This window comes from Xenopus laevis, chromosome 6S (assembly GCF_017654675.1).
Source record: "Xenopus laevis strain J_2021 chromosome 6S, Xenopus_laevis_v10.1, whole genome shotgun sequence".
In the NCBI taxonomy this organism is placed as follows: Eukaryota; Metazoa; Chordata; class Amphibia; order Anura; family Pipidae; genus Xenopus; species Xenopus laevis.
Genome location: NC_054382.1, coordinates 45,147,068 through 45,435,425, shown reverse-complemented (window position 1 = coordinate 45,435,425; position 288,358 = coordinate 45,147,068). Strand labels below are relative to the sequence as shown.

Sequence of the window (288,358 nt, the reverse complement as noted above, 5' to 3'; positions counted from 1 at the left end):
GAGGATTACTGGTGGTGCATGGGTCGACCACTCTGGGTAGCAGGTCAATGTGGCATGTTAAAGGGTACAGGTCTACCACTTGAACACAAGACCGTGTTCTATAACCTGCTGATGTGTGCAGAGGGGTCTGTGAGCACCATACACTGGTCACAGCGCTCCTGCAATTAGCTGGGCTCAGGTCCGAAGTGACGGTCCAGGGGTGTCACTAAACAGGAGCAGTGAGTAGATCCGATGGGCCCAGATGTATGTATGCCCCCTTACACAGTCTCAGTGCCTGACCCTGGATTTGTGCTGGATAGAGTCTTTTGGGTCAAAGGCAGATGTGCCACTTGAAACTTACTGGGCATAAGGTGCCACTATGGCTTAGCTGGATAAAAGGTAGGGCCCTGCGTGCTGGTGCTGCTAGGCACTTGTGGTGCAGATGTTATGTGGCAGTGGGGGGGCCCCCAGGGCTGCAAAGCCACTCACCCCGTGCTGCTGATCCCTGCCTCCTCCTACCCAGGCTCCAATATCGGGTTCCCGCGGGGACGGCGCTTCCAGTCAATTGTGCCTGGGGGCCTTGATCACGCGAGTCCGCGGTTTCTCGCGGCTATAGGCCGCGCTGTGCCCTCAGGCTCCGACAGTGCTGGGAAGCCCGCACTTGCATGGATGTGTGCCGGGTTGCCTCCCTGTTTTCAGGATGCCGGTGGTAAGTGCGATGTGAGGATATAAGGGGGTATATCAGAGCCCCGGGAGCACCCAAAAAATGCGGCCACGTAGCTGCTCAGTCGGCCACGCCCCATATAATTGTTATTTTAAGCAGCATTTGCTTAACTCCTGTTGTAATTTTTTAAACAATGCTGCAAAATTCAGTCTCCTCCAGCAAAACATATCTGTCAGTCCTTTGACTTGTGTTACATTGTTTCAAAAGTCAGGGCTACCAGGGGAGAGAAAAGAAATGGAAAGACAAACACTGCTTTCAATAGCAATACATATGCAAATAACTTAAAGTGGTTGTTCACCTTTTAGTAAACTTTTAGTATGATGTAGAGAGTAATATTCTGACACAATTTGTAATTGGTTTTAATTTTTAACTATTTGTGGTTTTTGAGTTATTTGGCTTTTCATTCACTAGCTCTTCAATTTGCAGTTTCATCAATTTGCAAATCAGCAATCAGCAAAATTCCAAATTATCCTAGCAACAATGCATTGATTAAGAAAATGGAATATGAGTACAAGAGGACATGGCTATAACGACGAGTAATAAAAAGTGGCAATAATAATACATGTGTAGCCTTACAGAGCATTTCCTTTTTAGTTGGGGTCAGTGACCCCCATTTGAAATCTGGGAAGAGTCAGAAGAAAAAGGGTTGACTTGTCTTTTAATAACCTCAATGGGAAATTTCCCTCTTCTGTACTAGTCCAAACGTGATTTATATGGCCTGAACACTATCTCTTCTAGAACTGGGCGCCTAGAATTGTCGAAGGCGTTAGAATTGTCCCTGGCGTCAAAAATATTTTGATGCCGGCGAATTTTCACAGCAATTCGTGCCTGGCGAATAAATTTACCCATCACTAGTCGGGACAGATGAGTTTCAGTTTGCTTTAAAATCTATGTAAAACCCATTATTTCAATTGGTTCAGGGGTCTTACAGGGAATGAATGACAGACCTTTATTTAGGAGCGAGAATTCACCAGGGGTGAGAATATGTGGACACAAATTAAAAATCACATTTGTCTACACCTCTTGGGTTTAACCTTCTGGAGAATCTTCTCTTCTCTATCTTCTCTTTTTCTTTGTATAAGTTTTTTGACCAGCCTGTGTAGAGTCCAAGCTATCTACAGTTTGTTTACAGCTTCCTTAATAAACCTTAAGGAATAATGCACACACAAAAATGATTTTGCAACAATCTTGTAATTTGTATGAAATGAGCAACAAGTATTAAAGATATTTTAGCCATCAGCATGCATAAATGCATGGCTTCTAAAAGACATTGTCTACATGTTCGGTGTACATTGATCAAAATGTGAGATTAGTAAAACTGACCATAGGAAAAAAACAACCACTTTCTAATCAGGGTCAGACTGGAGGGTCTGGGGCCCACCTGGGCTGCTGATAAGGGCCTCCTCTGGACGGCCAACTATGAACATCTTTTTAATTTGTCTTTGTTATTTTTTACATAGTTTTGGAACTATTTGTCTTCTGTTTTCTGCCTCTTTCCATGGGGTCGCTGACCCCATCTAAAAACAAATACTCTTTAAAGGGATACTGTCATTAGAAAATATATATTTTTTTCAAAATGCATCAGTTAATAGTGCTGCTTCAGCGGACTTCTGCACCGAAATCCATTTCTTAAAAGAGCAATCAGATTTTTTTATATTTAATTTTGAAATCTGACATGGGACTAGACATATTGTCACTTTCCCAGCTGCCCCCAGTCATGTGACTTGTGCTCTAATAAACTTCAGTCACTCTTTACTTGTGTACTGCAAGTTGGAGTGATATCACCCACTCCCTTTCCCCTCAGCAACAGAACAATGGGAAGGTAACCAGATAGCAGCTCCCTAACACAAGATAACAGCTGCCTGGTAGATATAAGAACAGCACTCAATAGTAAAATCCAGATCCTACTGCGACACATTCAGTTACATTGAGTTGGAGAAACAGCCTGCCAAAAAGTAGTTCCATCAGAAAGTGCTGGCTCTTTCTCAAAGCACATGACCAAGCAAAATGGCCTTAGATGGCTGCCTACACACCAATATTACAACTAAAAATAATACACTTGTTGGTACAGGAATCTTACATTTTATATTGTAGAGTGAATTATTTGTAGTGTAAACAGTGTAATTGAGAAAATTTCATTCCATCTCCTATTCATATTCCAGTCTCTTATTCAAATCCATGCATGGTTGCTAGGGTAATTTGGACCTTAGCAACCAATTTGCTGAAACTGCAAACTAGAGAGCTGCTGAATAAAAAGCTAAATAACTCAAAAACCACAAACAATAAAAAATTAAAACCAATTGCAAATTGTCTCAGAATATCACTCTCAACATTATGCTAAAAGGTGACTTAAAAGTGAACAACCCCATTAAGGCTATGAAAAAAAATAAATACAAACCTGGCAAAGGTGTTTTGCCCCCAACTTGTATTTATGTTAAAGCATAGTTATTATCAAGTAGAAGGCAAAGTCTTTTTACTACAATTAAAAAGCAAATCAGTAAAAAATATTTAGAAGTTGTTTAATTAGAGCACTACAGAAAATGGCATTGCCATATATTGTAGCTTTTGGTTATTGCATTTCCAGCTAATGCATTCCATAACTATATGTTGGTTGTGTTAAAAAAAAAAAAAAAGTACTACTGACAAAAATAATTTTAAAGTTATAGTATAGATTTGATTGAAGAGAAAAGTATATTTATCCCTGATAAAGAAGGGATACTTTTCTCTCCAATCAATAACTTTAAACACACTGGCTTAAGTCAGATCCCTTCTTTAATCAATCAAATTAATATATCAGTGGATAGATCCTTTTCTCACCTAACTAAAGTTATAGTATAGCCAAAAATTGTAGTGGAAAATACAGGATAGTGGCCATGTGAGTGAAATTGCTTTTTACAAAATAACATGACTTAATATTGGAGTTTGTAGTCTTTTGGACTTTAACACCAATATATTTTTAAAAATGAATAAACAATACAATTCATCACAAATATTAGCCCAGTGATCACTGTCTACTAAGGGGAGGATACAACATCTGAACAAACAGGATAATATGACTGTAATTGCAGGGCACACTTCTCTCCATTTAATCTGAGATGCATATGCAGACATATCTTCATGCTACAAAGGAAACTGTGCTACCAGGGAGTTTTTTTTTTTAAAATATATTTGCTTATAAATACTTAACCCTTTCCCTGCCAGCCGTTTTGTCCTAGATGCGAACATCTACTGCCAAGCAGTTTTTAGATATTTTGCACTCTTTCACTTTAAGGGCCTTTCCTGGGGTGGTCTTTTAGTTAACCCAGGAAAACAATATATTGTTTTTTTCAGGACAACCTGAACTTTCACAATATGCAAGAATTTTGGTGTAATTCTACTTCTCTAAAAAAATATTGGATTCTAAGTGTCAAATAAAATGAAAAAAATCATGTTGCACGAAGAACAATCACATATATCAGAAACATCATTCATTTTACGTACGAGAACACAGCTGATTTAGAAAGGTCTATGTCTCCTGAACGCGACAATACCAAATATATATAGTTTTATGGAGATTTCTCACTTGTATAGCTCAAAATCTACAAGCAGTACACAACCAAATTTCCAAAGCAACACTCCCCAAACGGCATACTTTTGATTTCAAGGCCAAACATTCCACTAACAGTAGGTTTACCCAAGAAAACTACCCATTACTAGAAAGAACAGATTCTGGTGAATCAAAAATGGGTAGAAATATCTTTGTACTCCAAACCACCAAGTTGCAATTGTTTCCTAAAGTTATAGTGTTTTATAGAAATTGGTGAATTTTTTGAAAAATGACCTCAAAGCTTCCACTCTACAGCAACATATCTCCCACACATCATTAGGTATCAATGTAAAACACCCCAAATATAAAATCCTGGGTCCACTGAACAGTTTGATGCCCAATATGAATAGATGTACCCAAGCACGTGGCATAGGAGGCCCCAAAAGGAAGACCCCCCGTTTGTTCTGTAATTTCAGATACTGCAAAATCAACACATTTACATCGTTTTGGGGGGCGGCAAAGGTAGAAAACAGTACGTTCACCCCAGAAAACCATATATTTTCGGAAAGTACACATTCCCCTGAATCTAAATTGGGTATGCATGTCTTTCTACGCCAAAGTACCAAGCCGCAAATCATTCCTAAATTTGGTGATTTTGGGGACATTTCCAAAAATGACTTCAAAATTTCGACCCTGCAGCATCGTATTACCCACATACTTTTAGGTATCAAGACAAATCACCCCAAATATGAAAGCCTGGGGTCCTCTGAACAGTTTGATGCCCAATATGTATAGGTGTACCCAAGCACGTGGCGTATAGGGGCCCCAAAACGAAGACCCCCATATGGTCTGTCATTTCAGGTACTGCAAAATCAACACATTTACATTGTTTTGAGGGGGGCAAATGTAGAAAAAAGTAAGTTCACCCCAGAAAACCATATATTTTCGGAAAGTACACATTCCCACGGATCTAAATTGGGTATGCATGTCTTTGTACTCCAAAGTACCAAGCCGCAAACCATTCCTAAATTTGGTGATTTTGGGGACATTTCCAAAAATGACTTCAAAATTTCGACCCTGCAGCATCGTATTACCCACATACTTTTAGGTATCAAGACAAATCACCCCAAATATGAAAGCCTGGGGTCCTCTGAACAGTTTGATGCCCAATATGTATAGGTGTACCCAAGCATGTGGCATATAGGGGCCCTAAAAGGAAGACCCCCATATAGTCTGACATTTCAGGTACTGCAAAATCAACACATTTACATTGTTTTGGGGGGGCAAAAGTAGAAAACAGTAAGTTCACCCCAGAAAACCATATATTTTCGGAAAGTACACATTCCCACGAATTCAAATTGGGTATGCATGTCTTTCTACGCCAAAGTACCAAGCCGCAAATCATTCCTAAATTTGGTGATTTTGGTGACATTTCCAAAAATCACCTCAAAATATCTACCCTGCAGCATCGTATTACCCACATACTTTTAGGTATCAAGAGAAATCACCCCAAATATGAAAGCCTAGGGTCCTCTGAACAGTTTGATGCCCAATATGTATAGGTGTACCCAAGCACGTGGCATACAGGGGCCCCAAAAGGAAGACCCCCATATAGTCTGTCATTTCAGGTACTGCAAAATCAACACATTTACATCGTTAGGGGGGGGGCAAAAGTAGAAAACAGTAAGTTCACCCCAGAAAACCATATATTTTCGGAAAGTACACATTCCAACGAATCCAAATTGGGTATGCATGTCTTTCTACGCCAAAGTACCAAGCCGCAAATCATTCCTAAATTTGGTGATTTAGGTGACATTTCCAAAAATCACCTCAAAATATCTACCCTGCAGCATCTTATTACACACATACTTTTAGGTATCAAGACAAATCACCCCAAATATGAAAGCCTAGGGTCCTCTGAACAGTTTGATGCCCAATATGTATAGGTGCACCCAAGCATGTGGCATATAGGGGCCCTAAAATGAAGACCCCCATATAGTCTGTCATTTCAGGTACTGCAAAATCAACACATTTACATCGATTTGGGGGGGGCAAAAGTAGAAAACAGTAAGTTCACCCCAGAAAACCATATATTTTCGGAAAGTACACATTCCAACGAATCCAAATTGGGTATGCATGTCTTTCTACGCCAAAGTACCAAGCCGCAAATCATTCCTAAATTTGGTGATTTAGGTGACATTTCCAAAAATCACCTCAAAATATCTACCCTGCAGCATCGTATTACACACATACTTTTAGGTATCAAGACAAATCACCCCAAATATGAAAGCCTAGGGTCCTCTGAACAGTTTGATGCCCAATATGTATAGGTGTACCCAAGCATGTGGCATATAGGGGCCCTAAAATGAAGACCCCCATATAGTCTGTCATTTCAGGTACTGCAAAATCAACACATTTACATCGATTTGGGGGGGGCAAAAGTAGAAAACAGTAAGTTCACCCCAGAAAACCATATATTTTCGGAAAGTACACATTCCAACGAATCCAAATTGGGTATGCATGTCTTTCTACGCCAAAGTACCAAGCCGCAAATCATTCCTAAATTTGGTGATTTAGGTGACATTTCCAAAAATCACCTCAAAATATCTACTCTGCAGCATCGTATTACCCACATACTTTTAGGTATCAAGAGAAATCATCCCAAATATGAAAGCCTAGGGTCCTCTGAACAGTTTGATGCCCAATATGTATAGGTGTACCCAAGCACGTGGCATATAGGGGCCCTAAAAGGAAGACCCCCCCTTGTATGTTCTGTCATTTCAGGTACTGCAAAATCAACACATTTACATCGTTTTGGGGGGGGCAAAGGTAGCAAAAAGTAAGTTCACCCCAGAAAACCATATATTTTCGGAAAGTACACATTCCCACGAATCTAAATTGGGTATGCATGTCTTTCTACTACAAAGTACCAAGCCGCAAACCATTCCTAAATTTGGTGATTTTGGGGACATTTCCAAAAATGACTTCAAAATTTCGACCCTGCAGCATCGTATTACCCACATACTTTTAGGTATCAAGACAAATCACCCCAAATATGAAAGCCTGGGGTCCTCTGAACAGTTTGATGCCCAATATGTATAGGTGTACCCAAGCACGTGGCGTATAGGGGCCCCAAAACGAAGACCCCCATATGGTCTGTCATTTCAGGTACTGCAAAATCAACACATTTACATTGTTTTGAGGGGGGCAAATGTAGAAAAAAGTAAGTTCACCCCAGAAAACCATATATTTTCGGAAAGTACACATTCCCACGGATCTAAATTGGGTATGCATGTCTTTGTACTCCAAAGTACCAAGCCGCAAACCATTCCTAAATTTGGTGATTTTGGGGACATTTCCAAAAATGACTTCAAAATTTCGACCCTGCAGCATCGTATTACCCACATACTTTTAGGTATCAAGACAAATCACCCCAAATATGAAAGCCTGGGGTCCTCTGAACAGTTTGATGCCCAATATGTATAGGTGTACCCAAGCACGTGGCGTATAGGGGCCCCAAAACGAAGACCCCCATATGGTCTGTCATTTCAGGTACTGCAAAATCAACACATTTACATTGTTTTGAGGGGGGAAAATGTAGAAAAAAGTAAGTTCACCCCAGAAAACCATATATTTTCGGAAAGTACACATTCCCACGGATCTAAATTGGGTATGCATGTCTTTGTACTCCAAAGTACCAAGCCGCAAACCATTCCTAAATTTGGTGATTTTGGGGACATTTCCAAAAATGACTTCAAAATTTCGACCCTGCAGCATTGTATTACCCACATACTTTTAGGTATCAAGACAAATCACCCCAAATATGAAAGCCTGGGGTCCTCTGAACAGTTTGATGCCCAATATGTATAGGTGTACCCAAGCACGTGGCGTATAGGGGCCCCAAAACAAAGACCCCCATATGGTCTGTCATTTCAGGTACTGCAAAATCAACACATTTACATTGTTTTGGGGGGGGCAAAGGTAGAAAAAAGTGCGTTCACCCCATAAAACCATATATTTTTGGAAAGTACACATTCCTGCGAATCCAAATTGGGTATGCATGTCTTTGTACTCCAAAGTACCAAGTCGCAAGCCTTTCCTAAATTTGGCGATAAAAGCAACTGTTTTTACATTTCTGAAAATCGCCTAAAAATATTGCAATTGGCCGCATTTATCTCACCCAATTTCTTACATACAATTGTAAAACACCATAAATATTGATGCCAAGGGTCTACTGAACAGTTTGATGCCCAATATGCATAGATATACCAAGGCAGCTGGCATGTGCGGACCCCAAATAAAAATAGTGAATATGAGTTTTCTCCGCTGCCCATTCGCCTTCTGTGAACATAGACCCTTGACTTCATATTATTTGCCTCAAGACCCTCCTAACAGCAATGACCCCCCAAAACCATACATTTTTGGAAAGTACACATTCTGCCGATTCCAACAAAGATAACGACGTCTTTCTACACGAAACTACCAAACTGCAAAGCTTTTCTAAACATATAGGTTTTTACAACATTTCTGAAAATCGCCTAAAAATGTTGCAGTTTGCCGCATTTATCGGACACAATGTTTTACGTACAAAGAAAAATCTCTCTAAATATGGACGTCAGAGGTCTAATAAATAGTTTGATGCCCAATATGTATAGATTTACCAAAGTATGTGTTGTGTATGGACCCCAAATGAAAAACGTAACTATGAATTTTCACGCTAGCCAACTAAGCTGCAGAAAAGAGAACCCTAACTGTACGTTATGTGCCGTAAGACCCCCAAACTGTAAAAAGACCCCCAGAAACCCATATATTTTTGGAAAGCACATATTTTGGCGGATCAAACTAAGTAAAATCTATCTTTCTATACCAAAGCACCAAACAGCAAAACGATACTAAAGATACATAGGGAACAATAATGCAGGGATAAAATTGCAATAAAACCACAAAAATAGCGTAAATCAATGAAATAACAAAATAATTGTTCTGACAGCGTAATTAGTGGCCGAAATCGATTATCCAATAGTCACGCTGCCAAAATAACACGTTTTTAGGCAAAAAAAACAAAAGATAACAGTATAATGAATTCGTAAAAAAAAAAAAAACACCTGTTTGTGTATACATATTTGTGCACTAATAAAAGTTATCTGAGTGTGCAAATACATGTAAATAAGTGTAAATAAGTGTAAATAACTGTACAAAAGGGACCAAGTGTGCTAAAATTAAAAAAAAAATTTTTAAAAAAATTCCAATCTTTACTAAAATGCATAAATGTACTGTAAGTATGTGTAGGTGCAGGTAAGTGTGTAAAAAAACGTGCACTTACCGTTTTTGGAGCAGGAGAATCGCTGTCTTCTTTGGAGGAGTCCTGGCAGCGTGTCTGCAGAGTTGCTGCGCAGCAGGAAGTGCGTGGGCGGCTCTGCAGGCAGGAAGAAGGTGAGTGTAGTAGCAGACGCTCCATGCGATGCGTCTGCTACTTTGAAGTCGGATCTGCGACAATCGAGTCGCAGATCCGACTTGACAGCCCCCCAGCCTCGTTGCCTAGGGGGCTGTCTTCTCTCCCCACTCTCTGCGGAGGCGGCAAAAGCCGCCGAAGCAGAGAGAGCGCTCAGCTGCTAAAGAACGTACAATGTACGTTCTTGGCAGCCTGAGCATTTGCCTGCCAGCACGTACGCCGTACGTGCTTGGCAGGCAAAGGGTTAAAGTATATGCTTACAAATACTTGTGAGAAGATGGCAGACTGTAATAACATAAGACTGTAACAAATAGAATGCACTGTATAACACAACAGGTACTTACCCCTATTGTTTTTCTGTAATATTAACTATATTTTAATATTTAGCATTTGATTTAGCCTTTCCATCTATTTTACAAAACATTTCCAAATGCATTTTTTAAAGTAAGTTTTCCTTTAGCTTTGATTGTATTTGAAATACTAAATGATTGGTCATATTTAACAGGCAGCATGTGATTTATGCAGCTTCAGTGACATTCAAATCGGGTGGTGGAAAGAGCTGTTCTGTGGATTCTGATGAATCAGTCGCATTGGATGCCAAAACATATACATATTTCAAAAGGAACGTTTATGCAGTTTGCACAATAATGTCTCCGTTTTTCTTTCCATAGTTCCAAATGTCTGAAATCTCTCTGTTCCATTCAGCATAACTTAATGCTAACAACAATGTCATCTATAGTTTTCTAGGCATATTTTACATAAAGATGTAGAAAACTGCTTTAAACTTTTAAAGTGTATTGGTCAATTTGCATTTGCTAGGCTTCAGTACTGAATAAATTTTTTTTTGCTGCAAAATGCAAATGCCCTTGATTGCCATGAAGGAAATAATCTTAGGAGAATTTAAATTTTTATTTTAAAGCCCTGGTTCTTTCAGCTATTCCTTGGATTGGGTAAGTAAATACATGAATTTATAAATACGTGATTTATAAACTGATACAGGTATGGGACCTATTATCCAGAATGCTCTGGACCTGGGGTTTTCAGGATAATGGATCTTTCTGTTATTTGAATCTTCATATATTAAGGGGCAGATTTATCAAGGGTCGAATTTCGAAGTTGAAAATCGACTATCGAATTGAATTACTTCGACTTCGAATATCGAAGTCGAAGTTTTTTTTCATTGAATTTGGCCATTTTTGGTCGAAGTAAAATTGTACAATCGAACAATGACATCCTTCGAATCAAACAATTCGAAGGATTTCAGCGATCGATTGAAAAATTTGTCTTTGACTTTAAAAAACGTAGAAAACTGCTCTAGAAGGTCCCCATAGGCTAACATAGCACTTCGGCAGGTTTAATTTGGCGAAGTATTGAAGTCGAAGTTTTTTTAAAGAGACAGTACTTTGATTATCAAATGGTCGAATATTCAAACTATTTTACTTCGAATCGAATTCGAAGTCAAAGTCGTAGTATCTTATTTGATGGTCGAAGTATCCAAAAAATTACTTTGAATTTCGAATTTTTTTACTTCGAAAATTCCCTCTAATTCACTTCGGCCCTTGATAAATCTGCCCCTAAGTCTACTAGAAAATCATATAAACATTAAATAAACCCAACAGGCTGGTTTTACTTCCAATAAGGATTAGTTACTCTATATCTTAGTTTGGCTTAAGTACAAGATCATGTTTTATTTTTACAGAGAAAAAGAAAATTAATTTTAGAAACTTGTCTATGAAAGACAGCCTTTCCGTAATTCAGACCTTTCTGGATAATGGGTTTCAAGATAACAGATCCCATACCTGTACTACAACTACATTATAAAAATATGATTATGATTTATAACTGTGTAGGGATCTGGTGAATTAGCCACCCTTAATAATATTGGCAGGCAAATCCCCAGTGTTATAGATGCCTAAATGGGTCCTACTGGGGGATCTATTTCATTATTCTGCCTAAAGCTATGCCCCTTGGTGTTCTCACAGTGTACAGTAAATGGCACTGTGCTATAGTAAAAAGATCTGGGTAACCATTTGCTCAAAGTCCATTGCTTTACCCCTTACCAAGCAGGCAGGAAGGGAATTGGTAGTGCAACCTAGGTACATTAGGCCTAGTAAAAGATAAGCTATACTCTGTAATAGATCACTGTAGGAGTGATAGACAGGTTATTTAGTTGAGCAGCCTAAGGCTCCGATGAGGAGAGACAGAGGGATTAAGATTCCAGGTACTAATTGCCCAGAAGTAGGGACTAAGTGTACAGACTTAGGGATGTAGAGATTCCCCTGGGTTCCACTTAGGGAAAAGGCTGAAAGCTGGGTGTACCTTCAATTGCTGCTGTATATGTTCCCTTGCCTGCAGGGACTAAGCTGATCATTGGTGCTTGTGAGCATATGCTATCCTCTGTTGTTCTATGTTCTTGATGATTTCTGTGAACTTCTATTTGGAAGAAGTTGTTGAATAAACTATGTTCTCTGGTTAAGCATAAAGAATCACTGGTGCCCAATTATTGTGCATAGCACTTTGTTACAGTTCCAATGCCCCCTGCCTCCACACCGCTGCAAGGGCTTCACCCCTGAGAGAAAGGTCTCATTTGGAGCACAAATATATACAGTATTAGAGTAAGCTCTTAGTAATGATGGTGCCACTCAATTTACCATAGCGCTACAACTGCATTTATAAAACTAAGTATAAGGGGCAGATGCATCAAGGGTCGAATATTGAGGGTTAAATAACCCTCGATATTTCGAATGGGGAATGAAAATCCTTCGACTTCGAATATCGAAGTTGAAGGATTTTCTGCAAATACTGAATCGTTCAATCGAACGATCCGAAGGATTTTAATCCAATGATCGAAGGATTATCCTTCGACCAAAAAAAGTTAGGTAAGCCTATGGGGCTAACATTGAGTTCGCTAGCTTTTAGGTGGCGAACTAGGGGGTCGAAGTTTTTTCTTAAAGAGATAGTACTTCGACTAAAAATCGTTTGACTATTCGACCATTCGATAGTCGAAGTACTGTCTCTTTAAAAAAAACTTTGACTACATACTTCGCGACTTTAAACCTACCGAGCTACAATGTTAGCCTATGGGGACCTTCCCCATATGTTTTCTAACCTTTTTCTGATTGAAGGAAAATCCTTTGATCGATGGATTAAAATCCTTCGAATCATTCAACGTTTTTTCCTTCGATCGATCGAACGATTTTTCCTTTGATCGATCGATCGTAGGATTTGCGGTAAATCCTTCGACTTCGATATTCGAAGTCGAAGGATTTTACCTCGACCGTCGAATTCAAGGGTTAATTAACCCTCGATATTCGACCCTTAGTAAATGTGCCCCTAACTCTTTCCTGGCATTTCTTGTCACACATTACTGTTCCCTTGTCTGCCCAGAACTGTTGCCTTGGTTCTTTCACTTTAAAGGAGAAGGAAAGGCTTGGTGCACTTGGGGGTGCCAAATGTTAGGCCCCCAAGTGATTGTATTGACTTACCTGAAACCCCCGGGCCAGTGCTCCTATCAGCAGAAAACTGCATCGACCTGAGGTTATACCAGTGATCACCGCAGAGCGATCTTCTTCCGTCTTCCTCCTTCTTCTCGTGGCTGCGCATGCGCAGTAGAACGAGAAGCAGAGCTTTAACTAAAAAGTCGTCTATTTCGTTCAACTGCGCATGAGTTTGCCCTGGAAATTTGAAGAAAGAAGAAGCCGGAAGAGGATCGCTCCATGGTGCTTACCGGTATAACTCCGGGCCGGTGCAGTTTTCTGTTGATAGGAGCACCAGCACGGGGTTTCAGGTAAGCTAATACAATCACTTGGGGGTGCCTAACATTTCCTTCTCCTTTTAGACCTGGTGGCATCCGAGTAGCTGAGGGCTCTTCCCAAATTGAAAGGTGGCTGTTAAAAGCCGAAGTGTGAGCCGTGTCTGGAACCTTGATGTTTATTCTGGGTTTTGGGATACTTAACATGACATTACGTACGGCCTTTCGTTTTATTTCTTGCAAATTGTAATTAATAATTGCATAGGCAATAGTGATTCTATACATTATATTTCCACCTTTTTTGTATGCCAAAATTACCCCATATTTGTACCTAACACTACACACACTACACATCTAGCTTGTTCAATTGTCAAGGCAGGAACCTCCTCCCTCACACTGTGTGTCTCTTTGTGCATTGGCACTTACTCACTCTTAATAACTCTGTATATTTATATTCATTTATTATAAGGTTTACATTGGTTTCAGATGGTATCTATATTTCTGTATTTAGATTCAGCCATGTTTCTACTAAAATAAACAAAAGCATATCATTCTAGAACACAGTGCTGGGTTACAAAGGAAAAATAAGCAGATGTTTTTTGACAATTTGGGTTGAAGCTTTAATTTTGAATATTTATTTAGCCACACCGTAGCCCCTTCCAAGTTGCTGTAGTTCAAGAATTATCAAGGGCAGCAAATAAATATTTATTTCAAATAACCCTTAATAGCTTTTGGCTGGGACTTCATCTGACTACTTTGGGTATCAAGGCAGCCCAACAATAGGAACCTATGCCTTTGGTCAATAATAATCTGTTCTAGCGCCATGAGATATATCTGTCTTTAAACACTGAAATAAATATTTCTTCAAATATACCATATACATCATTTAACAGAGCACCTTGCATTTTTATGTGTCGTGTCCTAAATTGAAATTAAATTAAATTGCTGTAGAATGACCATCCGTTTCCTATATTATTAGGTATAAAACCACCACTTCAAATGTTCTCCTTTACAGTATATCATTTATTGCAAACAAACCCCAGGGGGGGGGAATGAATAAACATTCTAAATGCACTTGACAATGTAATAATTATCATGACTTTAAAAATATAATTGCGTATGGTGCCTTTTTACAAATCTGTTTTTTTTTTTTTGCCACAAAAATAATCTTTTCTGTATGAAGTTCTATTACATTACATTTTTCACACTGGCAGATGAGGCAAAACAGAAATACTTGAAAGGAAAAAAATGTTATGGCACACATATTATTGTTTTATTAAACTGCCCTGTAAATGTTGTGGGTGGGTGAGTACCCATTATTAGAGTCTTATTATAGAACATGAAGCACAGGCATTTTGTGACCTTCCCACAAGGAGTCCTAACCTTGATTTCTATTTCAGAACAGTCTATGCATTGATATTAAAAAGAAAAAATGCCTTTTTATGATATTCACTCTAACCACCAGCTGCTGTGTACCTTTCCATGAATAAAAACTTGGCATGGATTCCTGGCTTTGATTAACATCTAAGAATAAAAAATGCATACAATCTATAAATAGGGCCAGGTGAAAACATTTAGAAAATATTGTCTAAAACTGAAAAAAAAAAATGCCAAGCCATATTAAAAGTGGATGAGGCATTAATTATTTATGGATGACATTTGTGGTCTGTTAATGAAGCGAACACTCTGCTCGCCTTAACAGAATCAACACCAACGTTCCAAACTGTTCTCAGAGAGCACTGTTAGAGAACCATTCTACTAAATCATTACATTTCACATTTCACCCCTACAATCCTAATCAGTAGCACAGTTAGAGGCCCACATCAGTCTCTAACCCCAGTGGAGCTTAAAATCGTATTCCCACAGCACGTACCCTGTCAGATTAGCAGAAGTCAACTAACCTTCTATTAAATCATTGGACTGTTGGAGAAAACCCATGCAAATGAGGGGGAATTACAGTATGGTATATAAACTCAATGTAAAATCAGGGCAGATGGTCAAAATTAAATAAAAAACCCTAATGCTAAAATACAAAACAATGATATAAGAATTCACCAAAGCATTCTGTCACCAGAAGACAGTATAAGGTCTCATGCATGGTGTCAAGGATACAAGAAGTTGGCCCCAGTTGCTGAATATGGCAAAGGATTGGAGGTTCTCTAAACTTTAATGCTCATTTCAGATCCCTCCTAACTCTTTTCTTAAAGGAAATTTCACTTTAAAGTACATAATTCTCATTTACTGTATGTCATATTTATACCAGCCTCACTGATCCTGAGGTCTCCATGATTGCTCTTCTGCTTAGCTTTCAAACATACTTCCTTGAAGTTACTTCAAAATAATAACCCATGATTTCTTTCATGCTTTAGTCCTTCCCAAGCTCTAAGCACTATCTCAAATGTTAATCTTTCTTTTTCAATTGGTTTATTTGTTTTATAATTGCACTAATGAAACCATCTGTATTCCTCATCACCCTTAAACAACCTAATGACTTTCATTTTCATCTTGTCTCCTTCTGTGTTACTACACCTTTTGTAGGTTTTTGCTTAATAAGCAAGACATCTGTAGTTAATCAACTCCATATTATATCCGTATCCTATGTCCACTGCCTTAGTTTAACTTTCTTTTATCCATTCTTTTACATGTCATATTCAGTTACTGATCAAATCATGCCCATTAAGGGATATACCGGTACAGTACAATTCATTCCTAAAACTCCCAAGCAGAGATAAGCACATTTTTTTGACAGGTACAGTTTCACAGTGAAATTAGCGGATGCACCTGCATTGACATTTTTTTTTCTACTGTAGAATTTTGCCATGCATTCTGTTTCACATGATCTGTTGCACTTTTGACTTCCACATCACCCAGTGCGATTGGAGACCTCCTCAGCCCCAGTGTCTTTTTATTTTTGTTGTTGTTTGTAGCATAGTGAAAAAGAACTTCTGTAATAAGAGAGGGTAATGTATATGCTAATGATGATTTAAAGGAGTTGTTCACCTATAAATTAACTTGTAGTATGATGTAGAGAGTGATATTTAAGACAATTTGCAGGTGGTTTTGATATTTTTCATTTGCTGCTTGTAAGTTATTTAGCTTTTTTAGGCAGCTTTTCAGTATGTGATTTTTATCTAGTTGCTAGTGTCCAAATATACCTAGCAACCATGCATTGATTTGAATAAGAGACTGGACTATGAATATGAGAGGGCCTGAATAATAAGATGAGTAATACAAAGTAGTGATAACAATACATTTGTAACCTTCTTTTTTAGATGGGCCAGTGACCTCATTTGAAAGCTGGAAACAAGAGAATAAGAAGGAAAAAACTTATAGAATCTATAAATAAAATTGCTTAAAATTAGTCATTCTATAACTTACCAAAAGTTAGCTTACAGGTGAACCACTCCTTTGGCAGCAATGTAATTTCACCTTCCACATTGTAGCAAAATTTTTCAGTTTTCGTTTTTTTTTCTCAAATAAAGTATCCACGTTTTTCTTTATAATATCATCATATCACTTTAAACCATGCCCTTGCATTGTTGCTCCGTGACTTGGGCTGTTATTAAGCAAACATAGACACTCCTTCCCTCTGTTTTGCCTGTGACATCATTGAGCCCGATTAAAGGCAGGGGAGTGACTGATTGGCTGGAAGCCCCAGAGGCCCGTCTGGGAAAAAAAGGAGGCCAAATGCAAAGGGTGGCCCAGGAGAGCTTATAAAACTCCCCTGCTGCAACATTCAGCCAGATTCAGTGTGTGTGAGACTGTCCATGAGTGCAGACAACTGTTGTTTAATGCTGTGCACTTTTGTTTGAGAGTTCTGCATCTGTAGAAGTACAGAGAGCCCATCATGTTGCCAACTGCTAGAGACTCAGGAGGTGAAAGGTGTCACTGATAAGATTGATCCTGCTGCAGAGCTGCCTGCAATCTCCATTGTGACTGCCTCTAAGAGCACCCCGATGAGTAGGCCCCCAAGGGAGGATATTGGCAAGGATACAAGTGTGGGGCCTCTGTATGAGGACAGGTCTTGTTCATGCAATGGCCATATGGGATGATTATGCAGATATAGCATGCATACCAGAGCCCCCCTCTGCATTTTACATGTTTCACACATAACAAGAAGTGATTTAGGAGGACTGTAAGTAGTCGCAGTGATTACCCAGATTATGATTTGGGAATGTTAGAAGAACCTTCAGTTAGATCTATTACTCTACAGACTGTTGCTGACTTTGCTGGTCTTCTTGCAGACAAATGTGAGTCCTGTAGGCAGAAATTGACAACTAGGCTAGGCTAGCTGCCGGCTTCTTTACCCTGGGACTCTGCCCATGGCTTCTGCCAGTCCCAAACTCAGTTTGCAAGTAGATTCTTATGTGCTAATAGCCCCTTGCTCCAATGCCTGTGCAGTGGGTGGGGAGCCTATTTGGCTAACATTCACTTCTTTGCCCAGCAGGGGATCTTCTGCCCACACATGAGCCGTAGCATGGGAGTGCCATGCAGGGGGGTGTAGACCATTGTCTGCCTTGAATCTCTCTATGCTCCTGAAACTGCAACTGGGGCTGGCTATGCAAATCCGTTCTCATCAGTGCTGCATCTTTTAGCTGCAACCAAGAGGCCAGGCTTCTCTCGCCAAGGTTCCTGGGAAACTGACTTGCACTCCTGTGGTCGGTTGACTTCTAGAGAAATGCATCTGCTGGGGTGATACGAGAGGCAAGGCTGACGGTTTCTCTTCCCAAGGCACCTGGAACCCTGCCCTGGGCATATGGTTATTCCCCCATAAAGATCTTGCCCAAGCAATGCCCTTACTTTGCCTTACTTTGCCTTACTTTGCTGGTTCCCCATCCAGAGACTCTGCTTTGGGCTCCTGCAGCTGGTTCCTTTCACGGGGACTTCCAGAGAAGGTCATCGTCTTTTGTGAACCAGGAGGCCCAGCTGCCGGCTTTTGTTCCCAAGGATCTTGGGACTCTGCCAAGGCTCTTGCGGCTGGTTCCTACCCCTGTTGAATTCCAGCAGAGGGCTGGGACCCTGTATGGCACCCCACTGATCCCAGATGCAGTGTGGAATTACATACTGAAGTGCTATTGCCTCCTTACTCCAAGGGCTGTGCAGTGGGGTTGGGACCCCGTGCATCTAACATTCCATTTATCCTGCAGGGCATAACTCTCTGGTCTTCTGCCCACACATGCCTGATAGCTGTAGCATGGGAGTTCCATTCAGGATGGTATACATCTTGGCCTGCCTCAAATCACTCTTCACTCCTGGAATTGCAACTGAGGCTAGATATGCAAATCATTTCTCATCAGGACTTCAGGAGAGGGGCATCATTAAGTGGCAAGCAAGAGGTCAGGCCTCTCACCTCAAGGTTCCTTGGACCCTGCCCTGTAATCCCACAGCTGGTTCCTCCCCCTGATGACTTCCAGACAGGTGCATCTGGTGGTGGGAACTGTGAGGCAGGGCTCACAGTTTCTCTCCCCAAGGTACCTGTGACCCTGCTCTGGGCACATGGTTGTTCCCCCATAATGACCTTGCCCATACTTTTCCCTTCCAACCCACCCAGGTATATGGTGGTTCCCTATCTAGGGATCCTGCCCTGGTCTCCTGTGGTGGTTCCTCTCCCTGGGAAGCTTCCTGAGAAGTGCACCCTCTTGCAGGAACCAGAAGACTATTAGGACACTGCCCTGTGTCCGTTTCTTTACCCCTGTTGAATTCCAGAAATGTGTATACCCTGGGGTGAACAGAAAGGCCAAGCTACCAACTTCTCTCCCCAAGGATCCTGGGACCCTACTCTGCACCTCTGAAGCAAGTTCCTCACTCTGTTGAGATGAGAACAGAGTTGCATAGCTGCACTTCCCACCAGGAGATGCCCCTTTCTGGAAGTCAACAGGAACTCAGGGCAGAGTCCTAGGAGCTTTGGGGAGAGAAGCCATCAGCCCGGCATCTCGGTTGCCACCAGGAGATGCCACTCACCAGAAGTCTCCAGGGGCAGGAAACAGCCATGGGAGCCCAGATCAGGGTTCTATGAGCCTTGGGGAGAGAAACTGTCAGTCCAGCCTATTGATTCCCACAAGAAACCTAACTTTCATATCCCACCAGGAGATTCCCTCTCTGGAAGTCAACAAGGGCAGGAATACCTGTATACTGTGCCAGCTATTATTAAATGGTTTGATTTTCACATCCACATCCAACATCTCATTGTTGGAGCCCACTAGTTCCCCATAATCCCAATTTTTTGGTGGTACTACCATAACCTGACCACATTTGTATATAATCTAGTCTTTTATATAAATATTAATTTTATTTCAGAATCAGTATTTTTTCAGTACTTTTGTATAATCATTAATGAAGCCGAGTATGAACAGGTAAGAACTAAGAACAGTAAGAACAACGGTAACTGCAATACTACTAATAATATAAATAGATATAAAAGCCTGAGTAAAATGTTACATTAGAAAAGAGGCATCATTGTTAAACAATGTGGATATTAGCCTAATGGACTGTTCATCACTGTGTCTGTACAAGGAGAAATCAACTGATACTCAATGAAGGTAGGTTTGATGTCAGCATAGTCTCAGGAAAGTAAATTTTCAAATACTAATTATTGTTTAATCACATAATTATTTTCAAAATAACATGACATTTTTAACTTGCTTCTCTTCCACCCACTGGTTCTGCACTCTCCTTGTTAAGGTTAAAGTATTGCTTTTCGTCAATTTGTACATCCACTTAATCTTATTATACAGAAAAGCTTTTTGTTTAAACCTGGTTATTTTGAACGAAAATGTGTATTAAAAGATAACCATGTCAAAACCAAAAAATCTATGTTTGGGAGAGGAATCAAATATTAACACATTCAAAAAAGCCAACTATAATTATAAACATACAATTATCTGTGTACTTAAAAGGGCTTTGACCAGAAGCTTTTACAATTTGTTGGGAAAAAAGTTGAAAAAAGCAAATATTCAGTGCCTCAATAATCACGTTTTCCTCATTATCCAACCTTGCTTTCTAATGGAAATTGTTTTTTCTGGTTTCTTATATCTAGTGCTAGCGAACTGTTTTAATTAATTGGATTTTTTTTTTTCCTCTGTACTACATATCTGGCGCTGAGATTTTACTAAAATGAGGATGCCATCCTATTTCATATCTCCCAACTGTTTTGAGGGACAGTCACAATTTTGACAGCTTGGCCCGCTGTCCCAGATCCTTATTGAAATGACCGCCATTGCTCTTTGATCTCAGTACCAGCTGCACTGAACAGCCAGAGAAAGTAACAAAGTTTCACAACAAAGTTTCTCGCACTTAGATACATTTGTAACCAAGACTTGCAGCTTAAAGGGCTATTTCACCTTTATTAGCAAAACATAGCATATACAACTTAACATATAACGTATGTCTTAAAATCCCCAGCAATGTATTCAAACTTTCCATAACCTGCCTTATTAAAGTAAAATTAGCGTTGTATTTAGGAGGTGTAGCCTCAAAATGGGCTTAATCAAAATTTCCTGAGCTTTTTACAATTTTCAGATGTTGGGAGGTATGTCCTAAGTGGTCTGCAAGCAGCCTTTTGCTCATTGAAATCTCTTCAAGGACCACTTCTTACCTGTGGGCTTCCAGTTGGACCTAGGCATAAAATATAGTACTATCTGTTGTTTCTTTTTTTTTTCTATGCCTTACCATATGCTGACTGGGCTTAAAATCTGCTATGATTTTTTCTTGTATAAGGACCTCTATCTATTTTCTATAGGGATCCTTTTAAAGGAAAACTATACACCCAAAATGAATACTTAAGCAACAGATAGTTTATATCAAATTGAATGACATATTAAAGAATCTTACCAAACTGGAATATATATTTACATAAATATTGCCCTTTTACATCTCTTGCCTTGAGCCACCATTTCGTGACTCTATCTGTGCTGCCTCAGAGATCACCTGACAGAAATACTACAACACTAACTGTAACAGGAAGAAGTGTTGAAGCAAAAGGCAGAACTCTGTCTGTTAATTGGCTCATGTGACCTTGCATGTGGTTTGTATGTGCGCACAGTGAATCTTACGATCTCAGGGGACGGCCCTTATTTTTTAAAATGGCAATTTTCTATTTATGATTACCCAATGGCACATACTACTAAAAAAGTATATTATTATGATAATGGTTCATTTACATGAAGCAGGGTTTGAAACATGAGCTGTTTTACTCAGTATCTTTTAATAGAGACCTACATTGTTTGGGGGGTATAGTTTTACTTTAAGTGCAGGTATACACAGCATTCAATATTCCAACCTTCTGTGTTCAGTGTGATTAAGAAATTAGTGTTTGATGTTGGATCTCATGATAGAGGGGGGCTCACAGATTTCCTTATATGATTGTTGGATCTCATGCTAGAGGGGGGCTCACAGATTTCTTTATATGATTGTTGGATCTCATTCTAGAGGGGGGCTCACAGATTTCTTTATATGATTGTTGGATCTCATGCTAGAGGGGGGCTCACAGATTTCTTTATATGATTGTTGGATCTCATGCTAGAGAGGGGCTCACAGATTTCATTATATGACTTTCAGATCTTGTGCTAGAGAGGGGCTAGCCGATTTATTTATATGACTGTTGGATCTCATGTTAGAGAGGTTGTCAGATCTCATGCTAGAGAGGGGCTCACATATTTCTTTATATAACTAGGGTCATACATGTGAAGCGGTCTCCTTATACACATCCATTTGAACCAGCTTATTTACATAGATTTTTAACATTACTTTATTACAAAACTGTAACTCTAATTATCCCAAGCTAGAGTCACTGGTTTGATTACCCATGGCAACTCCTTGTGAGTCTGGACAAGTCACTTAATCCCCTGGTGCACCTATAATAGCTGATTTGATTGTTGTAAGTTCCATGGGAAAAACCCCTTCTTTAATATTTGTACAATTTGACCAGATTCAATGGTAAGAACTTGAGCAGGTTCTAAATCAGAAAAATGAAACCAATGATTCATATCATTTTCTTATTGAATTTTGACAGCTGTATCAAAAAGCAACAAAGTGGGGAGCACCTTCCACAAAATATAAGGTGAATGGTGTACATGGTCAATATATCATGAAATGTTAGAAAAATAGAAAAATAATGAACCCTCCAAATTTCACCGTCCCATTCATATTCACTGACTGACCAGTTAACAGTAGGATATAACTTTTATTTACTTATTTAAAATAAAGATTATAGCGTGATTGGCCCACAAACACACTGTAGTGTAAGGGGCACGCTATGTTCCCGTAACCGCATCCTACAAAGGAGCATATTATGGATGGTTAGACTCTTGCCATGTTACTTGTTTTTACCTTTTGGGGACAATCTTTAATTTACATAGTAAATAAAAGTTATATCTCATTGTTAACTGGTCAGTCAGGGAATATGAATGGGACAATGCAATTTGGAGGGCTCATTCTTATTTATTTTCTAACATTAAGGGGCAGATTTGTTAAGGGTCAAACTGAAAATCTGAATTAGAATTTTTTGATTTTTTTATGTCAAATTCGACTCGGGAGTTATTCAAAAAAAATTTGAATTAGATTTTCGAGATTTATCATACTCTGGTCCTTTAAGAACTCAAATTCAACTATTCGCCAGTGATGTCCAGGGATCAATTTGGAGTTGTTTGCAGCCTTCATGACATTCGAGTTTTTTCAGAGATTTGATTTAAATTTTCAGGTCGATTTAATTCATCCAAGTTTGAAAAATTAGATTTTTTAAATCAATTTCGAGTGGTCGAATTTTGAATTCATGGGAGTTTTGGCGGGGTTTTTAAAAACAAAAATAAATTCGTAATTCAACCTTTGACACATTACAATGCTCTTGTCATAGAGGCGCCCAGACATAATTAAAGTGCGTGAAATAAACACCTAAACGCTAAAATTATTTTTCTTTAAATACCCCACAAGTATCTTGCAGTATGTTTTCTTATTGTTTGTAGCAAACAATTGTGTGCACTGCAGCAAACATCACCTGGACAAGTTTACAGAATAGCAATGTCTCCGGTCTGGGTTTGCGGTATAGTAAATTAGCAGAGAGATATATTACCTGGGGATTGCAGTTTACACTAATGATGGCTTCACTGACACATGCTAATATTTCCAAATAAGGCTGATAAATAAATACATTGTGTGTCAGCTGGTAAGATGCATTAATACAATAGGATGCCTTGATAACAGTGGCTTAACATTTCTACTACCCAAGGAGTCTTTAGATGCGTTTACTAATGTGGACATGACTTTGCAGCACTGAACTGCTAATTTTGCCATCTGTTAACATACACTTGGTGCTATATATGGATTAAGGTAATTTGTGCCATGCAGCGTTTTAGAGCAAGGCACACACAGCATGATTAGGAAATCCCATTGTGACTTGCTTCATAAGTAACAGAGCCTGAAATCATCAATTATGTGAGAGCAATATCCTTCCTTAACCCTCCTGGTGACAATTTGACCCGAAGTGTATTGTTTATCCTCTGTTAATTTCACAGCATGGTAAAAACACACATCCTTTTGCTTTCTCATTTACTGTATAAAATAGATCTATGGGCTTTTTTGCCTTATTACAAGTTAATCAGAGACAAGTCAGTCACTGCCTTTAAAATGCCAGTTCTACAATTCTTAATTTAAACTAGAAACTTTCTTTATAACGGATCTCTGCCTTCTAAAGTCTGTTTTGCTTTTGCACAAGCTGTAAGGCATTGTATTATCTTCATTCACATATTTTTCTGGAATTAGCAAATCTTAACAGTAATCCTTTGTCGTCACAAAAATCTCAGAAACCAGAGTTATAATAATGCATTTTTATTTATTTGTTTGCTATATTCCAACATTATCAGTGTTGAAGAGTTCTCAGGAAGGTTGTTGTAACAACCTACACTGTTATATATTGGTTGTCCTATGATTTTGCTTCCCTAAGAGTTATAATTAGCCCTTATTACATGACATTACATTACCTGCACATATCCTCTATTGGCCGAAACAAACTTGTTTTTTAGCACTAGGCAATAGTTGATCATAATTTATTAGTATATCTCGCCCACATCACCCACATATATTTTGCCCACATCACCTACTGTACTGTAATTCTTAAAAGATTATGAATTTTGACTGGGCTAGGATGAAGTGGTGGCAAAAAAAAAAGATATAAAATGAGGTTACCAGATGGTATTGTCTAAAACTTTGAAAACTAATGGGATAAAACTGTGTTTCTGCTAGAGCTGAGCAAAAAAAATTATTTACATGCAATCACATCTGTCATGTCTCCAGCATACGCTTTTACCATATTTGGGATTTCCCTATTCATTTGCTCGGAGCTCCCTCCTCTGGACACTTGTTGTAAGTGCACAACGTCACTTCCTATATCCAATTTTTCACCTCCATAAGGCTTATGGCAGAATTTGGACTAATCAGGCTACCGTACGCCCACCATGTGACCTAGAGCAATGCCTTGTGGGAGCCAGGACTCCATTTTACAGACCATGCTGCTGGAAGAAGCACACAGTTCTGCATCTCCCTTATGATAGAATCGCTGGTAAGGAAATAGTTACACCAAAACACCTCCCCAGCTGCCAGAAACCCCAGAGACATTGCTACAGAGACATTTATGCCAGTATATATATTTTATGCTGCAGTTATATGTTCATTTGCATGTTTTTATATAGTTCATTGCAAGCATACTTATTATATTTTCTGCTGTTTGTATTACAGTTTCACCTTATTCCACTTGCCTATTCAGTAAAATCTACAGACTCCAAGCTTAGTCTCTTTATTGAATTGTGGGAAGGTTTAGCTGCATGTCGAACTACACACTGCCCCAGGGTAATACGTAGCGAGGACAGAACAGTGAAACAGCGCTACCACAAAGGTGGGATTGAACTATAACTCACTGCATGCGCAGTAAAACAGCAGCTGACACACAAGTGATTAAACCAGCTACGCTGCAAGCTCAGACAAGAGTATATTACAGTGATCCGGATACAGACACTGCTATTAAGCCACTACAGCTAAAACAGGCAAAGGCTTATCCAGCATTGCATAATGTCACAGAAGAAGTCATCTTCACTAGTGACCAGGTCCCAAGTTTCAGGCTCCTCTCATCGCTCATCTGTTACCAATGCAGCCGCCATTGCCCGCGCAAAGGCAGAAGCAGCAAAGGCCCGTGCCGCCTTTGCAGAGAAGGAAATGGAGGCAAAGGTAAAGAAAGCACTGTTAGGAGCAGAGAGTGTACGCTTAGAAGCAGAAAGGGAAGCAGAAAGTGCACGCTTAGAAGCAGAAAGGAAAACAGAGAGTGCACGCTTAGAAGCAGAGAGCGCACACTTAGAAGCATCTCTAGAAAAACTGGCCATAGAGAAAGAGGCTGCAGCGGCGATGGCAGAGGCAGAAGCTCTGGAGATGATTGTGTACCCTAACAGTGAAAGATACAACAAAGTGCCTGATCTGGAGATTGAACCCCAAGATCCACTACAACGCACTAGAGAGTATGTCTACCAGCACTCCAAACAAGACACAGATTCTCATTCAGCACAGCAACCAGGCCAACATGCTGCTCCTGAACCAAGCCAAGGATGCCATACACCTCCGAAGGCCATCAGCAAGCTGCAATTGCACCAGAGAGACCACGTCGAGCTAAGTGACCCTGCCTACAACACCCACTTCAGCCAGGTACCCAAGCCTAGGGTTAACCCTGCACTTACCTCTTCAGCTGTGTCACAACAGTATGTCACAGTCCAGCCTAAAAAAGAACCTCCAGACAGGTATGACTATACAACACCTTCTCACTATTACACTCAGCCACCCTCTTATCCTGGTAGTAACCAGGTAACAATGGACTTTGCCAAGTTCTTTGCAAGACGTGAGCTAGTCACAAAAGGACTTGTAAAGTTTAACGACCGCCCAGAAGGCTTCAGAGCCTGGCGATCCTCCTTTCGGAACACTATCAGAGACTTAGACCTTTCATACAGTGAGGAAATCGACCTCCTTATCAAATACCTAGGAACTGAGTCTGCAGAGCATGCCAAAAGGATCAGAGTCATTAACATAAATCACCCAGAGACTGGTCTCAGAATGATCTGGCACAGACTTAATGAGTGCTATGGCTCAGCAGAGGTTGTAGAAAATGCACTCTTCAAGAGAATTGAAGACTTCCCTAAAATAACCAATAAAAGTTACCAAAAACTTAGGGAATTAAGTGACTTGTTAATGGAACTACAAGTAGCCAAAGCTGAAGGAGACTTACAGGGGCTTTCATTCCTAGACACAGCCAGAGGTGTTAACCCCATAGTACAAAAATTGCCCTATAACTTACAAGAGCGGTGGATGGCACACGGGTCAAAATTCAAAGAAATGCACAATGTTCCATTTCCTCCTTTCACTGTATTCATGGACTTTGTATACATAGTTACATAGTTACATAGTTACATAGTTACATAGTTACATAGTTACATAGTTACATACCAACAAGCCAAGATGAGAAATGACCCCAGCTTTGATTTCACTTTGCCACATACCACCCCTTCAGTACCTAATACTCGCAAAGCAGCAGTAACAGTACACAAAACTAACGCTTCCTCTTTAGATTCCTTTCACAGATCGGCAGAACCTTCTCATGAGGAGACAAGGAATAAAGACCCTGGTAAGCAGTGTCCTTTACACCAGAAGCCTCACCCCCTCTGAAATGCAGAGCCTTCAGAGAGAAGTCCATAGAGGACCGCAAAGCTTTCCTCAAGGAAAACAACATCTGCTACAGGTGCTGTTCATCAACATCTCATCTTGCCAAGGACTGTAAGGTCAGTGTAAAATGCATAGAATGTGACAGCACGCATCACAACACAGCTTTACACCCTGGGTCAGCCCCATGGACTGTATCTTATACCAAGAGCGCCAGCAAGCATGGCGGGGAGGAAGATAGCACTGTCACAAACACACAAGAAATCACTTCCCAATGCACAGAAATCTGCAATGGTGCCGTAGGAGGCAGATCCTGCTCCAAAATTTGCCTGGTCAGAGTATACCCGACAGGCCAAACAGATAAAAGCATTAAGCTCTATGCAATCCTGGATGACCAGAGCAACAGATCTTTAGCCTGCCCAGCCTTCTTTGATGCATTTAAAATCAAGGGCCCAAACACTCCTTACTCTCTAAAGACATGCTCAGGAGTTGTTGAGACAGCAGGAAGAAGGGCATCTGGATATCAAGTAGAGTCCATAGACGGAAAGGTATGCCTACCCTTACCAACTATAATAGAATGCATCCAGATCCCAGATAATAGATCTGAAATCCCTACACCAGACATAGCTAAGCATCATGTACACCTGAAGCGCATAATGCACTTAATCCCCGAACTCGACCCTAAGGCTCAGATAATGCTTCTCCTTGGAAGGGATATCCTGCGAGTCCACAAAGCAAGGGACCAGATAAACGGCCCTCACAATGCACCTTACGCCCAGAAGCTAGACCTTGGATGGGTCATAATCGGAGACGCTTGCCTTGGAAGTGTACACAAACCAGCCTGTGTAAACAGCATGCTCACAAATACATTAGAAAATGGACGCCCCTCCATTTTCCCACCATGCCACAACCAGTTCCTAATAAAGGAAAAACCTTACAGCACCAGCCTGGGACACACACCCCTCCACCTTTCTGATGATAGTTTCACCCATGACAGTGATCAGGATCATTTAGGATGCACAGTGTTCCAGAGAACAAGAGAGGACAACCAATTAGCGATGTCTATTGAAGATAAACTCTTTCTAAAAATAATGGAACAAGAACTATTTAAAAACAATTCAAACAGTTGGGTCGCCCCTCTACCCTTTAGGCCTCAGAGACAACGCTTACCTAATAACAGAGAGGAAGCCCTTAGACGTTTCTCTTCTCTCAAACGCAACTTTCAAAGAAAACCAGAGATGAGAGATCACTTCTTTTCTTTCATGGGAAAAACATTTGAGAATAACCATGCAGAGATAGCACCCACCCTCAAAGACTCAGAGGAATGCTGGTACCTACCAATATTTGAGGTGTACCACCCAAAGAAACCAGGACAGATTAGAGTGGTCTTTGATTCCAGTGCCAAATTCAAAGGTGTTTCCCTAAATGATGTTCTCCTCACAAGCCCTGACCTCAATAACAAACTTTTGGGAGTTCTCCTTCGTTTCCGCAAAGACTCTATTGCCTTTATTGCTGACATTCAACAAATGTTTCATTGTTTTCTTGTCAGAGAGAAAGACAGAAATTTCCTGAGATTCCTTTGGTTCAGAGATAACGATCCTTCTAAAGACATCACAGAGTACCGCATGAGGGTGCACATCTTCGGCAACAGTCCTTCACCTGCAGTCGCAATTTACGGGCTCAGACACTCTGCTCAGGAATGTGAGGTAAGGTACGGGTCAGATGTTGCACAATTGGTAGAAAGAGACTTCTACGTAGATGACTGCTTAAAGTCCTCACCCTCAAGTGAAGCCGCAGTCAGCCTTCTCAAAAGAGCACAAGAAGCACTTGCCTGCTCCAACCTCAGGCTCCACAAAATAGCTTCTTATAGCAAAGCAGTGATGGAAGCCTTCCCTTCCCAAGACCATTCAAATGATCTAAGAGACTTAGACTTGGGAGCTGATTCCTTACCTGTGCAACGGAGCCTTGGGCTTCTGTGGGACTTAAAGTCTGATACCTTTGCCTTCCAAGTAAACAGAGAAGAAAAACCCTTCACTCGCAGAGGTGTTCTGTCCACGATAAATAGCCTGTATGATCCCCTAGGATTCGCTGCTCCCGTCACCATACAAGGTAAAGCACTTTTAAGAGACTTAACCCTGGAAACATCTGATTGGGACACCCCACTGGCTCCCGACAAAGGTAATTCATGGAGAGAATGGAGAAGTTCCCTAAAGGCTCTCGACAACCTTTGTGTTACACGTCCATATGCCCCGGTACCTTCTACAGAGGTACAAAGCCAAAGACTTTGTGTGTTCTCTGATGCTTCGGTTAAGGCCATAGCTGCTGTAGCATACCTTAAAACTGGATATCTATGGACAATGTCACGTTGGGTTTGTTATGGGCAAGGCAAAACTGGCACCAATCCCAGCACATACTATACCCAGACTAGAACTCTGTGCTGCAGTCCTAGCCGTAGAGCTAGCAGAGCTCATCACAACCGAGACAGGCATAGAACTCAAAGAGACTGTATTCTACACAGACAGCAAGGTAGTACTAGGCTACATTTATAACGAAACCAGAAGATTTTATGTTTTTGTCAGCAACAGGGTGCTCAGAATCAGACGATCCACTCATCCAGGACAGTGGAACTATGTACCCACGGACTGCAACCCTGCAGATCATGCAACTAGAGCCGTTGCCGCAAGTCAGCTTAAAGACACGTCTTGGCTCACAGGACCAACATTCTTGTACAACACAGAGCAAACTAATCCTGAAAGCGAGACATTTGAACTAGTAGATGCCAACTCAGATGGTGAAATTCGTCCACAAGTGTCTACATGTCATACAACGACTACTGACAACCAACTTAAACCCAGCAGATTTTACAGATTCTCAACCTGGAAATCACTCATCCGAGCTGTCACTTGCCTAACCCACATAGCTCACTCCTTTAAACATACTGCATCTACAAATGTAAGTACCTGCAAAGGATGGCATCACTGGCAGAAGGTCTACACAGCAGCAGAATTTCAGAAAGCAAAATATGTCATCATCCGCACTGTACAACAAGAGACCTTTTCCAAAGAGATCGACTGTATCAGAGGAAACAAGCCTGTTCCCAAAGATAGCACTCTAAGGAAGCTTGACCCATTCCTTGACCAGACTGGCCTATTGAGGGTAGGTGGTCGTCTCAAAAGCATGAAATTAGAGTTTGAAGAGAAACATCCTCTAATCATCCCTGGTCACCACCACATTGCAAGTTTGCTTGTGCACCACTACCACGATCAAGTCAAACATCAGGGTCGTCTTTTTACAAAGGGAGCCGTGCGAACCGCTGGATTGTGGATAATTGGAGGAAGAAGATGCGTTAACAGTATCATTTTCAATTGCATTCTTTGTCGTAAACTCCGTGGGAAGTTGCAAACACAAAAGATGGCAAACCTTCCAGCTGACAGACTCAGCTTAGACCCACCTTTCACCAACGTTGGATTAGATGTGTTCGGCCCTTGGTCCGTCTCCACACGTCACACGAGAGGAAGTCATGCCAACAGTAAACGTTGGGCGGTCATATTCACTTGTATGACCATCCGAGCTGTCCATATAGAAGTCATTGAGTCAATGGACACTTCAAGTTTCATAAACGCTCTGAGACGCTTCATTGCAATACGAGGTCCCGTGAAGCACATTCGTTCTGACAGAGGTACTAACTTTGTTGGAGCAACCAAGGAGCTACAAATTCCTTCAAACTTCAATGTTAAAGATGTTGAAAGATACCTAACTGATCAGGACTGCATCTGGACATTCAACCCACCTCACTCTTCTCATATGGGAGGAGCTTGGGAAAGAATGATCGGCATAGCCCGAAGGATCCTCAATTCCATATTCTTACAAGTGGGAACTGCAAGGCTCACCCATGAGTCTCTAATTACATTCATGGCTGAAGTTTCAGCTATTATAAATGCCAGACCTCTTACTTCTGTCTCAAATGACCCAGAAGATCCTTTCTTGCTTACACCGGCCACTCTGCTTACTCAAAAGACTGAGACAATTAGTGTTCCTTCTGGAGAGTTTACCACCAAAGACTTGTACAAGCGACAGTGGAGACAAGTACAGTGCCTCGCAAACTCCTTCTGGGACAGATGGAGAAAGCAGTATATCTCTACTTTACATCCACGAAACAAGTGGCAAACTATCAAACCCAATCTCAGACTTGGTGATGTTGTTCTCGTGAAAGACTGTCAATCGCAGAGAAACGAATGGCCCTTAGGTCTGGTCACCAAAACATTCCCAAGTGAAGATGGGAGAGTCCGCAAAGTTGAGGTCAAAACCTCCAAACAAGGAGAAACAAAATTGTTCTTCAGACCAGTAACAGAACTAACTTTATTATTGTCTCCTGAGGAATAATGGTGCCATCCATGGATGCCAGACGGGGAGTGTCATGTCTCCAGCATACGCTTTTACCATATTTGGGATTTCCCTATTCATTTGCTCGGAGCTCCCTCCTCTGGACACTTGTTGTAAGTGCACAACGTCACTTCCTATATCCAATTTTTCACCTCCATAAGGCTTATGGCAGAATTTGGACTAATCAGGCTACCGTACGCCCACCATGTGACCTAGCGCAATGCCTTGTGGGAGCCAGGACTCCATTTTACAGACCATGCTGCTGGAAGAAGCACACAGTTCTGCATCTCCCTTATGATAGAATCGCTGGTAAGGAAATAGTTACACCAAAACACCTCCCCAGCTGCCAGAAACCCCAGAGACATTGCTACAGAGACATTTATGCCAGTATATATATTTTATGCTGCAGTTATATGTTCATTTGCATGTTTTTATATAGTTCATTGCAAGCATACTTATTATATTTTCTGCTGTTTGTATTACAGTTTCACCTTATTCCACTTGCCTATTCAGTAAAATCTACAGACTCCAAGCTTAGTCTCTTTATTGAATTGTGGGAAGGTTTAGCTGCATGTCGAACTACACACTGCCCCAGGGTAATACGTAGCGAGGACAGAACAACATCCAAACATCTATACTTAGGTAGACTGCTAGTACTTACTGCAATAAAGTTGCACACACATCTGCCTAATCCTACTGAAATTTGGATTCATATATTTTGTGCATTAAAAGCAATGGCTTGCCAATGTTAAATACTCTGGGTAAATGTTAATTTGCTTTATTGGGCTTTGTAACACTTTTCCTAACTAAACAATTTGTAACAGATGTGGTGTTACTTATAACCAACTGTGCACTGTGAATTATTTATTTTCCATTTACTCCCATGATTCACTATACAATAAGGTGGCTACAAGCAGTGGCGGAACTACCGGGGGAGCAGTGGGTGCGAGTGGGCCAGGGCCCGCACCCCCTCAGGGCCCCCTCGGCAGTCCGTTCGCCGCTGAACATGCCGGCAAATGCGGCCGTACGGAGGGGGGCGGGGCCCAGCTGTGCGTCACGCACCAGGGCCCGCCCCCCTCTAGGATCGCCACTGGCTACAAGGTGTTATGAAGCTGCCTTTTTAACTAATAATTTTTACTTATGAAATCTGCATAAAATGAAGTAAATGCATTTACCAAATGAGTACTGTACATTCGACAATATATGCCTTATATAGCATTTGCCTTAACATATTCATATTGTGCTTTATGTATGTATGTCTGTGTCTTTATAGAAAAAAAGAAAAGAAAAGTAAAATCCAAAATGAATAAGCAGTAGGCATGTTTGCCATTGTATATAGGTTCTCTGTTACTCACTGGGCTGCTTTGTGCTTGACAGTTTGCCTAAATTTCTCCACTTCTCTCTACAAAGCCAGGCAGTTTGATATCTCTTTACTTCCTGTCATTTGCCTAATCCCTGGCCCTGGACTAACACATGCATAAACTCACTTATCTAGGCTAGAACCTCCTCATTTATTTTTTTTCTTATTGCATGATAAATAGATGATGCCCTAGTCACACTGACATTCCAAACACTGTCCATGACATCTAATGAGTCTTGCCAATAGCAAACAAAGCTTTGCATTTCCATGCAGATGCATTGAATTAAGGTGCACACTGCACTGCTCTGTTTATTGCAAAAAATATGACTTGTTGGTCCATGTTCATTTGGAAATTGCACTTGGGGGAAATGGCATCTGAGGGATGAAAACTGGAGGCTGAAATGTTGTTTAATGGGCAGCATTTCCATCTGGATTATTATAAATCGGATTGCACATATTGGGTTACATAACTGCACATTTTTATAAAGCTACCTTTCTTTCTCCTGCATAGTCACACAAGACTCTTGCCAACTTACCTGACCTTCCAAAAAGCATAACAGTCAGAAATGTTTTGACTCATTCAAATTGCACCAATCTGTTCATTCTGCTGAACAAGCTCTCAAGGGAACATAATAATAAGTATGGCTGTCGGTCCCATGTTGTCTCATGTATGATTTAAATGACAATGGGAGGCATTGACAGACTGAAATTCTAGAGTGCTGTCTCAAGGGACACAATTCTGGTGGTGGGTGACCAATGAAACATGCACTAGTAATATTTAAGTAAAGTGAAGTGCTGACTTGAAGCATCCAATAAGATCTGCTTGCCATTTGGTTTCCACATAGGACAAAGGTCACAAATTCATTTAAAATTTGCAACAGTACCTGACTGAACCATTTTTGTAAGGAAACATTTTAAAATTTTTTGTTTAGCAAGAACAAATTTATTTATTTTAGTAAAGTCCTCAAGGTCCCTTGGGTCAACCAGCTTACTTGAGTACAATTCTAAAGAAAAGGAAGGATGGATGCAAAAGTGCTAAGTGCAAGGAGCATCTTTGGACACAAATATCTGGCATATGGTATTTATTTATCTTGTATCATGCTGGTTCTCCTAAGGGGTTCTAGTAAGTCCCAATTTTTCTTTTTAGTAAAAAAATACATTTTAGCTCTTAAAGAAGAAGGAAAGCTACAGAGGCATTTTATTGCCAATAGATTAGCTGCAATAGTGCAAGCTAGAATGCTATATTTATTATGTAGAATATTTTACTATACCTGAGTAAAAAGCTCTAGAAGCTCTGTTTGTTTAGGGTAGCAGCTACAGTATTAGCTTGGTGTGACATCACTTCCTGCCTGAGTCTCTCTCTGCTCACTTATAGCTCTGGGCTCACATTACAGCAGAGAAGGGGGGGAGGAGCAAACTGAGCATGCTCACGGGGCAATGAGTTTTAAGTTGAAGGCAGGAAGTCTGATACAGAAGCCCATGTGTACACAATAGAAGGAAAGAAATGCAGTGTATCTTTTGACAGAGGACTCAGAGCATAATTACTTTGAGGGTTTACTGGTATATTAAGATGGAACTTTCTGATAAGGCTTACTTAGTTTTAGCCTTTCCTTCTCCCTTTTTTTTTAAAGGTAAGTTTTATTTCTTATTTTCCTTCTCCTTTTAATATTGCAACTCCAATATTGTTCCAGCAAATAGAAAACAAAAAAACACAAGAAATGTCTTAAATTCTTCAATGGAAAACTGCCACTTTGTGTGAAAAGATTGTTTCAGTATATTTAACTAAACATAAACAAATATAAAGCTTTACATTGTGGATTGTAGTAATGGGTAAGATATTAAGAATACTTTATTGCTTATTGTTTACTTTTTACTCTCGGTGCATCAATTACTTATTTAAGGGATAAAGCAAACTCACTATGTGATTATGTTACAGTATAGTTTGCCTCCAGGAACCCCTTTTTTTAGTAACCATCGGTGAATCTTGGCTTAACTGTAATCATGCATGATTGAGCCCCTTTCCCTGCAAATTAATAAAATTCACTTGCATACTGCTGTGAAGTCTGATAAAAGTTTATGACTAGTGATAGCAAGTGAAAGTATTTTTTAAGTAGGACAACTCCAGTCAAAGATAATTATGTATGCATTCCTTTGACCTACTGACTTACAGCCTAACACGGTAGAACTCTGGGGATCTCTGGTCTAGAATGATGTGAGCAATGGGTAGAGACTCTGATCTATAGTTGTTTTTGCTACTCTGCTTGAAATTGCATATAATTTAGCTATGAAAATTCCACCAGAGGCATCTCCTATTTTATGATAATATATAACTCTTTTCTGATAATATTTATGACGACAAATTCACTGCTGAGGAAATCTTGTGCCAACATCTGTAGACACAAGTCACATGTGGGAATAAGAAAAATGGACTTTAGACTGAATGGTTTGCGCTACAGTATCTTGTGAAATGTATGATGTTTTGGGATTGTAAATGTATTGATTATTTTTATAAAAAGTAACAATTAACTTTTTCTATACTGTCTGGAAAACACAATTTGTTCACCTTTTCATTGTTGCACCATTCTACTTCTAAATGGACCCATAAAGAGAAAAGCCCCCCCCCTACACTACTTCCATTAGTTCATCTCTCTCTCTCTGCTTCCTCCACACACTTGTTAAAGTGTCCCTGGCTGTACCACTGACCTACCCATGCAGAGTAGTGTAGAGGAGCTCATGGGCACCATCTTCTAAACCTTTGGATTTGTTTGCTAAGGGACTGCCAACACTGAGCTTTTTGGTGCATGCTCATTCAGAGCCAGTCCAGTATTAGTGCCAACTGCACATGTGCCAGAAAGCTCCGTAAAATAATGAAGGGAAAGAAGATGATTTAAAGATTCAGAAGATGGTTCCCATGAGCGTCACTGCGTTGCATGGATAGGTCAGTGTTACATCCAGAGACACTTTTTCAAGTAATAGACTAAGTAGGGAGAGGGGCCAATGGAGGGTAGTTAATATGGGCTTTTCTCTTTATGTGGGTTTAGTTATTCTTTAATGGAAGATTCTCATCATTCCAGAAGCCTGTTTGAGTAATTACAGAAAGTTTTTCAGCCTGAAACCCACCTTAAATGCATCATTTAAAGGGAAACTCCAAAATTTGATAAAGAGGCTCACATAACATAGAAACCCCCAATATACCCATCACAATTATCGGTTTCTTCACAAAGTATGAATAAATGCCATTTTCTATGCTGAAATCCAGTTGTTTAACTTCTCTTTCTGCATCATTTGAAATCCTGGCAGGGAAGGAGAGACTAAACATTGATGCTACAAATTGTAACAACAAGCTCCACAGCTTACAGACAGCATGCAGAAACTACATAACCCACAATGCATTGCACTGTGATGTTCTGTTCCTTATTGAAATCACGTGTACAAGGAATTGTGGGGTTTGGAGGATGAAGGCTGAGGACAGATGGCTGCTGATACAAAGTAACAGTAGTCAGCCAGTTTAGCACAGTAGTCAGACTGATGAGCATGGAAGGGGGGTAAGCTTATGGAACAGTTCCAAACCATTACAAATCCTGAAAAGTCTGCATATTTTTTAATTGATGTTATTGCAAAGTTGCTTGAAATTATGTTTACTTTTCAAAAAGTTTGTTATGTTTTTGTGGAGTTCCCCTTTAAGTACTGTATAGTAAAGTACACATCTAGGGCCAGATTTATGAATGTTTAATTTGTCTTTACTGTGATTTGAGGTTCTTTGCACTAAAATTCATGAATGTGAGTTTCCAAAACTCAAATGTTCAATTTTTATAAAACACAAATTTTTTTAAAAAATATTTGATGTAAAAAGCCGACAAGTTTACGTAGCATTCAATGGGAGTTGTCCTAGGCAAAATTTACACTGTTTATTTATTAGTGTTCTCTAAGGTAGACTCATTGAATTTTTTTTAATAAATAAGCCCACATTTGAGTTTGGCGAGTTTATGAGTTAATTTGATTAAAAAATACAACATTCAAAAATGATATTTTTGATAAATGTGCTTCTTTGTGTATAGAAGAAAAGCATAATTTTTAAATATTATGAAAGTTTCTTCAGCACAAAATGAGAAAAAAAAATAAGCATAAAGTTTGGGCTTTAAATTTGATTAAACCAGAGCAGTTTCTGAGTTTATTCCCTTATAGAAAAAAGAACAAGATAAGTATAAGTTGCAACCTACACATTTTAACTAAAAATAGAAAATAAGAAAATAAAAAGGAAAAAATGCATGTAAAATCTAAAAGTCAGAGACAGAAAATGTAAAGAATAAAATGTTCTAAAGAAGTAATGCAAACTGTAAACATAATTATTTGCCAGATAGGATGAGATCAGGCTTACATGTTCTTTAATTATCAGTATTAAAAACTATAGGATTCTCTGTCTTTCTTCAGAGTGAGAGAATTATCAAAAAATGTAAAATGCTTACATTTTCTTGTAGAATCTTGCATGCAAGTAATGTCATTGACCATTTCTTTTTTAGTTCTCAGCTGGAATCGAAGGTCAGGGTTATATTTACTTTATTGGTGAAGCAACCTGAGAATTCCTGTTTCAGACTGATGTTTTCCTTTTTGCATTATTAGAATTGCATTACTTTCAATGTGGACCACAAAAATAAGGTGTATATTTCAATAAACATTCCTGCTAACTGTGCCAAATATTATCGTTCTTGTTTATATATCACCATCACATACCATAGCACTTTACAGAGCAAAGGCATCAAAACAAAAATAACAGTTGTTGCATACAAACAGTAGAACTTCTGTAGCACACCCTTCAGTGCACTTTAGCTGTGTGAACTACAGTGTGTGACCAGGCTATGGCTGCTAGTACTGTGCCCCTGACCCACGTGTACCCACGTTAACTCCCTGCAACTCCCTGTACTAATAATTAATTAAACTGTATATGACTTAGGGCCTCATGGGGCCCCTGTACCTCCCAGGCTCCCCTGTAGCCACATGGTCTGCTTCCTCTATAGTTACGCCCCTGCGTAGATTTTCTTGCAGCAAAATAATTGGTTTATTAACAGTGAACAGTTGAATGAAGGAATTTACAGGTACTTTGATGTCTTGCAGTGTAATAATAGCAAAATCCCTTTTACAGGTGGGATAAGCAAGATATCATTTACCATGCTCCTGGGGCAAATCCTCCCATAGAGTAGACCTTTGTGCGCAGGAATACTCAGCCTGAGGGCAGGTCCAGACTGAGAATTAAAATAGGCCCTGGCATTTCAGGTACACAGAGGCCCAATCAGCCCACATAGAGGCCCAAACAGCACCCCATCAGCCCACTAAATACTGACTTTCTATGGGACCTTATAGCAGCCCCTCTGGCATTTGCCAGAACCCACAGATTGCCAGTCCGGGCCTTCCTGAGGGTCTTCTATCTTACCTGGTCCTTAACTCACCCACTGAAGTCCCTGCAGTATTGGTGGACTCACCAAGGGGGCCTAACCCCACTATTTCTCATTGTTGTAGCGGAAGCTGCTCACTATCTTCCCTGAGCCTGCCTCTTGCTCCTAGAGCAACCATGACAAAACTTACTAGCACTAGATAACTCTATCTAGCTTTTACCAAAACTGTAGTACTTGGCCTGTAACATCTCCCAGAGAGGTGAGATCCCAGGATAGACCCTGAGCACATGGTGCTATATACTTTTATAGTTTCACATACTACCCACTACTGGGCAAATAGATTAGAGTAAATCCCAGTGGACCCAGGAAGGGAGACATAGCTGCCTGGGTATACTAAAGGACCACATAGGTGTCCACATACAAAGGGGGAACTGCCTGAGTTAAACATTCCTAAACCTCAGGGTCTCTACATTCTCCCCCCACTTAGCAAAATCAATGCCCTCATTGACAGAACCATCAGTTCCTCTCAAATACACAGTAAATCACATTTTAAATAACATTTACCATTTGCAAATCACGCTTCAAAAGCCTCTCCGGAGGACTGTCCATGGTTCATTGGATCCAGTAAACAAAATATTGTAAACATTTTCCGGAGCATTTACCAATATAATAGTGGGTCTAACACCAAATTACTCATACCGGGTCCACTTCCGTGACCCTAAATCCTATTACCTCGGGGTATAACACCTACATATTACCAACACTTTACTTAAATTCTTTATTTAACATGTCAACACAATATTGCACATTATAACCTCTTCAGAGTAGCCCTCCTGAGCCCACTCAGGCACAATGGCTTATTTTGTAAATGTAAGAAAGACAGTATGCATTGTCACAATATGTAACAAAATAACTGTTTCAAATGAGGTAGACTTAACCAAACTCTTTTGCATAACTGCTTCTTGGGTGGTGCCAGCATCACACACCCATGACAGTGGCATAGCTATAAAGAAAATAAGTTAATTATATCCAGCCATTGCATTAACCCTAATTCTGTCCACATAAAGGGCCCAGATCTCTATCTGAGATTATGAACTTGGAAGGGAAAGGGAAAATGGGATTTGAGATAAATTGTCCCTGAACTATTTACAGTCAATAGTGGTGTTTGCGGCACTCAATGATGGGAATGCATGTTAACTTAAGTTTTAACTGTAAAACTCTGGCGTTTCTGGATCAACAACTGGAAATAAGAACTGAAAGTTTTGAACATTTCAGGGTTCAGGTTGCCTCACTCCCCCCCAGCAGAACATAACCCTACTGGGTGCTTTAGTAATAAATGAGTTCATCTTTTGCCACATCATTCAAACCATGTATGTGAACCTGATTTTAACATCCACGTACAGAATGTAGTATTTGGGGTGGGGTTTCTCCACTCTGCTTCCATCTGGGAGGTTTACATCCACACTGAAATAGCGAGTAGTGGTGTTTTTCTTCCCACAGTTATGCACCACATGACGCAACACAGTGAGGCCCCACCACCATTCTCTCTCAAGGGCCCACATACAGCCGTGGCGATGCTTGATCAGGGTGGGAGTGGGAGTTCCCTATTGTCTTCTTCCGCAATGGAACTTGGGGCCTCAATCTGTGGCAAGTGCCCTTTTTCCTCTCTGATCCAGCCATCCACCATTTAGGTGTCCAAATACAAAGGGGGAACTGCCTGACTTAAACATTCCTGAGCCTCAAGGTCTCTACACATCCTTTTAAATATTAATCCAAAAAGCAGTGTTCCACAACTGTATTTTTAAATTATGTAGTTTTTTAAAATATATTTTCAGCAGTGTTCCATGTATTTGAAACTCTGCACTATTAATTAAATGTTGGTATATCAATTCAATGCCAAACATGATTATATTCAACTGTTACTCTGCTACTACAAAGTGAGTAATAGAATGCAATGTAGATATGGGCAAAAACAGGTCATATATCCTAAAGGAATGGTGGTGGGCCAAAAAAATGTGGCTTGGGGGAGATCAAGTTCTTACATACATGTTATGTAAAACATCTTTTAGGCAGACTATTTTAAGCTACCAAATATGTTTCCAAGTAAGAAAGTACAGTACTTTTAAAAAGAAATATGGTGATAAAGAAAGGTTTCTGGAAAGAATAACACAATGCAGCGGAATGCTCAAATCGAAAGTAAATGTAAAACCTTTGTATAAAGAGAATATATTAATTTTAATAAAATTTTAGCAAGTATTGATATGAACAACACTTTGTAGACCATGTCAAGGCTTCTTCTGTGATAAATCTACTGTATCTATGTTTCAGTCCATTTAAAAGCGACTCATCCTGTGTTTTTTTCCTGTTTATATTCACAGCATTGCCCTGTATTTATATATCTTCTATACTTATCTTTTTTATTTGTCACGTAAACACTTTGCTGTTCCACATCATTGCATTTCTTTCAAACACAATAAATGTAACATATCCAGTGTAAAACTACATAGCTGCACTTGGGTCCACCTTAGCAGCACATTCCCCTCACTTAATACATCTGTAAGTCTTTACACTACTCATATATGAAAAATGCATAGTGTGACATGAAATTTCATGTCACACTATGTGACCTGACTGAATCCAGACTCCTGGACTATTTACAACCCACAATAATTAATTGTATTATCTCTACAATTAATCTCTCTCTATATGTAACTTCCTAATTTATTGCCCATGAATACCTTTCACTGATCTAACAGTATATATGCTGTGCCTTTCTGGCTTTCATTTGTATTTTGCCTGACGAAGGGGCCTTGGTTCTCCAAAAGCTTGCAATGTATTTTTATTGTTGCCAAAATAGGTTTCACTTCTACAATACTATTTGTTTGTTTTTTTATTTGTTATTTTTGCTACTGGCTAACACGGTACCACAGATTTTGTTTTGTGCTTAGGCTTCTCCAAAAAAAACAATTGCAAGGCATCCCGACAATAGTGATAGTTCCACATTCGCAACTCTCATACAGCTGTCCACAGACAAACCGTGGATTCTCCCAAAAAGGTCTACTGTCGCAATGACCTGCTTGGGTCAAGGACCTGCAACTTATGGCAGCCCGCAAACCATCCAGCCTACTATATGGTCTGTAAAACGTTCATAGCCTGGAGTCACAAGCACCACCATGACTGTTCCAAGTATCAATATATTACACCTCTTAGAATTTGTCACACAAGGTCAATTTTCTTCAAGAAGGGTCACAATGGGCCTCAGTACATCAGCCTTCATAGTTTAAGTTTCTACCCTGGCACTACTGTTCCAGAAATAATGTGCCCTTCTTTGGATGTTGGTCAGTTCTTCCAAGCTCTCTCTTACAATTTTGTCCTCCTCTTAAGGAACCATTAGCACCACGAGACCGTAAATTGCTCCTTAGGCACTCCAAAAGTAATCATTTGAGCCAATGGCTTCAGCACCTAGTCATTTGGTAATTTGCAAACTGCCACTTCTCATGGCTCTATGTCCAGTTCACAGAGTCTCTGACCTGACAGACCCCTCCTGCACATCTCATTGTGCTGTCTATCACCAGGACAATGTTGTTCTGTGCATAAGATTGTCTCATCTTCTTAAAATGAAATCAGCATTCCACGTCAATTAATTCCATCATTTTGCCCTATACCTCCCAACCCCAAGAAAGTAGCTTTACATATGTTGGATGCTGTTAGAGCTCTTAAGTTCTACTTATCCAGAGCATCAGAATTTAGAAAGACAGACTCTCTTGTTGTACTGCCCTTTGGTGCCAGAAAAGGACTGGCAGCTCCAGAACCACCCTGGCAAGGCCTTTTTACAAGCATACAGCTCTTCAGGTAATGATCCTCCTCCACTACTGAAGATACGCTCCATCTTGCTCTTTCTAAAACCAGCCATCTCTAGATATGATTTGCAAAGCAGTAACATGGAATTAATTACATATTGTCTCCAGATTCTATTAACTGGATGTAGTGTCTTCGGCTGAGGCAGTCTTTGGCAAAAAGGTGCTGCAAGCAGCAGTAGCACCAAGCTAATTTTTACTACATAGGTTCCTACCTTTCCAGTTATTCCTCGTTTTTTGAATGGCTTTGGGACTTCCCCAGAAGTCCTGCACTGACAAGTAGGGCCATACAGAAATAGGAAGATTTGCTTAACAGAAAATCCTTTTCTCATTGACCCATACTGCCAGTGCAACATCCCATCCAAGTAGCAGGGGTGCTGAGTTTTTGCTGCTCGTCCCTAGTAAGTATGAAGGCTCATTGATAAATAAATATTGATAAATATTCAGACCTATATATTGCATAAATAGTTTTAAATTATAATAACCATTGATCTCTCAGTATAATCTTTACCGCATCTTATCTAGATACTACTTTGGGATAGTCTACCTGGTACAGTTAGACTCAGCCTCAAAACTATAGGCCAGTTAGTCTAACGTCCATGGTAGGAAACCTTTTCGAAGGGTTAATAAAGGATAAGATACTGGACTGTATAGCAAATCATAATACTATGAGTGTGTGCCAGCATGGTTTTATTCGTAATAGATCTTGCCAGACTAACTTAATTTCTTTTTATGAGAAGGTAAGCAGGGACCTTGATTCTGGGATGACAGTGGATGTGATTTACTTAGCCTTTGCTTAAGCATTTGATACAGTGCCACACAAAAGGTTACTGGTTAAATTAAGGAATGTTGGCCTGGAGCATAGTATTTGTACCTGGATAGAGAACTGGCTAAAAGATAGACTACAAAGAGTGGTGGTAAATGTAACATTTTCTAATTGGACCAGTGTTGTTAGTGGAGTACCGCAGGGCTCTGTACTAGGTCCCTTGCTTTTCAACTTGTTTATTAATGACCTGGAGGTGGGCATTGAAAGTACTGTTTCTATTTTTGCAGATGATACTAAATTGTGCAGAACTATATGTTCCATGCAGGATGCTGCAACTTTGCAGAGTGATTTGTCTAAGTTGGGAAACTGGGCAGCAAACTGGAAAATGAGATTCAATGTTGATAAATGCAAGGTTATGCACTTTGACAAAAATAATATAAATACAAGTTATACACTAAATGGCAGTGTGTTGGGAATTTCCTTAAATGAGAAGGATCTAGGGGGTTTTGTAGATAACACGTTGTCTAATTCTGGGCAGTGTCATTCTGTGGCTACTAAAGCAAATAAGGTCCTGTCCTGCATAAAAAAGGGCATTAACTCAAGGGATGAAAACATAATTATGCCTCTTTATAGGTCCCTGGTGAGGCCTCATCTGGAGTATGGAGTGCAGTTTTGGACTCCAGTCCTTAAGAGGGATATAAATTACCTGGAGAGAGTGCAGAGACGTGCAACTAAATTGGTTAGAGGGATGGAAGACTTAAATTATGAGGGTAGACTGTCAAGGTTGGGGACTTGTCCAGAATGTGGGACTTGTCCACTGAATGCAACTACACTGAAGTGCAAGGAGCATCATTGGGCCCAAATAACTTTAATAGAATAGTGACAGTTCTTGCTACAATTGCTACAATTGAATCAATTTTTGCATGACCGTCGGTGTGGTGAAAATGAGCCCTAGTGTTATTCCAGCAGTTCTAAAAAGTTAGTTAGCTAAATTAGCTAAAAATAATATTAAATTGCAGGTTCCTATAGTATCATTACCCATTACTTTTATTTTCATCAACAATTGTCCACTTTATTATGCTAGATTCCCCTTTCCTATTATAGAAATATCTTGATCAGACACATAAACATTGTTTCATTTGCTAAGGTATCAGGTATAATAGATTCAAAGTCTTCAAAACTTCACATCTGCCAGTAACTCTGACCTCTAATCTTGACCCCACCTCTTGTTACATTACTGGGTAAGTGGTATGTATCCAACCCTGCCTTCAAGAGAATCCAAACAGATTATTATATTGCCTATGAAGGAGCATTTATATTTCTTTAGTGGTAACTAGGGATGCACCAAATACAGTATTTTGGATTTGGCCGAACCCCGAATCCTTCACAAAAGATTCAGCCAAACACCTAACCGAATGGGTGGGAAAGCATTTTTTACTTCCATGTTTTGTGACAAAAAGATTTCCCTCCCCACCCCTAATTTGCATATGCAAATTAGGATATAGATTCGGTTCGGCTGGGCAGAAGGATTTGGCCAAATCAGAATCCTGCTTAAAAAGGCCGAATCCTGGCCGAATCCCAAACCGAATCCTGGATTAGGTGCATCCCTAGTGGTAACTTTCCCATACTAATGCTAAGGAGAAAATAGTATCACAAATGAGGAAATTTGGGTTCACATGTGTTATTTGCAAGCACTTGGTCAAAATATACCTGGTAATAAGATATGTTACTATTTGTAAATATCAAAATGGGGACCTGTCACCACAATATTTCAAATCAAACATGAAAACCAAATTGTTCATTTTGTTTTTAAAGGAGAAGGAAAGCTCCTGAAGCAGTTTATTGCCAATAGATTAGCTACAATAGCACAAACTACAACACTATATTTATTCTGCAGAATGCTTTACCAAACTTCAGTAAACAGCTCTTGAAGTGTTCTCTATTTGTTTAGGATAACTGCCATATTGGCTTGGTGTGACATCACTTCCTGCCTGAGTCTCTCCCTGCTCTCTCATAGCTCTGGGCTCAGATTACAGCAGGGAGGGGGAGAGGAGCAAACTGAGCATGCTCAAAGCCGTGCCCTGGAGGTTTAAACTGAAAACAGGAAGGCTGATACAGAAGTCTATGTATAGACAATAAAAGGAAATAAATTAGGTGTTTCTTTTGACAGAGGACTCAGAGCAGCGTTACTTTGAGGGTTTACTGGTGTATTTATATAGACCTTTCTAATAAAGCTTTATCTATAGCCTTTCCTTCATCCTTTAAACATCCTTTTTTGCCTGCTTCATCTGCATGCCACTAGTAGTGATGGGCAAATTTATTTGCCAGGCATGGATTCGCTGCGAATTTCAGGATTCCACCGACAGCAAACGTTTTTGCAAAACTGACGCGAAAATTCGTATTGGAAAAATAAAAGTTTGCACGTCAAAATGAATCGGACGGCCATTTACTTTAATACTTTAGGACAAAAGAGTTGCATGCATAAAAATTGTCGCACGGCAAAATTATGCCCCCCCCCATTGACTTCAATATGCTTTGCAAATTTGCAAATTTTTCACAGTTTCCTGAATTTTTTAGGAGTTTAAATTCAGGAGCCACATGAAATGTGTAGCATGGTTGGGAAAATCATAGATGGAAAGTATATCCCTACCAGAATCCTCTATGAAGCAGTAAAGAGGGCTGTAAAAATGAGGCTCTGAGCAGCAATGAGGAGTGATTAGCCTCACCTGGAGTAAAAAGTGAGGGCTCAATTAAGGCTGCTCTCTGCCCTGTCTGAGTGAGAAAGGAGAACTACTGGGGCTGTATTAAAAAGTTCTCATAAAAAGACTTTATTTGCTGGGCACAAGTTTTCCAAAAGAAGACAAGTTATCTGGTAGCAAGGACTGGCTACCAGCTACTTCCTCAAGTGTTTGGGGAGCGTGCTGCTTCCAGGAGAAAAGCACAGGGAATCTTTCAAAGGACTGTGAGTTAACAGTTTGTTTTGTTTGCTGGACTTATATTCCCCAAGTGGGGACTGTCGGACCTTTGGGAGAAGGACATTTTCATTTACCAGTACAGATGGACTATTTTTGTTTACTGCCTTCCCAAAGGTTATGAACTGTTTGTTGGTGTTTAAGCTGCTGTGTTAAATAAATGCACACTTAAGATCAGCTGGAAACCTGTGTACTGTCTACTGTCTGTATGAAAGAAGCTGCTGCTGCTACTACCTAAAGAGCGATTCCCCACACAAGCAACAGGAACTTCTTTACAGAGTTTGATCCAAATGATTTTTTACCTTGCAGATGGAAGTAGCACTCCTGCTAAAGGAATTGGGCATGTAATTCTTATATGTCTCAATGCTGAGGTGAACACTTATCTGTAAGGCGGTTGGGATACAAAGGATTCATCAAAAAATTCCAAGGTGACAAGTGTACCATCCAGAGTGGAGAAAAGGTAGTAGCAAAAGCCAGAGTGGACAAGCATCTATATTGACTGGATACAGTAAAGCATCAGGCAAGTCTCTGCACACAGGGGCGCAACAACTGCATTCATATATGGCACCTGCATCTAAGTAACTGACATCCTCATGGCATACAGGAACTGAATAGGCAGAAAGTGACAAAAGATCTTGTATTGTCAGCCTGTCCAACTAACGTGAGATGCAAATTTCGTATCAAAGCTAAAGCTGCAAGAGCAACTCCTCCAAAGGTAAGCCAGAACAGAACTTACCTGCTTAACCTTATACACAGTGATGTGTGTGGTCCTGTGAGAGTGCCCACACCAGGAGGTAAACATATATTTAGTGACTTTTATAGATGATCATTTAAGATACAAAGTCACAGATTAAAATCCAAACCTGAAAGCTCACAGAATTGCCAACAGGAAAAAGTTATCGGCTGTAAGTGGACTTTTAAAATCTAGTATAACACTGATTGTACAGTTGAGAGATACAAAGCAAAGTATTGTCCAACTGAAAACTATTGGACTGCAAAGAGACACCTAGAACTATTAAACAAAATTGGTTTATCAGTTTATCGCTGTGCTGAATGTCCCTGCATGATCATCATAAAGGCCACCTTTGCCAACATTTTTAAGCACCTAGGAAAACCTAGAATTCCAGCAATGAAAAGGAAGCAATGCCTTATGGATGTAACCTCCACCATGGAAAAGAAAGGAACAGATATTACATATTTTTATGAACATAAAGTATTTCAGGGCATTCAATGGCAAATAATGTCACCCAAGTGTTAGATTTTCCTTTTCAGTGTTTGCTGTTAGAAGTGAGACATTATTAATCACTATAAGGGGCAAATTTACTAAGGTTCAAATGGTAAATTCGAATTCAAAATCGAATTTTTGATTTGAATTCAAATGTGAGATTTATCACGCCTCGACCCTGGAAACCGTTTTAATTCGAATATTCGCCACCTTAAACCTGCCGAGTTCATATAGAAGTCAATGGCAGAGGTCCCTTCTACTATTTGAAGATGTTAATAGTAGTGATGAGCCAAATTTCTGGAAAGTTTCGCTATGAAAATGACGCCCCATAGACTCTAACGGGGGAATTAAAATGCTGAGCTTCAAAAGAATTTGATGCGCAAAAGACCAGTTTTTTTTCCAGATGAAAACTCAGTTTGAATTGGATTTGACTTTTTGTGGATTTTGACTCGGGTGGGGACTATTTGATCAAATTTTAGACATTCAAAATTTTTCATAAATAACATACCATTCAAATTGTAAATAAAATCAAATTTATTAGAGTTGAAAAAAAACACATTAGTCTAAAATTTGACCTTGGATAAATAACCCCCTTAATGTTTAGACTGCATTAAGAGGAGTGGTTTACTGGGAACTGTCAATGGGCCTACACAAATTTTGTGTCTACTCCATTAGGTGGTTATTGCTGCTGGAAAGATTAATGCAAAATGTGTTTTTTAAAAAATAACCTTAATTTCAAATCTGTATGCATTAACAACTGGAATGTGGCAAGCAGATAATAATAATGATGCTGCCATGAATGAGAATCTGGGAGTATGGGGGGAGCTTACTCAGTATATAAGGAAGTGTATGTGCAAGTGGTAATTTGGGAAAGGAGCATGCCAACCCAGGGAGCATGACCTCCGGGAAGGGGAGCAATTTAAAAAGGGCAAGCATAAGGATGTACAGTGTAAAACACCAGTTAATAATTTATTTTCATCCAGTACTGTACCAAATGTGATTCGTATCATTATTACATTGATCTTCCTTTTTTTTGCACACAAGACATAGAAATTTTATTAAATCATCTTTAACTGCAGCATCAGAACATTTAGCATTATTTTTTTGAAATGCACAACCACAGTTTGGCTGTGGGTATTTTTTAATCAGTCATTTTGCTAAGAAGTACTCTAACGGAACATAGCAAGAACATCATATACTGCAATATTTATATACATGCTGTGCATTATTAATATTTTGGTAGGGTGGCTCTATCTAGGATGTCTCCACGGATTTTAATTGATACAATAATGGAATTATAAAATTATAAAATATATACCTTTTAGGGATTTGGGATTTTTATTCAGTTTTTTTATTGTTGGGGAAACTTTAAAGCTTTGTGGTTATTACCAGTCATGTTCCTTCAGTTTGCAGAGGGGTTACTGCTTTTAAGGATTTTTGGCCCAATATGGTATTAAACAAACCAATAAATATCACATGGCATATTGTTCTATGTGTGCATAGGAGTAAGAAGCTTGGTGAAATCAGTGGTAAATACATTTATGAAGAAGTGGTTTAAATCAAGGCACTTTGGTTCTCAGTGAAGACAGTTAAATAATTATTAATCAGTTGGGATGCCTGGACTGTGGTCCTGCAGTGAGGAATGGAATAGTATTCTGAAAATATTGTATGCATTTGAAAAGGTAGTTTATTATTAGCATTTGATAAATATGTCATACAGATGTTCCAAACACTGAAATAATATGTCAAAGGAAGTGTGTTATTTTTCATGCCAGTTTGTTTCCAAGCCAAGGGGGGATAATGGGTGTGTTATTATAAAGTAGTGAAAATGAGGGACAATTTTGAAGATTGTGTTGCACTGATGTGGCTCCAGAGATGCTGCCCCTATCGTTTACTTTTTCGTAAGCTGGAGGGGGTCGGGGGGCATCGCTAGTTCAGAAAGCGTTATTGTGCTCTACACACTAGAAGAGCTGAATTTCTGGTTAAGAAAACAGAAATTTGGCTTTTAAAGTTACCAGGAGTGGCTTTTTGCCACCCCTGGTAACTCGATCAGTGCTACCGCCTGTGGTGAAGTGCCCCTGGTGGAAATACACATTAGTGGTAAAAGTGCCAAAAGTGATATGAGAAAAAAGTGGCTTTATCCTAGAAGAGAGTGGATAATTAGCTGACTATACAGATATACTGGTCTGGGTATGTAAAACCCCAAACTCTACATGTTAGGCAGCAATTTGAATAAATGTACGGCTCACCCGATAACGGAATTGACCTGGGTGTACGGTACATACCCCAGGTCCATAACTTTTGGACCAAATCCACTCGTTATAGTTTAATCAGTTAAGCGTGAAGCAATAAACTTTCGCACTCACCAATGTCGGCAGGTGGCTCAGGTGCTGCGATTACGTATCGGTAGATACAAAACACGTCAGGACCTTCGGTTTTAGTAATATGGAATAAAGTCAAGTTTTATCTTCATCGGCTGGTGCTCATTTCATCTATTTCTCAAAAGTGTCAAATAACTGATTTGCTACAAGCTACTCATGGGGTGTAATAAAATGCATTGTTTGCCCAGGTCCAATAACCCATAGCAACCATCAGCAGGTAGCATTTACAGGTCACCTGTCTAAAAGCAAGCATTTAACCTTGATTGCTATGGGTTATTGTTCCTGGCCAAATTTAGTGCCTTTTATTACATATGGGGGAAGAATATATACATCAACATCAAACTGCTATTGAAAATAGATACTGCTACATAATTGCTTATTGATGATAAAACTATTGATGACTTTTAACCATACAGATATAAAATGGAAAATGAAAGCTAGCACTGTGTGGTGGAGGCAAGAACCTTTTTGGTATACTAAGAATAGTTACAGTACTAGTTGTATGACTTGCAGGGGAAGGTAGCACTGTTCTAACTGTCTGCCATTGGGTTGGCTGTAATGTCAGAACTTGTTTGTACCCTGCACCTACTTCCTAATTTGCATGCTTGAATGATGTGCACATTACTCAATTAATATGCTTTTTGCGCACTACTTTGTACATGATTAATAACTCCTAATTCACTGAGTTAATATCAAATCCCTCCAAAAGGCATATTATCTCTTGATTGAAGCACTCATTGTCATGCCTATTCAATTGCACCCTTATGTTTTTCATGGGTTCTGTTATCCAGAATGCTCAGTTCCTGGGGTTATCTGGATATAATTAGAAATGATAAGTATGATCCAGGCAGAATGAAGGTGAGTGTGGGGGAGGGGCACAGCAGCAGAGGCCAGAATCACCCCTGATTAGAACCAGCATGTTGTGGCTGTACACAAATTGCATTGATCATGGTTGACAGCGTTTAAGCACCAGTTTTTCCTATATAGCAGGTAAAGCAGTACAAAGGCAAGGGAGGGAGTTCTCCTGGAACAAAATTAGTCCATTTAGGTTGTGATAGCAAGAGTAGCAGTGATGTAACTACAGGGAAGGCCAAGGAGGTATAGGGGGCCCCACGAGGCCCTAATTAATGAGCGATTTCTACATATGTTGGTAAAACAGGACAACCTCTGGGTATGTTGGGGCCCTAAAACTAATTTGCTGTGGGGCCCAGTAACATCTAGTTACACCACTGAAGAGTAGCTAATGGCTCCAGCATGGAGAGGTAGAAGAAACAAGTTATGTATAATGCTGAAGCATTTCATATGGAGTCGTGGCTACAATTTATGCTATAACTGAAAACGTATAATTAGGAAGCCACTTGTAGTAGGTAAAGTGTTTGAAGGTTGAACTACCTACAGTATGAATCTCATAAGCCATACATTATTGCACAAGTATTATTAGCATCCTTTCGAATTCAAAGAGCCTGGAAGCCTGGAAATCCCTTGTTGTACAATTTTTAAAAAGGCATTCAGCTGATGAATAAAGTTCCCATTTCTGTCTCCTTGAATTATGATTTTCAGGAAGAAATTGTGCATCCATTATAAATAATACATATGGAGTACCATGCCCCAAAGACTTTATATTCTCTAAGACTACAGCAGATTTCCAAGGTTATGGAATAAATGCAGATAGGATAATTAGGCTTGGTGTGCAACTGCAAATGGACTAAATATCTTGTACTGTATATGTATTACAGATTTAGAGACTAACTTTTTCATTATAATTAAATACCTTTCAAAATACAGTACAAACTTCCTATGGAAAGAGAACTCCACTATGTGAGCTATATACAGGTATAAGATCTGTTATCCGGAGACCTTTTATCCAGAAAGCTCCAAATTATGCAATGGCTGTCTCCCATAGACTCCATTATAATTAAATAATTCAAATTTTTAAAACATATTTCCTTTTTCTCTGTAATAATAAAACAGTACCTTGTACTTGATCCAAACTAAGATAAAATACTTATTGGAAGCAAAATCTGCCTATTGGGTTTATTTAATAGCTACATAATTTTCTAGTAGATCCAAAAGACCGGAAAGATCCCTTATCCCGATCATTCTGGATAATAGGTCCCTTACCTGTATAGTAATCTGTACTTTTAGAGGTTTTCAGGTCTTTTTTCACTAGTAATTGTCCCACAAACTAGAATTTTAGGGGTTTTCCTATTTTGTAGCCCATGAAAGTTAGATCAATAAACCTATTAATATTTGAGTTATTAAATAAATACTAGTGGGAAAAAAACAGTAAAAATTCCTAATTGAGTAATGGTCCAATAGTATTGGCAAAGCTCACATTGATTTCTATGGGACCTTCAACAGCTTTTAATTGGCACAGTTTTGTATCATGTGTTTTGTGATTTTTACATTTAATAAATCTCAGATTTTTTTAGTTTTAGAGTCTTATTTTTTAAAAGTTTAATTTTAGGGTTTTTGGATGTTTTTGAAACCACGACTAAACTAACAAACTCGAAAAACATGATCACCATTGAATTTATTAAAAGATCTGAATGTAAAAAGTGTGAAACAAAGAAAAAACGCTGAACAATGCGATAAAAAATCGGACAATTCCTAACAAACCATGAAAAACCTCTAAAAGTCCAAATTGATTCTTCTATAGGACTACGACAACTTTTGGCAAAGTTTGGTATTAAAGGTTTTCTTGTTTTTCTCACTTGATAAATTTAACATTTTTAGAGCTTTTTAGAAAAAAACTGAATATATAACTGAATTTTATGAGATTTGTGGGAAAAAAAAATCACAATTCGATTGTTAGTAAATGGCTCCTTAGAGAGATTTTTTTTTAAAAAAAATGAATTTTTAGAGATGAAATATGATTTGTGAAAAAAATAGAAATTTGAATGTTAGTAAATCAGCCTCTATAGCTGGTGGATTTCTTCCTTTAATTTTGAAATAGTAATAGTGAACAATTCTTTACTTTCCTGATATACAGTATTGCACTGTTTTATTACAGTGATTGAGCTTTTCCCCTACACTGGTTCTGCCATCTATTATGTCAGATTTCTTAACTGCATTAAGTTTTAAACCAGCGGCCCCCAACTTTTTTGGCAAAACGGACCAGTTTCAAGCAAGACGATTTTTACGAAGATCGGGTAGGGGTATATTTCAGGCTTACCAACCAGTCATCTGGCCCTTATCGCAATCAGTAGAAAGCTTCCTGGGCTTCACTCAACTGTTGTCATGGCAATGGCTTGTAATAGAGCTGGGATTGCAGGTAATTAGGGCCTTTTTCATTGTTTTTGCAGCTATTATAGACTGCAGCTGGGACCAGAGGAGGCCTGGTTCAGCACCCGGTGGTTGGGGACTCCTGTTTTAAACCATTGATTAATCATAGTTATTACACAACCATTTATTGAAAGTGGAAACATTAATTTCCCATAAGAAATGACTGACTTTCATTTTTGTACCACAGTATGATTTTATCTTGACGCTTCAAATTATGTTCTTTAAAATATGCATTTTCTTTTGCTAATGTCGGAGAAATTTGATTAGCTATTCATCCTTAAAAGTATTTTGATGTTTTTTGAACATGTCTGTATGCTGCATTTATGTCCTTACTTTAGACTAAACACTAGTTTCAAGAGTTTGGGCATATATACAGTAATACTACTTTCAGTAACATAAGAAAGCACTTGTTGGAAAAATATATTATCCCCAACCAAAAGAGCCCACACTACAGTTGGGGGTAGCTGGAATTTAGTTTCCGCTGGTGCAGAGAGCTCTACTGCACTCAATGCACTAGCGATGCTGCCCTCCTTTGACCCGCCTCAACACTGATTTTTAAGAGCGGAGCTTAGTCTGCTTAGGTGGCCCTGTTTCTACCTTTTGTTTGCTTGTATTGTCATCTGCTGTAGACTTTTTATTTGTTACCAATTTTTGTATTAAAAAATAACTATGATAACCTAAGGGTGCAATGTTCTGTACTCCAATTTATTTTGGTAAAGAAAATCTTTATCTATTTGCACTGCAAAATACACATGGGCTTGCAAATGGAAATCACATTGGATTTCTTGCATGCGTCATTTAAAAGTCTATAAAGTTTACTTTGGCTTCTTAGCACAGAGATGCTTGTAGGTTGTAAAAAAAAAAATAATCAAATGCAATTTAAAATTTGTAATCATTGATTACTGACTGCATACACACACAGAGACACTTTCAAATCTATTAGCCGCTGCTTAATAACATTTGGTAACCAACGGGTATTTCTTTTTTAGCTCATTTCTTTTAACTGTACCTTATTGCACATCCAGCTGTTGTGAAGTATAACACCCAGTGATGATTAATGCACACTTCATAGCACTATGCATTATCATCATCATTATATTCTCTGCATGCGTATGCATTTGTTTTAGTAATGTGTTTATTACAAAAATAGGTTGCTAGGCCACTGTGCCCTGCCAGAGCAATTCCTCTATATTGGTTCTATATGTTTTTCATCATATTCCATAGGCTGACATTCCTTGCCAGGTAGCATTTTCTTTTTCATTTTGCAATTAAATATTGTGCATTAAAACACGCTTGTTGGAAAGAATTGTTTTCAGTGAAAATATTGAATATTTATTTTTTTGCTGATTTTTTTAAAAAAAATCTTATACCGTACATTTATTAATGGTATTGGCAACTACACTGGACTAGTGTACACAATCAAAGGAATGAGGAGAGCAATCCAAAAGCAGAGTAACTGCTACAATGTGATTTATTAGCAACTACAAAACACTACATGTTTCGTGGCCACACTCGCCCTTTATCAAGTTTATCACACTTGATAAAGGGCGTGTGGCCCGAAACATGTAGTGTTTTTGGATTGCTTTCCTCATTCCTTTGAAGCTGGGCAATGCACTGAAGTAACCTACTATAGATACTGGACTATTGTAGTAAAGGAGTCCTGCAATCCTGCCCTAGTCTTATGCTTCCTGCTTTACTTGGGCCCCTCATTCTCTAGGTTAGTGGTCCCACACTATGGTCCAAGAGCCTTGCTACAGGACAGGCAGCTGAGAGGTCACTTAGGATAAGATTTGCAGTTTAACACTTATTTACTTCTCAGGATATATAGGCAGTTAAGGCTGAATAACTTAAACAGTGCTTTAATTTCTGTGCCATTGTTAGCTAAGGAGGCCGTAATCATTGTTGGCTCAAAGTAGGGGCTTAATGAGAGTTGCAGCCTGTCCAGATTTGAACACAAGCCATCTGGTTCAAAACTATTTGCCTGGATTTCAGAAGTCTAAAATCCAAACAGGAACCACCCCCAAAACGTGAGTGTCCGGTACTCTACATAAATTCCTTACTAGTGGATTTGGTGCTTCCCTAATTAAAATTGTTGTACCACCCTGGGGAGGTTGAGGGATGTGATCTATGATCATGCTTTTAAGGCTCGCTTATAGATAATTACAGTATGTTCAAGGAAATGTATGGCCATGTGATGGTTAGACATCCGATCCCAGAACATTGTGACAGTCCACACAAGCATGAAATAATGTAAATAATATAGTCAGGGTGGGGCTCTAACCAACTCCCTGCGTGAAGCCGCTTGTGCAGCTTCCAATTACCCTCCCTGGCCCTCCACGCACCTGCAAGAAGGAGAAGGTAGGCAAGGGGGTGCTGGAAGGGATTGGGGTTTTGGGGCGGGGGGCCTAGGGAGTATGGTGGACCCTGAGGCAGCAGTCCAGGGTGTTCCCTGGCCCCCCAATCCAACGCTGAATATACTTCAATGTGCAAGTGAGTATATTTCTAATCTGGATGGGTTTTACAGAGTGGGGTTGATAGAAGGTTGGCCCTATTAGTATCTGTTGGCACATAGTACTATCCAAGCAATGGAAGCAGCAAGGTTTCAAAGATCCTAGCCAGGGATCAGGCCATACAGATTGGTAGTAGTGAGTACGGTCTATTTGACTAATAGAGATTGTGCCCCCTATAATTCACAATCCATTGTGCTGTACCAAAAGCTGGTGATAGTTTCTTATTCTTCTGTAGCACTGTCCAGTGGTTGGAAATGGTAGTAATGTCCTTAGTTGACAAGAAAGAAAGGCAGTCCTTTAGGTTTAAATGTTACCTTGTGGAGGAAAGGAGGCGTGAATTACTGTTGCCAATTATTCAAAGGAAAAGAAAGAGATAGTAAGAGCCCCCTTACTCTCAAATTAATTAACTAACTTATTTAAATTATATAGTGAACCAATGAGTTAATAGTTATAAAGTGCTTATAAAGTGCTTGTGCTAATAAGATTTGCTTAGTTTGATTAAAGCTTAAAATAAATAACACAAACAACAAGTTCAGAGAAGCATAATGTTGCTTTTTCTGTGTATTAAAAAGTGGCCAGTGCCAATTTGTTAATTTATGTACTTAATCTATAAGCAATAGATTCAGGATTCCAATAAATTAAAAAGTGCTAGTGCTTAATCATTACTCAGTTACCGACTGAGTGTGGTTCGAAATAATTAATTTATGCAAGTGCTAGAGCATTGTAAAATCACAAGGTAATTCGTTAAAAAATTTTCGTTTTACAAAAAAGGAACCAGGACCAACATTCAAAGAAATTTGAGTAGGAAAAGGAAAATAGTGTAGAGGTGGAGAAGTCCCAAAGAAACTGCTGCCTGTTATTTTCTAAGCCCTGGGACCCCACACGGGGAGAAAGTAGTACACTGGGGACTGTGGTCTCGTATATTACATGCCCTATCTCTTAAAGAGCTAAAGTCTAAAAAACCACAAATCCACCAGTGCCATATGAACAACAGAGAATAAAGAAATCGAATGCGGTTCCCTGGCCCAGACTATGAGTACCCAAAATTCAGTTAAAAAAGAGATTATTTTTAAAAAAAGTTTTTTCGATCGAAATGGTAGTTAGAATCTAAGCAAACATAAAATAAAGTATTATAGTGAAGAGAGGCTCTGCAGACCACAGTCCCCAGTGTACTACTTTCTCCCCGTGTGGGGTCCCAGGGCTTAGAAAATAACAGGCAGCAGTTTCTTTGGGACTTCTCCACCTCTACACTATTTTCCTTTTCCTACTCAAATTTCCTTGAATGTTGGTCCTGGTTCCTTTTTTGTAAAACGAAATTTTTTTAACGAATTACCTTGTGATTTTACAATGCACTAGCACTTGCATAAATTAACTATTTCGAACCACACTCAGTCGGTAACTGGGTAATGATTAAGCACTAGCACTTTTTAATTTATTGGAATCCTGAATCTATTGCTTATAGATTAAGTACATAAATTAACAAATTGGCACTGGCCACTTTTTAATACACAGAAAAAGCAACATTATGCTTCTCTGAACTTGTTGTTTGTGTTATTTATTTTAAGCTTTAATCAAACGAAGCAAATCTTATTAGCACAAGCACTTTATAAGCACTTTATAACTATTAACTCATTGGTTCACTATATAATTTAAATAAGTTAGTTAATTAATTTGAGAGTAAGGGGGCTCTTACTATCTTTTTCTTTTCCTTTGAGTAATGTCCTTAGTGTCAGGACAAAAAGTTGCAAAACAAGTTAAGCATCCCTCAGATTTTTGTTTCTGCATAGAAGTCTGCATTGCTAATGTGTGTTCCTGGGGGAGTGTTAGAGCACTTTCCTTGCTGGCAAGTAATTCATATAGAGGATAGCCCTCTGGGCAAATGGTCTATCCCTTCATCAATGTGCAGTGGTGTCATTAGTGACCCTAGAAATGGTAAGGGTCGAATCAAGGAAAGATATACTAGTGTTGCTGATCTGAGCAGTAAATTTTATAGTAGTAGTTAAAGAATTCAGAAAGTCAAGCATTACAAAAATGACTGGGTAGTGCGGTAGTGAGATAAACAGATCAGCAATGCAGTTTCACAGTCTGTAAATCATATGTCCAATGTGGGCAATAATATTTTACTGTTCAAAGCTTGCCATAAATAAATTAGCGAAAAATTGAGAAATGCTTGTGCCACTAACCTGTAGGTAATGGGTCAGTTGAAATTCATGGTAATGGAGAAGCTGAATAGGTCCATAAGGTACTCTGTATTGGGGTGTGTAGGATCTATCCTGCATAAAATTCATCCATATGCATACAATAGGTTAGAGAAAATAATTAATATAGATGGCTAGTGGTTGTTATATAGAATCTGACACTAACTTTTAGTCTCCCGGGGGAATGGTCATCATCTTTATGTATCTTGGGTAATGTGTGTAAAATAGGACAGATTGGGTGTTCTTGGCATAACAAAGAAATAAAGCCATGTGACAAAGCTGCCTGAAGAAAATCATCAATCTTAGCTTTATACATAGATTTAGGGTTTTAAGATTGTTATAAACAGACTGATCATTTAGCTGCTTAAGAATCTCTTATAGCCAGAATAATTCTGTTCTGCTGCAACTCCCCTCTTATCAGTGGGGCATATCACAACACTATGCTTGGATGCTAACTTCTGGATCAATTCATAGTCACACCTACTAAAACTGATATGGTGTGGTGTGTTTATTTGTTAATAAAAATGAAAATGCTTCAATAGATTTAGAAATATTTGGGGACTCATAACAACTCCAAGTGCAAAAAGGGGTTACACTGTTGTGCATTAGTCCCAAAATGTTCTTTCAAGTTTCATGTTCCATTAAAAACAATGTACAGTATATCATCAAGTTCAGTTTGTGTACATTTGTAGTGGGACCTTAGGAAGCACAGCCGTCTCTGACTTAAATAGGCTTATTCAAATGCTGTAATTTCAGTGCGTACAACAGTCAGATGGGATACCTCTTCAATTACCAAGAGCATTAGGTCAAAAGAAAATTTGATTAGGATTTGACACCACCTTTTACAAAATTCCACATTATTCCTTCCAATAACCCCCAGAGAGATTGTTTTTTTTCCTTTTTTTAAATAAAAGTCAGGTACTGTACAGTATATGCCATAACGTTTAAGATTCATTTCTCTTTCTTTGCTGTTTTTCACTACAGGTATGGCGCCTGTTATCCAGAATGCTGAAGACCTGGGGCTTTACAGATAACGGATCTTTCCATAATTTTTTTCTTTTTTTTTTTTTCCACTTTTTATTATTTTTCAGATTACAAACAGAAAAGAACAAAGATCACTATACACAGCGATTAAAAGAAAATAGGAAAAAAAAAAACGGGTACATGGGGGGGGAGTGATAGTATATAGGAAGGATAAAGGGGATGGGGAAATAGGAGGAGGGGGATCTCTCCAGACAGTAAGTTGGTTGATTCTTCTGGCTGCTTTTGTTTTTGTCTTTATTTAAATTTCCTTCTCTTGCTGCTAGTCCAAGTGTTTAAAATTCCATTCCTTCCCCAATTGCTGGAGAGTTTGAATTTTGATATTTCAAAATGCAAGGTTGGAGTCAATTAACTATACAAGTTCTTCTTTTGCTAGTGTAGTGTTGTTTAAAGAGAGAAGTGCCTATGTTATTAAAGGGGGCAGGTGCCAATAATATTATAAGGAGCAGGTGGCAGTGATGATATAGGGGGCAGGTGCCAGTGTTATTATAGGGGGCAGATGCCAGTGTTATTGTAAGGGACAAGTGCCAGTGTTATTATGGGGAACAGGTGCCAGTGATATTATAGGGGACAGGTGACAGTTTTAATTTAGGGGACAAGTGTCAATGTTATTATAGGAGGCAGGTGCCAGTGTTGTTATAGGGGGCAGGTGCCAGTGTTATTATAGGGGACAAGTGCTAGTGTTATTATAGGGAACAGGTGCCAGTGTTATTGTATGTGACAAGTGCCAGTCTTACAATAATTTGGAAAAATCTTTTTTAAAAAATGATTGAATGATATTTGTAATGAGATATATATAAAATCCAGGCTGGTGCATTCAAAAACCAATATAACAAATGCCTGGATGCTGGTTATAGAGATAAATATCCAAAGCAGAATATGAACCGCACTCACAGGTCTTTTATAAACAAAGAGTAGTGTAATTTTATTTAAACCTTTCGGCTCCTAAATTCAAGCCATCCGTAGGAAGTGTTGTATGCACTTCCTGAGGACGGCTCAAGTTTAAGAGCCAAATCATTGAAAATAAAATTACACTACTCTTTGTGTTTAAAAGACCTGTGAGTGTGGTTCACTTGCTACTTTGGATATATATATCTCCATCTGTCTGTCTGTCTGTCTGTCTATCTGTGTGTTTGTGTGTATATATATATATATATATATATATATATATATATATATATAAAAGAGCAAAAAAAGACCGCAACTGCTCGCCACTCTCCCCTCAAACCAGGTGCTCAGTCAGACAGTGTCCCCACTGTGAACGCTACAAAAATCGAAAGACAGACGGCACTTCTGAAATGGGGTTTATTGGAGTTCCTGCTGGAAAAACCTAACACGTTTCGGGAGTTATCCCTTAGTCATAGGTTCTATGACTAAGGGATAACTCCCGAAACGCGTTCGGGTTTTTCCAGCAGGAACTCCAATAAACCCCATTTCAGAAGTGCCGTCTGTCTTTCGATATATATATATATATATATATATATATATATATATATACATTCTGCAAATATTGACAGCACTCCAAGGATATTTGGATATTAGCAACAAGTCGATATTTATAAGCAAGTGGAGGTTTACTGAAGATCCTTCAATAAACCTCTACTTGCTTATAAATTTCGACTTGTTGCGAATATCCTTGGAGTGCTGTCAATATTTGCAGAATGGATCTATATGTTACGGACTAGCACCCAGGTACCCTGCTTTCCTTATGGTTGTGCACTCCACTCCCTTTGTGTGTGTGTGTATATATATATATATATATATATATATATATATATATATATATATATATATATATATATATATATGTTTAATCAATCAGAGAATTAATTTAAAACAGACTAAGAGCTCTGTAAAAATATGAACTATACACTTTTTGCTATTGAAAGGTTTCCTTAGCCTGCTGTACTGTAATTTTGTTCTCTGTAAGGCGCTGTGTGCCTACACCAAACATAATGCCATAAATAAAGATACATTCTGTATGGAACATACAAATCACAGATGGAGCCTGCTCTCTGAAGACTATTATGGATATTTCCCACTGCTGCTGACGTGTTTTTTGCATGAATTTCTCATCTCCAGCTTGAAAAGGCTAATGAGGTTTCTTTATTTTTTACATGCAAATGTCTCACTTTTACAAGTTCATGATACCCATATGATTTTTTAATTGTATATGAGTAAGAGATTGCAGTTAGCCAACAATGTAAAAATAAATGAAAGACCAGCATGCTGAGGCTTCCTATTTTGGAATGCCTCGTTTTAGCAATAATGGCTATGTTTATTCCAGCTGTATTCATTACCTACACAATGTATATAAATTATCAGGTTGTAATTTCCTGTGTCAGTTTGCTTGTTCTAGAGTAATTATTTTTCAGTGATCAATGGGCCTTGTCAAAGTGGCATAAATGGTTTGTTTATATTTGTGTTAAAGTAAATCCATCATGCTTAAACGTCTAGTGCTGAAGACAGTGTCGGACTGGCCCACCGGGATACCAGGAAATATCCAGGTGGGCCCAGGTGTCAGTGGGCCTCTTGCTTCTAATCATTTGACCTAATTTATGGTCATACCCTATTTCTTTTTGGGGAAAAAATGCTTAATAATGGAAGAATATAGTAAATAGATATAAAAGACTAGAAAAATAAAGAGGTTGAGTGAGGAGAGGAGGAATAATAGTTTGGAAAGTGGCCCCATGGTCTAAGGTTTTCTGGTGGGCCCTTGGCATTCTGACACTTGCTGATTATATAAAACAGGAATAGGCTGCCTATGGCACTGAAGTGTTGCCAAAATTACAGGTACTTACATTACCCTGTTGGTAGGTAACTGAAATAGAACATATCTATGCTACACACATTGATTTCTTATAAGGAAATATATCAAGGGAACTATTTATTCTTTGTTTAATGGTTCAGTTGGGATGCCACCAAATTATCCCCCAAATATTTATAATTTAAAGAAAGCAAATAATGTATTGTCTACTACAGTTTCTCTTGAAATTTATATGGAACCAAATAACAGTGCCTGAGGTTATTTCACTATGCGGTGTAAATCATTTTTATTACTCAGCAATAAAAGTGTAACTATGACAGCAAATTATCATGTATTTATTGTGTTTTTTGCATTGGACAATAAGGATACAAGATCTCCACTTGGTAAACATTTTAGTGAATGTTCAGTAAGAGGTTCCCTTGATCTGAGTAATAGAACATGTATCTGTGCTTTAAAGGAACAGTAACACCAAAAAACTTATAGTTTTTTTTTTAAACGAATTACAATATAATGCGCCCTTCACGGGTAAAACTGGTGTGTTTGCTTCAGAAAGACAGCTATAGTTTATATGAACAAACCATGGGGGCAGCCATTAAAGCACTGGATAGATAAGTTTTGAGGAATCCCATTGTATATCTGCTGTTTATTCTTTTTCTCGTTTTTCAGCTTTGAATGGCTGCCCCCATGGCCACACAGCAGATTGTTTATATAAACTATAAAAGAGTTTCTGAAACAAACACACCAGTTATCCGGTGCAGAACAACAGTACATTATATTTTCATTACTTAAAAACACTTTTTAATTTTTTGGTGTTACTGTTCCTATAAGCAACGGGGAATTGCTGCATCCATTTAACTTGAGAGAATATAATTGCATATCTGAAAACCTAGGGGGTATGATATTGCTTGTCTGTTTTAACCATGTGTTATGGCATACTCATTTTAAATTAAGCATGGTAAAGAAATTGGTTATAACGATGTATTGGGTTTAAAGATGCTCCAGCAGGGGGCTGTGTTGCTCAGTGTATAAATCTTGCTGATGATGATCGCATTTGATCAGCATAACCTGAAATGCGTCAGGTTAATGGCTTGCTGTAGCAGGCTTTGCTAATTACAATAAAGCAGAGTGCTGTTCATCTTTTGTTTTTGTTGCTAGAAAGAAGAAGAGAAAAATACAGGTGTGTAGCAAGAAATAGATTCCACTAAGCAAGAAAGAAAATTGCCAGCAGCAGAGTAAAACCTTTGTTTCAAAAAGTGTATGATTCAAAACAGATATTGACTAGAAAAGACAATCTTTTGGATTTGTACAAAGAATGGTCTTATGTTAAATTGGTGAAGAAAGGACAGAAAAAGTAAATGGACACCTTCCATAGCAAAATGAACCAATTCCATCAAATTAACAATCCAACCTATTATTAATGTACTTGTTACATCTAATAATGTAAATGCTGTTACATGATGTTGCATCTAAAGGTAGTGTTTTGATTTTTTTTGTATGTTTGATGAGTGAGCTTTCCATTCCATGGGGTTTAAAGGAAGACAGATTACCAGTTATTGTTTAGGGAATATTGTAATGGCATATTCTATTATTGCCTTTAAGAATGGGATGACTTCTGGGACTAGCATAATATCCAAGGCTATAGTAATATTAAGATCTACAATGAGTTTAGTAAAGGTAATTGTTTATAGATTTTATATATGTGTGAGCATTGATAGGTCTGTATAATTATGTGTATATGTGTAAACCAACATGTTTGTCTTTATTTTCTAAATGTTTGGGCCCCCCACAGGGATCTTGGTCAGGAATGTTCAGGCAACAAAGGTGCAACAATAGTCCTTGAGGGGGACCAAAAAATTAAACAAATAAAGAGAGGCACTTTGGTTTACTTGAAACACAGAAAGAAATCGCCAACGCTCAGTCTAACCCACACTGTGGAGTTGACCAGCTGCTAGAAGCAACATGCATAACCTTTATTACTCAGTCAGCAGACAGGCTCCCTCCTGCCAACCTCACAGGTATTTTGGGGATATTTTTCAACCAAAATTATCTATGTAACTACTGCATCTGCTCATAATTTTGATATTATAATAGGATAATTGAATAGCAGTGCAGTTATCCAACTGAAACTATCAATATACTAACCTTATTTTCAGGTTTATCACTTAGCACAACACACAAGTAATGTGCTGAGTGTATGAAGACATGCTCCCATTAATAACCATTAAGGGAGACTTAAAACTTGTCAATCACATAGGTCTGCAAACATATAACCGCTAAAAAGGCTGAGCAAGTCATTCCACTTTGGTAAAATAACTAAAGAGAACACTGACTTTAGGACAATAGCTATAGAGCATTCCACTCTGCATTTTCATAGGAGGAATGAAAAATAAATTCTCTCAATTGTACAAGGGCATATGGACAAATAAAGCATGACTACTGATCGCAGAAAATCTGTTCTAAAATATCTCTTTTCTCTGATAGTGTCTAGGAAATCCGTTTTACATGCAATCACATACTGTATATGTCCAGAATCTAGGTGGAATACTTGGGACCTGAGGTTTTCCAGATACAATAAGGGATATTTTATAATTTGGGTTTTAAGGCTAATAAAAATAATTTAAACCTTAAATAAACCAAATAGAGTTGTTTTGCCCCCAATATGAATTCATGCAACTTAGTTACCATCACGTACTACAACTGTTTTAATATTAAATAGAAAAATGTAAATAATTTTTTTTTCAATTCAATTATTTGCTTAAAATAGACTCTATGGGAGATGGACTTGCTGTTATTCAGAGGGTTCTTGATAATGGGTTTCCAGATAAGGGTTTCTATACCTGAACCATTGTTATCTAAGGCAGAGCTTCCTAAACTTAAAACAATAAAAGCAGCTTTTCTTTGTTTTTCATTTTAATTTCATGATTTTTCATGAAAAGGGAAACTTGAAAATTCAAACTTCGAAGATTGACACTCAAATCTATTTGAGTTTTTTTTTGCCATCATTTTTTCATTTAAATTTTGCGGTTTGGGGAATGCATGAGTGCATTGATGGCTAAAAAGGGGTTAATGCATGTATGTTTCTTTTGTGTGTTAGTTTGCCCTAAATTTTACAGTCATGACTTTTTCTATGCAGATAGTAGTTATAATGATAATAGGCAGTACATGAATGTATCCTGCTCATCTCACAACAGTAAGGGCATATTTATCAAAATCCGAATTTTTCTAAGAATTTTAATAAAGAAAAAGTCCAACTAAACTAGAATCCATGATTGGACCTTATTTATTATTTAAAAAGCATGATTTATAGGATCGGGGACAAACATGAAAAAAATCCAAGTCGATAAAAACGATTTTTTAAGGTTTTTTTCCTGAATCGCTCTATTTTTCGAGCTTACTCCCGAAAAGTCAAAATTTTTCAGATTTTTGCCCAAAAATCTGAAATACTGTAGTTGGATTTTTTAACTAATTCCAGTGCAGACCACAGAAACTTCCAAATAGGATAGGGAACTCTCTCATTGACTTATATACAAACTCGGCAGGTCTGAGCTGCCAGATGTTCGGAATCTTATAATTAATCTAAAAAAATTGCATTTTTTTTTCCGCTAAAAATTCGGATTTTATTGTAAAAAATCTTATCCTATTCTTGTGGATCTAACCCTTTAAGGGCTGTAAGTTCTAACTAGTATGGTGCCCTTTACATCCTGAATGAATTCTATATTTATATGTAATTAAATGTTTATCTTGTGTATATTTTACTTCTGTTGTACAGTTCAATAGAATGTTAAGACTTTATATGTATAATAATTATACCAATATCTGCATTATATGGGGAGTGGCGGCATTTCACTCTAGTGGCGGAACTTCACTATTAACTTCACTCTTTGTTAAATATACCCCATAGGTTGGAGATAAGCAGTTAATGTTGTTTTGATGATCACTGTATACATAAAAACTGTTTTTTTCACTGTAGTGATATTTCTTCATTATACTGATATCTTAGCTTGCCCTTCCACTTCCATAGGGGTATCATTACCATTTGCAGAAACTGCATAATGTTCCATTATGTACTGTAGGTAGAGTAAAACTGCTTTGCTGTTCCTTGTTCCATTCGCCCTCCCCTTACACATTTATAATGGGGAAGTGGCAGTAGTCTCTCGGATCCTAATAAAGACTTACTGGGGAATGTAATGGAAATATTGTGTGCAATGTGAACACTTTTCCTATATGTAAAGCCCTTTGCAAATATTATCATTTATTTAATACAACCCAGTCAAAAGGTATTTATTTTAACTATTTCATTCCCTTGTAAAAATAAATTCCATAATTTTTAGTATCTGACAAAAACACGGAGCACTTACATATATACTGCTTGATAAAAATGCTATACTGTAATATACAACGTGTAATTCTTAATTTTGCAAATTACAACTTTATTTCATGGTAGAGAATGTACATATAGTAGCTTGCTCCTGCTACACCATGCATGTGCTGAATAAATGACTGCTTTCTAATCTAAGGTCTGTTGGTCCTAGTAATACAGTACATGTGCAATATATTCCACCCAGCATGTGGATATGATAACTGTGCATCAATATATATGGAGACCATATAATTGTATTTCCTTTCATCTTTAAAATGGCAAATTGTTGTTTTTTTTTAGTGAGAGCTGGGAAGATGTAGAATTCTCTCCCTGAAGGTTGCAATGGCAGATACATTCAATAACTTCAAGAAAGGTTTAGATGCCTTTTTAGGTAGGAAATAAATACAGGATTACTGAAATGAAGGGACTAGTCTGATTGCCATGTTTTGATTGAAACTATCCATTTTCATATGGGCATTGCTAGAGACTAATGGATCCTGCTATTGATTTGGGAGATTTCCAATTCCATAGCCTTATTCCAGTGGCCATTGTGTAGCCTGCAACCCCATAGCTAGGGCTGACACTTTTTTATCTCTGCAATCTAGGAGGGGAAAAGCTAGGGTTGCCACCACACCCCTTTAAAACCAAACACATATGGATTACGCAGCCTGCATGGCTAATAAGCAATTCATTTAGATGCATGATGCATGGCTGCACATAAATCAATTCAGTATGCAGTATGCATCTACATTAATTACTAATTAGCCATGCAGGCTGTGTATTCCTATGTGTTTGGTTTTAGGGGTGAGGTGGCAACCCTAGGGAAAGCGATGCAGGTAAAGCCAAAGGTGGGACCAGTGTTGTTAGGGGCAGGCCAATACATCTAGGGGCAGGCCAATGATGTGTAGAGATGGGACTATGATGCAGCAGCCTGTGATTGGTTGAATTGTGCATCAATTAGGGGATAGGACTTATCGGTTTACAGACTTCAGACAGATGCACTCTGAAAACAGGCAGGAAAGCCATTATGCAGGCAATGCTTTAGTGACTAGCATCTTGATTTCAGGATCCTTTCAGAACAGCTCTTATTAAAGGTCACTTCTTTATATTTGTGCCAATGGCAAAGTTGAACTAAACACTAAGGTAAACTTCCTTTTTGGAATTGGCCAAATTACATTATCCAACAAAATAATATAAATTATTATTATTTTTATTATTATCCATTTAATAAAAATGTTTGCTTTCAGTGGTCCCAAGTTTTAAAGTCACATGACTGTAAGGATTCATACAATCTTTAGTATGTGAATGGTACATGACCGATAGCCATGCATTATGCATGTTGGCATGTTGGCCAATTCATGGATCGCCCATGTTTGAGAACCTAATAGGCACTATATACACTAGAATGTGGTGCATCAGCAGATATGTAAGTGAAATAGCACTACAGCTTCTTTTAACTTCCTGCTGTTCCATTTATTCGGGTTGTTGACATTAACAAAACGCTGTAAAGGTGATTATCCCATAGGACCCCTCATATGGTATAGATTCTTTTTATATTACCACCTTAAGAATTCATCTGAAATGAATGAAAATTTTCAAGCAACCAGGCATATTCAAGTGAGCAGTGGTGGGGTGGGGGAGCGGTGAGGAGGTGAGCACTAAGTTGCTATGCATGCCAGACCCCTTTAAAAATATCTTGTGGTGGTGGTGGGGGGGATTGTGGTTACTGCTAAGTTTGCCTTTTCTGCAAATGCACTTGGATTTCAACCAAATCCTGGATAAGACACCTCTCTGGCTTGTACGAATACTGGAGTCATCAGTACTAAAAGGTGGTGAAAAAAAACATCATAAAAATATTTTTATAAAAGGTTGGAAGAGGGCTAACAAATATTCAAATTGTTTTTCATTGTGCTATATGCCTTAACACAACACATATCATGCAACGAGTGTGAAAAACAGTGTAAATATTTGTTAACTCTACACAAGGCAAGCTGTAGCTAACAAAGCTTGGAAATTACAGTTTGCCCCTTTCCCTGTTCCAACTTTTTGAAAAAATAGAACAGCATGCATACACACGTATGTGTATGCATTATACACATACTTTATGGGATCTGTTATCTGGAAACCAATTATCCTTAAAGCTCAGAATTATGGGAACGCTATCTCCCATAGACGCCATTATAATCAAATAATTCAAATGTTTAAAAAAGTGTTTTCTTTTAATTTGTAATATTAAAACAGTACCTGGTATTCGATCCCAACTAAGATATAATTAATCCTTATTGAAATGATTTTTAACAGACTTAAGATACGGAGATTCAAATTGGAAAGATCTCTTATCTGGAAAAACCCAGGTCCCTAGTATTCTGCATAACAGGTCCAATACTATATGTATGTATATATAGATATATATATATATATATATATATATATATATATATATATATATATATATAAATGTGTATATGTAACTGAACTGGGGCAATTTAGCACCTACATTAAGTAAGAACATTAAATTAATGGTGATATTTTTTTTTAAATTAAACTTTAGGCATGGAGAACCAAATTACAGAAAGATCCCTTATCCAGAAACCCAGGTCCCTAGTATTCTGCATACCTGTAAAAACATTCACTATGCAAAGGTTACCAGTAGCAAATATCTGTTTGATTGCAATGAGTAACTGAACTGGTGCAATTTACCACCTACATTAAATAAGAACCGTTTTATACCTATTCTCCAAGAGCTGACAATGAGTGCAGGTGAAGGTCGGAGGACTTATACTGCAATAATGTTACAGTACTGAGAGCTGAACAGATAAGCATGTATTCATTGTTCATCTTATAAGAGTGTCGTTACCAGTGATCAGCTGGAGAAAATAGGTATATTTGAGCAGCACGTATATGATTACATGCATTTGAAAGTCTCTGATCTGAGTATCTGATGAGACCTACAGAGCATCACTGTACATTATAATATATAATAGGAATGTGTGTTGCTGGTTGCATTCAGCAGTTTGCACTGTTAAGGCCTATTCTATTTATCTCCCTAGCCTGAAAATAGTCATTTTGCTCAATATATAACATAAAAAATGAAACCATTCTGAGTGTGCTTGCTTATCAAATTTGTTGCCAGTATAACTTTATTCTGAATTGGAATTGGCAATTTATTTACAAAAGAAAGTTATAAATACAAATAAAGGAATAAGATGTCTAAAAATAAGAGTAAATATTTGGCAGAAAGTGCAACTTTTTTTCCTACCATGTAACGCTGAATAATCCTACTAGCTGCTGATTAATTGCTAGACTCACAGACATGGGATCACAGTGTAAGTCCCCCCCTTGCTGCTGTGCATGTTGCTAAATGGGGCAGCTAACTGCTGAGAGCCAAGCACCAGCTCTAAATCACACTCCACTTGGTTCAGGCATTATGAATAACCCCATATGCTTTCTCTGTTTCTAGTTTCCTTTCCTGATATATTTCTGTTCTGTGCCTGTTTATAAAAAGTCCACTAGAGGGCACCAGGGCACAGTGATTATAGGGAGCAGCTGGGTCGGAACGAGAGCTTGTGATGATCTTAGGAAGGTGGATTTTTCTTCTCATTGTATACAGAGGATCTGTCATCTCTCCTAGTCATAACCCCACTGACTCCTTCCATCCTACTCCCTCTCTACAAGACTTTATCATATTGGGCTCGACTCTATCAGCTGTGATCTGATCTTTCAACAGTACCCCATCAACACCTTCTTCTTAATACCTAAGCACTGAGAATGGAAATGGGATTTTCTAAGGCACAGTCAAACTCCTCTCTCTGCCACATTGCCTTTCTGATGTAATCACTGGCAAGGGAAAGAACATAGAGGAAAGGACGTTACAGAACAACTGAAAAGTGTCCCCACCAGGCACCAGCAAACTTCTGTACTAAGGTAGGTAAACCACAACTAATACTGGTTATCTTATGCTCTGAATTGTTTTAACTGGCAGCTTAAAGTAACTATTTTAGTGAAGTGTTGGGAAGTATTGTGGTCCCCCCCCCCATCTGCTCATCCTCAGTGAGGGTGTCAGAGAGACCTGGTACCCTCGTAGGTGAGATTATGTAATGTGATCCTTAGTATAACCTTCCATGGCTAAAAGAGAAATGCACAGCTGACTTTGCTTTTCTGGCAGCTATGATTAAATAGACACATTTATTGCTAGGCGCTATAGTATATACTTACAATATAAAACTCGGATGAAAAATATAACACATTTGTTCAAAACATCTAAGCGAATATCCTTCTGACATCCTTCTACTACATTTCTTTTTTCTTCTCTTTTTAAAATATTGGACCCTTTATTTAATATATGCTGTGTCACATCTGATCAGATCAGAGATGATTTAACGCTAAGTTAATCACCTATCAAATACCTAGCAGGAAGGTAGTCTTGCAAGTATATTAGAGGCTCTGTGTAAAGTGAACTGCCTGAATCTGAGTTTTGATGATGTATTTAAACTTACTATGTATAAACGTCATACTTATTTTGTGTGCTATTTTATGATTTTTTTTATGATGGGGGTAGTTTTGCCACTGCATTTTTTGCCGTATATCAGATGCATAAAACATTGAACTGGGTATAGTGATGGGGCTGCAGTAGATATTTCTAGTTTTGTGAACATTCTCTGTCCCATAATGTGGTTTGAATTCCCAGTAGCAGATAAAGTTGTATTCCTATTTTTAAAAAAACAGCAGTTTATGTACTTGTGTTACTTATTTACTTGCAACATATTTTCCCAGAAGACTTCTTGTAGAAAGAAATGAGGAAAGATGAGCTTTCAGAATTCAGTGGCACAGGCTCTCAGGGATTTTTGTATTTTTTTAATAATTAAAGTTATCTATCTATATCTAAGGTGGAAGTGCTTATATCCAGTACATGTGTTTGGGGGTTTGTCATGTGATCTATTTTGCTGGTCTCTTGGTGAAGCCTACTTTAATATTTTAATAGATATATTGATGTTTGTATGCTCAGTGGAGTCAACCATTTTATCACATTCTTTAAAATCAGGTCACTTTTTATTAAGGGAATCGCTTCCTATTAGATATAGTCACTAAATGGGAAATCCCAAATGAGACACTGGTACAGGTACTGGCTTTAAATACCAACCCCATATCATTTAGATTTGAAATCATTTTAATATCTTTACATAATAAGACACAAACGTACTTGTAGTAAAACTCTTGTTTTCTGACACCCTGTAGTGCAGGGATCTGCAACCTTTTTTACCCACGAGCCACATTAAAATGTAAAAAGAGTTGGGGAGCAACACAAGCATGAAAAGGTCCCTTGGGGTGCCAAAAAAGGGCTGTGATTGGCTATTTATTGGCCCCTATGTGAACTGACAGCCTACAGGAGGCTCTATTAGGTACTATACTTAGTTTTTATGCAATTAAAATTTGCTTCCAAGCCTGGAATTCAAAAATAAGAACCTGCTTTGAGGACACTGAGAGCAACATCCAAGCGGTTGGAGAGCAACATGTTGCTCACGAGCTACTGGTTGGGGATCCCTGCTGTAGTGTATATGCAGTTAATGTAAGGCAACTGTGCAGTAACTATATAGCTGCTTGTTTTTATGTGTATATCACCACAAAAAGTCAAAAGGGCTGTATGGCACCAGAATTGCACAGGGATTTTCTTATTCCTATCTGAACGAAATACTGTATATGGATCTATAAAAGTAATATCCAGAACTTTATTAATAAACTGAGGGGCATCACTTTGGTAACCCTGCCTATAGAGTTTAGACTATTTTAGATATTCCATGATCACTACATATTGAAGAAATGATTCCTAGTCTAGCTTCTTTAGACTCCTTTATCTTGCAGCATCTGTAGCTCCTTATACAACTCTCTTCCAACCAATAAGATGTTGTGAGAACCCTGCATGCAACTATTTACACTTACATGCATTGCACAAGTACATATTTATCCTTCTTATTGAAATACTATAGCTCTTAGTTTTTATTCCTATTGCTGGTGTTGTGCATTTTTTTGAAAAAAATTAACACTCAAGACGACATAGTGCCATTCTGTCTAACACCTTCCTCTTCATTTTAAATAAAAAATGCAAAACTAGTGTGAGAAAAAAGTACAAACAGAAGCTGCGCGTGGAGTAATGAAAATGTAAAATGTGTGAGCTGAGGGCTGGCGTGTGATTCAGGTGATTCGATGCTGAACGCTTGTCTTGGCTCACAGCAGTCAGCTGCCTCTCACGCCAAGCAGGATGCCAATCTCTCCACTGTGATTCCCTGTCTGTAGATCTGTCACAAGCAATTACACTTCACTTTCCTAGATTATTCAACATTAATTGCAAATTTAAAAAATACTATGGATGACATTTAATATTATTTGCTCAAGCTATTTTTATGCATGCCCTTCTTAGCTGTCCCAGCTGTATTGGCAACCTTATGTCACGCTGTCTATTCTTCATTTTTGTTTTTTAAAAAAAGGTAAACATTGTCTATCCCTTAATAAAGGCTTAAAATGCATATGGATAAACAATCCCTCCCAGCATAGGCATATATATTTGTGTATTTGTAAATGTATTAGAGACTAATCACTTGTGCACCAGTTAATATAGTTATAATCTATTGTATACTTTAAAGTGTTTTTTTAGATGCAATAAAGCTTTGTAGGACTTACCAATTCATAACACTGCTGTGTGATTTTTGTGAGCAATAATCACATGCATGAAGCTTTGTTTAAGCCACCTGATCTCTCCTGAGTGTCTTTATGGTCTTGCATTTTCCACTACTTCCATAGCTCATCCTCATAGTGTAATGAACACTAATGCAGAGTTGACCCAGATGTTGCAGCTGCATGTAGACTAGGCAGACACATCATGGAGAAACCAGAAAGTATGGGGATAGCTGCAACTAAGGCTCTATGGCCATAATTTTGGATCCCCAAATGTTTCTTACACACAGCATGCTTTAAACCTTGATTATATGACGAGGGATATTGGGAGACCCTTGATTAAGTAACACGTCTCTGCAGGCTGTTGTAGATGGGAACTCATGCAGTGGTACACATGATACTGTAATATATTAAATAGAAACATAACCTTAACTATCACCTGCTACCTGATTGGAACTGATTCTTGTCTCAAGAAACAACTGCTGAACTGTTGAGTCACTTACTTGTTAGTCTTGTTATTTACATAGATAATACATGTTATTAAAATGTTAATTATATATTCTTGTCCAGAACACAAGAACTTTTTTTTATCCTGTTCTATAAGCTAAGCTTATTTTGTCTTTGATAGATGCTTCAAAACCTTTTATTGCAACAAAGTCTTAGTTCTAAGACACACCAAATAGAATGCTTTGGAAACCTGAACGAAATATCAGATAAGTCCTTGAAAGTACATCACCAACTCTAGCTATTGATGAATGGATTTCTTTCACAGCAGTTTGTTTACCTGCCCTCACAGCTGTTATCTTATTTGCCCTGGACATACCACAGTTTAATGCTTGATTTATTCAACCACAAGGTCTATAGACTCGGTTTTATCAAGCGACTAGGGGATTATAAAATATGCAATAATATACAGTAGCAAATATTCTGGGATTTAAAAAAAATATTTGTGTGAGACAATGGTGTACATAACAGGTTGTAGTTTACTAGTGATGGACGAATTTGCACCATTTCGCTTCTCCGGAAAATTCGCGAAATTTGCGAAACCGTCTGTTTTTTTCGCCGGTGGTGAATTTTTTTTTGAAACAGGCGAATTTTTCAGGGCGAATTTTTGCGGGCATTTCGCGAATTTATTCGCTGGCGGCGAATCGCGCAAATTCGTCCATCACTATAGTTTACTACCAACATGAAAATCACATGAACGTTTATAACAATGTAATATGTCATGTTATCAGAAATGTTTGTGCATTAATATTATCAAATCAATCTTAGTATCAGAAGTACAGCAAGGCATATTTATTTTTACCTGCAATGGTTATGATACCCATTTGGATGAAAGAAGTATAGGTAATATATACTGTATATATATATCATATCAACATTACCTGCTTTTTTTCCATTCCATAGCTATAACTTATCCTACCTGGTATTCAAAGTCTTGTATGGGTGGCATTATATAGTTTACTCTAGTTTACCTTAGTGTCTAGTGAACTATAACAATAAAGTATCAATAGTTTTTATGCATTATCACAGCTGATTTAGCCATAATGCTTCTATTAACGTATCATATATGGCAGGATGAGTCTATAATTGTCTTGTCCAAACGGTATTATATGCTGCTAGCTGTACCCTGGTTCTATGCCCTCCTTGTGATCCTAGGCATGTTACTTAACCTACTGGTGTTCCAGCATACTAAGGGGCCGATTCATGAAGCTCGAGTGAAGGATTCGAATTAAAAAAACTTCGAATTTCGAAGTGTTTTTTGGGCTACTTCGACCATCGAATGGGCTACTTCGACCTTCGATTACGACTACGACTACGAAACGAACGATTCGAACTAAAAATCGTTCGACTATTCGACCATTCGATAGTCGAAGTACTGTCTCTTTAAGAAAAACTTCGACCCCCTACTTCGGCAGCTAAAAGCTACCGCAGTCAATGTTAGCCTATGGGGAAGGTCCCCATAGGCTTGCCTGAGATTTTTTGATCGAAGGATATTCCTTCGATCGTTGGATTAAAATCCTTCGAATCGTTCGATTCGAAGGATTTAATCGTTCGATCGAAGGAATAATCCTTCGATCGTTCGATCGCAGGATTTGCGCTAAATCGTTCGACTTCGATATTCGAAGTCGAACGATTTTAGTTCCTAGTCGAATATCGAGGGTTAATTAACCCTCGATATTCGACCCTTCATACATCTGCCCCTAAGTGTGGCTTTAATGACTGTCTTGATTGCTGTTAAGCACTTTGAGTCCCACTGGAGAATATATATATATATATATATATATATATATATATATATATATATATATATATATATATATATATAATTCACTTTCCCATTTTCCTTTATATTGACAGCCATTAGCTAGTGTAGTATCCTTGAATCTGTGGCTTATTATTCCAGTTCAGTTGCTGCAGAATACTACTATGTTCCAGCCAGTGGCATAACAATACTGCACTTCACCCCGTCCCCAATAAAAAATATTCAGAGGCGCCTGCACAGTAACTCCATCCCTGGTGTGCCCTCCACCTCCCTGCTGGCTTGGATCCACACCAGCTCCTCCTGCGATCACCTGGTTGACTTCCTCCATAGTTACACCACTGGGTCCAGCAAGCTCTAAAGGGATACATACACAAATGGAAGATCATAACTGTATAGCAAGAATAGGCAGTCTTCTCCAAATGGCAAAAATTTTACTTCCAGCCTACCTGCATGAATCAAGTAGTAGGTGAAATTTTTTATAGTTTTGCAAAATCTGGTGTACTGAAGGTTGCATCTCCTTGCTATGTAAGCATTATATTGGAACGTATGTAGCAAGACGACTTTATAAAATAGATTTATGATTTGTCATTATCACTTTAAACATTCATTAAGACCATTTCACTCCACATCATTTCATTGGAAAATGTTCTGCTTCCTTTCAATTATATTGCCTTCCATAAAATATATTTTATGCTAACGTAGCTTAGCATACTTAGCAAATCTTTACTCTTTCAGTGGTTTCTGAGGGTATTATTACCCTATGATAATTAAAGTAATGACATGTATTAATGACAGACCTAGACCAGGAGTTACACTTGTTGATCAGAGGCTCTTTTGAACATTTTGTAAAAGGTTTTCAAAGGTGATTTAATAACTGCCTTTGTTATTCACAAGGTCATTTATTTCTGTTAACTGTATGCAGAAGAGCAACAGAGCAGCATCCATTGCTCTAAAATTGTTCTATTGTTACAATTTATAATTCACATTACTGTATAAAACATACGATGGACAATGAAAGAAAATAACAGATCCAGCTGTTTGACGGCCTTGTCCCTAATTAAAAAAAAAATCTTTGAATAAGCAAAAGTGGTTCTAAACTCAATAAATTGATGTAAACGTGCTCTTAGTACTCTCTGAGCACTTTCTATTTTTAGTGGATTCTGAGATATTTACATTTTTAGACTGTTAACAGCAGCTTAACTGAGAGTCAGCAACCCAAGGGTAAACTGACTGTACAGGATATTCATAGACAGTGAGGGTTGCTGACACCCTGACATTCAAAGAGAAAGTGAGTAAATTGCAGAAGTGCTCAGCGAACCATTTACATTAATTAATTTTTTCATGTTACATTACCAGAATTAGGGTTGTAAAAGCACTAGGAGGCCCAAGTCTGAGTGACCCGTTGCAACATAAATAACCAAACACTTATGTACCAATAAACAGTTATAAGCTATAAATCGGTCACTTTGATTTTATGAAATATCAGTGCCTGTCAATGGGTTTGGATGCAGATATGCACTCACAAAAGTTACTATTAGTTAGCAGATATGGCGGATGCATGAGCAGTGAAACTCACTAGCATACAGCAAATGCAAGCTTTTCCTGGAAGTAGTTCAAACAATCAAATCAGAGAAAGGGTAAGGTTTTTATTAAATACAGTTTGTACATGAAATGTGTTTTTAAGTTGTGAGTATAACTAGAAGGTTACTGGATAAAGAGAATATATATATACCAACTGAATAGAAAAATGAGTTAGGAAGAAGAGACACACTTGAAGAAGGCAGACAAGACTGAAAATATGAACTTTTCTGTAGATGGCAGGAACTTCAGCAGTTTGGCTGCTGCTCTTAAACCCTTGGATGAGTTGTGAAGCCATAGATTATTGGTAGGATGAAACATATTGGCCAAACATGCATTAAGGGGCAGATTTATCAAGGGTCGAAATTTAGAGTTAAAACCCCATAATCTCAAAATTAAAAACAATTAAAAAAAACCGAATTGAAATTTATCAAAAAATTTAGAATTTTTCAAACTTGGGTTGATGGGATCAACCCATAAAGACGTATCAGAATTAGAATTCAATTAGAATTTGATTCAAATTCGTTTTTTCTCTGAAAAAAAACCCCAGATTTTTAGGAAGGCTGCAAACAACTCCAAATCCCAGGACATTCCCCATGGGCTAAAACAGCAGTTCGGCAGGTTTAAGGTGGCGAATAGGGGAATTTGAATTCTTAAAGGACCAGTACATGATAAATTTTAAAAACCAAATTCGAATTTTAACTATTCCCTGAATGATATGAATTCAATTATTTGTACAACTTTGTATATATGACCATCTTCTGTATTACACCAGCTTTGATCTATTTCCTGGGGAGTTTTGTGTAAAATCAGGTGTTGATATGCACCAAATTACACAGTTACGGTAACACTGGTACAGTGTGTAAAATCCTTTGAACATATAGTTGTGTAATAGTTTAATGCCAGTGAATATCTGAGTGCATATTTCTGACATAAGAAGAGGTGTTAACTTGAAAAAAAGCCATCAAGGATGCAGTGTTGCTTTTTACACTACTTTTCAGATTAATTTTTTCACCTGAGGTTTTTTTTGTAGTTTTCTAAGGGCTCAATATATTTGCATTAGATAAGAAAATGTTTTGTGTTTTTTTGTTTTTTTTCCCTACAAATTGGGGGTTACATTTATTAAGAAGATGCAACTGAGCAGAGCTTGCAGTGTTCCACTGGTGGCAAATAGTATGTGGCATTATTAAAGCTGATGTGATTGGATACAGTGGTTTAAATAAATAAGCAGCAGGTTATTAGTACTGTACAAAACTGGGGCAAGGAGTTCATCCCATCTATTTGTATAGTTTATAGGACACTCCTATTATAATATTCTAATAAATCTACATTGGGTTAACATCTACATTCACTAGAATGAAATCTAATGGCCTTTTCTGATTAGTTTATCCTATACAGTATATCCTATACTGTATATTTTGCTTTATTTTGAAGCTGACTTTAAGCCTGATTTTGACCCATTACCTTGTACATGATATATGACAGGTACTTTGCTGAGCTGAAGCTTCTAGATTTCTGTTACTGATATTGGTACATTACTGTCTGAGAACAATTAAGGGGTCATCTTTTTTGGCTAGTTATCCTGTTATTTTAAGAGAAGTTTATATTAAATTATTTTAGGACAGAAACTAGCAAGGATTTTAATAAGACAACTGTTATTCTGAGAAACCACATTCACTTATACAGTAGTTTGAAGCTTACAACAGTAAGTAATAATATGCCACTTCAGGACATGACATTGCAAGATCCTGACAACTCGGATTCCTTCAGAAAGTTTCTTTCGGATTGAAATTATCTCTCAGTGAAGTGATTTGTAATTTTAGCCTTTGAATATTATTATTTATCCTTGTGTGCTGTACAGTAAGCAGGTTACTGACTAGAGTCATTATTTAAGGCTTAGAAAGGCAAAAGAGAAATCTCCTTGGTTTTGACTGTTTTAAGACAAATGCATAAAAAAGCTCAGATACAGAATCTTTATTTTACTTGTTCACAAAGCCATTGTGCTGTTCTACCGCAAAAGAATATTAAGCAGTGGAGCAAACCATCCATCACCCTAAATAGCTAATTGCTATAATATAAGGTCTCCATTATGTAAGCACATACTTCAGAACCTCTATGAAGCGCAAACAGAAATCTTTTCCATCCTAATAAATCAAGCCCTATTGAATGAGGAGCTGTCATTGCATTTCATTGAATTATTGTTATCCTATTGAACCAAACACAGCTTTAAAGAGGGGGGGGGGGTGTCATGTTGAGTTGATGGCTGTGACTGCTCTACTTTGACTACTATATTTATTTCTCAATCATGGCTAGGTTTACTGTTATTTTTTGTCAATTATTATAGGTGTTTTGCCAGTTTGGCTATTTGTTTAACCTAAACTTCATTTTATCTGTGCTTCCTGTTTAAAGCAAGTCAAATTAGAAAAAAGACCAAAGTCCATCAAGTTAAACCTCTCCAAATAAAACCCAGCATTCATACATACAACCCCCCCACCACCTGCTGTCATTATTCAGTCCATTTACAGTAAGCATTCTTCCTAACACTCTGAAGCCTATGTTTTGCTATGCATGTTATATTATGCTAATGAACACATTAAACATAACACTGCTGTTGCCCCAGCAAATGGTTGTGCTGAAATACAGGTATGGGACCTGTTATCCAGAATGTTCGGGACCAGGGTTTTTTTCGGATAAGGGATCTATCTGTATTTTGAAACACCATATCTTAAGGCTACTATCTAATTATTTTAATATTAAATAAACCATATTGGATCCAATAAGGATGAATGATACCTTGGTTACGATCAAGTACAAAGTACTGTTTTATTATTACAGAGAATATGGTAAACATTTTTTAAAAAAGTAATTATTTGATAAAGTGGTGTCTATGAGAGATGGCATTCCCATAATTCAGAGTTTTCTGGATAACGGACACCTGTACTACAAGTGTCTTTAAGCCTCTCTGGATACAATGCAGTTGTTTGTTTTTCTGTCCCTGACAGCTATATTACCACTCACAAGCAGTGATGGACAAATTTATTTAACAGGTATAGATTTGCAGCTAATTTCCACATTTCGGCACCCGCAAATGTTTTGGAATGAAAATGCGTCAAAAATTTGCTGTGGAAAATTCGCCACAACAAAAAAATTTGGCGTGCGCATAAAAATTGCTGCACATCAAAAAGATTCACCTGCTCATTGACTTTAATGCATTTGGACAAAAGAGTTTTGCATGTAAAAATTGTCGCTTGTGTCAAAATTGTCTGGAGTCAAAATTATTTAGCCGTTTCGCATATATCTTCGGAGTTTGGGGACAGATTCACCCATCAATACAAGTTATTGTACAAGAACCCCAACGTAGTGCCTTGGAAAGCTTAAACCACAACCAACCCAAGGGACATTTTCCCATGGTCTGTATACTAGCACATGAAAATACATTCTATTTGTTCTTGCCTAAGTTGTAAAGGATATTGGAAAGGAAATGTTTTCATTGATAAAATAGTTATGAAAAGAAGGAAATTAAGAGAAACCCCAAAGTGTCAAACTGTATTCTAACCCACATGTGACAGTGCAGGTTCTAAGTTTCTAACTATATTCATGGCTAAGGGGCTGTTAAAAATAATATAGCCAATACCGGTGACTGTATAATGCACTTGGCCCCTAGAGAACAATAGAAATGTAAGTCCCCCTACAATTTCTTACTCATACTACTCTTTTCCCAATTGAATGGGTAGATGTTAATATACTCATTATAGTGCATCTAAGAACTGGATAACTGTGCAAAGCTCATGGCCATCCTGCTATAAAAACTGTAAGAAGTAGACGTCAAGTTAATTACAGAAGTAATATTTTATATAGTGACTATCTTCTTCCAGCCAGTTGTTGATTTTCTTTAAATTTTAAATTCAAAGATGATTCTGTCTTATAGACTGAAGGACAAAGTGGAATAAAGAAAAAAAAAAAAATCTTAGGAGGTTAAGGTTGCCAAAAAACCTAGAGCACAATGCCAAAACAAGCATATAAATAAAAACCAAGTAAAAGTTATTTAGATTTCCACAGTACTTCAGCTTTAAAAAAAAAAAAAAAAAGCAGAGATACAAAGAAAGGTCATTTTAGCATTAATGCATGATATATTGTATTTCTGGATAATATAAATGTGATGACAATGTTATGGAATAATATATTGGGTAAATGTAATATTTCACAAACAATATTAAGGTCAGAGGTTACAGTAAAGGGAATTAGATAATGTAATTGAATTATGTCTGTATACAAGGACATAGGCAGGTTAAAACAAGAAGGAAACAGATTGGTACAGCAGCAGTGCAGTAACTACTGAACACTAGAGGGAGCTGCTGGATCATATTACAAGGCAAAGCACCTACTAAGTTTGCAAGGGGATCCCGCACAACTGTGCAATAGGCGTTTTATAGTTTTATCTCCTACGTTCAATGTGAAATTTCCCTCTGATTTGCAATCTACTCTAAATCCTTGAATTAAATATGCAAAGGCCCCCCACAACACTTTTTCCTTTTAAGTTTAAAATAAGCTACAAGTCATCATTTAGGCATAAACTAGCTGCTGTGCCCTTAAGCAAGAATAGATCCTTGGTTCCTCTATATGTTGACACCTTTTGTGTCTGTATTATATAGTCCCTCTGATGCCGGAGGGGGCGCATCAATAATGCAGGGAGGGCAATTTCGCTTTCTCCTCTAGAAGAGTTACAATTATGGTTTAAACCCTGCACATATCACCAATAGCATAAATATCAGAGTTTTTGCATGGATCAGTTGCAGTGCATCTTCCTAGACATGGAGGACCAATGTTATTGCACTTGTAGTTGAAGGGCCGATTACATGACCAACTACCTTTTCATGCCATGCTTCCTTTCAAACCATAACTACAAGAAGGACCATTAATATATATTCAGGTTTGGTACCATATGTATATATTTTGTATATCTGTATGTGTGGTACAAATGCCTTACTTCTTTCTATTGCTAGCTATGCCTTACCTCTTTCTATTGCTAGTCAATACAAGGCGCAAACCTCTCTTTCTTTGCACTTTTTCGCTATGCAGACAGTGTAATGAACTATGCCCTCCATATTTTGCCCAGCATCACAGAAATCACAAATATAATGCTTACCAAGTATATCTGTTCCCATCTGGTGTAATGTGAGCAAAATCTTAGCACCGGGTGTGTGCAGGTTACATACCCTTAGTTTAAAAAAGCAGGCAAAAACCTACAGCAGAATTTTTTTTCAATATGCTTACAATGTTGTTTTTCCTGTCTTACTTTGTATGTCAGTTATAGGATTGTAAGCCCATTCTCCCCAAGGAGAAATCTTAAATAAAGGAGACACTCTTAAATAAATTTAACAGCTGGCAGTCCCTAATATTTAACGAATAAAGGAACAATTCACATCCCGATCCCATAGAGGAATGATTCACATCCCAATCACATAGAGGATTAATTCACTTCCCAACAAGGTCCTTCAGAGATATATATATATATATATATATATATATATATATATATATATATATATATACAGCATATATGTAGGTATATGGTCCCACACATTTATTTAGGTATTTAGATTTTACCTTCAGGCTATTTTCTCAGTTACTCATATGCGTCTTCTGACTTCCTTGGCCCTGAATATTCTCTGTCTTCTTAATATCTCCCCTTTCTTTCTCTATCAATGCTGAAGCTGTAACGCTGTATCTTGTATCTGACAAAAAGGGAGCCCCAATGTTCCCCTTTTTAAAATATGAGAATTACATCATTAGCATTTTAGTATTTTAGCTGTAAATTGCCACACTTTTCCCAGTGTTCCACCCTGAAATTAAGTGATGACAAGGCATTTCATAACTCCAGTAGGTTGGATGGGCCTATGCTGGACCATTGTAAGACATTTACATTTTGGTCTTGTGCAAGTTTATTGTTAGGTTGGCCTTGTCCTGCTGAAAGATTAACCTTCTGCCTCGATTCAGTATTTAATCAGATAAAAACTGGTTCTCTTGCCATCCATTAATACTTTATTTTACTAAGATGTCCAGTGCCTTCTGAATTTGTTATTCAGGGAAATCTGAGCTTGGTCAAGACTCTATTATTATAACCCAATACAGATTTAGCAATGAGTTTAACAATGAAACTAATCAATCTTCATATGGAAGTGTTTCAGTAGGATAATAATCAATTCCAGATTATGGCACCAAAGGCCAGAGTGTGCTGCAGCTTCTCTGCGAATAGGCGGATGCACAGTCCTTCCCTGAAACAGCTGGCATGAGAGTGGAAATAGGGGACCAGACTAGGGGGTATGAGGCAGAGAAGGTACATGCCCCCCAGCTTTGCACCCTAGGCACGTGCCTACTCTGCCTACCCCTAGTTCTGGCCTTGAGGAGGATATTTAAAGAGCCATCAGATTCAGATCTACTGCGTGTCCCAAGTGCTTCCGAAAATATTAGTGTGTAGCTGGATGGCATGCTGCCCTAAAATCTTGCCGCCCTAGTCCCGGCCCTGATAATATATATATATATATATATATATATATATATATATATATATATATATATATATATATATATAGTAGAGTCAGTGGAGGAGCCGGCACTCTCGTCAAACGGTTCAACGTTGCCTGGGTGCAGTGTCCAAAATTATTGAAGTATTCATCCCACAAAAAAGGTCCTCACTCTCAGGACTTAAATTGAAATAAAAATGTTTTATTGACAAAACGACTAACGTTTCGGCCTCTCCGAGGCCTTTCTCAAAGTGACATAGGCTATCAAAAAATGCATTATATACCTATGATGGCGGGAGAAAGAACTCAATTGGCTAACGTCATCATCATCATCACTATGCGTCAAATTATTAAATGACATAAAGCATTTCTATATAATTACTAAACAAATAAAACAAATCCACATTTATGTTAAAACCCCTTGTTAGGCGGACCACAAAGTTAAAATTAAAATCATGTATTTTGTAATCTTTCATTGTAACTCTCTGTAATACACAGCCTAAAATGTTACTTATGTTACAAATACCAACAATTGAGTAAAGATCAAAGGTCTGTTTCAGGAACCCCTCAATAGCGATAACTAAATTGCAATCTATCTTTACTTAGATACAGGTGTAGTGGAATAGATATTCCTAGACGGTCTAATTTTCATTGTATAGATATAAGCGATATATTATCTAATGTGACATGCCTATTAGCTTAGCCGTTAACCCGTCAGTGTTAGGCCGAGAATAACTTGTGAATCCTCATTGTTAGAATCCCAAAAAGCCCGAAAAAATATGTGCACTACTAAAAGAAAAAAGGATATTATTTACAAGTCAAGGTGTTCACCTTTGTTAGTGTCAGTTAATGCCAATTATTGCGTAAGGTGATAAATAAGTGAAATATACAAATAAAGGGTATCGAACCCGTCTAGAAATCTAACTAAACTATCCCCAATCAGGCAATCCATGTGCTAAACAAGTCCCAATATTAATATAAAATAATAATAATAAAAATATATAAAAAATAGAATACAAATCAGAAAGATCAAAAAAACAGAAAATCAGAAAAATCAAAAAATCCCAAAGTCATTTGAGTGATGTACAGAAAGTCAATGTTCCAAGAAAAGTATGCTTTGTGTAAGCAAGAAATATACTTTGTGTAGACAAGAAATATGTTCATCTGGGCATCAGAGGTAGAAGGCTTGCACTCTTCATCACAAAGGTTGGACTGCTTAACTTTCTCGGGAGAATACGGCAGTACATGTATCGCATCTTACCAGCTTGAACCGTATACACCGATCCTTAACTATCAGGAGATGTATAATGTGGGTGCCTCATACGGCAAAAACAGGCAGTGATCAGATCCCATCATCCTCTGCACCTGGCTTGAAGGCATGCTCGGACGGGAGATGTTATGTATGGAGACCCCGCACTGGAAGGGCAAATAGCTCATTGTGCACACACGCTGCGTCGAGAGCGTCAATGTAAGTTAATTGAGAATGGTAAACTGCATGCGGTACCGGCGTCTCAGTATCCAGAGCCCCTAGTGTAGGTGCAAACGCACAGGGTCGCCCAATCCCAACGCTCCAAAGCAGTCCATCCGGCCCATGGCACCCTGTCGACAGCGCTAGGCCAACACATAACACATAAACGGCAATGGTAGCAAAGGAGAATTACTACTTGTAAGAGATCAATAGTTGCCTTAAATGAAACTCAGGGACTCTGCTCAGCAAGGCTAAAGATAACAAACGTATCAACTAAATGTATCAATTTAGAACAGTTAAAGAGTCAGCGACCCCCCCCCTCCCAGAGCTTCTTTAGAAGGTGAAAAAATATAACTTTACACTTCAATATTAGAAAACTGTCACAAATAGAAAATAGAAAGTATATGTAAAATGTCTTTATTTTTGGTGATCTATCTGAAACCAACTGAACTGAAAAAATGTGTTTGAAGGTGAACAACCCCATTAAGATCACAATAACCTTGATATAATACTTTAAGTTTAAAAAGGGACATAGAGACCTCCCAGGGAACCTAAAAAGGGATGATCAGCTTACATCACTCAACCAAAGTTTAAAGCTAAGGACAGGGCAAGGTATTTTTTTTAATATCCACTTACAGTGCATTGTACAGGGTTACAAATAACCAGTGTCGGACTGGCCCACCAGGGTACCAGAAAAACTCCCGGTGGGCCCAGGTGACAGTGGGCCTCTTGCTGCTATTGCTGCTTGCCTATTTCATGGTCATTCCCTATTTATTTATGAGAAAAAGAGGCTTAATAATGGAAGAATAGAGTATATTATATAGAGACTAGGAGAATAAAGAGGTTGAGTGAGGAGAGGAGGTATAATAGTTTGGAAAGTGGGCCCTCAGCCTAAGGTCTCTGGTGGGCCCCTGGCATCCAAGTCCGACACTGCAAATAACACTGTTTAATAAGCAGGGCTGCAACTAGTTCTTCCATAGGAGAAATCAAAATTTAGATGTATAAAGTTGTAAGATTTGGACCATCAATCCTCTTACATCTTATTTGCACTAATAATTGTCATGGTGTGAGAAAAAAAAAATATCTTCAATTTTTTTAAGACGAGCCTCGGGGAAGAACACTATTTCGTTTTGTGTTACAGTAATCTATTTTTATATCCTCTGTAAAATTGCAGTGGTACTTCGTACTGTCACTTTCGGAAAGAGACAGGTTCCTCATAGAAGTGGCAGCACTGGAGGAGAGAGGACTCCAACTACAAAAGAGAAATCAGAAACCACTTTAATCTATGCTTTCATTATTGAATAATAAATATGTCCATTCAAGTAGAAATGCTGTATCCTCAAGCAGAGACATTTCTGTTTATTTGATTCTGACACCTTTTATTGAGACAGTACTAGATCATTTGCATCAATAAAGCACTATTATTGAAATAGAGTCCTTAGAAGAGCCACTAAGCTTATAAATTGAATAAAAAGGTCTCAGTTATGGGAAAAATCTAGTCAAGTTTGCACTAGAGAAGGTGTTTAAGAGGGGATATGATAACTATGCATAAGCATATAAGGGGAACATACAATAAACTCTCTGATGTTTTATTAAATATTAAGTCCTTTCAGCAGATATACCAGCATCCGCTGACCTTAGAAAAAAAAATTATTTTCCATTCTAGAGGTTTTTAAAGTGAGAATTATTAAGTCTTGTAACTCTCCCCTTGAAGTAGTTATAGTGGCAGATACATTAGTAGCTTCAAGCATGGCTTTTTTTCAGGGTATGAAATACAGGGTTTTTACGTAAATGTAGGTTACAGGTACAGTTTGATTGCCCTTCCGCTCTGATGCAAATGGAAAATGGTTTCAGATTTTTTTATCTTCCTCTACTCTGATGGACATGTCTTTCAGCCTACATTACTGCCATATTGGTGTCCAGCTATTTGTGCTGGAAAAAGTTTGCGTATATTAAAGCAAGTATGATTCATTGCAGTAGGTTTATAATCTGTAATGAAATACTGTCACCTGCTAAATTTCGTCTCTGTGTTACTGTACATAAATTCAGATTTGGATTAACTATTTTTTCATCTGTTTGTGAAAGGAAGTAACAACAGAAAACGCAATGAACATTTGTGGCCTTGCATGTATTCAACTGTTGACGTCAGAAGCTCTTTTAGTAAAGGTTGACCAGAAGCTGACTTCATTGTCATATCCATAATTTTACTAGGGACATATGCAACTTTAGTCTTGCAACTGAATTTCCATCACATTCACCTCTTTGCTCACAACACAGCCCCAAACTTGTTTGTATAGATTATCTACCATTACAAGCTGTAGCAGTAATATTTTTATATCTGTATATGCATGGCTAAAAACAAGTTGTTACATCATATACATGCATTAATACAATCAAAACATATAAAAACATGAACCTGATGTCAGTTTTTTCCCACACAAGCATTAGGAGAACCCTAGCACAGAAAGCTCTGTATTCTGCATTGGAATATTCTGCTTGTCAATTACAAAGCCATGCAGTCTCATTAAGAAAAAAAAGCAGAGACTTGATTATAAATCCTGATATTCCTCTTTGGGAATTGACACTTTTTATTTAGATTAATTGTCCTGCCTCTATTTTTCTTTAACTATGCTCGAGCAAGCATTACGCCAATAGATAAATCTCTTTTAACCTGCCAAGCAGAACAATTAGACGGAAAATGAAAACTACTTGCTGCCTTTATGAGGGCCATGGAGACCTATAATTGCACTGTGATTGCAAAAGAACATTAGGATCCCTAATTTTTGGGACCAAGTTATGTAATTATATTTTATAAGTGTCCTTGCATTTGGACTTTGTCAAAAACGTACCGGAAGCTTAACATTAGTCTGTGTACAGAGTATACCCTGGGATACCAGTGTTATAAGAAATTATATAAGAATTGTAAGCTTTATCTACTCCAATGTGAATAATTATTCATTCATCCATTATTTATTCTGTAAAATACAGTAATAATTTCTACAAATGAATAATAGCTATATAATAAAGAATGAAATGATAGACAATAGTCATGTACAGTAAAGGAAATGCTTGCTATTAATCTATATTTTTTACTTTTATAACTCCTGTTCAACTGCCCTTAAAGAAAGACCCCTTTGTTACAAAATCAATAAATTTAACACCTCAACCATAAAACCCTGCTTGAGCAGCTCCAGCTGAACAAAGCAGGGATAACCTTCTGTTTCCCAGAGGGGCTACAAAAAGGCCATCAATCTGTTTCGCTGCTAGGGGTCCCAACTTGAACAAGACGGTAAACTATGAGCTGTAATCTGTTCCTGTTTGACTGCTAAACTGCTTCATTTTGTTATGATCCCTATATTTCTGTTATGATTCATTCAGGCATGTATTTTTATAACATTGAAGTCATTCTTTTTGCATTTAGGACAGTTTGCATGCCATGTTTTCTTTTAATTACCATCTTATATGGAAGAGAGGTGTGAAGGGACCATAGCTGGTGCCCTCCTTGAACAAAATGGAAGTGGTGGTTATTATTGAAATTAAGATCAGGGTTCAGTCTGCTAAGAACTGAAGCTACAATCATTCATTCAAAATGTTTGGAATGTGTACTGTAATCCATTGATTTTAAATGCAACACTTCTAAAATAAACTGTACAACTGTAGAAAAGTATTTTGAGGCACTTTAAGCAAATTGTAACAACAATAATCTCTCAAAGTCTCTATGTGAAGACAATGGAATTTTCAGATTAAATTGTTTAACTGTGCCATTAGCTGTGGCACACACTGCACCCCACACGTTTTATGGATGTTTCTCGTGCCCCTATGAAAACATGTGACCTCTATGAAAACATTCCACTGACAATAAACTAGGCGATGCCAAGGATTATTCAGAATTTATTACTTAGTTTTATTGTTGGTAGACAGAAACAATGATGGGTGTTAAATGGATCCTGTCATCAGAAAACATGTTTTTTTTCAAAACGCATCAGTTAATAGTGCTGCTCCAGCAGACTTCTGCACTGAAATCCATTTCTCAAAAGAGCAAACAGATTTTTTTATATTTAGTTTTGAAATCTCACATGGGGCTAGACATTTTGTCAATTTCCCAGCTGCCCCTGGTCATGTGACTTGTGCCTGCACTTTAGGAGAGAAATGCTTTCTGGCAGGCTGCTGTTTTTCCTTCTCAATGTAACTGAATGTGTATCAGTGGGACATGGGTTTTTACTATTGAGTGTTGTTCTTAGATCTACCAGGCAGTTGTTATCTTGTGTTAGGGAGCTGCTATCTGGTTACCTTCCCATTGTTCTTTTGTTTGGCTGCTGGGGGGGAAAAGGGAGGGTGGTGATATCACTCCAACTTGCAATACAGCAGTAAAGCGTGATTGAAGTTTATCAGAGCACAAGTCACATGACCTGGGTCAGTTGGGAAATTGACAATATGTCTAGCCCCATGTCAGAATTCAAAATTGAATATAAAAAAATCAGTTTGCTCTTTTGAGAAATGGATTTCAGTGCAGAATTCTGCTGGAGCAGCACTATTAACTGATTCATTTTGAATTTTTTTTTTTCCCATGACCGTATCCCTTTAGGGCTAGTCCACACGAGGAGATTTGGATTAACTATCCTTAAGGGATAGTTAATCCCTGAACTGCCTCATCGTTTTTCCCCATAGGCTACAATGAAAAGTCGCCTGCGCTAATGCACACGCGGCGATGCGTTTTCTATAGTCGCCTGAAATTGCCTCACTGAGGCAACTTTGGACAACTATTGAAAACGCATCGCTGCGTGAGCATTAGCACAGGTGACTTTTCATTGTAGCCTATGGGGAAAAACGATGAGGCAGTTCAGGGAGATAGTCGCTCAAAAGACAAGGCGATTAGTCGCCAGGCGACAAGATCTTCCCGAGTCTCCTCGTGTGGCCTTACCCTTAAGGATGCGTTTTTGGACTAGTTAGGATTGAGTTTGGCTAAAAATTGTGTAATAAAAGGCAGTTTACCCTTTAACCAATTAGCAGGTAGCATTTACTGGTCAGCAAACATCTTATTGGTTGCTGGGGGTTACTGCACCTTGGCAGGGTTTAGCTGAATCCTACAAAAAGCAGTGGAGTAACGGCAGAACAAGCAGACCCTGCAGATGCTGTGGGGTCAGTAGGAGGACCGGGATCATGGGGACTGCTTCCTCTGCAGCTTTGAGGAATTCCCCCTTCCCGAGCACTCTAATTAACTGGCGCGTTCGGTGGGAAGCAGGGGGATACAGTAAGACTGGTGAGTTAGCAGGTGGAAGGAGGGCTGGGTGCACACTGTGCCCTCCAAATATTTTTGGTCTGGAATTCATCTTACTGGGGGTTCCACGTGGAGTCTTCTTCTAGAGAAATGTAAAATGTGTGTAAAATGCTCCAACATTAGCAGAGCTACCAGCAGTAGTTTCATCTCGGAATACCAGCAGTGATTTCCATGTCAGAATACCTTCCCTGAATTAGTTAAGGCAGCTAAGGGTTTAACCACATGTACCAGGATATGCTTTAAACACAAAAAAACACTGTAACTATGACTGTGTTAAAATGAAGAGATCTGTCACTAATATATAAATTATTCATGTATGTAAGAGTTGAAGATAAAAATGTGTCCTTCATAGATCATGAAATATAAACACACACCGAAGGGCACCATAGCAAACGAAGAGAAAAAAATTAAAAGAAATGATTATACAGATAACATTTACACGATTAACTAAATAGTGAACATTTCTAATGTGAAATGTCATTCCATATGTTTTAGTATGATAAAATGAGCTAAAATATAGCACAACCTCCCACTCTACAAAAACATGCATGCAGGCTAATTGGCTCCTAAGCCTAGAATGTGAACATGATAGGGACTTATGGGGTTAAAAACGTATGGGGTTAAAAACGTATGGGGTAAACGCTTAATATTTGTCCACCTCTAGTAACTGATTACAACCAATCAGATGCAGTATGTGTTTTGAAGCAGCTGACCAGTGAATGCTTGCCTGATATAGGTTGTATCTGTTACTAGCCATGTAGAAAACCATTTAATACTAGACTGTAAGCTCCAGTTGGGCAGGGACTGATGTAAATGATCCATGCAAAGCACTGCAGAATATGTTGATGTGATGTAAAACAACAGACCATAATAAAAACTTGTAAACAAAATCAGTTCTATGGTGACACTTTACATAACATTTCTAAGTTTTTCATTTTCAAACTACAGTGTTGGCATGTTTGATTCTATGTACAATTGATTGAAGACAGGAATAGTCCTTATAAGCTTGCTGCACACTAGACATCTGGGTCTAGTTGTTGCTCCTTTGTTGCATCTAACAGATGCTCACACCAGTAACAAACTTCTGGTGAACAATTTGCTTGGATGTATTTAGTTCCAGAACAATTAGCCAGCAGATGCTTTGACATGACTGGTAACTTACAGTACAAGTGTAACAGCATCATTAGGTTTTACTGAATGATCTGTCTAAGAACTTGGCAAGTCTTCTAATGTTGTTGAATTTTGGCAGAGAGGATCCTTTTCTGAGGCAGCTTTCAAGTTAATAAACAAGTGTAGGCTGACCTTTTGCCTAAAATCAAGCAATATTTGTACAGGGATACAAGTGTAAAAGCTGAACTCACGTGATGCCTTTATTTTCACTGACATTACCCTTCATTTGAAGAACTTCTGGGAAGGCAAACAGACCTACGGTATTGTTTATTGGTAGCTTCAGATTTCCCACAGCATCCCGTGTGAATTGCTGCAGCAACTTTGCACCTAAAGATTTGGACACAGATGTCATCCCTATGCCAAATATCAGAAGTGATGCCAACCAGACCGAATTGTATCACATGCAAAATTGTGCTTGTTTTAATGCATTGTCCCCAATGCAATGCCTCCTTAAGACTGCAATAACACTGGAATCATGGGAATAAACACTGAATTGCTGGTAAAAAACATACCAATTTTGCCAGAGATTGCAGGTCCCTAAATATATGACCCCTTACTTTTTTTTATAATATTACCCAACTGCAGTCTTTTCAAGCCACTGAATAATCAGAAATAGAAATCAAATGCATATTATTTTCTTCTTAAGGTAGGTAAAGTTGTATCAGCTTGAAAAAGGAACTAAAATGTTCTGAATGCTTGCTATGATTATATTACTTAGCCAATAAAGGTATCACCTTTATACCACTTTTGTTATTTTCTATTTCAAAAGGGTTGCCCTGTAACTTGTTAAGGTACTGGAGACAATAATATTTTTATGTATTTATTTGGTTTTGAATTGGTTGTTGTTTGGGGGGAGTGGGGGTGGGAACACCCCCCACTCCCATACCTTTATATTTTACCTCTAATAATACAATTTTGTGAAATTGCTGAACAGCAGTACTTTTGTTTTGAATTCTGACAACTTACCTATGTGCCTGTTCATCGTGCCTGTTTGGTCCAACTATGTACATACTTTGCCTAGTGGAAATTGTATATAAGTTATGAAAAAGGTTACACTTCATATATTTATCAGGTACACGAAATGGCAATGTATGCTGAGTGTGAAATATATAGTGGATGATGTACCTCCCCACATTAATTTATAAAGATATTACGTCACCAAGGAATTATGTGACCACATAAAAGCACAAGGCCGAAGGCTAAGTGCTTTTATACAGGTCACATAACTCCAAGGTAACTATTAATATCTTTACAAATTACAGCTGGGGGTACATTATAATCTATAGTTTCTGTGTGCACTGTCTTGATTCCTAAAGATGCCTGGCTCTACAAAATGAGTCTGTTTTGCTTCTGCCCCCCTTGCTGTAGTCTGTGCCCCTTGCTGTAATGGAATGTATCGAATAGTATCCAATATTTATGTAGGTTTACCGAACTGATTTTTCACAAGTTGATAACACAAGCCTTATTTTATTGAATTACTACATTATGTGGCTCATTTACTAACCCCAGACAAATTTGCTCCAGGGCAATAACCCATAGCTCATTTTAGCTTTCACTGTTTTACTTGCAGTTGGTTGAACATAGCTATCAATAATGTTACCAAGGGTTACTGCCCAGGTGTAAGTTTGCCTTGTGTTTCGCAAATGGCAATTTGAAGGTTAAAGTGCTGTGCTGGAGACTCTTGCAATTTAATTTACATATTTTAATAGTATGGTTTTAAAAGCATCTCTTCCCCAAAGAAGATATGTCTAATCAGAAGCCTATATAGTAAGAAAACAGATTTACAAATTATGGTCAATTGACCAATTGACAATGTAAAAATTTTGATTATGCGGTTATGGCATCTGTGCATAGAGTATTTTTACATTTATAGGTGGTGTAATGTTTGTGTTGCAAAATAACTATTTTATTAAGAACTTTTATTGGCGCAAAAGGTACAATCTTTTTCCACCTGGAGATGGATGCTAAATACTTCTGCTGGCTCTTAAAATAATAGTAAATATATCAAAAGGAAAATCTTTTCACAAGAGAGAGATTTTAAGCAAATTATATTTTAGAAGAAAATTCTACTAGTCATACCCATTTGTTCCACTTCCTACTGCCTCCTTTCCCAGGCTGTGCAGGAGACCATGTGATACTTAACACTTGCAATTTAGAATAGGAACCATTCAGCAGCTAGGCAGACCTGAATTGAAGTCTGTCTTTGCTTGTGTAAATGCAAGGCTGTGATTGGCTATCGCCCTCCAGTTGTGCTTGTGGCAGGGTCTGTTATGGAATAACATGCCTAACTCCACCGTCATTTGAATCAGGGACCATAGCAGATCTATGGGGAGCTCCAATAAAAGGGCCATTAAATAATGATAATTTTTAGCCCAGAGTTAAACCGGCACCATATATTATTCATCACAGTCTAAGGGGGTCTAAGGCTATATGCCTCCTTTAAGTAGAGCCTCTTTAAAATACAAGCGGGGCCAGAACAAAGCTCTCATTGGTGAGCCCCAACTGCCCCAAATGAATTACGTGACAATACTACCTTCAGACAGGTGAACTTCAGCACAATAAGGCTGGCATTAAATAATTGGTTTGTACATGCTGACGTAGATGTGACGCCAAGGTGTGCTGCTGGGAGATGCTTTAATAAGATAAAGTGTCTGATGGTAGGCCCTTGGCATATGTTTCTTATGCCAATTTATTAAAACTGCCCTTTGTGATCATACTGAGCATATGAGCTTTGCTCATATAGGTAGACAGACAATCATATAGAGTTTTTGCTTTAAAATAACTTGCAACATGAAATTAATTTCATGTTAATTAGAGTCATGAAGAAAGTTTTATATTATTATAATGCTAATATCCTGTGATGATGCCGCACTGCATCCTGAATTATAATGCAATTAACACCTTGGGTCAGAAGGCGTGGGAAGAGGAACACAGAGATATTAACTCAAACTGTTAATTTCATTTAATAAATCATGCCAGTACCTCCCGGTTAATTAATTAATTAAATTTATGCTTTCATTTATGTGTGCACTGTGGGCATATGCTGTGGCTGATCTGGGGAAAGTGTGCTTTTCAGTTTCAAAGCAAATAAACTGCTCAGCAAGGAATTTACAGCTGTATAAATATATAGGATACTTGTAAGCTCCTTTCTTTGCGAGAAATGTTGAATAATAAAGCAACAAAATAACCAAGTTATTTAGGGTGCAAAAGGGACAATATTGAAAGGCTTCTATAAAACTGATTTGCTTCAGTCTGCCTCTGTATTTACATCTGCCATTGGGAGTGCTGCTGTGCAGAATGCTTCTTTAGTTAATTGTCCAATATTGCCATGCAGCACTTAGCAGCTCAAGGACTGCAATGAATATGCAGTGTCTATTTAAATTTGTCAGTGGCATTGTACAAAATGTATGCCAGGAGTTGGCAGTGGCACCTGAAAGTACAGCACTGTATGTGTACTGTAATGTGGAGTATTTTTGTGATAGGGATATACATTAAAGGAACAGTAACACCACAAAATGAAAGTGTTAAAGTAATGAAAATATAATGTACTGTTGCCCTGCACTGGTAAAACTTTTTGCTTTAGAAATACTACTATAGTTCATATAAACAAGCTGCTTGTGTAGCAATGGCAGAAATCGAAAAAAGGCTATATGGCACAGGTTAAATAGTGGATAACAGATAAGACCATTTTGTTCTACAGAGCGTATCTGCTATCTGCTGTGTAACCTGAGCCTTTTCTTCTTTGAATGGCTGCCCCCATTGCTAAACAGCAGCTTATTTATATGAAGAATAGTAGGGTTTCTGCAGCAAACACCGCGTTTTACCAGTGCAGGGCAAAACTGCATTATATTTTTATTACTTTAAAACAATTTTTTTATGTTACTGTTCCTTTGGAATATGTGTATAGGCAGGTTTGTGGAAGCAAAGAGACGGTTTTGGGACAGATTAGAGGCGGGCTGGGGGAACAAACAGGGATTAAAAAAAATTACCAGTTAATTGCCAGTTAACTGGCCCTGGCCTTGGCCGTGTTGCAAACCTACATATAGATTGTGGAGATATATAAACATAGACAAGAGTCACAGCAGAGTTGGTCAATGCCCACTTCTTGAAGATCAGAGCAACTAACATATTTTTAACAAACAAACAAACCCATAACTACAGTGCAGCCTTATTTAGAGAAGTGTTATGCTGTTCTTTAGTAAGACAGAGTCACAGCCTGGCCCAATCAGAAGAAGGGGTTTAATGTGACCTTGTGACCACTCTGGCAGATGGTTTTGTAGACAAAATATGTGAGTAGAGGAAGTTTTTGTGGTGCAGAGACCATTGCTCTCCTTCTCTCTTCTTGCAGAGGAACTTCCTCTACTTACAAACAGTGTAGGTCTCTATACAAATATTTTGCATAAAACAGCTCATATGTAAAAGCCTGCTTCATGTAAATAAACCATTTTCATAATTATAAATACTTTTATAGTAGTATGTGCCATTGCCATTTACAAAAACTAAGGGCTGCCCCCTGGGATCCTAGGATTCACTGTGCACACAAACAAGCCAAACATGTTAGGTCAATGAGCCAATTATCAGACATTATCAGTTGTGTCTGTTGCTTCCACGCTTCTTCCTGTTACAGTCGGAGCTGCAGTATTTCCGGTCAGGTGATCTCTGAAGCAGCACAGAGACCATTACAAACTGGTAGCTCAAGGGAAAAGATGTAAAAGAGCAATATTTACTTCAATATATATTCCATTTTGGTAAGATACTTTAATATGCCACTTAATATGAGGTAAACAAAAGTATTTGTTTTGTATAGTTTTCCTTTAAAAGCCAGGCATTACAAGCCTGAGATTCCTCCATCTCTCCTGTGAGTGCCCCTGCTGATCTGTACAAGCAGGGAGCTAAGTGCTCCACCTGTTAAACATCTACCCATACGGAACCCCACAGTCTCAAAGCAGGGAGTTAACCTTCCCATTTAATCTTAATGAATTGGACTACTGCAGCAGGCCTGAGCTATTGCTAGGGTAGTAATCCCTGCAGGATAGTTAGGACTTCAGCCCTGTACAGTGGATCTGAAATATGGAATTCCCATCAGACACCTGGATCTCCTTGGGATTTCAGAAACCCTTTCTGTACTCCAGGATTTATTCTCCTTTTACTGTCATTGGGAGCTGGTGAGAACCTTTGCCTTTACACACAATCTGGTGGTGCAACATACAACTCTGTTTTGGAACCCACAGGAAATCCTCACTGACCCAGAGTGCACACACTTAATTTGTTAAAGGGACCTTGCACAATTTCATGCAAAAATGTTCCATTATCTTTTTCCATGTATTTACTAGTATTGTGTGTGCTTTGTTGTTATTTTACTGCTATATAATTTCTTGCAAATATATCAAGTTTCTTGCATACCTTTATTTATTGCATACGTTTTTTTGTTGAAGCAAAACAGGACAGATTCACTCATTACTACTGGAAAGCAATGATCAAACATCTGTTACCATCTTAGAAACTATCTGGTTCCTCCTGCCTGCTCAGGTATCACTCAGAGAGGAAGCACCCTGAGCACATTTGTGCAATAGCTTATATACTTTAGAACAGTGACACCCAATGGCCAGCTCCTGAACTGCCAGGGGCATACTTTAAAGGTGTAGTTCACCTTTATATTAACTTTTAGTATGATTTAGAGAGTTCTATTTTGAGACAATCTGTGATTGGTTTCCCTTTTTTATTATTTGTGGTTTTTGAGGTATTTATCTTTTTATTCAGCAGCTCTATAGTTTGCAATTTATGTAACCTAGTTGCTAGGGTCAAAATTACCCTAGCAACCATGCAGTATTTTGAATAGCATACTGGAATGTGAATAGAAGAGGTCCTGAATAAAAAGATGAGCAATAAAAAGTAGCAATAACAATAAGGGGCAGATTTATCAAGGGTCAAATTTAGAGTTCATGAGAGTTTGTAAAAACTCCCATAAACTCCCATGAACTCGAAATTCAAAAAAACGTCCAATCAAAATGTATCAAAAAATTTAAATTTTTCAAACTCTGGTGAATGGGATCGACCCGCAAACTCAAATCAAATTCGAATTGAAAATTAGAATTTTCTCTTTGACCCTTGCTAAATCTGCCCCTAAATGTGTAGCCTTACAAAGCGTTTTTTAGACTCAGTGACCCTGACTTGAAAGCTTGAAAGAGTCAGAAGAAGAAGGCAAATGATTAAAAAACTATAAAAAAAAGAAAAAAATCAAGGTCAATTGAAAAGTTTCTTAGAATTAGCCATTCTATAACATACTAAAAGTTAACTGAGAGGTGAACCACCCCTGAATCCAGCAAAGGGAAATTATTTCCTAGCTATGCTAATGACCCACTTAGCTGTCTAAACCTTAGGGGACAGCCTTAATAAAAAGCAACTATTTTACTAGTCTGCTACAACTATAATTCACAAAACAAACAGCCAGCATTATAAAACTAATATCTAAGACATGGATGCCAAACTTGACAACCATAGCAAAGGAGGTTATAGCTATCATAAAAACTGATATGTAGCAAATTTATGTCAGAACCAGTAAGAAACCTGGCGCACAAAAGAAAAAACAAATGTTAAGACAAAAACCATAGCTCCAATTGTAAAATCAAACAACAAAATACATTATATCATGAATTATATGAATTACTTTGCAGAGCTTCCTCAAAAAGAAGGATGTGCTGGAATAGGAGATAATGAATAAGCAGTTTGAAAAGCAAGATGAGAAAGAGAAAGAAATATGCCTCAAAATGAGAACAATAGCAGATTAGTGGTGTAAAATATGAAAAATACTTTGAATGTAAGCAAAAATATAATTAGAATTTGCTCAAGCCAACATCTTTGAAAAATATCATTGTTATCCGAGAGATGTTTTGCAAGAGAAATGTACTTTTTGAAAGTGGTGATTATGAGATACAAATCAAGTCTTATTGCTGGAATCATTCATGAGTAAATATATGGGGAAGGAGAGAGCTAATGAAATACAGAAGTGTAGAGAGACTGAATACAGGGGAAATGTTGGCCCCTTTGCCACCTAAGGCGGCTTTCTGCTTCTGTCCCCCCCCTCCCCCGCATGTTTACATTTTTAATCTGAAAGGGGTCCGGGGGAAGGGACTGCAATGCCGCCAGAGGGGTCCAGGATGCTAGTGCAGAGAGCACATTCTGATTTCAGTGCTAGAAGAGCCACATTTCTAAGTATTTAAAGTTTTCAAAGTTTCTCAACTTGCCTCATTGGTGCAGTGCCCCTGACTGAATATATGAGGCAGAATTGGTACAAGGAGTTGGAAACTGACTGAAGGAAGATGGAATTGATGAAGTCATTGAAGGGAGTCTGTCATGATTTTTATGATGTAGTTTTTATTTCTAAATTACACTGTTTACATTTCAAATAATTCACTCTACCGTATAAAATGTAATCCCTGAACCAGCAAGTGTATTTTTTGTAGTTGTTATATTAGTGTGTAGGCAACCATCTCAAGGGATTATGCCTCGTCATGTGCTTTCAGAAAGAGCCAGCACTTTAGGATGGAACTGCTTTCTGACAGGCTGTTGTTTCTCCTACTCAATGTAACTGAATGCTTCGCAGTGGGACCTGGATTTTACTATTGAGTGCTGTTCTTGGATCTACCAGGCAGCTGTTATCTTACGTCAAGGAGCTGCTATCTGGTTACCTTCCCAATTGTTTTGTTGTATGCCTTTCAGTCTTGTCACTGAATAAATACTGTAAGAAATCTGATGCGTAGAGTGCAGTGATTTTAAGAGAAGAAATTCAATATGTCACGAGTGATAGAGCCTAATATCTAAGAACTGAATACAAATCAGCCTTTAATAAAAAGCCCCCAAGGATTGTGATGACTTACCTGAATACCCGGGGTTGGTGCTCCTGTTGGCAGAAAACTGCACCGGCAATTTAAGTGATTACAATCCTGGGGAGGTTCCCTAACATTTGGAACCCACAATGGATTGGACATTTCCTTCTCTTTCTTGCATACCTATTGTAGTCTTCATTGACTTTTATGTTTTAACTTTTTAGAATATACTTTTTACAGTCTATCAGTTTACTGATTGTATTACCTGCCACATGCCCTTATCTATGTATGCACCTGTAGGGTTTGGAGATTCCAGTATTACATAAAATGCAGTGGTATAACTACTGTGCTAGCAGGGTGTGTGACTGCACTGGGCCTGCCAGAACTCTATATGCAGAGTCCTGCAAGAAGGTATGCAGTCGGTAAGTAAAAAGGGGTGCAGTGCAGGGTGGGGCTGAGGTGCAAATTTTTACTTTTATCTGAATAAGAAGTGTTATAGTATCTCTTCAAAGAACATTTGCACCTAATAGATATGTGTGATTGGCTAGTTCTTGAATGTTACCGTTATCATCTCACAATTAATCTTTCTTTATTGTACAGTACTAAAAAGTGTACACAACTAGGAGCAAGTGAACTTTTCACCTGGTAGAGGTTCTCCGCGAAACTCGCCAGTATCAATATTTTTGTGAATCTGTGCTAGAATTTCTCCAGTTGGCCGGTTTTGCAGATAAAAAAAATTTCTTGCATCAGGATTTACTCGCCTGATAGCTCTGTGTCTAGGTCAGCACAGACAACAGGTTAATTTTATTGCCGTCTGTCAAGTATCAGTTGGATGGGTCCGCTCAAAACACTTTAAGGGGCAGATTTATTAAGGGTTGAATTGAAAATTCGAAATCAAAATTTTTTCATGGTCAAAACTGCCAAATTTGACTAGGGAATTATCCAAATTCGATTCCAGTCTTTTAAAAAAATTCAAATCCGATTTTCAAGACTTATCATACTCTGGCCTTTAAGAATTTGAATTATCTGCCTAAAACCTGCCAAATTGCTGTTTAAGTCAATGGGAGAGGTCCAAGGATCAATTCGGAGATGTTTGCAGCCTTCTTGACATTCAAGTTTTTTTCGGAGAAAAAAAATTCAAATTGATTTTGAATCGAATTTGATTCAAGTTTTTGGGTCATTTAAATTAGTTCAAGTTTTAAACATTTGATTTTATGAAAACATTTCGCCAAGTCGAATTTCAAATTCATTCGAATTTAAGGGAGTTTAAAAAAAATCACATGAATTTGAAATTCGACCCTTGATAAATGTGCCTCTAAATGTAATGTAATTTCCATTAATACATTTAACAATTTTTTCTGCATTTTTGAGAAGTTTTTGACCAAATAAACCAGGCAAGTTTCACTAGACACAACCTCTTACACAACAAGCCTTTTCTTTAGTTTTCACCTTCTAATCAATAGTCCTGGTTCATTCTCAAAAATAGTTTTGATTGGTAAAAAAAAATCCATCTAGTTTTTATTGAAGAAAACTTTTCATATATGAAATACTGTTTGTTTTGATATTGTATTTTTGTTGCTTGCTTATTATGTACTTCTAAAAGTCCAAAGACTTAATGATGAGGCTCATCTGATTTTGACTGGATCGCCGTTTCTCTGTCTCACACAGGGATCTCGTGATGCCGGCAATGAAAGGCATGTTCCGGCATTGCGCAATCCCAGTGTGATGCAGGGGATTTCTACATGATGAATCCTCGAATCAAGAAATGGAAGCCCACCCTGCTCTCTTCCATTCACTCCAGGGACCCACTATCCAGTTTTTCCAAAGCCAGAATAGAATTAAATAGCATTACTTGCTGCAGCCACACAGACTTTTTCCTGGAGTTTATACTTCACCAGCCTAATGCTGGTAAAATACACACAATATTGGGCCCTTTTGACACCCATATCTACACCCCCTACAACGTTCTTTGGTGAATTCAAATACCTTCCACTGCTGAGTAGGGATGTAGCGAACCGCCGATAATGTGTTCGCGAACGCCGTTCGCGAACACCGGCAAAAATTGCGAACAGTTCGCGAACAGTTCGCGAACTTCGAACATCCGAAAATCGTTCGATTCGAACGATCGAAGGATTTTAATCGTTCGATCGAACGATTTTCGTTCGAATCGAACGAAAATCGTTCGATTTTAGCGATCGAATGGTCGAATGGTCGAACGATTTTGACGCGAACGCCTATTGGCGAACGTCGCGCGACGTTCGCGAACTTGCGGCGGACGCGAACAGCCGATGTTCGCGCGAACAAGTTCGCCGGCGAACAGTCCGCGACATCCCTACTGCTGAGCTAATGAAATGTGCTATTCAATATTATAGTGACATTGAAAAGTAAAATATTGTTGCAGTTGCGCAGTCTCAAAGCATTTATTTCTCACAAGCATCTGCCAGAATCAAACATCTTAACTTTTTTTTATAGTACTGTGTACATTCTAGCTTTCACACATACATAAATATAAATTATGGAATACAGCCGTAATCAGTTCAGATCCTCAAAGCATGATGTGATCCATTTCTAAATTATAGCTCTGCTTTTCTCTATTCACCCTGTATAATAATTATGGAGATACTGTCTGCCTTTCCCGGAGCACTATATATTTCCTTCTTTTACTGCAAGCTATGATTTTTCTTCACAAGAGCTGTATAATAATCTAGTCTATTCAAGAAAATAATAATGTTCCCTTCTGACTTTAATAACCATGCAGCATGATCTGACAACTGCACACTTTAGTTCAGAATTTTTTTTTAGCCTTGTATTTTTAGTCTAAAATTATTTTTATTCGTGTAGTTTTTTTATCTCTTTTTAAGAAATTCTTAATTTTTGCAGATCCAAATAACCGCACAAAAATATGTTTTCATAGAAATAAATCAAAATTTTTACTATATGGTTATTGATCGAGCATTGCTTTACACTGTAGTTATAACTCAATAGTGTATCTTTAATCTTTTCTTGTTGCGTATTTATTTGGTGCAGCTCCAGTGATGTTCTTTTATTTGCAAAAAAAAGTACAGAAGCTTATGGCAGTTTTTATTATTTACAACTAAATGCAGTTGTAGGGATGTGAAAATCTTAGACACCCTTACACTTTACAGACAGGCACATCCCTAGTAATATGGACACTTCAGTGGGTCCTTATGGGGACCTTGTGCTTATGTAACCCCTGCAGTTCACACAGTGTATACCAGATGGCACTGTGCCAGAGTATAAAAGGTTTAGGAACCATGTGCTCTGGGTCCATTGCTTTGGCCCAACCAAGCAGGCTGGAAGGGAATGGGTAGTGCTGACCCTAGGCGCCTTGGACCTAGTAATTAGACAGCTATACTCGTTTTATAGATCACTCTAGGAGTGATAGAGAGGTTATTTAGTTGAGCAGCTCAAGGCTCCGCCGAGGAGATTAGAGGGATTAAGATCCCAGGGTATTACTGACCCAGAGTAAGGAACCAAGTGTTGAGATAGGGATGTCAGGAGTTCCCCTAGTCTGCCACTGGAAGATATCCTGAAAACCGGGCAATACCCATCACATGCTGTCAACTTACTCTCTGCTGTATATTCCCTAGCCTGTGGGGATTCAGCCTATACGTGCTGTGAGTATATGCTTCCTTTATGCTGCTTTGTATGTTCTATACTCCATTGTGGATCAATGTGCTAAATGATCTATGTGCTATTGTTCAATAAATGCTGTTCAAACTGTTAAAGAACTACTGGCGCCCATCATTGTGCTATCGCACCAGGTTACAGTCACACTACACCCTTGCCTCCACCGCATTGCGAGGGCTTACCCCTGAGAAAGAGAGCTCATCTGTGGTCTCAGCCCACAAAGGAAAGTAGCTAAAACTGCCCTAGCACAAGTCAGTTTACTATAGCGCTACACAGTTATAGTACTGTTAGGGGCTAGTTTATAAAATTGTAGTCCTGTGTAAATCAATCAGGTCTTTTGTGCCCCCTAGGCTGACCAATTGCACCCCCTTTGCCACCACAACAGCCCCCATCCCCGCTTGATTGCAATCCTCCCTTTATATCAATGCAGTCTGCAGTCAGCAATTTGCAGCCCTAGGACTGGATCCCTGGCTACAAATTGTACCTGGGAACTAATGCATAAAGATATCAAAGCTTTCATATTTAACAATTGATTTTCTACCCTGGAAAATGTCAGCATTTTAATTTATCAAGGATTAATGATATGTACAGGTATTAGTGCACAGTGCTGCTGCTGAGAAGCACTGAGTACTAACATCCTACTGCATATGAATGGAAATGCTTAGTAAGCTGAGCACATTTGATATGTTGCAATTTCTAATTTCCTATAGAAATGTGCCAGTTATAACAAATTTACTGATAGTTAGCATATATGGTTGGGAAATGTGGGAGGTATGATATATAAAGTTGGATTTTGATGGAAAATGTGGCTAAAAAAAGGCAAACAGAAATTTTGGAACCTCGAATAGTCGGTATTTATTCAAGAAAAAAATTGAGAAAAGTTGCTAGAAAAACTTTGCAATTAAAAGGTGGTGCAGTTCAACAGAAGTCCAGGGGAATTGCTTCTAACAACTTTATTTTTTTATTTACTTTTATTTTCCCATAAAAACACTTGAGCCTTTTAGCCTCATTGGAGCGATGTGATTTTTTCAGACATACAACTTTTTTTTCCCATGAAAAAAAACACATGGTCATGGTTTTATTTTTAGATAAGAAAAAAAGTTCTGCATGTTTTTTCACATTTTTTTTTTTTGGCGTTCACATTTTTTTTTGCTTAATTCAAGTAAGCCAATATAATGAATAAAACTTTTTCCAGCTCAAGGTATTTATGCAGAATGCTGTTCTTACAGGCTCACCTTAATTACTGAAATACGGCTCCATCCATATTCCAATAAAAATATTACTCAATGAACGAAATTGATGGCTTGATGGGGCATTGTTATATAGAAGCTAGAGGGGGTAACCCATTACAAAAGAAAAAAACATTTTCATCTACAAATGCACTGGAAACACGAATGTATATAGTGGCTCAGGCAGGAATTTATATGTCCATTATATGTGAATTGCCATCTGGAATGGATAATTTTAGCTTCATATGTTTCCATTAATTTGAGATTTATAAAGCTTTTTTAGCATGCATAACACTTAGAAAGCTAATGAAAGGTTAAACTCATCTTTTAATTTTTAACCTCTTCATTTCTTTGTAAATGTATTAACAGAGGATAATTATAGAATTGTATAACCTTTCATTTCCCTTACTATATGTGATTGGTGGCTGCTAATTGTCCCTAATCATTCCTCTTATTAAATTTTCAATTTAATTATATTCTGACCTCTTACTGCACCTCTTTCTGTTAATTTTAGAAAGCTTAGGAAGCTGATCTTCCATGGCCTCAGTTAACTAACTTAAATTCCTCAATCCCATTAAAACAGCTGTACCTATTTTTAATTATCAATTTAACTATCCATTCGACATACATGCATTCAAAGGCAATTAATCTATGCAAATTACTCATTAACAAATCCCTCATTCTTGCTTTATACAACCACATTTTTTTTGTCTTAATTTGTAAAGCAACCCATGAGATGTTTCAGTGTACAGTCTTGAGACACCATGACAACAAAAATCATATAGTTCTAGTTACAATTGATCCAGCAGTCAGGCGATACTATTTATGTTTTTTATCTATCACAGAGGTAAATAAAGTATTTTGTTGATGGACAATACACCCCCTTGTTTAAAACAAGTTCAATGAATTGGGCTTGTGCTGAATATACTAGCTATCTAGCAGATCTACTATTCTTGTCATTTTGTAGATAATAACTGGGTGCACCTGGGAAACTGACAATATGTCTAGCCCTGTGTCAAATTTCAAAATTAAATATAAAAGAGCATTTTTGCTCTTTTGAAAAATGGATTTCAGTGCAGAAGTCTGGAGCAGCACTATTAATGGATGCATTTAGAATAAAATATTTTTTCCCATGACATTATCCCTTTAAGTAAAACATATTTTTCATCATTATAATAATAGGTAAAATTTATGTTCAGCACAAACCCTAATTATTGAACTTGAAGAAGGGGTTTACAGCCCCTTTAATTCTAACATTAATATATAAAATAGTGGTAGACCTTTGTTTTGTTTTAGAAAGGTTGCCAACCTAAGGGCTGTAGAGGGGAAGATGCAAATCTGCATCATTGTTTTTATTTTAAAACCTGCTTGCTTTGTGTTCTTAACATAAATTCTGCTGACGGTGCTGTATTTTTCTACATCAGAACCTCCTGGTACCATTGTTGTTAAATACCCTCATTTCTGCAGTCCTGTATTATTAAGCAGCACTGCATAATTGACCAATGCAAACAAATAGAAAGACATGGTTTAATTTAAATGAATAATATGAAAAAAATCTGATGCCCTACAGAAATAAAATTCACACATTTTATTCTAATTAAAGGATATATGAAAAGCTTGTCAGATGGCAGGTGAATAAACAAAACATATTCATCTCCTAAAGCAGATGAAAAGAATGTCTCACTAAAAAATCTTTATATTTGTGTAGGGACCCATAGGGTTAATATGCCCTTATGGCTTTAATGCCCTACACTTCCTCCTTTTCCCTAGTTGCTGGGCAAAATCCCATGTATCTAGTTTACATTTCACCTATCCAGTTATTGGCCAAGAGGTGTAATGACCACTTCCTATCACACTCTAATATAGTGCAAGGAAAGGGGTGGTTCTTCCTTTTTGTCTGCTGGTGTCCTGATCGACTGGTTGTTCCCATTGAGCCTGGGTTCACCAAGGCCCAGTAAAGCCTTTGCCCTAGAGGGACCAGTACCTCTATTGTCTGAGTCGGGGAGCAGGAAACCCCTGAATGAGGTTAGCTAAAACAGGGTTATATCTGTCATAAACTCTCTAGGAGAGTAAGATAGGAGAGTATAGGTAGCAAGAGCAGCTCTGTGCTCCATCAAGGATCTGTAACACCAAGGCTCCTAAATTGCCTTTAGTGAAGGGACCACAGTGGATAGGGCATCAGGCTTAGACTCCTTCTCCCTGACCACTCTGCTCGGTGGGATCCGGGCCACTTAAAGGTACCTTTGCCTGGGAACCCTTTTTCTGCTTGACTTCAATGCCTATGGGAGTCGCATTCCTCAACTGTCTCATCCTCTGCCTGTTTCAGCCTTGCATATACTTCCTCTGACTGTAAGTAAACCTGTGGGATATTTATATTGTAAAAATAAACTTGTTAATCCATAAGAACCTCCTGGCGTCCATTATTCCTATTTATAACAGTAGCCTGAGAGCTGAAGTTATTCTACACCATACCTGAAATCTTCCACTTAGCGAAGGCCCTAGTCTGAAGGGTTTGAGTCACATGTAACCCATGCTCTTATGACTAGACTACTTTTAGTCTGCCTAGCCCAAGTTAGTGTTACATTTGCAAGCACAGTTTTTACTTTAAATAGAAATAGAATGTAACACCAAGGGTAGGGGCACACTGGGCGATTGGGGGATATTTAGTCGACTGACGACTAATCGCCTAGTCTTTGCGGCGATCAATCTTCCCGAACACCTTCCCTCTGTCTTGCGCAGGCTATAATGAAAAGTCGCCTGCGGCATGGCACACGCATCACTTCGTATTCCGAAGCCACTTCGGGAGACTTCAGAATACGAATAGCTGTGTGTTCCATGCCGCAGGCGACTTTTCATTATAGCCGGCGCAAGACAGAGGGAAGGTGTTCCTGGAGATTGGTCACCGCAAAGAGGAGACAATTGCCCAGTGTGCCCCGAATTGCCCAGTGTGCCCCTACCTTAATATAATAGCTAGAAATAGTTGATCATTTACTAAGACCCTGCACCAGTGCAAGAGCATCAAGGGCAAAAGAATGTGCCGCTCAGTACTTATTCAGAGAGCACTTGTGTCTTGGGTCTGACCGTGAATTGTAAGTTATGTCAGATTAAAAAATCAGATGCAAGATGAAGAGCAGCTTTGGTGGACACAGGCAGTGTATTCCTTATCACCTGCCATAAGGCAGGTGGTAAGTAGAGGGCCCAGTTACAGCCTGCCTCTTCCCGCCACTCATTAATATACAGGGCCGGATTAACATAGCAGGCACCCCTAGGCCTGCTGCCGTTCATCACCCCCATCCCTCCCCTTCTTTTGTACACATGGGCACATTTTCAGCATTGGGTCTGGAGTATTGGGGATTGGTGCACAGGAAATTTTAAAAGCTATTGTATCATGTGTGAATCCCCTGTGTTCCAAACCAATGGTGTGGTTGGGTGGCATGTAGCCCCCCTAAAATTCTGCTGAAATAGGCCCGGACCTTTGTGGCCTTTTCACAAATCCAGGCCTATTAATATACAACTACCAAACACAGGCAACACTGTAGTCAAAGGGTGGCTCCAAGTCTTGGTGCTCCAAAATAGCAGGCAGAGATGTGTGGCATTTAATTCATTTAAGCTGGAAGACAGGGTGCAAATTGCAAAAACACAGCCAATTATGACCATTTTTTGCACTTTGTCCCTAAATGACCCCTATAGTATTTAAAATATAGAATTCAATATGGCTCTATGAAGAAATAGCAGAGTTTAGTGTACTAATTCATTGCTAGAGTTGTTAATTCAGTATTTAATGTGAATGATTTATTTTTAAAACAAGAACCAAGGAAACAATCATTATTTAAAAAAAAATTAAATACATATTAAAAACAAAAAAAAAAAGGCAACTTGTGCAGTGACTTGCGCAGAGCCCCTTAGTGCTCATTCAGGAAGGCACTTGCGCACCACTGCATGCTGCAAGATTGTACTGGGTGCAATTGTGCAACACATCAATTATGCATCAATAGGCGCAAAGTTTTTTTTCCATTTTAGAGCTCCACATACTGCTTTGATAGTGTATTTTTGTTTACTGTTCAAAATACCACTCAGTTCCTGGGATTATAATAATAATAATATCATACTATTGAACTGTGTCTGTACCATGTGGTATACCCTATACTTATCTTAAATCTTTTTGTAATTGATTGGTAAAATAATTTTGATACTGTTTCATGCTTATATTGTTGCACTAGAAAACCGTTTCCAGGAAAAAAGAAAACTCTACATTATTTCTAGTGTTCCCATTTTTAGATCAAAATTAAGTTATCCCGAAGTTTTTTGTAATGCTAACCTTAAAATAAAAAGGTACCCTACTGATGATTGTTTGGCTTTTGTTTTTAACACCACCAGACAGGGCTCTGCATAAGAGAACATTGTACTGTTTCCATGGTAATACATTCTTGTTCATATGATATCAGTCCCTTTGTGTAATTTAAGAATACTTTTATACCAGAGAACCTTTGTGTTGTTTAAAAAGCTAATGTGTGCTGACAGTGTGGCACCTGTACCTTTGATTAGTTATGTCTTTGTTCCTTGAATGTGGCAAAGGAGGAGGAAAAAAGAGCAACACTGTTGCATCTAGAACATCAAAAATTGGTAGCAAGCTTTCTAGCACAAATAACAAAGCAAGAGCTTTCACTGACAAAACAATTGATTTAGAACTTCTTGCATGCTTACCATATACTGTAAATCTGAAGAGAATGACACTTGAGGCCACTGTCTGGTCTACTCTGGTCACACCAAGTAGTTATTCACCAACACGTTCTACACAAACTTTGCCCACTTTATAGTAAACCCAAACTCTTTTGGGCTCTGCAATATGGACATCTGGACCATTGAAAGGTACTTAAGTTATTAAGTTGTTTTATGAGTATCTTAAACATGTGAAGCATAAACACACCCTTGACACACCCTTAACACACCCAATACTCTTAGCTGCCTTGGTCAGGGTCGGATTTGTGCTCCGCATGCCTCCGTCATCCCCATGCGCATCTGTTAAACTAACAGCCAGAGCACTGGAACAGGACGCAGAGTCGCTAGTGCTCTGGCTCTACATAAATTTAAGTGCGGCTGGGCGGGAAAAACATATATATATATATATATATATATATATATATATATATATATATATATATATATATATATATATATATATATATATATATATAAATATATAAATATATAAATAAATATATATATATATATATATATATATATATATATATATATATATATATATGAATATGTAGTTAAGAGCACTCACGGGTATTGTGAAAAAAGCTTTTATTGGAGTGTTACAATCTACCCCACATCAACGCGTTTCGGTTCTCTCTGAACCGTCGTCAGGATGCACACAGAAGTCATCACGTGATCCATAAATACAAACATCAACCAATCAGTGCACAGTGTTGATTAATTATTCATGCTGGTGAGTGTGTTCTGCATTAGCGTGTCAGCATCAATTACAAAATTCACTATTAAAAAGTCAAAATACGTGTATATAAAAGAGATTGATCATATTGAAAAAACATTAAAAACATTAGAAGTGGTGAATCGTCAAATCTTTTAGAAACATGTAGAAACTATACAGATAAACAATTGCCAAAACGGGGTTCTCAAGGGTGTCCATATTATAAAAATAGTAGAAGTTTTTTTTAAAAAAATAATAAGTTAGTTGGCCAGATGTAGCAGAATTTAGCAGAATTTGGTGGTGCGTTTTTACTGGATTGATAACAACACCTCTCAAACCTTGTAGGATTCTACCAAAGTAATAGCCTATACATATCCATGTGTATATTCATGGTACAGTAATTGCCAAATATCAAAATGCTAGGGCTATTTATTCCTAGTTGTTACCCCAGCAAGTCACGACCATTGTATCAAACAGCACCAATCAACTATGCTTATGCTGCCTATATGTATCCTAAATATTCAACTGTCTATAGAACGTATTAGACCACTATTTTATTAACATTATTTTTTGTTCGACTCCTTGAGACCCTATTTAAAATGCAATGTAAAGATCAAAATTTCAAAAAACAATATATCGATAAATCACCAATCACAGTGCACATTTATCATGTAGAACATTCCCCTACCTATAACCCAAAAATAAGTCCAAAACAATTCGTGCTGTCACCATTCTCAGAGGAAGTACAGTACCAATTGAAGTTAAAAAATATGAAAAAAATATTTGAAAAAGTCTAAAAAATCTGGAAAAAGGAAGGACGGACAAATGTTACTTTTATACAAAACAGGCCAGTGAATACATCTCATTAAGGCCCCTAGGAGCCCCAGTGTCCAAAGTCCAGATCCACTTGGACTCCCTCTTAAGCAACAATCTCCCCCTGTCGCCTCCACGTTTAAGTGGAGGAATATGATCAATTAATATACATCGAATGGAGGGGAGTGAATGCCCAAAATTTACACAGTGTCTCGCAAGTGGGGAGTCTGCTTTACCAGAGGTAAGAGCAGTGCGTATGGTAGATCTGTGATTGTTCATACGGATCCGAAAAGTTGTAGTACATTTCCCTATATAATACAAACCACAGGGGCAGATAATGCAGTACACCACATACTCAGATAGGCAGGTTAGTCTATGTCGTATTTCATATCTCTTACCACTATGTGGATGACAAAAGTGAGATCCAGTTAGAAGAAAACCGCATGTGATACATCCACTGCACCTGTAACAGCCCATCTTATTGAATTTCAGCCATGACTGTGGCGGGGTAGTTGCCCGCATCATCTGTAAATCTGTGACCATCAGTATATCAGTATATATAGTGAATAAAGTACCCCCTCTTGTAAAATATAAGGATATTATAAGTTACCGAGGAGTTTCATGACCATATAAAAACACGAGGCCGAAGGCCGAGTGTTTTTATACAGGTCATGGAACTCCGAGGTAACTTATAATGTCCTCATATTTTACAACTGGGGGTACTTTATTAATTATAATACACAAATTTTAGTGAGTCATGTGACAGAAATTACATCACTACTCACCGTTTATAACTGATGACATCACTACTCACCGTTTATAAGGATATAATTTACAAGATATTCATGGCTTTTGTGTATTATATATATATATATAAAATTTAATGCCACTTTGCTGTTTTCTAGTTTGTTTTAGGCGGGTGTAGGGTCATCCTTAATAATAGATATAATGCAATATATACTGTATACTTGGACAATTTACTCATATCAACTACTGTCCTTCGAATATTCAAGGATAAAAACATGATTCCATTACAGGTATGTGACCTATTATCCAGAATGTTTGGGACCTGTGGTTTTCTGGATAATGAATATTTTTGTAAATTGCATCTTAATACCTTAAGTCTACTAGACCCAATAGGCTGGTTTTGCTTCCAATATTTGTTTTATTATTACAGAGAAAACGAAATAATACAAATTTGGGTTATTTGGATAAAATGGAGTCTATGGAAGATGGACTTTCTGTAATTCAGAGCTTTCTGGATAACGGGTTTCCAGATGACAGCTCCCATATCTGTAAAGTTAAGCATTATACATTTCTCTGATTTTACTTTTTTTGGAGTTTTTCACAATTTTTTACAGTCCCCTAAAAAAAAGTCAAATAGGGGTTCTATTATATTTCGAGCACAACCATCTGCTGGTACCTTTTAAAGATGTCATGAGTGGTTAAGTCACTGGGTTGCATCGAAGTATGTATCTTCAAGTGGTAGATACATCTCAACAACTATCAATTATCCATGTAAACAATAAGACCATGAATAATTATTCAATATGCTCACAAAAAAGGTAAGAAAAAGGTGTTGAAAGGGATATACTGTATGTCTTTGGCTTGCGAATTTCGTGGTAAATTTGAGAATTTTTTGGCCAAGCAAAAGGCACAGATTCGCCCATCACTAGCAGGTGATTTTAAACAGGGTTGTACTAGCTGCTAGCTTGTTTCTTGTGACAACCTTTATCATGCCTTGCAGCAATGCTCCTGTCTTAACAGGACATTAATTTTACGAAATAATTCTTTTTTTATTTAGGGTTGAGATGAGAAATGTAGTGAAAAGATTTCAAGCTCAAATAATTGTAATTTTGTTCTTGCTTATTTTTAGTGAATGGAAATTTTTCTGATTCTCCGCTAACTTGAGATCTCTGAACGTTTACCCGCGGCTTTTCTTCCTGCTCTCCCATCCGACACCTTGCACTGCCGGCTTCCGGTTTTATAGCCATGCTCCTACCTTTTGTGATGTAATCGGTGGGGCAGGTTGGCACGGGTCTATAAAAGGAACCCAGAAGTCAGATGTGCGGGTGATGCTGAATGATCTGCAAAACCTCTAAAAACCTTTACTGTGAAAAAAAAATCTGAAAACTTCTAAAAGTCCAAATGGCTAAAAAATGGTCCAGTAGGATCAGTGCAGCTTCCATTGACTTCTAAAGGAAGTAAACTGCTTTTACTTTCTGAATGTTTCTGCCAGAGATTTTTTTGGTTTTTTCACTTTACAAAACTCAAATTTTTAGAGAAAAAACTTTAAAAACTTTTTAGTCCAGGAAAAAATATAAATCTGAATGTTCATAAATGGGCCCTTTAGAGAGAGATCTTTTTTTGCTATGTATGTTGTTGTAGTAGTTACTATTTGTCTTTGATAAATTAAATTGGACATGCAATGACTGAGATGTTCTTAGAATATAATTTGTAGTCAGCGGGTAAAGTGCCAAATAATAGAATAGTTTGAAAACTTCATCCAACAATAATTTAGAAACGGATTCAAAGGCAGTTGAAGGCCTGGGATTTTTTTTGATGATTTTTATGTGCAGGTAGTTCTTTTCCACTGTTCTATTTTTGGCAAAATATTCCTTTACACTAACTTCCTTGAGTAAATTATAATACTACAATGTGTAGGAATATGGAGGTGGCAGCTTTGTAAAAAGACACAATATTAATCAGCAGTATTTTTGGAACTCCATGAGCAGGTGCGAGGCCCTCTGAAAGCAAAGAAATTCTGCTTGGGTCCATGTAACTAATATATATGACTAATGACTAAAGTGTAGTGATGAGGGAATTTTTTTGGCAGGCATGGATTTGTGGCAAAATTTAGCATTTTTGTAAAAACAAAAATGCTGCAGGGCCAAAAAAGTCGCCATAAGAAAAAACACCCATTGATTTTAATGCATTTGGAATGAGAAAAAAACATTGTTTGTCAAATTGACTGTCACAGGTAAAAAGTGTTGTCACTAGTGACTTTAATGTTTTTGCCAAATTTTTTACCGCCTTGTAAATTTTTTAGCAGTTTCGCATATTTTTTAGTGAAGTGAAACAGGACAGATTCTCTTATCACTACTAAAATGGGAATTGACAACAACTGTCATCCCTATTGTATATTATTACAGATATTTTACATTGTAAAAAAAAAGTACACATATTATTTTCATTACAAGGAGTGTGCCAGGACACAATGACTAGCTGTGATTCAGATATGTCCATAAACGTCAGTCTGTCATATGTCTCATAGATCTCTTATTTTTGCTCAGAGCCAGTTTTTCACATGCTCTTGTAATTGAACCAGCTGGTACTATGGTAATGAGGCCTTTTGGACTGTCAGCTTCTGTATATTTTCAATTACACTGTTGCTACTTTATTCTGTGATCTCCTGCCCTTCTGTCTAAACAAATTGCCGGCTCTCTGATGTATGATGTTTTTTTTTGTTTGTGTTCTTCACAATTAAAGATCTTCCACTTCCTTTCACACTGTACTGTCCAGTTGCTAACAGTCTGCCTCAATGTCTCTCGCACATAACTGTAATTTTTAATATTTGTGTCTGACCATATCTTTTACTCCAAAAGAGCTTCGGCAAAAAAATGACAAAGTTTTATTATTTGTGTGAAAGCATGTGCCATAGATTTTGTGACACTCAGATTGGGTGAAAAAGCATAGTGAAGTTAACGAGATGAAAAAATAGCAATTACGGTATCTATTAGGAAATGACATATACACCATACTATTAACAAATCTTGCATGTAGTGTTATTCAGTATAGGCAGGGATTTTACATTATCTTGGTATAGTTAGCTTTAATAAAGTGACCATAAGGCCTTTTGACTAACTTTTATTATCTATATGTGTATAGAATGGTTAATTCTGAGCAACTTTTCAAATGGCATTAATTTTTTTTTTTTTTTTTTAATTATTTGCCTTCTTCTTCCAACTTTTAAATGAGGGGGAGGTCACTGAACCCAACTAAAAAACAAATGCTCTGTAAGTCTACAAATGTATTGTTATTGCTACTTTGTATTACTCATCTTTCTATTCAGGCCTTCTCCCATTCATAGTCCAATATCTCATTCAAATCAGTGCATGGTTGATAGAGTAATTTGGGCCCTTAGCAAAAATATTGTTGACATTGCAAACAGAATTGCTGCTGAATAAAAAGCTAAATAACAAATAACACACATAATAAAAAATGAAAACCAACTGCAATTTGTCTCCGAATATCACTCTCTACGTCATACCAGTAGTTAATTTAAAGGTGAGCAACCCATTAAGGACTTTCAAGAAATTAATACTGAATTGCTCTTACACATAGGGGCACATTTACTATTGGTCGAATATCGAGGGTTAATTAACCCTCGATATTCGACCGTCGAAGTAAAATCAAATCGAAGGATTTTAATCCATCGATCGAACGATTTTCCTTCGATCAAAAACAGCTAGGAAAGCCTATGGGGACCTTCCCCATAGGCTAACATTGGTGCTCGGTAGGTTTTAGGTGGCAAAGTAGGTGGTCGAAGTTTTTTTTAAAGAGACAGTACTTTGACTATCGAATGGTCGAATAGTTGAACGATTTTTAGTTCGAATCGTTCAATTCGTAGTCGAAGGTTGAAGTAGCCAAAAAAATTCTTCGAACTTCAAAGTATTTTTTATTCTAATCCTTCACTTGAGCTAAGTAAATGTGCCCCATAATGTAATTGCACACTGATGGATCTATTTATTAAAGAATGAAACAAAAACAGGTTTATATTGAGACTTATCAGTTGGTTTTCCACATTGTTCACTGACAGAATGCACATTTTAGACACGGTAACAAAACAAAATAGTTATAATGCAAACAGAAATACATCAAAGTGCTCTAGCAAAAGAGTAAGCAGAGAAAATATTTTATATTTAAATTTTGGGATTATGCACATGTACTCCATGTGCACTGAGGTTAGGTGTAATTAAATGGTACGCACTTGGGCGGCTCTATAAAAAAAAAATCAGAATAATCACGTTCTTAAGCACTCCTAGGTACACGTATGGGGCCTGTTATCCAGAATGCTTGGGACCTAGGGCTTTCCATGATTTGGAAATACCTTAAAGAGGTTGTTCACCTTCCAAACACTTTTTTCAGTTCAGTGGTTTTTAAATTGTTCACCATAAACAAAGACTTTTTTCAATTGCTTTTTTTTTTTTTTCTGTTTTCCCAAAATTCAAGTTTAAAGTTTAATGTTCGTGTCTCTAGTGTCTCAGTCTGGCAGCTCAGTGATCCAGGAGCATTCTGAACTGTAACAATTTGCTACATTTAGTTAATACAATTAGTTGATTTCCAAAGATTCCATAGATTTCTCAGCAGTATCTATGGAATATAAGCAACTTTTGTATCAATTCTAACTGCTGCCTTCAAGGAAACTCAGGGATTCTGTTCTGCAGTGACAAAACAATGAATTTCTAACCTGAGCATCAGAGAGAAAGGATATCTAGACAGTACAATATTGATAAAAAAAGTTATTGCCATCTTTGGAAGATATTGGCAAAATGAGAGCCTATTTTTCTATAAATAAGAGTTTAGTAGCATAGTGGAATGAATCTTTTCTAGCAATGTAGGGCAATATATATGCTATTTCCGAGCTAAATAATTCTTAACCTTAATGTTATTTCAACTTCCTGAGTCTACTCATTCCTACTAGATACAAGTATATTTGAACTAAAGCCATCCAATAAAGAAGTACTTAGCTTGTGATTGGATAAATAATTCCAGGGTACAGAATAGGGGAACATAGCAGTCAAAGGCATGAACTGCATGCATATATAAAAATAGTGAAACAAATTAATCGCTGCCTGCTTTTCACAAAAAACATATAAAATTGAAAATAATGAAAGAACTAACGTAATACAATAAATTGTGCTCTCTGTCACATTAAAATGCTATGTTGTAAAAGGTACATGGTTGTATCTAAGTTTAGCAAGCACTGTTGTGACTGAGGGCAAAGAAGTGAGTGAGTCATCCCTTAAAATTAAATCCTTACTTGCTCTGGCTGAAAAATAAGAATATGTCATTATTGTAACAATGGCAAATAAAAGAACACACTGAATGTACTGTTTGATAAGCAATGCTTTTACCAGACAAAAGAATGATATTAAAAATCCTGTCTTTTGTCATTGCTAAATGAACACCTTAGCTCATTAAAATTCATTTCTTTGTGCAATAAGTTACCTGTTTAGATAAGCCAAGACACATATTTATATAAATAAAATATGGGGCAATGTGTCTCAAACCTCATATTATAAAGCTTTTAGAAGCCACAGAGGCACCAGCCTAATAAATATATCATTTTGTATTAATTAATTAACTAAAAAAAAATCTACCTTTGAATATATATATGTATATATACACTATACATGGAATTCATGAGAATAAATATGTATTTTTAGTAATAATAAGGTAGGCTTGCTCCTTCAGAAAATCTTGATATTCCCCACTGAATAATACATGTTCTTAAATGTTTTAATAGACAGATACATAAATGCATACACACTGTATTAATAACAAATAAACAGATACATATTATTAGCAATCATGTCCAAACTTTAACTTCAAACATTAGCGAGCATCTCATTAATACCTTCTTGTTGTTGAAAATGCCTGCACCTGACTTATAAGCCTGAGACTTTGTAGAAGAATCAAGCCCTGGAGAAGTACAGTTAGCTTATATACCAGAAATCCGGCCATAGACGTGCAGATTTATTCTTATGTCGGACGAACGATCGTCTACTGACCTACAACTAACCATTCAGATAAATAATTTAGTAAAGAGAACAAATCAGATGATGTCCTGCCTATAAACTGACAGACAGCAATTTACCAATGTTATGTTTGACAAATAGTAGTGACAGTTACCCATTAATATTGTCAGGCAGGCAATACATGCAGAGATATTATCATTAGCCGACAGAAATCTTTTAACCTGTCCGATCAATCAAACGACCGACTGACATGGAACAAAAAAGTCAGGATGATTCACAGATGGTCTAAAAATCGTATAAACCTTTGTTTGTACAAGTTTATCTTTGTGTCTATGACCAGCTTTAGAGTCATGTTCATCATGCCATGTAAAAAAATAACGGTGACCCATACACCACACATCACCTTGTAAAAAATTACATTCTTATCAAGCTGTGTATGGATTTTCAGCGACTGCGTACCTTTGTGTAAAAATCTGGTGTAAAAGTATAGTAAGCAGCCACTTGAAAATGCTATGGGAACATACTGTGTTCATCCATGTCATTTTTAAATGAATATTTTTCCCACAGTGACTTCAGGTGGAACTGCTTTAATTTTTCCCATTGATATTAATGAATTACGTGAGGTCTGAAATGATGAAAAAAGACAGTATCAAATCCAGCGTTTGAGCAATGTAAAATAAAATGCGCCTTTCTAAATTCACAATTTATTTTACACAGCTTTTTACACCATTTTTCGGCATTAATCGTACTCGAACACTGTATAATAAATAGGCCCAGTATAGGTTAGTACACATATATACACATACTTACACATAACTATCAATACGCCCACATAAGTAACTATATACTGTATATCAATATATACCTATACTAGCTGTAAATCTGAAGATCGCAATAGCTTATGTCTGATATTATGCTTGTTCAAAAAATCACCCAAGCCCCTCTTAAAGGCATTACAACATCACCCGGCAGTGCATTCCACAACCTCACTGTCTTCACTGTGAACAACCCCCTACGTTGCTTCAAATGAATTTTATTTTCTTCTAGTCTGAAGGGGTGGCCTCTGGTGTGTTGATCATTTTTATAGTAAAAATCCCCACTATCTGTCTAAAATGTCCTCTAATGTTCTCTAATTTTCTTGTAAAGAATAACCATGTCACCTTGCAAGTGCCTTTTCTCCAGAGTAAACACCCCCAACTTTGACCCTTCAAAGGATACCCCCAATAAAATATGATTTAGTGTATAACTCACATTTATGTTATCTATCAACGTGTAAAGCCTTGCACTTATCAACACTAAACCTCATTTGCCAGTTCCCCACCAAGTTTTCAAATTTAGCCAAATTTAGACAAATGTGGCAGCAGCTTGCATTAAACATTTTGCACAATTCTGTATCATCAGCAAAGAGAGAGGCAGTACTTTCAATGCCCACCTCCAGATCATTAATAAACAAGTTAAAAATCAAAGGGCCAAGTTAAGCACCTAAAATAGCATTTTAGGGGCAGATTTAATTTGAAAAACAAAGTTGAATTTTTAAAGAGACAGTACATGTCGAAGGTTTTTTTTAGTCGAATAGGTCCGTTTTCGGTTGAATGGGTCCGTATTTGGCTGAATACGAATCGTAGGAATAGTGCATTCGATCGAATTCGATTCAAAGTTTTTCCCAATAAAACTTGGATGTTTCAAAGTCCACAAATTGACTCCAAATGGATTCTACGAGTTCCCCCATAGGCTAAAACAGCAATTTGGCAGGTTTTAGATGGTGAATAGACTAATTTTTAAAGAGACAGTACATGATAAATTTCGATATTCGAATTTTTTAATTTTTTTCAAATTCGTATTGAATTCGGACTATTCCCTAGTCGAAGTACACAAAAAATAGCTTGAAATTCTATTTTTTTCATTCAAAAATTCACCTCGACCTTTGATAAATCTGCCCCTTAAAGTTGACTGTTCACTGGCACTTGTATTAAAACCTCCTGATGGCCTGCACAAATGATATCTTGCAGAAAATCAGTCAGATATCTATCTGGCAGGTTTAAAATCCCACTGGGTGAGGAACACATTGACTTACGATGGCCCACATAAAAGTTCCATTTAGGGAACAGAAACTACATTCACAGCTACTGCACAATTTCTAATGTTAATAACTGATCCCAATAACTAATCCATGTATTTCTTTGTCACTTTGTATTATTTCCATTGGCATTCCCTTAAATGCACTCATATTAAATTGCCAATTGGTTGATATGGATATAGGAAATGACAGTGGTACATCTAATGATGTTCACAAAAAAGTAAGCCTTTGTTGTTAAAGGGATGTGTTAACTTTTATTATGTTATAGAATGTCCTCTTCCAAACAACCGTCCAGTTGGTCTTCATTTTTCATTTGTACAGTTTTTGAATTATGTGCTCTCTTCTGCTGCTTGCTAGCTTTCAAAAAGGCAGTCACAATTTTCTTGTTATTGTTACATTTATTACTAATCTTTTTATTCTGGCCTTCTCCAATTCATCTTACAGTCTCTTATTTAAACCACGAATTGGTTGCTAGGCTGCTAAATTCCAAACCAAAGCGCTGCTACACATAAAGCTAAATAATTCAGATACCTTCAAATAGAAAACATGAAGGCCAGAATATTGTCTTAGAATATCACTGATTGCCTCATCCTAAAAGTTAAAAATCAACTACCCCTTACATTTATCATATTTTTTATGGATTATTTTTTTTCTAAAAGATTCTTAAATATTTTAGAATTTGTCATCCCAAACAACAAATCTGAATTGGAATTGGTTTTGAATTAGACGCTTTAACCCAAAGCTTTTACATGACATTGGACACCCCAGGCCAGCCATTATTTTGGCTAGCCTACGATAACAAATCTTAAAGGCTTAGAGAAGATAAATAAAATGTATTAAGTCAGTCCACACTGACCTAGGTGAAAGTACAGCATTCACCAGGGATAGCAAACCTTTGGCACCTAGAAAAAACAGAATTTCCCCAGTTTGTAACCACATGGCAGAAATATCTCTGACTAGGAGATATTTACTGAACTCCAATTTTTTTCTGGTTGACGTTTTATAGGGGAAAAACAAGAAAAGAAAAAAACAATTTTTTTTGTGATTCATTAAACCCCGATGCTGCTAAAAGTCAGAATCAAAAAGTATTCCATCTCAGACCTGCGGAGGTCATGTAGAAGTCAATGGCAGATGTTCCTTTTACAATTGCAAGATATCATGATCTGTGCTTTCGTACAATAATCAGAAGAATTTGTGGTTTTCAGGTGATAATCCAAAAAAAATAAAAATCGAAGATTCTGACTTTTTTTACAATTTTATAAAGTTTTTTCCCGCACCAGATTTTCTTGAGTAGTTTTATTTAGAAATTAAGGTAAAAATGTGCACGGGAGTTTGGTGGAAGTGGTTTTAAGAAAATATTGACATATTTTTCAGATTTTTGGAAATAATCTCCTTAAAGTTGTCTGTGACCAGCAATTAAAAAACATGGTTAAGGGGCAGATTTATAAAAGTGTGAATTTAGAACTCACCACAATAAAACTCATTCATGTTCTATTCATTCCTATGGCATTTTGAAAAGCAATGGGATGTATAAAAGCAGTGGTGAATTCCACCAATAAATATGATTCTAAAAATCCTCTGCACTCAGTTTATTAAGGACATAAATACATTTTGTGCGCAAAGCTACTAAACTTTTTGTTTGCCCATATATTGCAATATAGTCAAGATGGCCAACTATGTAAACTTCATCCATAGTCTGGTCAGTAGTGATAGGTGAATTTATTCGCCAGGCACAAATTCACATCGAATTCCCACAATTCGCCACGGGCGAATAAATTTGCGAAACCACAGCAAAAATTCGCCATTCAGTTTTTTTGGATGCCGGCATCAAAAACGGACACCGGCGTCAAAAACAAGACGCTGGCACCGTTTCGCAAATTTTCAGGCGAAGCTAAACGACCCAAATTCGCTCATCACTACTGGCCAGTCGTACACTCACTTTCATCTGATTCATTAAGAATTCTATTATATACATGTACATTTTTCACAGGAAGTAAAGAGAAATGTTGAAGAAAATGAAAACTACCATAAATCTGTGTGTGTATATATATATATATATATATATATATATATATATATATATATATATATATAGTGAATAAAGTACCCCCTTTTGTAAAATATAAGGATATTATAAGTTACCGAGGCCGAAGGCCGAGTGTTTTTATACAGGTCAGGAAACTCAGAGGTAACTTCTAATATCCTCATATTTTGCAACTGGGGGTACTTTATTTATTATAATACACAAGTTTCGGTGAGTCATGTGACAGAAATGACATCAGAACTCACCGTTTATAACTGATGACATCAGAACTCACCGTTTATAAGGATATAATTTACAGGATATTCATGGCTTTTGTGTATTATATATATATATCCAACCTGACACACAACTGAAATATAACTTGACTGCCAATCTTTTCTGTTTTCAAAGTGTGATGTACCCCCTTGATGCTTGACAATATGACATATCTACATTCAGTTGTCATGCTTTAATGAAAATAAACAATAGGAATAACAAAAAGACAACAAATATTTAGATTCTGCAAAATATGTTTGTGATATATAATTTCTAAGGCCCCCGTACAATGTTTCCAAAAAGATAGTTTATGGTGAAAAATATGACTGGAAAACTGTACACAATCCATAAAAAAGGCATTTTCTGCCTGGTCCACTTTAAGCAAATGGTTTTTGGTGGTGTATTACCAGATATGAGTTTTATTTATTTATTCATTCATTGCATTTTTCAAGAACAACAAATATCCAAGATGTAAAAACGAACACACTGCAACTATAAGAAGGAAAAAACACTGATCAACTGTAGGTATGCAGTAATCAAGACTAACTTTTAATCCTTGTCTTGTGAAATTACTTGTTTAAATCTTTTATGTGCTAAACCATTACATATCAGACAGTTCACACACAGGATACATCAATATCTGCTCAGCTGATTAAAACATCCAACAGAAAAGCCATGAATATACTGTGATGCTCTGCTAGCAGAATTACATCCCTACTCGCATCTTAGAGATTTGTATTTTATCCCATTGTAGCTGAAAAGTGCAGAGAGTGAGGAAATATTCAACATTCATGTTACCAACAATTATCATATACCGAACTTTAGGCAAACTATATATTTGTATTTTAATCTTTGGTTGCACCATACAAAAAATCATTCCGTTTTAACCCAATCCATATCAAGCTTATCATTTTATTATGAGTTATAGTGCAGTGCCCATTTACTAAATGTATTCTTTATCATAAAAATAATTTAAAAGGAATTCAATTATAAAACACATTGGGGGTTATTTATTTGCAAACGGTTGTATTGCCTATGCTTTTTCCTGAATGCTAAAATATTGCACTGTTGAAAAGTCTACTGCAACTAGCCATGAATAAACAAAGGAACTACAAGACTCTTATTAAAAGCAATGTGATCATACTAGGTAGTTCTGTCTAGGCACATCTAGTCCATTACTACAGAGGTGCTCATGTATAGTGAGTTAATATCAGCTATAATCACAGTCATATTAAGTTAAACTGAAAAAAAGACACATGTCCATCAAGTTCACCCTTAAGGGGCAGATTTTTTTAAGGGTCGAAAAGAGAAAATTCTCATATTCGAATTTTCAATTTGTTTTATGGCCCAAACTGTCAAATTAGACTAGGGAATTGTAAAAACAAAATTTGAGCTGGCCCTTTAACAACTAGAATTAGACTATTCACAACCTAAAACCTGCCGAATTACTGTTTTAGTCAATAGAAGACATCCTGGGATCAATTTGAAGTTGTTTGCAGCCTTTCTGACATTCTAGTTTTTTTTTCAGAGAAAAAACTCGAATCGAATTGAGTTTTTTGGTCGATCCTATTCACCTAAGTTTGGAAAATTAGATTTTTTAAATAAATTCCAATTGGTCGAATTTGGAGTTCAAGGAATTTATGGGAGTTTTTAAAAACTCACATGAACTCGAAATTTGACCCTTGATAAATCTGCCCCTTAATGTCTATATAGAATCTAAGAGAGAAAAAAATATTTCCCGACTTTTAGATGGCAATCGGACCAGTCCCTGCATACAAGTACAGTATTTTCTCTGAATTAAATTATTTTCTGCCTAGCTATTTTCCATAAATTATGGGTGGGCTGAGCCAAGAAAAATTGCCATTTGTAATTCGGAAATGTCCTGCATTTGCTCAGTCACAGTTCAGGCTACAATGTACAGTCTGGACTTTTAAACTTCCAGAAGCTATTAAATAAAGAGAAAATAAGTAATTTATGATCAAGGAGTGATGAACCTTCGCCAGTGATTCAAAAAGTGAGATTATCTGTAAGTAGTTTTGTGCACAACCGAAGAACCCTAAATATCTTAGATGAATTGTGTATGAAGGGCTCCTCCCTACATTAATGTAAAACAACTACTTATCTATCTCAAAGACCATTAATGTCTCAGTTCAACCATCCCAGATGAAATGATCCCAAGAAAAAAGATTGCTGCGTGATTTAGGCAATGGCACACACACACGTAGGTTATAAGAGAAGCGTTTACAAAAAGGTATTGAATCCATTAGGTATTAGACATATCGGCAAGCAGCTTATCAGTACTGAAAAGAGCAGACGGGATTCTGTATGGCAGCAAAGGCCAGTGAGTGCTGTAGTAGACAAATACTATTAGCAGCAAAAATAGGAATAAATAATTTCCTTTACTAAATCTATTATGAGAACAATTAGGAGCAGTTAAAGGAACAGTAACGTCAAAAAATAAAAGTGTTTTAAAGTAATGAAAATATAATGCAGTGTTGCCCTGCACTGGTAAAACTGCTGTGTTTGCTTAAGAAACACTACTATTGTTTATATAAATAAGCTGCTGTGTAGCAATGGGGGCAGCTATTCAAAGGAGAAAAGGCTCAGGTTACACAGCAGATAGCAAATAAGCTCTGCCTGTCTAATGGTGTTATCTGTTATCCATTAGTTAACCTGTGCCATATAGCCGTTTTTCAATTTCCGCCATTGCTCCACAGCAGCTGGTTTATATGAACTATAGTAGTGTTTCTGAAGCAAACAGATCAGTTTTACCAGTGCAGGGCAGCAGTACATGATATTTTCATTACTTTAAAACACTTAAATTTTTTGGTGTTACTGTTCCTTTAAGTTTGTGTGGGGGTTTTAAATAATGTACACCTTTATTTCATTTTATAGTAAGTATAAATATGCTTCCTGATTATAGTTATCAGCAGTTGCTAAAAAGAATGTTTCAGTTATTAAATTCAAGCCATATTTTTCCATACCCACAATGCTTGATGCACATTTATATAGTTATATTCATTAGAATACAAATTATTGAACAGACTCAATAAACGGAGCAAAGAGTAATAATATAGGACATTACAGAAGACTGGGTACTGCAAAGATTGACCCAGTTTTTCGATAAACCAATTCTCTAATAATGAAGACAAATGTAACAGAAAACTTGGTAACCCAGATTTTCAAAGTGATAAATTAGGTAGTCAGCATTTATAGGAAGAACATTAATATATTTTGTTCAGAAGAAAAACAGAATTTAGTCCATCCACTATCTCATTTGGACAAAATTGTCATATTTGTCAGTTACATTCATTAGCGAATTATAATGAGGGAATTTCTATAAAACTTTCCATTGGGCCACAGCTTAATAAGACAGTCAAGTCTGCTATGAATATCCTGGATGTAAGTGTCTCATTGTTTTTGTTAATATTTTTGGTGCTGAAGGAAATAAACATTGGTTTACCACCTGGATCATACTCTTCTGACCTAACCTGTAAAAATTACACCCAATGTTATTGATAGATAGTAATAATTATAATAAGAGAAAAGGTGGCAACCCCAATCACACAACTTTTTTTCTAGTGCTAAACACAGAATCAGGGCCATGCTGGCCGGGCACCCCTAGCAACCCAGCAAGCCCTGACGCCCCCTCCGCCACACACATAGGAGGCGCACGCGCACTGACCGGCACACAAACAGGCGCATGGACTGCAGATGAGTGGCACTCACTCAGCCGGACTAGGGGTAGGCAGTAGTGAGAGGTACGTGCCTAGCGCCCCCCAAGCTTTGCGCCATAGGCACGTGCCTACCCCTAGTTCCAGCCCTGCATAGAATCACTGTAGTGGGGCATATTCATCAGAATGTAAAAATATAGTTTTACATGTAAAAAAGCACCTACACACAAATTCACTTGTATAGACTTTCTGATATAACTTTTGGTGACTTTTTTTTAAAAAAAAAAAAAATACCTTTTACCCTTCAGGTATTGTCGCAAAGCCACTATTTAGCAACATTGTGTTAAATAAAGACTGAAAGGTCCCCATAGTCTTTGCACGCAGGAATCTAACAGAAGAGAATGAAGTGATGTTGGAAGTGTAGTGTGCTTTGAGGGATGTTTATTGGAAGCTTGTATCTTCTCTGTAAAAAGTCATTAAATTCATTAAATTGTTACCACCTGTATAGTAGGCCATATTATTTAATATCTAGAAAGTTATAAGATGGTCTGACAGCAAATATTTTGCAATTTAAACATGCAGTGTTTAAATTGTAAAATATTAAATATTAAAATCAAATAGCCTCCTCTCTTTCAAGTTTGCCTGATAAGTTCTATTAAAAATGAACAAACTTCATTGCCATGGTTCAGTATTTGAACTAAATGAGAATTTTATCCTTATAAACGCATTTCTTTCTACGGCATAATTTTATCCTACGGTATAGCTGCTCTTCAATCCTGGAATGATTGCTTTCTGATTGACAGGTTGCTTATTTCCATGGTGTAATCTCTCTGTGGTTATATGCCATTCTAGAAGCATTATTTAAAATATATTGAATTGATAAAGCCCATGCATATTTATATTGCATCATTAAGTAGAACATGAAGCCAGGATATCTTGGAAAGACATCATTGGTTAGGCAGAATGAACCAGATTTACTGTTTACCAAGAGATAAACAAAATCTGAATAGTGGGTAAATATTGCTGACCCTTAATAAAGCTATATCTGTTTTATTTCTCAGGTCTGACAAGTAAAGAAAAAATGAGCAACATTTATGAATCAGCAGCCAACACACTTGGGATTTTTGACAGTCCATGTCTTGCAAAGGTGGAACTGAGAGTTTCCTGCAAGGGGATATCTGACAGAGATGCACTCTCTAAGCCTGATCCTTGTGTCATCCTGAAAATGCAGTCACATGGCCAGTGGTTTGAGGTAAGAGTCAAACACCATCATTCTTGAGCCTAATTTACAGTATACAGTAGAGGTGCCCAACCATTGGACCTGAATAGGACTGACTTTAACTACCACTGTATCAGAATAAATGCAAGGGGAGTTGTGTTCTTGTAGGATGGGTAGGACTATTTGCATTACCTGTATCAAATTAGTGTATGCATATTAACAGTGTGTGTGTAGTATGTAAGTATGTATTCACAGTAACCTATTTACAGACTGAACCAGAGGTACCCATAACCTATTTACAAACTGAACCAGAGGTACCCAAGGTCATAACTCAGGCTATTGTAGTTAGTTAGATCTACAGCATTTGCTAAATCATTGCTCCTTAGGTGTTATTAGTACAAGAGGACTCAAAATCTCTAAAAGTGAACAAGATTAACTCTTGAGAAATGTGTCAGCAAGAATTAATTTTATCTAAAACTGTTTGTATCTATTGAACATAAATGATATGTTACACGATCGCCAGTGTAGAGTCCTAATTGGAAGGACCCTTGCCCAACCCAGACCCGTTGACCCCCTAACCTAACTCTCACCCACCACATCCCCCTACCCAAAGCCACTACCGACCCGGACCCTATAAGTTAAACTTAACCTCTGACCCAGGAGCTGCGAAAACGGAAGTGACATCAGTGCACAGTACGCAACATCACCCCGGTGCCAATTCTTCTGGAAAGGTAACAAAAAATTACCTACAGCACTACAGAGTGCGAGTAGGACCAGTCTCGCACATTCGCCAGGTACCCAGACGGGTTAGCCACAGACTACCTGCCTGGTCAAGGAATTAGGGATTTTCTACCCTGAACCCGACCGTCTTGCGGGTATTCCACAGGTACCCGACCCAGTGCAGGACTATAAGCCAGTGTTGCTGCCTAGGCAGAGAAAACACTTAGTTACAAAAATTCAGACAGGGCTATTTTATTTCTTGGAATAAACAGTTTATTTATTATGTACTGTATTATGTATTTAAACGTGTATATTACAGCTGGCATTGTACCTTTTCTGCTCAGTTCTCTGCTCACATAGGATTTTTATACAACACTTTTCCTCAGTCACTTACTGTCTGGTGTGAAAATAAACGTGACCATACACGTTCCAATTACGATCTTTCCTGCAACCAATGGTTGCAAGAAAGATCTTTTTTTTTCACTACAAAAGTTAAATGCTGAATTGTCAGATATGCAGGTAGAAACAATGAACTATTCCCTCTACCTAATGATTTAGCAGTATCCCTAGCCAATGTTTGAGTGTCTAAAGGAGAATTCAACTATAAAGTAAAAAGAACTCTACCCCTCTACCCTACATAGACCCCCCTCCCTCCTCCCCCCAGCCTAGCTGCTACCCCGGGCAAATGCCCGTAACTCTTTACTAATCCCTCGGTGCAGATTCTGTCCAGCGGCATTCATGGCAGCCATATTCCGGCGCTTCGGTTATCTTCGGGAAGTAAGTGCTGTATGTCACAGAAATTTCAGAAGCGACGCTCTTGTTCCGAAGATTACCTAAGAGCCAGAAGATGGCTGCCGTGAGCTCTACTGGACATAATCGGCACCGAGGTTTAAGTAAAGATTTAGGGGCATTTGCCCGGGGTAGCAGCTAGGCTGGGGGGGGAGGGGGGTCTATATAGAGTAGGGGTAGGGTTGTTTTTTTTACTTTACAGTTGAATTCTCCTTTAAAGGTGCCCGATAAAATTTTCTGCCGATCAATGAGAAAGATATCCAAGGCGTTTGATGATATCAGTCATCTGGTCTCCCACCATACACGCAACAATATCATTAATACTTTACAAAACATTAATTACTTGCACTGGCAGAAAGATTTAGCAAAAAATGTTATTTGATCAAGAATAAAAGTTTCTCCAGTTCATCCATAAAAGTTTGTCATTCAAACTATGTTCTTATGATAGAATTGAATTTGAACCCTATATTAATTCACTGATTGTTATTCCATGTGTCACCTTCAAACAACTAGAATTTGCAATTAGCAATCATCAGTAACAGTTTTCTGTTCCAATGATGTTGTCATGTTGGATACAGTTTATACACTTTTTGATATATACATTAACACAATGTATATGTCTCACCACTAAAGTATACTTTAGAGCAGTGATCCCCAACCAGTGGCTTGCGAGCAACATGTTGCTCATGAACTCCTTGGATATTGACCCCAGTGGCCACAATGCAGGTTCTTATTTTTTGAATTCCAGACTTGGAGGCAAATTTTAGTTGCATAAAAACCAGGTGTACTGCCAAACAGAGCCTCCTGTATGGTGATAGTCCACATAGGGGCTACCAAATCACAGACCTTATTTGGAACCCCAGGACATTTTCTCATGCTTATGTTGCTCCCAAACTCTATAGCCTATGCTTTGGATTAACAGATTTGAGATGAGTGAGACAAAGCTACAGGACATTTCTAAAGTCATTTTGCATGGAGTTTATGAGAGCAGCACGGTTCTGATTTGCTTCTTTTTGTTGGTCTACTGAGTAGAATCTGAATTGCACATGAAAAGTGCATCCTTCCATACTGGACATATCAAAGTCAAAGTAAACTTTATTGTCATCTCAGCAGTATACGAATACACAGTGAGACGAGACGACTTGGCTCCAGCTAGTACAGATGTCTCTGAGGTAGATTCAGGTGTGTCTGGAATGTAGTGGGAGGGCAGGCAGTGAGCTGAGGAGTCTGATAGCTTGTGGAAAAAAGCTTTCGCTCAGCCTGGTTGATCGGGCTTTAATGCTGCGAAAGAGTCTGCCGGATGGGAACAGCGTGAACAGTCTGTGTGAGGGGTGTGTGGAGTCCAGTGCAATGCAGGAGGCCTTTCTTGCACAGTGCTTGTGGAAGATGTCCTGCAGTGATGGAAGAGCCGCTCCAATGATGTTGCCAGCTGCTCTGACAGTCCTCTGTAGACTTTTCCAGTCAGCAGTGCTGCCACTACTGTACCAGACAGAGATGCATCCCATCTGGACGCTCTCTATGGTGCCCCTGTAGAACACTGTGAGGGTGGAAGGCTGGCCCGTTTCAGTCGTCTCAGGAGGTGAAGAAGCTGCTGAGCCTTTTTGGTGATGGAGGCGGTGTTGGTGGTCCAGGTGAGGTCATCTGAGATGTGGACTACCAGGAATTTGGTGTTTTTTACTGTCTCTACCATGGAGCCATTGATGTTGAGTGGTGTGTGAGCAGGGCGATTTCTCCTGAAGTTGACAAACATCTCTTTCTTTTAACCACATTCAGAGACAGGTTGTTCTCACTGCACCAGACCGCCAGCTGCTGAACCTCATCTCTGTACGCCGACTCGTCGTTGTGGCTGATGAGCCCCACCACAGTCGTGTCATTGGCAAACTTGAGGATGTGGGTTGAGCTGTGTCTAGCTGTGCAGTCATGTGTCAGCAATGTGTACAACAATGGGCTAAGAACACATCCTTGAGGAGCTCCTGTGCTCATGATGTTGCGGGAAACGTTGTCGCTGATACGAACAGAGGCCTCTCTGATAGAAAATCCAGTTGCACAAAGAGGTGCTCAATCCCAGCTCACTCAGTTTCCCACTCAGCTTTTGAGGGATGATGGTATTGAATGCTGAGCTATAGTCTATATAATATTAATAATAATATATATAATAAAATCGTATAAAATATAGAGTTTAAATAATCATAAACAGCATTGTGGCAAAACAAATATGAATACATTAATGGGTAGAGTGAAAGTATTTTGTATTGGACACCAAATATTTGTTTACAGTTAAACTGAGTTAATTAGCTTTTTCCATGCAACTCTCCCTGGAGATGTTTTCTGCTGGATCCTTAGCATAATCGGTCTGTGGCGCAGATGTCAGTATTTGATTGTTTAAGTGCCCTAGTTGATGCTGATGCTGTATGTGTGACGAGTTAGAAAAAGGAGCTGTAGAAATTTCTGTAGGTATTCTTTAAGGGCATAAAAAAACACCAGGATCATCACCCAAAAAGTGGGGGGAAAGCACTCAAAAACCACAAAGGTCATAAAGATAAATGAGTTAAAAGCAAATAACTTTAATTGGAATGACAACTCTAATGCTTAACATGTTTCATGCTTAATGGGAACTTAATCATAGGCCTGTTCCCCATATTTTTGATGATATTCCCCTATGTACCCCTTGCTAAGGGTCTAGGGCTGTGCACCTGGACCATGCTTTATCTTAGTGAGTTATTGTCTGTAAGCATTATAATATGGTTGTTTAAGTCTGAATGTCTTTTTTGTTCTTAGCAAAAAAGACAAGTATCCTGCCATTGCTTCTGGATGTGGACTACATTTAATACATTTTCAGTATTTATGTTTTTTCATGTTGAGCCATATTTTTTCAGATTAATGTATGGCTGTTGTTTTGATCACCCATGCTTAACTATTCAAGAACAGAAGGAGTTTTTTTTTTTTTTTTTTTTACAAGTGTGCCATTTATTCTGTGTATTGAATTATGATAGTGTCAGTTACCGGAGATCTGGTGGGGTAAAAGATACAGTTTTTTTGACATGTCCAAATTTTTGCTTTGAAATCTTCATACTTTGTGGAACTAGGTCAAATGCTATTTCGTGGTGAACACATGTATTTATCTAACTGCAAAACTTTGTCTCAGTAAAGGAACACCGGCATGCTTTTGCCAGAGAAAATTCATCAGCACGAAATTTCTTAGTGAATTTTTTCTAGTGTTACTTTCTTCCTAGCGAATCTTCGTTAACATACTTTATTAACCTTTTGACAAATTTTCACAAAAAAACATGCTTCACTCTTTAGTAAATTTGCCCCAAAGGGTCAGAACCCCAAACAAAGGAATCAGAGTTTTTATAGACTTGGGAATGTATGACATGATAAGATACGAATACAGGGGTTTTAAGGGCGCTGAGCTTGATTATGTGGGCTGTTTGCCTGCAAACCTGATTGGTTTACAATTAATGCTGGATGCTGTACAGGCCTTTTACCTATCTGACCAATTACATTAAGGCATTTCATAGCAATGCAAATAAACACATTGACAGTTGTCATTAAAGTTACAGAATAAACAATAATGTTTTCATGTTTTAAGTTATAAAACAGTTATCCAGAAAGCTCCAATTTACTGAAATCCTGTCTCCTGTCTCCCATAGGCTCCATTATAATCAAATAATCCACATTTTTAAAAATGATTTCCCTTTTCTCTGTAATAATAAAGCAGTAACTTGTACTTGATCCAAACCAAGATATAATTAGTCCTTATTGGAAGCAAAACCAGCTTATTGGGTTTATTTAATGTTTACAATATTTTCTAGTAGACTTAAGGTCTAAATTATGGAAAGATCCATTATTGGTAAGTTACTGAACATCAAATTAACATTACTACCTACTACCATCAAGCTATAGAGTCAGTTAATAAACAGAAGTAAACGAAATCACTGAAACCTAAGTACAATCAGCACAACCAAAATCCTGTTATGGGGGGGGGGGGCGGTAACCATTTGTCAGATGCTTGTGCTTGGCTATAATCTAACCAAGGAGTCCACCCCTGTAAAATTTTCTTGAGAGAATAATGGACAATTTCTCTTTTGCCATGTTCCAGTCTACCATATGTAGACCTGCACCCGCTCCTGTGCTCTCGCCCTCGTGTTCTTTGCTTCCAGTCCTTTCTGGTCTTGCTCCTCCTTTCTAGTCCTGTCTAGACTTGCTCCTCATTTTGAGTCCTGTCTGGTCTTACTTCTTGTTCCCATTCCTGTCTAGTTCTGCTCCTTGCTTCCAGTGGGTCGTTAACACTTCTTGTGGGTCGTTAACAGCAGCTTTAAGGACTCCTTCCTTTCCCTAGTAATCTTTGACAATCAGCTATTATTATTAATTATTATGAACATGTATTTATAAAGCACCAACATATTCCACAGCCATGTACAATAAATGGGCGTACAAAGTGACCATGCAGATTACATATAAAAATACAACCAATAACTGATAAAGAAGACCCTACCCAAAAGACCTTCCAAGGTTATGGGAAAAGGTATGAGACACAAGAAGTGGGGATATGCAATACTGAGAGTCAGCCATACACAGTATATAAATAAATATCTATATTTATATATCATGGTAATGACAGCAATGTTCAATTAGAAGAATAGCACATGATCAAAACTGCTTTCATTTAGTGAAAATACATTTTTGCTGACAATCTGTCAGTACAGTGGTACTGTTGTATATTCATGATGGAGATATTTGTCACATTTAATCATGTCTTGTCTAAACAATACTTCTCCCATTTTGTATTCATGCCATTTATATCACCCTAAGAAGCATTCTGCAAAGTTTTGTATTAAATAGGCTATTCATCATTTTAAGTGTCAGGAAGGGCTATGGAAACACATTTATTTGAAAAAAATATTATTAAAATATGTGCCCTATATTCTCTGGTGTTGTTTTATTTCAGTACAGAGAAGCTGCTATTCACTGGCTATAGTACTGCTTTCATAAAATAGATTTGAATCATCAAAGATATTTTGCATGAGTTGCAAGATAATAGCCTCTCAACCACAAAAGATTCTTTTGTATCACTATTTTAGGCAAATGTCTTGTTAGACACATTTTTGCAATTTTTTTTCATCATAGGAAAATGACTCATTATCGACAAAGAATATGAATGGTTGAGCATAAGCAAGTCATCCAAAAATAACTAATCATCTGACATGCCCTGTCAGGTTTACTTCCATTTGAAGTGTTAACAATTTATTCATTCATTAAAATATGATGTACCACTTGAACCATCTGAACAAAAGTCTTCCTCTTCCAAGTGTAATCCACCTTGTTGCACCAGCCTGCGCAGGCACTGGATCCCACAATCCCAGAAATCACTTGTAACCTTTTTTGCTCCTAATAAACAGTTACATTAACACATTTCCATTGTAAATCCTGGTAAGCATATTGGTACAGCCCAAAGGTTTTCCTTCCTATTATTCCGTTAACCTTTAGCAAAACAGAAATATTTGGTGAAGATTGATATATATATATATATATATATATATATATATATATATATATATATATATATATATATATATATATATATATATATACATATATATATATATATATATATAAATTCACTGTGTTACACAAGTAATACGTCAGGTCTACCAAGCTAAAGGTATTCTGTTAAGAGTGACATCCCAGTTAATAAGAAGATTCTGCAGTTCAAATTAGGGTTGCCACCTTTTCTGGGGCTGGAAAACAGTCAGGGGGCAGATGATATTGGAGGCGGGGCGGGGGCAGGGCCGCTGACATCGGGGCAGGGGTGGTGACATTGGGGTCGGACTGATGATCAATCGCTGATCGCTACATTATTATTTTCAATGTCCTGTCCGGATTTTTTCATTTGGAAATCCGGACAGGGGGGTTTCACCCAGACAGCCCTTCCAAATATAGGGCTGTCTAGTTCAAATCCTTCACAGACGTACCATGGCTGCCTAACAAATAGAGATTGCTAGATTTGATCATGAGAATATATTACATTATTGGGCCCAATTACCCTCCCCCAGAGCCACTTGCATAATTTTAGTGTAGCTCTAGAATTCCATCTCTGGGACAACTTAACAATATGCTGGGGAAAGATTGAGGTTGTATTCAAATAACAATACTTATATGGAATGTGCATGTTCCCCTTAGTATGTTAGTGTAGATCTCCCTCCATCATTAGAAATTTCTCCCCATGGTCAGAGGCTTAATTTCTTTAAAAACGAAACTCCTTGCCACCTGCAGGACTTTGTTTGAAAGGAAGACAGAGGAGGATTTTTTGCAAATACTGATGGCAAGCATATGTTTTAGGTCCATTGACCATCTGAATTTGTAAACAGATTCTGCCCTATCTGTACAGTAATTGAATGCCCGTGTACATGAAGTGAATTTTAACCAGAAAATGTTAAAGCATGCCAGTTCTGGGCAAAATCTTTCCCATGTGTGTCGTGACTGATGGATCATATTCGAGCCAGTATACATTGGGTAGAGGCTGGCCAAATTGCTGTGTTTTCCTCCAGCAGAAAAACAATTGCCTTGTGTTAAACAGTGGCGGAACTACCGGGGGAGCAGGGGGTGCGAGCGGGCCAGGGCCTGCACCCCCTCAGGGCCCCCCGGCAGTCCATTCGCCGCTGAAAATGCGACCAAATGCGGCCGTATGGAGGGGGACAGGCCCCACTGTGACTTGGCATTCCTACTCTGTAGAAAAGGGGGGGCAACCTAGACAATTTTAGTGAAAGTTAATGTCTTTTTTAAAGAAAAAGTTAAACCAAACAAAAAAGTGTTTTAAAGTAATTAAAATAGAATGTAGTGTTGCTATGCATTGGTAAAATGTATTTATTTGCTTTAGAATGCCTACTATAGTTTATATAGATAGGCTGCTGTGTAGCCATGGTGGACAGCCATTCAGGTGGTGGCACATGGGGAGATATGTTGCCCAGCAAGAAATCTTCTCTACTGCGGTCGACTAATCTCCCTGAAATGCATTCCCACCAGCAAGAATAAGAATCACTTCAGATTTCTGAAGTTGCCCTAAGTTTCCTCAGGAGGCAACTTTGGGCAACTTAAGAAATCCGAAGTGATTCGTATGCCATCCTGCCATCACCCTCAAGTTAAAAAAAAAGAAAAGGCACAGGCTACTTAGAAGATAAGAGATTATCTCTGTAATAGAATACAATGAGATTCTACAGAGTGCATCTGTTATATGTAATTTAACTTGTACTTTGAATGGCTTTCCCCATGGCTACACAACAGCGTGTTTATATAAAATAGTGCTTTCCAACTTCTGTGGTGACGGGTGCTAACATTTTTCTGGTCTACATGGTGGAGGGCCGATAATGGAAGTCAATGTTGACCACTCCCCCAACCACACCTACTGTAAACCACACCCATGTTACCACAATAATTTAACGGTGGTAGCACACAAAAAACCAAACGGTTGGTGCTCACTGTAGGGATATCACTCGTAACTCAATGTGAAAAATTTAAGTCATCTTAAAACATACCCTTAAATCTATATGTATCCTCCTCCCCTGTGGATAATATAGCACCCCCAACACCTGATTAAACACCTTTGGGGCCCCTAACAACCGTTTCACAATGCTAACAAACCCCCAGGACAAACCTCTACCAGGCTTACATCCCACAGGTAGCGTAGGGCAAGCAGAGAATGGCACACACAAGTAGCACTGGGCAAGCAGAGTATTGCACACACAAGCAGCACTGGGCAAGCAGAGCATGGCACACACAAGCAGCACTGGGCAAGCAGAGTATTGCACACACAAGCAGCACTGGGCAAGAAGAGTATGGCACACACAAGCAGCACTAGGCAAGAAGAGTATGGCACATACAAGCAGCACTGGGCAAGAAGAGTATGGCACACACAAGGAGCACTGGACAAGCAGAGTAGGGCACACACAGGGAGCATAGGGCAGGCAGAGTATGGCACACTCAGGGAGTGTAAGACAAGCAGAGTATGGCACACACAAGCAGCACTGGGCAAGCAGAGAATGGCACACACAAGCAACACTGGGCAAGCAGAGCATGGTACACACAAGCTGCACTGGGCAAGCAGAGTATTGCACACACAAGCAGCACTGGGCAAGAAGAGTATGGCACACACAAGCAGCACTAGGCAAGAAGAGTATGGCACATACAAGCAGCACTGGGCAAGAAGAGTATGGCACACACAAGTAGCACTGGACAAGCAGAGTAGGGCACACACAGGGAGCATAGGGCAGGCAGAGTATGGCACACTCAGGGAGTGTAAGACAAGCAGAGTATGGCACACACAAGCAGCACTGGGCAAGCAGAGAATGGCACACACAAGCAACACTGGGCAAGCAAAGCATGGTACACACAAGCAGCACTGGGCAAGCAGAGTATTGCACACACAAGCAGCACTGGGCAAGAAGAGTATGGCACACACAAGCAGCACTAGGCAAGAAGAGTATGGCACATACAAACAGCACTGGGCAAGAAGGGTATGGCACACACAAGCAGAGTATGGCACATACAGGGAGCATAGGGGAGGAAGAGTATGGCACACACAGTGAGCATAGGGCAGGCAGAGTATGGCACACACAGGGAGCATAGGGATGGAAGAACAGAGCAGGAGACAGTTTCCATTGATCTGGACCACTCTAAGATGTGTTACATACAGTGACACAGTGCTGGTTCCCTTTCAGCAGTTTGTATGAGTGTAAACAATGTGGGCAGTTTCAGTCTGGGTCTTAGGTGTGAACACTACAGGGCTTTAGGGGTGTGAATAATAGAGGTGTTACAAGTGTGAACAAAGCAGGGGAGATTAAAGGTGTGAACAATACAGGTGGTTATAGTCTGAATTTGAGGTTTAAACAATGCAGGGGCAGTTAATTTCTGTAGTGATATCTTTTAAAGCATGCATGTGTTAAGCAGACACAACATGCAGACTTTCATATGGGGGGCCACACAAGGTGGGGTCACCGGAGGCCAGTTGGACAGCCTTGATATAAACTATAGTGTGCTTCTAAAGCAAATGAAAAAGTTGTACCAGTGCAGTGATACAGTATACTGTATTTTATGTGAATTACTTTAAATATAAGGTTTCATTTTTTGGTATTACTGTTCCTTTAACATATACAGTAATTCAATTTTGACAAGAAAAAGATCATGGATTTTTTTTATATTAATTATTTAGTGTATTATTATTAGTGAAATTAAGTGTATGATATTATCACCCTTGTGGAACAGAATGTTTACATTTAAAAATGTACTGTAAAACCCAAATTCTCCAGAACGTAGGAACTGCATACATACAATTCTCTTACAATTCATTCTCTGTGTGTATATTACTTTGATTGTCTGTATTTAAATCCACCACTTTGAGGCAGTCGTTTCTCGTCTATAGTTTACTGAGTGTGTATATTTATAACAACAATAAATATTTAAGGCACTCACTAAGTTAATTACACTTTTAAACATTTTCTTTTTAATATTTGACCATCATTTTATAAACTATTTTTTTACAGATTAAGTGCAATGTAGGAGGATCTGGAAGGATTTTGCTGGATTTTATTGTTGTATTTCCATGATATGTTTGCTTTTTTATGTTTCTCTCATTAAACATTTTCATTTTTTTTTGCTCTGCTTTGTGGGATCTATTTTATATGACTCCTCAAAATAGTTGTGAAAATGAGGACAAGATTTTTCTGAGCTATAACAAACTTGTGAATTCTCATCTTTCACACTTTCATGTACTGTCATAATTAATGTTTACAAAGCGATTTGTCTGTAAAACTACCAGATAGGTTGTGCGTGTGTGTGTGTGTGTATATATATATATATATATATATATATATATATATATATATATATATATATATATATATATATATATATATATATATATATATATATTCCACAGGGTAGCCAGCACTCACGAAAAGAGGTTTAAATTGCCTGGGTGCAGTGTTAAAAATTCCAATATATAACCAGCAAGAAAGAACTGCACTCTCAGGTCTTATATAAATTAAAGAAAATTATTTATTGTTAAATGCGAGACTAACGTTTCGGCCTCCTCTTTGAGAAAGGCCTCAGAGGAGGCCGAAACGTTAGTCTTGCATTTAACTATATATCTATATATATATCTATATATATATATATATATCTATATATATATATATCTATATATATATATATATATATATATATATATTTTTTTTTTTTTTTAAAGTACTACTTTATTTTTTTAAAGTAGTCATTATGCTTTAACTAAAACAAACTATTTGGTCCAAAATAGCTTTCTGAAGCTGATTAACAGATACAATATCATCCTAGATTATCCTATTATCCAACTTCAGAAGGCTGGCTATAATGCTGTTTAAAATGTTCAGAGCTGTATGTGCCATAGAATGTAGGATCTACAGCTCCTGCATAGAAAGAACATAGTGGTAGAAATGTATCTAGTTGACTCTTTAATCAACTAGCTTGAATGTGATTCGCTCATCACTGTGTGCATGGAGCTGATTTTGAATATTAAATGCTGGTGTGTGTATGTTCTAAAAGTTAAATATTGTGTGTTCTTCAAGCAGGGCCGGAACTAGGGGTAGGCAGAAGAGGCACCTGCATAGGACACAAAAATGTGGGGGCGCTGGCAGGTGCCTGTTCAAGATTCTTCTGCCTACCCCTAGTTCAGATTTGCTCCCTTCTGCAGCTCTCGCCTTCCCGTGGCACTCACCCCTCTGTCCCTCCCCTTCCTCTCCCTCCCCTCTACTCTGTTCCTCCACTGCCCTAACGTTTCCCCTTTTCGTTGCTTCCCCGATGTTATGGCATAAACAGGTTGCCTAGAGGGCCCGCTCGGCTTGGCACAGCCCTGGCTTCAACCTCCTTATAAAACACCCATGGGTGGGGTACAGCGCAGTATGGAAAACCTTGCCAGGGTGGCTGTAGCTCCTCTTTGTTGCAAAAGTGAAAAGTTGAATTATTAGGTCAATGCAACAGGCAATGTTTTGGGCTTAGTCTTGCCCTTTCTCAAGCCTTGAGAAAGGGTGAAACTAAGCCTGTTTTTCTGACTTAATAAATTCAACTTTTCAACTGGTATGTGCATGCTCTGACCAAAATACACCTTGTGTGCAAATTAGCAGGTAGATCACATTCAAGCCATTGACTGTACACATCTGAAGAGGCTGGCCAAGTCAACTGAAAAATGCTGGCATAGAAACACCATGCATACCTCCCAACTGTCCCGTTTTTAGAGAAACCCTCTTTTGACAGCTCAACCCACAGTCCCTCATTTGTACTGAAAAGTCCCGTTTTTCTCTGCACTGAACAGGCAGAAAAAGGAGGAAAGTTTCTAACTTAATTGGCTTTTGGCAGAGAGCCCAGAACAGCCACAGCAGAAGATAAGAAACTTTTGTAACAATTTCAAGATAAGCAAATAAGTAATTGTAACAATATAAGATAACAGGTCCCTTGGGAAATGTTAGACTCACAGCTTAAAGGGCAATTCACCTTCATCAGCAAAACTGTAATAACTGAAAACACAAAAATATGTTTAAACTTTCATAACCTGCCAAATTTTGTAAAATGAACATGGTAATTAGGGGGTGTGGCCACAAAATGGGCATGGTCAAAAAATGGATGCCTTCAGTCAAGTTACTCTGCCTCTACACAAAATAATTAAATCTATTAAAAATGTATCCTGACAAGAAAATCAGGAGAACCTAGTAATAATCTTCATGGAGAAGGGTCTATGGGATAATAAACTTAGTTGTGCAGGTATGGGATCTGTTATCCAGACTGCTCTGGACCTAGGGGTTTCTGTATAACACATCTTTCTATAGTTTGGATCTTCATACAGATGCAGCCACTTTGGTTTGTCTGTTTGACACAGAATAACTAAACACAGATATCCCATTTATCTCATTTAACACAGAAAACTGTGACACAACATCCCATCTAATTAAAGCATTCACCATTGTGAACAATGGTGCTTTGGTATGCTAATGAAAAGGTTAAATGCATTAAATGAGTTAAGATAACTTTAGATAACACAGTTTCTTCAATTAACTCTGAGTCATGACGCATTTAACTCACAAATCCAAGTGGCTTCATCTGTACCTTAAGTCTACTAGAAAATCATGTAATAGGTATGGGACCTGTGATCCAGAATGCCTGGGACCTGGGGTTTTCCAGATAAGGGATCTTTCCATTATTTGGATCTTCATGTCTTAAGTCTACTAGAAATTGATGGCAGGCAAATGTGGCAAATGAGATTTAGTGTAAACATATGTTATGTTATATAGATGGGTTTACAAATATAATAATCATGGAGAATGGAAAAGGGTCTATGGGATAATAAAAGTGGTTGTTCTATGAAATTCCAGTCAATGGCAGCAAGAAACAGCAAGTTACTGTATACAATCTGCCCTCTTTTTCTATATTAATACAGTAAATATGGCTTGTACGGAACATCTAACTATTTTAATTAGGAAACCTATATAGTTTTTGTTATCCCCAGCACTAAACAGGGCAAAATCAGAAATTTGTAAATGAATTCCTGTATCGTATGAACACATCAAAACAAATCAGTAGTCAACTGAGAAACATTTTATATGCACAAACCGCTCTCTCCCTCAAAATCCTAAATGGAGTGTTGAATGGAGGGCCCATCCTGCTCTCCTCCATTCACTACAGGGACAAATGTATCCAACTTTTCCTAAGCTGGCAAATAAACATATAGCCTTGCTTAGTGCAGCAACAGTTTTCCCTGGAATTCACGGTTTTACAAGTCTACCACTGGTGAAAACACACAAACACATCATCGATTTCAACACTTACTGCTTCTATATACACATTATGTTGAGGCTTCTTAGTTGCCGGTTGAAAAAAGATCCTTAAAAAAGCTTGATGGGGCTTTTCATCATTGGATGAAACATGGCATCCACTGATATTGGAAGGATGGTGGTTTCATGTACAAAAAGTTTTTTTGGTGGAGATCAGGATTATTTGCCTAAAGCACTTATACTTGCAGATGCAGCTCCAAAGTGGTTGAACTTAGTGTTCATGTGTCTCAACTACAATGTAACTATCTGCTAAAAAGCAGAGAAATATTGTACTCCAATACCCCTTGGTGTGATCCCTTTAGCAACTTGTCCTACATGCTGTGCGCTTTTTCTTTCTCTGTGTGATTTAATATTTGCAAAACTGGTTTTCCTTTAGAAGATCTGTTTGCTCATATTCTTTAAAACCATTTTTAATCTTCATTTTATTTTGGCTTCTTTCCAGTCTGGTAATAAAGAAAACAATTCCATTTTCATCCTATTTTAACACTTTCATCAGGAGCAATCAGCGGTAGGTGAAATACAGGAATATCTTATGGTGATAATTATTCATACATATATTACCATCTTAAATATCCAATCTTTCATGCAAGCAGGTATCACATAATTATTTCTGTGCTCTCAATGGAAAGAAAATCTTTGAAAACCTGAATTCACCAATATATTATTTTCTTCTCCCTCCCCCCAAAGAAATTTTTTTTTTGAGCGTTTATTATCAATGGCTTTCAGGTGTTCAGTGTTCCTTAACATACAAAACAAATGTTTCAACTCTTTAAAATTAAAAATATTGTAACAAATAACTGCTGAATAAGAAGAAATAGGCATATTACTATCCAAACATTGTTTGATAATGCAGATGGACATTAGCGAGCAACATAAGAGTGTATTTTTCTTGATATTATATATCCCTCATATGAACAGTTAGATTTTCCTAATTGTGCCATTTCTTACTAGGCAGTAATATTTTAAGTTAGAATTTGATCACAGGCCATCATACCTGGGCTGAAATTCAAAATGAGCCTTAGAATTTCAAGTATACTGGGGCCCAATCCAAACCCCACAGACCCAGTATACAATTCTGCTCAATGGCAGTTTACAGCAGGCCCTTCTGACATTTGACATAATATCATGTTTGTCAGACAGTTTAAAGGAAAATTATACCCCCAAACAATGTGTGTCTCTTTAAAAATAGATATAATAAACAAGCTCACATCTAAGTAAACCATTTTTATAAGAATACACTTTTTTAGTAGTATATGCCATTAGGTAATCCTAAAAAGGCAAAATATATTGCTAATTGCTGTCCAGGGACAAAGATAGCAATTGCATGCTCATATCTCAGAAGTCCAGGTTCTTATAGCCATCATATACTTCACACATTTTAATACATATTTCTAAGTTTAAATCAATTTCACCCAACACACTAATGTTAACAGCATTTGAAATAACAAAACCATTGCCTGGTTCAGAAAGGAATGTGTTGCCTCAGCTCTACCTAATTAGAATTAGGTGGGCTATATTATTATGCTTAAGTAGTACTGTGCCTTATTTAATGTTACTATAATTCTGGTCAGATTGAGTTCCATGAGAAGATGTTTGTCCTAGTCATAGGTGAAGGGTGACTTTTTTCTTTAGGGAATATACAAATAACATCGTAATGTATACGTTTGGCACGGCACATCAATCAAAAAGCCAACTCTATAGAGGGAACACTGAAGCTTTGGCGCCCTTTTCAAGATTCCTTGGGGTATACATTTTTGGATTGAATCGTTTGTAAGTTGCCTGCATTCTTAAATTTTGCATGTTCCCCTGACGAAGACAATATTTTCTGGGTTGAAACATGTTGGATCTTTTTCCATTTGTATTGTAAAATGATGTAATAAAATAGATTTCTTTAGTTAGACTGATGTGTCATATTGACTCTATTTCATTTTTTTTTTGGGGAGGCTGAAATACTTGCTTTAGGGTCAGCGTCCTTGTAAAGCAGGCCATGTGCTTCCATTAACTGTTTTACAGTAAGGTTTCCTCGCCATTCTTGTTACACCGGCAGCCCAGCTAATCTCTGAAAAGGCTTCTTCTGTAATAGACAAAAATCTCACAGGAACACAGAGGGTGATGTGAAAGAGTTATAAGAAATGCACAGACTCCATAGGGTCACTGACTCATTCGAGAACATAACATACCAGGGTGCCGGCAAGTAGATATATGCCCAAAGCCTAACGCAGGAACTTCTGACACTGCGCTGGTGAGTCTGTGCTCTCACAGCAGACCCAAGGGCCTGTGCCTAGGATGGCAGGTTTTGGGGGGCGGCCGTCGGGTGCCTATAAATTAATTTTTTAAATTGAAAAAAAAAAAATCGGGTTGGTCGGCAGAAGTGGCATCATGCATACACAGCAGGTAACGTCACTTCCATGGCGTGAGCAGGTGTGATGTCACGTGCACAATGTGCTGGCATCACAAGCACGGTGTAGGGGCATGTTTAGGGCTGGTGCCTAGGGTGGCATCGGACCTAAAAACAGCCCTGCAAGTCGAGTAAAGGAAAGAGCAGAATCAAGGATAACCCCAAGCAATGACAGATTAATGAGATATGAGACCCCTAAGATACACTCTCTACAGCCCCCCCAGAGGCCACTCCCAAACTTTAGAAATATATAATTAATCATGGACATGAGTGCACCTGGAGGGCCCATGATCTAGCTTTTCTTTTTTTTTCTTTTCATTTATATTTTTATCTGCACTGCTCGATCTGGGTCTAGTTGGGATGAAAGAACAGTTGGTACCTGCTGGGAAAAGATTAAGGCTGCGAGAAAAGGCTAGGCATGTGTGTGATGAGCATCTTTAAGATGTGTTGGTTTAGCATTGGAAGGAGATGTAAATGGTGTTCACTGAACTTAAAGAGCTCAGACGCACTCCCCACATGCACACACCTTGCCTTGTCTGACTCTCTAATCTTCCTCCAGCAGACACCAACTGAGCACCCGTTCTGATCAGACCAACACCCAGCAGCACAGATAAAAACACATTTTTTAAAAAAAAGAAAATAAAAATATGTTTTAAAAAAAAAAAAAGCTAGACGGACCCCTAATCACCCTGTGTTCCTAGGTCCCATGACTAAGATCATAAATGAGCTGGCACTATACAGAATTTTTTAGTTGTAAAATTTTAGATGAAATTGTTTGATGTGGATTTGTTACTGCCACTTCTAAAGATCACGCTGACTATCTTCACTATGTCATCATCACCTTTCATTATTAAAAATATGAAAAACAGTCATGACCTTAAAACAAGGAAAGATAATGTATTCAGTGTAAATTACAACGCCTAGAAAAAGGCAGCATCCCTATTTCATAAAGGTTAGAAGGATTGAGGTCTGGACAGACTAATCCCTTTTAACATTACTTTAAATCATGCCATTACATGAATTTCTCAAAACAGGGTTGCAAAAAAACCAAATTACGATGATCACTGTATAAAACTAGCAATGGTAAAAAATGGTTTTTCATGCAACTAACTGTGCGGAAAAGTTCTAAATTAGACCTTTTTTTTACAGGTAAGCTGAAATAATGAAAAGCTATTTTCCCATTCTTATATCTATAATTATAAGACATCATGTTTTAATTTCATTAAATCAGCACAAATCTATATTGTAATTTTTTTAGCTGAAAGGACAAGGAAAGGCTAATTTGCTGGTGTGGTGGTTGAATAAGACTAATTAAATCACTAAGTGCTTTGTTACAAAGATCACCAGGACGGCCCATATTTTTCCCTAAAAAGAGTACTGGCCTGGGATTCTGGGAAGAACCACACTGTCATCTTATTCATATTCACACTAGGGGGCAGATTTATCAAAGGTCGAGGTGAATTTTCAAATGAAAATTTTTTAATTTTGAGCTATATTTTGTGTACATCGACTAGGGAATAGTCCAAATTCAATTCAAATTTGAAAAAAATTCAAAAATTTGAACATCGAAATTTATAATGTACTGTCTTTTTAAAAATTCGACTTCGACCATTCGTCATCTAAAACCTGCCAAGTTGCTGTTTTAGCCTATGGGGGACCTCCTAGAACCTATTTGGAGTCAATTGGTGGACTTTGAAAAATTTAAGTTTTTTTGGGAAAAACTTTGAATCAAATTCGATTGAATGCGCAATTCCTTCAGTTTGTACAATTCGAATTCGGCCGAATATGGACCTATTTGATCGAAAATGGACCTATTCAACCAAAAAAAACCTTTGACTTAATATCGGTTGGTCTTATTGAATTCCAATTTCGAAGTTTTTTCAATTCAAAATTCGACCCTTGATAAATATGCCCCTAAATTACTTCTATACTTAATGAATTGGGCTGGCAATAACTACAAGTAAATGGAAAGACCTATAAGGCATATACACATATTTACACAATTTAATGGTGATTACAAAAGGGAAGTTTCAAAATAAATAGTTGCAATCTTCCTATTTCCGTGTCCTTCATAAACAAACATTACTTGTAACTTGTTATTCTCTGTGTTAACGCATTTATTATCTGTAATGCTTGGAATCTGGGAATTTAGATCTCCATACCTGAAGGTTGTCAACAATCATTTTCACTGGTCGGCGTTTTAAAGGGGAAAATACCAATTTTTTTGTAGGAAAAAACCCTTGAATTTTTCATGATTTATTAAATCCCAAAGTCTCAATAAAAAAGTACTCAATCTCAAACCTGCCAAGGGCATATAAATGTCAATGGCAGATGTCCCATCTACAATTGGAATATATCTTTATATGTGCTGGGTTTTATACAATAATCTGAAAAATGTGTCGTTTTTGGGCAGTAATCCAAAAAAAAATTAAAAAAATCGGAGTTTTGGGGTGTCAAATACAAAAAATTGTACAATTTTTTTTCAGGATTTTTCGAGTCTTTTCCCACACCAGATTTTTACGAGTTAATTTATTGATAAATATGGTGAAAATGTGCACAAGAGTTTGGATTAAGTGGTTTTAAGAAAATAGTGAGAGATTTTCAAATTTTAGTAAATAACCCCTAAATAGGAATGTTTTGCAATTAATATGGATTTATGCTGCTTAGTTACTTAGTAGGTAGCTAATAGTCAGCACATAGTTTAAGTAATACTTCACTGCAGTACAAGTTTAAGGCTTTATTGCAATGTTTCAGGTCCTGCGTGGATCTTTATCAAGGGGCCAAGAAAGATCTGAAACATTGCTATAATATACTTAAGTATGTAATAAATTCATTTTCACTCAAAGAAAACTGGTGGTGCGCCAATCTGAATCCAGTCTGCAGCTTAATTCCCATCAAGTACAAGGTACTGTATTATTATTATTATAATAGAGAAAAAGCTAATCATTCTTAAAAATTAGAGTTATTTGATTAAAATGGCAAATTACCATCTCGTAAGATTTTTTGAAAAAGGGGTTTCAGATCTCATACCTGTAATTAGTCTGTAGTTTACAATTGATATAAAATACACTGAAATAAAGTTATGTTGATGGCAAAGCAATTCTGTTACATTCTTTCCTTATTTATTGTAGCCTATGAGGCCGGAGTAGCAACCTCATGAATAGGCAGATTTTTTTCTTTCAAATGTAAGCTAAAGCCTTTTGATCTCATAGTTCATTGAACAAATTAATTCAACTTTGTATTCATCCAGAGATTCCTTCAATTTGTGGATTTCCTCAGAACAATAATGTGCTTTTGTGATTTGGAATTAAAATTATGTAATTTTATTTAACCAAAATGTTGCTACATTTAATTTATTTTGACAAATTTAATCGAAAAATACTCATATTAGGTTATTTTGGAACTGTGGGCGTATCTGTCACCTGGAGTTCCTCATGCATTTAGGTTTGGAATTTGGGAAAAGAGGAATGCTTTAGGTCTAGTGAAGGGAGTGTCTCCAGTTAAACAAGTGAGCCACACTGAATCACAGTGTAAATGGGGCAATTTCTTGGAGTAAATTCATGTGTGTAACATTGTGTTTGAAATTTCATAAGAAAGGGACTAACAGTGAAGGAGGTAAATGTTCTTTGCAAAACAATATCATGTGTTGGAGCTGTCTTGAACACTGTTTTCAGTAATAAATATTTTATTATGTAACTTTATGATGCTATACTTTAGGTGCCTATGAGACTGCTTAAAACAATTAAAATAATCTGTATATGCCTTAAAATTGGGTATTTGCCTTAACTGGACAAGTAGCTTACTTTCTCTTGTACATTCACACTGCATGGGGCATTGAAATTGTAAGTCAGGAGCAAGCAAATGTTATTAAAAATTTCATCAAAATGACATGTGCTTAAACAAGGGGTTTTGAACAACACATTATTAGGGGGTTATTTATCAAGGTCCTTAAATATCTCAATATTGGCTGCTACAAACTCCGATCTAAGCCACTCAGGTTTTTAACGCTTATTTATTATTACATTGTCCCGAAAATTTGCTTTGTGGTAAATACTCGGATTTTCACGATTTTTTCGGAGGTTTCATCAGATTTTTGCCCGAAACCTCAGAAAACTTCGGGGTTTGGCACAAGACCCAGCGCAAATAAATAAAATCATTGACTTCTCCCATTGACTTATATGCAACCTTGACAGGTCTGAGATGCCGGGATTTCAGATTCTGAGTTTTCCAGCCTCGGGGTTTAATACATTTCCAAAGAATTCGTGAATTTTTAAAAGCACAATTTTATTAAAATAAAATCAAAATTTTTTTGTGATTTTTGCATTCGGGGCTTAGTAAATAACCCCCTTAATGTTTCATCCAAAGAGTGTTGTGACAAAAATGTGCAGGTAGCTACTGAATAACGTTAATAGACCTCATTCACATCTGGGAGATAATGGTAATTTTGATTCTTCAGTTACATTTAACTCTGATCTGCCTGACTGTGATCTGATTGCACAGAGGCTTTTACTTCAATAAGCTGCAGTGTGCATTTTTTTTGTACACTGCCTGCAACTTTTCCATATATTCAACACTGTCTGCATTCATCAGTGCAGTTTTCATGGGAGGCATTAAAGCACTTTGTGTTATTCAGATCTCTGGCCTATGGTAGGAGGTATGTTGCAGAGTGCAACAATTCCCTCAGGCAGAAGTGCTCTATGGATAAGCTCTAGGGACAGTGGCATAACTATAGGTCTCCTTCCTCTAAAGTTACATGTAAATCTCCTGTCTGTAGCCGATTCAACTTTCTTAACGGTAAATTCATTTGTTGATCTGAGTGACTACTGAATAATACACCATGCTTATTGAAAACAATGTCCTTGCTGACAAAATGGATAATTTACAATGAAGGCAGTGTGCCTAGAGGTCTGCAGTCAGCCATTTTTTGCTGAATTGCTACATGTTTCTCTGCTCCACTTCAGAGAACAGAGCCCTTTGGCTGTCACAATGAATACATTGCTGCCTGTGTATGGCAGGGCTGTATTCATGATGGTTGTAGGGGGACAAATTAAATGGCAGTCCTAAAAACAGACCTCTCAGCAAAAAACAATCAGCATGACCTATAAGTAACTTTTAATGTACATTCATATTTTAAAAAGTAGTTTTTTAGTATCAGCATCACTTTAAGGTCAGTGCTGACCAATACCATGTGATGCTGCAGTCTGCATTTTACCCCAAATGTTTTACCCAGTGGAAAGTGCAGACTCAGGTTTGTAAATGACCCCTATGGGCTTCCTGTTCGGTCCCTTAAATGTGAGCCACATTTGAACTTCCACCGTCCCATTGCTGTTATTGCCATAACTATAACCCACACAAATCACTGTGGTCATTTTCTCTAGCCATAGACGCCACAATTGTGGGTACATATACATTTGTACTTTATCCGTATGTTCGCACACTCAAAACAGACACAATTTAGAGAATAAGTGTGGTTCAAAAAAAATTTGGTTTTATACATAGCAAGCAAGATATCAACAACTCCTTGTTGATATCTTGCTTGCTATGTATAATCAATGGGTGGTTGATATTGTATGTAGTGATGGGCGAATTTGCGCGGTGAAATTCGTGAAACGGCGGAAAATTGTTTTTGGTGTTTTTGACGCCGGGGCCAGTTTTTTTGACGCCGGCGCCCATTTTTGACGCTGGCGTCCGTTTTTTCGGAAATTTTTTTTTGATGCCGGCGATTTTTTGACGCAAATTTTTGGGGGCGTTTTGCGAATTTATTCACTGGCGGCGAATCACGCAAATTCGCAGCAAATTCGCGCCTGGTGAATAAATTTGCCCATCACTGTATGCTGTTTCTAATATTGTATAAATTATGCCATGTGTCTTATGGCGTTGCTCATGTAAAATATTTTTTTCTGCATAAAAGTAAAAACCAAATTTTTTTTGAACCACTCTTATTCTCTAAATTGTGTCTGTTTTGAGTGTGCGAACATACGGATAAAGTACATTGTTATAGGTTACCTTAAGTAGGGGTAACATTTGTTCTTGCACCTCTGATTTCTTTTTGAAAGATTTGGTGTGCCCTCCATTCACTATTAATTACATATACATTTGTATACATAATTATTACAGCGTATTAATAGCTTAATTAACTCAAGACCACGACTTTGAGCTAGCCCATTTTATGTTCATTTATTTTAATGCTTAATATATTTGTACTGAAATGCATTCTCAGAAATGAAGATGAATCTTCCAGAGATACATTTTATGTGACTATTTAAATGCATTATTATCATTCCATTAAATACATTCATCCCACAAGTGATTAACTAGAAGAACAAAGCTTAATCTCAGTTTTGTTTTTCTTTCTGTCCCATGAGGTTGTGCTCTAAAATAGTTAAAATGTTTTGGGGGGTTTTTTGCTGACTGCAAACCAGAATATTGCATAGAACATTTTTGCCAAATAGTAAAAAGCTCTTCTGGCAGCAGTGGGAGATGAAAATATTAAATAATAATTAACAAAAGCAAAGCCTTCGGGCTGATTCTATGGTACCCAGTGGAGTCTAAACATTTATATAGGAAGCAGAGTTCTGAATTGCTAAAGTTTGATACATGAAATTGTGGCATAAATATGAGCAATTGAATTCTAAAAGGGGTTTATATAATCAGTGGCCTGAGTATTATTTTTAAACTATAAGCATAACAGCATGGCTGAAAAAAAGTATGTCAATTTTATAATCTTAATCCTTTATTTCCAAACCTTTTACAGAACACTGCCTAGAAAAGTTATTTTCAGTGCTACAGAAGATTGTTCTTTATATAATTAAGTAAGACAGACATGCACATTAACACAATGAAGAATATGAATGTGCGGGGTAAATAAATATTGTATTTTTATATTGGAATAACAGTCAGTTTTAGCAGGCAAGCTTTCAGCAAATACTGTTGTCAGATAATTGCATTGGATTCCTCTCCCCACAGGGAAAAAGAGAGATGTTTTTATAATGTAGCACTAGAAAAACATTACACAGCAAATACAATAGTATATAAATAAACAAGAGGACTGAAATCCCTGCCCCCTAGAGCTTACAATTCAAGCATGAGTAACTTACAGCCACAAATAGGTGGATAAATACTGCAGTTAGTAGTGATGTAGTCAGTTCCTAAAAAGATGGTATAATTTATCTGGTGAAAATATGCTATACGTGTAGTATAAACAAAAGCAAAGTGGTGACTGGGAGCTTAAAGCCACATTTTAGCTAGAAACTGCTATGCCCTCTATATTATCATTAAAGGGAACCTGCCATCCCACCATTGTTTCCTTCACTAGAGGTGCATGCTAATAGAGACTGTATTCAGAATTGGGGAAACAATAGTTTTTTTTTTTAGCTTTTTTTTAAATGGAGCCAGGTCCCCATTGAGGAGGAGTATGCAGAGATGCCATGCCTACACTTCCCCTCAGGGGAGATTATTTTTTTTTTTATTGTACTAGAGATTTATTTTGCTCCTTCCCAAGGGAGAAAAGTAGAGAAGAGAAGAAGTGAAGTAGAGAAAAGAAGAAGGTGGAGGCATCAGACAGGGTTGTAGAGACCAGGTCAAAAGTGGGGGGGAGGCAAGGAAGGCCCCCCTAATCTAGTGGCAGAAGGCACAGCCCACAATGGGACCCTGTCCTTACCGCCTGTGCTCTGCACTAAGATCTAGGTTTTTAATCTGGCGTTTGGTGCATAGCAAAGCATTCCCCAGGTTCAAGTGCTTGGTAAGTGATCACTAAGGATACATACTTTCACACATTAGCAGTGGTATAGCACTTGCATCCTATGGAATAATATATTACCCCTTTTTTGTTTGCTTACACCAATCAAATGGATTTAATGGCCGTAATTTAGTGACCTTCTTATTATGGCTTATTAGGGAATTTTTTTAGCTTGCTAGAAAGTATGTGACACACTACCTGAATATTTATTACAGATGAACCATGTCAATTTGGTAAAGTTAAAGCTTGGATTAAGCTAATACTAATTCATTCAATAAGTGAGAATAAAAACCACCATTTTATCCCAGTCTAGTAGTGCTCTGTTCGTGTCAGAAATATATTGAAAAACTATTGATGAAATTATAATTTAAATGTGGTAACCGAAAGGGCGTGGCTTGGAGCGGCATGTGAACAGACGTGAGTTGGTGCAGCTCCGGTGCTCTGTCACAAAATCCCTGATTATATCCTGAACGAACAGCACTATCACTGCTACAGAGGCAGCCCCAACCGAGGGACTACCCCAGAGAACACTGATGGGGCAAAACCGGGCAGTAAAGAGAGCCTCGGAGGCTGCATCGAAGCTCGAAAAATATGCGCAAGAGAATCTCTCTGAACAAAATGGCGCTAGAGAGCAGTCTCCCGGGCCCGATGCGAGGGAAGGCCAAAGCAACGCAGATGGAAATTCGCAGGAACCGACCCTAGCAGACCTACTAGCTGAAATCAGAGCCTCAAAGGAATCTAGCATCAGCCTTATATGCTCCAAGACGGAAGAAATCAAAGTAGACCTATCTATCATTAAGCTTGATTTGCAAAAGGTGCGGGAAAGGGCGGCGGCCCTAGAACAAAGGGTGAGCTCTGTGGAAGACCTATGCCATCCCCTGCCCGAACGTATGCAGCATTTACAACAAGCGGTGGTCGCATGCACCTCCAAGTCAGACGACTTGGAAAACAAGCAACAATCAACAATCTTCGATTTATTGGCTTCCCAGAAAAGGCAGAAGGCAACTCCCCATAGAACTTCCTAGAAGCCTGGCTTATCGATCAATTTGGACGAAATAACTTCTCAACAATATTTGCCATCAAGAGGGCCCACAGAATACCCACCAGAGCTCTGATACCGGGGGCCCCACCGCGCCCTTTGATTGCGCGCCTCCTGAATGCCAGGGATCGCGACGGTGTCCTGACGATGGCAAGGAAGCGGGAAGCCCTCAACTTTCAAGCTGCACAGATTTCGGTGTTTGGAGACTTCTCTGCAGAGGTACAGTGCCAAAGAGCGAAATTCCTAGATGGGAAGCGGAGGCTACGTGACCTCAATCTGCAGTATGCGATGTTATACCCCGCCAGACTCCGGGTCATCGCGGAAGGCCAGACCCGATTTTTCACCTCGCCCACTGAGCTGAGTGCCTGGCTGGACACCCAGCAGAACCGGGCATGAAACACCCAGGCCCTGGAGGGAGCGGGACCACTCTTCATCCACCTTGCGTAGTCTGGCAATCGGAGGGCGCACCGTGAGTAATGTTTTGGGGTGGGTGGGGGTGATCTCCCGTCCACTAAGTTCTTTTTTTCTTTTTCTCCCAATCCTAATTGCCCCACAATTTTTCAGCGACTGTTTGGGCTGTGCCATACCACCCCGAGTACGGGGTGCACTAACAGGCCCGCAGCAACCCTTAATGTTTACATCTACTTTTACCTTATACCACATGTTTGGACATGGAAGGGGACGGTAAGATCCTTTTGCCCTAGATGTTGCCTCCGAAACCCATTTCGCAACACTAGTGCTGTTCACATTTAGATTCCGAGACTGGGTTATGCTAACTTTAGTATACAGTTGACTTTCGCCAATTTTTGGGTGAAGTGTGTTTGCGTGTTACTGGCCCAGCGTGAGTTCACGCTCCTCAGCAGTTTGGGAAAAATTCTGCCACAAGTTGGGGGAATGGGCAGAAGGGGAGGGGAGGGTGGATTGGGAACAGGTTATGTTTTTCAGATCTGACTACGTCTGCTGCACAAGGTTCAGGTATGTCGTCATGGTTGCCAGAATTGTGTTCTCTCAGGTATATATTATGTCAGCTCGTACAGATGTCTTTGAAGTAGCTGGAACGTGAGGGGCCTGAATGACAGCATCAAGCGCAGGCTCAGGAAATGGTTCTTGCTTCTATATATATCCCTCCCCCATACTCTGACGACTGTGTGGTACAATTAATACAATTTGTTGCTCAATTTCCACATGCCGCAGTAGTGGCTATGGGAGACTACAATGCTATTTTAACTAGACAGGTTACGAAGGGATGGGAAACCTGGACCATCACCCTATAACAACTTATTAGCCATTACAGGAGGGGCGGGCTTAGAGGAGGTTTGGAGGCATTATCACCCAGGGGAAAGAAACTAATCCTGTTTCTCCACCTCACACCTGGTCCTGTCTTGGATTGACCATGCCTTCTTGAACCATAGGGCTCTCCCCCTGGTGAAAAGCATTAAATATCTCCCGAGAGGCATCTCAGATCATGCCCCCTTAGAACTAGAGATCAGAGTGGAACCCCAACAGAATACTCCCAGATGGTCACTAAACCCGATCTGGTTAAATATCCTCCAGAATCACGATAGAGTGGAGGAATTCATTACTGACCTAATTGAGGCACTGGATGACCCCAATGACCATCTTGTATCCTGGGAGGTAATGAAAGACCACCTCAGGAAATTTTATAATTCAGAAATAAATGCCTATAAGGCCCAATTCGCATATAAACAGCAACAGCTTGAAGGGGAAATAACTAGATTGGAACTTCTAGTAACCATGGTTCCAGATACTCAAGGGTTCAGGGACTTGCAATCGGCACAAGATGAACTTGCTAAATACTTGACGGAAAAAGCCAAACACCAACACCTAATCTCAAAAATTAACATCCTGGAGCATGGGGAGAGGGCCGGAAGACTATTAGCACACCTGTCTAGGTAACACTCAACCCCCCAACCGCTATCACGCAAGCCAACCTCAGATCCGCTAGAAATACAAAATATCCTAAAGTGCTTTTACTCTAGGCTAAATGCCTCCACTTTGACCCCAGCCGACTTCCCAAGAGTGGAATCTTTCCTTAGCTCAATAAGGCTGCCCCAACTAGACCCTAAATACAGTGAATACCTAGATTCTAAATTAACTTTAACTGAGATACATGAGGCAATCATGTATCTAACGGGAAGGCTGCCGGGGCCGACGGCCTCCCCCTTGAACTTTATAAATGCCACTCAAAAACACTAGCACCATTTCTACTTAAGGTGTATAAAACAGCTTTACAGGCGAAAGAACTGTCACCTTCTACTGTATGTACGAAGCAGTGGTAATACTCTTAGCAAAACAAGGTAAAGATCCAACCTTACCAGAATCATACAGGCCAATTTCCCTCCTAACAGCGGACGCTAAAATACTAGCTAAAATCATGGCAAATAGGTTAAAGAAAGTAATTCACCTCCTAATACCAGACTGGGGTTTATGCCGGGCAAGACCACGGCCATGAATATCAGCAGATTAATGGTTAACCTCACACTGGAACACTCCAACAGAGGAGGACGTGCTGTGGCGGCATTAGATGTCGCCAAGGCATTTGACACTGTGGAGTGGGGGGTATCTGTGGAACGTGTTAAGACTTATGGGATTTGGAGATCACTTCATAAACCTTATACAGCTGCTTTATGCCAAACCAATAACTGCATTGCAGGCGGGTGCAGCATTGACTACTCCTTTTGCTCTGACCAGAGGCACCAGGCAGGGCTGTCCGCTGTCCCCACTCCTGTTTGCGATAGCCATCGAACCCTTTGCTGCGGCGGTCAGGCAAAACACACGCATGACCGATTGGGTGTCAAGTGCTGGGCAAGATAAAATCCAATTATATGCAGATAACACCCTGGTATACCTCGGGGACAGAGGACAGTCCTTAAAAGAACTTATTAACCTGATAGAGAGGTTTGGGAAGGTCTCAGGGTTAAGAGTAAATCCCTCAAAATCCATGCTATTCTTGGTTGACCCCCCAAATGCTAATGAGGATCTGACTAACTGCCCCCTACAAGTGGCAGGTAAATTCACATACCTAGGTGTGAAAATTGCACTACCGATATCTAGTTACTGTGACCTAAATGTCATCCCTCTTTTAGCCTGGGTGGACTCGAAGCTGAACGCATGGGAGGCCCTTCCTATAGTCCCAGTAGACAAAATTCAACTGATCAAAATGTTTATACAACCTAAGCTGATGTACTGTATACGCTGTGGCATGCTCCACTACTACTCCCCATAAAGATCTTAACTAAATTGGACATGAAAATGAGAAAATTCATTTGGGGGAACAGTAGGAGTCGGCTAAGTATGCAGACACTAAAAAGACCGGTTAAAGCAGGAGGGATGGCACTGCCTGATTTTCAAGCCCTCTATCTTGCTTTACAGATCTCACATTTGACAGCACTCAAACCAGATGGCCCTTGCTCCGCCTTATTTAAAGTATGGCATACCTTAATCCCCCCAGGTGTATCCCCCTTGCAAGCCCTATTAGTGGCTCCCACAGGTCCGAACAGGGCAAAACTCAACCCGCTCCTAGGGAATGTCAAATGGATTTTTGCCAGAATTAACCAAACTACAGGATCCACCCACTGTGGCACAACTCTAAACTGGGAGGGGTGGCTGATCTAATACCCCCCAATACTGGATAGAAAAAGGGGTATGCACCTTAGCAGATGTTTGGGGTCTCAGTGGCCCTCTTACCTTTCCGGAACTAAGAGTCAGGTGGAACATACCATCTTCACATTGGCTATTCTATATGAGACTCAGGGGCAAGCTGATGGAGGTGGATTACAGATCTGAGGGCACACAGTTAAAATGCAGGGAACTCTGGGAGGGTGACCTCTGTGCTCTTACTGATACTCAGTCTGAAGCAGCCCTTAGAGCCCCCAGAAAGGTCTCATTTGTCCCTAGACACCATTTGCGTTATACTTGCTACATAGGGCCTACTACACGAGAAGCAGGCTAAACAGAATGTACCCAAATACATCAGCTCAGTGCCTCAGATGTGACCAGGCTGAAGGGGACTTAATGCATACCCTCTGGAGCTGCCTGGCTCTGCGTGACTACTGGGACAAGGCCCTTGAGATTCTAGGTGAGCTGACAAGGTGTGAAAGTCTAAATGACCCAATAGTGTGCCTACTAAATATACAGATAGGGTTGGGAGTAGATCCACACATGACTGAATTCTTAAACAAAGCTCTATTTCAATTACGTAGACTGGTCACCCTGAATTGGAAAAAAAAAAGTCATCACCTCCTGTAGTGGACCAATGGGTGGCGGTAATGGCTAACCTAGGCCTAGCCAATACTGAATATCTTTTAGCTAAGTGGAAGGGCCGCCAGGACAAGTTCCATAAGATCTGGGACCCCTGGCTAATGAAATTTCCCCCACAACAATATTGGTGGTCTGACACTGTTAATAATGTTTCCTAGTGGTACAACAAAGACAAACAGAGGCACTTCGCAGGGAGTCACAAACATTTTTTTTTTGTATTTTTTGCTGATCTTTATTTGTATTTGATGCCTGTTCTGTAAACAAGTTGACAATATGTATATGTATAACCTGATGATGGTCACATTGATGTATAACCCTGGCAAACTCAATAAACTTACCTGAACAAAAAAAAAATGTGGTAACCATTTATTCTGCTAAAGTATTATGTACATTTTCAATTTGCAGCATGCACTAGCATTGCTGTATGGCTCCAGGATTGTTAAGAGAACTTGGTAGATTCAGTTGTGCCAAGTCTTTTATGGAGGCCACCTGGTGTTACACTTCAGATTTCCAAAGCCCTCGCTGTTATGAGTCACTCATTACAGATTATATGAATTTCCATAGCAACTAGATGATCTGGTTGAAGGCCGTAATAATTTATCTTTAGTGCTGTGTCATCTAGGCCTACATTCAGTTTAGATACTAAGGTTTAGAACATTATGAGCACATTAGTTATATCAGTGTTTAAATCCATGCTTTATTTTCAGCAATAGTTATTTGATCCACAAAATAACCCATTTTTTCTTTTTTTTTTTGCTTTCCTCTGAATCAACAAGTAGAGTGTTTGGGAAGCACAGTGAGCTTGATTAAAATATATATTTCTTTGAAACTTACTTGAGTTGCACTTATCAGTAGCATGTAATTAGAAATTAGTTTGATACGACTATATCAATTCGGAAAATTAAATCAAATATCTCCCTGGGTACTATGGATAATTGCTTTGGTGCAATTTAGCACCCATACAGTATTACTTAGTCTGTAACATATCATTGCCTTTATGCAGCAGACAAAATTGCTGTTTGGCACATGGGGCACTTTGCTGTATCTTTGCACTACTATAACAAACAAGGGAAAGTTGTGCTCACCTCTAAGTTTTTTAAAACCATTAGGCGGGGGTGTAATGAGGCTGTGGCCACAAAATACATATAGACAAATACAAGAGTCCTCTGCACTCAACCCATTATCAATATATTTAAGACAGAGACATTTTGTGCATACTGCTACTGAAAAAATGCCTTACCCTTTAAACAAAACAGGGATTGTTTGTCCATATATTGCAATATATTTAAGCTGGCCAACTACGTCAAAGTCATCCCATATCTGGCCAGTCCTACGCTTAATTTTCATCTGATTCATTAAGAATTCTATTGCTTCATTATACATTTTACACAAGGACTAAGTTTTACCTGCAACTTACTAGCTGCTTTCAAAGTAAAACTCCCAAACTTGGCTGCCCTTTTATTAGACACCAGTGGGCCACCTGACTATGGTTGGGAAGGGTGGGAGCTACAATATGGAGCTGGTCACTGCTCCTGTATTCTTTGCACTACTATGCCCTGTTACTGACATGCACACAGTGACTGTAGGGCTTTCCTATGGAACGGTTTAGTTCATCCCACATCTAAATGCTGGTGACACTAGATCAGGTGTCTAAGGAAAATTCAGACAAACTAAAGGTGACCACAACTAGCCAACCCTTGAGAGTATGAGACCAATATGCCTGTGGATCAAACAGACAGATACTATATGACTGGTCAATTTTATTGTTCTTTTTTTCTTTATTAGACTGCCTGAATAACCAGAACTGCAGGTGTAGTTAAAGGAGAGGGAAAGGCATATTAAATTGCGGGTGCCAAAAGTTAGGGACCCCCAAGTGATTTTATATACTTACCTCACACCCAGGGCCGGTGCTCCTATCAGGAGAAAACTGCACCGGTTTGGGGGTTCTTCCAGCGAGCTCTACAGAAAGATCGGCTTCCTTCTTCTTCAAATTTCCTGGGGCAGATGAATGCACAGTAGAACTAAATAGACGACTTCTACGTTAAAGTTTGGCTTTTCACGCTACTGTGCATGAGCACCCGCAAGCAAAGGGTGCCTTTCATACTCATTTAAGAGGAGTTTGCCACCTTTTGATTGAAGTCCATGTGGGGAGGTGGGTCAGGGATGTCAGGGGTTGGATATTGTGGTATGTTTCCTGAACAGTTAGGAGGCTCTTTTATTGTAAAGTTGCCATAACTGAATATCTTCCAGGTAGGCTATAGTAAAAGAAAAAAGACATCATAAACAGATACCAATTAATTGACCTTGCATTAATCTTTTCTCACCCTTATTCAGATACATTAAAGGGCATGTCAATTCCAAAAATAAAAATGTGGCCAGTAAAAGAAAATTCTAAGCATCTTTCCACTATACATTTATTAAACATTATCAGTGTTTTTAAAGGTATTTGTAAAAACAATTGCAAAGACAGGTCTATTAATCAGTTGGCTTGTCTTACATTGAATCAACAGTCTGAGCCACTAGGGCAGAGAATAGAAAGGGACAGATCAACACTGCTTTCAGTAGCATTACATATACAAATAACTTATAAACCATAGAAAAAAAATTAATGAATGTGTATTGTAAAATTGCTTCGAATTATGTTTTCTTTTAGTAGGCAAAAAAACGTTTTTGGGTTGCCATTCCCATTTTTGAAGAGCTTTCATTTACATTATGATTCACAATTTTTCATGAAAGGATTCATTTTTAAAAATAATTGATGCTTTAGATTTAATATTATACTAATTATACTTTTAAATGTGGTAGAAATTCCAGAAATCTTGCGTGATCATTATTTGCTTGGATTTCCTACATCTCTGTTTATAAACATGTAGAGAGAATGGAATTCTAATTGTGAGAGTGGTTGCCATGGTATATAAATTAACACACCAAAATATCCCACACTGCATAAATTACTACTTCTCACTTACATTTGAACATTTAATTATGCATATCCATGAAGAACTTTGTTTGCTATGCAATTTCTCAAATAAAAAAAACAATCAGTTGTACAAGTGCTCTGATTCTGCAGTATGTGTTCTTGTGAGCCTTACTTCCTTTTTGTATTATTGTCATTTGGGAGATACACACTGTATAATTAAGTATTGACAAAGACAGTATATGAGTGCATCTGAGGCATATATATATATATATAGAGAGAGAGAGAGAGAGAGAGAGAGAGAGAGAGAGAGAGAGAGAGAGAGAGAGATAGAGAGAGAGAGAACAGTAGTATATTGGGAATTATCTACCAACATCAAGCAGACCTGCCTGTCCTCCTGGTATTTTGGGATCACCCATATTTATCTTATATAGGAGCTATATTCTGAGCAGAAAGTGGATGGTCTGGGCAGAATGGGGGTATGGCCTCAATCCAGAGAAGATGATGTCTCTGATAGACTTACATTGTATATGTCACTTTTTTGCATTTCTACAATCTAACCTGCTTGTTAGGTTAAAGGAATTGTTCAGTGTAAAAATAAAAACTTGGTAAATAGATAGGCTGTGCAAAATAAAAAGTGTTTCTAATATAGTTAGTTAGGCAAAAATGTAATGTATAAAGACTGGAGTGATTTGATGTATAACATGTCAGTCTGAACCCAACTTCCTGCTTTTCAGCTCTCTTGGTTTACACTGACTGGTTACCCTGGCTACCAGGCAGTAACCAATCAGAGACTTGAGGGGGGGCCACATGGGTCATTTCTGTTGCTTTTGAATCTGAGCTGAATGCTGAGGGTCAATTACAAACTCACTGAACAGAAATGTACCATGTGGCCCCCCTTCAAGTCGCTGACTAACTCAGAGTTATAGAGCTGAAAAGCAGGAAGTTGGATTCTGGCTGTTTAATCAGACATCTGTTCACTCCAGCCTTTATATATTACATTTTTTGCCTAACTAACTATATTAGAAACATTTTTTATTTTGCACAGCCTATCTATTTACCAAGTTTTTATTTTCACACTGAACTGTTCCTTTAATGCTACAACAGCCACTATAAATCTATTGCTTCAAACACTGTTTCCAGTTCAGCTGGTTTCAGATAGATCACCAGAAAAAAAATTACTTTTCCAATGACTTTCTATTTTCTATTTGTGACAGTTTTTCTTATATTGAAGTGTAAAGTTTCATTTTTCACCTTCTAAAGCAGCTCTGGGAGGGGAAGGGGTCGCTGACTCTTTAACTGTTCTAAATTGATACATTTAGTTGAAACATTTGTTATCTTTGTCCCTGCTGAGCAGAATCCCTGAGTTTCATTAAAGGCAGTTGTTAGAATTGATACAATAGTTGCTAATATTCCACAGATGCTGCTGAGAAATGTATCAATTAAATATAGCAAATTATAACAGTTCAGAATGCCCTTGGATCACTGAGCAGCCAGACTGAAACACTAGAGACAGGAACATAAAACATAAAACTAAAATTTTGGGAAAACGGTAAAAAAATAAAAGATGAAAAGCAGTTTAAAAGAGTATTTGTTTATGATGAACAATCTGAAAAGAACTGAACTGAAAAAAAGTGTTTGACTATGAACAATCCTTTTAATTAGAATTTTCTGATATTAGCTTGTACTAAATCATTAGTAGGGTGGTCATAGTACTTTTAGGGCTCTTACTGACGATAGGTTGAAGCTGGCTGCGCTCCCCTGCATTCCGTTTTTCTGCATTCAGCTGCAGGGGAGCACAGGAATAGACGCATTTAGCTTTTTTCAATGGGGCTGTACTCGCACAGGCGCGTGTAGGCGCTGAACGCAGGTTGAGACACAACATGCTGCATTTTTCCTGCGTTTGGTGAGGGAAATATATATTACTTTGGTAATTGTATTCATATTCTGCATCACATACTCCTGACAATTTTATACTGTTTTATCTTTGTACCAAAAACATGTAGACGATAAGATGCAGTAAAGAAAACTTAACTGCAGAAAATGTTAACAGCTCCGTACAATGGGGCAAAAAACATATTTATATAGGCACTTTACAAAACTATGTGATTTTCTGGAGTCTACTTACTGTAAGGGGAATTTTGGTCTTGCAGTCTAAAGTATGCATATTTCTGATGATGTGCTTTGATAATTCTGTAAATCTATACTAGTCATGAATCCCATACAACTGTAGTCATTTGGTGTTTGCTTCATCCAAAGTAAATGTATTAACTGTATTTTCATGCTTATAAAATATGTCCATGAAATATTGCTCCATATTATATTTATGTGATGGGACACAACATTTAACAGTATCTGGGTTCAGTGATTCAGAGCAGTCCTGTACATACAGGCATGGGACTGTTATCCAGGAATGCTCGAGACATGGGGCTTTCTGGATAATGGATCTTTTCATAATTTGGATCTTCATAAGTCTGCTAGATAATGTACAAGATACTGTTTTATTACTACAGATTTTATAAGTACAGTCATTTTTAAACATTTGGATTATTTAGATAATATAGAGTCTATGGGAGACAAACTTTTCATACTTTCTGGATAAGGGGTTTACAGACAATGGATCACATACCTGTGCTACCATAATAGAGAAGAATTGGGTGTGTTAAATCTTGTGTTTCCATACATACTAATTGTTCTTGAGATATAAATGGTTTATTAATGTGCTTCTTCAACCAGACTTTTTTTTCCAACTCAACCATGTTGTTTGTCCATAGTGCATTGCAAATTGGTCATGGATCAGCCAATTAGAGCAGGTGAAATCTGTCAAACTCACAGCATGAGCATGTTGGTTGCAGCTGGGGGTAATGTTCTATGTTGAGAAACTCACTAATTCTGTATTTCAATAAGTGTATTAAACATTCATCATAGTTAGCAAATTATTATAATAGTGAGGCTTCCCCTTTAACTCTTTAATAGTGGACTGGAGACTTGATACCCCATGTATCCCATGTAGCATCACTACTCAGTCATTATATTAATACAGAGAGAAGAACAAAAAACATCTTTGTAATACCTATATTATTTGTATCGGGAATCATTATTTAAAGTGATACTGACACTAAAACATTATTATTCAAAATATTAATGTGCATCAGAAGTTACCTATAGCTCATGTTGATAGCTCCTAAACCTGACTGTTTTGTCAACCTGACTGTCCCTTCTCAACATGTCAGTTAATATGATAGATGTAAAAAAAAAAGGTTTATTTCCTGGTGGCAGTATCTCTTTAAATGTGAAGTAATTTTAGGTAATTTCAAAAACAAGCAGTGATAACATTCAGTTCCATACCAGAGGATCACACACCAGAAATGTAGAAATCCCCCCCCCATGTAAAATATCCTTGCATAATGCAGCTATTCCAGCAATCCCCATATTTTCATTACATTTATAGGTCCATTAGTTGCCTGTTTTGAACAACATCCTCTAAATGTTATACTTATCTGCAGGATGTTATTCTGCCTGGATAATACTAGTAGCTGACATAATATCTATGACAAATGCTAGATATGTATATCACTCTTCTGAATGAAGATTAAATGCACATCATGGATTGTTAACTGCAGGAGACAAGCAGATAATCCTTATCATAAAAACTTAGTTTGTTTCACATAAATGCTTTTATGTGTTTTTTGTATTTTGCATAATTACAAAGTTGGTCATATTAGGGCACTCTAGTTATGTTAAATCAGTTTACAGAAGAACTAACCCTAAAAACAAATATGGTTAAAAATTTTGTAGTTTTATATATTTTATAACACTAGTCCTAAGACATGGGTTGTGTTCACTGAGAAAAGTTGATCCGATGCCTTCCTTTTCTTGAACATGTGACAGGCATGGGATCGACCTACCAGTGGGCATGCACAAAGTTTATTTTGGAACTATATACCATGTATATACTATATTTTTTTGCAATCTGCTACGTGTTCACTGATGGGCTAATGCCATGTTTGACAGTGAATACACATTCAGGAAGCGGAAGGTCAAAAGGTTCAACAGCCCTATAAAAATCCAGACCCATCTTTGAATTTGTCGGAAGGGAAAGTGACCCTGGACCTACTCACTTAGCTCTAGGCAGCTGTGGAGAAGCTAAGCTTAGGGTCATTCAAATTAGTAAGCAGGTAAAAAATGTCTGTCTGTCATATAAGCTGATGCTACTGACCTGATAATGACATTTTAAATTAGAATGCACTGCTTTTGGAACTGAATTAATTAATAATCAGCCTTATATTGTGACATATATATTTTATATGTACAGTATAAATTGACCCCTGAGCTCAGGTAACTAAAAGCAGCAGAGAGTATGTGCAGTGAATCATCAGAAAAGAAAATGGGAAGCTACTGGGGGATATTTGTGTCTTTGGGCTGGTACAGAATCCAAAAACATTTCTATTCTACTTCTTTCATAAACTTTAAATCTTCTTTAAAGCATGATTATCACACTGCTCATATCTAAGATACTTACCCAAGAAGGGATGCAGAGTATACATGATATAAAATATAAAGATAAGATGATTGGTGCGGATTACAGTATAGCAAGCATTGTATCAATGATGCACTATGTTCCAAAGAGTGAAGCCACATAAAAAATTTTATTGTTGCCTATTTTTACATGGTGTCTTATGCATGAGGCATGTATTTTAATCACTAGTGGCAAATATATGTCCTTGTAGAGTTTACAAAAAAGTTCAACACACAGATATATTATTCTGAAATTGGTGGCGGTAATAACACTGCATTCTCCTTCATATTTGTGTGTTAAATATTCACTTGTATATTTGCATATAAAACTGGTTTCAAGTTCTCTGAAGGACACTAAACACTCACATCTATAGACTTGAATTCCAGAATATTATCAAGATTAAGAGCCCTAATCTAATATGGACTTTAAATATATGGAGAAGCAGGATGGTGCATTGGTCACATTTGATATGCTTAAACAGACCATCCATCTCCCCTCCAAACAGTGGCTGCAATATTTACAGGTAGTGATGGGCAAATTTATTTGCCAGGCGCGAATTCACGGCGAATTTGCGCGATTCGCCGCTAGCGAATAAATTCGCGAAACGCCTGAGAAAATTTGCTGCAAAAATTCGCCTGCGTCAAATGTTTTTTTCCGAAATGACGGGTGCCGGCGTCAAAAACGGGTGCCGGCGTCAAAAACGGGCGCCGGCGTCAAAAAAACGGCCGTCGGCGCCGTTTCGCGAATTTTTCGGCGAAGCGAAACGGCGCAAATTCGCCCATCACTATTTACATGTGAAGAGTATCCCAAAACAACAGATGGTGGTGTATTCAGTTATCCCAAAGCTTAACAAGTGAACAAGGGATGTGAGGGTCCTCTAAGGGTCTTGTATTATTATTATATGCTAGCCTACATGACAAATCTGTAATAACCATGGCGGAACAAATAGGAAAATAATCGGGACAATAGGAAAATAATTAATCCCTTAGAGGATGACGATTAGGAGGAACTTCTAGACTACCCTCTTGTGGTACCCCTTATCTAAAGGGACAGAATGATAGATAGATAATTTGTAAACAGCGTATATTATAATCTCGTTAAATTAGATCGGATATTCCCTGAGACCTCCGCAGAATGCCCCAGATGCCAAACTGAACATGCTACTGTAAGGGCCACTCAACCTGGTTGTCAAGTGGCCCGGCGGGGACGCACGCCGTGTGGTGTTTCTTCTTTGGCGTCCTACAGTACACTGCCTTAGGGTGCGCGGCGCGCACTTCCGGGTTTTCAAATGGTGTAAAAGGCGCATTTGGTCTGCAGAACTTTGCCCGTTATAGGTTTCCTCATTGTGAGTTCCTGGTGCCTCTGTGCTATCTAAGCTTCTGTATTCTGTGATCTGATACTCTGTTGTGAACCCTGCCTGCTACTGACGATCCTGACTTCTGAATCCTGACCCCTGCCTGATAACCGACTCTGCTGTATCTGTATCCCTTTCTGATTGATCTCCTGGTTTGACCCTTGCCTGCCTTACTCCGTTTGTACTCTGCCTGCCCCGACCCGGCCTGATCTGACTACGATTTCTGTCTACGCCTTGTACCGTGACCGTCTGCCCAAAAAACTTTGCTTTACCATCGTGCCCCTTTGCTCGTTCAGAACCCCTCGCTTGGCACCTCTCTTAATAAGACCTGGCAGCATCCGATTAGCCGAGGGCTCCTCCCGAGGTGAAAGGTGGCTGTTAAAGGCGGAAGCAAGAGCAGAGAACAGGGTGCTTAGCATTGGTTCTGAATTTAGGGTGCCGACCGTGACAGCTACATTAACACACATGGTATAGGACTGTACAGCTTTAACACCATACTGGACTAAGGCCTTGGACAAACTAGATTCTTAGAGCCAAAAATCCCAAGTTTCAATCAACACTAGTGTATATTTGTTAGTGAATGTTTATTTCTAGACAAAAATGAATAACAAGGAAATTGAAATAACCATTATTTCACACACATGCACATTGGCTTTCTAAAGTTAATCAGTTATGCACAATAGAAAGCTTAATATATAAAACTAGAGGATCTAATAAGAAACATATAAAAATATGGTGCAAATGGTTGGACTTCTCCACTTAAATGATGAGACCCTACACTTACACCCATCAAGGCAGGGAACTAAAACAATGTGTAACCACTGTTGTTTGACTATTGTTCTGTATGAAATAATCCCACTGTAACTGTACACTTTAAGTTGCCTTACATACTAATTTTTCTTGTATGAAGCCTACAAATGTACTATGTAATTGTATACAATAACTGACATGTCTTTATGCTGACAGTGGTGTTATCATTTCAAATAAACTTGGCTGAATTTAAAAAAAAATAAAATAAAATAAATATATATATATATATATATATATATATATATATATATATATATATATATATATATATATATATATATGAGCTTATCCAAAACAGTCAAAAAATGTCAGTCCTCCATTATCTTGCGATGCACTCTGGCTGCAGATATTTTTGTACAAGGTTAAACAAGCAGGTACATTGCAGCAAAATAGTGAAAATATAACTTAAATACAATTTCACAAGTTTTATTGTAGTGCTGACATCCTCTCTGTTTTGTGAAACCCTATTTCACCTGTTTGTTGAGTCTTCATGTGATTTCAAAAATAGGAGCCCTAGTCCAGCAACATTAGAGAAAGATTATTGAAGAATAAACTACAGAATACATTTTTTCCAAGTCTCAAGGACAAGAGGATTCTCCCATTCAGTCTGATCTTTTTTCTTTTGGCTCTCTTGGTTTCATACAACTGTTAACCACACATTTTAACCTCTGAAACCCACTATATATTCCTTTATGATGTTTAATTATAATCCAGGTAGTCTAGTTAGGTAATTATAGTCTAGTACAGGGTCGGACTGGGCTGGCTCTTTTGGGCCCTGCCAGCCCAGATCCGCTCCCTGGACTACTTCTCCTCACCTCCCTCCCTGAACCCGGTCATGCCCCATATGCCTCGGACAAAGGTATGTGCGCACGCACGTGGGGGGGGGAGAGAGGGGCTAGGGGAGAAAAGACTTCGTTGCTGGGGGGTCCAGGAGATGGTGTGGGGGCCCTGAGGCTGCAGCCCCAGTGGGCCTTGGGTCCCCCAGTCTGATGCAGGTCTAGTGTTGGCAAGTGCAATATGCACAGTAATCTTAGTATGTTAGATATCAATGAGATGATCCAGATAGCGGTAGGGGATGCTTTTCATCCTCTTGTCTCTAAAGTCATGTTTCAGTGCTACTTTGAAGTGTAACATCCAAACATGAATCATATCCACGGATCAGTATTTCAGTGTCTGCCTTCACATCATATCCCATACTGAAATAAACATGACCTTTCAGCATTTCAAATGTTGTAGCTGTGGCATGTAAATCATTTTGTAGTGCAATGCATGGTGGCACAAAGGCCCAAAGAGTGCAAATAGAATGCAGAATTTTCACATGTTGCCAACTGTGCTTAACTTGTGCTGGTTGATTAAAAAATTCACTGCAGCAGGTTAAGTGGTAGACCATTTTACATATCACCTTTGTCATCTAGGAGATAATGTTTTAGGCTTATAGCAAATGTAGTGTTTTAAGGCAGTGCTGTCCAACCTCTGGGGTACAGAGGCCTGGCATTTTTCTGCAAGGTAGAGGGCCAATAATGGAAGCCAGTGTTGATCACTCCCATTTAAATCCACACCCATGTTATCACACGAAATGTTAGGACGATACCCACATTAAGGATGGTAGCACACCCAAAAAACAAATGGTTGGTGCTCATATAGGGATATCACTCATATATGAAAAAAGTTTGTCATATTAAGACATAACCTTAAATCCATATGCCTCCTCCATCCTGTGGATAGCACAGCAACCCCAGGACATAATTAAACACCTTAGGGACCCCCAAACATGTATTTCCAAATGCTAACCCCCTCACTAGGTCGCCTCCTCACAGAGAATGGCACACACAGGCAGCTTAGGGCAGACAGAGTATGGCACACACAGTCAGAGTTGGACAGGCAGAGTATGGCATACATAGGTAGGATACAGCAGTCATAGGCAGAGCAGGGTAAGAGAAATTGAAACCTATCAAGACCAAGCTAAACAGTATGTACTGTACTAGAAAAGTACCACATTTGAGCAAGCAAAGTATATCTATAGTTGTTATAACCAAAGGCTATATAAATTGGAGTGTCCACAAACAAACCAATTTTAAATATATGTACAAAATGGGACTTCATCTCCAACCAAAGGCCACTGCATATTGCAATATTGTAAATAATCAAAGCATAGAGATAAAAAGGCAATATTTATTCACAACCATGCCATAATGTACTATTTAAAACCAAATTAAAAACAAGCAGTGCTGCATCTGGGAGGAGGGATCCCTCTACAAAGTGCTTAAACCAGCCGATTATAAAAATTAGATGTGAGGAAAATGCATAAAGACAAAATATATTAGCTACTGTTCTATCTATGTGAATAATATGCAATAGAGGGCAGATCTGCCTATATTATATAGTATACATTATAAACACATTAATGGTGCACAATAGAATACAAAACAGCATATATTGTATTAGATCAATTGTTGGTTAGCATGAAAAGGTCCAAAGGCCTTGTAGTGTGCAAAGTCACAGTTATTATTTGATTAATGAATCCCAATGAATATTTAAAGCTAGAGCAAGTCTCAATTTGCTGAAAGTGCAGACCTGGTATTTGAGTTTGGTGAATGCTCTTGGCAATGTGGTCTGTAGTAGTGATTGGAGTTCAAATGGATTAAATTCCCGTTTGCAATATGTTCAGTCCAACGACAGCATGTTGCGTACATTAATTCAACCATCTATGCCAAAGTGTTGATATTATGCCACGAGGATTGCCCAATATTGGTGAAATCCTGCGCCAGATAGTACAAGATTTGTTACAGGCCGTGTATTCTGTCGCTTCACCACCGAGTCATATTACGTCTGTTGGGTCCACCCGATGTCCATGACACCATGGTTCACCTTTTGGCATACCACAAGTCCTTAGGAGGGGGCCCCCGTCTCCCAGATGCAGCGCCGCACCTCGACAGCCGACCTCGACCAATCGTGGCTTTGTCAAGAGGCCTGAGAGCCGGAAACAACATCATTTTAAAGATACTGTCACATGACTGTAGTGAGAACTGCCGTAGTGATATGAATTCCAATCAAGGTTCATGCAGATGAATGTGTTTCAATTCTGCACTTACGCACTTAGGTTTTCATCCAAAATTTATCAACAGTCTTAACAGGTGTGAACAATAGAACAAAACAGAAAAATATATAGGATTACAAGTACAAGAACAATACTTTGGATTTTACAGCCTCAGTCAGATCTTTGAACAATACAGGGACTAGTTAATCTCAGTTCTGATGCCTTTTAAAGTTTATACAAAGGTAATCAAAATAGCCACACTTTAATGGAGCCACACAAGGGCGCTTGTGGGTTCCCAGTTGAACAACACTGTTTAAGGTATTTGCATGATGTTTTAGGGGTGGGGTTATCACCTTTAAAACCTGTAGAGTCCAGGTGGGGGATGTGGCGTGTGATGTTAAGGGTGGAGTTTGTGAGATCGGGGGGTGGGTAATATTTGTGGCTGGGTCAGGGACATCAAGGGGTGGGGCTATGACGCAGCAAACACCAATAGCCCAGTCATTCACTTTACAGTCCTGTCTGGATTTCCTAACAGGCCTTTCAAAACTGGACTGTCCAAGTGAAAACCAGAAATGTAGCAATGTCAATAAGGGGTAATTTGCAAATGGCAATTTGCAAAGTGCAAAAGTTGGGAGAAATGCACATAGGTGTTCACACTTCCGCCAACGACCTCGCCCATAATTTAGAAACGCAAGTTAGGGAGTGGCAGAAGATGCAGACTGCAATGGGACAGGCTGAAATTGTATCCAACTGGGTTTCTTATAGCAAGATATAGTTTGATTCCTAGATAAATATCAACTGGCTAACATGGCATGACTTATAAATATCAGAGAAACTTCCATAAAGACAGTCTTACAAAAAAAAGTGCATGTTTTTTTTTCACTAATAATATATGAAAAATGATTTGGGACCACTGCTGCACATTAAAATTGATGAAATCCATAATGTCTTTATCTAATTATGAAATTTACATCCCTACTGTAAACTCAGTAATTCTTAATATGTCAGCATTTTTTATGAAGTGATTTCCTTATGTTGTGTTTATGGTTTATTGAAATAATCTTAGTACAATTAAGATGTGTTACATTTTAATGAAGGGGCTGTCGATAATAATGCATAAATCCTCTGCCCTTTTTAAATATTATAAATGAATAATGAGCTTCATAGATGTCAGTACTCATTCCCTGCCATGTGGGCATCTCGGTTTAGGTCCCTACTGATGTAAAGCCCAAATGGAAAACAGTACGCATCAATTACAGAGTTTTATTTATTGATTTATTATTTAGAGTGATCTGTGCAAATTTAGAGTAGTAAGAAAACTTAATATGCATTTCCTACTACAGATTCATAGCCTTTTGAAATATAGAAATATATCTTCAAACAAAGCATAAAAAAACGTTGCCTTATTTAATGCTTGTTTTAGATTTTAATGGCACATAGAAAGAAATACTGTGTGCCGACATACCATCTGTTTGTTATATAAATGGAAACGCAACTTGGGCTAATCACAATTAACACCAGGAAGATGTGTTTGCCTTACCATGTGTGCTTCTATCAATTAATAATACTACACTACATACAATGTAGCTTTGGCTTTGTATGTATATACAGGAGAGAGAGAGAGAGAGAGAGAGAGAGAGAGAGAGAGAGAGATAAACAAATAATGTTACCTTTCTGGAAGAAAGAATTGATACAGTATTTTATCCTTTCACCAGGTTTGTTTTATTTATACAAAAAGAGCCCTGGATTAAATAAATCACAGCATTACATGATTTAGTTGCAATTGGCCTTTCTCATTACATTGCTCCAGCGGTCTCTGATTTCATGCCCTCATTCTACATCAAAGCATTCATTGTGCATAATTCACTGATCAGTAATGGTCAAATAGCCTCATTATACAGGAGTCTGCTCAAGCCCAACTTACAACTCTACATGCTTAAATAGCACTGCCATTACTCACATATGATAGATAGTAATAGTTTGAAGTAGCTCACAGCTGCTGATTTGTAATGGAATTTATTTTCAATTCATTTATAGGGATTTTAATGCTAAGCCCATTAAATTGGGATGTCAGCTAAATCTAAAAACAATCATATATTATCGCTGACTTCCTAAGACTTTATTTAACTATTTTAATAACTATACTATAGTGTTATCATATGGAGAGCAACAGGGTATTTCTTGGCCTCATGCTTATTTGTGGGTCCAAATGGATAGTACGTCCATTATAATAATAGGAGATTTAATAGGAGATTTAAAACTTTATGAAGTGACTGGCCCTAAACTAATAACCTTTAAAGGGATTCTGTTATAGGATCTGTCATGCATCAGTTAATAGTGCTTCTCCAGCAGAATCCTGCCTTCAAATGAGTAACCCGATTTCTTTGTATTTAATTGTGATGCAGGGCTTGCCATTATCTTAGTTTTCCCAGGTGCCCTCAGCCATGTAACTTGCTCTGATAAACTTTAGTCTTTAGACTCTCTACTGCTGTACAGCAAATTGGAGAGATATCACAATGGGAAGGTTACCAAATAACAGCTCCCTGACACTGGCATTGCTTAAAATGCTCATATCTAGAGATGGGTCAATCCAGGATAAGGATGCTGGATGTCTTGCTTTTGCCATCATATAAGCTCAGCTTCCCATTCTCTGACAGTTATCTGCCGTTCCTATAAAGAAATATAAATCCATGGGGGGCAGCAGTAACAGCTGCAATAGTAGCACAAAAATGCCTTTAGAACTTATATATATATATATATATATATATATATATAGATATAGATATAGATATAGATATAGATATAGATATAGATATAGATATATACAGACTACAACACATAGGGCAGATTTATCAAGGGTCAAAGTGAAAATTCGAACTTTGAATTTTCGAGTTCTTTTAGTGGGAATAGATCGACTAGGGAATAGTTAAAATTCGATTCGAGTTTTTAAAAAGAATTGAATTTGATTTTCAAAATATATCATCTACTGGCCAACTTAAAACTGCCGATTTGCTGTTTTAGTCTATGGGGGATGTCCTTGGATCAATTTGGAGTTGTTTGCAGCCTTCCTGAAAATGTAGTTTTTTTTGTAGAAAAAAAATCAAAATCAAACTCGATTCAAATTCGATTCGAGTTTGCAGGTCGATCCCATTCACCCGAGTTTGAAAAATGTTAATTTCTTGATAGATTTCGATTGGTCATTTTTTATTTTAATTTCATGTTTATGGGAGTTTTTAAAAACTCCCATGAACTCTAAATTTGACCCTTATATATATATATATCAAGTGGCATTTAGTACAAAACAAACAGTTACCATTGCCACTATAATTATATTTTTTAGAAATACTGCATGTCTTCCTTCATGGTCATTATGATCCTTTTCCTCTTTCATCATCTTATCTCTTTTTCTATCTTGCATGTATCTCTGCTAACCCATAGCCAAATATCCTGATTCACATCTGCACTTTTGAATCTGCTCTGTAGTCCAAGTTCTGATCCAGAATCATTGGCCAATACCTATCCTCCACTATCAACACCCATAGTGCAGCAGTGCCCATAATCTCTACCCCTGGCCAAACTGTCAGACATGGTTCATGAGTTGCTGAGTTAGAAGAAATCCCATTCCAAAACTGACTTCCTCCACTACAAATTACTCATGATATGCCTCAATGCTGCCCTCTCCCAGATTAAGAAGCTTACTTGAATACACTTATAAATAATAAAAAATCCAACCCATGACACCTACTTTCTATATTCAACTCTCTTCATCTTTAACCAAATAAATTGCTCACATTTGAACATACTCCCGAGGACTTATTCAAAAGCAAAGTAGATATTATCTAACAAACATTTTCCCAACTCTTCAGACACCAGAAATCTCTAGATTCCGGTACTTTCCCTCTTCTTTTAAACAGGCTGGTGTTAAGCCCAATCTTAAAAGACTGGCCCTGTCTATCTAACTATTGCCTTGTCACTCTTCTACTGTTAGTCTCTAAACTTTTCTCTTGTCTTTTCTCGTATTACTGACTTTCTCTACATCCTTAATCTGTGGGACCCTATGCAGTCTGTAACCTGCCCCACTGGTCGCCTGTGTCTTCTTACCTCTGGGTGCACTGACCAGCGGGTGCAGGGAAAGGCGTTTCCGGCACGCTCACTTCCAGTAGGTTCGACGTGCCTGCGCCCCGCGTGCCCACATCTGAGCCTGATGTGGTGATGTCATTAGTGCACATCCAGTGTAAATCCATTGTAACTGTGTTTTCATTTGTCCCCTTCCTTGTCTGCCATGACTTGCCCCTGCCCATTGGTTCCTTGCTCTTTAAATATATCCCTCTCCTACTCCTTGCCCAAGCTGGCTTCTGTGTAATCAGTTCCTGCCTAAGCATTGTTTTTGATCTCTGTTCCAGTTGTTGTCTCCTGCCTGTTGATTGACCTTGATCCTTGCTGCCTGTCCTGATCTATGCCTGGCCTTGACTACAATTTTGTCTCCTCCTTGTCTGTATCACATGTATCTCCGAAATGTTCAGGCTCCCTGCCAATCCTGCCGCAGAAAGTTCCAGGGCCCCAAAAGGGCGTTGGTGAAGACCTGTGTTTTCAGGGGGGACCTTGTACTTATACCAGCTCTCTCCCTGGGATTCCTTGTTAACTAGCCATTACACAGTCTAGTTTTTCACCTGAGTGAGCTGAAAATGACAGTACTTTATTCTCATTCTGTAGGACATAACCTCAGTTTTGGTCACTGTTAACCATGCTGTTCTAATGCAAGTCCTCTATTCTCTTTTTATACGAGATCAAGCTGCATCCTGGTTCTCGTCCTATCTTTTTAACCACACCTTCTCTGTTGCTTTTGCTAACAAATCCTTTCCCCAGGTTTAGCTAAGGAAGGAGTTCTATACTCTGCTCTCTGGTGTTCTCCCTCTACACTATCTATTTGGGAGACATTTTCTCTTTTTGGTTTTATATATATAACTTATACTGTATGCAGATAACATCCAGATATATTTAGACACCCCTACTTTAACCACTGACATTCATTCCCAGATTGCTAACTGCCTCCTGGCTACTGTATCTCTTCCTGGATGAACCAATGCTACCCCAGACTCAACTTATCTAAAACAGAGCTCATGGTTTCATGGTTTCATCCCCTGGTAAAATTTTTAACATGGCTGCCTTTCAAGAAAAGAATAACATACAAAATCCTTCTACTAACATTCAAGGCCATTCACTCCTCTGCTCCTGACTGTATTTCTTATCTCTCTGCACTTTACCGGCCGTCTACTCTTCTTCTCTCAGAGCCACCATCTTTTTACATCATCCACATCCACATTTTTATCTAAAATCTTTCTATTTTGCTGCCTCTTACCTTTGGAATTCCATCCCTGATTTTCAAAAGAAACTCAGCACTAGAACTTATCTATTCTAGTCCATCATGGCATTTAAGGGCCAATACCCAAACCTTTGTGTCTGTATGTTATTCACCCACTTAGACTGTGAGCTCTATGGGGCAAGGGCTGCCTTCCTAGTGTGTTTACTACCACATAGCACTCAATATATTTATACTTGTTTTATTATATTGCTTGTCCTCCATATTTTCTGCATTCTGTAAGATTTACAGTGCTGCGTGTTAGTAGCTCTTTATAAATACAATTATACATAGGGATGTCGCGGACTGTTCGCCCGCGAACTAATTCGCGCGAACATCGACTGTTCGCGTCCGCCGAATGTTCGCGAACGTCGCTGAACGTAAACTGAAGCCCTGCAGCGTTTTTTCATTCTGCCTGTGTGTGCTTGGAAGAGCTAGTGTAGGGAGAGAGCTGTTGAGTGATTTGAGGGACAGTTGATAGTAACTTTGCTGGCTAGTAATCTACTTGATACTGCTCTGTATTGTAGGGACAGAACTCTGCTGGGATTTGAGGGACATTTTAGGTTAGGTAGCTTTGCTGGCTAGTAATCTACCTTCTACTACAGTGCTCTGTATGTAGCTGCTGTGGGCAGCTGTCCTGCTGCTGATCTCTCATCTGCTGACTGCTGCCTGTAACCCAATAGTCCTTGTAAGGACTGCTTTTATTTTCTTTTTTGTTTTTTTACTTTGCTACTATAAGAGCCCAGTGCTATTAGTCTAGCTGTGTTGGGGAGTGGGACTGGTGTGCTGCTCCTAGTAGTTCAGCACCAACCAGAGTAATTTTTTTTTTTAATATACATATATATATTTTTTTATTTTACTTATCTTACTGTTCTTTAACGTGTCCAGTGCTGTTTGCTGTTCTTCATAGTAGTGCACCAATAGTAGTGCACTTGCAGGCATTGTTTGCCCAGTGTGTTCTTCAAACAACTGCCACCTAGCTGTGTGAGCTTGTTCACATTCTGTCTAAATATCAATAATAATACCGTCTCCAGAAACACCACCTGAGTGATGTTTTCCAAGCAGCAATAATATATTCCGTATCCACTGCTGTAGTGTATACATTGACCTTGCAGACATTGTTTGCCCAATGTGTTCTTCAAACAACTGCCGCCTAGCTGTGTGAGATTTTTCACATTCTGTCTAAATATCAATAATAATACCGTCTCCAGAAACACCACCTGAGTGACGTTTTCCAAGCAGCAATAATATATTCCGTATCCACTGCTGTAGTGTATACGTTGACCTTGCAGACATTGTTTGCCCAGTGTGTTCTTCAAACAACTGCCACCTAGCTGTGTGAGCTTGTTCACATTCTGTCTAAATATCAATAATAATACCGTCTCCAGAAACACCACCTGAGTGATGTTTTCCAAGCAGCAATAATATATTCCGTATCCACTGCTGTAGTGTATACGTTGACCTTGCAGACATTGTTTGCCCAGTGTGTTCTTCAAACAACTGCCACCTAGCTGTGTGAGCTTGTTCACATTCTGTCTAAATATCAATAATAATACCGTCTCCAGAAACACCACCTGAGTGACGTTTTCCAAGCAGCAATAATATATTCCGTATCCACTGCTGTAGTGTATACGTTGACCTTGCAGACATTGTTTGCCCAGTGTGTTCTTCAAACAACTGCCACCTAGCTGTGTGAGCTTGTTCACATTCTGTCTAAATATCAATAATAATGCCGTCTCCAGAAACACCACCTGAGTGACGTTTTCCAAGCAGCAATAATATATTCCGTATCCACTGCTGTAGTGTATATGTTGACCTTGCAGACATTGTTTGCCCAGTGTGTTCTTCAAACAACTGCCGCCTAGCTGTGTGAGCTTTTTCACATTCTGTCTAAATATCAATAATAATACCGTCTCCAGAAACACCACCTGAGTGACGTTTTTCAAGCAGCAATAATATATTCCGTATCCACTGCTGTAGTGTATACGTTGACCTTGCAGACATTGTTTGCCCAGTGTGTTCTTCAAACAACTGCCACCTAGCTGTGTGAGCTTGTTCACATTCTGTCTAAATATCAATAATAATACCGTCTCCAGAAACACCACCTGAGTGACGTTTTCCAAGCAGCAATAATATATTCCGTATCCACTGCTGTAGTGTATACGTTGACCTTGCAGACATTGTTTGCCCAGTGTGTTCTTCAAACAACTGCCACCTAGCTGTGTGAGCTTGTTCACATTCTGTCTAAATATCAATAATAATACTGTCTCCAGAAACACCACCTGAGTGACATTTTCCAAGCAGCAATAATATATTCCGTATCCACTGCTGTAGTGTATACGTTGACCTTGCAGGCATTGTTTGCCCAGTGTGTTCTTCAAACAACTGCCGCCTAGCTGTGTGAGCTTTTTCACATTCTGTCTAAATATCAATAATAATACCGTCTCCAGAAACACCACCTGAGTGACGTTTTCCAAGCAGCAATAATATATTCCGTATCCACTGCTGTAGTGTATACGTTGACCTTGCAGACATTGTTTGCCCAGTGTGTTCTTCAAACAACTGCCACCTAGCTGTGTGAGCTTTTTCACATTCTGTCTAAATATCAATAATAATACCGTCTCCAGAAACACCACCTGAGTGACGTTTTCCAAGCAGCAATAATATATTCCGTATCCACTGCTGTAGTGTATACGTTGACCTTGCAGACATTGTTTGCCCAGTGTGTTCTTCAAACAACTGCCACTTAGCTGTGTGAGCTTGTTCACATTCTGTCTAAATATCAATAATAATACCGTCTCCAGAAACACTACCTGAGTGACGTTTTCCAAGCAGCAATAATATATTCCGTATCCACTGCTGTAGTGTATACGTTGACCTTGCAGACATTGTTTGCCCAGTGTGTTCTTCAAACAACTGCCGCCTAGCTGTGTGAGCTTTTTCACATTCTGTCTAAATATCAATAATAATACCGTCTCCAGAAACACCACCTGAGTTGTTGTTGTTTTAAAAAAAATGCCAGGCAAAGGCAGGCCACCACGCAGAGGCACTAGGGGCCGTGCTGCTATGCTATCCTGTGGCCCTAGGAAATTGCCCAGTTTTACAAAGGCAATTACCCTGAACTCCCAAAATGCTGAAGAGGTAGTTGACTGGCTTACACAGCACACCCCATCCTCTACCGTTTCTAACTTTGCCACAACATCCTCATCCTCCTCTGCTATGGGCACCCCACGTAACACTTCCTCCACCATCGGCGCCCCTTCTTCACTGGAGTCAGAGGAGTTATTTACACATGAGTTTCTTGAACTGAGTGATGCGCAACCATTATTGGCAGAAGAAGATGAAGGAGATGAGGACGTTACACCAGATATAATTCTGGCAGACAACACAACAGAGATGGACATAATGAGTGATGAGGAGGTCCCCGCTGCTGCTTCCTTCTGTGAGCTGTTAGAAGAAATTGATGCATCTGAGGAGAATGATGATGAGGAGATTGATGTTTTGTGGGTGCCCAGTAGAAGAGAGCAAGAGGAGGATAGTTCAGATGGAGAGACGGAGAGTCAGAGAGGCAGGAGGAGAATAAGACTTAGAAGAAGCAGGGAGGACAGCTTGCAGGGAACAGTAGGGCAACAACATGTATCGGCACCTGTGGTCAGCCGGCCAACGCACCCGCCATTGCCGCCAACTTCTACTGTTACCGCCAGATTGCCAGCTTCAAAAAGCTCAGCAGTGTGGGATTTTTTTAATGTGTGTGCCTCTGACAAAAGCGTTGTAATTTGCAATGAGTGCAGTCAGAAACTGAGTCTTGGGAAGCCCAAAACCCACATAGGTACAACTTCTATGCGAAGGCACATGAACGGCAAGCACAAAGCACTATGGGAGCAACACCTCAAAGGCAGCAGACAAACTAAAAGCCACCCTCCTTCTGGTCCAGCATCTTACTGCTCTACCTCTGCTGTCCTTGACCCGTCTGAACCACCCTCCACTCCGCCTTCCACCTTGACCACCAGTTCCCAGTCATCTGCCCCCAGCCAAGTTTCTGTGAGGGCCATGTTTGAGCGTAAGAAGCTAATGTCTGCGAGTCACCCCCTTGCCCGGCGTCTGAGAGCTGGCTTGTCTGCACTCTTAGCCCGCCAGCTTTTACCATACCAGCTGGTGGACTCTGAGGCCTTCCGCAAATTTGTAGCAATTGGGACACCGCAGTGGAAGGTACCCAGCCGCAATTTTTTCTCCAAGAAGGGAATACCACACCTGTACCACCATGTGCAGAGCCAAGTCACCGCATCTCTGTCACTTAGTGTTGGGGCAAAGGTCCATATGACTACTGACGCATGGTCCTCCAAGCATGGTCAGGGCAGGTATGTCACCTACACTGCCCACTGGGTGAACTTGCTTATGGCTGGGAAGCAGGGAATGCGTGGCTCAACAACAACAGTGGAGTTGGTGTCACCGCCACGGATTGCACTTGGTTCTGCCACCACCTCTACTCCTCCTTCGCTCTCTACCTCGTCTTCTTCCTCTGCTTCCTCCTCCTCTGCTGCTGGGTCCTCCTCCTCCACACCTGTGCACCCCCAGCTCCCCCTAGGCTATTCGACGTGCCAGGTACGCCGTTGTCATGCTGTCTTGGGGATGACGTGCCTGGAAAGCAGAAACCATACCGGATCTGTACTCCTGTCATCTCTGCAGTCACAGGCCGATCAGTGGCAGTGACCCCACACCAACTGAAGATCGGAAAAGTGGTGTGTGACAACGGAAGCAATCTGTTGGCAGCACTGAGACTGGGCAATTTAACACATGTGCCCTGCATGGCACATGTTCTGAATTTAATAGTCCAACGTTTTGTCTCGAAGTACCCAGGATTCCAGGACATTCTCAGGCAATCCAGGAAGGTGTCGGCCCATTTCAGACGTTCCTACACAGCCATGGCACGCCTTGCTGACATTCAGCAGCGGTACAACATGCCAGTCAGGTGTTTAATTTGCGACAGCCAGACTCGCTGGAATTCAACGCTCCTCATGTTTGAACGTCTGCTGCAACAACAAAGAGCCGTCAATGAATACCTGTTTGAACTGGGTGGTAGGACTGGATCTGCAGAGCTGGGGATTTTTTTCCCCCGTTACTGGGTGCTTATGCGCGATGCCTGCAGGCTCATGCGCCCTTTTGAAGAGGTTACAAACATGGTCAGTCGCACCGAAGGCACCATCAGCGACCTAATACCCTTTGCTTTCTTCCTGGAGCGTGCCGTGCGACGAGTGACAGATGAGGCTGTAGACCAGCGTGACGAGGAGCAGGAAGCGCACGTTTTCTGGTCGGAATCACCAGAACAAGCCCAGGCACCTGCTGCAACGCAGGGAGAGGTGTCAGAAGTGGAGTCAGAGGAGGAAGGTGGCTTTGTGGAGGAGGAGGACCAACAGGAGCAGGCTTCCCAGGGGGCTTGTGGTGACCTTTTGGGGACCCCTGGTCTTGTACGTGGCTGGGGGGAGGAGACCGTGGATGATATAGTCCTTGATAACGAGGAAGCGGAGATGGATACCTCTGCATCCAACCTTGTGAGAATGGGGTCTTTCATGCTGTCATGCCTGTTGAAGGACCCCCGTATCAAGAGGCTTAAGGAGAAGGACCTGTACTGGGTCGCAACGCTACTAGACCCTCGGTACAAGCATAAAGTGGCAGAAATGTTACCAACGTACCACAAGTCCGAAAGGATGCTACATTTACAAACCAGCCTGCAAAACATGTTGTACAATGCTTTTAAGGGTGATGTCACTTCAGGAACTCATCAACATTCCAGGGGCAGAGGTGCCAGTAATCCTGCCACGAGCGCACCTGCAAGGACAATGCACTTTGGCCACTCTGTAACGTCAGACATGCAAAGGTTTTTCAGTCCAAGGCAGCGCCAGAACCCTTCTGGATCCACCCTCAAAGAACGCCTCGACCGGCAGGTAGCGGATTACCTGGCATTAACTGCAGATATCGACACTCTGAGGAGCGATGAACCCCTGGACTACTGGGTGCGCAGGCTTGATCTGTGGCCAGAGCTGTCACAATTTGCCATGAACCTCTTGTCTTGCCCCGCCTCAAGTGTCCTCTCAGAAAGGACCTTCAGTGCAGCAGGAGGGATTGTAACTGAGAAGAGAACTCGCCTAGGTCACAAAAGTGTGGATTACCTGACCTTTATTAAAATGAACGAGGCATGGATCTCGGAGGGTTACTGCACGCCGGAAGACTTGTTCTGACTCCCCATGCAGCTGTCCTTCTCTGCACGCCGCATGACTCCACACACAGCTGTCCTTTAGCGTCCTCCTCCCTCCGCCACCGTTACAAACTAGGGTGCAAACCCTACTGGTTTCATTTTAATCAAAACTTTTTGGACAGGTAAATCCTGAGTTTTTCTGGCCTCTGTGCTTCAGTGGCTGCAACCAAAAAAATTCATATTTTCAGCATTTATATGGCATATTTTTTCTGGCCTCTGTGCTTCAGTGGCTGCGACAATTTTTTTTTATATTTTTAGCATTCATATGGCATATTTTTTCTGGCCTCTGTGCTTCAGTGGCTGCGACAATTTTTTTTTATATTTTTAGCATTCATATGGCATATTTTTTCTGGCCTCTGTGCTTCAGTGGCTGCGACAAAAAAAAATTCATATTTTCAGCATTTATATGGAATATTTTTTCTGGCCTCTGTGCTTCAGTGGCTGCGACAAAAAAAATGTATATTTTTAGCATTCATATGGCATATTTTTTCTGGCCTCTGTGCTTCAGTGGCTGCGACAAAAAAAAATTCATATTTTCAGCATTTATATGGCATATTTTTTCTGGCCTCTGTGCTTCAGTGGCTGCGACAAAAAAAATTCATATTTTCAGCATTTATATGGCATATTTTTTCTGGCCTCTGTGCTTCAGTGGCTGCGACAATTTTTTTTTATATTTTTAGCATTCATATGGCATATTTTTTCTGGCCTCTGTGCTTCAGTGGCTGCGACAAAAAAACATAATTTTTCAGGAAAGTACACATGCCTAATTTTTCAGGGTTCTGCAACAGTGGCAAAATCGCATCTTTTATGGTCACCGCAGGTGATCAATAAAGTAGACCAAAACTGGGCCCACACTGCAGAATCAGTGTTTTTTGGTTCACTTCACTGTACATTGAATTACCTCTGCCTGACCGTGCGCACAAGCATGGTGACTGCTAAACACACCACTACAGAAATATTGCCACCAACAGGACGAACATCCTGGAGGTGACAAGCAACTAGTAATTAAAAACTATTATTTGCTTACTTGACGGTATCATTCATGAAAGCTCTTTGCGTTTTTTTGCGTTGCAGTAAGCGCCGCGTTTTGTCTTTGCGTGTGAACAGGCTGTAACCTTTACACGACTTGATTGGCATGTAGACGCCGGACGTTTTAAAGCAGTTTATTACACAAGTTTAGAAATGTAGTGTGATTTCTGCCCTTTACAGCACAAAACGCACCGCTGTGTCAACAATGTATTTTTCAGATACATTTTTGCCCTTGATCCCCCTCTGGCATGCCACTGTCCAGGTCGTTGCACCCTTTAAACAACTTTAAAATCATTTTTCTGGCCAGAAATGTCTTTTCTAGCTTTTAAAATTCGCCTTCCCATTGAAGTCTATGGGGTTCCCGACGTTCGCGAACCGTTCGCATTTTTGACGCAAGTTCGCGAACATTTTTTCCGCCGTTCGCTACATCCCTAATTATACATACATACACTTGTGTTTAGAACTAAGGAAATAAATTGCAGAATAAAATCAACAATTACAAAGTGATGTGTTGTCTAGTTCATTGGCAGGCAGCTTAAGCAAAATAATACTAGCAAATATTTGGATTTCACATTTTTCCAAAAGCGTATGTTCTTGCAGACAAAAACTGTAATTATGTATGGCAATAAATAAACACACCAAATGCAAATATGAATTTGTTGCCAGCTTCAAGCCTTTTTAATTAAAAACAGGATCTAAAATAGGAGAAATGCACTGTAGCTGCCTACTGTAGCAATCTCCACATCTGTTCTTTAGAATGAGAATAAAATCTAATACATTTTAAATGTAGTCTTTTAAGATGCAATGTGACATTCCATCAGTTTGATTTTAATTTTCACATTATAAATACAAAATGTCTAGTACTTTTTAAAACTTACACAAAGAATGGAATGTGCTGTTTTTCCAACCTAAGAAAAGTCAGGACCCTTTTAAAAGAATAGATATGTTATAAATAACCAAGGAAATAAGATCAGAACTTACATTGCTTAAAAGATCAGTGGTATATATACAAAAAAGTTACTTATGGAAGAGCATCTTTAACAAAAGGATGTTAGATACATGGAAACTTAAGCCTAAAGGGATGCGTGCATTTTGATATAGTACAGTCTTTAGGTATTTATGGTGTAGGGGCCCATAGGGTTAAGTTCCCCTATGGTCCTAAAAGCACCACATGGTTGGAAATCCCCTGTCTGGCCAGTTAAGTGCTGGAACTAAATTGAATAAGGGAGGGGGGAATGAGTCCTTTGTCCCTAATGCAGTGTGCCCTGGAAGATTCCTGGTTTGGCCAGAAGGTGTCACTGTTGTGTAATTTTTTTTAAATAGCTTAAGGTGGCCATACACTATAACTCGCCAAAAGGTCGCCAAACGAGCGGATCTTAACCCGATAAGCCCACTAACGGCTGGGCGATATCAGGTGAATCCAAACGATTGGATTAGAATGCTACGAATGGGCGCAGACGGGTCGCAGGAGCACATTAATTAGTCAATTGGGTTTGTTACTGTGTGTCCACCAGGAGTGGTGTGTGAGACTGTGTCCTGGGTAGAACTGTAATGTGTTATATCTACAACTCACCCACCACTTCACTTTTTTTTCAATGGTGGTGCTGGTCTTCCGTTGACCCCGGCAAGGTCCCTCAGTAAACAGCAGTAAATGATTAAGGGAGGTTGAACCCCCCGAAACGTTGATCTTTGTGGTGAAATATTAATAAAAAGAGGAGCCACATCCCCGACTGCAGATATATAGGGGCAAATTCACTAAAGCGCATTTTGTTACTTCGACGATTTACTAATGGGCGGTGGCTAGTGAAGTGGACCTACTCTAGCGCTACTTCGCACCCTTACGCCAGGCGAAGTTGCGCTATGGCAAAGGGACATAACTACGCCAATTCACTAGCGCATTTTACCTCAGACCAGGCGAAGTGCAATAGAGTAGATAGGGCTTGCTTCAAAAAAAGTTGAAATTTTTCTAAGTCCCAAAAAACGCTGGCGTCTTTTACTTTTTTAATGGTGATAGGCTGAAAAAGATCATAAATTTTTTTGGGGGTACCCTCCTTCCCTCCTACATTTCCTAACTTATGGCACCTAAACTATACAGTGGGCACATGTATAGGGCAAAATAACAACTCTGTTTTATTTTATGAAGCTTTCCCATGCTTGTGTAGTGTAATGTATTTGCTGTTACATATACATCCATTGTACTTTAACTTGGCCTCATATGCAAATTTGGCATCGCTAGAGTAAATTCGCTTTGCTTGACAAATTAATGCTAGAGCAACTTTGCTACCTTTTCGCCTCCCTGAGCCCAACTTTAGTGAATTAGAGGTGCCCTGGCGAAGTGCGGCGAAGACAACGCTTGTGCAACTTTGGAGGTAAGTAAATTTGCCCCATAGGGTGTGTGCAGACCCGTGAATTTACTGCTGTTACTGGGTAGAACTGTGCCAGGAGTTGGAAGACCATATGGGTACTCCAGCTCAGGATTTAAGGTGCATTGTGTAAATGTATTTTACTTAGCATTTTGCTTTTTCTCCTTATATAAAGTTCCATTTGTTTTACTACAATGGTGTGGTTAATCATCTGTTCCTAGTGTGGCAGTGGAGGCAGTGCCATGAGAGGTAAATACCCAGTACCCTTTCACTTAGCAAAGGGGATTCAGGACTTGTGGATGGTAAGAAATGAATGGTGTTTATCCTATTGCAAAGGGGGGTGGTCAAGATGGGGTATAGAATGTTTTGCTATACAGCACATTGTTTTGGTGAAGTTCCTTTCTTTCATTGCTGCAAGAAATGTGCAATGGATGCAGAAAGGGCACACAGGCACTTTGTATGTGTATAGAGCAATTGGTGAGTCCAACCCAGTACAGAATTTTGTATGTGAACAAAAAAAACAGAATAATGCTGTTAATAAATTGGCAAAGCCACAGAGTTAATGACATAGTTAACAATACCACTGGTCACTGCAGCTGTAGTGTTTTTTTTAAACAAATGTCTGAAAATGCCTGAAAGATGAATAGGAGAGGGTTTGAATAGAGAGAAAAGTAACAATAACAACAAAATTGAAGCCTTGCAGAGCTTCGTTTTTTTGGCGGCTTCAGTCAGTGATCCCAATCTGACAGCTAGAAAGAGGTAGAAGAAGGTAAATAATTAAAAAAAAAATGTGTTTGTGGGTGCTGGGTCAATGGAAATTGTATAATACTTATAGAGGGACCCTCACTCTAGATTCTTGTGTTTAAAAAAATCTTTTATTTATTCATTCATTTATTCATCACTCGTGCATCCATGAGTGATGAATAAATAAAAGAGTTTTTCAACACAAGAATCTGGAGTGCGGGTCCCTCTATAAGAAATATATATATATATATATATATATATATATATATATATATATATATATAAATGCAAATTAGAGACGGTGCACACGGTCAAAGAAACTCCAATTCCTGTGTGCTGGTAAAAACTAACAATAAGTATAATCAGAAAAATAAACCGCACCAACAGGACTTTATACAAAACAAAAAAGGATTTCATTCTTCAACGTTTCAGCTCTACTACTTGAGCCGTCTTCAGGAACTAAAAAAGACGGCTTAGTTCCTGAAGACGGCTCAATTAGTAGAGCTGAAACATTGAAGAATAAAATCCTTTTTGTATAAAGTCCTGCTGAGGCCTTTCTATAATGTGCTAAGAATTAACCAAAAGTGAACAACTACTTTAATGGGTTGTTGCTCTGAGTATATTGTAGTTCTCCTTATGCAACTCAGTTTGACTAGTGGACATCATAAAGTCATTTACTACTTGCTTCTTGTGACTTAAGCTCCCCACACACAGGTCTATATAAGGGGCAGATTTACTAAAGGGCGAATTGTCCCCAGTGACCGCTTCACACATTGTGCACCACTTCGGCAGTCACAAATTCATACTACTCATAAATTCACTGAAATGGGAAGTTGCGTCCTTGGCGCCAAACGCTGGCAACTTTTCGCTGGTGATACTTCTTCAATGCGAGCATTTCATAGCGAAGATTCACTAGCGTTTATGCCTAGTGAAAATTCGCTAGTGACCTTATGCTTAGGTCCATTTGAATAGGCGGGTACATTAAAGTCGTATGGACGTCTTTATTAGAGATGTTGCTTCAAATGCTTGAAATGGTCACTTTTTATTACAAATGTCTAAGGAACCTGAATAAAGACAGAAGAGATCAGATAATGCCTTACACATGAGCCCACTGTAAAATGAATGTTCCATGGCCCTCAAATGTCTGGGGGAAAATGTTAACACAAAAAAGTTTGTTAGGACTTTTGCAGACAATCCTGCTTAGAAAAAGGAAAAGTCACCAGCGTTTTTTCAACTTTAATGCATTTTCAGCAGTCGGGATATGATCTAAGTGACATAAGATTGAGGAATATCTAGCTTCTTTTTAGCAGTGTACCTGGTATGAGGTGGTGAAGTCAACTCTGGCGAAAGAGGCAACTTTCACAAAAATTCGCACTTTAGTAAATTTGCAGAGCAACGACCATTCACCTGAGTGAAAAGTCGCCTGGCGATAGAGTGCGAACGAATTCTAGCGATGGTCTCTTTCGCTAGCGAATTGTCATCTGAACCTTTTAGTGAATTGGTGATGTCCCTCCGCATGTAATTTCTGGTGAAAAGTAGCTAGCGTTAGCCACTTCGCCCTTTAGTAAATCTGCCCCTATGACGGCAGCTTATTCTGCAGTGTATCTGAATCTGGTAGAAAATCGGGGCGGATGTCAATTGGCCAGGTTTAAAAATCCTGTTGGATAGAGGACAGCATCAGTTCATTGGTGCAGTTTTTGATGCAGTCCGACTACCTGTATGCCTGTCGTGATCCGATCATTGGGTCCCAGGCCCCTCGATGTGTGCATATCGGGGAGAGATCTGTTCGTTTGGCGACCTTGCCAAAAAGCAAACCTCTGCATGTATGGCCACATATAGACCTAATTATTATGCTCTGTAAAATGAAATTTGCCGAAAAAGCAAAGTAAAAAGCTCTGCATAATAAATGGTGAATTTATTATGATGTGTTTCATTTATGTAAATATCAGATTTTGCGTCAATATTTTGCACTGCTTCAGACCTCTGGGGGAAGTTGCTCAAAGAAAACTCATGTAGAAAAACATGATGCAATTATTACTCCTTTTTTTACAAGATGCCTGGAGATAAGCGCAAATTATTCCACCGTTGAAGTTGTGCCATAATAAAATGAGTAAATTAAATACTCAAAGTTTAAAAATGTCATGGTTATTTTTAACCATGCATAGGAAAGTGTAATCAAATATAATTTTACCTTTTTTTCCTTCACAAACCAACATCTCTCCTGTTTCATTGCTCCACGTCCTCGGTTTTCTTATCACAGGTGTAAATAAAATGCTGTCTCTTACCTTCAGCTTTCAGAATCAAATTCAAATTAATGACACTGACTTTCAAAGCACTTCACAACTCTGCTCCACCCTACATCTCTGAACTCATCTCTATATACTCACCCACTCGCTTACTACGCTCCTCTACTGACCTGCTACTCAACTCTTCTCTCATTACCTCCTCACATGCTCGCATTCAAGACTTTGGAAGGGCTGCACCCCTCCTCTGGAACGCTCTCCCACGATCTGTCCGACTTTCTCCCAACCTTTCTGCTTTCAAAAAATCTCTGAAAACGCACTTCTTTCGAGAAGCCTACCCTCACTCTGCTTAACTACCAAACGCAACACCACATACAACACCACATTTCTCACCCACTTCGATCTTGCCCACTCCCACACCTTGTGTATTACTCCCTTCCCTTTAGACTGTATGCCTATGCATAGGGCCTTCCTCACCTCTTTGTACCTGTATTGATTGTGATGTTTGTTACTCCATATATTCTATGTATGTAATTCATGTGATGTAGTTGTATAATCACAGTTACTTTACAGTGCTACGCAATATGTTGGCGCTATATAAATACATGTTAATAATAATAATAAAAATATAGTATGGCAATTGTGTTATAAGAGCACAATTAAAAAGTAAAGCAAGCAAAGGTTTCCTAGCTTCCTGCAGGAACTTTGTGAAGGCACTAATCCTTCTTTATTCTGGGCAAATGACTTGCTGGGTTTTTAAGATCTGCATCCTATCTGTCTGCATTTTAAAAATTGCTTTCTTGGTCTGTTGCTCTGTAAAGATTTTTAAAACCCTGAGGTGTACCTTATCTCAACAGTGGAAAGTCAAGTCACCATAAAAAAAACAATGTTAACAATCATCATGCATTGTGCTGCTGCCAAGCAAAGAGCTTCTTAAGTGTAAAATTTGTGGTAGGTGTAAATCATTGGACACTGGACGGCTTTTATTCTTTTGGATTCTGATTTGCTTATAAATATTAATATTCTGTTGTCAAAGTCTTCTCGTGACACGAGAAGTGCAGGCAATGTCATTGTGCAACTGTTTTCTGTGCATATTTATTATATTATATATATATAATGAATGAATAACCTGTTCAATGGAGTGCTACTATATATATATATATATATATATATATATATATATATATATATATATATATATATATATATATATATATATATATATATATATATATATAGATGTATATATATATATATATATATATATATAGATGTATATATTTACTGACGGTAAAGCTAGGCGGGAATCAACAATGTAGTGATCACTCTGCCGGTGAATATATTTATGAATCATACTATGGCTGATGCTAAATGGAGAAAATAATACTTATTTCCTTTGTTTACGTAAGGAATAATGCCAAATTATTTATAATTATGTTTGTCACGCACGCAAGCGCCATATTGTTATCCCTGTTATTAAGGCAAGCTTTGCATTATTCCAAAATCTTGTTTATGCACCAGAATGGGGGCCTGATGCCCATGTCCATGCACTGACTACACAATTATAGACTGTTAGGAGTGCAGTGGCATTAGGGAAGTGCAGAATAGAAAGTGATAATTATTGCTATGCCTGAGGTTCTGATGCAATGTATGATTGACAGCCAATATTTTGAAATACCTATTTTAACAGGTTGATAAAAAAGAATTTGGGTCTATATTAGTGAATATATTCACCAGCACAGGTTAATAAAAAAGAATGTGGTTCTTGTGTTTAACTTGAAAATAACTTTTATTATGCAGCTTTTTATGTCAGGGTGACAGATTCCATTTGAAGTGAATTAAATATATTTTCAGTGAAGTGCTATTTCATACAGTGTGGACAAGTGCAAACAATAAAAAATAAAATGTCTTTTTTTTGCAACCTGGGTTGCTAAATACTTTCACGAATTTGCAATATTTGTATTTAACGCAAGTAAAAATGAGCTGCATTGCCCTTTATATTTTCCATTAAGAAAGGTCTGTACTACTCCTCCATATTCCAATCAGCTATGCTGTAAATGAAAATAAGACAGAAAAAAGTAAAAAAAAGTCAGGAATTTAAGCATATACCTAGAATCACAGCCCTGAATCAAGGCATGACTGTTTTTTAATTTTTACAGTGCACCTCTCTACAAAACAGTACAAGGGCAAGTGCAAGATAACTTGGTCCAGAGCACAGCTCCAGCAGGTACAAGCATGTGTTCTGAAAGACATGTAAGTGATGTCATGTATGGTATCCCAAAACCCAGAACAAACCGCAAGGTCCCGGTCTCAGCTCACGCTTCTGCCTCTAACAACCATCTTTCATTTAGGAAGAACCCTCCGCTACTCGGATGCCGCCAGGTCTTACAGTGAGAGGACCAAGGGGGACGTTCTGGACAGGCAAGGGAACCATAAATTATACAGGAAGGATGGGAAACAGAGAGTGCAGTCGTGGAACAGACAGGTCAGTACAGAATCAGGAACCAGGAGTGTAGTCAGGATTACCAGGCCAGATCAGTACCAGTCAGACATTGCAGTACAGGATCAGGAGCCAGGAGAATAGTCTGGATGAACAGACCGGGTCAAAACCAGTAACCTGGTACAAAATCAGGATCCAGAAGAGTGGTCAGACAAGGGTCGTTTCAGGCAGTGACACAGCAAGGTCAAAAACAGGCAAGGTCAGGAACAGAAATCAGATGAGAATCACAACCAGCAACTATGGGACATAGCCATTTGTTGGGCAATGTTGGGTTTTATTGGCAGGGACCAGATTGACAACAGGTAACACAAGCAAAGCCTACTTGCAATTACATGGAAAGCAATAGGAGTGAACCAGTGCCTTGAATGTCTGCTCACGTAGAGCAGCAGAAATTCAGACAGACAGGGATGGAAATTGACATGCCCATACCCAAACCCCATGAAGTTAGACAATGCTATATTGGTAGATCAAAATCTGTGGCATTAATTTTTAATGTACATTTTTTTGCACTTTGCACCCTGTCCTCCACAACGTAAAAATATATATATTTTTTTTTCATAATGATGAAAAGGGTTTATAAACATAGGTATAGGATGGCTGAGCTCTGTTTGTGCAATAATGGCAACATATGTTAAAGTTATTGTATTAACAAGGTCCTGTAGGACCATAACAAAAGAAATGGCTTGTGTTATTTAACTTAAATGCAATTAGTGAAATGTAGATATAGTTGATGCAATTATTTTATTAGTGGCCAAACAATATTAACAGTAGAACCCTGATTTCCTATGCAAGGTCAACCACAAATGGCCAAAAAGAAATATGATTATACAGTACTATACAAAGTCAAAGTAAAGTGCCACACTCACACAACTCGCTGTTTGAAGCCTCGGGTGCATGCTGTACTCCTCTCTGCACAGGTTCTCTACACGTAAATATAACAACTGCAGCAGCACTCCGATCTTTGATCAAACTTTTATTCGTGCAACAACGGCAACGTTTCGGGCTATACCAGCCCTTTATCAAGCCAAACTTAAATGCAATTAGTTAAATGTAGATATAGTTGATGCAATTATTTTATTAGTGGCCAAACAATATTAACAGTAGTTCCCGGATTTCCTATGCAAGGTCAACCATAAATGGCCAAAAAGAAATATGATTATACAGTACTGTTATATTAAAATTTGCATGCTACAGTCTTGTCCATTAGATATCAGGTCAGGAGTACAATCAAAGAGCAGCAAAAATAGGTTCACTTTGCGTGTTCTAAATTTATAGAATAATTATGCAAAGATATGCTGATTATCACCAGCTCATAACAAGACTGTTGTGTTCTTTAGGTATGAATATGTCTTCTGTATTCTCTGAATTTAATAATTTTTACCTTAAAATAAGCATCAGCCAAAATAATTATGCTCAACAGAGATAGCACGTGCATGCCAAACTATGCTTATTTGTTCCCCATACGCTCTTCCTCATATATGAGTTTTTGATAAAGTATAAATGAGTACAAAGTTGTATATTGCTCCTCCTATGCTCAAATTAGAATTGTGTTCTAATCCCTCTTACCTACAAACGGTTACTTACACACAACACTCTATACATACGAGGACATTAGCCATTCTATTCTGCAGTTCTGCTGTGAATACTTCTGATATCAGCTGAATGAGATTGTCAAGTACCAATATGCACATCACACATGAGTCAGTGACCAGTCATAGATCTCTTTCCTAACTGGTTGCCACTTCAAGACCTAGACATGAATGTATTACATGGTATGTTTTCAAGGAGGATTTTCTTTACTATGTACATGTTAGTTATGATGTGTCACAGTTATAATAAACATAGCGCAGCACAGAATGATTCGCACAGTGAATATATTTGCCCTGTACATGGTTATACTTATAAAGCTGGATAAGATTGGTGTATTCAAAGTGCAAACAGAATTGCAAATTTTTTTTGTACTGCGTATTTCCATAAGAGCTTTCTAAATATGGCAAAAAACGAAAATTGAGAATATTTATGCAGTTTTTGAAGGTTCTCATTCATCCAGGTCATGGTATATCTGTTTAAATAAGTCAAATCAACTGGACTTGCTGTGTTTTTTTTCTTGAAGACGTTTCACTGGTCATCCAACTGGCTTTCTCAATTCAGAATAACTTGTAAATAAGACCTTTCGGGAACATATCCTCTGGAATGTTGCTCAGAATAATCTGTTTATCATAAACAGCAAGGATATCATGGAGTTAGATGTTGATTGTAATAGCATGATTGGTGTTTTGAGGTGTTATTAAACCTTCCAGGGAGAGGTGCCAAACCAAACCAACCCACACAGACCACAGTCAAATTTTTTTTTGTCACACAATGTGGGCCATCAATTTTTTTTGCTCATCAAGCCTACTCTCAACGATATTTTCAAGCACAACAGTCTCGCACAGTGGGTGCACTCACGCAAACAGCCTATGACTAAGTGTCTTTGACATGAAACGCGTCAGGCATGAGTAGTTTATACCAATAAAGATTTCTATTTTTTACTCTATATTCGTCTGATCCATGCATGACCTTTTGAGTGCCCTGCTCCAACATTTTGCTTCTTTGTATATGGTTTGTCCGTTCCTTGAGCTGAGTGCCTGGGGCAGGAGCACCTGGACCACCTACTCCATTTGGTGAGTTATTCTACTGCCAAAGTCTATGCTTAAACACACATGTTTGTTTTGCACTCACGCAAACATCCATCTCATTTGTGAGCCAATTTCATAAAATTTGTTCACAATGCGAATTGACAAAACCGGAAAGATGGGCACAGCAGTGCAATATTTTAGCATTCAGGAAAAAACATGGTCAATACAAACATTTGCGAATAAATATGCAACGCACAAACTTTATAACTGACCTGTGTGTTTATTACAGAGTTTAGAATGATTACAACTGATTTACTAATAAAAACAGACATCACAAAAATAGAAACTGTTGAGATGTGTGATATCTCCACATACCTTTTGGGATTAAGATGGACCTTTCAATACAAAGGGTCACCTTAAACTTCCTGTTGTCTTCATCCATAGTAATCAAATTAGGTAGGAATTACAGGTTAGAAAATGTTCTTCCCATGCACTTTTCAAATAACTTGTCATAGTAGGACCGATGCAAGTACGGTGGGGTCTCTGGTAATTAGATCAAAAAATCACAGTGTGATAGCTAATCGAATTGAGGAAGAAACAGTGAAAAAGGGACTAGCTCCCAAAACATGTCGTGAGAATACACCAATAAAGGGTGATTGCAGACTAAGCACTGCTGACTCCTGGTCTGTTTCTGTCTCTGGTAATTAAGTTATACTTTTGTTTTATGGCTCCTAGAAAAAAATGCAGCATAGGTATCTTAGAAACTATGCAACTTCAGCAATTAAATAGATGAATTGCTGATGCATATGGCAGAAGCACGGCAATACTACAAACTACCTCATTTGGGAGGTTTGGCTCACAGCTGCAACTCTTTCGGAAAGCATACAAAGATACCCATATACACATTTCTTAAGCTGGGTGAAAACACAAATTCTGTACCATGACCCCATGCACTTTTCATTAAGGGGCAGATTTATTAAAGTTCGAATTTTCAATTTTTTTTCTAATTCAAAACTCACAAATTAGAAAATTAAACCCACAACTAGATTTTGAATTTGATTGTGAGATTTATCACACCTGGACCCTGGAAATAGTTCTAATTCTAATATATGTCATTTAAAACTTGCCAAGTTAATGTACAAGTCAATGGCAGAGGTCCCTTGAACTATTTGAAGGGACCACATTTTTGCCAAGTTTTACTGCGAAAATGACGCCTCATAGACTAAGTTTTTTTTTTTTCAGAGGAAAACTTGATTCAAATTCCATTTGAATATTCTAGTTGTTCCTATTCGATCGAATATTAGATGGTCGAGTTTTTTCATAAGTAACCTTTCATTCGAGTTGTGAGTACATTTATTTACAATTTATTAGAGTTAAAAAAAATTCACATAACTTCGAAATCTGCCCCCAAGAGTAACTTGCCTTTTTTATCTTTAGAGTATTAAGCAATGATGGTTGAAGTGCATTTATGCTGGTCCTCCCACAATCATCTCGAGTTTCTGCAGGGCTATTATTTGAATTAACACAGTTATTAAAACAAATAAGATGCATTCTTTCATATAAATGTGGCAGACAATCAAGAAGCATGTACACTTAGACACACTCTTGTTCACGTTAATTAGGCAGCTATTGAGATGAAATATCAAGGCTTTGCTTCTAATTTTCACCCTGTTTAGTATTATATTTCTCACATATATAAATATGACGTTTAAAGTTCTCTTTGAAAGAACAGCTTTGTTCTATTTTAGTAAGAACCAACGTAGGAGGAAGCTAGTGACTCAGAATGAATTGGTGACTATTGACACTTTCTAATTTGGTCTTTAAGGTCCGTTTATGACTATGCAACCAGTTAGAAATCTGTTGTAGTTGCCCAGTGGAACTGAGCTGATGCAAAGCAAATTTGATGGATTACTCAAAATGTTATCTAGGTATACTAGATATAGATACAATTTAAGTAATACCTTGTATAATCTTTACTAGTGGAGGTTACGAGATATTCTGCAATAGTTTTATGAGTTCAACAGACTGTTAGAACTATAAAGTAATATGTTATTTTGTTTTAGAACACAAAGCACTATATCAGTCCCACAATTCACTAGGATGGCATAAAAAAGTTACTAGTCAAGTCAATGAGAAGTAATTGTCAGTGACCCATTCAGAAGTATAAAAATGTAAGAGAACGGTGGCCTAATAGGAGGAAGCAAGTTCGACTATTTCCATCGCAAGTACCCTAGGTCCTTTGATGGACAACAAAAATTCAGAGACTAAATAAATAAAGTGAGGACAAAATCTGACTACTACTTTAATATTTAAATGCCCCCAAACAAAATCAGTAACAATAATCATCATTAAAATCATTAAAAAAACTGGTTGTCCAGAATATAACCACTATAAAAGTAATATAAAGAATTGATATTAATCTACAGGAGCATAACTCAATTTATATACAGAGATGGCAGCTTCAATTCATAAAAATCCCACATTAAAAAGTTCTAAAAAATTCTAATTCATAAAAGATCCATATACGTGTGTGAGCTAAAAAGGTTCTTAATTCATTATGTGCAATTATTTATTTCATAGGTCAATAATGGAGGAATATTGATATACGATAAAATACGAAGATCAAGTCCGTCCGGGTCCTGAAGATTAATAATATTATATGTATTAAAAAATTGTCTCTAAAGAGGTACCCAGAGCCTCTTGAGCAAGGTGGGCATCCTCATCCGCCCCCCCCCCCAAAACCAATGCACTTTCTACCTGGGTTGTGGACTTTCCTCACAAATTCCTTCACTTGGGGCAAAGTAAATAAGCTGTTAATACAAAAAGAAATTTAAATGCACAGTTATACACCCATTCAAGGTATTATGAAATACTGTATACTTCCCACTGGTATGCCCTATTATCCTGAAACAAACAGAAAAAACATTTATGCATGTGTATAGTGCAGTCATTGTACCATTGTGTGACTTTAAGTTGATTCTGCAACCCCTACTAATTACACACTTAGTGTGCAACCCCTACTAATTACACACTTGTTTTGATATTGAGCATTACTTTTGGGTTCCCTTTTCTGTCTACTAGCCCTCTTTCTGATTAGTCTCATTTGCCTTTCAGTTCTAGCTTCTACCAATTTAGTTTGCCCAGGCTGGCTTCACAGATGCTACCCAAGCCTGATTTTGTGTCTTCATCTGGTGTTTAGACTCCTGCCTATTTTATTGACCTTGGACCTTGCTTCTTGTCTTGTCCTTTAGTCTGGCCAACTACAGTTTTGCTTCATATGTCTCCATTCTGCATTTACTCTGGTTTGATCTCTGATGATACAAGGAAGGATTATATGGGTCATTTATGTACTGCACCACAGTTGCAGCCTCTCTACTCCAGGGTTTCCGCAGCAGCCTGTAATAATTGCCACAGTGCCGATATGGCAACAGAATCAGCTGAAATGTCACCCTCACACACACTGATGCAAACCGGACTTTCAGCATTTTTTAATCAGCCACAATTGTGTCAAATGCATCTCCTACTGATTACACTGGGATCATGGGGGGAAAGGCTGCATTGTGGAAAAAAGTATGGAAATTGCCCTTGAAACTACACTTAAGCCACTACAGTGTGCTATGCAAATGACCCCCTTTTATCTGCACCGAGTGCACAAATGTATTCTTACCAGACAATTTAGCACACCTTAGGAGGGAATAATTTATAAAACATGCTATGCCACTCAGCAATAAGAAAATTAACTCTTTCAATTCCTAAATCTATTTAAACACAGCTCAGTTTGCATTTTAAAAAAGAAGTGCAAAAGTACAATTGTAAAATGAATCAGAAAGAGAAAGAGATAACCATTAGCTTGAATAGCTATTCTTACATTTTCTTTCTTTTAGTGTGTTTCCTTAAAAAAATGTACTTGACTGAGACCTAATATTTTCAAAATTTGGTTTCAGAGATAATAGATTGAGAATGTAGAGGCAGCCTGTCTGATATTTAATTTCTGTAATGCAGATTAAGTACAAAAAGTGAACCAGTTCACTCAGATAGAATCAGAAGTTAAAACTGCTTTGACTGATAACAGATTAGAAGCACATTTAAGTAGGCACTATGATTAAAGCTTTGTCTGGTTAATTTGAATGTGAATAAATACTAATCTATCATATGGGTACTGCATTAATAAAATTACTTTTTAAAAATCTATTTAATCATATGAAAAGCAGAGAAGTTCATCATAAAAATATACAGGTCTACACTTTACAGTCTACACTGTGGTCCTTTTGTCCAGTTTATTAAAAGCCCTGGAGACCAGGTGCAGAATTTTTCAATTATATGTTGCTACAAAATGAATGCTCTTTGTGGTTTTACATTGCACCTTAATGTGAAAAGTCAAGTACTATTGCTTGGAAGCTCCGTATTACATGCCAGCCAAGAGTTAACTGTAAGAACAACAATGTTGTGAAAATATCTGTTTTTCTTTTCGCCATTTAGGCAACATTCTAAGACTCACTAATGTTGTCACAAAGTATCTGTTGCCCTCCTTTATGAGTATCCTTGTGCACCTTTACAGGGTACTTGGGGGGGAGTGGAGGAATGGGGCGATGGTAGTAAACCTGTAGATTTCAGAATTAGGCAGCAGGTGCAAACCAGTACATTCTCCTGGTGGAGGAGAGAAAGAGGGGACAGCACAACTAACCAACACTAAAAAGTAGCCTATTTTATCACAAAGACCAAGCCATTAATAGATTCACCTCACATTCATGTGTTATTACTATGATATCATGACAAAGATATTCCCCTATAGCATTAATATATTAAGAAAAATAGCAGACTTTTTCATTTTAGTCTCAACCTTTTGGCCAGGGCTCCTTATGAATGTCTAACCTTTGGTCAGGGCCCCCTTGAAGGACTAATATTTGGCCAGGAATACATTCATTCAGGTCATGGTATATCTAGTAGAAGTAAATCTAGAGCAACTTGACTTGTTGAGTAATCATTGAGTAATCATTGAAGATGTTTCACTAATCACCCGAGCAGCTGTGTAAGTATTATCACATTATTGAATTTTAAAAGTACAGGATTTTCCACCTGAAAACTTGGACACTAAACCCAGCACAGTTCAGGATATCTTCGGGACTTATCTCCCGTTGACTTATTTACAACCTCGGTAGGTAGGATGAAGGGTGGGTGTTTCCCCCCCGAAACGTTGATGTTTGGTGGCTGAATAAAAGGGGATAATCCCCGACTGCATTAATCGTTGTGTGTGCGGATCCGTTTCATTTACACATTGGCTGATAAACTTCACACTACAGCAGTTTGGATAAATAATTGCCCTCCTCCCTTTACCCACCCTCAAGTGAACAGGGGGAAAGTAATAACTTCCCATCACCTTTGCTGAAGGATTCAGCTGCCTGTAAGCACCTCCATGTTTCCATGCTACTGCCACTTCTCTGCTTTAGGACAGTGGTAGATAAGGAGGTTAGTTGCTCACAACAAACCTCTTTTCTGCAGGCAATTAATCTCCTCCAAGTGCTTTCCACTGGTGATAAAGTATAGTAGTTGCTTTCTATAATATACAGTATAAGGTAGTTTCAGTTGCATACATATAGAGAATTCTATACTTATGCAACTTTTACTACTTTATATATTATAGAAAAGCTGGTGTTGGCTTTGTGTGGAATTTCTGCAACCAAAATATTGGCCCTAATTTTACCTAATTGCCCTCCCCCTGGAACATTTCCTTCAGACACCCATGCCAGCGCATATCGGTAGCATGTCTAGTAGTTGTTAATTATTTATTATTTGTTGGGGAATATGGCAATAGTACTCCTTTATGTGCATTGATGTGGCAGAATTGATTATTCTTCTATTCCAAATCAGTAAATACAAACTCTGAACCTAAATGTGCATATGTAGTATCTGGAATGACCTTTGTTATACTTGCAGAATAACTCCATTTTAGTTGCTGAATGTATCTGTCTCCTTGCACACAGGTCATTCCTTATAACTTATTCATAGTATTTAGCTGCGCTTCAATTCCTGCTTGCAGTTTAAAAAATATATGATGCCATGACTGTTTAATTCTACAGGAGTTTATATAGGTCAAAGGAATGCTTTCTAAAAAAAAAAATCAAACTCTATTGTAATACACAATTCTGTTTGTTATAAATAGATAGGAGAAGTCAGGGGGTCTACAGGCCTTCTTACTACCTGAAATAGCAGACTTAGGGGTCCGTTTAAAAAATATGAGCACAAAATATAGACAAATTTATCGCCAAATATGTTTTGCCAGTTTACTAACCTGCAGTAAATATAAATTTGCGAATTCTCAATACAATATCTTGTTTTACCCATCATTATTCCTGTTGCCATTCCTGACAGGAGAAGAGAGAAGTGACAGGATAGTCAAAGGTGTTTTGGATTATTCTTTTGTCTGCTGCTACAGCAGCTTTTTCATCTGAAAGACGAATTATGGCTAGGAGGGACCAAAGTCTTTGTCAGCCTAGATTAAACTACATTTATATGTTGCACACAGATTGATTAGTAAAACTTGTTTATGATTTTTTTTATATGAATTTATTGGTAGGGGGTAAGTCTTGTGACTGGATGTATTGACATGTGGATTTATATGATGTATACATGTTTGATTGGGTGAAATCTGTTTACTGTGTTGTTGATAATATCTATAAAGTTTAGCAGTTTTGAAGATACATACCTGGCCATAAATCATGCCATAATAAAATATAAAACAAGACTATTTTATAGCTAATGTAAGCTGGTTCGTTAACATAGTTACCGTCAGTGATCGCAATGACTTCTGAGCGCATTGCAGTTTAGTAAACTTAGTCGATGCAAATAATATGACGGAAACATATTCGCATCCATAACATGAGGAAACATATAGTCAAATTTACCGCGCTTTAGTAAACGGACCCCTATGCTTATACTGGGTTAGGGGTGGGTGGAATTGCTATTTCAGTGAGTTAAATTGTGTTCCATACACTAAAGAAACTACATTTCATGTTAAAGGGAAGCATTTACCAGTGGTTTTGACACAAGTGGGGCATATGTAGAAAATATGCATAACACTTTCGGAACTTCCAGAAATATATATTTTTTTAAATATATATATACCCGATTATACATATTGATAGGAACCCATAATACACTGTCTGTGCTGTCTGTGTGCTCTCTAAGACCAGTTCCTTACCCCACAGGTAAACCAATCACCTCTCTAACTTGTTACATTGTGAAATAGTGAAGTAATGGAATTTGAGACTTCAAATCCTGCTTTCCACAGAAACAAACCCAGTCTCATTGCAGTTCTCTTCAGCTCTAGCTCAGCTTGTTCCTTTGCTTGGTGGTTTACTTTCTGGACAGAAGTACACACTTAGCTCCTAGAATAGATAATGACTAATGACTTTTAATCACGAGTGAACACAACTCTGGTTGTTCTCCATCTGCACTGTAGAGCTTTCTGGCAGAGACATACCTAGGGTTGCCACCTTTATGTCTGGCTGAGACCGGGCGGGTCTGTGATATCAGCGGGCGTGTCTGTGATGTCAGTGGGCAGACCCGTGATGTCAGTGGCCGTGTCAATCAAGGGAATCCTGCCCGGTTTTCCTTATTTGGAAAACCGGCCAGGAAATATAGACCCGGGCAGCTCCTCAAAATATCGGGCTGTCTGGGTCAAAACCGGACAGATGGCAACCCTAGACATACCGTCATGCTATAATTTTTTACAGTTTTTGTGCCACACAACATATAGGAAAAGGTCTATTTTATTAAGGAGGGGGATAAGGTGCAAACCTCTCTGTTGCTCACAGAGCTAATTCTGTATAATTCTGGTAAATGCAATTAAATGAGCCTCCAGCATGGACCGCTAACAGCTGTGTCTGGCAACCAATTTAGGGCTGGCAGCTGTATTTTTTACCAGAAATATAAGGGGAATGCATTTGGGTGAATCATGAGCATCAGCATGGGTAGCATTTGGCCAACATATAGATCCCTCTGGGAGGAACAAACAGATAACTAGGAGGGATGTGGAGTTGTGAGAAAAACAGCAACATACAAAGCAGGCACTAAATATTCATCTGTCCCTTCTGTTGGCTTTTATTATTTTTGCATGTTGAAATAAACGTGAAGATTAGGCCTCTACATTGCTTAAAAAAACTAAAGTGCTGATTATATTATTCATTACATTACATACTTTGGGAGGAATGTAATAAAAGTCACAAAGAGAAAAACAATTTGCACAAATAGCGGAAAATATGTTCGCACAAAGGCATAAATTTTCGCATTGCGAATATTTTTGCCATAACTGACTTTAATTACATTCCCCCATATATTCTAAATTGAACCATAGAAACATCTCCCTGTGAAGGAGCTGCTATACATTTATGTGCACACATTTATACTTCGGCACGTTTACAGATATTTCTTGCTTCATAAAGCAAAGGTTAAACTTAGAAAATAATTTAGAATTACTCCAGATTTCTGAGATTTAAGATGTGTTTATATTTCTTTGTAGATTGAAAACTTCAATCCAACCCCCACCCCCTCAAAGACTGCACTTGATTCCCAGAGACATCCAAAACAATTTATTCCATTTTGTTATATCTAAGCTCTGCTACCATTCATTTTATTCTTTTCCAGGCAGAGTTTTTAGAACAGATGCTCCACTATTGATTGAGGTCAAGGTAGATTTGACAAAAGGCTGGCAAGGCAGTCAGTACTGTGTGGAAAAAAAAGACAGTAGGCTGTATCTGTTGTCATACAGGAGTCCCTTTATCTTATCATCCCTATATACACTTGTGAAAAGGACTAATCTCAAGAATCCCCCATGTACTTTCATTTAAAACATACAATAGTTCCTTTTTGTAGCACATAATAAAGGGAAACAACTGCAAACATCCAAAGCTAAGTCATCTACAAACACAACATATGCTTTTTCCTGCATCAGCATTTTACATCTATGCTTTTTTTTAAGTCAGTAACAAAAAGCGTGACCCAGTAGATTGTATTATGTCTGATAATGCTGATGCTGAAATTGTTCTCACATGAATAAAAAATGCATTACCTTTGAGCACGAGTAATCTTTTTAAAGTGATACCAGAAATTTGTCAAAACCACTTAAAGCCGACCTGTCATCTACACATAAAATGCTGTATAATGAGTCCTTCGCAAATTAAACATGCAACATAAATTCTTTTATTTCATTAAAACATCCATACCTGTTATAAAGGTGTTTATATATCTGAGCTGTCAATCAAATATTATCTTTCGCATACAGTATATCCAGCACTCGAAACAGGTTTTCTCTAATCCGTCTATCTCACTACCACCAATCCAAATACAATATTGTCATTAATTCTATAACTGCTCACCATTCAGTTCCTGTGGTTTGGGTGCACCTGGCCCCGAACCCAGTGCTTGTAATCTCAAACGATTCTGCCAAAAAAGGCGAATCCACCGCACATTACGTACAAGGGTAAAATAATTCTGTTTGCTTAACGGATTGATGCTATGACTCGGGGGCTGCCGCCCTGATACCTCAGGTCTCTGATGAAGTACATAGTTATGGAATGCGCCAGACCTTGAATGCTTTTTTAATCATATGTGCCAATAAAGATGTATGATTTTAAATCTATATGCTGAATTAAGAGATCCTTGAGCCCCGGAGTGCGCTGCAACATATGATTTCTTAATCAAATATTATCTGTCCCGCCTCTATGTCTGGGCATAGAGGTGGGGCAGTCAATTACTTTCACTTTCCATGAGCAATTCCTACATGTCACTGCTCTCCTCACATTTCCCCTTCCCTCCTCAGGCTCTATAATTGTATAGGGCACTGCGCATTAGGTCCCCATTCTGGTGCATACACAACATTCTGTGGTGATACACAGGGGCACATTTACTAAGCTCGAGTGAACGATTCGAAGTAAAAGAAACTTTGAATTTCGAAGTTTTTTTTTTGGGTACTTGGACCATCGAATAGGCTTCTTCGACCTTCGCCCACGATCTAACGTTTCGAACTAAAAATTGTTCGACTATTCGACCATTCGATAGTCGAAGTACTGTCTCTTTAAAGAAAACTTTGACTACTTACTTCGGCACTTTAAACCTACCGAGCTACAATGTTAGCCTATGGGGACCTTCCCCATAAGCTTTCTAAGCTTTTTTTGATCGAAGGAAAATCCTTCGATCGATGGATTAAAATCCTTTGAATCGTTCGATTCGAAGGATTTAATTGTTTGATCAAACGATTTTTCCTTCGATCGTGCGATCTAAGTATTTGCGGTAAATCCTTCAACTTAGATATTCGAAGTCGAAGGATTTTACTTCGATGGTCGAATATCAAGGGTTAATTAACTGCACTTCTCTATGCCAGAACAAAAAACTTTTTTACTTTACTTTACATGTATTGTTTTATTTATAAATCTAATAGAAATGTATAAAAAACTTAAAAAATTAAAAACAACAATAATGTACATCATATCACCATGTTCAGTAGCTTTCATAAATTGTAACTGTAAATAGTTAGCACTCTGGTATCATTTATCTTTTTCTTTTAAGCAACATACATCTTTGAAACCCTGCATATTTCTTGATGTAACCTTGGTTCTTCCTATAGCACTTTGCATACAATTTTTACAACTTTTTACAACAAAATCTCCTTGCTCTACAATAATTATCATTCCACTTCATGTGTATAGATACCATCTGCCTGTACCAAGCCATCTGGCCTGGTTTATTATTTCTCTCTCAAGACACCAATATGTCAGTGTTTCCATGGTCTAGGTTTAGCTTTCTAAATGACAACTAATCTTGCTTTCAGTATACCACTGTCCATTGTAAGTAATTTGAGGTCACATATATGGCATGCCCCATGTGCAAATCCCTTACTATGATGATATTGCAAATATTTGGTGTTAATGAGAGATATGATTAAAAAGTTACTTTGCTGCAAAAATACACACGCCACACTCAAGAAGGTCTTATATGCAATCAGAAATTGTAATGTAGCAACTGTCTAACCAGCAATATTACATTGCTATACTGATGTCTTTACTTTTTTAATTTTTTTCTTTTTGTGATTTTTTTTTACTGTCCTTCAATTTTGATCTATTGTGAATTTGATGATACGTATCTGCAGCTTGCTGTGCTGGTAATTTGGGATACAGGTGTTAAGTCTTTTGGGTAATAAACACACACTCACCACAGAACAGAGTAAGGACCACTGCTGTTTGAACTGTGTTCTCAGCATTTAAAGGACAAGGAAAGTTAAACTAAAGAAGTAGCTAGAAATGTTGTACATTATGTTTTGGGCTTGTGTTCCAGCCCCAGGCAACCACAGCCCTTTAGCAGGGAAGATCTGTGTCTCCAAAGATGCTCCAGTAGCTCCCCATCTTCTTTTTTGCTGATTCACTGCACATGCTTTGTGCTGCTGTCAGTTACTGAGTTTAGGGACCGACTCAAAATATAGAACATATAGTACACATAGAATATAAATGTCCCAATATAAGGCTGATTAGTAATTAATACAGATAATTACAACATGGCAGCACAGAAACCAGTGCAACTAGCACCACAATTTAAAAATCAGTCCTGTAGCATCAGCTTATATTACAGGCCAACCTCATTTTCTGCTTGATAATTTGCGACAAACCCTAAGCTTAGCTTCCCAACAGCTGCTCAGAGCCCACTGTGCATGTGAAGGTCGCAGACACTTTCAAAGATGGTCACCCCCTGTGACAAGTTTGAAGTCCTGGATCATTGCTGCTATTGAGAAGCTGAAAATGTAGGCTGGTGTGATAAGTACAGTATAGAAAACATTGCAGTTTTAACCATATTCATTTTTTGGGTTTAGTTCTCCTTTAAGCACTTATTCTTTGGAATTGTGTTTGCATCTTCTGGATTTTTGTTTACCATGACAAAACTTCATTGAGACAAACACATTCACAATTTTTATTATATACCAAATCAATATGAAACACAATTCCAGCACTGCGATGGCAGTTTAGTTTTTGAACTTGATTTTTAATCAATATGACCCATATGGGTTAATGTAATAAGTTTGCAAATGTTTGCAAAGACCATTGCAAATGTTAGCATTCTTTTTGACCGATTACAAACCTCAACATTTTACTCTCAGTGTATGTAATAAAATTTTGCAATTGCAAAGCATATTTTGTGACTAAATATTTAATGAAACTCCAGAGCAGGTCTTAATGAACCTTAGAGATGTAATAATCTCCAGCAAATTATTTTACATTGCAAGCAGCGCTAAACATTTGATTGCTGTAGGGAGAACATTTTCCGCAGCTATATTCTATTCTATTCTGATCTCATATTTATATGTTGTAAATTATATAGTTATAAAACGTCCTTCTCTGAAACATGATTTGAATTAAATTTAGTTTTCTTCAAACAATACAACATTTAGCCTTTACATGTATGGTTTACAAACACGTTTTGAAGTAATTTCATTAGAAGTGAATTCTATCTCCCACTAAAGCATATGTTACCTGTAGTTTTCTTAGACTGGAAGAATTATTTAAACATATGTTGCATTATATATACACCATATGAACTCATTAATGCATTAAATTGTAGATTTAATGCAAGACTTGATTTTGGGGATATGCGTGGTTTTGAAACTGACTACTGACTTGAGTAAAGGAGCAAAACACTTGTTCTAATCATGCATTTTTTTTTCTTTTTTATTGATAGGTTGACAGAACAGAAATCATTAGAACCTGCATAAACCCAATTTTTTCAAAAATTTTTACAGTGGATTTTTATTTTGAAGAAGTTCAGCGTTTGCGCTTTGAAGTACATGATATCAGCAGCAATCACAACGGCCTGAAAGATGCAGATTTCTTGGGTGGTATGGAGTGCACCTTGGGGCAAGTAAGTGGATTGGCTACTGTTTTTTTTCTTTCAGTATTGGAGTGTGTTAGCCATGTTTTTTTTTCTTTTTTTCACTATAATTTTTATTGATTTCAATAAACACAAAGATATACTATGTCGTTTCATGAGGCAGTCATATCAACTGAATAACAAGCATTAAACAGCAATTGACATCAATTCTTGGCACTTTCACATTATATTTAAAGGGGGGTTGTAACTGAGTCCCCTTTGCAAGGTGAAAGGGTACTGGGAATTACCTCTTATGGCAGTGCCTCCGCCTAATGGAATCCAGGAATACACCTCCATTAGGAAAACATTCAAACACACGCAGTACTGTATAACGAATATAAACTTTAAAATAAAGAGAGAGTGCAGATGTAAATATGCATTCAAACTCCGCCGGGGTAAGAGAAGCCCAGTCAAGTGGTGCACAGCATGAAATATCTTTGTGCCTCTCTTTGGGATATTATGCTAATTGAATTTTTAAACCATTGAAATTACTGTAAAATTCACCACTCAGACTGGGACACCAGGTTCCCACTAAAAAAACCTCCTCTCGCCTACTTTTTCCCTTATGTTCCTTTGTTATTACATTCACCGTTCTCCTTGTTCTGATCTCCTGCCACTTCCACCGTCTCTCTCTTACAGGAAAGAAAAATGGCAGTGGCATAAAAGTTTGGGTAGATGGGGGGGGGTCCCTGAATTCTGTGCCCACCGGCAGTTGTTCTGATACCCCAGTCCAACACCAAAGTATTTTTGTATATCTGAGTCTTGTTATGAGCTAAAGGGACCTTGACCAACAGTTGTCCAACCAAGTAGGGCCTTAAAAGGTCTGACAACTAGTGTAGTGACCACTCCAGCAGCTTACAGAGCTTCATTAGCTGCCATTGGATATCTATTGGGCAGGATAGGACATCCTATCAGATCTCCCCATGGGTCTCCCTACATGACCTGATCATTGGCCCATGGGCCAACCAATGGGCAAGGCAGATAAAGATCTGATTAGTTGGAAACTGCAATATAATAAAAATGACCCACTCCCCCGGGGAACCTGTTGCAGACCAATCCTTGCACCTCCCTGCCAGGCAAATTCCCACACTCCTATCTTGGTGGACACAGAGTCTCAGTCCCTCTCAAAGAGCTTTTATTTTCCCCAGGTAGTGCTACCTGCCCAAATACCTCTTCGGCTGGACAGAGGTAATTTGCTCCCACGTGGCAGGCAAAGCAACAAAGCCTGTTCTCAAACAGGTGACACACTGAATCCTTTCTCTCTCTACCCTCCCACAGTCAAACTCACACAGGGGCTCACACAGAGCTGAAACAGGGATCCACAGCGATCACATCCTCAGAAGCTCCAAGCTCTCCTAGCCAAGCACATAACTTGCTTTATCCTTCTCTGCTGAACTTTAGGTTCCAGCACTCTCCATAGCGTGAGCTTGTAAAAGTTCAGTTTTGCATTTATGAGCTCCAGATCCTCCTGGTCTAGCTCCCAGTCTGGGGGTTCCCATACCCCAACAGTCCAGGGGCTCCTCCAGCTTTTGCCCTACATTTTGTAGCCAGATTCTTATTGCACTCTGTCCTCAGTAAAGTAAAATCAGCACTTTTTTAAATGTGTGTGCAAAAGAATTTTGTTGTGCACATAGCTGAAGAGGAATTAGAGGGAACATCGGGGGGGGGGGAATAACTCTGGATTGGATAGGTTTCTAATTACTGAACAGTGCTTCCATTTACTTTTTAAAGTTATCTGATTATTCAAAGAGAATCAATCTAATCCACATACATATATAAAATACAGGTACTGCATGGGACCTGTTATCCAGAATGATCGGACCTACTGGAAAATCATGTAAACATAAATAAATCCAATAGGCTGGTTCTGTTTCCAATAAGGATTAATTATATCTTAGTTTGTATCAAGTACAAAGTACTGTTTATTACAGAGAAACAGGAAATCATTTTTAAAAACGTGCTTTATTTGGATACAACAGAGTCTATGGGAGGAGCTTTCTGGATAACAGGTTTCTGGATAACAGATCGCATATCTGTAATGTTAATAGTATTATAATAAACAATTCAAATTCCAGCTATGAAAATCTGGCAAATTTTCTGTTGCTTACAAATCACTGTAAGGTGCTTGACAAATATGAACATCTGCATCAATTAACAAACCAAAACAGTAGCAACACATGTAAATGTATTGTGCCCAAAACTGCAGCTGAAAATATATGATTGTTACCAAAACCCCTGTTAAAACTTTTACAAACATTTCTTTTACAGTTTTGGATACTATTTGGCCTTTAAAGTGATCTGGTTACTCTAATTCAGGGTTTAAGCTTTGTGCATGAAGGTAGGAGGCAGAATGGTCTTCTGCATTCTTCTCTGTCATGGATAAGAACAGATCAATTGTCAGACAGATGAACTAGGTACAGTAGATATGCCCAGAACACGCAACAGCCCAGAACACTCGGCAGATACAAATGTAACTATTTAAGATAATAATACTGTTATAACACATAAAACATGGCCCTAAAACTCCCAGAAATGTATTCAAACTTTCATAACCTGCCAAATTGACATGGTAATTAGGATGTGTGGCTATAAATGGATGTGGGCAGTAGATGTTCACCACTCTTAACGGGGCAGACCTTTTTGTCCCTCTTTCCATTTTGCTAATGTTGGCAGATATGTCTAGGGATCTTTAAATTTTAAGCTAAAACTGAAACTGTGCTTTGACCTATCATAATTCTTTTAAAATCCTCTAGCATGAAAAGATTTTCAGTGATCCCTCCTAATATACAACTAAAGACCTTAATCTGCCTATATTGCAAAATAGTTTTCTAATTCCATTCCTTATGTCTTCAGCAAGAAACTAAAACAGAATAAGATATTGAAGAAGGCTGACCTTTTGATTGACTAGAAAATTATATTGAGGTTATTAACCAAAATAAATAAATTCATTTTTAACTTACTCTAACAACATGCTGTAAGCCTAACAAAGTTCCTTAGAGCCCAAACTCCACAAATTGCTGATACCAGGCAAAGATGTTTTGTTGATAAATGAATAAATCAGTTTTTTTGTCTTTGTATCTTTACAGATTGTATCACAAAGGAAATTGTCAAAATCCTTATTAAAACATGGCAATACAGCTGGGAAATCATCTATAACGGTATGTTTAATAACACCAAGGATACTTGAATAAGAAATTCAGTGTTTTAACTGAGAAACCATGTCAACCTCAGGAAAACTTGAAATGAAAACAAATTAATATATATAAATATATAATATAATACATGTAATTTTAAAGGTGAACAAAAATCTCCCCTGACCATAGGCCTCCCTACATGTTTCCAAACATTACTGTCAAAAGTGTCCCTATTTTTGTACCTGCTATTTAAAGTTAGTGAGTTAGAGCATTGTTAGCATAGCATACTGTTATGCATAACATAGCAATGGCATAATGTTAAGAAGAGCCCAATGTTACAAAGACATCAGAAGTGATAGACGAATCTGACCGAAAAAAGTTGGCAAACACATTGAATTCAATGGAAAAAAATTTTATGCGATAAATTTTCAAACCGCACAACTTTTTTTTACTATCCATTATAGCCTATGGGCATTTTCTCAATGAATCATTTTACTTATCCCTAGACATCAGTCTAATAATATCTATACTGTAGATCTAACTCTCCAATGAATAATGTAAATATCAAACCAAAAAAGTAGTAACCTCCACTGTTTGCTGGCAAACTCACAGAGTTTGTAAGGCAAAGTGGGGGAGCTAGAGGTAATTGCATGTAGAGAAAATGATGATATAACTGGTATTACAGAGGACTGGTGGGATGAACATGTCACTGGTATGTGGATTACAATATTTGCACCCTTTTTTAGGAGGGACAACAGAATTAAAAAAGGTGAAAGTAGTTGTCTTTATGGCTAATGCCCCATGGGTATTAATTCTCAGCCTGAAAAACTCAGAGAATCAACCCCTACGCTGGCATCAGCCTTCTTCCTTGATTTGCACCTGGACCGGGTGCAGACATATGCTGCAGTGGAACAGTGGATGCAATAAAGAAGGCTGATGCCAGGGTAGGGGCTGATTCTCTGTATTTGTTTTTCCATGTTGCTTTAGCCATTATGTAAGCCATGCCCTAAAGAAATGACCAAGGTTTGTATTGCATGTGTGTGGAAGCCCTATAGCAGTTATCCCCAACATGTTGCTCTCCAACCCCTTGGATGTTGCTCTGTGTGCTTATTTTTGAATTCCAGGCTTGGAAGCGAGTTTTAATTGCATAAAAACTAAGTATACTGCCAAGTAGAGCATCCGGTAGGCTGCCTGTCTGCATAGGGGCTACCAAATAGCCAATCACAGCCCTTATTTGGCACCCCAAGGGACTTTTTCATGCTTGTGTTGCTCCCCAATTCTTTTTACATTTGAATGTGGCGCATGGTTAAAAAATGTTGGGGATCCCTGACCTATAGGTAGAGATTTCAGCTAAGAAATTATCATTGATATAGTGTCACGATCAGCACCCTAAATCCAAGTGCTAGGCTCCCTGTTCAAGGCTCTGCTTGTAGCATCCGCCTTTGGCCTTGGGAGGAGCCCTCAGCTACTCAGATGCCGCCAGGTCTTAATAAGAGAGGAGCCAAGCAAGAGTTCTGAATGAGCAAAGGGGCTCTATTGTTTACCAAGGATTTCGGACGGAAGGCAACACAACTGAGAAGGATCTACCAGAATAGCGTAATTAGGCAGGCCTGGTCGGATACAGGCAGAGTCCAAGGATAGACAAACAGGCCTGGTCGGTACAGGCAGAGTTCAAGGATAGATAAACAGGTCGGGGTGGTACAGGCAGATTTCACAGGATAGTCAGGCAGGCAAGGATCAGGATTGGAGAGTTTAGAATAGTCAGGCAGGCAAGGGTCAGATTGGTAGTGTTCAGAGTAGTCAAGCAGGAGGGCAAGGGTCAATACCAGGATATACAAGTAGGATTCACAAGGAATAAGCACCCATGAACTAAACAGGTTAGACCTACAATCAGTATATGCTCAAAGCCCCTGTAAATACATACACACGACGTAAAGCCCGGAAGTACATGCCGTGCGCACCTTACATATACACTACAGACTGCCACTGAATTGAGTAATGGAAAATTGAGAAAAAGCTAACAGGTTCATTATTATGCAAAATGACAATTAAATGTTGACGTTTCCATTGATGTTATATTAAAAGATATCTCCTGGTGTCAATAATTTGTAATTATGTAAAAAACAAAATGGTCCAATCATAGAAATTACACAGGTACTGCAGATACTCTACATATGTGTCTGCAGAATAATCAGTAGCAGTATATTTTTCTGAAAAACAAAAAGGGTGCATAAGTATAAATAGTATATATTTCCTTGTAATGTCTACATTAATGTCAGGAGACTAGGAAGTGATTCATTACAGTAGAAGGTACATTCATTAATTAGCTAAATGCTTTATCTTACATAAATATACTGTACCTATGGCCTTTTTGTTTTGTGAACTTAAAATGTATGTGAATTAATAACCCACATTCAACCATTTTAGAGGTAAAGCGGTTAATTGACCTCTCTGTTTGTAATGACACCCTAATGGTTTTTTTTTACATAATTACTTATTGATATTTACAAATATATAAATGTTGTTGGCTAAAAATCATTGATAGTATGCAGTGCTATTATCAAGTGAGAGCTACTAATGACAGTTGTGCTTGTCATTAGCAGCACTTTGTGATTTAGCAGCAATGTCTGGTATAATAACCTCATTTATTATATACAATATAGACTAAAAAGCTCATTTATAAACATAAGTAAAATTGTTAAGATGTATGGAAGATCTTGTATGCTAGTTAATATTCACAAATAACCTTGTGCCCTTCATATGATTTACACCTTGTGAGGAGCACCAGTGTGCCATTTCATAATATTTTCATGATGTAGTTATGCGGAAGGTGCAAAATACAGGACCCTGCAGACAAAAAAACCCTGAAATTAACACCTGCTTTAACAGCAGAGTTGTCAAACTCACATGTAAGACATGTCAAGGAATGTTTCTCACTTTTTTTTATTCTTAAATATTTCTCACGTGGTGCTTGAATTTTCTCAAGAATGAAAATGCCCAAAATTGCCATTTTTAGGGTAATAATATTGATAGAAATATTTCCAATTAAAACAAAATCGGAGGTGAATGCATTTAGGCAGGTTTTAACTGTCAATTGTTTTGTTGGGAATATTATAGAAAAAAAATTTATTGAAAAATTAATTAAAGGTAAATATATGTTTTTGTACTGACCTTTGATCCACAACACAAATAAACTAAGAAATACTTGTGATGCAACTTGCACCAAATTCAGTGGATGCAAATTTGCTCCTACATTGGTAACTCATTCACAGTGTTTTGCAGGGACGTGCAATGACTAAAGGTGGCCATACACGGATAGATCCGCTCGTTTGGCGATGTCGCCAAACGAGCGGATCTCCCTCCGATATGCCCACCTTGAGGTGGGCAATATCGGGCTGATCCGATCGTGGGCCCTAGGGCCCAACGATCGGATCCTTCACTTTCGCAAACGGGCGGTCGGATCGCGGGACCGCATCAACGAACAGATGCGGCCGCGATCCGACGGGATTTTTAACCCCATCCGATCGAGATCTGGCCGACTTTCGGCCAGATCTCGATCGGGGGAAGCCCGTCGGGGGCCCCCATACACGGGCCAATAAGCTGCCGACTCGGTCTGTCGGCAGCTTTTATCGGCCCGTGTATGGCCACCTTAAGAGGCATATTTAATAAAGGTCGAATTTCGAATTCATGTGAGTTAACTCTATTAAATTCAAATATACTCAAAATTAGACTACACTCGATTTAAGTTTTTTTCTCAGAGAAAAAAAATCCAATGTCAGGAAGGCTACTAACATGTCCAAGTTGATCCCTGGACCTCTCCCACTGACATGAACTCGGCAGGTTTTAGGTGGCGAATAGTCGAATTCGAGTTCTTAAAGGGCCAGAGTGTTATCTCGAAAATCTAATTGAATTCGAATTAAAACTCAAATCGAGTTTGGATAATTCACAATTCGAATTTGAGAGTTTTGACCATAAAAAAAAATTCTATTCGATTTTCAATTCATTAACTATTACACAGGTTTAAAATGATTAGATTGTGTTAATATATGTAATTGTTTAAAACAATGTTTTTATCCAGGTGATTTACTATTTTTTGTATCCTTTATTTAGGTCATTGCTGAAGAACTGTCTGGGAATGATGACTATGTGGAACTTTCTTTCAGTGCACGGAAATTAGATGACAAGGTATACTGCTGTCTATTAATCTAATTTGCAAATGAGACTGTGATCTAATAATATTTTTGCTTTGAGCTATTTTTAGCTTTTCTCAGTGTTAGAAAATAATTAACCCAGGTCACTTATTTAATATGAAGTAATTAAAAAAGGCAAACACCAGGAAGTGCAATTAAAATGCATTTAGTTTAATTATCTTGGATTATTCATTTTAAAAATGCAACATTTTATGCATTAAAAGACAAACATAAAATATACAGACCTACTGTATATAGATGAAGCAGAATTAATTGGTGCGTATGGTACACTTCGCCCTCCAGTGACAGACTGGGCAGGTGGGACACCTGGTGGGCCCTGGCACTAGTGCCCCGCCAACCCAGAATGGTCCCCACTGAAAATGAATATCACTCCCCCCTGACCTCCCCCCAATCATGGCTTTGTAAGGTACACAAGACTGTCAGCTAACAAATCTGGTGGGGGGATGCCCTGAGGTGGAAGCCATGGTGGGCCCGGATGGATGCTGTCCCCCTCCTTCCTCTCCAGTATAGAACTGGCCCACCGGGATACCAGAGAAACTCCCGCTGGGCCAAGGTGTCAGTGGGCCCTCTTGCTTTTAACCATTTGGCATATTTCATGGTCATTCCCTAGTTCTTTAAGGGGCTTAAAAATTGAAGAATAGAGTAAAGTATGTAGGGATAAAAGACTAGGAGAATATAGAGGTTGAGTGAGGAGTGGAGGAATAATAGCTTGGAATAGTCTAGGCTTTTCTAGTAGGCCCCTGGCATCCCGGTCCAACATTCTTCCTCTCTGTGTATAGTTGTGTAGTCTGTGCATGGGCATTAGGTCCTCCTTTCAGGGCTATACATTAGATTTTAAGATAAAAAATAGCTTGCCTTGATAACAATTTCCACAAAATGTCCACCTGCCTGAATACTAATTGTGGATTCCAAAAGGATGAAGGAGACAATATTTTTAAAATTTATAGTGCAAATTAAGTTTATCTTGCTCAACTAGCACAATAAAATAGGACATAGACAATGTACACATGGAAGAACTGGAAAGAAAAATACCATCTATCAACACACAGAAGATACCCTAAAGGAAGTAAAGGGCAAGCCCAGAGGAGAGAGCTGGAAGCTCTACTAATCCTACTCCTACCCCCTGCCTACCTTTACACTTACTTAATATCCCTAACCCCCACTACCCACCTTTTACTCCTTTTCCTTCTTTCCCTTTCTTTTTCCTGTTAGACCTTTCACTATCGCTACTTATTACTGTCCAGACATCTAATGCTTTATGACTTTATGTAACATGAGAAAACTAGACCACTACGTATGCCTATACCAATGACAATTGATGGCTGTACCGATGTTGCCATTAATATGAAAAAACTAATAAAAATGTTTAAATAATAATACTAAAAATAAAAAATAGGACATAGAATTGTTTCTTAGGGTGTCAGGTCCACTTTAAACCATAAATCCCATGATGTGTTATTTGAAATAAAAAATATTTTATTGTAAATGTAATATACATCTTATGATTATGGGCACCTGCAACTGTTTCCTTTTTGAACTTATATAAATGTTAGACTTTAAGTTGCTTATTATGTCAGTTCTCCTCAATAGTGTTTCAAATTGATCAGTTTTAATTAAAAAAGAAAACAGTAAAAATAAATAAGAAAACAATAAAGTAAGTGAAACCACTAGGAAGGTGAAGGGATAACATCCTGGTAAAACAGAGCCTATGTTAGTGCAGTCTATTTTTATCCTTGCTTGTCTATTGCTAATAGAATGGCAGACAATCCTATAAAATAAAATCTAATACAGTAATTAAATATAAGATTGACAACATAACACATTGTCCAAAGTGTCACTCCATTATGTTGTATCAGCATTGGCTGAAGTGGGATGACTAGATAGATACCATCTTCTCCATCACTACATTTAATTCAATGATATTTTATTTCAGGATTTTTTCAGTAAATCTGACCCTTTTTTGGAAGCTTTCAGAATGAATGATGATGGGACTCAGCAACTTGTTCACAGAACTGAGGTATGTGCAACACCCATGCAAACAGTTTTTCCCCCCAAAAGTTTGATATCACACTCCAGACACACAACTGAACTGCAACACGTGTTTATTACAAATGGACAGTAACAGAACTACCGGGGACGGGGCCAAGGTACAGGCTATGCAACCGGGGCCCCCCCCTGAAGCCAAGATTGCGGCAGATTCACAACCCCGATGGGCCCGAGGAGGCGCAGGCCCTGGTGCAAATGTCACATAAAGCATTTTCTCTGACAGCATGGTGGAGATAAGCTGCCTTCTAACCAAACTTTAGTATGCATGGCATGGCATTCATTTGTCAGTGCGCACAAGGGGCAAAGTTTGCCATTAAAAAGTATACCAAAGAGTTCATGAGACATTATCATTAGGTAATAGCAGGGGTGCTTCGCCAATGAGGCGAGTTGAGGCTGTCGCCTCAGGCAGCAGCGCCCCACTAGGTACCAGGGGCAGCAAAAATGCCACTTCTGGTACTTTAAGAGCGAATTTCCAGGGGAGGGGGGGCAGCAGCAACTGCTGCTGCCTCAGGCAGCGGAGGGGCCAGGATCGCCCCTGGGTAATAGACCCATGTGCCTCGATTGCTGCTGTGTTTCAGAATCTCATCTAGGAACTAACATTAATTTAAAATAAGCTGCACTTAATAACCAGATTCTCTGATCTGAGGATGGTGTAACTTTTTTTTTTTTTTTTTCTAGCTGTTTGTCGGTGGTGCAACAAAGAACTCTAGTGTTTGAAACTGTAGGCAATGGTCAGCTGTCAACATATGCAAGAGGTAGAATTAATTAATGCACAGTCCCTGGTCCGCCCTTAAAGAAATTGTTCAGTATAAAAATAAAAAATGGGTAAATGGATAGGCTGTTCAAAGTAAAAAATGTTTCTAATATAGTTAGTTAGGCAAAAATGTAATGTATAAAGGCTGGAGTGACTGGAATTCTAATATAACAGAACAGAACACAACTTCCTGCTTTTCAGCTCTCTTGGTTTCCACGGACTGGTTACCCTGGTGACCAAGCAGTAACCAATAAATGCCTTGAGGGGGGCCACATGGGCCATAACTGTTGCTTTGGAATCTGAGCGGCATGCTAAAGGGGAACTATTGCTAAAATTAAAATTCAATATAAGCTTCAGCATACTGAAATAAGAAACTTTCTAAATACAATCAATTAAATATTCTGTACTGTTTCAAGCTCCTCTTCGCTATCCCTCTCTCAGCATCTGTTTCTCTTCATTCTGTCTTCATGCAGCAGTTGGGTGTCGGATATTTATTGACAGTTAGATCCAATATATCTTATAGGGGGGCTTCCTTGTCTAGCAGATATATTAGAGCTCATTCATTAAAATCACCAGACATCATGTCTCTCTACATGCAGAATTTGTGCAAAAGGCAGTTATTTTGTTAGATTTGTTTGTACTGGAATCAGTTATATGAGTGAGCTCTAATTCTAATTAAGACAGAATCAAGAGAAACCGATGCTGAGAGAGGGATAGTTAAGATAAACTTGATTATTTCAGAAACAATGCAGAATATTTAATAGATTGTATTTAGAAAGTTTCATATTGCAGTATGACGAAGCTTGTATTAAATTTTCATTTTCGCGATAGTTTCCATTAGGGATCAATTGCAAACTCACTGAACAGTTATGTCCCATGTGGTCCCCCTTCAAGTTGCTGACTAACTCATAGTTAGAGAGCTGAAAAGCAGGAAGTAGTATTTTAGTGTTATTTTAAACATCCAGTCACTCCAGCCTTTATACATTACGGGGCAGATTTACTAAGGGTCGAATATCGAGGGTTAATTAACCCTCGATATTCGACTAGGAACTAAAATCGTTCGACTTCGAATATCGAAGTCGAACGATTTAGCGCTAATCCTACGATCGAACGATCGAAGGATTATTCGTTCGATCGAACGATTAAATCCTTCGAATCGAACAATTCGAAGGATTTTAATACAATGATCGAAGGAATATCCTTCGATCAAAAAAACACAGGCAAGCCTATGGGTAGCTTTTAGCTGCCGAACTAGGGGGTCGAAGTTTTTCTTAAAGAGACAGTACTTCGTTATCGAATGGTCGAATAGTCGAACGATTTTTAGTTCGAATCGTTCGATTCGTAGTCGAAGTCGTAGTCGAAGGTCGAACTAGCCCATTCGATGGTCGAAGTAGCCCAAAAAACACTTCGAAATTCGAAGTTTTTTTAATTCGAATCCTTCACTCGAGCTTTGTAAATGTGCCCCTACATTTTTGTCATTGACATTTTTTTTTGCACAGCCTATCTATTTACACAGTTTTTATTTTTACACTGAACTGTTCCTTTAAATTATTAATTTAATATCTGTGCAAGTGCATATATATATTTTCAAAAATTTGAGGTTTTAGTTACAAAGACAAAATTATAAAATTGCAAAGCCACCATACAAGGCACTAGTTATTTACCTCCTGTCATATTTTTAATAGGCTGGCCACTTCCTGCATGGTTGCATTTCTTGAAAAAAGGGCTCATAACCAAGGCATTGGTCTCAATCATAGGCCTGATCCTCCCCCTTGTGGTTTTTATAGGAGAGAGATTGCGCAGACCAACGCCCATTTTTAAAGACATAAAACCACCATTAAAGGTGTGGGGGTGATGCAACCACATAAAAATGAAAATGCCAACATCATATACAATAATTACACATGGTTAAGAGAGAGACCTGAGGATATTTTTAACATACATACATACAGTATGTCCCCAGCATATCAAAGATGAATGTTTTTTAATCCAGACACATAATAATTACAACAGTTGGATCAATCACCGTTTAAATCCAATGAGTTTATTGTTTTATTTTCCTACAAATTACACTTGTGATGGACTGCTGAAACATGTTTGTAAATGTCTTCTGAAAAATGTATATGTGTGTATGTGTGAATTAAACAAACTAAATCTGAATTTGAGGGGTTATTTATCAAAATATGAATTTTCCAAAGTAAAAAAAGTTTGACCAAATTAGAATCCACAATTTTATTTTTATTAAAAAAAGCACAATATAATCGGTTCTGGTGAAAACTAGATTTTTTCAGTGTGTTTTTCTCAATCGCTCAATTTTTTTCAGGCTTTTCCCAAAATTTTTGCCCCAAAAGCCCAAAAAGGTTGGATTTTTAGGCCAATTACAGTGCAGACCTCTGCCATTGACTTACAGTATACACAAACTCGGCAGGTCTGAGATGGTGGATTTTTGAATTTGGGCTTTTCGCAGCATTGCGTTTTAATAAATCTTGAAAAATATGAGTTCTAAAAGAAGTTTTGCCCCAAAAAAACAGAGTTTAATAAATAACCCTCTTGGTGTTTGATCTGTCTGTTATTGCCCCTTAAGAGGACTGATGGGATCATCAGGAAGCTTGATATAAGCAGTTCTAGCTGTTAATGTCATCATAAAATCATTGAATGTCACTGCACTTCGAAATCTGCTCTGTATTGGTCCTTACTGTTTTATTGTTCTACATTTTTCATCTGACACAATTAAATTGTTCAAATGTCAGTGAAACACATCCACTGCCGCCCTCGAAACAAAACTATATATTTGAATAAACTCAGCTTTTCATCCTACTGATAAATGACAGAATCCCATAGCTATATGAGCACAGCAATATCATTAATATGTAAATAAAGTACCAGCATAGAGTGTCCAATTCATTAACAATATGGAGCATCAGCTACAGGCTTAGCAATGTTCCTGTGAACACATGTTGATCTGCAAATGAATTATTTTGAGAGTTTCATGACATCCGCCTATGCACAAATTTTGAGAAATGCAGTTGTGAATTTCCCTGAAGAACAAATATTTTGTATTCTTGACTGTGTAATATTACATTTTGCATTCACAAACATTTTCTTTTTTGTTTCTACATGTATATATATCATTTTAGAATCCTACATCTGCATCCTACAATAAATAGTAAAAAAAAAATAGAAAGCAGTCATTTTTACAACTGTTCTGTTCACATAAAATTATGTCTTTCTGTAGCTACTCTCATTCTAGTGCCTCCTGCCGTTGCTCTGCCGCTTCCCTGTGATGGTTGATGTTTCTAACAATTTGTGCATAGAACTGATGTGCAAATGATGTAGACTAGCTCTATGCAGAGTTTTCAAATAAGAGAAGAGAGTTGAGTTTCCCTACAAGGAAGAAGACGTGTAAACTATTTATGTTATTTAAACTTCCTGACCAATTTACATTGTCATCTGTGTGATTATAAACTTTGTTAATGGAACCAATAAACGTCAATCCTAATTAAATGGCACAGTCGAAATATCTCCCATAGGCCTTCCCTTATTTCTATGATATTATAAGAATAGTGATTCTGCTTTAATAATTGGGGTCACATATTAGTCACATCTTCAGCCTCACATCCTTTGTTTCTTACTTATTAGGTTATTATGAATAACTTGAATCCAGCTTGGAAATCCTTCAAAGTTTCACTGAATTCCTTATGCAGTGGCGATCATGACCGCAAACTAAAGGTAATTCTTGCTTAAGTCATTATATACTGTAAGTTATCTTCATCCATGTATAAAAGTTTAAAAGTTATGTACAATAGTATGTAATAGTCCGGTTGTCTGGAAGTTCTCTGTAACATTATGCAATTGTGTAGGGTGAGAATATACAGTATGGCGCAGGTGTTATTGTGCATTCCATGTGGCTGAGCAAAACAGTTGCAGAGGTAGAAAAGAGTGCCTCGGTATACATATTTTTCAATACATATCTAGTTTAGGTAAATCTAAATCAACTGGGCTTGCTGAGTAATCATTGAAGATGTTTCACTACTCATCCTTGCAGCTTCTTCAATTCAGCTCCTGCTCTGATTCTTGTGCCTCCTGCCGTTGCTCTGCCGCTTCCCTGTGATGGTTGATGTTTCTAACAATTTGTGCATAGAACTGGTGTGCAAATGATGTAGACTAGCTCTATGCAGAGTTTTCAAATAAGAGAAGAGAGTTGAGTTTCCCTACAAGGAAGTTGAACTAAAGAAGCTGCTCGGATGAGTAGTGAAACGTCTTCAATTATTACTCAGCAAATCCAGTTGATTTAGATGTACCTATACTAGATATACCATGACCTGAATGAATGAAAATCTTCATAGTCATATTTTTCAATACGTTTGGATTTTTTTATTCAAGGTTTTCAGAAGTATTTGGCCAGCAGGCTCCAATTGTATGGTTTATTATATAGCATAGTATTTTGTTCCTTTTTTTACGATTCATATATAGCTGCCTGTTACATGAGGGCAATTAATTAGCACAGCAAATGTAAAGATGCAGTTATCTTTCATTACATCTGATCAAACATTGACTAGTATGTACGTAATAGGGATACACTGAATCGCTATTTTCAGGATCTTGCCAAAACCCTTCTTTTAGGAAGGATTTGTCAGAATCCCAAACTAAATCTAAACCCTAATTTGCAAATGCAAATTAGGAAATGGTAGGGGAAGAAAACCACATAAAGCCCCATGATTTTAAGGGTTTGGATTCAGTTTGGCCAGGCTATTGGATCCTGTTGAATTCTGTTAAAAAAGGCTCAGATTCGACCCAATCCCAAACTTAATCCAGGATTCGGTGAATCCCTGTATGCCTGTATTTTATTTATATAGCACTACTTATACACACAGCTCTGTATAGTAGGACAATACATTTATAGACCAAACTAGGGTCAATACAATAATAAAATACTATAAATACAAAATACGGTGACATTTAAGATTATGGGGTCCGTTTACTAAAGCGCGGTAAAAATATGCGCACAAAATATAGACAAATTTAACGCTGAATATGTTTACTAACCTGTAGTGATGGGCGAATTTATTCGCCAGGCGTGAATTTGCGGCAAATTTGCGTGATTCACCGCCAGCGAATAAATTCTCAAAACGCCCGTGAAAATTCACCGGCGTCAAAAAAATTTTTTCGTCTGAGTCAAAAACGGGCACCGTTTTGCTAATTTTTCGCCATTTCGCATATTTCACGCGAAATTCGCAAATTTTTCGGCGGAGCAAAACGTCGCAAATTCGCCCATCACTACTAACCTGCAGTAAATATAAATGTGCAAATTTTCTTGCGCATGAATATGTGTTTGGCAGTTATCGCATTCACTGAAAATAACGCTACGTACACATTAATGCCTGGATACTAAACAGTGAAATGATGAAAATTGAATGATGAATGATGAAATTAACGCCAGCATAGTCGCACAATTTTACCGCCATCTCAAGGGGACAGGGAATATCCCATAACACCTTGTTTTACCCATCATACTTTGCTGTAGCCATTGCTAGGAGAGAGATCTGTAGCTATTGCTGACAGGATGTTTTGGCTTCTACTTCTGTTGCAACAGCAGCAGTTTCAGCTCAGAGGCGTATTATTGGCAGTGGTTGTATATTTTTTTATATATTTGATTTCTGTAACTTTATGATCCCATTGGCAGGGGGTTCGGTTTCATTGTGATTGGCTATATTAAACTGTGCATTTATATGATGCAAATATATTGACTGGTATGATTTCTTGTTCATATGATTCTATTGGTAGAAGGGTTTGTGACTGGATGGATGAAGTATTTATATGATGCACACATGTTTGATTGGTGTTACTCTGGTAATGTCGTTAAAGGAATTGTTCAGTGTAAAAATAAAAACTGGGTAAATAGATAGGCTGTGCAAAATAAAAAATGTTTCTAATATAGTTAGTTAGCCAAAAATGTAAAGTATAAAGGCTGGAGTGATTTGATGTATAACTTGTCAGTCAGACACTACTTCCTGCTTTTCAACTCTCTTGGTTTACACTGACTGGTTACCCTGGTTACCAGGCAGTAACCAAGGTGCCACATGGGTCATATCTGTTGCTTTTGAATCTGAGCTGAATGCTGAGGATCAATTGCAAACTCACTGAACAGAAATGTACCATGTGGCCCCCCTTCAAGTCGCTGACTAACTCAGAGTTATAGAGATGAAAAGCAGGAAGTTGGATTCTGGCTGATTTATTAGACATCCAGTCACTCCAGCCTTTATATATTACATTTTTGCCTAACTAACTATATTAGAAACATTTTTCATTTTGCACAGCCTATGTATTTATCCAGTTTTTCTTTTCACACTGAACTATTCCTTTAAATGCATTTCTGGCCATAAATGTCAGAGTAAAAATTGCTTAAATAACCACCATAAAACAAGACTATTTTATAGAATAAATATTTGCAAACTTAATTTGTTGCCAGAAAATTCGCAACTTGCTAAAATTACCGTTAACGTAAGCCGATTCGTTAACGCAGAAACATATAGTCAAATTTACCGCGCTTTAGAAAACGGACCCCATAGTCATGATTACACTATACAAGTATATTAGAGGACATTATAGACAAATAGCAGGGGACCTTTTTACCCATAAAGAGGATCACCGCATTAGAGACCATCCATTCAAACTAGAGGAAAAGAATAGCTGATTCTGTTAATGCCTTTAAGAGTGGCTTGGATGATTTCTTGGACAGACATAATATCAAAGGCTATTGTGATACTAAACTCTATAGTTAGTATAGATATGGGTATATATCATTTATGTGACTGTATGGAGGGGTCAAGTGTCAATTTGTGTATGTATGGGTGCTGGGTTTCATTTGGAGGGATTGAACTTGATGGTCTTTTTTCAACCAACCGATGTAACTAAGTACTTATGTAACTATGTAAGTGCTGAGTGTTAAAGAACAATAGAATGTATTCAAATGTGTTCAAAAATTACACCCCCACATACACACATGCATCAAAATTCAAATTTGCTACAAAAATCATGATTTGGGATTCCACTTTTGAAACTTGAATTTTTGAGTTGTATTATTCTTAATTAACCCAGCATCTAAAAGCTGCCATGTTCGTGTAGAAGCCTATAGTAGTTGTATTTTCAAAATTCAAGCTATTTGGCAACTCAATTTTTTAATATCAATCTGAAATTTGGCATTGAGAATAAGAGGTATTAGAGGTGTTGTTTACAATTTATATTTTTCAGGTTTTTCTTAAATAAGCACACATTGGAGATTAGAGATTTAAGAGTCTTTGCGAATTCAGTTTAGTTTAGAATGCTGATAAATGTCCACCAATCACGGAGAGGCAACAGAAACGTAACGTTTTCTTCAACCAATTTTAATCAAACAGTTGACTAGTAAATTATACCCATTTATTCCAATCGGTTACTTAAATCTGCACAAACTTTATACCTGTAAGGATCTGACCCATTTTGCTTCGCCCAAAATTCACGAAATGGCGAAAAAGTTGCCAAACAAATTGGTCAATGGGCGTGTTTTCACGCAACAATTTTTCAAACCATGCAACATATTTAAACCTGTGCAAGAGAATAATTTGCTCATCCCTAGTTATGATATTACTAATTTCTGAAAGGACAGCACCTGCTGAATAATACAAATGTTTTTTGCAGTGGCGTAAATAAATTATAGGGCCCTGAACATATCCAGAGGTTGACCTGTTTTACCAATATATGTTGAAATTGTTTATTAACTAGGGCTTCCTGGGGCCCACTGTACCTCCTGGGCCCTCCTGCAGCCTCAGGTTCTGCTTCCTCTGTAGTTACGCCCCTGTTTTTTTGTGTTCTGAACTGGCTCTTTTTTTATGCGCTCATAATCTAGAATGTGAAAATTAAAATAATTTCATGAAAAAATTATTTATCTGGAACTTTGTGCAATATAACAGTGCTTTTAAAATGTTGAAATTCCAAATATAGAAATGTGGTATTTCAGTTGCAGAGTCTCTTGCAGAGCTGTTATGAATGCTGTGCGGAGAACTAATTGAAAGGAAGGGCAGCTGTGCTGATTATGGTGCTAAGATATGTATTTTTTAAATGTCATTTTTGCAGTTCCCTAAAGTGTCACAGAAATTTCAGAAATGATTACTTTCTATTTGTTTCAGCTCACACTTAGGGGCAGATGTATGAAGGGTCGAATATCGAGGGTTAATTAACCCTCGATATTCGACTAGGAACTAAAATCGTTCAACTTCGAATATCGAAGTCGAACGATTTAGCGCAAATCCTGCGATCGAACGATCGAAGGATTATTCGTTCGATCGAACGATTAAATCCTTTGAATCGAACGATTCGAAGGATTTTAATACAACGATCGAAGGAATATCCTTCGATCAAAAAATCTCAGGCAAGCCTATGGGGACCTTCCCCAAAGGCTAACATTGACTTCGGTAGCTTTTAGCTGCCGAAGTAGGGGGTCGAAGTTTTTCTTAAAGAAACAGTACTTCGACTATCGAATGGTCGAATAGTCGAACGATTTTTAGTTCGAATCGTTCGATTCGTAGTCGAAGTCGTAGTCGAAGGTTGAAGTAGCCCATTCGATGGTCGAAGTAGCCCAAAAAACACTTCGAAATTCGAAGTTTTTTTAATTAGAATCCTTCACTCGAGCTTTGTAAATGTGCCCCTTAGAGTGTGCTTTCTACACATGATTATTAAGCATTTATTCAGATATGATGACTACTCATTCCTCATTTGCCCACCTGAATTTTATTATATACACAAAGAAAAGTTGCCTTCAAATATTCAGCATTTAGCAACTAACCAGTACTGCAGGTCTGTGGCTCTGATACAGAATACAATAGGATGTTAAAAGTCATGCAAGCTTCAGAAATTCAGACAATGAATGGAATATCTTTTAAACCTGTTTTAGAGTTAAAATGTTTGCAGCAGGATCAATATGTCAGGCTTTTACTAGTGGGCAAGGGAGTTTGAGATAAAAGTTGTGCTTTTAAGGTATAATCATTATGTGCTGGCTACACATGACTTGATAAAGCCTTGGATCCACTCAGTCAGTAGTTTGCAAAAAAGAACATATCAGGTAGTAGGATCATTCCAATGATTGTATTTCTGAGAAAGTATTTTTAATTGGCTGAATTAATTTACCCACAATGGCGAACTGCCAACATCTGCCTTATGGCACTGTAGTCAAGAGTATGGCCAGATGCTCCCCAGTGGTCTCACCTTGAGCATGTAACACCTAAGTTTATTGTCACAAAAATATTTAAAGCTTAAGAATATATTGGATATTTGTTTTCTCATTCATGGGAAATAAGCTTGGCTGCTAAAAGGGGGGGTAGAGTATAACATTGCTTTATTAGCAGGCTCATGCAGCCTTTGCACAACATTAAGCAACTCTAACACCACAAGCGGTATAGAAAGTATGCACAGTATAAGTCTTGAGCACAGTGATATCTACAGGCCATTTGTATAAAAACCACAACATATCCAAACACATAAAGAACAAAAGAGAACATGATAATAGCCTGAATAGTTGTGTTGCATTCACAAGAATTCTTATTGTGCTGTAGTTTATTTTAATTGTTAGATTATCAACCTTTACTCTAGTGGAGATTTAAATTGTCTGGATTCCTTGGACTTTTCTACTATAATCAGAACCAGGTTCTAGATATTAGCAACTTTTCAGGTACTAGTAACATACTGTAGATTGAAATAGTCACATGAAGTACAGCACTCAAAAGGCATTAGTTTACAAACCCCAGGGTTTCAAAAAGACCTGTTAAGTGCAGTTATTTGCAGGACCACAACGTATAATGCCCCAGTTATTGGATGGTCCAGAAATCATTTGAAGGAAACCTGTATTATAAACACACATGGTACATATTACAAATACATGTGTTAAATTCCCCATGCCCATTTTCCATAAAATTCTATGTAACTGTCAACGAACATTTCTAGCTGAGATGTTAAATGGTGTTTGGATTAAAGTAAATGATTTGGCCTTTAATACTTGTATTTGTTGTTTTGATGTTAACACATTTTTTCAAGAATTGTAGGGGTGTAGATAGAAAGGGCAACATACCAGCATTCTTCTAGCACAATAAATCAAAAAAACAAGCAATATAGCAATAATAGCCATTGAATCAATATCATTTTGGCAGGACCCATAACTTGAGCATGTCAAGCATTTGAGATATTATGTTTTAAAAAGCCAGTGGCGCAGTTGGTAGCCATTCTGCCCTACAGTGCTGGGATCCTGATTATGATTTAGCTTGGGGTCTATCTGCAAAAGGTTTGTATTCAAATAAATGCATTCTGTTTTGGTTCTGATCAATTTAAGGTTGAGTTCATGCACATATGTTTGCTTGTTAGGGTAGAATGGTGGTGGGTGTTTTATCAACTCACCATTAAAACAATATTATTTAATTATTATAACTTTGTAAACAAGCAATGACTATTAGATAATTCAGTTAACCTTTTAAATGCCACAGATCGTAGAATCTACGTTCTGTGGCAAAGGTACTTGAAATGCCACAGAACGTAGATTCTACGTTCTGCAGCATTTCCTGGTTCAGGAGCGGAGGAGCGGCTGTTAGAGCCGTTCGCTCCGTTCCTGCTCGATCCCCTGCCCCTAGGCAACGAGCAGAGCAGGGGATCGAGTGGCCCCTGGGGCGCGATCGCCCAGGGGCCCAAAAACAGCAGCAGGCACGTGTTACTTACGTGTCCTGCTGCTGCAGCCTGCACCGGATCGACGATCTCCGCCCCCACAGCACACAGACAGGAACCATGAGGCAGATGTCTTCCAGAGGCTCTTCCTGATCGCCTGCAACAGTCTCCAGCGACTTTTTCAGGTTAGTGCAACAATTACACACACAAACACACCAACACACACTTATTACAGTAATACACACTTAGATTCACACTTACACACACTTACACATACATTTTTGGGGATTGGGGGGTCACTTACACTCACTGCACTTACACACATGTGCACACGCACACACGCGCACATAACATGTAATTTACCATTTGTACACACGCACACGCACATACATGGCATTGTGGCTTTTTTTTTTTTTTTCTTATCGCATCGTTTCTTTTTTTGGCTGAAAAAAATGTTTTATTGCCATTACGCATAGCGTATTCGCTAACCGTACTGTGCAATACCTTTTGTATGTTATTTCGGTGATTATATTGCAATTTTGGGTATTTTGGTGCATTTTTAGCCATTTTATTGAATTTTTAGCCATTTTATTGCATTTTCAGCTCTGCATATGTTGTGTTCACTTGTTTCTAGCGTAGAACCTGTTTGGCCCATCTAAAATATTCAAACTGTGATTCTGACGGCCGATAACACTAGTCTGGAAAAAAAACATTGATTTTTGTGGTTTTATTGGATTTTTTTGCATTTCACCCTTTACTGCCTTATTTTGTTTTGCCTTGTAAATTTTATCTACTATATATCCATTTGGGGGTCTCTGTGCGCCACATAGTTTGGTATATCTATGCATATTGGGCATCAAAGTGTTCAGTAGACCTCTGGCGTTCATATTTAGGATGTTTTATGCTGATACGTTACGAAATGTGGGGCATATAATGGGGTAAAATTCAAGCTTTCTGACAATTTTCAGAAATTTGATAAAAACCGTTATGTTCAGCATTGCTTTGCAGTTTGGCAGTTTGCAGTAGAAACACTTATTTACCCATATTGGATTCGTCAGAATGTGTACTTTCTGAAAATATATGGTTTTCTGGGGTCTCTGTACTGTTAGGGGGGTCTAATGTCGCATAATACACACACCAGGTGCTTATATTGCAGCAGCCAGCGCGTCAGCTGTGAAAATGTATATACACTATTGTCATTTGGGGGTCTCTGTGCGCCACATAGTTTGGTATATCTATGCATATTGGGCATCAAAGTGTTCAGTAGACCTCTGGCGTTCATATTTAGGATGTTTTATGCTGTTACGAAATGTGGGGCATATAATGGGGTCAAATTCAATCTTTCTGACAATTTTCAGAAATTTGATAAAAACCGTTATGTTCAGCATTGCTTTGCAGTTTGGCAGTTTGCAGTAGAAACACATATTTACCCATATTGGATTCGTCAGAATGTGTACTTTCTGAAAATATATGGCTTTCTGGGGTCTCTGTACTGTTAGGTGGTCTAATGTCGCATATTACACACACCAGGTGCTTATATTGCAGCAGCCAGCGCGTCAGCCGTGAAAATGTATATACACTATTGTCATTTGGTGGTCTCTGTGCGCCGCATAGTTTGGTATATCTATGCATATTGGGCATCAAAGTGTTCAGTAGACCCCTGGCGTTCATATTTAGGATGTTTTATGCTGAAACGTTACGAAATGTGGGGCATATAATGGGGTAAAATTCAATCTTTCTGACGATTTTCAAAAATTTGATAAAAACCGTTATGTTCAGCATTGCTTTGCAGTTTGGCAGTTTGCAGTAGAAACACACATTTACCCATATTGGATTCGTCAGAATGTGTACTTTCTGAAAATATATGGTTTTCTGGGGTCTCTGTACTGTTAGGGGGGTCTAATGTCGCATAATACACACACCAGGTGCTTATATTGCAGCAGCCAGCGCGTCAGCCGTGAAAATGTATATACACTATTGTCATTTGGGGGTCTCTGTGCGCCACATAGTTTGGTATATCTATGCATATTGGGCATCAAAGTGTTCAGTAGACCCCTGGCGTTCATATTTAGGATGTTTTATGCTGATAAGTTACGAAATGTGGGGCATATAATGGGGTAAAATTCAAGCTTTGTGACGATTTTCAGAAATTTGATAAAAACGGTTACGTTCAGCATTGATTTGCAGTCTGGCAGTTTGCAGTAGAAACACTTATTTAACCATATTGGATTCGTCAGAATGTGTACTTTCTGAAAATATATGGTTTTCTGGGGTCTCTGTACTTTTAGGGGGGTCTAATGTCGCATAATACACACACCAGGTGCTTATATTGCAGCAGCCAGCGCGTCAGCCGTGAAAATGTATATACACTATTGTCATTTGGGGGTCTCTGTGCGCCACATAGTTTAGTATATCTATGCATATTGGGCATCAAAGTGTTCAGTAGACCCCTGGCGTTCATATTTAGGATGTTTTATGCTGATACGTTACGAAATGTGTGGCATATAATGGAGTAAAATTCAAGCTTTCTGACAATTTTCAGAAATTTGATAAAAACCGTTATGTTCAGCATTGCTTTGCAGTTTGGCAGTTTGCAGTAGAAACACTTATTTACCCATATTGGATTCGTCAGAATGTGTACTTTCTGAAAATATATGGTTTTCTGGGGTCTCTGTACTCTTAGGGGGGTCTAATGTTGCATAATACACACACCAGGTGCTTATATTGCAGCTGCCAGTGCGTCAGCCGTGAAAATGTATATACACTATTGTCATTTGGGGGTCTCTGTGCGCCACATAGTTTGGTATATCTATGCATACTGGGCATCAAAGTGTTCAGTAGACCCCTGGCATTCATATTTAGGATGTTTTATGCTGATAAGTTACGAAATGTGGGGCATATAATGGGGTAAAATTCAAGCTTTGTGACGATTTTCAGAAATTTGATAAAAACCGTTACGTTCAGCATTGCTTTGCAGTTTGGCAGTTTGCAGTAGGAACACATATTTACCCATATTGGATTCGTCAGAATGTGTACTTTCTGAAAATATATGGTTTTCTGGGGTCTCTGTACTGTTAGGGGGTCTAATGTCGCATATTACACACACCAGGTGCTCATATTGCAGCAGCCAGCGCGCGTCAGCCGTGAAAATGTATATACACTATTGTCATTTGGGGGTCTCTGTGCGCCACATAGTTTGATATATCTATGCATATTGGGCATCAAAGTGTTTAGTAGACCCCTGGCGTTCATATTTAGGATGTTTTATGCTGATAAGTTACGAAATGTGGGGCATATAATGGGGTAAAATTCAAGCTTTGTGACGATTTTCAGAAATTTGATAAAAACCGTTACGTTCAGCATTGCTTTGCAGTTTGGCAGTTTGCAATAGGAACACATATTTACCCATATTGGATTCGTCAGAATGTGTACTTTCTGAAAATATATGGTTTTCTGGGGTCTCTGTACTGTTAGGGGGGTCTAATGTCGCATATTACACACACCAGGTGCTCATATTGCAGCAGCCAGCGCGCGTCAGCCGTGAAAATGTATATACACTATTGTCATTTGGGGGTCTCTGTGCGCCACATAGTTTGGTTTATCTATGCATATTGGGCATCAAAGTGTTTAGTAGACCCCTGGCGTTCATATTTAGGATGTTTTATGCTGATAAGTTACGAAATGTGGGGCATATAATGGGGTAAAATTCAAGCTTTGTGACAATTTTCAGAAATTTGATAAAAACCGTTATGTTCAGCATTGCTTTGCAGTTTGGCAGTTTGCAGTAGAAACACTTATTTACCCATATTGGATTCGTCAGAATGTGTACTTTCTGAAAATATATGGTTTTCTGGGGTCTCTGTACTGTTAGGTGGTCTAATGTCGCATAATACACACACCGAGTGGTTATATTGCAGCAGCCAGCGCGTCAGCCGTGAAAATGTCTATACATATTGTCATTTGGGGGTCTCTGTGCGCCACATAGTTTGGTATATCTATGCATATTGGGCATCAAACTGTTTAGTAGACCCCTATGTTTATATTTAGGATGCTTTATGCTGGTAATGATACATGGACAATACGATGCTGGAAAGTTGAAGCTTTGAGGCAATTTCCAGATATTTCACCAAAACCGCCAAATTTGGCAAAGCCTTGCGACTCAGTAGTTTGGAGCAGAAAGGCATGGGTACCCATTTTAGATTCCGTAGAATGTGTACTTTCCAAAAATATATGGGTTTGGGGGGTAAACATATATTTCTGTGTTTTTTACCCCGCAAAAATGCAGTCAATGTGTTGATTTTTCATTAGCTGAAGTTACCCACGGGACTGTTTGTATGCGCTAACTTCATTTTGGGGCCTCTAAATGCCAGATACTTTGGTAAACTTATGAACAATGTCCACCAAAATGTTCAGAGGAACCCTGGCAATCATATTTAGGGTGCTTTTTCTTAGTACGTAATGACACATGGGTGATATGGTGCTGGGAAGTTGAAGCTTTGAGGCAATTTTCAGATATTTCACCAAAACCGGCAACTTTGGGAAAGCCTTGCGACTCGGTAGTTTGGAGCAATAAGGCATGGGTACCCATTTTAGATTCTGTAGAATGTGTACTTTCCAAAAATGTATGGGTTTGGGGGGTAAACATATATTTCTGTGTTTTTACCCCACAAAAATGCAGTCAATGTGTTGATCTTTCATTAGCTGAAGTTACCCACAGGACTATTTGTATGCGCTAACTTCATTTTGGGGCCTCTAAATGCCAGATACTTTGGTAAACCTATGAACAATGGCCACAAAACTGTTCGGAGGAACCCTGGCAATCATATTTAGGGTGCTTTTTCTTGGTGCATAACGATACATGGGTGATATGGTGCTGAGAAGTTGAAGCTTTGAGGCAATTTTCAGATATTTCACCAAAACCGACAATTGTGGGAAAGCCTTGCGACTCAGTAGTTTGGAGCAGAAAGGCATGGGTACCCATTTTAGATTCTGTAGAATGTGTACTTTCCAAAAATATATGGGTTTTGGGGGGTAAACATATATTTCTGTGTTTTTACCCCACAAAAATGCAGTCAATGTGTTGATTTTTCATTAGCTGAAGTTACCCACGGGACTGTTTGTATGCGCTAACTTCATTTTGGGGCCTCTAAATGCCAGATACTTTGGTAAACTTATGAACAATGGCCACCAAAATGTTCAGAGGAACCCTGGCAATCATATTTAGGGTGCTTTTTCTTAGTACGTAATGACACATGGGTGATATGGTACTGGGAAGTTGAAGCTTTGAGGCAATTTTCAGATATTTCACCAAAACCGACAACTTTGGGAAAGCCTGGCGACTCAGTAGTTTGGAGCAATAAGGCATGGGTACCCATTTTAGATTCTGTAGAATGTGTACTTTCCAAAAATGTATGGGTTTGGGGGGTAAACATATATTTCTGTGTTTTTACCCCACAAAAATGCAGTCAATGTGTTGATCTTTCATTAGCTGAAGTTACCCACAGGACTATTTGTATGCACTAACTTCATTTTGGGGCCTCTAAATGCCAGATACTTTGGTAAACCTATGAACAATGGCCACCAAACTGTTCGGAGGAACCCTGACAATCATATTTAGGGTGCTTTTTCTTGGTGCATAACGATACATGGGTGATATGGTGCTGAGAAGTTGAAGCTTTGAGGCAATTTTCAGATATTTCACCAAAACCGACAATTGTGGCAAAGCCTTGCGACTCAGTAGTTTGGAGCAGAAAGGCATGGGTACCCATTTTAGATTCAGTAGAATGTGTACTTTCCAAAAATATATGGGTTTGGGGGTAGGGATGTAGCGAACCGCCGAGTATGTGTTCGCGAACGCCGTTCGCGAACACCGGCAAAAAATGCGAACAGTTCGCGAACTGTTCGCGAACTTCGAACATCCGAAAATCGTTCGATTCGAACGATCGTAGGATTTTTAATCGTTCGATCGAACGATTTTCGTTCAAATCGAACGAAAATCGTTCGATTTTAGCGATCGAATGGTCGAATGGTCGAACGGTTTTGACGCGAACGCCTATTGGCGAACGTCGCGCGACGTTCGCGAACTTGCGGCGGACGCGAACAGCCGATGTTCGCGCGAACAAGTTCGCCGCAGAACAGTTCGCTACATCCCTATTTGGGGGGTAAACATATATTTCTGTGTTTTTACCCCACAAAAATGCAGTCAATGTGTTGATTTTTCATTAGATTAAGTTACCCACGGGACTGTTTGTATGCGCTAACTTCATTTTGGGGCCTCTAAATGCCAGACACTTTGGTAAACTTATGAACAATGGCCACCAAAATGTTCAGAGGAACCCTGGCAATCATATTTAGGGTGCTTTTTCTTAGTACGTAATGACACATGGGTGATATGGTGCTGGGAAGTTGAAGCTTTGAGGCAATTTTCAGATATTTCACCAAAACCGACAACTTTGGGAAAGCCTTGCGACTCAGTAGTTTGGAGCAGAAAGGCATGGGTACCCATTTTAGATTCAGTAGAATGTGTACTTTCCAAAAATATATGGGTTTGGGGGGTAAACATATATTTCTGTGTTTTTACCCCACAAAAATGCAGTCAATGTGTTGATTTTTCATTAGATGAAGTTACCCACAGGACTATTTGTATGCGCTAACTTAATTTTGAGGCCTCTAAATGCCAGATACTTTGGTAAACCTATGAACAATGGCCACCAAATTGTTTGGAGGAACCCTGGCAATCATATTTAGGGTGCTTTTTTTTGGTGCGTAACGATACATGGGTGATATGGTGCTGGGAAGTTGAAGCTTTGAGGCAATTTTCAGATATTTCACCAAAACCGACAATTTTGGGAAAGCCTTGCGACTCAGTAGTTTGGAGCAGAAAGGCATGGGTACCCATTTTAGATTCGGTAGAATGTGTACTTTCCAAAAATATATGGGTTTTGGGGGGTAAACATATATTTCTGTGTTTTTACCCCACAAAAATGCAGTCAATGTGTTGATCTTTCATTAGCTGAAGTTACCCACAGGACTATTTGTATGCGCTAACTTCATTTTGAGGCCTCTAAATGCCAGATACTTTGGTAAACCTATGAACAATGGCCACCAAATTGTTTGGAGGAACCCTGGCAATCATATTTAGGGTGCTTTTTTTTGGTACGTAATGATACATGGGCGATATGGTGCTGGGAAGTTGAAGGTTTGAGGCAATTTTCAGATATTTCACCAAAACCGACAATTTTGGGAAAGCCTTGCGACTCAGTAGTTTGGAGCAGAAAGGCATGGGTACCCATTTTAGATTCAGTAGAATGTGTACTTTCCAAAAATATATGGGTTTGGGGGGTAAACATATATTTCTGTGTTTTTACCCCACAAAAATGCAGTCAATGTGTTGATTTCTCAGTAGCTGAAGTAAAGTCCTGATCAATTTGGATGTGCTAACTTCATATTGGTGTCTCTAAATGCCAGATACTTTGGTAAACCTATGCATAATGGGTATCAAACTGTTCAGTGGACCCCTGGCAATCATATTTCAGGTGCTTTTTCTTGGTACCTAATATAGTTTGGGATATGCGGAGCAGCAAAATAAAACCTTTGAAATGATTTTTCAGAATTTTTAATTTTTTTTTGAAAAACCGCTATTTTCAGACAAGCTTTTATGTTTGGTAGTTGGGAGTAGAGAGACATAGTTACCCATTTTGTAATCGGCAGAATGTGTACTTTTCAAAAATGTATGGTTTTCTGGGGTAAACCTACGGTTTCAGGATTTTTTGCCTTGGAATCTAAAGCATGCTGTTTTCTGCCTTAGTGCTTTCAAAATTCGGTAATATACTGCCGGGAGTTTTTGCTGTACAGAAATCCTAAATCTCCCTAAAACTATACATATCTGGTATTGGCACGTTCGAGAGACATAAGGCTTTCCAAATCAGTTGGATTTTCATCCCTAAAATGAAATATTTTTCTGGTATAAATTGATATACGATGAAAAATGGTAATTTTTCATTTTTTTTTGGTATTTAGCACTATAAATTTTTTTGCACAGGTGGAAATACATGAAAACTCAGGCAGATTTAGAAAGCTCAGTTTCTACCGAAAAAAACAATGTATAGTTTTCCTAGGTAAACTATAGGTTTCCCCTCAGAAAATGCCCCTAAAGTGAGAGAGCACAAAATGTTTCAAAAACGGCTGGCATTTCGCGTAACCAAAATGTGAAATTCTGCTGGCACTTAAAGGGTTAATTTATGTTACACTTTTAGTACTCTATAAGCAGGTGTGTCAGGAAGAAGTGATAAATCATGTTTGCAGTTTCATACATAATGGAGTGAGCCTGCAGATGTTGCCCAGAACATAGATCAGGGTTGGGAATGTCATATAAATATCAGTGAACATCTCATTACAATAAAATTATAATCAAGTCTTCCTACATATCCTTAATAAGAATAAAATTACATTTTAGGCTACCATTCAAGGGGGAAATTCACTAACGGGTAAAAATTCGCCAGTGTGGCTTCGCCCCCTTCACCACACTTCGCACAGACAATGCTAATTCACTAAGTTGCAAAGTTTCGTCGCCATCGCTGAACGCTTGGAAGTTGCGCTAGCATTACTACGGCAGGCACAGCGAAGTTGCGCTAGCGTTAGATAATAATAACAGCAGGAAGTTAGATTTCAATGGACGTATATGTTGCAGCAAATACATTATATTACACAAGCCCAGGGAACCTTAATAAAAGAAAATAGAGTTGTTATATTGCCCTAAACATGAGCCCAGTGTATAGTTTATGTGCCATATATAAGGAAATGTAGGGGGGAAGGAGGGTACCCAAAAAAAAAATGTACGATCTTTTTCAGCCTATCACCCTGTAAAAAGGAAAAGACACCAGCATTTTTTGTGACTTAGAAAAATGTAAAGCTTTATTTGGACCAAGTCCTATCTACTCTATTACAGTTTGCTTGGTCTAAGGTGGTGAAGGTAAGTCTGGCGATAGAGGTAACCTTCAGTAAAAACAATAACTTAGTGAATTTGCGTAGTAACGCTCTTTCACCAGAGCGAGAATACAGCTGGCGTTAGAGTACGAAGTTGCGCTAGAGTCTATCGCCTTCGCTAGCGTAATTACGCCAGCACCCGTTAGTAAATCGGTGAAGTGCCGAAATGACGTCACACTGGTGAATTTTCGCCAGCGTTAGCCACTTCACCCTTTAGTAAATTTGCCCCCAAGTTTCAACTAGAACACATTTTCAGACCTTACATGTGAGCCAGTTTGTAGAAACAGTTCCTAGCTCATCAAATGACAGTCATGATATTGCCTGCACAGAAATGACATTTGGGGAGATATAGACTTGATGAAGTCATTAACAACAGGACCCTTTTCTTAGAAACCATTTGAGCAGTCAAGATGCATGAGACATGAAGAGCTGGATTTCTGCTGCTTAATTTGCTCCTTCAGATATCTTTTCTCTTTGAGCAATGTATCAAAGCAAGGTTATGCTGATTTTATTATTACATCTTGTAAAGCAGAATGAGTTATGTTGGTAAAAGATATTTGCTGGATACAGTGTAATAGTTGCTGTTCAACTACTCCTTTGATGTGACATGTTCGGTTCCTGAGTGCACTGTGCTTTAGAGAAAATTGTGTGTTTTTAGCAGAATGCATGACTTTCCATATATTTAACTTTACACAGTAAGAAGACTTAAAAATAATCTCTTTTCTGTGTTGTGAGCTTTCTGGTTAAGGAATTTGTCACTAATACTGTGTACTTTGCAATCTAATCCAATTAGAGCATCATTTCAATAATGTCTATCCTGCTGGGTTGTTTCTGTTTTCTGTAAGATGCAGATTTATCAAAGGTCAAATTTATTTGTAATAAATTAGAATGTACTCGAAATTGTAATGTTATCTCATGTAAGAAAAAACGTCAACGTCTAAAATTCAAACAAATGTTACTGAACTGAAAACTCAAAATAGAATTTGAATCGAATTAGAATGAAGCTTGATTCAAGTTTTTCTCCGAAAAAAAACTTGAATTTTAGGAAGGCTATTAAAGGAGAAGGTAAGGCTAAAATTAAGTAAGTTTTATTAGAAAGGTCTATATAAATACACCGGTAAACCCTCAAAGTAATGCTGCTCTGAGTCCTCTGTCAAAAGAAACACAGCATTTCTTTCCTTCTATTGTGTACTCATAGGCATCTGTATCAGACTTCCTGTTTTCATCTTAAATCTCCAGGGCACGACCTTGAGCATGCTCAGTTTGTTCCCCCCTCCCTCCCTCCTCGCTGTAATCTAAGCCCAGAACTAAAAGTGAGCAGTGAGAGACTCAGGCAGGAAGTGATGTCACACTAAGCCAATATGGCAGCTGCTATCCTAAACAAACAGAGAGCTTCTAGTGCTGTTTCTCAGGTATGTTAAAGCATTCTGTAGAATAAATATAGTGTTATAGCTTGCACTTTTGTGGCTAATCTATTGGCAATAAACTGCTTCAGTAGCTTTCCTTCTCCTTTAACATCTTCAAATGGGTCAGCGGACCTTTGCCATTGACTTGTATATTAATTTGGCAGGGAATATTCAAATTAGAACTGTTTCCATGGTCAAGGTATGATAAATCTCACATTCAAATTTACTTTCGAGTTGGTGCCTTTAAATTCGAATTTGTGAGTTTTGACACAAATTTTTTTTAGAAAATTCGAATTTGAATTTACCATTCGAACCTTAATAAATCTGCCCCTAAGTATATAGTATTCTAGTGGATTCATTTTCTGTACAGCAGTAAAGAAATGCTAATTAAAATTACACATCCCTGTATTATTCAGTCAAATCAGTGAGAAAGACACTTTGAATGCTAGGGAATTCTACTTTACCATGGCTATAGCCTCACCTTAAAATATGCATTCTCTCTCTTACACACACTACCATATACCATAATAAGTTTACATTGAATAAATATATGTATACTCTTAAGGTGGCTGTACATAGGCAGATTTAACCTGCCAATTTGGGTCCTTTAGACCAATTCAGCAACTTATCTGCCAGTGTTTAGGGCCTTCAGGCAGGTCTCACTGACTGATATCTGGGCAAAAATTGTCCAGATCTCAAATGGGCAAGTTTGATTTTCCCATCGGATCAAGGACTGCATCAGCTAGTTGATGTGGTACTCGTCCCATCAGCTGCTATTCCTATTGGGGAGATCCTTGCCAAATGACTGGATCTTTTAGTGTATGGCCACTTTTACATCTCCATAATTCTCAGTCAGCCAGCAGATGAAGGTCTTTTCTAATTCAATAAAATCTTAACAACCATAGAAGGAAACACATGTCCCACTGAACCTACCATTGCCATGTTTCTATCCACTGATGCTAAACTGAGGGTTATTGAATTGAAAGATTTCCAAGACTGACTTTAGCAATTTGCTTATACTACAAAAAGTGCTGCTCGAAAACACTTTATTTGGAATGCCAAGCCCTGTCCAAAAACAGACAGCTACAGGCACAGTGGGTTTACTGTGTAGAATATTTTACACATCATTTGGTCACTGAATATTTACTCCTTGCTATCCTGGAATTTTAAAACATCATCAAAGTTCTGTGCTGATTATTGCTGTGGGAAATAGCAGCAGTATGTAGGTTAACAGGCACAGAGCAAGCTTTTTTTTATAAATGCAAACTATGGTTCCTTTAATTGGAAGAAATTGACATGCAGATTAAGATCAAAGTCATTAATCTCATTTAGGAAAAAGCATTGTAGATTGTAGTGGATGAAAGAAAATCTCATTGTGAAATACACAATGCTATTCCTAAACGATTTGCCAAACTGACATTATCATACACGAGTCAGGTATATTAATTAATTAATTTTGTCTTTCTCTGAATTAGATTAAAAAATGATCCTCCCTGGACCACTCAGTTTAATTAAAATGTGCATCTCAACCCATTGCCTCCTAGGATAAGTCAATTACAGTATGTATTTAACACAAATGAAATCCTTCTGTTTTCAAGTTGAAGTGTAGCTGATGAACATGTTTAATACAGAATCAGGAGATAGGGTGGGCCTTTAGTGGAAGGTATATGTCAACAGAAATGAGTCATGGTATTATATTTTTTCAAATTATAGGCACATTTCAAACATGGAAAAGGAAAGAAGAGAGGGAAGACAGACTTTTGTATTCTAAAAAATTCACCTTAAAGAAAGGAAGGAGGTATAATTTACAAGTATCAATTAATTTATTAGAAAAGAAGAAAGTAATAAAACCCCCACCCTCTTAGATACAATGCAAAGTAAATTAATTATAATGATGAACTTAATTGATTTGGTGGTAATTATTATAATCAAAAAAAGATTTTACTGAGTGATATACTCAAATTCATTAATTGAATAAAGTGCCAGTGCTTGTTTAATGTGATCGATGTCCGTGATAGTAAGAGTTGATTGTTTACCCTTCAAATTGATCAATTAATTAAATCAAGAAGGTATGCAAATTCTACCTAATAAAATTAACCATTAGTTTGGCAGAAAATTCAATAGTTATAATACTCGCGCTGATTTCAATCACCCACCATATTCAGTGAAATAACAACGTGCTAAATTGATAACTATTCTAGTACGTTATCAATATTATAATTAAATTCATTATTCTAAAGTGCTAGTGCAATAATTAATGATTAGAAGGTGAATTAATTCATTGTACAAAATTTAAAAATATATATCCCAGACCATTATTTAAAAGAGAAGTCAGAAAAGGAAATTGAAAAGAGGTCCCAAAACTTCTATGAGATGATTTTCTAGGCCCTGGGACTCCACACGGGGAGAAAGTCAAACACTGGGGACTGTGGTCTCAAATGTGACGTTATCTGTCTCAATTGGAAGAGGCTAAACTAGTCTATAAAACCACAGATCCTTCAGTGTCATGGAGAGAAAGAAGAATCAAGAAGAAAGAGATTATAAATGTGGTCCTTGGGAGGCTGAACAGCGCTCAAAATTAAATAAGATCCAACTGATTATAATAAAAGGCTTGGTAAGGCAAATAGTTTGAAATTAAAATTTGTGGATTAGAAGGCTCTGCCGACGCATTTTGCTTAATCGCTTTGTCAAGGCAATGAAACATGGAAAAGGGTCCAAAGTGCAAAAAATCCAATTTTTTTTTTGCCTACTTGCACCTAGACCCTCTGTTTTCTGCCTACTGTTGACATGTACCAATAGATGCACCTTCAGTATGGGGACCAACAGATGAGGGTCAGACTGTAAATGGCTTATTATAGGTGCATCCTGTGATCACCATGTAAGGGGCAGCATGTGGGCATGATGCCACCAATCCTTTGGACACCAGTCTGATTTTCTGGTCCTCCAACCTGATGTGCCAGCAAAAGCACCAAATCATCACCAGATAGATAGTACAAATATGCACTTAACATTATAGCCACAGCTGAATGATACCTTTTGCACCCCTTAGCCTGCCAATACATTTACCTATCTGCAAGTTAAAAAGCTCTATCACTGGACACAAATGCTATCAAGGATAATGGGCACAAGGCTCCATCAGGGTGCAATAAAGATAGCCCTTGAACATGATGCAGTCCCTGTACCTTATGTGCACCAGCAAATTATTTTATGTGAAAACATTTTGCCACAATTTTAATATTTTAAAATATGGATATTTTGGCAGGAGTTCGCATTGTTACACTCTTCCTTGTCAAATATTAATTCTAGATTAAATTATTCGCTTCACTGAACATTTAATAAAGAATGAATGACCTTTTAATTGCTTTGATTTAAAATGAAATTCATTAAATTGCAGAAACTAGGTTATATTTTCTGTACAAGACCTTTTACTTCCATGACAAATTATATTTTATTGTTTTTGTTTTAATTTTTTTTTCCAAATATTAATTGCCATGGGACTGCTTTTCCAATTTTCTGGAAATAGGGATCTCACTGGAGACTGAGAAACCTACTTTGGCTATGGCTTCTTATTTTTTTTTTTATTTATATATATTTTTTTTTAACATTTGCAAAAACAAACATTACAACTTGCCCACATAGGGCCATATCACCGTACAATTGGCAAGAGAAGGCATAATCTGAGCACCATACAGCATCCATACATCAACATGTTATTTTCCTACTATGCATGGCTTCTTATTTTATATCTGCCGTGGCTAGACATGAATTGATATATGGCCTGCTATACAGTATGTATTGCTCCTATTAATACTGCAGGTATACCAATTCTTCTCCATCCTCCTTGCTAAGCGATTGTTGCATGCTAGCATGGCAGTGGAGATCTTGTGGCAGCTCTTGCCCGTGAATACTATGAGCAAAAAACAAGAAGACGGAATGTGTGTAATTACAATAGGGAAAGAGTTAAAACTCTTTCGGGAGAATGTAATTAAAGTCGCAAAAGAGCAAAACAATTCTCACCAATAAGAATAAAAATCCACATCTTGCAATGTAATATTGTTCCTTAAACTGTTATTGCATTGCGAATTGTAATTGCGCATTGCGAATTGTAATTACGCACTCTTAAGAAGTGCTTGAAGGTGTTGTAATCTTTTGGAGAAAACATAACGACTTTTCAGTAAGAAGTTTTATTACATTGACTGCGCATTGACGCAAACTATAAAATTTGCAAACGGTCTTCCACTGTCGGAAGTGGACGCTAAACAGTTTCCGTGTTTGAAAAAGCTATATCAAATTCGCGCATAGCAAAATTTGTTCGCACAAAGGCACAATTTTTCGCATTGCGAATAGTTTTTCCGTTACCGACTTTTATTACATTTCCCATTTAACTCAGAAATTAAATCTGATTGAACTGTAACTAATTTGGCTTCTGTAGGGCTGTTTTTATTGGGTATTATTTGGAGTGCTTAAATAAAGTCTCCTCAAAAGAACTTTACTGTACTGTAGTCTGGGGTGAACTAAGCAAATTTATTGTTACATAATATAATGTACACATGGAGGCTTTTGAAACCATGACAAAACTCTCAGACTATAAAATCACGATTGTCATTACATTTAGTAATATCGGAATATAAAAAGTGCAAATGAAAAAAAGTGCTGAACAATGAGCAAAAATATGAATATCTTGAAAACCTCTAAAAATTTGACTTTTTACAACAATTCTTAGTGAAAAAATCTCTCATTCCCTTTACTTTACAATGTTGTATTTAAAAATTGAATATATCAAATGATCTTCTTTATATCTTAAAGGAGAAGTAAACCCTTGCTTATAAAACCCATATCCCCCTACCCTACATAGACCCCCTCCCTGCTCCCCCCAAGCCTATATGGTACCTTTGGTAAATTTCCCTAACTCTTTACTTACCCCTCAGGGCAGAATCAGGCCATCGGAGTTCACGGGTGACATCTTCTTCTCTTCGGTAAGCTTTGGGAATAGAGCGGCATATTGGCGTATGTGCAGTTGAAGCAATCAGCTGTCTCGCGACAACTGCACATGTGCCTAAAGTCACGGAAATTGCCGAAGCGGCAGAAGAAGACCCGAAGATTACTGAAGAACCAGAAGATGGCAACCGTGAAATCCGATGCCCTGAATCTGCACCAAGGGATAAGTAAAGAGTTAGGCTGGGGGGGGAGCAGGGAGGAGGTCTATGTAGGGTAGGGGGAGGGGTTTTTTATTAGCAAGAGTTTGCTTCTCCTTTAAGTCAAAAAGAATTACACACAGACAGTTACAAACCATTGATTTTCTACAAGCTGGATATGGGAAACATATTTTAAAGCAAGTGCCGAAACAGTTTTAACCCTCTTTTATTCACTTCATTTTATTTAATATGACTTTGATCAGCTGTAATTAAGATTCTGCCGTCATATCAGTTCTAATAGTCTTGTTTTGAGTTCTAATTAAAGACAATTAATGAGAAAAACTGTTCAACTCAGCTGATATTTATTCACTAGGAAATCCTCTTGGGGTTAGAAGTTCCATAAAGACCATGAAAAAGTATGTTCTGAGACACGTATCAAAGTTTTTTCTCCATTATGTCAAAAGGGAGACACTTGTTAAATAGCAGTTTTAAAAATTGAACAAACAAAGGAGCTGCTGAAACACAGTTCTTTAGCATTAAATGTGTCCTGTTTAGTCTATATTTACATTTTTAATAGGTAACTAGAAATGGATTGGTAGGTTCTGGGTATTTTTCATTGCAGTTTCTGTGCAATATATTCAATTCTTTCCAGAGGAACCTGGGTGCCATAGTTGGTGCCACAGATATTCATATAAGAAAAAAAATATAAAGATCTATTTTAGTAATTGATGTGTATGTCCACATCTTAGTGGCACAATTTACTACATGCAGCGAATGTATCACAGGTCAACCATAAGAACAAACACCAATGGATTTAGCAGTTGTGATACAGCATTCAAATCCATACTTACCAGACTTACCAGATATTGCCATCTTTGTTTCTTGGTAAGCAATTTGCCTGTAGTCCGGCACCTTGGATGTGCTCTAGCACTAGATTTGTAATTGGGGATGACTGGAGAGTGATATGGTGAAGAAGAAAGCAAGGTTCCCTTTGTAAAATACAATTTTTAGTGCACTATACAGCACAGTGGTAGAGAGGTTTATCAACTGGAATGCAATCATCTGTCATAATATTTCCTTTTTTTATGTTCAAGCACTATTCTTGCCACTTAGCAGACCATTCATGATTTCTCAATGGGTTTTAGGTAACCACGCTGTGCACTTATGACCTAATTACTAATCAGCTGTGCCACATGTAACTTTGAAATAAGTCATATTAGAAGGTATTTCATGTACATGAAATAGGAACTACCATCAAATCTGTTGGTGGTTGTCCTAAGACATAACAAATATAATATAGGGTTTTGCCCTGTGCTAAACACACTACATTAAAGGTTGTTCACCTTTAAATTAACTTTTAGTATGATGTAGAGAGTGATATTCTGAATAGTTTTTGTTGTTTTTAAATTAATTACATGCATATTTCAGAAGCTTCCAGGCAGGATTTTGGAGAATGTTCACTTACAACACAAAGCACAATGTACAAAGGTACTTGAAAATATCAGTATGGTGTTCACTTGTCTTGTTTATCAGAGGTAGCTAGGGATGCACCAAATACACTGCTTTAGAATTCGGCTGAATCCTGAATCCTTCATCCAAATACTAAACCATATCCAAACCCGTATCTGAACCTTAAAGAGATTCTCTGTGTAGTGTGCGGTTAAACTTTTTTTGGACTTTCTTGTTTGTGTTACAAAAAGTAATGTGATTTTTAGGATTTGGATACCATTTGGCCAGGCACTAAGATTTGGCCGAATCCTGCTGAAAAAAGCCAAATCCCAAACTGAATCCTGCATTCGGTGGTAGCACACTGAATATGCAAATGTTATGGTGCTTACCACAGAAATATCACCCATCACATAGCCTTAAATACATATGCCTCTTCCTCCCCTGTGGATTGAATAGCAACCACCAGGACACCAGGCTAACCTCCCACAGTCAGGGCAGGCAAAGTATGGCACACCCAGGCAGCAAAGGGCATGGCACACAGAGGCAGCATAGGGCAGTGTATGGTATACACAGGCAGTATAGGATAGACACAGGCAGAGGAGGGCCGGAGACAGGGAAACCTATCAGGACCACGCTACGATGAACAGCACACACTGTAGTATATCAATTTGCAATTGGTTTTCATTTTTATTATTTAAGTTTCCAATTTCAGCTGTTTGCTAAGGTCCAATTTACCATAGCAACCATGTATAAAAGACTGGAATATTAATAGGAGAGGCCTGAATAGAAAGACGAGTAATACAAAGTAGCAATAACAATAAATGTGTTGACTTACATAGTGTTTTAGTCAGATAAGAAGACAAATTATTCAAAAACTAAATAAATAATATGATAAATAATGAAGGCCAATGAAGTTGCTTCATATTGGGCATTCTATAAAATACTAAAAATTAACTTAAAGGTGAATCATCCCTTTAAGGAAAAAATATTGTGGCCCTTTAAGAACAGACATTACTTATGCTTCAAGGATACATTCTCGAGGCGTTAGTCACTGAACCCCCACCCCCCCTGTTTAAACTGAACACATGGCCTTACAATAAGAAGAAGGCAATATAATGCTAACAACTGTCCTAGTGGGAATATTGTTATGAACATCTAGAAGGAAAACAGTAGGCTTCTGAAAAACACTGCATTCCCAGTAGGTTTTGTTACTTCACAGTTTAAATGCACATGCACAAACAGTCCTAATTATAAATAACATTTTAGCTTCATATGTACATATATTTATAGCATAAACAGGTAATGGCTTGTACTTACTTAAAATCAGAGATATTCAAGGGATGACATTTTCCTACACACTAGATGACATATGACATATATGGGGTCAGTTGATTAATACATTTCACACAATACTAGGTCTGGTGTCATCATTTTAATATACCTCTCAACAATTTTAAAATAGAAATAATGTAGGACAATATACCCTGCATTGATCCATCCAAAAGTTGACCCCCTTTCTATCAAAAACCCATCCTCTGCCACAAGTTCTTGTGAATAGAAATATTATAACGGCTGACTATTTAGGTATAAAGATAGAGATGCAAAGTTGGTGCAAATCAGCCAGTCTTTTCTTACAGAAACCTGCATCCATGATTTACCATTCTTTTACTATCCAAATTTGGGGTCTTTGTGTTGGACCTGTGTTGGTTCTCCATGTTGGACTTTACAAACCTTTAAATGCACTTGCTTAATTTATTTTATGGTAAAATATCTGCTTTTAGGTACCCCCTTATTACGTTCAAGTCTTTTCATATACATAAAGACATGTGCAGGTCCTCATCTATTTCTAACTCCTTTTTCGCCTGTTCTTAGACCTTCCACAGAAAATAAAAGTATTTGCAATTTTAATTTGTTAGGTTAGTGTGCATTCCCCTTTGTGCAGTGCCCGAGCATCAGTGCAATGCCAGTGACCCAGGGTTCTGTGTACTACAGTATTGACTGGACTTTTCTCGGTCAAAAAAACTTGGTGCTTTATGTGATCCTTGCCTGAGGGATAGAGGTATTTAGAGAATAATTGGAGAGCTGTGATATACTGGTAAGCAGCACACACCTTAAAGATCTAAAATAGTATCATTGCTAAATGGCTTAGAAGTCATAAATGTTTTTTAGATGATTTTTAAGAAGAATAAATATTGACTTTACTAAGATAACACTAAAAAAACGTTATTACTGCCACATTCCCCACCAGGACATATGTCTTTAAGATCTATAGAGAATAGTTTTACTAAAGCAAGCAATATGGAAGTTCCTATGGGGCATACAGATGCAAATATGCAACGATAACAGAGTTTTTTCTTCTTCTCCATAGTGTATCGTTTGGGACTGGGACTCGAATGGAAAGCATGACTTCATTGGAGAGTTTACTACTACATTCAAGGAAATGCGAGACGCGATGGAAGGGAGACAGGTACAGTACAATATTTAGTAGGCACCTGGCAAAAAAATTTAATGGATAATTGTTTATTAATTTAGGTCTGTCAATGGCTGACGTTCTTAGTTGATTTTATATTATTTACATGCACATTTCAGAAGCTTCCAGGCAGGATTTTGGAGAATGTTCACTTACAACACAAAGCACAATATGGAAAGGTACTTGAAAATATCAGTATGGTGTCCACTTGTCTTGTTTACACAGAGCCAAAATGCTTCCACAGAAGCCACCATATTTATTGATCTAGAGATGTTGCTGAAATTTGTGCATCTACAATAGGACCATCATACAAATTGGAGACTTTATAGTACAGTTGTAAGTTTCTATCGTATATATTATATCATTGTTAATAATATACCTATATACCTCAACCCACTTACTAGGGTTTCTGGTTCTTTTGAGCAAGCAGACAATGAATCCACACCAATGAGCGTATAGTAAAGTGATGTATTGTAAAATAAATCAATTGATTTTTCTACATAAATGATTACACTTAGACTAAACAATAATTACAATATTTACAGTTACACATTACACAAGTCTACATAGTTGTTACCAAAAAGGCAGGGGAATAGAGTTCGGCTTCATCTCTGCCTTCCCCTCTGGTCTTCATTCCTCACATGTCTTGTCCCAGGCTCCTCTGGCTTCTCCAGCTCTCTAGCTGCCTCCTCTCAGCTGCCCAGCTCCCTCTCTGCTGCCCAGCCCCTTCACATTTGTCCAGCGTTCTTTTATCCTGGGTTCTCACCTGCCCCCACAGAAACCCTCCCAACTGCCAAGATGCTGTGATAAACCCCCAACTTGCCTACATCCTGTTGAGCAAGTTTTCTTGCATACACAATCAGTTTTATGGTCCCCACAGCAGACATAGGCCTTAGTAATCACAGGAAAACCTTTGTTATGATAATCAGGGCTTCATGTAAGTTCCCTGAACAACCGCTTTCATATTAAATAACAAAATCAAGATGGCAATTTCTTACACAGTGATGTCCAACTTCTGTGGTTTTGAGGGCCGTAAATTATCCCAAGAACTTTTAGGACCATATCCAAATTATCAGAGATTGCTAGGGATGCACCAAATAAAATATTTTGGAATTCGGCTGAATCCTGAATCCTTCATCCAAATACTTAAAGAGATTCTTGTGTGTAGTGTGCGGTAAAAAAAATTTGGACTTCCCTGTTTGTGTTAAAGTAATGTGATTTTTAGGATTTGGATACCATTTGGCCAGGAACTCAGATTTGGCCAAATCCTGCTGAAAAAAGCCAAATCCCAAACTGAATCCTGCATTCGGTGCATCCCTAGTAGTAGCACACTAAAAATCCAAATGTTATGGTTCTTACCACAGAAATATCACCCATCACTCATCATATAGCCTTAAATACATATGCCTCTTCCTCTTATGTGGAACCCCCAGAACACTAGGCTAACCTCCCACAGTCAGGGCAGGCAAAGTATGGTACACACAGGCAGCGTAGGGCAGTGTATGGCACTCACAGGCAGTTTATGGTAGACACAGGCAGAGGAGGGTCGGAGACAGGGAAACCTAGCAGGACCACAAAAGTAACTGATCAGGACCACCTATGATGAACAACACATACTGTAGTATATCCAGTGACACAATGCTGTCACTAATCACCACTCCTATAGTCTGTCTGCGGTATAAAAAGGTGAACAATATGGAGTATGGCTTGCTGATTTGCAGTTTAATGGCCTTGCTGTTTTGTCGTGTTCTATAAATATTCAGATGTCACATTAACCAGCCCCATTCTATTTAGTTATGAGAGAAACAAGGGAAGAAAAACCTTCATAATTAGGCCATTTACTAGCTAACAAATTATTTGGAAATAGGTAATAAGTATTTTTTTTTTAATAAGTAACAGTTTTTATTACCCCATAATTTCTGACAAATCCAGTGACTATAATGATTACTGTGACTGTGCTAATACAATTAGGTTTAAAAGGTGAATTACCTGTTAAAGCAATAGGTAAAACAATGCATTATGGGTACACACAAGTATAATTATATTATAATCTGCCAACATCACAAAGATACAGATATAAATACCTATTGTGTTTAATCATTGCACACCCTTTAAATATTATCCATTTTCTCTGAATAAAGTCAGGTCTGATTTGTTTGTCACATATATATATATATATATATATATATATATATATATATATATATATATATATATATATATATATATATATATATATATACTGTAATCTAGTACAATATACTATTTCATTATTATAAAAATGAAAATACATTTTTAAACAAATATCTGACACATGGAAAATGACTAACTCCTTATTTGGAGTTTCTGAATATCTGGTTTCTAATCATAACAGATCCCATGCCTGTATCACTTTTGGGGGTAACAACAATAGCCTTACCTCTATTACCTCCTCAAGTAATAATAACACCAAAAATGTTACTCCCAACTCTGCACAACTAGCAGACAGTGATTGTCGCACTAGTGAATGGGACCTAAAGTATTCAAGGCACATTCAAAGCAGTATTGTTGGTTTATTGTTTCTTGATAGATTTGTATGAGGTCGTCAGACACAGTATTATAGTTAATATAGTGATTAATTTACTGTATAAGCTGTAAATATTGCTTAAACTTACTTTTCTACTTTATTGCCATTGAAATCTGCTTTGATGAATGCATGATACTTTGATGATAGAAGGATTCTCTCCAGAGGCAGATGAGCAGCTGCTGGAGAATTTCCCAGATACGTGTTTGTCGTGCCTGTCTGCTACCTCAGTCAGAAAATCCATTACACTCGACCGATAATTGAGCTTCGTTGCAAGAGGGTAAATCGGCAGATGGGGTGTATGGGGCAGCAATATGGGACAAAATGTCCTTTTTTCCACAGCTAATTGACTTTCAGCATGCCAGGTGTAGCAAGGGAATCCCAGAAAGTACAGTATGGACACTGACATTATTATATATTACAGAAAGGCTCAGCTGGAAAGATACAGGCACAGAGATGTGGAAATTAATCATTGGTGCCTCTGTGAGTGACAGTCGGTTATGCTTATCAAAACCTTACCTAATATATTTGACACTGATTAAAGTAGAAATTCACAGAATATTTCTTGCATATAAATATAAGGCTCATGCCACACAGGGCTGAATCTCAGAATGCTGAATAAACTCAGGCTAAGAATCAGCCCCATGATCACATCAGCCTTCCTCTTTGCCGGCCCCTGTCTTACACTCTCAACCATTGCATTGGCCAGGGTGCAGGCATACACAGCAGATTTCGGTGGCAAAAGGCGACACATTGCTATCAAGTATTGGAGTCCACTGACCGTTTTTGATCCCAGGCCCACACAATGGTTCTAGCTGCAGGAAAGGAGGAAGGCTGATGCCACACAATGCTGATTCTTGGGCTGCATTTTTAAGCATCATTATCCATAAATACATCTTTTGTTATTATTTGTTATAATTCATTCACAGCATACTATTTCTGCAACTCATACAGTCATGCACAAATCACTTACTGCTTTAGGTTGTTCATGTGACTGTCAGAGAGGCCTTGCACATGCCCCCCCCCATAGTGTAACATTAATGCTTCAATTATATTTTGCCGTAAAACTGACATTATAGCATTATATACTAGTACTTGAAGAATAAGTTGCTAAAACACATTTCCCTGATTTTACATTTTTCAGACAGACATACATTTTTTTATATAGTGAATAATGTGCCCTCTGTTGTAGAATAAAGGGCACAGATACACGTTTACTTCTAATATCCTCATATTTTACTAGAGGGGTACATTGATTATAATACACAAGTGAGTCATATCACAGAAATGACATCACTAATCACCAATTAAACTGATGACATCACCAATTAGCATTTAGAAGGATATCATTTACAGCATCCCGTCATTTATGTTATAGAGTGCAATGCCTTTTTGGAGTGAAGAAACATTTTTACCCTTCTGAGGCAAATTAGAGACAGCTAGAAGCTAATGTCACACTTAGGGGCCGATTCACTAAGCGTCGAATTTCGAAGTTAAAAATACTTCGAAATTCGACCCTCGGATTGAAATCCTTCGACTTCGAATATCGAAGTCGAAGGATTTAGCGCTAATCCTGCGATCGATCGATTTTAATCCAACGATCGAAGGAAAATCCTTCGATCAAAAAATCACAGGCAAGCCTATGGGGACCTTCCCCATAGGCTAACATTGACTTCGGTAGCTTTTAGCTGCCGAAGTAGGGGGTCGAAGTTTTTTTTAAAGGGGAAGTACTTCGACTATCGAATGGTCGAATAGTCGAACGATTTTTCGTTCGATTCGTTCGATTTCGTTCGAATTCGAACGAATTTAACCAATTCGATGGTCGAAGTACCCAAAAAATACTTCGAAATTCGAAGTATTTTTCATTCGAATCCTTCACTCGAGCTTAGTGAATCAGCCCCTAAGAGGAAGGTAACATTACCACTGCCCCCACCCCCACTTTGGCTACCCAGTAGGGCAGCCCCATTATGCCATGATCTGTAATATTTCTTCTACTTTATTCCACAGCCAGGAGAAGGGATTTTGTCTGCTCCTTTCCTGTAATGGAAGTTAAAGCCTAAGGCTAGGGCCAGACAGAGAATCTGCTGCCTGGCTGCTACCCTTGTCTTCTGCAGGCAGGGTGGATTTCGGCAGAAAATGTAAAATGTTGCGTTAGGCAGAGCAGAAGCAGTAATGGAGGGGATTCTCAGCCTGCATTTCTCTATAGGCCGAGATCCACAATCATGTGGCCCTAGCCTAAACCATTCTGTTTCATATTCTTTCTCCACACTACAGTTCCCAATATGTTCATCTCACTACCCAAACTGATGTACCTGTTTGTTCCTTTGTCATGCTGTTTCACCTGCCCCAGACTCACTGAATAGTGCTTCTTTTCTGAAAAGGCTATTTTTGTACCCTCAAAAAATATGCCACCAGGTATTAAAAATCTTCAAGGGAGATCACATTTTGCTTTGAAATAACTATACAATGAAGAATATTATGTAGAGAAATGAAAGTCTTTCAGTTCACTAATTAGAACATTGTGATTGTGCTTAAATATGAATGGGCCTGTGTCAGACATTAGTTATTTAATAAAAGATCCTAAAATAAAAAGCACCAATGAATAAAAATGCAGAACGCATACAAATAATAATAAGTAACCTCAAAAGCCACATTTTTAAAACCTGAAAACCTCTAAAAGCTCTTTCTATCGATAAAGGACTGTCCCCACTGATTTCTACATGACCTTGCTAACTTACAGATGGCAGGTTTTATATTTACAGTACTTTTTTTATGGCTTTTATATTTAATAAATTACAATTTTTTTGTGGTTTGCAATTATTAAAATATACGATTTTTAACGCTTAAAAATATGATTTAGGGAAAAGAAAAAAAATATTAATTTTAATAAATTGGCCCCTTAGTGTTAGCTGTATTCAATTATTCCTGTACCCCTATTAGCAAAGTCCTCTGGAACTGCAGTTGGCGTTCCTCTGTAATGGTGTCACATTTGTTGCTAATTATTTAGAATGATGGGAATATTGAAACTTTTAACATTAATTCTGTCTAACAAAAGCCCAACTAGAGAATCTAAAACTCCATTAGAACTACATATACGGATTCACAAATACCCGCTGCATACCAATAACATGTAGCAAAACCGTTCTTCTCTTTCCAAGCTATGCAACATCAAACTAAAGTGTCTGTTTCGATACCAGCAATACAAAGTTTTGCTGCCAATTGATTGTCTTTTCTGTTTGCTTTATGTTCTTGTTACAGGTGCAGTGGGAATGCATAAATCCTAAATACAAAACAAAGAAAAAAAACTACAAAAATTCAGGCATTGTAATTCTCAATCAATGCAAGGTAAGTTATGGAAAACCACCAAAATGGTAAAAGCAGGATCAATTCCTCCTGTTATATACAGTATTTAATGATTTATTATTAGAAGTGATATTATTAGTAATGCTTTACATGTTACTCAGATTATGTATTGTTTTGATCTAGGTAATCTTATTTTGAGTGGGGTACATAGGCCAGCAGGCCTATTATATATTTCTCATTACACTTTCAGACATCAATCTCTCTCCTAGTTTTTCTTTTTCATTTCTATCGATATGTGGCACATGGATAAATATAACCCCCTTTTTGACCTGATGCAGAAAATATGCGATTTAATTCCCTACAGGGTAAGAGAAACAAATTAGGGGCATGCTTAGCTTCTAAGGCAGCCCAGGCTAGCTCCTTATATATGAGCTGGTTTATGACAGGATTAGAATTTGAGAAAGAAAAAAATCATGAATCATGAAAAAGGGTGAAAGAAAAGCAGAGAATTAAAATTTATTGTACCTAAATTTGTAATTGAAAAAAAAGCCAAGCTCCTTGCTCCTTGCAAAAAGAATACATTATTTCAATAAAAGCTAAATAATAATAATAATAATAATACATTATTGAATAATTAGTGAATAATAAATAATAATTATTTAATAATAATAAATAATAATAATTAATAATATTGATCAAAACGTGCCACTTACCTTTTATTCATTCCTATGGATAGATTTGTATTCATCAAATGGTAAATTATAATTTTCACCCATTGAAAATTCATCAATTCTAAAAATCTCACCAGAATGAATAGAAACAGGGCCTCATTTGTATATAGGTGACCTAGGGCCTGTGCTTAGGACAACTGCTTTTTTGAGGGGCAGACTTGGGGTGCCTTTATATTTAAAAAAAAATCTACAATTAACCCCCCCCCAGCCACAGAGATTTTCCACTTAAATCCAGCAGCAAAACGGGAAGCGCGAGGGTACAGGACTCATTGTGGTGAATACAATTAGTGACGTCACGCATATGGTACGCGTGATGTCATTACATACATTTGAGGGAGGGTGCTGTAAGGTCCGTTGCCTGAATAGAAAGTGAGTGATTTCTGTCTTTGGTGAGCTCTAATCTTGCATTTTGATAAAGCTATACCTTGTGTTGTGGGAAAAATGGGTGTATTTACCATACAGGACTTCAAGGCCAAGGGCGGCAGCTTTAAAGGGGTGGCCCTCGGATGCTTAAATTGTAAATAAACATTTTTTTAAAAAAACCTCTTTCCATTGGATACTTTCCCTTGAAATCTGGCGGAATGCGAGTGGCATCATGATGTCATGTCTGCTGACATCAATGCGCTAATGGGTGCGAAGAGGTCCGCTGCATAGGACTGCACTGGTCCAAAATACAGCACTGGTGGGAAATGTAATAAAATTGTAATAAACATCAGATTTGTAATTATCTTAATTAAACATTTCAAACCCTATAAATAAGTGATTGTGATTTTGTTTGGAACTATGTACATTATGCAGCTAAATATATTTGTACATAAAACCTCCACAAAATCTCAGAAGGAGTAAATACAGACACATTTAACCTTTTGTTTTTCCAACATCATAATACCATCATAATACAATGTGTTTGATTTTAAACAACCTTATATCATTATAAAAGCACATCATTAACAAAAAGCGTTAATGTAGGTACAGTATATGGATTTCTACTATTACAGCCATGGTCTGACATTCTGGGGCAGATTTACATATGGTTGAATACCGAGGGTTAATTAACCCTCGATATTCGACTGCCGAATGTAAATCCTTCGACTTCGAATATCCATCGATCAAACGTTTTTTCTTCGACCAAAAAATTGTTAGAAAGCCTATGCAGCCCCATAGGCCAACATTGCACCTCGATAGGTTTTAGGTGGCGAAGTTTTTTTTAAAGAGACAGTACTTCGACTATCGAATGGTTGAATATTCAAATGATTTTTAGTTCGAATCGTTCGATTCGAAGTTGTAGTCGAAAGTCGAAGTAGCCAATTCGATGGTCGAAGTAGCCAAAAAAAAACATTCGAAATTTGAAGTTTTTTTTATTCTATTCCTTCACTCGAGCAAAGTAAATGTGCCCCTCTGTGTGCAATAGTTGCATTTACAACATAAAATAGGGTTACAAAAAGGAGTTTGTGTCATGAATCTTTTGAAGATATTGAAAATCCACAGGCAATTTAGTTGACTGTGACTTGATGTGGAAACACATCAGTTTCCATATAATAAGGAACCAGGGGCACATTACTGTTCTGCAGGAAAACAATTGCGACATATATATTACAATATTTCAGTTTAAAGTCAGACCCAGGAGTAGAGCAAGGGATAACCAAACACTCCTTTCTATAGCACATAACTTTAAAACCATTGAAAATGTGTAATGGATATATACAGTATATAGGAAGGTTGTTTAGAATTATACTTTCTTTTATTAGACACATTTGTCATTTTGAGTTGACATCCCCTTTAATTCAATTGATACTGATATAGTGCACCTAAGGACCACATTGTGCACGGTCAGTGCACAAATAGGAAAAAATAAAAATTAAAGAAAAATAGTGTATGATTAATATGATTTTAAAGCAGATAGAAAGTTTGCAACACAAAATAAATTCCCAAGCACAGATTTAAATGATTTTGATGAATGATAATAAACTAAAGACGGACTAAAGAGTAACCATAAAAAACATAATATTTTAGCTTGTGAAAAAAAATAGATGGAATTATAAAAAAAGTCTTTTGTTTTTGTCATTCTGCTGGTAGAGAACAGAAAACAGAGATATAGAGATTATAGTGATGATAAAAGATGAATAAATTATTTCTGATTTTATCATTAATAAGCAACTGTCTGTGGATTATAAAGTGAGCAGAATATGCCTTTTATGTGTTTTCCAGATCCACAAAATGCATTCATTTTTAGACTACATCATGGGTGGCTGCCAGATACAGTTTACAGTAAGTACATAAATCTTTTGTATTATTGTGTCTACAAATGACAGATAAGCTGAGGAAATCAGCCATTTTTACATTTTTGCTATCCGATGAATTGTGTTCTGTAACAGCCCTGGGTCAGCACCCTTTCAGACATGAGTTCAAGTACAGCCTTCACATGCATTTGTCCTGTGTATGTACAGTATAATTTTTAAGAATGAGACTTGTGGCACTTATTAGAAATGGTTATAGGTACAGAGAAACAATATAGATGTCATGCTTTTTTTACTAGTAGTTCCTACATTAGTGAGATCAGTTGGAACTAAATACATTTTAGGTAGGAACAATGTCAATATACAGTGGTTGGCTAGTATAAATTAACTGCATTTCGTCCTGGGAGTCCTGGCGCTTTCTGTATAGGGCTCGTTTTTTGGATCTCCAACCCTTAAGTCTACTAACAAATAATTGAAACATTAAAAAAAAACCCATAGGATTGTTTTGTCTCCAATAAGATTAATTATATATGTGTTAGGATCAAGTACAAGGTATTGTTTTAATATTATATGGAAATGGGATATAATTTTTAAACCTTTAAATTGATTAAAATTGAGTCCATGGGAGGTGGCTTTCCTGTAATTTTGAGCTTCACAGATAATGGGTTTTCACATAACTGATTCCATCCCTGTGTTTATAATATACAGGTTCAGGTTATCCATGGATGAATGAGGCTACAGCTTTAGGCCTCTTTACAAAACAAAAGCCATATTATAAGACTTCAAAAAGTCTAAACCATAGGGAATATAAAACTGGACCAAACCTATTAATATGTGTATTTTTTGCCTTTGTGCTTTTGTTTCTGAATTTAAGATGTTATTTTCATTTGTGATTATAATACAATATATAGGACCTATTATCCAGAATGCGCGGGACCTGGGGTTTTTCAGATAACGGATCTTTCCGTTATTTGGAGCTTCATACCTTCAGGATACTAGAAAAAAATGTAAACACTAAATAACCCCAATAGAATGGTTTTACTTCCAAATAAAAATTAATGATATCTTATTTTGGATCATACAAGGTACTGTTTTATTATTACAGAGAAAAAGAAAATCATTTTTAAATTTTGGATTATTTGGATAAAATGGGTGACAGGCTTTCCGTAATTCAGAGCTTTCTGGATAATGAGTTTCCAAATGGATCCCATACCTGTATAAGCAAAAAGTATGTGTAGTGATAGGTTGGTTACTAAAATAATGTTTTCCTGTACCATGCCAGGTATGATTTGGCATCCGTTTTTATGTTTTATAATGAACACTTAAAGCACTATAAAAGTAGTGATCTTTACCACTGTTTAGTGAATCTGGCCCTTTGTGTTTTGGGCTTTTTGTAAGAAAAACAAATGTGTGGTTTCCAAAAAGATAAGCAGCTGCTGTGGTATAAAGGGCGTTGATAGAAAAAAAGAAATATCAAAGAGTTGGGAACAGAAGGCAATGGCATTTCTGTTAATTTGAAGCTCTAATGAGTGCTTCTGTGCTACCCTGCTGGTTCCTTTGTTTCCTCTATTGTACGCTTGCAGTTCTTAGTTATAATAAATAGTAAAGACACTACTGATGCATCATTTTTTTCTTAAAGTTTTTCTAAAGCATAGCCCTTTTGTTAGAAGAACACAGTCAATAAGACTATTCTTTTAGCATTCCTGATCTGAACCTTTTAATGGTTGTTTTCGTCCAAGTGCAGGTTATCATGCTGGGTGTGTGTTATGTGAGGCTAGACAGTACTTAGATTTTTCTTTCTCACTAAAGTAAAGGACTTCCTAATTAGTAAGGGTTTCATGGTCAAAATGTCACACTAAATAGGACATATTCAGTTATTTATAATGTAGATATTTAAAGGAGAAGGAAAACTCCAAGACATTTTATTGCCAACAGATTAGCCGCAATAATGCAAGCTAGAACGCTTTATTTATTCTGCAGAATGCTTTACCATACCTGAGTAAACAGGTCTAAACACTGTCTCTGTTTGTTTAGGATAGAAGCTGCCATATAAGCTTGGTGTGACATCACTTCCTGCCTGAGTCTCTCCCTGCTCACTTACAGCTCTGAGCTCAGATAACAGCAGTGATGAGAGAAGGGAGGGGGAGAGGCGCAAACTGAGCATGCTCAAGCCCTGCCCTGGAGGTTTATGCTGAAAACAGGAAGTCTGATACAGAAGCCCATGTATACAAAATAAAAGGAAAGAAATGCTGTGTTTCTTTTGACAGAGGACTCAGAGCAGCATTACTTTGATGGTTTACTGGTGTATACTGTATATAGAGACCTTTCTGATAAAGCTTACTTAATTTTAGCCTTTCCTTCTCCTTTAAGCCTGTGTTGCAATATGATTCAAAAAATGTTTGAACATCATATGCAAGCACAGAGCAGTATCTCTATTAATTGGGGCCAAAATACTTATTTTGCTTCCCCTAGGGAATTTCCCCAACATAATTTTGACAGTGGACTGGAAATGGTAATGTAATTGCTTTGTAATGATTTAGAGTACAATTGTGTGACCACCTTGAGCTCTATTACAAGATACACATTTCTGGTGTAATAGGTACAATGTTTGTTTTCCATAGGTAGCTATTGATTTCACTGCATCCAACGGTGATCCTCGGAACAGCTGCTCTCTGCACTACATCCATCCCTACCAGCCCAATGAGTACCTAAAAGCTCTTGTCGCTGTGGGAGAAATATGCCAAGACTATGACAGGTAAAATACATTGATATACATGCTGGCTATATTACATACTTCTAGCATTGTATACTCTATCCAGAGACCTTTTATGACACTCTATTTATAGTGGTTTTTTAAAATAGTTTCTTGTTCAGGTTCAAAGGTAAGTAATGCAAAAAAAAAAACAAAACTCTATTTTATAGTCAAAAGTATACAGTTTAAAAAAAAATGTGGTGAGATAAGTATATTCTCAAATAGCTTATAGTAATTTTGTATAATCCTCAAACAATTCTCATGCTAGTAGTGATCTTATATAATACATGTAGATCCAGGAGGGCTCAGTATAAGTGTCACTAGGATTTTTTTTTTTTACATTATGGGGCCTATTTATCATGTTATGCAAGAAAATGGTGACTAAAAACATCACAAAACAGTAATTATCATACACAAAAACACATTGTGTATGGCATTTTTATGTATGCAATTCTGCAACCATTTTAATGCCATGCGTGAGCCAAATAATTGAAAATTAGCTATTTTGTCTCATTCTCTGCAGTGTATCATACTTTAGCAGATGTATTCAATGACAAGGCTGAATTAAATAAAATAACACAGCTATGAGTCATAATGAGACTAGACCTTTTGTTCCAGAAGAATTCATTTGTACTTGCTCTTTGATTAAAGTCATGAACAGGGGTGCTTCGCCAATGAGGCGTGTTGAGGCTGTCGCCTCAGGCGGCAGCGCCCCTCTAGGTATCAGGGGCAGCAAAAATGCTGCTCCTGGTACTTTAAGAGCGATTTTCCGGGGGAGGGGCGGCAGCAGCAACTGCTCCTGCCTCAGGCGGCAGAGGGGCCAGGATCGCCCCTGGTCATGAAGGTAAGCATGTTGCTTTCCACCTACATTAGGCGTCTGTGTCATTACTGCCCATAAGAAAGAGTAGATTGAATTTCATCCTATGCACCCCTGCAGTGGAACGATTTCAAACTAACCACAGGGGTATGAGCCCTAACTCCAATGAGATTTGCTCTTATATATTTTACTGTTTTTTAGAGGACATATTTATCTTATAGCTGTCACTTATGTCTGCTCATTTCCATTCTGCAGATCATATTTAAAAACCCTTATAGTTTACAGTGAGGTTCAGCTATATGACCTATATACAGTATGTTTGAAAAATGCACTGACATTTTTTGGGGGTTTTTATCTAAGGGTGTTATATTTCCCTGAGTATTGATGATTTGCTAGATCCTATTTGTATATCGTTGTGTGAACTGATGTGAGAAAACCCATTTTGCTTGGTTTGTTTTCATTTTATCTTCTATTTTCTTTTGATACCATAAATACAGACTGGCTGTGTTTTTGGTCTATTGACTAAATATTCTTTGCAGTGATTACATAATGTACTGCTGTGTGAAATCAATTTTCAAGTTGAGGAAAAGCCGAAAGCAGCAGGTTTACAGTCCTAGCCTGCACGAATGAAATCCCTTCTCTATGAGACTTAAAAAAAACAACCTTTGTGGATGCAGACAATCTGTATAAGCCTTTCCTTGCTCTTTCTCAAATAGAGCAAATAAATATCTCAAACTAAAGTTCAAATTCTCTTCCCAGCTTAAAATGACATTTTCCTAAAAAAAAAATCCATGGAAATGTGTCAGTATTACTAAATAGTTGCAGCATCTAAATATTTCTGGCCAAAAGTCCCCCAAAGCCTCCCCAAACCCAGCGATATTTATTTCTTCATGACTTCTCTACAGTTGTGTCTCAGTCATGCTGGGTTGGGACAGCGCAGTCCTTCTACAGACTAATTACAAATGAAGGACAGTTTAATATGCTTTTCACAAAATAGAAGTGAAATGAATGATATGTGGATAGTTGTATTTTTACAGTCATTTTTCTTCAATATCTGAAACAATCTTCCCTCTGTATATAATATTGCATGCCATAATAATAATAATCCTTTATAAATTAGGCATAAGGTTTATTGAATGGAACAGTATGATGAGAGGGGCCCTGATCACAATAACAATCTTAATTTTTATTGTCTATGAATTGATAATTCAGGGTGCATCCAAGGAGAGCAAGTGATCAAGAAATGTTGAAAAGAGGGCAGAAGGTATATAATTTTGCAACACAGTGCATGTGTTGTACTGTGGGGAAAAGCCTATGGTGTGAAATTCAAAAGAAATTAAGGAAAGAGAAGCAGTAGTGCTTAGGGTATGAAACATGTGTTTCAAAGAGAAAAGCATTCTATCTTCACTTCCATGACAATTCTACGTGTAACGTATAAGAGAACCATGAAAGTAAACCCTCCTAGTTTCATACCTAAATGTTCAATTTTCATGGAATACCCGATAGGTAAAAGCTCAGCCACTGGGTTCTAATGCGCAGACAAGGCAGTTGCTGATTAGATCCCAACTACAGACATACACTTATAGCTTCTTCTTTTATAGCCTCATAAGGGGCATATGATATTTATTTTCAATAATGGATGTTGAAACCAGTTTTTAAGGGTAATCCTTCATTAACCATCATTAAAGATTGCATCTTCTGACTAAAGAAGGTAAAACTTACATAGTTTCATTCACTCCAGCTCTGGTGAGCTGAGCTGCCTTCCTTATTAACGTGAAATTATTGTCAGGTTGTTTTCATGTTTGTGCATTATTGCGCTCATTTTCATCAGAAAGTTGCTGAGGAACACTTTGTTTTAGTGTTTTACACTAATAATACAATCTAGTTGAAGACTACATAGAATAGGTTAGCTACAAAGAATTTAGGCAAATTATAAACATTCCGGGTAAGAAAATAACGTTTTAAAAATTTGTATTAGAGTACGGAATGCAGTTAAAAATAAGATGAATGATGGGTAAAAAGAACACTTTGAATAATGAGCATTCCCACAGATTAATATGTTTAAATACTGTATATTACAATAGGACATTTTGGCTGACAGGTCATTGCATTTACCTGGATATTTTGACAGACTGAGCTGTCAGTTAATACCACATTCATTTATAATATCTACATCAGAAGCAATGGCTTTGTTATAACTCCATGCTCATATTTATTTGAACAGAGGCTAGCTTCCAAAAAATACATGTGCCATCTGCAATGATCACCGTTTCTAACAGCATTGAGCTAATAATGAAACTGACACTTGCTTTTTATAATTTTGCTCTCTATACGGGGATCAGATTAACAATCCAGAGCATGGGGTATTGATTAGGTAGCTTTACTTCATTTGGCTAGCATTCCAATATGTCAAGGTCAGCCTTTAAGCCTTCCCTTTTAAAGTCATACACTGTATAATTACATTGACCACTGAAACAGTCAACCCTCTGTGCAGATTATCACTGAGAAACCCTGTGTGATGCGTATGAAACACAACAGACCATAGGAAAAACTAGAGCTTAAAAGACCAGTAACATTAAAATAAGGATTTTGGAATAAAGTACTATTTCCTTAGTAGAAAAATTGCTACTCAGCTTTTTACTGGCTAGCATTAGTCACATTGCCACAATGTTTCACAATGTAACTGAAAGATATATTTTAGCCTGTTGCCAGTGAATATAGCTGCATTTTTTACCTACCAACACCTGTGGGCCTTTATTTCAGGGCCTTGATTTTGCTGATATTTTTTAGACATAACTGGTTACATTGATCTTGAGATACCAAGTAAAATCAAACATTTCCTACAAATAGCTTTGTGGCCAAACAGTGCAGCAGCTCACCACTTACATCACATAGGGGATTATTTAATAAAGTCCACATGTATCTCAATATTTTCTGGTACAAACTCCAATCAAATCCACTTGGGGTTTTTACGCTTATTTATTATTAAATTTTCCCAAAAATTTGCTTTGCGGGAAAAAAAAATCAGATTTTCACGATATTTTGGAATTTTCACCAGGAACTTGGGGTATTGCACGAAACCCAGCGTACATCAAAAAATTATTGGGACTTCTCCCATTGACTAATATGCAACTTCAACAGGTCTGAGATGCCAGATTTTCAGATTCAGACTTTTCCATCCGCAGGGTTTAATAAATTCCGGAAAAATTTTTGATTTTTTCAAAAGTCAGATTTTATTTTTTCATTCGGAGTTTAGTAAATAACCCCCATAGTATTACATAGTACCTTTAGTTATCACAGGATTCCATCTCAAGGGGGCCTGGGTTTAAATACCATGTCGATTTCTGTGTCCATCCCTTTTTTGTGTGAAAAATTCTCTGTATGGGTTTGCGTATCTTGTGAAGAATTTTACAAGAATAAAAATGTTATATATTTTTTAGCATCTTGCTGACTGTATATCAAGGTGCCATTTTTTTTACCATACTGGCTCTTCATCAGTAGCCAGTAAACTTAATATAGCTGTCCCTTTTTTTATTTAAACACTTAAACACAAGCATATGTTCTTTTCCTTGGCTGTTCCTGATTAGCAACCTGTGGAAATCTGTACTAACGTGGTGGTGTTACTACTGGGGAACAGGGGGCTCAATTGCACCCAGACCCATCCCCTAACAGGGCCCGCTGGAGTCACCGAACCGCACTTCAGTGTGGCCTGAAGGTAAAACCCGTCTTGTGGTCTCCTAGTTACAACACTTTACTAACTGTATTTCAGAGAACAATGTGATCAACTCAGGACTGCATTACTGTAAAATTACTGGTATGCAGACATTATAAGAATTGAGCTAAAATCCTGTGTGTCAGGGTCATCCCCAAAGACCTTTGCCCTCTTTGCCATTTACCAGTAAAGTAGGACACTGTTTTTGTTTTTAAAGAGTGAATAATGTTGTCTCCCTGTACATTCATGATGCTGAATTTGCAGTATTTACAGCAAAAGAACTGTACTTCATTTATCATTTATTGGGTTTTAACCTTTAATTTTAATCAAGATAGTTGAGGTTGTTTTTGTACAAACTTTTTTTTCAAAATTAATCAGTTAAAAGTGCTCCTCCACAAAATCACCTCAAAACAGGTTTTTTTATATTCAATTTTGAAATCTGACATGGGGCTAGACATATTGTCAATTTCCCAGCTGCCCCAAGTTATGTGACTTGTGCTCTGATAAACTTCAGTCACTCTTTACTGCTGTACTGCAAGTTGGAGTGATATCACCCCCCTCCCTCCCCCCCCCCCCACAGCAGCCAAACAAAAGAACAATGGGAAGGTAACCAGATAGCAGCTCCCTAACACAAGATAATAGCTGCCTGGTAGATCTAAGAACAACACTCAATAGTAAAAACCCATGTCCCACTGAGACACATTCAGTTACATTGAGAAGAAAAAACAGCAGCCTGCCAGAAAGCATTTCTTTCCTAAAGTGCAGGCACAAGTCACATGACCAGGGAAATTGACAAAATGTCCAGCCCCATGTCAGATTTCAAAATTGAATATAAAAAATCTGTTTGCTCTTTTGAGAAATGGATTTCAGTGCAGAATTTGAAAAAAACATGGTTTCTGATGACATGATCCCTTTAAATTATATTTGAGGTCCTTTTTACCTCTTGCAAAAAAAATCCTATAAACCATGTATTTCTATATATTCCCACAGCAGTAAGAAACTATTAGAGAGTAGCCAATTAGAAATTAGAATTCTCAAGTGCATGGACATTCCATCCTAATGGTACGGTGGGTCTCATTAACAAGATACAGTTTGACACTTAATTGTATGTATGAGAGTTTTCTAGTCAGCATGTTCTAAGTCCCAACAGACTGTGCAGAAGCTATTCTAAACATCTAACCTTATAGCAATTCGACCCTAATAAACTATTATGTGTGTAGCATTGTAAACTGCTAACTTACGCATGTTCTATCCATTTAGCTTTGATTCCTAGGATCCTTTGTGGTTTTCAAAGGCTTGTGGAAAGTACTGTGACATGGTAAAAAAATGTCATGGGCATAGTTTTCTACTGAAACTCATTTCTGTTTCATATTGATCTTGGATATTTTTAATAAACTAATTTAAATCGTAGACCAGTAATAGACAGTAAATATCTAGAACTAGAGAGTTCATTGCTTTCTTCAGCACAGACCTCACACACTATTCCCTTGAAACATTCATTACTCCTTTTTTTGCCTGACTGCATAATTCCTTCATTAGCAATGCTTTGATATGAATGAAATATTATGGTAAGTATAGATGTAGTTAAATATGTTTGACATTGATTTGGATTCCCAAATGTACTGTTATTCACACACAAGACCAAGAGCCAGCCAGAATATAGCTATGGAATTCAAATCAATGCTAGTGGCAGAGTGTATACCTAAGAGAACATTAAAGCAGCGTAAGGCAAGGTAGTAAAATTGACATAATTATTTAATATTTAAACATTGTTTAAACAGTTAATCAGTGAAGAATAGGCATCGATATTGCTTTATTTCTGATGTGCCAACTACTTACTGTTTTTTCCCCTGGATCACACACTGCAACAAACTGGAGAAACTTTATACAAGGCACAAACTTTGTCCAAGTCCAACATGATAGATGTGTTCAGCCTGTGTTCATGGCTTGAATGTGTTAGTACAGGCCAATAAGGAAGACTAGGCTGCATTTCATTCAACCCTCCCCTGCGGTGGAACATTAAGGAAAATTAAGCGCAGGGGAAAACAGGGCATGCTTGTGTAAAGGCCCTATTATTAGATATATACTGATTTCCTGATTTAACCCCTGGCCTGTTAAACTAACTAGTTTTGCCTGCTGCCTGCCTGTTACACAGACTACATCTGCCTGCTGACTACCCAGGCATTTTACCAACCTTTCAAACTTATTACCACCTGTATGTCAGTTTCACAGCCTTGCCTTTCTCAATACACTCAATGCTGTTTATCTACTGAGGTTCCACAGCATATAGGCTTCTATAAGTCCTTTCTACACTTATAACATATCCTGACCTTCTGTGACAGACTTTATACTGTACATCTAATATAAATAAAGAACAGCAGTACTCCAATATTTGTGTGAAAGTTTACTTTGAGGAGAACTAAACTAAAAAAAAAATGTATATTATGAATTTATTATCAGCCTAAAGGTTATGCAGCCCTATAACAGTAATGATCCAGGCCTTCAAATTAGTGCACAAGCGTTTTCCATCTTGGATGTTGTTAGAAGTGTCAGTAATACTGCACAACAGACAGTTATTGAGAAGATGAGTTTAGGGATTGTCACAAGAAGCTGATGCTACAGGGCTAATTATTTAATTCTGATGAGCTGCCATGTAATGACAATCTATTTTTTTTAATAATGTGCCTTGTATCATGACTTTTATATCCTATCTATACAGGGTATTTTGTTCCCTTAAGGTCAGATAACTGACAACAACAGTGAATCACCTAATTCATGAAGTTCCAAGGGGTTATATTCAGAGGAAGTTCTTTCCTTGCTATGAGTTGTTGCTGCCTGGAGTTGGCACTGAACCCAAAAACATAGGGACTGCAACATTTCTGCCTTACTTCTTTGTTAAAGAATACATACAGTATCAACCAAAAAAAAATTCCTACTGGCAGTGTGGGTTAATAAAGCCCCCCACTCCAGTTAGGGACAACAATCGTTTTTTTTTAATGCTGTGGTTTAGTGCTCAGGGTGGAGGATTTTTTCTAATTGGGCTCTGTTAGCCCACTCCTCTCATGGGGGGGACAATATTTAGGTGATAGGTGCCTTAATGTTTAGTTCACGTCTAAGCGTTAAAATACAATGCCTTACTGCAGTCCTTTCTCAAGCGTATGTACGTCTTACTGCCATTGAGACAAACAGTTGGGCAAATACGCACAAGTAATCTAAACCTTAGGAAGCTTGAATTTATTGAATATGGGATAAGCTTACCGCTTTGCATGGTGGATCCAGGTGCTCATACCCCAGACCTTCATCAAAGGGGAGAAACTCACGGGACTTGGATCTTAGGCAGGCACCACTCTGGAACACCCAGATCATAAAAGTCAGTAGAATCCAGGAGCCCAAATTTTAAATAATACAAAAAATCTTTATTTTACATTATGTATAAAAGATAAAAGCCTTCTATTGAAATAAGTTAATAAAAACACGTTTATATCATACCAAGAAACTGCTTATTAAAATTGCACAACTGTTTATTAAATTGCTTTTTCCAATGTTACAATGCAATTACTTTTTATTCATTTATTTTAGTGATAAAATGTTTCCAGTCTATGGTTTTGGTGCCAGAATACCTCCGGATTTCAAGGTGGGATATCAGTATATTCTCTGATTTGCAGTGCTGCATAAAAATGTCTTATAGGGATTTACAGCTTATTCACGGTTCTTGTGCATTTTAATGTTATAAGTATCAATATTTGTTTCAACTACTGAACTGAATAATTTTTCTTTTAACTTTTTGTGACACACCAGGTCAACAACAAAAATTCAATTTTCTAGTAACGCCAATAGTGATGAGCAATCTGTCCCGTTTCCCGAAACTGTGAAAAAATTCACGAAACAGCGAAAAATTTGTGAAACGCATTGAAGTCAATGAGCGGCGATTTTTTTTTACATATGACAAATTTTTACAAGCTTAAATTTTTTCTCACTCCAAATGCATTAAAGTCAATCGGTTGTTTTTCTTGTGGCAATTTTTTGTCTCAGCGAATTTTTAGTCTTGGTGACTTTTTTGTCTCAGCGTCTTTTTTGTCCAAATGCCCCAGTGGGCGTTTTTTCTTATGCTGGCTTTTTTTATCTCTGCGACAATTTTGTCTATGTGGCTCTTACGATGCATCGAAATTAATGTCTCCAGAAAAAATGCATTCTGGGCAGATGATAAATGCTCACACTTCTGCATATTAATTGGAATAGCATTTAATTTTTTCCCAACTGGGATACCGAGGGAAACCACTGAATGGTTGAATATGTATTCAATCAACTATGTAATTATAAAGTCTATTGTATTTTAAAAACAATAGGGGACAGAATAAGATGGCCAAAGTTCAGAGAAGCACAAAATACATTTCCATATTTAGAGAATAAATAAACCCCCAATAAGAAAAGCCCCTACCTACTACCCTAGGTAGCCTCCCCTCCCTGCTTCCCCCCCCCGCATAGTTTGTTACCCCTGAAAGTGCCCCTAAGAGTTTGCTCACATATCATTGCAGAGTAAGCGCAGCAGAGCTCCCATGAACCTATGTGGGCTGCTTTCTACACCTTGGGCTGGATTTTAAATCAGGTACAAACGCAGAACTCATCTTGTACTTTTACACAAGCACAAGTCCATGTTGGGCTCTAAGTTGAGCAGTTTTGCATCCCTTACCACATCAGCCTGCACAGTGGTAAATAAGCCTTAATGTGGCTGTTTATATAATGTCATTGAAGTGTGTCTATGACTGTGACTATTTAACACCTTTCATTGAGGTGTTTCTATTTTTTCTTAAAGACCATAATTTAACATCACAGCTTTTGTGCCCTTGACATCAGAGGGAACATTCCCATTACTAGCCATTTTTTATGCCCTATCAATTTAAAATGGGATATAGACAAACTCTAGAATGTCTGTCCTTCTGTCAGCACACGGTCTTATATTTATGTTTATATATGTTATAGCCAGTGCCCCCTTAACTAATAACAAGGTTCAGCTATTCAGAAAACCAAATTTGCTCTTGTAACAGCTGTGCAGGAGCATAAATAATGACAGGCGTAAGCATGCTTAATGCGATAATTGTACTTTTTTGTTGATAGGTTCAGTTAATATTTACTACAGTTTACCTACAGACCAGTGTGTGTGTTGTAGAAAGTGGCAAGTCATTGTTAAATAGCTCTGGTGTCCTAATACTCACTGAAAAATAAAAATTGTCTTTTTCTAATTTTTTATTCTAGGTTTCCCATGATTTTGCAATCAATTTTAATGAGGACAACCCAGAATGTGCAGGTAATAACCAAAATGAATGCAGTAAATGTTGTTTTCTATATATATTACCACATTAGTGGTTACAGATGAGTAAATGAATCTCTGAATGTAAAATGACAGATAAAAGCTGAGCGCTTTCTTGTTGATCATAGAACTCCAAGGTGACTTCCAGTACAGTATGTATCTTTAGCTATGTTGCCTCTGAAGAACACAAAGCACGCAGCTACCAAAATAGGAACCTAGTAGAATCACTCGTGTTTTCAAGCAGAACCTTACTTTTGTTTAACAATGTGTTATAGGCAGCTTGTAATTAACTAATGGTTTTCCCTCTACATGCAGTGACAGCACATCCCCACTTTTTCGGGCCTTACTCTCACAAGAAAATTAACATTGCTGGAATTGCCAATGCACCTCCTCTACCTCCCCCAGAAATAGTTGTCCTAGAACAAACATAAGCATTAAAAAGAAAGCAGCAATATGCATCAACCATGTAACAGATGTATTTATCATATTCACACACACTATGGGAAATTTTTATCAGGAGCCAATTAACCTGCCTTTATGCTCTTGGAGTGGGGGAATTTCATTTTCCATTCTCTTATCTCTTGTGCCTAAGTGCAGTCCTTGATGGTAAGGATTGGAACAGTTCCCTTTATATTTAAACAATTTCCAGCTCAACGTGTACGTATGGAAGATGAGCTGTAATGTAGCTTCTCTTTTTCCCTCTGTAAACAGTGGCAGAATGTGTAATAAAGCAGTATGATGTGATGTGGTACATCTTCACTCTTCTTAGCTACACATCCAGCCTGTTAACATAGAAAGAGAAGCTGTCATGCAACTCAGCATGAGCCAGTTTTCCCAAATGGTGAGGTGCACAAAACTGAAGGATTCTTATGGATTCTTGTTTCTACATACCCTATGATACTGCGGTGAGGGGGTATAGTAAAAGACCAAGATCATTATAGTACACCAACTCTGCCTGTTCACCCAATGCTAAGGTATTACACCTGCAAAAATGGATGCAACTTGTTGCACACATTCATTAAAAGTTCTTGCCTCTAAAGATTCTTTCTGGACATACAAACAATATAATGACATACTGTGTACTCTTGTGCCATCTAGTTGATGTTGACATGGAGAGACCCTGGAACTACCACCACTTTCAAGCTGGAGATAATTCCAGGGTTCCCACTGTGGTCATCTTTTCTCCACACCAACTACTGTACTTGCAACAGCTTATACAGTCTTTTTTTATGGCTTATGGACCTCCTCCACCCAGTTCCAAATTCCCTCTGCCAAGACCTTGTGTGGAGAGAATACATTGAGAATTTATTGAATACGAGATCTAATTAAAGGGGAGTTAATAATGATTGTGGAACACCCCACTAGGTCTGATATACTAGCAGTTATTCAGAAATGTGGGATTGCAACTTTTTGTTGTTAAAGAAGTGAATGATTTGTGCCATGGCACCACAGAGGCACATAAATTTCAAAATCGTACTGTTTTAGTTTGAGTTTTACTCTGGCTCATATTAATTGAAAATGTTACCATTTTGTGTGGTACAGCCCTTAAATGGAGTAAACAAAGATCTGTATATCTTTACATTAAGTCCTGCCTTAAGTTAAATATTTGGAGTGATAACACTTTTCTTGCACTTTGCTGGCAAAACATGTATTGCACTTTACTCAATAGATCCCTATACTATATATATCAACAAGAACACTTATACCAATGATTCCTTTCTTTTCTTTCATTTGACCAGCAGTGATTTCACCTTCTCACAAGACAGGGAAACCACACTTACACGTTTTTACATACAAACACATTCAAAATAACATTTGATTTTAATGCACTTTTTTCCTGGTTTAAAATGTCAAGCATATTGTTTTATTTAGAAAATTGTATTTATAAAAAATGGGTTACTAGAATGGAACTGCTGTGGTAAGTGGCCTTCTACCCACAACTTTTTAATTACCCACAACTTTTAAATTAATATCTTCTTTTCCAGTTCTCTAACCACTTATGCTAAATCGAGACTTCCCCCCCTAGTATAGATCCAAAAGCTTTTGCAAGATGGGGTCAATTCAAAAGTAGAGATATTAGACTAGTGTATTTCCTCAAGAATTGCAAAATTATCATCTAAGCTGTAATTCAAAAAATCTGGGGCTCCCATCAAGAAACACATGGGGGCAAATTCCCTAACTGGTAAAAAAAATTCGCCAGTGACGGCTTCGCAGCCATTGCAAAAATTCGCCAGGTGTAAATTCGGTAGGACAACATTAATTCACTAAAGTGCAAAGTTGCGTCCATTGTGCTGAATGCTAACGAATATTCACTATCATTACTTCGGCAATCAAAGTGAAGATGCGCTAGCGTTGCCTAATTTGCATACGGCGGAAATGATAAAGTTACATGGACATATATGTTTCAGCAAATACATTACATTACACAAGCCCAGGGAACCTTAATAGATAAAATAGAGTTGTTATTATGCTACACATGAGCCCACTGTATAGTTTATGTTCCATATGTTAGAAAATGGAGGGGGGAACCCGGTTATCCAAAAAAAAATTTACGGACATTTGCAGACGCCAGTGTTATTTGGGACTTTTGTACTAAAAATGGAAGAAGTCCTATGCACTCCATTGCACTTCACCTGTTCTGAGCTGGTGAATACAGTAACTTTCAGTAAAATCCACATCTTAGTGAATTTGCGGAGTTACGTCCATTCACCAGAGCAAAAATTCACCTGGCGTTAGAGTGTGAAGCAACGCTAGCATCTATCTCCTTCGCTAGCGAAGTGACGCCTGCACCCATTAGGAAGTCGGTGAAGTTCTCAAATGACGTCACGCTGGCAAATTTTCACTAGCGTTAGTCACTTCGCCCTTTAGGGAGTCTGCCCCATGGTGTTATTACCAAATGCACCACTTTCTGAATACATTTCATATAAAACAAGCTGAGATCCAACCGACAGCATGGGAAAAAATACTAGATTTAAATAAACCACAGAGTAGACCTATCCCTCTAACGTATAAACTTTTACTATGTAATAAACCCTTTTCCCACCTGAATTACTTTGATGCATGGGAAAACGATCTTGGGACAAATTTACCCCCTATGGTAAGGGGGAAAATAATGACAAATGTACAGAAAACCTCCAGAGCGTCAAGAGTAAGAGAAATGCTATATAAAATCATTAGAGATGTCGCGAACTGTTCGCCGGCGAACTTGTTCGCGCGAACATCGGGTGTTCGCGCTCGCCGGAAGTTCGCGAACGTCGCGCGACGTTCGCCATTTTGGGTTCGCCATTGTTGGCGCTTTTTTTTGCCCTCTCACCCCAGACCAGCAGGTACATGGCAGCCAATCAGGAAGCTCTCCCCTGGACCACTCCCCTTCCCTATAAAAACCGAAGCCCTGCAGCGTTTTTTCACTCTGCCTGTGTGTGCTGAAGAGATAGTGTAGGGAGAGAGCTGCTGCCTGTTAGTGATTTCAGGGACAGTTGAAAGTTTGCTGGCTAGTAATCATTTTGATACTGCTCTGTTATTGGAGGGACAGAAGTCTGCAGGGGTTTGAGGGACATTTAAGCTTAGGTAGCTTTGCTGGCTAGTAATCTACCTTCTACTGCAGTGCTCTGTATGTAGCTGCAGTGGGCAGCTGTCCTGCTTCTGATCTCATCTGCTGACTGCTGCAATAACAGTAGTCCTTGTAAGGACTGCTTTTATTTATTTTTTTGTTGTTTTACTACTACTACTACTACTACTATAAGAGCCCAGTGCTATTAGTCTAGCAGTGTTGGGGAGTGGGACTGGTGTGCTAATCTGCTGCTCCTAGTAGTTCAGCAGCACCAACTTTAATTTTTTTTTTTTAATATTCATTTTTTTTTATTTTACTTTTTTTTATTTTACTACCGCTGTAGTAGTGTATAAGTTGACCTTTTAGGCATTATTTGCCCTGTAGGCATTATTTGCACACTGTTTTCTTCAACCCGCCATCTAGCTGTGTGACCTTGTTCACATTCTGTCTAAATATCCATAATATTACCGTCTCCAGAAAAAACACCGGAGTGACTTTTTTCAAGCAGCCATAATATATTTTACGTAATCCGTATCCACCGCTGTAGTAGTGTATACGTTGACCTTGTAGGCATTATTTGCACAGTGTTTTCTTCAACCCGCCATCTAGCTGTGTGAGCTTGTACACATTTTGTCTAAATATTGATAATATTATCGTCTCTAGAAAAACCACTTGAGTTACTTTTTTTCAAGCAGCATTCATATATTTTACGTAATCCGTATCCACCGCTGTAGTAGTGTATACGTTGACCTTGTAGGCATTATTTGCACACTGTTTTCTTCAACCCGCCATCTAGCTGTGTGACCTTGTTCACATTCTGTCTAAATATCCATAATATTACCGTCTCCAGAAAAAACACCGGAGTGACTTTTTTCAAGCAGCCATAATATATTTTACGTAATCCGTATCCACCGCTGTAGTAGTGTATACGTTGACCTTGTAGGCATTGTTTGCCCAGTTTTTTTGGCCGCAGCCACTGAAGCACAGAGGCCAGAAAAAATATGCCATATAAATGCTGAAAATAGTAATTTTTTGCCATACGTTGACTCAACGTATATGGCAAAAAATGACTATTTTCAGCATTTATATGGCATATTTTTTCTGGCAACTGTGCTTCAGTGGCTGCGACCAAAAAAACTGGGCAAACAATGCCTACAAGGTCAACGTATGGCAAAAAATGACTATTTTCAGCATTTATATGGCATATTTTTTCTGGCAACTGTGCTTCAGTGGCTGCAACCAAAAAAACTGGGCAAACAATGTCTACAAGGTCAACGTATGGCGAAAAATGACTATTTTCAGCATTTATATGGCATATTTTTTATGGCAACTGTGCTTCAGTGGCTGCGTCCAAAAAAACTGGGCAAACAATGCCTACAAGGTCAACGTATGGCAGTTGTTTAAAGAGAACAGTAGATTACTAGCCAGCAAAGCTACCTAAGCTAAAATGTCCCTCAAATCCCTGCAGACTTCTGTCCCTCCAATACAGAGCAGTATCAAGCAGATTACTAGCCAGCAAACTTACTATCATCTGTCCCTGAAATCACTAACAGCTCTCCCCCTACACTATCTCTTCCAAGCACACACAGGCAGATTTTTCAGATACATTTTTGCCCTTGATCCCCCTCTGGCATGCCACTGTCCAGGTCGTTGCACCCTTTAAACAACTTTAAAATCATTTTTCTGGCCAGAAATGTCTTTTCTAGATGTTAAAGTTCGCCTTCCCATTGAAGTCTATGGGGTTCGCGAACCGTTCGCGAACCGCTCGCGTTTTTGCGCAAGTTCGCGAATATGTTCGCGAACTTTTTTTCCGACGTTCGCTACATCCCTAAAAATCATTACCAGGTGGTACTATACTCCTGAAAAGCTACATAAAATGTTCCCATCTACTTCAGAGAAATGCTGGAGAAGTAATTCCGAAGTGGGATTTTACAAGCAGATATGTTCACATGTCCTGTAGTCATTCACTGTTGGATTAATGTTTGTAACCGGGTAAATAAAATAACAGGTTCTATAGTCCACCATTCCGATATCACCTTATTACTATTTAATATGTACAGTAAAAAAAATTCCATGATACTGTATATCTCTCTCAATGTCCTCCATGCAGCAATTGCTATGATACCAAAAAAAGGAAATTACCGACACCAGCTTTAGAGATTGAATGGTGTAATCTAGTAGAGGAAACTAAATTCGAGGAAATCACTTGTTTGCTACATAACAATATACCACAATATAATCAGATATGGAAACCATGTTTAGAGAACTTGAAGTTATTATGATAAGCTAGTCTATATACAACTTTTGGCTACTACAAAACTGTTTTGTTAATTATAACATTATATGCTTGATGTATAGAAGTGGCTGGTTGTTAACCCAACTAAAAAGTACTCTGTATTTGATGTGAACTAAACTTATCCTACCCCCTATCCCTTTTCCTTCTGTACCCTCCCAAAAAATCAATAAAGAAAGATTTCAGAAGTGGCCTTCTCCCCTTTAAAACGCAGTATTAATGATTTCAGTATTTATTCTCAATAGAATATTTAGAGGGCGAAACCTGTTTAAATTTGTAAAACTGAAATCGTGTGGAATGTAAATCACAAGCATACAGTATGCTAGCATATGACATGTCATAAAGAATTGTCCTGTGCACTACTCACTTTTATGCAGTGCCTGCAATATAATTTGGCAACTGCCATCTGTTGCACAGGCAGCAGGCCGCCTGGTAAATTATATGTATCAAAAATACATCAACAATACAAAGGAGTGTTTAATTATTGCCTTCTACAGCAGATGTGCATAAAGACTGTTTCTCGGTACAACATAATATAAATTTCATTCCCTCTGGATTACATTTAACATGGTATATTCTGCTGGTTAGGGAGTTCAGCATCAGGAAGGTGCTTTTTAACTCTTTCTAATTTTTGTAGTGGCATGTCCCCTATATTTACACAGTATTCATTAACAGTCCAGTTTCCAATTGCCTAAATTATCTGTTTACTTTTAAATATTTCACACAACCCTGCATGATCTAGTTAATCTTAACAAGCAGTAACACAACGTAAGTTACTTAAAGCAGTGTTTTTACTGATAATGAATCTTTCTGTAGTTTGGATCCTCATATCTTAAGTCTACTAGAAAATAATGTCAACATTAAATATACCCAATAGGCTGGTTTTACTTCCAATAAGGATCAATGATGTCTTAGTTTGGATCAAGTACAATGTACTGTTTTATTATTACTTAGAAAAAGGGAGGGAGAGAGAGAGAGTGCATGAGAGATATGAATAGACTAGGGTAGAATTTTGAACATATTTATATTTTACGGATTACAATAAACTTGTAGAATAAATGCAGAGCCAATACCGGTGTGATGCAGTAACTGTGGTGATCCCAACTTTATTACATTGTGCACATGATAGTGTCAGCCCTCTTTACTGTAATAGTATTAATATCCTTCAACGACACAGTAGTCTTCTTGCATCCAACCCCAATGTGGCAATGTTTTACGATTCAGTAACATTCAAGCCTATTATGTGTCCCCTATTACTGATTTTGTTACATTGTCCTGTTTTTACCAAACATATACACAACCTGAAATCTTCTAGATTTGTTTTCTGGGTATGCAAAGGATTCTATGGGAGTCATTTACAGAGACCAACAAATGCAGGTGAATAAGAAAAAAAAAACAGAACAATAGACAACACTGTCTCTGATAAATTATGTGTTAGTGTATTGTGCTGCAAAACTTTAGAGATTACATGCTCTCATTATTGTGGTTTCTGTATTGCTTTTATATATATAACACATTGCATTTTTGTTTTGTCATGTTCATTTCATCAGGGTCCTCAGATTTATCCAAAATCCGATATACTGTATAACATGCCTCTTTTCTTCTACGTATGGTTATGGCTTATAAAGAATGTTACATTTACTTTATAGCTATAATTGCTATCTAGTGAGCTCATTATATATCATACATGTTACAGTTGGGCATCTAATGGAAAAACGCTGGGAGGCTAATGTTAATTAGCATCTAAATGTATTAATTTTAGGGAAAACATTTGCTCCAGAAATATTGGGTCATATCTGTCCTATTAGCTACCCTAGCTTTAAAGCAAGACTACAAAAAATATCTTTTTTAGTCACTTTTCTTAAAGGGGTTGTTCACATTTAAGGTAACTTTTAGTGTGATATAGAATATCTAATTCAAAGCAACTTTTCAATTGGTATTCATAATTTATTTTTTAAAGATTTGTAGTTATTTGCCATTTTCTTCTGACTCTTTACGGCTTTCAAATGGGCGTCTCTGCGTCTCTGACCCCATCTAAAAAGCAAATACTCTGTAAGTATACAAATGTATTGTTATTGCTACTTTTTATTACTCGTCTTTCTATTCAGGCCTCTCATATTCATATTCCAGACTCTTATTCAAATCAGTGCATGGTTGTTAGGGGAATTTGGACCCTAGCAACCAGATTACTGAAACTGCAAACTGGAGAGCTGCTGAATAAAAAGCTAAATAACTCAAAAACCTTACATAATAAAAAATTTAAAAAAATTGAAAATTGTCTCAGAATATCACTCTCTGCATCATACTAAAAGTTAATTTAAAGGTGAACAACCCCTTTAATAGTTATGTAAAATCAACATTGGATTTATTATACAACCAAATTGTTTTGTTTGAATTCTTTTTCTTAGGAATACAAGGAGTAGTAGAAGCCTACCAAAACTGCCTGCCAAAGTTACAACTTTATGGACCAACAAACATTGCACCCATTATTCAGAAAGTGGCAAAGGCTGCATCTGAGGAGACACATACTATGGAATCTACGGTAAGGAAGTAAAAACAAAGACATTTATATTGTGGAGACTTTAGCAAAACATGTAATTTGTGTATAAATAACATATAGAACTTTGCAGTTCCCAGCCAGTCCATCATCCCCTGCCCCAGCTTTCTTTTTCTTTATATAGGGTATGACAGGGAAAGCTCCAGTTAGGAGGTAGTAAGTGGTGAGGTGGAGAGTAGCTGTGATAAAATGAGACATCAAATGATTGGGTTCAGGGGAGATCCTGGCCCCTCCACCGCCTGAGGCAGCAGCAGTTGCTGATGCCCCCCCCCAAGGAAATTTGCTCTTAAAGTACCAGGAGCAGCATTTTTGCTGCCCCTGGTACCTAGTGGGGTGCTGCCGCCTGAGGCCACAGCCTCAACTCGCCTCATTGGCGAAGCACCCCTGATTGGGTTAACAAATTGCATCAAGAAAAAGGAGACATGGCACAAGTGGAGGATAAAGGAAGGACCACTGATCAGCAAAGAGAGAGAGAAAAGGAAAACTTGGAGATTAACTGTAACAAATCCGTTGCTAAGGTCAAAAGAGTAAAGCAAAGAAGAGAAGAGGGAAATAATAAATGGAAAGAACTCTGAGAGTAAAACCATCTTTTAAGGCCGAATTGTACAAAAATATATATATTTTTGTGCCTTTGTGCAAAAATCTCTCATGTGGTTTGAAGTGATGAAAGTTAGGGGCTTTGAGGTCATGTTTTAACCATTGACAGTGACATACAGTAATAGTGATCTTATCTATACTGTAACAGTTCTCATTCAAAATGAATAACATTTATACCAAGTATTTGCCAGTAATTTTAATTTCTAAAGCAGGAAAATTAAGTACAGATTATGCATAAAAGGGTAACTACACAAGTCTGTTCAAAATTATTATAAGAAGAATTGGTATAGGTTCAGTTTCAGCAAAAAATAAATACAATTTGTTATAAAAAATTAAAATTTGTTATTGTAAATCTGAAAATTCAGCATATGGTCTGTGCCTTTAATGAGAAATGAGAAAGTTGAAGAGATAGACTGATGTTGTACTGAAAGAAAGTGCATCAGGTAAGCTGTTCTCCTTGAAATGTTCTAGTGAATAACATAATAAGCTACAGCCTATCCAAAGGAAGAGTGTAACTTCTATAGATAACTGCCAAGCTCATTTATGCTGCAGTTTTTTTCTGACAATCAACCATTGAAGTTGTTACAACCAGAAATAGACTATTGGGGAATATAATAAAAGTCACAACGAGAATAACAATTTGCACAAATAAGAATAAATATTTGTATTTCAAAATGTAAAATTCTTTCTTAAACTGTTAATGCGAATTTTAATTGCGCATTGCCAATTTTGAATGAACGAACACTTTTAAAAAGTGCTTGAAAGTGTGATAATCTTTTGGAGCAAACATAACAACTTTTTTGGTAAGAAGTTTTATTACATAGACTGGGCAAACTCTAAAATACGCAAACCTTCCTCTGGTGGGAAGAGGTCACCAAACAAATTCCAGGTTGTCAAAAGCTATATTAAATTTGGGCAAAGGAAAATTTGTTCGGACAAAGGCATAACTTTTTTTCCTTTTCCGACTTTTATTACATTCCCCCATATATGTTAAAATAAATATGGCATAATAAATATGGCATAATGAAACAGAAGATATCGTAGAAAGGGAAAAAGTGCCCTAATGAAAGTAGATATCAGATGTACAAATAACTGTTGATACAAAATCAACAGTTCAGTTGCTGGCGTGGTTGTTCAAATAAAAAAGGAAAAAGCAAGTGAAATGGTGGCAACGTTGAGTGCACACTCAATCATTGAATGCAGAACATTTATAAGCTGTTAAATACTTAAATAAGAAGTGTTTTTCCTGGTCAGTCTTTAAAATCTTTCAGCTCATTTCTATTATGAACAGCCTACAGTATGTTTGGATGCTCTATAGACCCTTGACTCATTTTAATCCTACTCTTGTTTCCTATTTTGTTTCAGCAATATTTTATCCTATTGATCCTAACCGATGGCGTTATCACTGACATGGCTGACACTAGAGAAGCCATAGTTCATGCCTCTCACCTTCCCATGTCAGTCATCATTGTAGGAATTGGCAATGCAGATTTCAGTGACATGCAGATGCTCGATGGTGATGATGGAATTTTGAGGTCGCCTAAAGGAGAACCTGTTTTGAGAGACATTGTTCAGTTTGTGCCATTCAGGAACTTTAAGCATGTAAGTAACAGATATTACTAAAGATGACCGTACTTTCATATTGTGAAACATGAATAAACTACTGCACTTAAACTGCAAATCAGCTGAATATCAAGAAAGACTTAGGTCAGCCATGCTAATTCAAGTAATATCAAATTCATATTGGTTTAACAATAGTTTGCATATCCAGGACTTTTAGCCACCTGGTGGCTGTAAAAAACAGTACGATAACTCCAAAATGTCTTAAATATTAGCATGCTTGTTTAATAAAAATCACATACATGATATGATTGGGAAAATACTTTCTATTGAAGTATTTTAAGTAAAATTATTACACACTGCTGAATTAATTTAGGTCAAAGCACAGGAAAAAATAGGGGATGAAAAGTGCAAAAAGATGCTAAATCAATGTAAATAATGTTATAATAAATCAGTAGTGTCAAATCTTTGCCCACACACACACACACACACACACACACACAGAAGGCTTTGGTTGTAGGATTTATTCAAAAGCCAGTAGAACTACAAACTCTGATGGCTGTCAGAACCATAGTTCTACTTTAAAAGACTGCTGCTATAACACTGCATCACTCCCTCAATGTCAGATAGTTCTCAATTATATTCAGGGATCTTTTTAAAGCAGAAGGCATTTTGAGTGAGACTGTGCTGATTTTTGCCTGTAATGGTATATGGTTATGTACTGTACAAAGGATCCAGTTTTTGCCTTCTCTTTCCATCCCAGAAGGTCTGGCATAAAGATGGGTGGTAGAATATGTCTTCATTTTGGATTTAGCACTGAGGTCTGTTTGCAGCAAATCTCTATCCAGAGTCTCAGTTTTGCTTTCACTATTGTCTGGAATTTTAATCCTAAATTTGCATCTGAACGGCAGCTCTGCAGGTGTTCTGTCTGTTGTGCAATGTGGAGTGGACATGTAGTCTCTGAGAAAAGAATACAGATTGTGTTGCCATGGCCTACCTTCAGATTTAGTTGCTCTAAAAAACTTTCCCATTGTGTGCATGGACCTTAAAAATCTCCCCATTTGCTTGGGGCCACAGTGAAGTGATGCATTTAAATCCTAGTATTAAGAAAAGTTCTTGAACTGCTCTCCATTGAAGGGTGGGCCATTTTCAGTTTTTACAGTCTGGGGGACGCTCAACAAGGAGAACACTTTGTCCAAAGCAGGTATCACTGCAACAGAGAAAGTTGATCTAACAATTTCAACTACTGGATATCTGGAGTAATCATCCATAATAACCAACAGGTATTCACTAGTATGGAATGGCCCATAAAAATCAATGCTCACATGAGACCAAGAGGCTGCTGATAAAACAGACATCTGTAATGGTTCCATATATGTGCCAGGTGTGTGCCTGACATGTATTGCATATTTGCCCCACCATCTCTGCTCTCTGATCTATGTTTAGAAACCATACTTTTTCTCTAAGAATTATTTTCATTTTTACTATTCCCTGATGTCCTTTGTTTGCTAAGGACAACGCTCTGTTTTGTAAACAGTATGGAAAAAGTATTTGACTGCCACTTAGAAAGATGCTGTTATCATCATTTACTTAAGATCCTTTGCAACTCTTTTGAATTTCCTGAGCTTTGCTAAATGCTCTATTTGTCTGTCTACAGTGTACCATTTGCAATTGTGTATCAGTTGTGTGAATGCTTGTAATACAGGGTCTTTTAGTGTGGCTTCCTGACACTCCTGTATTGTAAGAGCCTTTGTGACTGCATGGTTGGATACAAAGTTGACATAATCTTCTGCTATTTAACATTTTCGGGAATTTGTGGATGGTGCAGAAGGTATAGGATGGCGTGACATGAAATCTGCTGGATTTGTTTTACCAAACTGCTTCTAAAACACTTCCTATAAATAGGAGCTTTATTTTAAATGAATTGTTTAAAGTTGGCAGACATTTCTACACACCTGTTGTTTTACGTGTAGACTTTTTTTTTGCAATTCATTTTTAATGCTATTTACCAAATTTTGCTTTTCTTTTTTTTTTTCGTATAATAGATTTTTATTAAAGTTTCAAAAGGCATGGATAGGGGTACAGAAAGAAAAAAAAAGGGGGGGGGGAGAGGGAAGGGGAGGGAATATTCAATACACATAGCATAGCAAAGTTAAAATCACACATCTCTAGACATGCAGTACGTACAAACATAACCAGATATACCGAACAGCTAAGAGCTCAGTATTCGCTTGTATTCCGCGGTGTCCCTGAACAAAAACCAGCGTACCCAAGTGTTCCTAAAATTGGTAAGTTGTTTTTCCGTAGAAGAAGAAAGTTCCTCAAATTTCGCAATCTCATTTACTTTCCCGACCCAATCTTTCAAAGTAGGGGCCAGAGGGGATTTCCATAATCGTGGGATAAGTATCTTGGCCGCGTTAAGTAAGTGCCTTTCTAGAGCCAAATCTGAAACGTCCGCCATGGGGTCCCCAACCCAAAACAAAAGAATCCGTTCCGGGGTATGGGGTATCCTTCGACCTAATGCTTGTGAACTGAGCTGGAGAATTCCAGACCAGTAGCTGTGAAGATCCGGGCAGGACCAAAAAACATGAAGGAGAGTGCCAGTATCGGCTTTGCATCTCCAGCACGTATCGCTCGTGGCCGGATAAATCAATTTCAATTTATGCGGAGTATCGTACCATCTACTCAGTAACTTATAATTCAATTCCTGTATTTTACAACACCTGGAGCTAAATAACAAATTAGCAACACCATTAGTGAGATCGTCTTCCGAGAGATCTAGACCCAGAACCAATTCCCAGGCCCTTATAAAGGGTAATTGTTTCTTCCCACCTTCTAGCTTTTGCATGTCATATATCATAGAAATTATCCGTTTCGGGGGAGTTTCGCCGTGGCAGAGGGTCTCGAAGGAGGTAAGTGGTCTCCCCAAATTATTACTACCACCATTGCAAATTTTGCTTTTCTGACGGAAAACTGTTTCCCCTGTCTGTGAAAGAAAAATAGGCATCCTTCTCCAAACTCACCCTAACTAGGCTGCAGGTTGTGCCCCAAAGTCAAAACTCTAAATGCCCCAGAATTTGAGAAATACTGCTTTAGATCACCCTATAAGACCCTCAAACTTGTATACATGGATAATATGGATAGCCTTTGGATGAAAGTGTAAAAATAGATAAGCCCCTCTCAAATGTTCCATCTCATTATGTTACTAAGTCAGAAAGCAGCAAGTCCAGATGCTCTAGAATTACTTTTACTAGATACACCATGACCTGGATGAATGAAAATCTTCATAGTCATAATTCAGAAACAAAATTTTAGGAAGGCATTGCCAACATCAAGGCTAAGTCCCAACCAAACTGATTATGCCATTTACTGTATTCATCTTTATTTTTACATAAGTTTACACCTCAACACAATACAGATGGTGTGCCACACAACCTGGGCTGTTAATACTTCTTGAAAACTAGGAACTTCTAAACATTTTGCCCTCCCTCCTCCCTGCACATTCATTCACCCCTGTGACTCCTCCTTGCTCCTGCCTTAAACTTCCTGTAATCTCCTCTTTGATCCCTATGCTCTGTCCATCTCTTTCTTGCTCTTTTAATGAACTCCATATCTTAAATTACTCCTTCCCTGTACTGTTAATGTCTTCAATTTTTCTACCCCCTGCCTTTACTGTGCTCAACACAAGGTCCTTCCACCAGTAGTCAGTAGCAGATTTGCCAAGCAAAGGGCACCGCTTCCAGTGCTAGTAGAGGAGGAAAGATGGTGCTGCTGCAACTCTAAGAACAGTACCTGGCCTGCTTCCAACTACAAACTCTGCCATCTGCCCACTTTTTTACTGCAGGAGGAGCCACAGCAGGGAGGACTGAGGGTCTGCATGTATGCACTGGGCCCCCCTCAAAAGATCTTTTGCATGAGGGGCCTGGTCATTTGAAGATATGCCCCTGTTTAAACTACTGCAGGATAAAGACAATTTAACAGGATTAATAAACAAAAATGCTTAGCAAAGCAAATAACATATGCCATCTTTGTAAAAATAAACTGTTGAGCGTGAAGTAGAAATTTGTAAAAATTACATATCTTCTTTCTGTACAAAGTTGATATTTTTTGATGCTAGTATAGCATTTGTACAACATTGTAAAATAAACCTGAAAAAGTCATTAGTATACAAAAGTAGTGCCACAAGTGCTTAAAAAATTGCTAGGTGCTATTAAAATCTGCACTGTAATAACTGTTATGAAGATTATTACATTGCAAAATGCACATTTTTGCTCTTATTTATACTCATTGTTTTGGTTTACATTTTGGTTTACATTTGAATTATACATTTTCACAAAAAAAAAAAAATTTTTGGTTTTCATTACAAATAGTTGTGCAAAAAACTGAAGCAGATGCAACATATCCACTACAGCAGGCATGTCCAAAGTCAGGCCCTCGGGCCAATTGCACCTGCCCTCAGCCTCCATCATGAAATTAATAATAATGTGGCCCTCCAACAATCATGAATCGCATAGCCGTAGCAGTAATATTTGGGCACATGATTAGTGAAATGATCTGCCACTTGGTCTATACTGCTGCCTGTGTGCTGAAGGTGTTAGTAAAAGACACGTACTGGCATGTACTTTTTTAGGGCTGAAGGTGCAATAGACATACTGACGTGCCAGTACTAAAGACATTTGCGAGAGCGGTGCATCACTATGTGCCAGTATGTGCCTTTTACTAACACGTTCAGCACACAGGCAGCAGTATAGACCATATGGCAGATCATTTCACTAATCACGTGCCCAAATATTATTGCTACGGCTACGCGATTTCTTGTTTAAATGAGGCGTGGAGAATAAGTCCAAACAGACTCCACTTCCTAAATGACGTGTACGTGTCCATTTCCAGGAGTGAATGATCCTGATCACAAGCTAGCTCATCTGAATGGATGTCAGGCTGAATAGTCGGCCCTCACACATTTTCACCTCACGAAATCTGGCCCTCGTTGTAAAAAGTTTGGACACCCCTGCACTACAGATAAAGGAGCTTTATAGCTTTCCTATAGTGTTCTTATTACATTTGCGTCTTTACCAGCTACCGTACATGAACATGCTGGGAAGTACTGCCTGTAACAAATCCAGAACAGTCTTCACATTTTATATTATAAAAACAAAAACTGAAATAGAAAGTTATTTTTAACTACAAATTAGTCAAACAACACCTGGCGTTTACCTTTGAATTATTTTATCCTAACATATTACATTTGCAAATCTTACATAGAGCTCTCAAATCTGAAACAGTAAAAGGAATATCAGTAATTTATGATAACCATATTCAATGTGTGTTACTATCCCTTGCAGGATGGCTTTCATGTAAAATGTGTAAGTCAGAACTGTATTGGTATAGGGAAGGTGGGGGGAAATGTGCATATCCCCCTTCACCCCCCCTGACTTGTTTGTCATTCAGACACACAAGTTAGGATGTGTCACAAGGTACAGCCAACATTGGGGCCCTGTGCTAAGGACAAGGCTAGCTGTGCTTCCTTACACTTAGGGGGTTATTTACTAAACTCAGAATGCAAAAATCACGAAAAATGTGTGATATTTTTTTATAAAATCAGACTTTTAAAAAATCCTGAATTTTTCAGAATTTAATAAATTCAGGATTTTTTAAAAGTCTGATTTTATAAAAAAATATCACACATTTTTTAATGGAAAAGTCTGAATCAGAAAATCCAGCATCTAAGACCTGTTGAGGTTGCATATACAGTAAGTCAATGGGAGAAGTCTCAATGATTTTTTGATGTGCACTGGGTTTCGTGCAATACCCCAAAGTTTTCAGGAGGAAATTCTGAAAAAATCGTGAACATCGGATGGAAAAATCGGAAAAATTCATGAAAATCTTATTTTTTTACAGCAAAGCAAATTTTCGGCAAAATGTAATAGTAATTAAGCATAAAAAACCCGAGCGGTTTTTATTCTGTTCCTCGTGTTGTATTTTCAGCCTGGTGCGAGGAGCAGAGTGCCGCTTACCCTGTGGTTTAAGTGATTCTTAATTGAGCACTGAGGGGCATGCACTTGTGCCCAAGTAAATTACCTTTTTTTACTTAAAAATTCTGTAAGAGGGTAGTAGTAGTTTTTGTAATAGGGTTTTTGGGGCAACGAAGTTGGTTCAAGTGTGCTTCAAAAGTGGATCAGGCTCCTTGCAGCCCCGGGTGCAATCTATACCCCCTGCCAGGGCAAACTCTGCATAAATCCAATGAAAACAGCAGCACTCCGGTAATATTGGCAAAAGTGAAAAACTTTACTTAAAATGTCTTAGGCAACGTTTCGGGCTACGCAGGCCCTTTGTCAAGCCAAAGGGTTTTTGGGGAAAGTTCATGACCATTATATATAATTATTATATATAGTTTTACCTGTAGTTTGATAGATCAAGTGGGACTTTGTTTAGACAACAGTTGAAAGATGTCTGAACACAGCAGAGTTTATACATAGTTCTCCCCAGCCATCGGCTGGATAAGGGAAAATCCCCTACAATAACTGATTTTTTTTTACATATGCCAGCAATAACAATGCACAGTCCTACTGGCTTCTGTGGTAAAACTTCCAATCTGTGCAATGCGGGGGCAGAGCAGAGACAGGCAGCAAGGGAAAACAGCCAAAACAGTTTGGGGAGAACTCAAGTAATTAAAAGCAGGACTACTTAGACAAGGAAAATATTTTCACATGCAAAGTGTGAATGAATATAAATAAGTTGGGCGAAATAAATAAACTTCATGTTCCAATTCAGAATACAAATAAGCAAGAGAAAACTGCTGGGAAAAAGCAGAAGACTCTATAAATAATACTGTGATATACTTTTTGTTTCCTTTGCAGGCATCCCCAGCTGCACTTGCAAAAAGCGTTTTGGCTGAAGTTCCAAACCAGGTTGTGGACTATTACAATGGCAAGGGAATAAAACCAAAATGTATGTCAGACTACGAGTCTTCCAGGACACTTGGACCTTGAATAATTCTGCACAAGTTTACAGACCCAAACACTAATAATCATAATTATACATAGCACGTTCTGGTGATTTTTAACTTGATTATACATATATTTTTCTTGCATGTATAGCTTGGATCAGCGTAGCAGTTGTATTGTTCAAGACTTTTTATGAAAGAAAAAAATTCACAGCATGTCGTCTTGGGGGAATAAAGGTTAACAGTATGTGTTTTTTATACTGCTTTGTTGAATTTTTGCAAAATTTCTTATATTTAAACTGTAAAGTCTTTTGAAACAAATACGGATATGTAAAAGCCAACAATTTGGTTTTATCTGCTAGGGGGAAAAAAGATTTTTTGAAATTGGCAGGTGCATGGAATATATTTTGCATGTTCGAAAAAAACCTTTCAAATTTTATAGTCTGTGTTTATTTTGATCTATTCTCATAAGTGGCCTGTAAGTAGGTCTACAGATGTCAGTTCAGCACAAGTTTAATAAAATGCATTAAATCCTTAGATGTAGTAGGATGTAGCTGTCACTGAACATAACATTTTTTATCCTCTGCCAGCTCACACTTCCGTGCTGGGCTATTGCAGGTTTACCAGCTGCTAAAGAGCTACTGCTTGCAACATTTTTCATGTGGGTATATGTACAGTACAAATAGAAGATAAAAGGGGAAGTTGACTACATTTCAGCCTAAGCAGCTTTTTTTGGTGGGGCACCTATTTTCTCTTAGTAACAGAAATCTTGGAAAACAGTAGAAGATCATGGCATAGGAGAATACGTGTTCATAGTTCATAGTCAACTTAGCTCTAACTTGGTGTTATATCCTCAGAACCTTTCTGTTTCGTAAATAGTTTTAGAGGTAAAAACTACTCATGCATAATTTTTAAAGTATAAATTCTAATAAAAATGCTTTATTCTTTCAGACTTACTTGTGCAAAATCAAGAGTTATGCACATGCTTAACTATTTTTATACACAGTTAACTACCTGACACAAGCAGATACATTTTGCGGGTGTTAGACTGGGCAACATATTTTGCAAAAATGAAAGCTTATACAAAGTTTTAAAAGTTTATTTTGGTTTTTTATTGGCTAGAACACTTGAGAACACATAAGACTGAAAAAAGATTTTACCTTATTAAAACTCAATCATTCAAAGTATGTTTGGCCTTCTAAAGTAAGCAATAATAATTCACACTACAAATATGTAATTTGATGTAATTTATATGAGTTGGTTTTTTTTTTTTGTTGTTTAGGTTCCATAACCGTATAAGTACTGTCAGGAAATAATATATTATTTAATAGAATAGAATTTTTAAACTATTTAAAGGAGAAGGAAAGGTGTTTTTACTTAGGGGTGACAAAAGTTAGGCACCCCCCAAGTATTTGTATCTACTTAGCTGACACCCAGGCCGGTGCTCCTATCAGCAGAAAACTGCAACGACCTAGGGTTATTCCAGCGAACACCACAGAGCGATCGTCTTCCTGCTTCTTTCTTAAAATTTCCCAGGGCAGATGCATGCACAGTAGAATGAAATAGCTGGCTTTTTCATTAAAGTTTGGCCTTTCGCTCTACTGCGCATGTGCAGCCTCGTGAAACAAGCAGAAGGCGGAAGACAATCGTTACATCGTACGATTACATAACGTACGTACATAACCCCGGCAGGTGCCGTTTTCTGCTGATAGAAGCACTGGTCCAGGGTGTCAGGTAAGCAAATAGTATCACTTGGGGGTGCCTAACATTTGGCACCCCCAAGTAAAAACACCTTTCCTTCTCCTTTAATAGAATAGAAGTATAAAAAAATCTCTTTCCTATGTATAAATGCATACATTCCCAAAATAATTATGTGATATGTAGGTTACCCTGAATGAAATAGTTTTTCAGTGCTGGCTCTAATAATACTAAAACTGCAAGCCTTGGATATATCCTTGAGGGAAAGCAATAGGCCCTGTTGTTGCAAAGGTGAAGTGTTCATAAGCCTCAACCACTGATTGATCTTTAAGTGGTCTTGGGAATAAATCAGGCAATTCGAAGAATGTATTTGTTTCCTTGTAGTACATTGATTTATAATTCAAGGCTTTTAACCATCATTAACAAAGGTAATCTCAGCTAATGCCCTATGGCAGAAGTATTTAAGTTAATTCTAAAAGCACCACACTAAGCAAGAATATACAGTGTATGCTAATATATCCTTATTCCTGTTACTGGAAGGTGGTGGTTGTTTCTTTGGCAACTTTTATGCATCGGAATACTCTTTTCAGGTTACCTTCTAGTCAAAATTGAATTAAAAGAAAACAATGAGAATCTGATTTATAGTAATGACATCAAGCCATTTCAATTGAAGAGAGTTTATAATTCAGAAAGTAAGAAACACAAAATTGTGGATGCAAATTGCTGTGTTTTTTGTCTGCAATAAAGTATTCCTGTCAGAATTTGTTTAATTGTTGGTGTCCGCTTAGTGGCATCTGCTGCAACATGTATGCAATGCACCAATATGGGCACAAATTAGTTGTAGCACATGGTTTTCCTAATGAGGATGATGGCATTAACATTTGATCAAATGAGCGCAAGTCATGTAGCGAGGGACTGTAATTTCAGTGTTTATGTATTCCAGTGCTGTCTTTTTATATACAGTATATATATTTTAGCAAAATATTTAGCATATAAATTTCACTAAAAAGTAGTACAAGATAGCCATGGAATAAATACCTGCACCTACTCATGCAACTGACTTGCATCTAATGATATTTATACCAATTTGATACTGATGCCAATGATTATGACCACACTGGAACTGATACTGTTGGTATGGACACTGACATAATCCAAATATCACCCCGATTTACGAAAGCAATTAGCATTCATTTTAGTTAATCACCTAAGCTTAGGCACACGATACGTATTTTTTTGAAATTTGGGAAATTAAAACTTCATTGTGAGAGAACTTTGTGCAGATTTTTCCAGTGATATAACTAGGGAATCATGGTACCCAGTGCAAAACTTATATCTACCCCACCCCGGTCTGCCCCATTCTGGGACATGTGTCATGCAGACCCCCAAGTGCCTTGTGCTATTAACCATCATAGGTTGCATAGTTCTTGTGCTAGATGTAATGTTTTCACATAGTCACAGTCTTCTACAGTACCATCACTGTAACTCACAAAACCACTGCTGGTTGCTTCTCAGCTTACTGTTGGCTGAACAAAATCAGCCTATACTCAAATATCCATATAGGCAGCATAATAGTGCTGCTGTGGACTGCATTTTAAGGTTTGCACCCAAAAACATTAACTTGCACAATCACTATGGAATTAACCATTTACAACCTGTCCTCTCCATGCATAGGCCCACCTGCCACACCACAGCACCTCAGATCAGCTCAAGCTCATAAGCACCGAGTAGGACCATGTATACTAGAAGCTGACATGGTCTGGCTATGTAATGCATGCAGTAGTTTTTAGTACAAACTGTATCATGGAACACAGCACACACATTTTAATAAGCAAGCAAGAAATGAACAAGAACAAGCAAGAAATGTGAATGCACTTATTATCATGTATATACAGTATGTTGTGGATGTAGCAACAACATTTTTCCACCATAAAATAGTATCCCCACCTATTTTCCCTTAATAGTAGTGTATTTCTAGTTACAACTGGGAATCCTCCTTTTGAACAAAGAGGAGGACCTTTTGGCCCCTGTTAGTCGAAGGGAAGGTCACAGGGAATAGAAGTAAGTGGAGTCGCCTTTCTTAATTTTGGTTATGGGATATTAGAGTGCTGTCAGTGCTGCCTTAGTTGTAAGCCAGGAACCAGATGGAAAGAGGCCAGTCAATATTGGCAAAGCATTATAGGACTAAATAATGATATGATTAGATTGTGTAAAAACTTACCTCGGAGGTGAGGGAAAGAGAGGACATCTAGTACTGGTAGTATTTTCTTCCACCAAAGAGTAAAGAAGGGTTTAAAGCCCTGGTGGATCCCTCCATCCATGAAGGAATCAAAGGGCATGCCTAAGTTAGAATAGGAAAACACATAAGCTCCTCTGTTGGTGGTCTGCCTTAAGTGACAATGCAATAGGATGGAGGATCACTTAGGTCTAGACCCATATCCTTGTCATCATGTGACTGATTATGCACACAGGCACTCAATCACATACAGTTATCATGGGTGTCAAGCTTGAATGTGTTCTCACGTAAGATTTTCTGTACACTTTATATCACTTGTGCATTTTCATTTGTATAGTAATGGTTTCCCTGTCTCTGAGAAGTGACGGGATGATGGCTGTAATCAGCCATGGATAAGTTAATAACCTTTTGAATGAGAACCTCTTCCTAATCAGAATAAATTACATGATTTTAAATGTATTCTCTATTTCTAGCTTGCGGTGCTTGGTATGACATTCTTGGGCACTCTATTTCTTCTTTGGGCGCTCTATTTTCTTCTTTTGAATCATGAGAAAAATAAATAAAGGAAACAAGCTACAAAAAGTAATTTTGACAACTGTCAAATGTCTACATGGAACTAAAAGTTTTTTTATTTTTATTTCAATAAACAGCCTCATTATGGTTGCATGGCTTGAATATTGAATTAGATTTAATTAGTCTGAAGCAGCCATCTTAATCACCCAGCCATCCTTTTCCTTAAATGATATGTATATCTTCAGGCTACAGCACATGAAGCATTTTAATTCATGTGATCTGGTATCTATAGCAGGTATTAATAAAAAACAGAACCTCTGCTTTTCTGTGATTCTTGTTTTATGCTTGCCCCTATGTGCCATAAGCAGGGCACATCCAACAGATTATGACTGTGAATTGTTTAAAGAAGACAAATAATCTTTGATTGTTCAGGCTTTTTCTAAGATGGTTATAGACACCATAATAATATAGTATGTGTGCCAGTGCCTTTAACCACGCTAAATTTAGCATGGCAGTGCATTATATTCTGAAATATAATCTCTAAAAATCAAGTGATATCAACTATCAATTAGTACAAGTAACCTGACCAGCATTAGAAAAGTCTTCATTGGCTCTATTTTGTAAATACAATATATTATAATACAAATATCTGTGCCAAAACCTGTGCCACGTATTTGACATTATTGGTT

At 38.0% G+C, this 288,358-nt stretch overlaps 1 protein-coding gene across 1 annotated transcript; it reads left to right on the top strand.

Moving 5' to 3' along the window:
* Positions 1-69,207: 69,207 nt before the first annotated feature.
* Positions 69,208-285,678, top strand: LOC108719987 (copine-4). Its single transcript, XM_018269331.2, has 16 exons — positions 69,208-69,537; positions 125,395-125,585; positions 203,838-204,017; positions 207,113-207,184; positions 211,271-211,345; positions 213,305-213,388; positions 217,811-217,900; positions 244,198-244,296; positions 250,121-250,207; positions 253,105-253,164; positions 255,755-255,888; positions 263,994-264,048; positions 265,668-265,719; positions 273,974-274,107; positions 276,085-276,321; positions 283,137-285,678. The coding sequence occupies exons 2-16, from the start codon at positions 125,415-125,417 to the stop codon at positions 283,266-283,268; spliced, it is 1,662 nt and encodes a 553-aa protein (XP_018124820.1). The 5' UTR covers positions 69,208-69,537; positions 125,395-125,414; the 3' UTR covers positions 283,269-285,678.
* The last annotated feature ends 2,680 nt before the right edge of the window (positions 285,679-288,358 follow it).

Coding starts and splice junctions, on each gene's coding strand:
- LOC108719987 (XM_018269331.2), top strand. CDS start 125,415: ATGAGCAACATTTATGAATCAGCAGCCAACACACTTGGGATTTTTGAC. Junction 211,346..213,304: donor CACGGAAATTAGATGACAAG/GTATACTGCTGT, acceptor ATTTTATTTCAG/GATTTTTTCAGTAAATCTGA. Junction 276,322..283,136: donor CATTCAGGAACTTTAAGCAT/GTAAGTAACAGA, acceptor TTTCCTTTGCAG/GCATCCCCAGCTGCACTTGC.